At 37.4% G+C, this 236,685-nt stretch overlaps 10 protein-coding genes and 1 non-coding gene across 21 annotated transcripts; 5 read left to right on the top strand and 6 right to left on the bottom strand.

The window, feature by feature from the left end:
- Nucleotides 1-802: 802 nt before the first annotated feature.
- On the bottom strand, nt 803-31,194 carry afg1lb (AFG1 like ATPase b). Of its 2 annotated transcripts, XM_044106899.1 has the most exons (14): nt 31,015-31,194; nt 29,912-30,046; nt 29,509-29,804; nt 25,039-25,096; nt 24,797-24,898; nt 24,433-24,560; nt 19,892-19,991; nt 15,054-15,112; nt 7,477-7,559; nt 6,636-6,706; nt 5,620-5,720; nt 4,531-4,671; nt 2,758-2,865; nt 803-2,579 (listed from the first exon to the last, which is right to left on the bottom strand). In XM_044106899.1, exons 2-14 carry the CDS (start codon nt 30,024-30,026, stop codon nt 2,433-2,435), a joined length of 1,509 nt encoding a protein of 502 aa, XP_043962834.1. In that variant the 5' UTR covers nt 30,027-30,046; nt 31,015-31,194; the 3' UTR covers nt 803-2,432. The 2 variants fall into 2 exon arrangements, with proteins under 2 accessions (XP_043962834.1, XP_043962833.1); XM_044106898.1 differs by lacking the exon at nt 31,015-31,194 and having other exon boundaries at nt 29,912-30,077.
- Nucleotides 31,195-31,538: 344 nt separating this feature from the next.
- Nucleotides 31,539-45,037, top strand: snx3 (sorting nexin 3). The gene is made up of 4 exons (XM_044107391.1): nt 31,539-31,758; nt 40,451-40,546; nt 41,906-42,030; nt 44,207-45,037. The coding sequence occupies exons 1-4, from the start codon at nt 31,597-31,599 to the stop codon at nt 44,310-44,312; spliced, it is 489 nt and encodes a 162-aa protein (XP_043963326.1). The 5' UTR covers nt 31,539-31,596; the 3' UTR covers nt 44,313-45,037.
- A 1,981-nt stretch (nt 45,038-47,018) lies between these two features.
- Nucleotides 47,019-55,888, bottom strand: nr2e1 (nuclear receptor subfamily 2, group E, member 1). Its single transcript, XM_044107390.1, has 9 exons — nt 55,330-55,888; nt 52,916-53,061; nt 52,135-52,222; nt 50,929-51,164; nt 50,345-50,491; nt 49,203-49,299; nt 48,949-49,098; nt 48,703-48,808; nt 47,019-47,680 (listed from the first exon to the last, which is right to left on the bottom strand). The coding sequence occupies exons 1-9, from the start codon at nt 55,388-55,390 to the stop codon at nt 47,518-47,520; spliced, it is 1,194 nt and encodes a 397-aa protein (XP_043963325.1). The 5' UTR covers nt 55,391-55,888; the 3' UTR covers nt 47,019-47,517.
- A 16,958-nt stretch (nt 55,889-72,846) lies between these two features.
- Nucleotides 72,847-76,572, top strand: ostm1 (osteoclastogenesis associated transmembrane protein 1). Its single transcript, XM_044107389.1, has 6 exons — nt 72,847-73,351; nt 73,582-73,696; nt 74,786-74,883; nt 74,984-75,094; nt 75,466-75,631; nt 76,494-76,572. The coding sequence occupies exons 1-6, from the start codon at nt 72,956-72,958 to the stop codon at nt 76,547-76,549; spliced, it is 942 nt and encodes a 313-aa protein (XP_043963324.1). The 5' UTR covers nt 72,847-72,955; the 3' UTR covers nt 76,550-76,572.
- A 5,460-nt stretch (nt 76,573-82,032) lies between these two features.
- Nucleotides 82,033-149,200, bottom strand: otofa (otoferlin a). 9 transcript variants are annotated; one of them, XM_044107383.1, is made up of 48 exons: nt 148,857-149,199; nt 142,485-142,543; nt 129,176-129,264; nt 122,276-122,375; nt 119,419-119,618; nt 109,485-109,558; nt 109,268-109,394; nt 108,650-108,704; nt 107,606-107,737; nt 106,104-106,166; nt 105,871-105,955; nt 105,544-105,703; nt 104,937-105,123; nt 104,246-104,432; nt 103,159-103,382; nt 102,925-103,033; nt 102,654-102,840; nt 102,452-102,572; nt 101,550-101,650; nt 101,025-101,115; nt 100,653-100,769; nt 100,397-100,549; nt 99,916-100,099; nt 99,606-99,730; nt 99,384-99,518; nt 98,799-98,960; nt 98,529-98,600; nt 97,662-97,781; nt 97,429-97,590; nt 96,550-96,712; nt 96,103-96,269; nt 95,882-95,911; nt 95,622-95,759; nt 95,456-95,531; nt 94,592-94,734; nt 94,384-94,518; nt 93,727-93,864; nt 93,506-93,633; nt 93,199-93,369; nt 92,571-92,731; nt 92,259-92,401; nt 92,091-92,179; nt 91,730-91,828; nt 87,985-88,226; nt 87,499-87,677; nt 87,143-87,243; nt 86,570-86,757; nt 84,864-84,987 (listed from the first exon to the last, which is right to left on the bottom strand). In XM_044107383.1, the coding sequence occupies exons 1-47, from the start codon at nt 148,936-148,938 to the stop codon at nt 86,577-86,579; spliced, it is 6,147 nt and encodes a 2,048-aa protein (XP_043963318.1). In that variant the 5' UTR covers nt 148,939-149,199; the 3' UTR covers nt 84,864-84,987; nt 86,570-86,576. The 9 variants fall into 9 exon arrangements, with proteins under 9 accessions (XP_043963316.1, XP_043963318.1, XP_043963315.1 ...); XM_044107381.1 differs by lacking the exon at nt 86,570-86,757 and having other exon boundaries at nt 82,033-84,987; XM_044107380.1 differs by lacking the exon at nt 91,730-91,828 and adding an exon at nt 91,424-91,522 and having other exon boundaries at nt 84,897-86,757; nt 148,857-149,200.
- Nucleotides 149,201-166,512: 17,312 nt separating this feature from the next.
- fndc1 (fibronectin type III domain containing 1) lies at nt 166,513-189,523 on the top strand. The gene is made up of 20 exons (XM_044107379.1): nt 166,513-166,584; nt 169,979-170,215; nt 170,365-170,463; nt 171,240-171,357; nt 171,497-171,684; nt 172,059-172,166; nt 172,867-173,055; nt 173,152-175,734; nt 175,909-176,024; nt 176,118-176,229; nt 176,486-176,815; nt 177,435-177,509; nt 178,398-178,556; nt 180,344-180,580; nt 182,135-182,243; nt 185,214-185,293; nt 185,495-185,524; nt 186,534-186,695; nt 186,777-186,899; nt 187,250-189,523. Exons 2-20 carry the CDS (start codon nt 170,080-170,082, stop codon nt 187,363-187,365), a joined length of 5,070 nt encoding a protein of 1,689 aa, XP_043963314.1. The 5' UTR covers nt 166,513-166,584; nt 169,979-170,079; the 3' UTR covers nt 187,366-189,523.
- Nucleotides 189,524-215,298: 25,775 nt separating this feature from the next.
- Nucleotides 215,299-218,024, bottom strand: sod2 (superoxide dismutase 2, mitochondrial). The gene is made up of 5 exons (XM_044107378.1): nt 217,870-218,024; nt 216,816-217,021; nt 216,533-216,649; nt 215,956-216,135; nt 215,299-215,865 (listed from the first exon to the last, which is right to left on the bottom strand). The coding sequence occupies exons 1-5, from the start codon at nt 217,896-217,898 to the stop codon at nt 215,720-215,722; spliced, it is 678 nt and encodes a 225-aa protein (XP_043963313.1). The 5' UTR covers nt 217,899-218,024; the 3' UTR covers nt 215,299-215,719.
- Nucleotides 218,025-218,837: 813 nt separating this feature from the next.
- On the top strand, nt 218,838-225,338 carry LOC122825813 (WT1 associated protein). Of its 2 annotated transcripts, none has more exons than XM_044107376.1 (8): nt 218,838-219,047; nt 219,603-219,638; nt 219,749-219,804; nt 219,901-219,959; nt 220,049-220,176; nt 221,264-221,442; nt 223,900-224,054; nt 224,142-225,338. In XM_044107376.1, the coding sequence occupies exons 2-8, from the start codon at nt 219,609-219,611 to the stop codon at nt 224,798-224,800; spliced, it is 1,266 nt and encodes a 421-aa protein (XP_043963311.1). In that variant the 5' UTR covers nt 218,838-219,047; nt 219,603-219,608; the 3' UTR covers nt 224,801-225,338. The 2 variants fall into 2 exon arrangements, with proteins under 2 accessions (XP_043963311.1, XP_043963312.1); XM_044107377.1 differs by lacking the exon at nt 218,838-219,047 and adding an exon at nt 219,301-219,412.
- Nucleotides 225,339-226,072: 734 nt separating this feature from the next.
- Nucleotides 226,073-229,830, top strand: acat2 (acetyl-CoA acetyltransferase 2). Its single transcript, XM_044107375.1, has 9 exons — nt 226,073-226,219; nt 227,377-227,511; nt 227,616-227,797; nt 227,985-228,102; nt 228,193-228,336; nt 228,407-228,529; nt 228,614-228,768; nt 228,862-228,972; nt 229,079-229,830. Exons 1-9 carry the CDS (start codon nt 226,171-226,173, stop codon nt 229,247-229,249), a joined length of 1,188 nt encoding a protein of 395 aa, XP_043963310.1. The 5' UTR covers nt 226,073-226,170; the 3' UTR covers nt 229,250-229,830.
- tcp1 (t-complex 1) lies at nt 229,821-235,068 on the bottom strand. The gene is made up of 12 exons (XM_044107374.1): nt 234,912-235,068; nt 234,368-234,453; nt 234,139-234,267; nt 233,592-233,689; nt 233,399-233,509; nt 233,094-233,275; nt 232,693-232,819; nt 232,214-232,389; nt 231,988-232,111; nt 231,129-231,321; nt 230,874-231,037; nt 229,821-230,235 (listed from the first exon to the last, which is right to left on the bottom strand). The coding sequence occupies exons 1-12, from the start codon at nt 234,982-234,984 to the stop codon at nt 230,022-230,024; spliced, it is 1,677 nt and encodes a 558-aa protein (XP_043963309.1). The 5' UTR covers nt 234,985-235,068; the 3' UTR covers nt 229,821-230,021.
- Nucleotides 234,539-234,676, bottom strand: LOC122825904. Its single transcript, XR_006369713.1, has one exon. It is a non-coding gene; the product is annotated as a small nucleolar RNA SNORA29 (small nucleolar RNA).
- Nucleotides 235,069-236,685: the final 1,617 nt, after the last annotated feature.

Below are 236,685 nucleotides of genomic sequence, written 5' to 3'. Positions count from 1 at the left end.
CTTTGCATTCTTAATGCATGAGAAGCAGGGCGCTGCAGCTTGTGGTATCAGATAAATCAAAGGAATCTGGTTATATTGGATGAAAGAACAAAACAATCCAATGACAATTAAATTAAAACCTCTTCCAGTCCATAGACACTCAAAGAAGAGATAATCCAACAAAAACCTAACAGAACAGCTATCTGGGCAATGACTCACATCAGTATAGTGTGTGGTTTAGGTAATAGGACAAGGTGGTATTTTTCTGCTGGGATGTGTGGATTGAGACTATGAACAGTCTTGTAAAACAGAGAGGATAATCCATTTAAGACAATGACGATGATGAACGGAGTCCATCTCCCCTCAGACCAACGTAATGCACCAGTTGGATAAAAGGGGTCCATAGCGTAGGACGTAATGGATTTTCCTTTAACTGAAAGGTATGGTGCAGTGTAGACTCGCATCTGATTCAAGCACCCTTTGCGGCTTATATCTTTTCACATCTGCGTCGTCATTTAAATCTAGTGAGATCACAGATATTGTCTGGTATGTTGGTGCTTGTTCCATGACTCTGGCTGGTTGGCCGGCTTGATCTGCTCTTACATAAGACTCTTAGTCTAGATCGAGTAGATACTATCAAAGCTCGCAGGGCCAGGCTGGAGTGCTGCACTAGGATGACCTCATCCCTGGATGGACAATAATAACGCCTGAGGAACTTCTTGATCTCTGCTGCCACCTACAGGCAAGAAGGGATAAATTGAAAACAACTAATGTACCAGATGGCCACAAATCATTAAAAACAAAACACAGGGAATACCTCTTTTTTTATTTTAATTTATTCATGTATTTATGGCATGAAAAACCAAGTTATTTAATCATATGAACATAGAATGACAGTTAAACTTATTCCAACACTTAAAAAGGAAGATGAAATACAATTTGGCTCTTACTTCACTAATACCTATTTCAAATAAAAAAAGTTATGTTGAATTTTCTGTGGAATTATCTTGTGTGGGATTCCTCCCAGTACTATAGCTTTCTTCTGCATGTTATGTTTACTAAAAATCCAAACTGACCTTAGAGGTTATTCTAAGTATTGCTGTGGGTCTTGTTCTGTGCACAGCTATATTGCAGTTAAATATCACATGTTTCAATGCAATATATTATCTAAACAGGCCTTGTTTTGTACAAATAAATGAACAATCAAAACAGGCATTTGCATCCAAATGTGTTTCATATTTCTGCCCTTCAGATTTGGATTTCAATCCAAATCTGACCGCTTTATTTAAAGCTTTTCAGTTTGAAATTACTGTTTAGCTTTTTACAGTATAATTCAACTAAAACTGTTACTACGGATTGCGGCAATGTGTAGAAATGATAACTTTAGTTGTGTTCGTTCCAATAAAGTTCCATTAAAATCACTTAGTTCAGATTCTTTACATTAAAGCGCCTTTCACACCCTCTTAAAACTTGTAACAGTTTGATTATGAAACAAACACACCTCTCAGTGTATTTTACTGGGGTTCATATGGTAGACAAAGAAAAAGCAGAGCATAATCGTGAGATAGAAAGACAATGATACATGGGCTAAATTGTTTAAAACAAATAGAAATCTGAAATGTCTGGCATGCATTTGTATTTAGCCCCTAGAAACCCAAAGTCACTTTCATTTTTAAATTAGATGTAAAGAAAAAAGCCATTGGCCCAAGCACTGAAGGTTCTAATGTGCAGCTAATGCAAAAGCCCGGCCTATACCTGTAAAACTTGTAATGTTTCCCAGATTTCTGATTGTGAAAACAAATATTGAAAACTATGCATCATTTCTTTTCATTTCACAATTATGCACTTCCTCATGTTTGAACAACAACAACAACAAAAAAAACACAGGTTTAAACTTGGTTTAAAAAATATTTTATAAACTTTCCTCCACTAGAGGGCACTAATCACCCACAAAGGAAGGATGTTTGATCCTCTCCCCACTGTGGCATAAAATCCTTGGAAAGCTGTCGACCTTTTAAACCAGCAGTCCACGAGGGGGAGAGAACAGGCCTTGCAGGACATATTCAACTCATATAAAACATGTGGAGACCTCAGATGAAATGGGACACAGTTTTTGTTTTACTGTTTGGAGCACAGTGCTGCTTACTCTGAAACAGAACCAGTGTCCTGGATGTTTTTAGATGTGTCACTACACACACAGCTGATTTAAATTGCTGAATTGCTTCCTCAGCATGACATCCAGTTCTGCACAACCTGCTAAGAGCTCCTTCATTTGATTCAGGTGAGCTGAATCGGGGAAACATCTAAAACATGCAGGACATCGGCCCCTGAAGACTGGCTTTGGACAACACTTCTCTAAGACATTTTGATTCACTCCATAAGGAGTGAAACTGGTTAGTGAGGCATCATACTGTTGGGAGGTAGTTTCTTATCCAAGCTTTCAGCAGCAGATGTTAGCTACTCATGTCTCTACTGCTGGAACTGCGATCGCCCTCCATCCAGTAAGCCTCAGTTTGCATCTCCCTCAGCCGAGAGACGGTCCTTTGAAAAGCAAAGATCTCTTCCTCGGCTGTGAACAGAGTGAGCCTCTGTGCTGCCTCCTAAAAAAAGGTGGAACATCGCAGTTAGCAGCAACCAGAGCTGGCTCAACTAGGCTCTTGAGTCCAGTCAAATTCAAATATCAAATAAAAGCTGTGAGTTTTTAATTTATGGACCATCTATATAAACCTCTGTCCAGAAAGATTAATACATGTTTGTGCTGCAGGTACAATCACTTACATCACTGAGGCCCAGGTCATCCAGCAGCTGTCGATCTCTCTCATCCTCTCCTCCACTATGGACGAAGAGCTGCTCTAATGGAGCCGCTGCCAGAAGCACCACTCTCACCTGGGAAAAGAGTAAACACAGATTAGACCTGGGAGTGTCTGACTTTTTAATAGATGTGACTTCTCTTGTCCTCGATGAATGTTTTCTGTAATTAGAAAAAAGGTACGAGACAATACATCAAGGACACGAGACAGCAAAACATCTGAAACATCAGGATGTCTTACCAAAGATCACTCACCTAGATTTGTTTAAGTGCAAATTAATGTGCTTAAATGTGAGCAGTGTTAACCTTTTGGAGAGGCTGAATTCAGCAATACTTAACCAGCTATCCACCTCTGTGGCAGCCTGTTAATATATTCTTTGGGGTTTACTTTGAATTTGTCTGTAATTCTCCCTTTTTACTTTAGTCTTACAGATACAACCTGAAGCTCTTGTTTCTTGTTTCTCATCTTTCAGACCTCTTAGTTGTGACTGAACAGAGAGAGTTTCGCAAACATACAAGAGATGAGCAGGGGAATGAGCCGTCAGCATCCTGTCATTTCTCTCTTTATCCTCACCGCATGATAAACATTTTAGTATTTCTTTAAAGATTTTTGCGATTAGGACCTTTGGTAAAAGTGCTGCATGGCCAGACATTAGAGGAATCTTAGCAAACTCCCTGTTCGAAAATATCTCTGGTTTAATAATCTTGGTGCAACTTGCCTTTTCAAATCCCACCAGAGATTCCCAGGTGACTCTGATGATCACTCATGTATCTTCCAGTATTTCTTGTAATGATCAGGCCTCAACTTCAACAAAGGCGGTTTGACATTTTCCTCTTGAATTTCCTCAAACCCACAATGCTCTTTTCTCTCTGTCCTTCTACAATCATATGGATGATCTAAATAACATAAAATATGTCCTTGTTTTGATTTAGTTGGAAACAAACTGAAGCAGACTTTTCCGTTTTTGGGTTGATAGTGGTGTATGCCCTGACCTGGAGCCCTTCAGTTTATAGTGTTCATCTTACTCTGAAAACTAAAATCACATTCAGAACCTTTCTTCTCTTTTTAATTGTTTTTTTCTTGTTTGTCCCTCTATTTTGAGCTTTTTGGACAATGACAATTCTCCTGAGCCATATTTCTAACATACAATGAATCCTTACTGTCAACAGTCCACATATTTGAGGAGTTTATTTCAGACTTACTTTATGCAACAAATAAAGCCCTTGATTGAGACCACCTGATTTACAAGAACGTGAATTAATTTAGCTTAACTTGTTTGAATTGAACTTAGTTGGAGTTCTAGTTAAGAGCCGCAGGAATGAAAAGGTGGACTGTCATTGTTCATCCACTTAAATCTGCTCCCTAATGCAGCATACAGAAATCTCAGGTGCAACCAGAGAATACAAAGGGAGCAAAGAAACATTTTTATTATAGATTTTGTTTTCAAAGTACAGCGAAGGTCTTATCCTATTACCACATGCTTATTATCGAGTATAAAAGTCTTTATTTTTGTCAATGCTAGCTGATCTTTGGAACAAATCTAAATGCAAGGCTATGTCTCAAATCCCATTATTCGAAAATCAATGAGAAATAGCTTGACCTCTTCAGGGAAAAAGTACATTCTCCACACAGGTTAAGAAATTTATAAACCTTCGTGGACCACAATGTTCAAAACATAGAATTCAGAATTAAAAGGAGGAGCATCGATTCTCTTACGCTCATTTTCATCTGAACTGTTTACCTTGTGGTCATAGAAATTGTCTATGAGCGTGGTGAAGCGCCTGGCCTGGTCCTTCAGAGTCAGCGTCAGTTTGGGAACATGGCGGATGAATACAGTGTCAAAGATCCGCGCCATTTCCAGGTAATCACTGGCACCTGTTGGCTGGAGAAGAGGGGACAAGGAAGCACGCTGAAAGCATTGGCCACTCGTGTTTACATCTACATAGCCTGTTTGGTCTGCCTATATAGAGCAGGAAAAAAAAGAGCCAAGTTTACTACAAAAGAATGTTGTGCAAAATACCCTTGCTGATGTAACGTCCTTGGGTGGCCCGCCATTCAATTTGATTGCTCTTAAAATTAATGATGGCATGGCAACAAATGTCAGAGGAAGCCTTGAAGCTCAGATGCCTTCGAAAACTCCCCACTCTCCATCAGGGTTTAGACTTTACACATGCACTGCAAATTACTGCTGCAAAAAGGGTATAAAAGACCCAGCTAATAATAAACTCATCAATAGATTTGCTTTTTGACATTGAGTGGACCAATAGGACCTAGACAGAGAGAAAGGTTTGGACAAGATGAGTGCACAGGGAAAAAGAAACCAGGCCCAGGGGTAATAATGACTCAAGAAAAGAGCATCAATCTCAGCAGTTTTTATTATTCATGATGGATTGCATTTGAAGTCTCAAGTGAGAAATAAGCAACATGATGGCTAATAATCTATATGTTACTTTAGTTGAGACTATATGCTCAAAAATGAAATACTGGTTAAACTTTTTTTCCATGCAGAAACTATGTTCACTCTTACTGCTTCCAGCAGTGTAAGGAGGAAAATCGTCAATTCATGAAGGATAGGAAAGGCATCTTCAAACAATTTTAAGTTCATCATCCCACACGGAAAATGCTTATTTTAAAGTGGAAAACAAATATGACCAACTATCCTCAATTTTGCCAGACTATGCAGGCTAAGAAATTACAAAAATTTAGAGAACATCATATTATACTCTATATGCTTTAGTAATCACAGTAAAAGGTTTGTAGGAGGGGTCTGAACACTGCCCTATTGAGTCAGAAGGCGTTAACATGCACATCAACTCCAGGCACTACTCACTTTACCACACAGTTCTTCAAAAGTACAATCAGCGATGGAGCCACATGTCTTCTGAAGAGTCACATCTCTGCCCAGGACAGTGAGAACACGAGAACCAGTAACTAGAGAAACCAAAGCACAGTGAAAATTGACCTCAACACAATAAAATGTTTTCAAAAACAAGACAGTTAAACTTCAAATACCACACAAAAGGATTTAAAAAATAAAAATAAAAAAATCACTAAAAAACTTTTCATCAGCTGTCTTTCTATAATTTTTTATTGCATAAATCTATGGAGGGTTGACACTGCCTAAATTAGTGATAAATATTGCTTCTAAAATATAAAAAGCATGAATTTTCTGACTTGTTTTAATTTACAGTGTGGCACAAATCAATAGTTGTTCAGAATTTTCAACAGTATTAATAAGGGGAAAATTGCAAGAAGGAAATATGATGAGAAAAAAAAAACATAATAAAAATGTCTGTAAATAAAACAAAATAGTGAATAAATACAGATAATGAAAAATGACTACAAATTTAAAGTAAATTTAGAGGTTAGTGTTTTGAGGATAGAGTTTTGAAGGAATAGGCCTGGAAGTTGGTTCATAACATATTTTTCTGATTAACATGGATCTGTGGGGCAACTTTGAGCTGAAACTGGACTTCCCACAAAACCTGACAACACAATAGTCATATTGTCAGCAAAAAACAAGAAAACTTTAAAAAAATGCTTTTTTTGTGGATTGTAATCGATAACCAGATTTGTCATTTCCCATCCATAGGAGGAAGTGTTTACACTACTGTATTTGGTTTACAATGCAATTAGAAAAATGTGTAAATAAAGTTGGTTATCTTTGTCCACATTTATAAGATTTTTAGATATGCGCTCATTTTTAAATATTTTATCATATTTTTTTGTGATGACAAAAATAGCTGGACGAACTTAAAAACATTAAATTGATTCCCAATCGCCAACATTTCGGGAGAAGAAATATCTTTCTTTAGCATGAGACCCAGTTAAATCTTGAGAATTTACCACTCTTCTGTCTTAATGCCAGCTCCTCAAACAGTGCGTCCAGGTAAGCCTCTGCTCCAGGCTCTCCTGTGCTGCACACATCACACACACACACACACACACACACACACACACACACACACACACACACACACACGCACGCGCACACGCACACACACACACACGCACACACACACGAAACAAAACCACAGGGGAAACAATTGGGTATAAAATTAATAACGCTGAAGTGGCTACATCAAACGCTGGCAGCAAGCAGAGCATTGGTGTTGAGTACTTAGCTTTTCACTCCATCAGCAGAAAAAAAATGAGGATGTTAGGCTCTAAACAGGAGCGTCAGCCTGTGAATGCACGTTAAAGTGAAACTGTGGAGGGTGTATTCGTGTGTTTGTTTGCTTGTGTTTTAACTCCAGGTAAAAGGGTGTGATGCTCTCTATTTACATGCACATGAATGGCCCAAACTTGTTTGGTGGTGTGTGTGTGTGTGTGTGTATACACAGTCCTAACAGTAGGTATGTATTGAGGAAAATAAAAAAGTAGCTTTTAAAGCTCTGCCATTTTCTCATGTTCTATTGATTCCTTTCATTCTTTTCATGGCTCTTTCAAGGTAATGCTGGTCTTTATAAACCTCCCTGCCTGCTTCTGCCCATTTATACATGTGTTTGCCTTCTCTTTCGATCTTTTTAAAAAAAGAAAAAAACATCTAACCACATCATGTGCAGAAACATTTCCTGTGCATGAATGTTTATGTGGAGGTAAATGTCGACTCGCTATCAGACTTCTACACCATCTCTGAACTGAGCTGGACTGTTAACATTAACATGATGCAATACGTGAGTCTTACAGGTGGTAAAGTTTTCCAGCCTCAGGCCTGTCCAGCCTCCTGTAGTCAATCCCAGAGTCCAGACAGACAGTGTGGCAGTATTTCTGTGCACAAAGGAAAACACACAGGAAAACTATGTCTTAACTCAATGGAGTTTGCAAAAAAAAAAAAAAAAAGTCACAGAATGCAAAGATTTTAGAGTACACATTAAAAGGAAAAGAAAAAAAAACAAGGGAGGCTCTCATTAGTATTAAACAAATAAATTTGGGTAAATAATTTGCATTATCTATGACCATATCATTAATCAGAGGAGTCCAAGAATTGTGTAAGAAGCAAAAGGAAGACATTTTAAACATAAATGAAAATATAAATTAAGATAAAGAATATATGAGTATACATACATATATATAGAAAAATATATATTTTTCCAAATCTTCCTCTTTACGACTTCTAAGAAGAGCAAAATAGTTGCTGCATTTATAAAGGTTGCATGACCAAGAAGTTAACGGAAATAAAAAAATAAAATATCTGAGAGATTTAGTTGTAAAATACAAATACATTTTGTCAAAGTCTTATTTTCAGCTTCAAATGTTTAATATACATATATATCACAAATGTATTCTTTTGCCAAATTATAGCAAAAAAAGATTTTTTTAAAGAAGAGGAAAATGGTGATTCAGAGCAAATGGGTAACATTGATGTTTTTCAGGTTAATTGTGGATCATACTGAACTCTCTGGCATTAAGCAATAAATCAATTCTCATCACACTTGGCTTTAGTTTTAATGACGTGTCATTAAAAAACACAAAATTCATCTTAAAAAATATTTTGTGACAAATACACAGAAAGTGCAGATTTTGTGTTTGATGTAATGTCGTTTGGATTAATAAAACATGAGAGATTTTTTAGGAACTTAAGGAAAAGGTTGTTATTGAAGACTAATAGATTCAGCATTTTATTATACATTTATATAATATTGTTCAGCTGTACAATTGTTTGTAGTAAATAAATATATTCTTAAGATTTGAGTCAGTGCTTTCTCAGGGAATAAAGAGCAAATAGTTTGAACAAATAAAAATGACAGGACTATAGAAGGCGACAGGTTGACATGAACCCATGTACTGACAGCGCTCCTATTTTATGTCACTGCTTTATGGTTTTTTGAGCCGAACTATTGTTCTGCAGCACTCCAGCTGAGGTGAACCTGTGAAACTTTTTAAAATGGTGTAAAACGTCAACAGGATTCATGTCAGGGAGTGCAGCGCAAACTATAATCATCATCGGCACTATTCTATCAAAGAAAAGAGAGGAATTGCATATCATTCCAGGCAAGCCATCAACGGCTGACTGAGTATCCCGCGACAGCTCCATTAAATTATGAAATCAGTGAATTTCTGCCACTGGCCCCCTTAAGCTGCAGGATAATTAGTAATCATCACAACGCATGGGGACGGAAATACTCTATTCTTCTCCGCTGTCAACTTTTTATCTCCGTGTCCGCTCACACAAACGGGGTTCCCACTCTGAGCCAATTGGCTGAATCAGGCTTAATAACAACCTGACAAACTCGCCCTCCCTCGCGCACAAAAGGGAGGTGTCATTTCATCAACCTTCGGTGACCCCACCAACCGGTAAATAGTCGCTCCGAAAAGCAAAAAAAAAAAGAAAAAAAAAAGAGAGAAACTTGTCACAATTGCCGCTACATCATTAGAATCTCAGTTCGGCTTTTCTCCTGCCATCTTCCACCAACCCACCCCCCTCTCTCTTTGTGAACCATGTCTACCTACAGTAAAGACGGCTGACGGAGGTATAAATATGAGAAGGGGAAAGAAGAAGGAGGAATGGAAACACAATCAGAGATGATGATTCCATTGGTTATTTATAATCAGATGGGGCTGAAGCCTTGCGGGTCATTACTTGATTATCCATCTTAAGGGGATTGTCAAGATCCCACTCCTTCAAGATTTCCCCCGCCTACACATTGTGGTCTTTCACCACCTCCCCCCTCCAAACACCATCAGCACCACCACCTTTCATCAGTCCTCTGACAGTCAGACTTCACTTTGAGTCTACTTTCCATCTTACTGTCTCGTCTTAAACTGTTTATTTGATTCCTAAATCCAACTGTTTTGGTCTGTGTTTTCTCACAGACCAGACACAACAGGTTTATAAACTTTTAAAACTATTAGTTGGTCATCAATAATTGTAACTTTACTGCCAATCTAATATTCTGGCCAGACAATAAATGCAATAGCAACACTTTGTGGTCTCATGTCACCTAGTATTAAGACATTTCATCCAAACCTACTTACATTTCATGACTAAGAATAGGGACTAATCAATAAATTGTTAGTCATTGTCACTAATTAGTAATTGAACTATTAGTTAAAGTAAATGCAATTACAAAGGTACAACATTACAAAGTTGTCATTTATGTTAACTGGCCACACATACCTCTGAGGTGCCACAAAAATATAAATATTTTTATAACTTAAGTTGACTTTGGCCAAGCTTTCAAAAACTGCAAAGTTAAAATCAGTCTGAAGCAAGAAGTGTAAATTTTGCATGCATGATGTGTATGTCTTAGGGAGGTCTTTGCATGGCTCACTTATATGAGTGCAGCTAAAGCTACATTGGTTTGCTGGAACAATATGTCTGTGCTAAGGGAAAGGCAAGGTGGATACTAGAAATAGTAAAATTGAGTCTTTTAGACACATTGGTTAAGTATTTGGGCAACATGCCAAAAAAAATGCTTAAATTAGAGATTTCTGAAAAGTCAACATCTCTATGCAACCACCTAGTATTTCTGAGATAGACCGTCTACACACCTACAAGGTCCGTTTGACAGCGACAGTATTTAGAAAAGCAACATTTAGGAAGCCATACTTGCTGTCTGACTTCAGAGTGTAATGACATTTCCAGATCTGAGGTCCAAATTGAATTAAAGCAACATATGAAGACATGCACATGCATGTTTGCAAAGTCAGTATGATATGCATGTTCATCTATTTTTGGAAGTTTGCATTTAAATAACCTGATGACCATTACATGACGGAGATTACCAAAATGTTGGAGATAATGTAAAAAAGTTTCCTCACTCAGACACCAGACATGAGAAACAGACACTTCAGAAGAAAGTCATCCAAACACATGTAGCTCAGATCAAGTCATTGTCAGAGCTGTCTGCCGCTCTAACAGGACAGCCGTTTAGCATAAAAACAGAGTGGCTTCTCTCTTTCTTTTATTGGCTCTCCTTCCCTGTCTGACATATCTCTCTCAATCCTTCACTCCTCAAAAAGTTGCTTTTGAGTTTTTCAAAGAACGCGGTGCCATTGAGCCGCAACAAAAGCCAAGGATAGCTGACTATTGGGCCCTGATGAGGTCCACTCCCTCATTACCCGGCAGCAGAAAACATTTGATGCTTTTTCTTTTTTTTTGTTTGGCCTGGAGAATTGACCAAGCCTCAAAGAAATGCTGGGTGGGAAGGCTGAAAAAGAGATGAAGGGGGGGCTTGGGGTGGCGAGAGAGATGAGGGGGAAAGGTTGTAGTCCATTCAACCCTGTGTGTCTTACAGCCTTCTGTGGAGGGGGACAGAAGGAAAGTGGGAGGGGGCCGGGACAGAGGGGTCGAGAGACAGAGAGACGGGGGAGAAAAGAGAGAAAGCTTAAAACACTGCCTTTATGCTGGCAAGTTCTGTACGACTCTTCTGACATCAAAGTGCTTTCACTAACGGGGGAGCTGCTGTGTGTGTGAGTGGGCAAGCTGGGGGTGTATCTGGTGATTTTATTCATTCCTCAGCAGTCTGGGAGGGGGTACGTGACAATGTGAACACCCTAATTACACCTAATGATCTGTTCCCTTAAAGTGTGACTGCCTTCGGCCGGCCATGGATTGTTCAGCTGGGCCGTTCTCACAACCTCCCCTTGCCTCGGTTGCTCCTCTTGGGGAAACATCCTTTGAGTTTCAGGCCTCGTGTTTTGTGATCCGAGACCCCACCAGACTCCACTGCCCTCAACTCCTCTTGAGTTCTGCTGGCCCAAAACCGAGCCAACCCAAAAAGCCAGAATGGGGTGTGGTTCCTGCACCTGGCCAACAGAGGCTGAAAATGCTTAACAGCAGCCAACAAGGACTAAACAAATGGGCTTTATCTTTATGAATGCCACTTTATTTCCTTTATTAATGACAATAATGTTATTTTTGATTTATTGTATATTACAACTTGCAATAAGTCTATCTTATATCATTATAATATATAATTTTAATCTTCACTGATATTTTTTATTTTCCATTTTGAAGGTTTAACCTCAGATGTTTTCAAAGATTTGAAGAAATGTTTTGATTTTACTTCAAAGTTTTTTCTGACTGGAAGTAATATGAACGATTTCAGCAAAAGTACAGAGTTGAATCTGATAAAGCTGCTTTCATACATTTCCAGAACAAATCAAAAGTGTGAAGAAATCCAACACACACAATTTGACAGATTTGGAAAAATGTTCGTTTCTCACAGGGGAGCTGCCTTGAGCTATAATGACCCACAGTATTATTAAAGCATAAAGCTTTAATAAAAAAGACAAAATCAAACTGTCATAAATTGATCAATAGAGCATCTGCTGCAATTTTCAACCCAGATTTAACTTCTCACAAGTTTAAAAGGAGGAAAAAAACTTTGTTTCTTATTGATTAATCAGACTACAAACAAATCATGTGAATCAACCCCAAGGTCTAATTCTGACCTTAAAAGTTCCACAAAACAATGGCTGCCATCAAACATCGAACTTGGTTTTATTTGAACTTGTAGGCCTTTCTGCTCTTTCTCACCAAGGTCTTCGTGGGAGGACCACAATGCTCCCATTCCTCAGTTAGTCTCTGTCATTGCTGCTCAGCACATTGCAATTATTAACAATAAGAATAACGGGGAAGGAGAGCAGATCAAAAGAAGGGTTAATGACAGCAGGAAACCTACAGATACTCCAAGTTGGCTCAGGGTTGTCGTCATGTTTTTCCCTCTCCCTCCAGCAGCTTTGTGTGCGGCTGTAATCGAACAAGCGGAGGGGAGAATAAAGTCACTATTCTGCTACCAAAATGCAGAGACCTGACCTTGGGTAAGTAAAGCCTGCGAGCGGAACGGGATGGTAATGGAATAAAGAGAGAGGATAGGAGGGTGTAGACTGGATGGGCGATGAAAAGTGAAGTGGAGAGGGAGGACAGCTCATGAGACAGAGAGAGACAGAGAGAGAGAGAGAGAGAGAGAAAAAAAGAGTGTCTTAGTTACAATACTGCCTGTGTCCATTAAAGAAGAGCCCCCAAATCCTGTATTTTACATAAACCTGGGCTTTGCCATGGCTACATAGAAAAAGGATCACCTGAATAGATTCTCTAATGGTCCTGAAACTGTCAATGCACATCTGTAAAAACCAGTTAAGGATGTTTCAAACCAAGAAACTTTATACTTTTCATGTGTGACAGGTAAAACTGCTTCAACTACGCTTGATCTAATGTTTTTGTCGCCGTCAGATGAGCCAACTGGATGTTTGTGGAGAAAAGAAAAGGGGTCCTAACTAATCAGAAGTCAATGGTTAAATAAAGACATCGTCTCAGGCGGAAGGAGGTGCTGGATTAACCTTTACGACCGGGGCTCAGGTGATCAGGATCAGAGGTCAGAGGATATTTTTCACGACTTAACGCCCTCATTCTCTTTTCCACTCGTTATAGAAATGATGCTGCAGCCCACATGTCCAGCCGTGATCTGCAGACTTCTGCTCCCTGCAAGCATTAATTCAATCTATTAAGGGTCAGCTAGTTAGCAGCGTCACCTTGCAAAAGCACACTTTAACATTGCAGGGCAGGCCGCCAGAGAACAAAAAAAACAAAACAAAAAAAAAACGACCCCAAAAAACCAGATGGTTTGACAAAAGGGGGAACATGGTACCCAGAAAGAAAGGAGGTATTCTGGGGCAGGGAGGGACAACAGGCATTCAGAACCTTGATGAGGGTGGATTAGAGAGGGCAAGGGTGCTGCTGGGCGGGGAGCAGGGTAACTCAGAGACTTCCCATGTTGTGTGATTAAGTTTGTGTGTTTTAAGATAAAGGTTTTTTTTTATTGTATTGAATAAACGTTTGTGTGAAGCAGCTGATGGTGATACATAAAACATCTGTGTTTAGGCTTTCACATTGCAGTTCTGTACCTTACATGTTGGAAGATATGAATCCTGCTGAATTTACTGAGCTAAGTTTATCTTCAGAACTAGACCTCAGTACACTAGTTTAACAATCTAAAACAATATGTGCCATGATGTTCCAAAAGCTGGTTTGATGAAAGTTGGTTTATGATTGGTCTCATGTGATATTCTAATATTCTGAGACTCTTTTTTTTTTTTTTTCCCCATTTCAAGTTTATGCTATACTTTGTGTCGTTCAATCATGAAATCCCCAAAAATTACATCAACATTGGTGGTTGTATTGTGACAAAATGTGAAAAGATAGAAGGGATTAGATATTTTGCAAGACACCGTAATTCAAAAATATTGCACAAATACAATTGATTCCTAATTGAGAAATCAGATAAAATCAGGTACTGACAGAAATCGTCAGATTCTCAGTTTGAGCTGTCCTGGTGTATTTTATGTAATTAATGCATCACGCCTAACATGTCTATCATGAGTCAGGAAAACTCAAGCTTTGTTTTGATCAACATCACTGAGGTGTTCAAAACAAAATCAGTGAATGTAGAAATATCTTCAAAAGGAAACTGTGTCTGTAGTTCAATAAGGATATGAGAGACAGAGGCACTTTCAGCAGATAACCGTGAGGCTGAAAAGATTACAGTAAAGTATGACATCACCTTTGTTCCTAAAATAAAGGGTCACGGCAGAAAGGCTGCAATAAAAATTAATTGAATGTTCTCACACTTTTGAAAAAGAAATAATAATTAGCTAAAAAATTATTTGTTAAAAGAAAAATAAAAGCTGAGTTTGAATATTGGCCCCAAAGCTCTGACTGCTGCATCTTCACTCTGAAGAGAGAAGATTTTAAAGCCATCCCTTTTCCGGTAATAACACTGTAGTCTAAATACCAATAAAAAGTGTAAGAATGCTATCCTCCTCTGTTGCAAAATGCATGACAACAAATTATTATGCAATTATTTATGATCATGATCACTCCAAACACATCAACGATCATTTCATATGCAGGCAGGATAATGATGCGACCTGCTTAAATTGCAAAGTAGATTTGTTCTAATAGAAATGGCTAGCTGTCGCCTCACTCTCTCCTTTTTTGTCCTCTCTCTTATCCCCTAGTTTTGAAATGCAAGGAGTGAGTCAGTCGCTCAGCTCGTTCACCCATTCACATTACCTGTCCCATCTCTCTCCCTCTCTCCTCCTCTCTCTGAGTGTTTCAGTGTGCCCTGGCATGATCAAAGACAGCTTTGTGACACCGTGCAAGGCATCCAGGAAGCAGAGAACATCAAACCACAACTCGCATCAGGACATTCACAGCGGGAACAGAGACACATGTGTAAGGTGTGTAGTGTAGGTGTCTGTGATAAACAAATGAATAAATTAAAAAGACAAGAGCGAGACAGGTGACTTTGTCTCTACCTTTAGCACATCGATGAAAGGTAGGAAGGTGTCCCTCTGAAGTCCGTTTTTGTACAGATCTGAAAGAAGAGGGAAGGGCTTGCATGAGAGCTGCAGTTTAGCCTCCTAATAATGTCATTCCCTCAATACAGATTGGCAGATAAATTGGCTATTGATGAACTGAAGGATGGGTGGGGAGGCGCGACAAAAGGGATGGCGGGACCGGGGAGGGTGAGAAAAATGGATTTCTGCACCGGCAGCGGTAGCAACATAAAATTCATTACATTCCCAAACAATAGTGGCGAGAGAAAGGACCGTCGCCTTTTCAGCGCGGACAATGTCCACAGCGGCTGGCTGAATAGAGGTTTCAATTAGCTCGGCTGGAACAAATTAGATCTGAAGTAGCATCCTGGATAGACAGATAAAACAGATAGGGATGCACACAACAAACAGGGACAAAGACACAGAGTGAGGCGCACACGGTGAGGCTTAGCAAATGCAAACAAACACTGATGTTGGGCTACAGTCCAACCTCACATAATAAATAAACCTCACTTTATAACTCCTGCACTGATGAATCAATGCTGTGAATGAGACGTGACTATTAGGGTTAAAAGAATAGAAATCAATATTTCGGGCCTCAATTAACTTGCTTTGTTGACAAAGTTAATTGAAAAAAATATATATATCAAAGATCAATACACCTCTGCCGTCTGCACAGTAAATATGACTTTTGCCGTATTGATTAATTAGAGAACGTGTGATATGTTAATTAGTGAGATTTTAAGAGGTTTGTTGCTGGCATTGATTTTCTGATGCCCATCAGCAAGAAAGCTAATGTCCTCCTAAAAAAATATTAATCCATTCAACATGTAAGATTTAGAAAGCAAGCAGAAGCATGAAAGGAGTCATAAGGTTTTAGCATGATCTGTAATCTAATGTAAAACATATTTTAACAAGCTTATGATAAGCACATTTTTATTTCCAAAATTATAAAATATATTGAGAATAAAATGTCACACTACTCAAACTCTGGCTGTATATATGCGGGGAGTTCATCACCTAAACACTTTAAACTAATGCTACACATATAAAGAATGGACAGGAAGTCAGATGACAGCAGCTGACAAATGTCTGCTTGTTCATTAAGCTCAGACACACAGAAAAGAAAAAGTGGTGCTACTAATAATTGGGGATACACATGTAGGAAGAAAGCAGTTTTTGATTTAATGTGATCTGCAGATACCATTAGTTATTTTGTACTGACAAAGGGCACAAAAATTAAAAACCACAGAAAAAGAAAGATTTGCTTAACTGAAGCTTCGTGCTCACAAACAAAAGGTCACATTTATGGTTCGGCTGTTTCTCAAAGTTTTGATTGTTCCTTATTTTAAATCCTAGATTACACAACTTAAATGGATCACAAAGTGTTTCCAACAAAGAGCTTTTTTGTTGGGATAATAGAAATTTGGCCTTTCCTTATAGACTGCCTAGATTTGCTGCATATTATCTTTGTAGCTTCTGTGCCAGTAGTAAGCAACCTCATATCAGTTTGGCATATTCCTAAATAATTTTTTCTTTGTTTATAACTTGAGATTTTTAGGTTTTCTGGCTCTAAAAAAAAAACAATATTTTCCCATTACCTTTTAATAGGTGCAACATTTTAATCTACCTATGCAAAACAACATTTTGATCAGACTGTTTTCATTGGCAATGATGATGATCGCAAATGAATATTTAATTTATACATCCAATTCTTGTATCCCACTGAACTTCTTCAAATCAAAAACAAAAAGAAAGAAACTCACTAAATTCCCCTCCTGAACTCATTCAGGGGCTTTTTGATGCCTGAATCTCCACATCAATAAAGATAGAAAATGTATGCCTTTCAAGCCCAGTTGTTTCTCTCGGCTTTTAGTGCTCCATTAACCTTGTAATTAAAACCAAGTAGGCTCTCTCTCAAGTTTGCCTGCTTTGACGCTTTGTTCTTAATAGCTGGCAAATATCAGAGATGTGCGCCTTTGTATAGGAGAGCCATCTTGCTGCCACCCACTTCACTTAGGGGCTCTGAGACATCGACATCTTCCCAAAGAAAGAGAGGCGTCAGACAGCACATCATGCATTTATCTCCACCTTGATCACCGTCTTGCTAATTCTTCCTGGAACTGGCTGTAAATGCAACTTCAAAGGCTTTTAAGAGACAGCAAGCTTTCCAGATGCATCAGCTGTCCCTCCCCTAAATTTGTGATGAATTGCTGTAAAGAAGGAAGCAGTTGGTGTGGTCATGTAATAGTAATTGATTCTTGTTGAAGCAATGCATATTAGGAGAGATTACTTAACTAATACTTTTAAATGCAAGTAAAAACATTAATTGATGGATTAATTATTGATATTGATAGAAGAAAGAAGAAAAAGGTCTTCTGAGAATATTTCAGATGTAAACAATAAGCATGGTTCAAGATGTTCAGTGGACTTTTTTTGATTGAAACTTGAATTATTAATGTGTACCCTAATAACTACAAGTACAAAACGTTTTTGATTCATTGCTTATGCAATTTATTAAACTGCAACAGCAACACTGGTCAGTAGGGATTCTGTTTCACAAGACATGTTTTTGTTTCAAACAGTAATGAAGTTATGGTTTCCATTAGCTGCATGTAATGCTTGTTCTTCCTTCACATATAAAGCGCCCCTAAGTCAATTCTTCTGTGTCAGCAAATCTGTATTCTATTTGCTGGACAAAGTTAGGGACACCGTCTTTGCTAGCATTAATTTTGCAAACTGTTTGTTTGGAGTTGTCAAAAACTACTTCTAGTTTTTTCTTCCCTTGGAAAGTACTCCTAACTCCCCTGTCTTCTCAGCTTCTAGTCAGTCAGATCTAATGGTTTCACATACTGAGTTGTTCTGCTGAAAGTTTCTTCCTATTAAATAGAAATGGTTCCTCTTGGATGCTTACTAAAAATGACTGACTCCTGCAAGGTCATTAACTCAGTGAAACTAATTGTTCAACTAAATATAATTGTGTTTTATAATTTGAATTAAATTTGACTGCCTTTTTTTTGTAATGAATGATTTCAACAGAAGTTAAGCTGAATTGTGGATAAAAGTAGAGCTGCACTTTAGATCAACATCTTCAGTCTGCACAGAAGATGCAGTGTGTACACTGATCAGAGCAAGATCAGTGTGTGCAATACTCATATCACAAAGGACTGCAGTATTTGTTGGCTAATGTATTCCAAATGTTAATTTTACATGCTATTGTGACTTTTTTAGCCAGCTAGACAGACAGCAGATGACAATGCAAAAAAACCCCACCAAAGGTCAAAAAGTGATGGAAGCACAAGTGAGAAAGAGAGGAAAGAATAATAAAAAAATAGGAACATATTGCAACTGATATAGTCATTGCAATATTTATATAGTCTTAATGCATTTGTGGTTTTTTTCCTACATCCAAAAAGATGCTTTGGACACATGCATGGATGACAGAACCTATATAGTGCATGCTAATTTTAAAGATACTATCTGAGAAAAGTGCAGACTTTGGAGTGCTTCAATACCAGCACAAACATCTCTTGTTGGACATTATTTGAACTACCATAATATAAATTCAAATTGTGGAGCATAAAGGGAGGTGACAAATTAAATATATGACCTGAATAAATTAGTGGACAAACATAATGCTTCGACACAGGTGCAAAGCATGGCATAATTCAGTAATTAACTTCCAATCACGCTCTGTGACACGTCTAAAAAAATACTAAACATGGCCAGCTGATGCTGGTTTTGTTTTAAAATGGTAGGGAGAAAAGATCTGAGTGCCTTTTGTGTTTATGGACCCAGATGGCACAGACTCAGTCACTGCTCAGATGGCTGGTATTTCAATAGAAACTGTGACTAAAAAGGGACAATTGCATTAGGGTCTATGAGAGGTGACGAAGAAAATCATAATACAATCATTCTCTCAATGTGAAAAGTCAGTCAGTGAATTAACTTTGTGGAAAATGCAAATTTTACATTCTAGACATAGGAATAAATAATTACCAGTTAAAAATTGTTGTAAAAAAGAATAGATGATAAAATAAATCATTGTTCGCCAGATTTACTTGTGTCAGGTTACTGCAGGTGTAACAATGTTCAAAGGAGAAATGTTCAGGCTTGAATGCATTAACGGTATTCGGTATTTCTGTAAAATTGTGGAGTGAAATTTGCTGGCATGGAGTAAGATTTATTTGTCATACTAAGGGATGGATCACAGAAAACCAGCACATTATTCTAAATACTCATAAATTCACCTTCACATTCAGACAATAAGATGATTACAAAAATCATTATGGATCCAAGCTTGGACCCTCACCATCATTTATTATAATGTTCAGCCAAAGAGTATAGAATGTATTTGAAGCATTTTTTAAAATTTTTGTAGCTTACTTATATACCTACTTTGTAAGTAAAAATTTAAAGAAGACAGGTGTAGACTCCATCATGCAATTTCTCCAAATTGACTCCCTCCAAGAGGAAGGTGTTAACAGGCTTAATTAGATCAGATAACTAAAGATATAATATGAATCTATAAATGTTGCTGAAGCTGCTGTCAATCAGTATGACAGAGCTTCTGCATAGTATTTAAGACACTAAATACTGCTCTTTTAGGGATACAGTAATATTTGCATAGTATAAAAACAAATTAAGTAGCAGCATGAAAAACGTGTGATTAAAGTCTAAGTTCTACTTGAATAGGATTAAAGATTTTATTTTAAAAAAACCATGTGAATTCATACCATGACCACTTATTAACAAATAATACCAAACACATAGATGATAAACATCTACAAGCTCATGTTAAATGTATTTTATCATACCATCTGGGGGTCTGTTAGAGGTGGCCACAACCACCACTCCGGTTTTGAATAGTGCCTCAAACAGCTGTTTCAGGATCATGGCATCAGCAACATCAGTCACCTGAGAGAAGAGAAGCAGAGAGGAGGAGAGCAGTGTTCAGCTTCAGTGCAGTCTGCCTTTTCATGCCACACACACACACACATGCATGTGTATATGTTTGTGTTTGCATGTGTCTGAGGTCAAATCAAGCCGTCAACACTTCATGTTTATTAGTCTCTCTCAGGTGCTCTCATTCAGTCCTTTTTATCCGATCAAGGCCGCTTAGACTTTCATGCACACACACCCCTAACCCACTTGAACTGACTGCAAAATGGTCACAGAGCGGTTTTCTGCAGAGGAAAAGCAGCAGATCTGAGCTGATCAAGTGAGCAGACAGAGGAGCGACAGGATGCAAGAGCAAAAACAGGAGAAGAAAAGAAGCATGAAAACAGAGCAATATTAGTCAGAGCAGGGGTCATAATTGCAAACAAAGCCTCTATCAAAGAGGGGGTCTTATAAAAGAATATGAAACATGTGTGCCTCTGTGTGCTGGGTGAGCTACACACACAAGGTCACACAAAGTTGCAATACATAAACCCAATTCAACTGTCTGCTGCCTTTTTCATCTACATCATTTCCATGAATCCTCAATGAACAAAGGTCGATGAAAAACACTGACGCAAGGACATTTATGAGTCGCTGGCTGTTAAATGAAGAGCTCTGACCTTTCTATTAGTAATCCAGTGCTCTCACTTTTGTTCTTATTCTCTCATCTCTCCCTTTTCCACCTATGTTACTCTTTTGAACATCCATAAAGGGAGAAATCATGGTAGTGTGTGATGGCCAGTAGTCAAAGCAGCATGTATTAAACTCATTTGATTAAACATGACGACTGACTGAGGAGAGTTCAGAATGGATTAAAATTAATTAAGTCAGATCAGTCTTTTGCCAATTGTGATTAAAATCAATTGAAATGCTGCATCTACACCAATAAAAACCTTAAAGCAATCTTTAGAGAATAAGTACTTGTCTTAATCAGGTATTTCACTAAGTGGTATTTTTCTAATCTCAGGAATAGAATAAAAAAGTTGAGTAAGGGCTTTGATTTGTCAGAAACTCAAAAGTAAGAGAGAGATAGGTTTAATGCTCTGAAATGACAAATATTTGATGCTCATCATAAATTATATTTTTAATATTGAAATGAAATGAAATGTTAAAGAAAACAAATCTCAAAAAAGGATTTAAAAAGTCTGCTGTTGCTTCCAAACAAGTAGTTATGCAAAACCAACTGAAGAAAGGTCAGATTTTACAATGGCTCTCCAAAAGTGTCAAAGCTGTCTGAAGTTGGCTTTACAATCTTCAATACACTAAATTATTAAATGTTTTCTTACTTCTTGAGCTTTTCCATATTTTGCTAAAACGGCAAACCTCAAAGTAAATTACTTGGAATTTATATGAGACTAACAAGTGTCAATGTCCAGAGAAGTGTTTGTCTGTATAAATTAGAATTTGTCAGCAACAATTTCCATGTCTTACCAAATCTTTTTAAAATTTTGACAGGTTCACTTTATCACATGAATAGAATTTGATACAAGTCATTTCTCTATAGCTTTGGCAGTAGGTGTAGAGTGGTTAAACCTGTACCCTGGTCTCCAACAGACTTCCTGGCAGGCTTGCCTTGTTTAGCTCAATCCATCTTCCCATAAAGTCTAATCAGCTTCTCTAAAAGCATCTCCATATTATAGTAAAGCTACTATAAATGATCAGGAATCATCCTGATCATTTATAGTTAGTTTTCTGTAACACATAGCATTTTGCATGAAGCACTTCTATTTGGACTGTATCTGTGCAACCAGACAGGCCTGGACATGTTTGCTGTGCCCTTTGGGGCTTTGGGACACTCCTGGTCTCAAAGAACAGTTCTTCTATTTCTGTGAAGACTCCTGCTAGTCAAGTCGCTGAATCCAGACCCTGGCCTGCATCATGACCAAGCAGGTGTCCGTTATACCGCCCTCTCCTCTTACCTATTTTTTCTGTAAATAACAGACACTTCTGATTGCAATACCCACAGCATATGCCTCCTTTCATACTCTGAAGAGTCTCCTGCTTTTGCATATTAGCTCCACTGCCCTTGCCAATACTTGATTAACATTTGTGTTAAAGCCTTGATTTTGCTGAGAAGAGGTGGCTAAGGGCATCAAATTAGAGCGTGCACACGCGAGCCAGTGATTGTGAGTGAGCGTAATGAGAATCAACAGAAAGCCAAGGCTCTGTGTCTCTCTGAAGGGGCCCCTGTGTTTGCTGCAACCGCAGGATTTTATTTTCATTTCAAAAGAATCATTTAAAAATGACCTTTTATACTGCATGGATTTGTTTATTCATGTGCCCTCAACATGGTCACGGTATGAGGGGCAATATTGATTGCTGGGCGAGTAGAGAGAGAAAGGGGAGAAAGAATGGATCCCCGCAGAATGAGAAGGGTGGAGGGGGAACGTTGTGGCACTTGTGGAGCACAAAAATAATGGTGCAATCTCTGTTAGTTGTTGGCGAAATTTAAATGAGCAGCCAATTACTCAAGTGTGTCAGTTTGTAGCGAGGCACACGGGTGCCAAATGAAGCCTCTTTTGATGTTACACCTCTTTATGTACACAACCTATGAGTAATTTCACCGACGGAGGCTGCACTGTGACAGAGACCATAAGACAATGCTGCACAAGCATCGTCTTCCTCTTCCTCTCTCGCCGTCTTCCCGTCTTTCCATCTCGGACCTCTCGACGGGCGAGTATTCATTAGGAAAAACCGAGAGAAAGGAGGGAGGGAGGGCTACAAATTACTGATAATGGCACGGAGCTAATGAAGAGAATGGAGAAATGTCATTAGCATTTAAGAGGATAAGATCCATCTGACCCGCCACCGCCAGTCGCTTTCTAGCTCCACTCACTTAAGGAAGTAGGAGAGCGCGACTGATACCCGGAGCCTCATTTGCATGGCTGAGTGGAGGAGGATGCTGATTGGTAAGGGCCCCAAACCCACACACATGCATACACACACACTTTCTCAACCTCTTGTTTATGCATCCCAAACAACGCATGTCTGCTTGTTTCCCCTCCATTCACTGGTTGCAACAGTTGACAAACTGGAAACTACAAAGCTAGGCAAAGGCGAACAAAACAAATCAATGACAGCGTGCAAACAGCCCCGTGGCTCGTAAAGTGCATGAAAAGGAGCTGTTCTTGATCCTCGCAGACACATAGAGTTATTAGAGGGAGCAACTCCACCTTGGATGACCTCTGACCTACCCTCATATTAACTGTAATGATACCACTGAGAGGAGCAGGATGTGTTTTTGGCTCGGCTGATGAAAAACAGAAATATGCACTCTTATTTGCAGCAGCAGGATGACTAACTGACCTCACAGACAATAGGGAGAGCTTCAGTCGAGGCTCTCTTGTCTGACACCAAAGGATAGAATAATGAGAATTTCTGCGTCATTAATGACTGAAGGTGCTCTCTACACCCATAGGAAAAACGTAGAAGTTATGCAAGCCAACACTGAAGTACACAAAGACATACATAAATGCTATATAAAGACACAAGTGAAAATACTCAAGTGTGGTGGATGTACTGTGAAGAACTTTCATCTATGCCTTGTAAAATTTCTGCTATGTTCATGGACAACCACTAGGTGTCCCCAGTTCTGCCTTTTTTGTTAAGGCCAGAATCACAAAGTTGAAAAGATAGTTAAAAAAAAAAATCAACAACTTGAAAATTGTGATCACTCTTCCCTCTGAACTAAAGATATGGTTAAAACAATTCAAAACCGTGTATTTGCTTGGTTGTTTTAGTAAAAAGTGTCATTTCTGATACAAATATTTATTCTTTCATTTTAGCACTTTCTTACTTTACGATGCACTTCATTGTAAAGTAACAGTAACTGTAAAAAGAAAGAAAAATGATGCATAGTTTCCCCTTTTTTTACAAAAATAATGTGAGTAGGATGGAATGTTTTTGTATTTAGCTGGTTCTATGTCTAGACTTTCAACCAAATGCTTTGATCCAAAAATTTCCATTGTAGTTCTGGCTGCATGTTTAAAGTTCTTGACCTGCTAGATGGTGAACCTCTGCCTCATTCTCAAGGCATAACCATGCTCACTTTCCAAATTGGGCTCCCAATCACTTTGGAGACGTTTTCTGTGTAGATTGCTTTTAAACTGCAAATATTTGTCGAAGGCACTAATAATGGTTGTCCTATTATAGGCATAACTCTAGATCTACTAAAGTGTTACCATGGGCCTCCTGGCTGCTGCTCTGATTAATGTTCCTCTTGCTCAAACTGTCACATTAAGTAGGATTGTAATTGTGCTACTCTTTACATTTTGATAGCTTTTTATTTTTCTCTAATAATGACTCAATGTAAAAGATTAATGTTTATAGTTGTTATTGTCTGGTTAACTTCTTAAGAAGCCTTTTAGAACAAACACATTATCTCTCAACACTACATGTCGGTAATGCACTTGCTCACCTGAAACTCATCAAAACACAACAGGCATATCTCACTGCTGATCTCCATGGCAACCGGGGATATGGGGTCATAGTTGAACATTTCCCCTAGCCTTCGCTTCGGCAGGCTTTGTTTCCTGCGGTGGATCCCTTTAAACAGCAGACAAATGTCAGGAAAATCTTAAAAGCGCACCTGCGTCGACAGCCGAAACTGACGCCGCTGAATAAAGCTGTAATTTCACCTGGACGGATAATGGCAGACAATTAGAATGGGGACAAACAGATGGATAAATATAGGCTCGCCAATGCACTATGAGCTTAAGAAAAAAAAATAATAATTAATCACAAAGTCAAACTGTAATGAGGAAAGGGAAGTCACTGCTTACTCTTATGGATATCCAACATGAAGCTGTTGAAATGGACTCTCTTTTTGCAACTGTTTTTCACATGGGAGTAAAACAAATCCATGAGCATGGTCTTCCCTGACCCTGAAAAGTTCACAAAAATGGAGAGAGTAGGAGGTTATAATGACTTAGTAATAACAACAAACTTGTCAGTTGTACAGAGAACAAACAACAAAGATGATTTGTTTTATTGATTAAGCCATAATGCAGATGCAGATTCTTACCAACATTTCCGTATATATAGAGACCCTTCGGTGGTGGAGGTTGTTGTGGAGGAGGTTCCTATTTGGGGGGTAAAAAAAATAATTATAAGCTATTACAATAATTTTCTCTTTTTAACCAGTGAACATTGCTTCATAAGAAGGTCCTGGCCATCACAGCAGCACAAAAAGTTTTAAAAGCACTTGCAATGAGATGCACTTATTCTAATTTTTTTTATCTCTGATAGTTTTCAAAACTATCAGAGTGCCAAACATTGAACTTAATTTTGTTTTTATCATTCACATGACTTACCCATCCTGCAATAACCCAATGACAAAGTTGGTTTCTAATTCAGAAGTGTGGGATGTTTTTCGGCATCTGGACTGAGTAAGACTGACTGTATTTCAAGATCTAGAACAGTTCAAGTCAGATTAAGAGGGGACCAATAAAATCAGGTTCTTAAAATCTTAACTTACAAAAAGTAAACTGAATAATAATTATTTTTGGAATTTACATCATTTCCAAGTTAACATTCTGATATGAAAGGGCCAGAGATGTAGTGAATTGACCCTTTTTTGAATTTTAAGTGCTTCAATATTTTGTGTTAACTCAAAATCCCCCAAATTTCTGATTTGCATGAAACCCATATTTTGACTAGGTAGATTAAAGATACCCCTACCTTGAAAACATAGCATTTTATGGAATACAGTCCTAACAAGATGCCAGAGCAAACATCCTAGTAATTAGTTCTGTTCTCCTGCTTACCCACCTGTTACTGCACACTACCAGTCAGCTGACAAGAAGGCAACTTAATTTTTTTCTTACTTATGTAAAATATTTTCTGCAGGAACTTGAAAATCACTATTAAATTTTGATAGATTTTTCAATATTTCTACTTAAGTTTATGGACAAAGTATCTACATAATTAAATCACATTTAAAGGATAGCATTAGAATATCTATAATAATTAATTTGTTCTACCAATTAGAAGGAGCTACATTGTTCTGTTGTGACTAAAAGAACTGAGATGTTTCGATTTTTGCCTAACATACCATCTCATACGGCCCAAAACAGTAATAAACTCCCTATTACCAAATATAACTAAAGCATCACTTAATAAACAAGGTACGCCAAGGCATAAAGCCAGCACTACAGTGTGAGGTTTCATATGATCCAGACTGGCCCACTGCAGGAGACGAAGACAAAGGGGATCTAATCAACAAGACAAGCCAGGGTTCCCACGAAAGAAAAGCATCATCAGAGGAACAATGGGGGGATTTGTCAGACAAAACGGAGCGATCTGGATGAGGCTCCGTACGAGATGGAGTGGACTTGTGTGCACGGCCCGTTTAGCGCTGCTAATTGTGATACGGTACTGTAGCATTGAGGTACTGCTGGAAGTCATTGTGCTGCCTGCCTCTTATTATCAAAAAGGTCTTTGCTTCAAAAAAATCTATCTTCTGTGTGACTGAGCTGAGAGTACAAGAGAAAGCCAACTATCACAAAGGAGAACAAAGCGTGTAAATGTATCTGCCAGTCAGTTTGTTCGTAAACAAGATTTACTTATAGTCATTTTATATATAAGTCTGTAGACGGCTAAATTATAAGCTTTAGGAATGCTGCCGTTGAGCTATCGCCATCTTTCTGACTGGACAATAACAAACTGCTTTGGGATAAAAAGCCTCTTTCTAGATGAAAAGAACTGTCCTCTTAATATTTAATTCAGAAACCATTTCATGAAAATAGTACTTGGAGTCCAGATGCACTTGGTCCCCAGAGCACAAGGACCACTTGACTCTGATAACTGGCAGCAACTGCAGATGGAAACCTAAATTAATAGCCTAAACTTGTTGCTTCTTCCCTCCTCTTTTGGTTGTCACCCTTCTCCCCACCCCCCAAAAGCTTCTCCTAATCTAGTCACGAAAAACTGAAAGACCAACAGGCTGTTCCCGCCTGCTCTGGCGTAACAGCGTGCGACTTCTCCTTGACTTCCCAAACTGCCCTCCGGCATGGTGGGGTAATTGTCAGTGGTGGCTGGTAGCCATTCTGCCACGGCAGAGTGGAGAAGGACAAGGCTCTCCCTCAGCGACTTTGTCTAGCTAAGCTCCATGGGCCAGTCTAGCCTCCTGGTGGACGATACAGATTGGCACATGAGTCAAAAGTTCACATGCAGGACATGGACCTTTGTGTCTTTTAAATTACTCTATTTTTTTAAAGCCAAAGATGCTGCATTTCTCACCAGAGTCAACAGAGAGGAGATTGTAGGAGTCCAAGTTAGGGTTAACTTTAATATAGGAAACTCTACACTGTATGTTCGACTTAAAGAGGGCAGCTCAGACTAAACAATAGTCCATTGTCAGTCAACCATCCGCAAAACCACGCCACATTGGGTCAATATTAAGTCAAGTGTACTCTCCTCACAGACTCGGTCAGTTAGTGGGGACAATGGCGGCACTCTCACAGAGAACGTACACCGAAAGACTGTGGTATGACCTGATTTAAACTGGAATAATTGCGTAAGTACGCAGTCAGTGAGAATGTGTGTGTGACAGACAGAGCAAGAAATAAGGTGCAAAAGGAGAGGGGTGACGGGTGGGGCAGTCTGCACTGGTGTTGATAGCCTAACACCAAAGCATTTGTCAGTAGCCCAAATCAAAAGCAAAAAAAGACAAGAATGGCCCAAACAATAGGGATCCCCTCATTACTGCATGGGGACGGTGAGAGAGCGAGAGGGGTGCCGGGACAGGCCCAGCAGGAGGCCTGTCCTGCTGCCTTCCAAAATCTCTGCCTAACCCCGTGTGTCTGTGCCAGCCCACCAACAAAAACATACAAAAAAAAAAAAGGAGACTCCCAGCACCAAATAGGAGACAGTCAGCTCCTCTGACCTAAAAACAACAACAACCCCCTGCATTATGCCGCTCATAACTCACACGCACAATAAGCTTCCCAGACCCCTACCCTTCCTTTGACCTGAACCCCATGGCCACCATCAGTGATGCAACTGGAATACAGTGCAGTCAGCTGTAGTTCTCCCAACTTTTAAAACATCAGTTGACTGAGCTGAAATTAAAGGAAATTTGTCCCGCTTTTAAAACCCTTGACGTACATAATCACTCTTTGATTTTCTTTAAAAACAAATGACTTTAGTGTTATTTCCTGCAAAGCACAGACATTATACATTTTTATATCTTATTTCTCCAAAGAATTTCTAAAAGAAGAACAGGTTAGAACAGGTTTTTCTGTGCATTTAGTAGTTTATCTGGTCTATGCTAAATTCAACAAATCTCAGAATTGTGGCAGGGAGCCAATGTAGTAGCAACTTCAAGATCTAGGGTAACTTTAGAGTTACAAATACTTGTCAACTCTGACCCAAACCTTAATGTTTTTGCTAGAACGCTCAAGATGGAGATTTTATTTGTCACATTGACTTTAAGCAAACATCCAGAACATCCACAGTTAAACTGGAGGCGTCACTTGAAGACGGCTGTGGATAAGACATATCCACACAAGGCAAAGGAAAGGCTGTCAAATCAAGATGTGGGTTGCTGATCCTAACATGATTTACACTTTCTAGAGCAGTATATTATGGCTGTACTTTTGAAATTTTGCATCAAATAATGGACAAACTTCAAATAATCTTAAAAGTGAAATAGAGATACATGTTTGTATTCTGATCTTTGGAAATGCTAAACTTTCATATGTGCATAATTCATTTGAGGACACCCAGTTTCTAAAACTCAATTTATTTGCATACCACACAGTAAAAAGGCGATCGGCATTTCAAATAGCATTGAACTGTGGGAGGATGTGCATCTTAGGCTTATTTGTCTGTCCTGTGACAGGCAGGACCTGTTCAAGGTCTACCAAAATTTAAGACTTGCCATGTTTGTCTCCTGGACAATAGCAGTGATTAAAAAAAATCTTCAAAGACCCAGTGTGTAGATCTCCAGTGTTTTTGCTTAAGACCGTCTAAAGCAACAAATCTGATCTTCTTTCCAAACAGCCACGCAGTGCATCTGCTTCAAGATGTCCTGATTCTGTTATGTAAATCTGAGCTGAACCCTGAAGAAGTTATAAAACTACTATGGACTACCTCCACCAATCACCTAGTATAATATTTGGTTACCATGGAAACTGAATGGAGACTGTTAAGTACACGTGCTGTTTCTCTGTAGAGTTACATTGACTTTTTAGGGATACTGCTGATTTCATTGATAGTATCTGGATGAGGAAAGAAGTTGTAGAGAAGAGGAATATTTGAAATTCATTTAATTTGATGATTGTTGATATAGCCCAATAAACTGCTTGTTACTTGTCTCACTACATGAAATACTATTCAGATGTGATTTCATAAGACGCAGCGTACTAAATTAAAAGGAGCAGCACCATAGTTCTGCAATAAATATTATTATGCACAGGCAATAATGCTAGTATTATTGTCCCTATGCTCAGCTGTAAATCTGACACACATCACAGTAATACAGGTAAATTACCGTTTTCGTTGTTGCAGCATCATCATTTTGAGGTTGCCTGCTGTGATCTTTGTAGTGTTGTGTTGATGGTGGGTTCAGGTACATACTGTTAGTATAAGTCTTCAAGGTTTGCTGCAGTAGAGCCAACCGCTGGAGAACATGTTTCTGCTGAACGTCCTTCTTTAGGGAGTCATTTTGCACAAGCCGCTCAAAGTGACCCACAATGTCACCAGAGCCACAGAGATCTGTAGCTGAAGTGCCCGAGGAGGAGGAGCGGGACGACACGGAGAGACTGAAAAACCCCCAACACCTGGAACCTTCAAAGTACAGCGATGGCATGCCTGCGTTAATAACTTTACAATGTTTATAAGTTTGTACAGACAGGAAAAACAAGTCCATTAAACATTTTAGAAACTACTCTTACCTTCTGCGGTCTCACTCCGTGGAAGACGGCAGATTTTCTTTACAGATTGAGCTCGTTTTGTCAACAAAAACACTACAGAGGACTTAACGGCGGCTGGAACCATGTAGGACGCCATGATGCTTCAAAGCGCTGCAACTTTATTGAGACACGTAACACTGTATCTAACATTGTCAAAAAAATTAATTAAATACAACGGGTTAAAAAAAATCAAAAGATAACTAACATTATTATAAAAATGAATTTAGCAAATTAATATTAAATAAATTACTACTATTATCAGATTCAAATTATATATGAAAAATATAAAATAATTTATTTCATTTATGTTGTTCACCTAATAAATCATTTTATATTTATGACTTTAAAAGAAGAAGAGGATTGATGTGTTGTAAAATTTTTGATTCACATGCTTTCTGGTTTTTGTCTTGTTTGTGCCTCCTTATGTCACAACTTGGGGAGACCCTCACTGTCACACTTGTAAACCACAAACAATTATTCTATTTCTAAATTATGAACACAAAACTTTGTTGTAGTCAAAAAAAAGTACGTTTTAACTTAATAAATTTACATCTACAGATAAGATGTTTCAAATTACACCATACCAACTCTTGAAATTTTGTTATCACTTTTGATGTTGGTTTCAAACACTAAGAATAGTGGCTCACATTCAATTACAAATATTGTAAGAGCATGTGTTCTTCTTTTAGGACCACCTAAAAGAAGAAGATAAAAAAAAGGCATACTGGAGCTTTATTGTTTTTCCAGCAAGCTCAAGTTCCTGTGTTAAATTGTAAATTTCAGTAGCATTTCAGGATTTCAGAAAGCCAAGTGAAAAAAATATGCTAGCATTGTTCCTTGTGAAAATTCTGAAGTTTGAGCTTCTAGTTGATTTTAGATAAGAAAATATTTCAAGGAAAGATGAATGTTTTCATATTGAAGTTGATTAATTAAATTAAATTATTTTAATACACGTTCAAAATCTGTATGCATGTTTTTGCATGCATCAGTTCACTTAAATAATTTTAACTCAAGTGAAAAGTTGCCATCCAATAAATTACTCAAAGAAGGGTAAAGAAAAAGTATTTCGTAACAAAATTACTTACTGTGTGAGTAATGCATCGGTCTATCGTTGAAGTGAGTAAAACGAAAACACTGGCTATATTAACTCAAAATGCAATGACATACACACAAATACATATATATCATTTAAACATAAAGTTTAATATTCCAGTTGGTTAAAAAATAATCATACTGGACAATTTTGTCTTCTGTCTACTAATGATGACGATGATTAATTAAACCAACATTCCCGCTGGTGAGTCGCAAACAAGCTGAGCTACAAACAAGTGGTTGAGCTCCGTCAGCTGAACCTCAGCTGATCGGAAGTACAATCTGTTAGAGCGCAGCATAATTTGCGTAACGTACATTCAACATAAAAGCACATAGCAGATATTTAATATATTAAAATAGTAATTTGACTTAAATAATGTCAGAAAACTAAACATTTAGTGGTATTATATAAATATATATAATAAAACTTTTCCAAGTTTTTCCCCATAAATTGTTGAAGTAGAAGGAAGTGCTATGTTCCAGGTATTTTATTTTGAAGAACCAAGGCATTAAGTACATATCCGTGTTGCGGCTCCCTTGACAGCATCCCTAGCTGATTGGGAGGACAGGGAGAAATGGCTGATGCTATAGCTGATACGAGAAGGCTCTACACTAAGCCCCAAAACCTAAATGACGCGTATGGACCCCCGAGTAATTTTCTAGAGATTGATGTGAGCAATCCTGAGACTGTCGGGGTTGGCAGAGGCAGATATACGACGTACGAAGTCAGGCTGAAGGTGAGGCTGCATTAACAAGTGCTAGTGACGTTAGCTTGTTAGCTAGCTGCCTAAGCTAGTCGAACTGGCTTTTCCTTTTATTCAAAGTTATAAATAATTGACATCAGTCTTGTCATCGAGAAAAAATCGTGGATGTTGATACATAGTTCACAAGTAATTTCATTCTTGGGTATTATTTTTGAATAAAAAGCGTTTACTTGTTAGTATTTGTGTGGCTGCTGGGTTTATCAGACATTACCTTAATTACGCAATGCTAGGCACTGTTAGCTAGTGTTAGCGTACATGCAAAGTTTAACAAACATTTGAAAATATAAGCAAGATTGGACAATATTAAAACTGAAATGAAGCCTGAATTTGCTCGTCTGTAGAGTGAAGCTCAAAAAGCACCGATCTGAAAATAAAACTAGTTAAAGAAAAACACAGAATCTAAGATCTGGGAGCTCCTAGAAGCTGATTTTACACGTTCTCGTCATTAAAAGAGCTAATATTTAAGTTAATATTTCAGTTTCACTTAGAAACATTCTATCTACTAAGAAAGTGAAGTGAAATGTTTGTTTTTGTTAAGTTTCTCTAAAGTTCAACTTTGTTATTCTTAACACAAGGTTTATATCTGTAATTAGTAGCAGTAAAATAAGGTTTTCATCTAAAAAAAAATGCCACAAAATCTCACCATAAACTTGACTCGCGCTTGAATGGAACTCAAGGCACGCCCCATGAAGACTGCAATAAATAGATAACAGTTATAGTCGCACTAAGTAGGGACTTATGTTCAGTCTGAATACCCTTAACAAAAGTATTTCATGCAAAAGCTCAGAACATTTCACTGCCTAGTCCTGGCTAATTAAGTATTACAGAAAGTCTTGGACAGATTAGGTAATAAACACATCCAGTATGGCATAAACTGCAGTGTCTAATCACTGTTGAATTTGGTGGCTTTGATTGATGAAGTCAGTTCCTCTAGCGCTTACAAACAGGATGCAGCTTGCTGACAGATTCTCCACTTTTTTCCATACCTCCTACGACACATTTCCTTTCCCCAACTCCGTTGTCAAACTTGCAGAGAAGTTCCTTCCATCCATTTGTCTTCATTTGTACTACAGATAAAGGTGCAAAATGAAATTTCATGGTAGTCCTTTGCAGTAAGGGAAATATTAGATGGTAAAGTTAGGACATTGATAACGGGAAACACACAATTCAAAGGAGTGGACTAATTAGTTTGAGATGACATCAAAGCAAAAGCAGCATACCATGTCTAAATGCACAAATCAAACTATGAGGAAGATGGGCCACAACAGGAAATAAAGCATTCATTGCCTTGTCTGTCTCCTATGAAATGGAAAATAGGCTGAAACTGAAAATTGGTCTCATCGCTATTATGTCAAATGGACCCAATTCTCTCAACAATGTTTCTGACACATTCTTGAAACTATGCTAGAACGAACTAAGACAGTTCTAAGGAAAATTCACCTTTTAAAAATTCCCCTGCAAAATTTTGACTGAGAATGTGATGACCTCTTGGTGACCCAGGCCAAAGCAGATCACACTAGATGGAGTCGGGTGGCTTTTGACCTACAGAGATGATGTTGCGAAGAAGTATTTTACATAAAATCAAGAAGATTGTGGCCCATTTTTTGTCATGGGACTGTCTTAGTGCAACATAATGTCTTTTGTCAGACACACTAACTGCAGACAGAGGCTTTTTCAAAGCTTCTGCTGTTACTGTAGCAGTAATACTGACTGCTACAGGAGACCGTTCCTGCCCACAGCCATCACCACCTACTTTAAAGTTTTAATGAGTAACAGGAATGAGGAAAATGAGGGCAACCTGCATTGAGATGGCAACAGCATATCCTAAAAGTTTTAGTCCTGGTGTAATGATGAGAAAGAGTGATGTGAAAATGACAGATGTGCTTTTGTTAAAATCTTCAGCAGAAACAACTCTGAAAAAAGCCTCTTTTTTTTTTTTCCTCAACTGCTTTTCCAAATGTTAAAATTAAACGGCCTGTCTTAATTTAGTGTAGGTTACAGGCCTTGTTAAACTTTACTAAGACAAATATTTATGTCTGAGAGACAAAATACGACTGTTTTGGCTATTAAACCATTTTCATCTGCAAATGAATAACTTTTCTTGTAGCTGGCTTGTGTTTAATCTTGACGGTTTCACATTTCATCATTTTTTTTTACTGCTAGTGTAAAACTCTTTGGCAGTCACAAGACTCATCTGATTGCCTCATCTTTTATCTCTAACTTGTCATTTCAGTTGACTGACACCCCTGTAGTTAGTGACCTGAAGCATTTAGATTGGCTACCAGCCTTCAACTGTTTTATAGCTTCCACGTTTCTTAAAGAAATGAATTTAAGGGGATGGAAGCTGTCTCCAGGCATTAGCCTTGAATATAAGGCTACTGTACTTGATTAGCGTGTTATAATTAGCATATGCGTGTAATCAGCATTATTGTGCACCTCATAGCCCTGTGTGACCCTGCTTTGCATAAAACCACAGAAGAAGCGGCGCATCTCTCACTTTTCAATAAACGTGGTGTCAACTTAGCTTTGCTTCTCTCCTTCTCCTTTCTTTAGCTTTCTTTGGAGACACTTTCACTCAATCTCCAGCATTTTAAGAGTGTTAGCCACAATGCCCTGGCCAGGAATGCATAGTATTTCTTTTGTTCTTTCTTGCTTCTTTACTTTCTTCCATTTTTATTCTGATTTCTTTTAGACTACCACAGCATCATCCTCTACCAGGAGATACAGTTTCTTCTATTACCCGTTTTTCCTGTTCTCACCACTGTCCTGATAGTCACCCCGAAATTGAGAGAGTCCTTGTGGCCGCACTGAGAGAGTCTTGCTTAATCCCCTCATTGAGAAAAGAGAAGAATGAAATGGGCCATGGTCTGGGGGTGTAGGGGAGCTGGAGCATTTACTCCCCATCCTCACCCCCTACCCATGGGAGGGCAGAAAGCCACCCCTCTCCACCAGCCTTCATCTCTTCCGCTCCTATCCCATTCCTCTCCCAGCTGTGTGCAGTTATTTGCCTATTTAATTGCATTGTTACTGTTGTTTGGAGTAATAATGTAAACATCAAAAATAATTAGGTGTACGAGTTTCTCACGGTATGATGCAGTTGAATAGAAGGACTGCAGTGTTGTTGGAATTACTGAGTAATGTAAAAGTAAAAGATATTATATAAACAAACATTTTAGCAAAAAATAAACATTAGTTTCCTACTGGTTATCGGATAGAATACACAACCTGTTGTGCTCTTTATAGCATAACACAAGTTAAGAAGCTTAAATTAGCTAATATTTTCTCAGGTAGCTGGCCTGCAGTGGGCTGCTTAGCTTAACAGTTACTTGTAGCTTAACAGCTTTACTTGGACAATGGCGTTACCTCAGAAAAACACGCACCTCATGACTGTGTATGTTTTTTTGGTTACTAGAACTATTTCCAAACAGATTAATTTCTTTGCAAGAGGAGAAAACTTGTAGTGGTCCTGTTTCAGTAAGCTGACTGGCAGTTCACAGCAACAGGTGTTAAGAAGGGGCAGCTTGAGAAAACTCAGTCTGGTACTTTCTGTGCCGTCTTTTTTTAAATTTTTTTATTTAAACTGTGGAAACAATTGTCAACATTTTATTGGTTTCGAAGCATTTAAAACTTTGATAGTGGTAACTGACCCATGTCTGACAATAACTATCATTAAGCTGTCAGGTTTGTTTTGCATCTATGTAAAATATTGTCAGTTTGTCCTTTTGGCTTATATCTCCGTGTTTGGCTTGGATTATCATGTGATTAGATGCATATTTGCAGTATTATTGAGGGATGTTGTTCAGCTACTTGTTTACTGATTTCAAACTGGTGATTTAAATCAACAAACCATTTAAAAAAAAATATTTTTCATATAGGAAAGCAAAGTTATTTCTAGAAAATGGCCTGTTTTCCTGAACTTTTCTAAACATTTTAAACCGTACATTTTCAGTCTCATGAAAAATTGAGAGGAATTAGTCAGGCAAAAAAAATATGGTAGGAGTACACCTGGACTGGGAAAATTGTTATGTAAAATGGATATTGAGTAATTATTTATTAAATTGTTAAATATTTATTGTGTTTTCTTATCACAACATAGCAGTGAACCTAAACTACTACTCAAATTTCATCCACTTTACATCTCACAGTTTTAAGTGAACTTTTCATAACGGTTCATGAGCAATAATATCTGTATTTTTGGCCCTGATTCTAGTTGCCTGTAATGGAAATCGTTACTCTGCTGAATTCTGCCATATTCTTCAGTGTTAATAGCGTCTTTTGGTTGTTGGATCTCTGGAGGAGCTTCCCAAGTAACTAAGTGTATTTTTGTTTGGACCCACAGCAAACCGCAGGTTGGAGCTGGGATGTGGGTGTATGAAGCGGAGGAAGGGGTGATGGGAATTACCAAAATTTCTTCTTTTTTTTTTTTTTTTTAAGTTGGTTCCCATCTCATCCATTCAGGGAAGCGGACTTTGGGATCTCACTTTGTTTATGGATAAGAGTACATAAAAGGGCTCTTATAGCTCTGTCTCTCACTCGGTCTTCTACCCCTCCTCTTCTCCCATAGCTTCTCCTCTCTCCTTTTTTTCCCTCTTTTTCATTTGAGTTCTGGGGTGGGGGCCTTTGGTCATTAATAAAATGGGGAGAGACAGGGAGTGTGTGTGTGCGGAGGAGGTGGGGGGTGGAGGGAGCTTGTCAGGCACAGTCAAGTGTAATCCAAAGTCTACAGCATCCTCTTCGACAACTATTTTAATGGAAATAGGGAACATATTGTATCAAGGCTACCATATCCTACTTGAAATGACAGTATCAAAAGTGGGAGTTGATACTATGGCAACAAAGCAGCTTTTTGCCAGATAGGCGAGTCGGAGAGAGGGTAGGCTGTCAGGCCACAGGGGCCGGCAAGCGAGGGAAAGAGTGAGAGAGTACATGTAGTGACGAGAGCAAAAGACCCGTTGCCCCAACGCTTTTGTTCACAGCCTTTTTTTTTTTCCCATTTTGGAATATGATGCAATGAGATGGTATTATGTTGCCATTTTTTTATGCCATTATTCTGAAAGGGGGACTATATGGCAGGGGTGAACAGGGGGCTGCACGGGGGAGGTTTAGGATGCGCACTTTCAAACTTGACTTAATCCATCCTGCTAAAAGCTAATGCATGGTGGCCTTGAACTGTTCTCTCTGGAGATGAGTGATCTTTGTCCACTCTCCCCCTTTCTTTCAGCGCCGCGCTGTTTTTTAAGGGTTCTGCCTCTTTTCAGGCCGGTTTCAATGAGCCCAAGGCATTGTGTCCCACACATTATGATTCACATGCTCTTCCTATGGAGCACAGATTGCACCTTGTACGCCCATAATTGAAAGTGAAGCTAGGAGATCTACTTTGACAGAGATACAGCTAGCTTTCTGCTTCTTTTTTTAGAACACGCTCCTCTTATATATTTTGCTTTTAAATATGACCTCTCGTGTTTCTCTCTTTGGAAACGTCTGGTTTTTGTCGTTTCCTTTCTTTTTTTTTTTTTTCCTCTTTCCCTTTCAACTAAAACAGGCCGAGTGTGATGTTTTACACGGTCACCGAAATGCTAAAACCTGAACGGCGGTGGGTTGGTTCCGTGTTCTGATCAGTACAGAGGCCAGTAAGTTGAGACAGCCGCGCTCTAACCTCTAACCAGCCGTGAAGAGAACAGAGGCCAGGGAAACCTGATCTTTGACTCTCGGCACTCTCACGCACCGCCTCTTTCTGAGCGTTTTGTGCGAGCAAGAGAAAAAGAGAGTGAGACCTCTCAGATTTCAGCTGTCGTTTTCATCCCTCCCCTTGTCCTGAAAGGCCAATCTCTTAATCACTGGGTTTGAGGGGATGAGGGAACCGAAAGTCCAGGTGACTTCCATAACTTCCACTTTCACAGCTGCCACCATTGTTTTGACATGGGTTGGTTTCAGCTTCCTCACGAATAGGCTGCAAACCTTTACATTTACATTGTCAACAAAGACACTGGTCAAATCATGCACATCATCTCATGCATACTTTACAAATGTCAGTGTGCGCTTGTGTTTGGTCAAGTGTTTTCCTGTGTGCACATGATGGGATTAGAGTCACGGCGGTGGAAGATTACCTGTAACTGTGATCTGTTATTGAGGGGATTAACTCTGTGGCGCTCCACGCTGTGAAGTAACACGACGCAGCGGGGACGGACCACGGTGAGAGCAGTGCAGAGTTAATGCTAGAGCACTGGGGCGATAAAGCTATGATAATCCACTTCTCCTGTGACCTGAGAAGGAGGAGGAGTGAGGGCCTCATTGATGGCTTTACCTGGAGAGAACATGAAGTAAGGGGCAATGCTTTTTGAGGCGTGGGGAGTTTTAGAAAAACTCTGTGGGAAAGTGGGAGTGGCAGAGCTTTTAATCAGCATGTAGAAATGGTCTGCTTTATGCGACTGTCACTTTAACCTTTTTGCTTTACTGTACTTTTGGAAACCCTCTGGAGACACTGAGGATTCTAGGTCATTTCCAGTTGTAACTCAGAAACTTGATGATTTTTCTTTTTTTAAATGTGTAACCCAAAGAAAGTATCAAATATAGCTGGCATGTATGACCTTAAAGTGAAGTTGTTAGTTTTGCGTTTTGTGTGTGTAAATAAATAAGAACTGCGCCAATACTCAGGCATAGTACTGATGAACATACAGTGGATTGCAAAAGTAATATAGTCATGGAACGTTTTCACATTATACCATACTGTAAGCATAGACTTTATTTTTGTTTAATTAGGATTTTGTTTTGTTATACACCAACAAGAACTGAGGCATAAATGAGAAATAAAAAAAGAAACTTATTGGTTACCAATTAAAACTTTATTTGAACTTGTTTTCTCTGGTTGATATTCATCTTGGCCAATCAGCAAACAGGAGGAGTTGTGAACGAGGATGTCAATTTTCAGCGCTGCTTTAGAATTGTAGTCTGCAATGGCTGTGGTTGAGCAATGGCAGGGACTGAAGCCATTTGTTGGCAATGCTTCCTCATATTAATTGACATGAACAGCACTTCTCCTCTCAGGATCAATCTGATGCATAATGTACGTCATGGCCAAATGTGAGCGATTAATTTTGAACTTCAACAGAGTTCTTGCCTCCAGGAAATGAGCTGAGGGTCCTCACTCCTGACCAACTGTGCAAAGCAAAGTATAGAACAAGGGGCTGCTTTTTACCACTCCAAGTCTGGAATAAAGATTAAAAATAACTATTTTACAAAATGTTTGATGAAATTTAGCATTGATGTGCCATTTAATAAGGTTAAATTTTCTTTATTAAACCCAATAAGAGGAGTTTTACATGATGTAAGGATGACTTATTTTGCAGATCAAGAGAAATGAGGAGCTAGAGTGCTAAAAGGAGAATCTTTGAGTGCGAAACGGCCACTTCTGCTTTGCCTCCTCCTCAATTAGTCTTGCACTGAGCAGATGCAGCTCCCAGCCTCTCCAGCTCCCTTGCTCTTCCTTTATGACCACATGTACCCTCTTTTCTCTTTTGTTCAACCGTTAACTCTCCATCTCGCTTGCTGCACACAGTCACAGTCGCCTGCCCATCGATCAGGCTGCTGCTTGCGCTGCATTCATTCTGCACCTACTTGCTCAGTTGCTTCGCTTTTGTGATTCTCCCCTTTTCCCTGAATTCTGACCTTCTGTAAATGTGGCCTGCCCATGAAATGCTCATTCACTCCCTTCTTGTTTGTACATTGTCACAGGATGGCCATGTACCGCCAGGACTAGTGAAGAGCTTTGGCATTGTGCTGTAATTTGCTGTTTGCTTCACTGTTCCTGTCAATGTCGAAACATCTCCCTTTTAATTCGAAATTCACTCTCAAGTGCTTGTCAGCAGCAACTTTGAATTATGCGCACACGTGTGGATTCACATACATGAACACACACAAAAACCCGGTATGTTTTCTGAGTGGAAAAAGACCTTGGTGAGCAAAAGATTGTTGGAATTGTAAGTTGAACTTTTGTTTTCTGTTCCCTAGAGGCCAGTTTAAATTTAGTTGAATTTGTTCTTTTTTTCCTGTTTCTTTTTGTCCTTACCAAGCCACATTTTTCTCCTAATCATGCCATTGCCCCCAAAGTTCAACCCAACATTTTAGTTGTCTTTTTGTCTCATCTAGTGTTCTCTCCTCAGGCCTACCTTGCTAGGGGCTTTTACCCTAAATTAATTTAGGCTAACTATATTTTAACCAATAAGGAATGTCTTTCTATCACTGGATGTTCATAACTACGGACTAAGCTACATCCCATTTACCTTTCCCTATTTTAAAAATTGAATCTGTGAATGATTACAAATTAAAGATATTCCAGTTGCAAATTGGAAAGTAAAAAGTTGTGCTATATGACCTTGATCTTTGCAATTAACTAAACAAGTCACTTAGGAATTATGTATAATGTAGCAACACATCAACTGCTCATTTAATGAGAATCCAAACAAATGTTACTACTGCAGTCTTCTATATGTGTAGTCTTAGGGTAGCCATATTGGATTTTGAGTTTAAGTTGGCAAAAAATTTCCCACTTTTAAAGTTGAATTCCTACATAAGGAAGCCTTCCACTAACGTTTAGAACTATTCTAAGGAAATGGTTATCAGAGTAAGTGTTTTAAAATGTGACAGTTCTGCTTGTGTTTGTCCTCAGACCAACCTTCCCATCTTCAAGCTAAAGGAGTCCTCTGTGCGGAGGCGGTACAGCGACTTTGAGTGGCTCAGAGCGGAGCTAGAAAGAGAAAGCAAGGTAAAGCTTCCATATAAGTTCGTAGAGCTAACAGACTGTAATGTTGATCATACCTACCATGGAGTAGAATAAGAAAGAAAATTAAGTTTTGAAGCCTTGTGAGTGGGTTTGATAATAAAGGTTTTAGGCTACGTTCACACACTAGGTCTTAATGGTAAATTTAAATTTTGTGCTGCAATTAGATTTTCTTTTAATTACACTAATTAAACGCTACCACACACGTGTGGAACAAGAATGTTGACGTCGCATATCAACGCGCTACGAAAGTAATAATGGTTTCCGCAGTCTATGGATCAATTTCAATATTTATTTAGCAATGGAAGTTGACAGTGTCGTCACAGGATGATGAGATGAAGGAAGCTTTAAAAAAAGGAAAGCTCAGCTAACCCTGTCACAGTAACGAATATTGCAAGTGGAGAAATTGTCTCAGAAATTATTGTGATAAACAATATAGCAATGCAAGTTTGTCCTCTCAACGGCTGATAAACTCTAACTTTATTAAAAAACAGTCCACAAACATTTTAAATATCCATAATCAAACACAGCCACTAAAAGCAGTAAATAAAAAGGAAATAAAAACCACACATAACTGAATCTATCAACCAAATGGACTATGAAGTCTCTGTAAGCAAAACTGACATTCAAAAGATACTAATCATCAGAATGGAAATTTTCAAACTCATTTTAATCTATCAATATTGGTGATAAATCAACTATTTATTTATTAATTGATTATTGTGACAGTCTTAAACAGAACTAATTAGCAATGGTCTTTTAAGGAGCATGGGTGGCATCTCCATAAAAGTTGGAGTTGCCTGTTTGGCAGTCTGTTTGGCTGCGTGGTTGAAACCAGCAGTGATATGATTGTGATTTGACACTTTTCATAATTTCATAAATATGAATTTCAACCATTGTAATGTCTGAATTTAAGCATCTGCCTTCTTTTGGTGCATGATTATTCAACCTCTCACATCAGTGACGTAAAGGTTGGATGAGATGCAACATGACCGTTCAAACTACAGACGTTTTGAAAAAAAATTGGATATGTATCAGATTTAGTTTCACCTTTGAAAGTGGCACAAATATGATTTTTATTTTTTGGGGTCAGAGGGGATCAAAAATCAGAATTTGCTCTTATAGAATGTGTTAAAAAGTCTGATGTGGTCAGAAAAAAAATCCAGACTGAGACGCAATCAGCTACTTTGTGAACTTACCGTAGCTTTAGATTGAGGACTCAGGAATGTTCTCATAAACTTATTGAATCAGATCACTCTGTCTTGGATTCATTAATTTAAAGCACTTAATAACAGATACAGTCTTGTGTAACTGTTTTATCTCGGACTGTTTTGTTTTTTTGAGGTGGTCGTACCACCTCTCCCGGGAAAAGCCCTTTTCAGGCAACTTCCGTTCAGAGGAGACGATGGCATATTTGATGACTCTTTCATCGAGGAGCGAAGGCAGGGTCTGGAGCAGTTTCTCAACAAGTAAGTCTGTCCACATCTCTTAAGTCTTCATCTTTCCTTCTTTTTTTTTTTTATCTTTGCTTTGAAGTTAAAATGATTTATTCTTCACAAGTTGTTCTGTGCAGCTGCAGTGATTTGCAGCTCCTTCCTGAGCTGAGGTGATACTTGAACTTTGCAGAACAATGAAACATTTTGTGTGATAACTACATGCAACTTTTTCACTTCTCTTCATATTGTTAACAAACTGAACCCTTGGAGACAGGTTGGCCTTTTTCCAGCTATCCTTCTTAATTCTCTTATAATTATCTTGCAAAAAAACAAGAAAACCAAAAGAGGATTCACGCATGCACCCCCACAACATCATTTTTTTTCCCCCACATTTGTTTTGTTGTTGATGTGTAATTTATGTTAATTGCTGCTCAAATTACAGCGCGTGGTTCCCCGGGTTGGTGTGTGCACCTCTGCTTATTTTTGATCTAGCATGTCCTCGTTTTCCAACGCCGAACAATAAAAGTTACAGTGTGATTGTAATCATTTGCAGTTATAGCAGACTTGGCCATTATCTTTGTTTCATGTGCAAATGCACCAGTGTTTCCTGTCGGAATATTAAGCGCGTAAAGACAGTTGAGAAAATTAGAAACCACAAATATGTTAAAGTAGAGGAAGATGATTCGGTAATTAGGATTTATACCCCTACCCCCCCGTCTTTGCTTCCTGTAAATGAAGCACTGCTGTTGATCATATTATTGTTCAGACATATTACTGGCCAACATTGTTCAGTCTGTGATTGAGAGCATTGTGAAGAGTAATTCTTTTGAAATGCTAAAGATGATTGTTGCTGTGGAACAAGTAAGAGGGAGGAGAGAGGAGAATGATCACTTTTTGATTACGCCAGTTAAACATAATTTATACTTCAGGTAAGAGAGAAGAGCTTGAATATCCTGTTTGAAAAGGCTTTTACATTTAACATCCTCATGGCTCTTGTCCTCTGGGCCGATGTTTCCATATTCGCTAAGCAGAATCCTATTAGGAAAGATCGGATTTTACTTATTTATTTATTTTTTATTCCTTCCCAGTCATTTCTCTGGTACTTGACCTGAAAATCATTCTGTGCTGTTTCATCTCTCTGCAAATGTTTCCCCATCAGAGGTTAAGATGCGTCCATGTGTGCAACGTTATCGTGTTGATCTGCTCAGAGTGATTTAGCATTTTAAAGAATGTCATGTTTAAGGGTCTCAGGTGCACTGGTCCGTTCTCGTTATGCTGCTGTGCGTCATCTCAATGGGCCTTCAAGAAAACCTGATGTCAGAATGGCTCTTTAAAAGGAAATGGCAATAAAAACAAGAATTTATAGCAAACCAGCTGTAATAATAGCTGACTTTGATTTGAATTTTCTGCTTTTGATTAGCTTTCACATGAAAAGTTTTGTTTGTAATTTGAGCAGACAAATAAATGAAATTTATTTGGGTGAAAATTTGCATTGAACTAAATTTATAATGAAGATCTTGGTGATTATTCCTTCCCTCCTTTAAAAAAATACATTTGATTTCTTTGCATTTGCATGATACTGTCCAGAGTAAAATGTTGTTATACTGGTAAATTTTAAGCATTTAATTTCTTCCAGTCTAGTTCTCTTTCTCTTTAGCTGAGGTTAGAAGCTTCGGATGTCACAATAGAATGGAAATCAAATTTTCTGAGACATGCATTACTTGCATTATGAACTATTAAAAATTTTGTATTTGATTGATTCTGGCTTATATAAACAGAATGCACTATTGGAAATACTCTTGATTTTTATGAGATGTATCTAGAAAACTGTTTTGTTTGTAAATACTGTTTTAAAAAAGTAGTGTTGATTATCACCTGGCGTAAGCATCTTTTTTCTTTTTTTTTTCTGCATCAGCCACGTAAATCATAAAGTGTATATGAAAATCAAGAGTTCCAGTGATTTTACATGGCATTGATCTACCAAATTCATTATTTCACCTTAAATAGGTTTTCCTGACTATTTATTTTTGGTTATTTTTGCAAGCGAAGCACAAACAACAAAGTGCAAATGGTTGTTCAAGCTTCTTGTCAGTACCATTCATATGATTCCTAATTATTTTAATTCTCGACCAGTTCAGTTACATATAACTATTCTCTTGTCTCAATGGGAGTAAAACAATCTCTCTTGCTCTTATGTGATTCTTTTCAGAGTGGCCGGACACCCTCTAGCTCAGAACGAACGCTGCCTACACATGTTTCTACAGGACGAGTTTGTGGACAAGAACTACACCCCATCCAAAATCAGACAAGCCTGAGAAAAAAATAAATAAATAAATAAATCATGGCTCTGCTAGGCCTGGTCCGGCTCAGTCTAGCTTGGCCCTACAACCAAAAGCTCTCTTCACTGCTCCAAATGTCTCTCAATAAACTTTTTAGTGACAATTTCTTCTTTCCTACATTGTCTAAAATATTATTTCTTGCCTATGTAAGTTTAATTGCTAATCACTGATTAATGTCTGTTTTGACCTTCCAAATGAAGTCAAGAATGTTCTATACACAGCTGTGGTCTAAAGTGATTCACGGATATTTTTTCTTCCTGTCTAAAGATGCCACTAACAAAAATATATTATATATTTATCATTTAGCCTTGTCCTGAATATATCCCTTCATATGTTACTTTTGAATGAAACTTCTTTGTATGCAACGCTTGTGTAATGTCTCACACCATCCTCCATCAACGACTGGCACATTGCTCTCCACAACCAGCACTCAAACACACACACACACACACACACACACATTCGACGGACCTCGACTTTCAAGCCACACTTAGTTGTTGTCTTAAGAAGGATGCATGTGTGTGTCTGTGCGCATCGTGTCCACCAGCACCTACCTGATAATCACTATGTTTTTTCTAGCATGCAGTTTACGCGGAGAGAACTGCAGTATTTCTACTGGCAATGTGCATTTTGAGATTTGTATACTGCTGTGCCATTTTTGTTTATTTTGAAAAATTTTCCAATAAAACAGGTGAAATGTCTCCGTGCCAAAGTGCATTTTGTCACCCGAGCCACATCATGCTTGCATGCAGTCGCATTAACTGTCTAATTGTATTTCATGTTTGATAAATAAATCTTAATACAATTTTGTTAAGAAGTGGTGGCTATTCAAAGGGTTTTTATTAGAGTAGATGAGGTACATTTTGTATGAAGTGTTTGAATTGTCTGCTCAAATAATGCACAACTGTTGCAAGGGTTTTTATCAAATGATTTTAGTGTGCAGGTAAAACAGCTCTTAAATCAATAAATATTTAAAATGTAGTTCATAAATTCTACCAATTTGGCTGGAATCAAGTCTCAATAACGGAGCATTTATCCTCACCATGAACATCATTTTACACTTTTATTGATTCTTATGAACCATTGTAACATACTTTAGACTTTTAGCAACTTTAAACACACAATTCCAGTAATTTCTAAAATATCACTTATGTGCGTATTATAGGAATTCATTGTAGCTAATCAGTTTTTTTCCACAGGCTCAAAAATAAACATGCACCTCTAATAATAGTCGTGTAAGTCGCTTATGGCAAGTTGCAAGAAAAATAAAGGATTTGATCAGCCATCAATAACTGAAATAATTCTGGCTTCATATTGCTCTTAAGTGGCAGAGCTTGTTTCCTAGTGTTTAAAATATCAATAAGGTTTAGATCTCAGACTTTCCTGAAGCTTAACATCCAGAGTCTTTCATCTATTAAAATAGAAAAGTTTTTGCCACGTTGTTTACCCAAGTTCTAACTTTCTAGCTGCCAATCTAGATTGAAGTTGCAGAATTATGACCATTGTTCTCTGTTTGTTATTTCTCCCAGTGAAATACACCACCACCTCTGATACTGAAGCAAGTCCTCAGCATGATACCACCATAGCCATGCCTGAAAGCCTCACCTTTCCTTCACTAAACACCGGTTTTGTTTTTATTTCACCAGAAAACATTTGGCTTTCCCTTTGAGTAACTACAAATTTTGCCTATGCCTCAAAGTTTCTCTGTCGAAACGTTAACTTCCGTCTTGGTCGGCACCCTTTTGGGTACATGTCTCCCAGCAATTTACCAATCGCTTTGACCTTGGTTATTCATGAATGTCCTCTGAACTGTTTTAGTCAGGTTACTAAAAATTCAACACAGTTGGGTGCTCCAGCAGGGGGAATCATCTAAGACATACACATTGAAACTTGCTCTGAACAGGACATTGCAAATTAAAATAATCTCCTGGAACATTCCCAAACCTTTAACCCATGTCTATTCCAGACGGAAAACTAGTTTAAATGAATAATGCCAGACACCATGTGGTTTTTCTACAAATTGTTAAGGGACTTTTTTTTTTCAAACAGTGAAGCTGCTTACACACATTTGGGCCTGTTTTACTCTGTGTATTAGAGAAATTTTGCATTCAATTGGAATCTATCTGCTCTTACGATTAAGAGCATAAGTTTTTTTTGCATAAATATTCAGAACAGGTCATGCAAGTTGATCAAATTCATTGATCTGTTGGTGTGCCTAGCAGTGTAATAGGATACTGAATTGTGACAAAGGAACGTGTCATGTCATTAGATGGATATGTCATCCATTGTTAGTTGTATGTTTTATATCTTGGACATTTCCAGGGTCAAAATAATCGAGTGTAGGAGGAGCTATATTAGTCTGCAAGATGAAAAAGCTTCAACTGCTGCTGTATTCTGGTATCTGATGTATGAAACCAGCTGAGTTCAGTCTTCATCTCTTTTATTCTCTTTGTTACAACTCTAAATAGTTATAACTCAGAATATTTACAGCAAACTCAAAAGAACACAGGTCACAAAAAACATTTCGAAGTGCTGAATATTATTTTATCCAATGTTAGTGTCGGTCTTCACAAAATCAACCTAAAGACATTTTTGAAATGCTGCTGCGTCTGAAAACAGGACACACTGACAGATAGGACAGCACCGTCTAAAATGACTTTCTTGAATAATTTTACAGCAACATTTTTCATCTCAAAGTTTATTTTCTTCGTCGTTGCCCCCTTTTGTGCATTTGGTTTCAGCACTGGATTGCGGAACAGCGACTCGGGGCCCTCCGACTGTTGGGGCATCTTTTTGGTTTCCTCCACTGGGACTGAACACAGCAATTACAAGATTAAATTGGTCATCAAGCTCATTGGTCTCAAAGACACTCGAAAGACATCGTAATGTACAGCATTTCTGTTTAAAATGGACTTGGCAGGCGCTCTTTTAGAGTCTTAAGGTGACATTTAAATACTGTAAGCTGCAATTTTCTGAACCTAATCCTTAACTAGTGCAACTGTTAATAGGCGATCCGGCTGTGTTGGAGTCTTTACTTCAGTGTGGAGCCTACAGGCCTAAAAGACTTTGTGATCCGTGAAAACTTCAACCTGTGTCTGCTCCACCTACGTTGAGTTGACCTTCTGTCCAGACCTGGGTGGATGTCTTAGTCCTTTTCCACACCTCTGGACAGTCAGATAGTTCATATATCACTTGATTTGTACATGTCCGACAGGAGCCTTGTGATGGGAACGTTCCCAATGGTCTTTTTGAAGAACACTTCCTCTATGGTGGAGGGGCTGACGGAGCGGAGTGCTGGGAGGAGCAGCAGCAGCTTCCCGAAGCGGCAGGGCTGAGTTGGGTACCTGAAACAGAGAACAATGTTCTAAAACAACCTTTTATACATGTTCTGTTTAGTATAACACTAAGAAAGAACAACCAGTTAAGACCAAGAAACATGATCCATCAGGTTGAAGTTAAGTCTGCATAAAGCAAGTAATGACAGATTGGCTTGGATGGATTAGATTCTAACCTGTGGTGTTCCGTGAGGCAGAACAGCTGTATTTATAGCTTGTAGAAGAAGAAAAAAAATATTCTTTTATTCCACAAATGGGTGATCAGACAGTCTGGCTATGAAAACCCCACCTGCAGTTTGCTACAAGATAACAAGGGGAAAAAGGAGTATGTGGACGAAAGTGTTGTGGTCAACACTTTACCATTTGGGTCAACACACAAAGTGCTTTTGTGTTGGGAAAAATAGTTTTGCAAATTATTCTGAACATATCAACCACACAGTGATGTTTGGTGGTGACGGCATCATACTGAGGAATCCTGTCCTTCAGAAAAAAGCAGGGAAGCTGGATGGAAATAAATACACACTGATCCACACTCACACTGAGGTCAGAGTTCACTTCCCATCAAGACAGTAATCCTAAACAGACAGCCAAAGCTTCAAGGGAATTGTTAAGATCAACATATATTTATGTTTTAGAAGAATGAATCAAAATATGAAGAAATGCTGTATTTTATTTTACTTTATTTTATGAAGGTTCTCCATCCAAATGAACTGAGGTTGAGTTTCTATTTCTGTTTCTTTGGACGCTCTGCGATGGCTCTCAATAACCTATGCTAAAAATGACAAATAACAAACTAAAGTTTGTAAAAAATAAATATAATCACAAATTAATTTTTAAGCAGTTTTCCAATTTTGTTTTAAAATAATTGCATTGGATTAACAAAGTAGAATGACACTAAAAGTACTAAAAGTAAGTTTTAGATCTACTTTTCTCGTCATTAGTTTGAAAACTTTACATCATTTTCCACAAAGATCACCATCCATTAGAAGAAAATACTTCTGCAATATAATTTATGTCTCTTTTTCACATACCTGGTGTGGATGTAGCTGTTGAGTGTGAGCTGTGCTTCATCTTGTAGTGCAGTGATGGCGCTGGCATTGCGGAAACTTCTTAATTCAGTGCTGCCTTGGGTAGGAACTGTAAAACATAGTCTGTTTAGGTTTATGGAACGGATTAAGTTGAGTTTGCTCAAGACTGAACCATCCCCTTTGACTTTGTCAGATAGGTTCAGGTAGCAACTTGTAGGATGTTTTCTTAGGAAGCTGACTGATAGAAACCTGCTTTGAATGTTACGATGCATTTTAAACATGCGAACTCCGTTGCGTCGAGGCGCATCTGTCGGAATCTGGTCACCACCTCCTGAAGTGCCTGAATCTCAGACATGATCTTGTTCATCCGCTGAGATTCTGTGTTTTCTGTGTTCATCCCTGTTGATGGAAATGAGAGAAAAGTGTTACCATTTGGAAAAAGAATGCAGCAGCAAGCAGTCACACACTGTCTGCTCATGGAAGGATTTTTGGATTTTACATACCAGAGACAGCAAGAAGAGTCGTGGAGTCCACAGGAATTGCCCACTGAGCGATACCCAGAACAAACAACTCCCTCCAGGCATCCTCCAATAGAATCAGCTGGAAAATGATTGTTTTGTTTAAGCCAGCATGAATATTTGTCCATTTATGACATTTTTATTAAATTGTGCTTCTATTTTTTTGTCTCAAAAAAATTGCTTTTGACTGTTGATGTTTCTCTAAGACATGGACACATTAAGTTACATTTTTGTGAAGTTATTATGGCTTGAAACACTTTCTGAGCTTAATTATGTAGCTGAGGAACTGTGATATAATAGAAGTAAATAAATAAATGAGAACAAATTATGTGTGAATCGGCAGAGCATAATGTCAGCCCACAGAAACTGAAGAGATTAACTGCAGAAACTTCACCACTATAAAACACCTGAGGGCTCAATAGCAGCCTCAGCTACTTTACACAGCCTCAGTGCACACACACAATACTGTGAAATGTAGTCAATTTCAGTATTTTGACCGTGTTATCCTTTGTAGGCGTTATCTGGTACAGCACAATGAATGGTGACAATTATCTTTTAGCTTTTTAAAATAAAGTACATTATTAGTATTATTTGTGCGATAACAGACCTCATGGAGATATTCTACTAAGAATGCCAAAGCCTTTCTTTTGATTTATTAAACATTCACATTAGAGGTTTATTAACATTTTGTAGAAAGAGCACTGTAGTTGATTAATAATAATAATAATAATAAATAATTAATATTTTTGCTTCTGTCTCTAGTATATACATGTGACTTTGTGCTGTTTGGTCCTCTTTGTTCCAGTGTTTGCTCCTTGGTTGCTCTCTCCAACTTAATAACAAACTGTGATTCTTACAGCCTTTAGTTGCTGCCTTACTGACTTAGTTCTTCCATTTTTTATTGTTTTGATAATAGAATTATTGAGAAAAACAAATAACAGATTATAAAGGTGTAAAGTATCAGATGTTGAATTATATAGCCAAATAAATATATACTATTCAAATTACATGCTTATTGGTGTGAAAACCTCTAGAAATGTTAAATGCTTAATCTTTTCACATGTTCTTACTTAGATTTTGGGTTTATAGAAGCAACATTCGATGCTGGTCATGAATTTAAAGTTTACCTGGTCAGATAAAGGCAGGGTGGAGAATGCGGGAACGCTTTTGGCCCACTTGATGCTCATGAAGAGGAGGCGCGCTGCGGACTCGCACACAGACTCCGTGGCCACCTCGTATAAATACATGGGGGTGCCGCTGACTTCATGGGGATACTGCAGGATATGAGACAAAAAAAAACACGTGTCAAAAGTCTTAGTGAATCACAGTTTAGAGAACAGTGAGCTGCAAAGATCAAATTCCAAGCTCCGGCACGTGATTTTATAATCATTAGTGTTTCTTGTGCTGGATTGGGAGAGAAAAATCTAATTGGCGGATTTGTGCTTCTTACAGGATGCTAAATCGGGACAAGAATTTCAGCTTCTAACCTCTGTAGAAAGAAAAAAATCTTATTTGGAGCAACTAAAACAGCATCATCATACCTGAGTGTGTGTTCTTTTCAAGAGGTTTTCTCTAGGCTTTTTAAATCTTTTAATACTCATTATTTCAGTTCATTTCCCACAGCATGGTGGCTTAGATAAAGAAAAATTTAGCAAATAAAAAAAGAAATAATAAATAATAATATTCTAGAGTACATTTCAGAACATCATACCTTGGGGGTGGGTTGTGCTAAACCCACGATGGCCTGTCGTTCTGGCGTGGTTGCTACTGAGCTCATCTCCAGGTTGTGGGGCTCCAGCTGTGTGACAGTGGTGAAGAAGGGGGGCCCGGGCAGCGAAGATCCCGGGAAGTGGGTCGAGGAGCCGTTCACCTCTTTGTGGCCCCTGAAATAAAGGGCGACTTGTTTGCGGATGGTGGACGTCCGGGGCCCCCTTTCATGCTGGACGGCTGCAAAAGTGGGACAGCGGACACACAAAGTTCAAGGAATAGTTTCTGAAAGAGCGATCTGCCTTCTTTTAAGAAAATCTAATCTACATTCATTGAGAGTGCCTGTAAAAGTGGCTCTTTTTATACAGGTGTAAAGTTAAAAACTAAAACAAAACAAATAATCAAGTTCCACTTGGGAGTCAGAGCATGGCCCAGGGTTGCATGTGGCTTTAAGCAGAATTTTATGTGGGATGCCACTTCTTGTTAATGCCCATGACCCAACAGAGCCCATCATCAGAGTTTCAATGCAAATTTGGTGGCTTTAGAAAGACAGCTCCAGATTTATATGGAAGTGTGCAATAATTTGTTTCGTTTTATTAGCAAACAATTGAAGTGTGCATAGAGTGAGACGCCAACTCAAGCACAACCAGCAGAAAAGATTAAAAGGTTCAAAAAATAATCACGCTAAAAATGTATTGTAAAACAGAGATAAAACTATTTAAATTTTCCATCGTCATTTGACACCAGTACATTTACCAAATTTAAAAATATGATTTTTTTCATTTTATGCCATTTGAAATATTAAAATATACATTTAAAAAATCTAATACAAAAAAGCTGTTCTGAAAAAAGATTCCATAAATTAGAAAGGAAACAAACATTGCATACAAGTGCATAAATAAAATCTTATATTTGTATTAATAAAGAACATTCACAAGACTGTCAAATAAAAATGTGCAGGGAGGGGCAAAGCCTCCCTTCATCCCCCATCGGAGGCGCCAGTGCAACAAACAAGTCCAAGCAATTAACTTATATTGAAAGCTGCACCACGCTGCAACCAACGTCCCCTTCAAAACAAGCAAATAGCAGGTAATTATCAGCTTCTTTGCAGCTTTCATTAGCAGCCTTAATAAACTTTTCCACCTCGATACCAAACGCCACAGCATGGCGTGTCTATAGTCAGAGCCATAATTAAATCAAGCCCATTTACCGTCTTTATTCATGTTCACTTCCAGACACTTTTTCAAACGACACGCTCGGCATTGGTTCCTGTGAGTTTTGTCAACGGGACAGCCACCCTGCACAGAGACAACAAGGAAAAAAGGGGCGGAGGGGATGCGGGGGAAAAGAAGAAAACAAGAGGGAAAACAGGGTTAAAACGAAATCCTCCTGCTATTATCCTCCTGGGAGGCAAATCTCCAGGTAAAAGATCGCGCTATTATCTTGCAGTTATAGACCCCGCTCCCCTGCGGCTCTAGTGCGGCCTCATCCCACATGGATAAGTACTCGATCCCGCCCTCTACCGCCTTAAATCCTCGACTGGGAATCATCACATTAGATTGGATTACACCTGATATATTAGAGCAGCGCTGTGTTTAGGCCAGTACTTAATGGTGCAGGCATGACACAATTAGGCTCATCAAGGAAGATTTAACACAGCGACCAAAAAAATAAAAAAATAAATGGTAGCGAGACACAGAAAGCTCCGTGCGTAAAATTCGCATTCCGTGCGTAAAGGTAAAAAGGTTTTTTTTTTTTTTCTAAAAGGAACCAGTATTTATGTATATCAAAAGACGGTGCAAATGCAGAAAAAGTTGCATAACAATTTATTGCAATAGCAAAATATGTACAACCGCTGCTGCGAGTCCGTAGTTTTCTTTCTTGCATGGAAAAAAATGCAATCAACAATTCAAATAGTTTGAATAGCACACACTATTTGAAATGAGCAACTAAAGCGATTCTGAAAACCTCCTCTCACCTCCCCTCCTCACCTGTGAGCCCGATTTGCACACATAGGTTCGGTTCCTCCGGATGCTCCTCTTGAAGAATCCCGAGCAGCCGTCGCATGCGTAAACACCGTAGTGTTTTCCTGAGCTGCGATCGCCGCACACTTTGCATGGGATGTCCAGAATCCGACCTTGGAGATGCCAAAAATGTCAGTTGGACAGCATTCAAAATCAAGATTCAGTCAAGACCGAAGTAAACGAATGAAATATGATGGTAAATCATGGTGGTTTATCCACGCTTTTGAGTTTATACAGTAATATGATTCAAACTTGCACGATCTGCGGTGACATTATCTTTGTAAATAAGAGATAAATTGTCGAGCGAAAGATTTATTTTTCGGGCAAACATGGACGCACGGTCCTTTCTTCACCCAACCATGACCATGGGAATTCACTGGAGCATATTTCGAGAATAAAGTCCGGTGGGAAGCGTCATATCTGAGCTCCCTAAAACAATAACCCGAAGGCGCACAATGGAGACATTAGGGGAAAGTGTTAACTTAATGATTTTCCCCCATTGAACCTCGTCTGACTGCCTGGATCTCGACAAGCTGCCAACTCCACTTCATAATGGGACTCGACAGCTGCTTTATCCCGCAGGTCTATAGGCCCCAGGATTAGGGAGTGACACTGCACCGCGAGAATAATGCGCACCAACTCGTTTCACCAACTCAAATGAAGTGTATGTAAATCGAGCCCAGTGTAGATGAAAAAAAAAGTGATTTTTTTGTGAAGATTTTGTATTCAAATCTGTTGAAAAAGAACTATATTTGTATGCATATGAGGGAGCTTTTTTTCCCCCTCTCTCTCTGGAGGGAAAAGCCGTCTATGTAATTACACTGACGTTTTGCCACCTGCTCATTGATTCACCAGTGACCCGTCAAAAAGGGTAGCATGGGAATAACTACTCGGCAGCAAAGACAATGACTTCAGGGGAGAGTTATACGACTTCAATTGGCTGTTTATTCCGAATCAGAAGGCCGTGGGGAATATTGGTCCATGGGCTACCACCAACTACCTTACAACATAGAATGTGATTTTAAATATTACATTAAAAGGTTTATATTTTAAAGAATATATATGTACAAAAAAGGAAGCGAATTAGCAACTGGTTCTTACTTATCCTTTCCTTTCTATAACATAAAAAATATATAAGAGAAGAAAATATTAATAAAAATATTATTGTTTCTAATTGCGTGCAATGGAGGGAAAATTGACAAAATGTTTGGGTTTAATTCAATTTAATTAAACCCAACTTTTTTTTTTCTAAACGACTTTAAAAACCGAAGACAGATAATAAACCGCAGAATTTGATTGTCGATTTAAATGAATCGGTGACGAATGTTTGGTGTGGAAAGATTTAGTTTCCCATCGTGGGGGTCCAGTGCGGGTCCATTGTGTGCATTAATTGCCTGAAAATATATGGCATATTTTATTAACGTAATCACCATCAAGACCGAGAGCTGCTAATAAAAAGGAGACTGTATTTCTGGACAATATGACATTTGGAATAGGGAGGAGCAAGTGATTACAAATTACATTTAAACACTAATTTAAAAACATGTTGAGTAGCCGCAGAAAGTTAAGTTTCCAGTACAATCACAACATTTAGGGAAAAGGGAAACACCAAAACAAACCTTAGCATCACAGAATTTGATGTGATGAAACTAAAAACAACTAAATAAAAAGAAATAACACTACATGTAAATTTGACAGAAATTTGTTAAAATTTGTTGAGGAAATATATTTCATTTGGTGTTTCTAAAGATCAGACGTTTAATATTTGCACTTTTTTGGGGCCTTCTTCGGTGATGCTAAGAAAAGTTCCAAAGCGCAAAAAATTAGACAAAGAACCGTAAATATACCGCTCTAATAGGCTACATTCACAATATTTAAGGTTATGTAATTGCAAAATATTAAAGTCGTTTTAGGAATTTTTAAATATATAAATTAAAGAATATATAAGAAATTAGTTAAAGTAAAGTTAAGTCAGAGGATTTTTTAAAATCAAAATTAAATACTTAGCAAGAATAAAGTTGCCTTAAGTTTGTTGCGTTTTTATTTTATTTTACTTTTTTTTTAACTTCGGAAGAACTTACATGAAACAGGCAACAAGTGGCATCGAGTGTGGTGCATAATTCTTCTTTCAATTCTTTCTGTCTTCGTCTTTCTTTACGAAAAACAGGAGGACACTTTGCGTGTGACAAACAACACATCCGAATAAATATCTGATATAGACTAAATTAATGCGTAAAAGCTGTAGTGAAAATTAAATTATACGTGCAAAAAGTTTCTTGCTTATTTTCTTTAAAAAAAAAAAAAATCAAGTCAGAGAAAGGCCTTGCTTGAACGGCTGAATATAGTTGAGGATCATCGAGAAATGGATGAGAGAAACTTACTTGATTTGACGTTCAGAATATCCAAACAGCCACTTGTTGAACCGGCGGGTTTGCTCATCATGAATGTTCAGGTCTTTCTACAGTCTCTCAAGGAAAATGTTTCCCTTGTTTTCTCTTTTATTTTAGGAGTACAACAAGAAAACTATCGAAGTAGAAGCGGTGTGTTTTGCTCTTGAGCGGATAAAAAGTCCAGTTACCAACTTGTCAGAGTCGCAGGCTTCGTTTGAGTTCTCCAAATGAAAACTCAGCGCCCGAGCTTTATCTCAGCACCATTTGCCTTCATCACAGCCGGACTGGAGCTCCGGCATGCAGGAGAGACGCAACCGGGTATCGGTGACAGACAGACAGCGCTGCTCCGGCAGGTCGGTGCGCACCAATCCGGCGCGTAAAGTTGGACGTGTGCGAAGGAAAGAAACCACCGCCTGCGGAGGATCCGACGGAGCGCTGAAGCCACTAGAACAATGACAATAAAAAAAGGCGAATTTCGGGCTAAAATCAGTGGTGAAAATGTGTTAAACACACCGGGATGCGAGGTGACTTTGTGCTGCGAGTTCCCCCCGTATAAGCGTCGGTAATATTTATGAGAAGTGTCAGGGGGAGGCTGGTGGGTGGAGAGCTCCACTTCCTTCATCCACTTGGCTTTCTACACTAAACTCCAACCTGACGTCACCGGGAGTGTGAGAGTGTGTGTGCGTATGTGTGTGTGGACGGGATAGGGATGCAAAGTCCCTGGGTGAAAAGGCGCCGCAAGTTTTTTTTTTTTTTTTTTTTATCTTTTATGAGACATATTAGTATTTTTCCTTTAGAAGTTCTAAATTAATCCAACAATCACACTTTTCGAAATAACTAGAGTATTTTTTTTTATTCATCCGGGGGTAAAAATATGCAGCAGGAGTCAAAGTGAGTCTGCAAGTGTGCAGAGACAGTATTTGGAGCTTCACTTCTGAGTACTTTCAATAACTCATGCTGAGATGCTTCTGAATAAACAGCTTTATTCAGAAGTGTTACAGTTGGTGAAGTTCAGAGATTGGCAGCGTGACCTCAGTTGACGGAAAACAGCATATAACCGTTTAGAAAGAGTTCAGCCACGGAAACAACAACAGAAACTTTCCTTAATCTTAATAAATGATCCAATCAAAAAATAAAAAATACATGCACACCTCCTATTTCCCCCCCCCCCCAAACACACACTTTCTCTCTCTCTCTCTCTGAGGGGTATTCCTCAGAGAGAGGGCGGGTGTCCAAGCATGCGCCGCTGTCCTCCCGTTCATGGCTCGTTTTAAAGCCATTGTGAGCTTCACTGCCTACTGGGATTTTCAGTCTGTTGTTAGTGTTTAAGCGGGAGTTTGTTTTAGTCTTTTTTTTTTTTTTTTACTATTTTGTTTCTTTACGTATTTAAAATGATTTACCTTATTGGCTACCGATAGATTAATATAGTCTGAAGTCAAAACTCAAAAGGCCGACAGTTAAAAATATAATCCCGTCATACATCAACTTATTAAAAATAAAATTAAAGAAAAAGGGGTATTTTATCAAGTTGGAATCCTATTTTATTAATTTAGGTTATTTAAAACAATATGAAATCAGTTATTAAGATGAACATACTGTTTTCTTATGCTTTGCAGAAATGCCTTCATGTAATTAATTATTGATATTATTATTAATAATAACATTATGAGCAATAGCAATTTCTCAAAACGGGACATCATTGAAGCTCCTGCTCTCAATTTGACACTGTTTTGTCCTCGTTTAAGGCTAAAGAAAATGCATAGCTGTAACGTTTCAGCAACAATACGTGGATTACTTTTAGATGCAGGCTATTATAAATAATCTTTATCGCCTTTTGTGCTTTCAGATAGAGTTACATTCCTATAGTTATGCGCAAATGTTTGATCAGTGTTACAGTCCTCCGCTCTCAGAAACCCCCGCGGCCCCTGATGCGGTTCGGATCCCTGAAGTCCTGCCTGCGCCCCGGGGCCTTCCGGACAAAGCTCGGGGGTCAGCCCGCGGGCCTGCACGGAGGGCCTCGACCTTGACAGCTTGTTCCGCTTTCGCCGGGTAACTCTGGAAATCCATATTCCGTTTTTTTAATTGTGTCCATTCCCACGGTGCACCAAGGGCCATATGGACGCACAAAGTGTCGATTTAAGCGGACAGGGGTGAGGCGGAGAAGCGTAGTTAATTGCAATTAGCCATTGTTGCGTCCTGCAACCTGCCTTTCAGCTGAACGGCTGCAGTGCTGGAGCCTAACAAGGCCGACACGGAATCACCCTGATATTCCTTTGATTCGCCTGAAGGGACTCAAGGAGAGCCTCACGTCTGAAACACGACATTTAAAAGCCACATATTACCTTTTTTTTTTTCTTTACAAAAGTTGAAAATAAATCAAATTTATTATAGCAGGAATCTATTTAATTGTTCATAAAATTCTATATAAAAAAGTTTCTTATTTTAAAATAATCAGGTTTTAGAGGCATTTCTAAATCTGTGGCTATCAGATATGGGTGTGAGTGTGTGTACGTGCGTGGGCGTGCGTGTGTGTGTGTGTGTGTGTGTGTGTGTGTGTGGGTAGGTGGGTGGCTGTCGGGGGTGTGTGAACGCTGAATGTGTGACATAATCTCCTTAACTCGTCCTAATCCTCGTCATTCACTGATAGCCTTTACACAAATATAACCAACATCATGGTTGCCGGGGCTTCCCTCTTTCACTCGCCTTGTATTAGTGACTCCCTTCTCCTCAAGCAGTCAATGAAAATGGCACGAACAAAAGGCCCGACTGGATTGTGTATCTGTTTTCTCTCTGGAGCTCTGCATCAGTATGCGGGCAGATACTTGACATACTATAGGATGGACTTTAACAACGAGTAAGAGTCCAGCAGAAGTCAGCGCGGAGCATAGCAGAGAGACCACACGTGTGTGTGCTCATTAGGTGAATGAGTTTGAACCGCGAGAGAAAAAAAAGAAGCTTTAAATAGATATAAAAGTCATCTGTTTAATATGGATAAGAAAATATGAAACATAATAAATAAATTTTTTTTGGCTTCCTCTCAGGGTTCTTATTTAGTGCGCATACTTCAAAAACAGCAAAATGGGCAATATTACATTGGAACAACTGATCTCTTTGAATGCATTTAAGAGAGAAATAATTTTAGTGTAGTTTCTCTAAAAATAGAGCTGATTTTCCCCCAACTCTTCTCCTCATTCTGTCATCACAATTTCCCCTTCCTCTTTCTGCTAACTTAAGCATTTTGTCAACAGAAATCTACATCAGGTGTGTACATCAACAGTAGTGAAACAAAAACAATATAATAACTACATAGAGTTTAATTCGTGCAGGAATGAAAGTCTTATTATTGCTATTGCATGTTAACAATCTGCAATCAAGCAATGCCATAGTGCATTGAGATCAACTGTTTGATCATGGCTTAGAAATCTTGGTAGTTGTGATTTTGTGTCTTTTTAGACTGACTTAGATTGGCTGTAGAACTTCTTTAAGGGTTCTGAAGAAAACATCTATTAATCTACAAAGTCCTTGTAAATGCCTATTCTAAAGGTCTATGTGGTTCCGTCCCTGTTTATTTATGTGACTAGCTAGAGCTTCACCTCCTCTCCAAGCCTGAGGTAACAGGTTGTTAATAGCGCCACAGACATGTTTTAAGAGTGGAGGACAAAGATCTTTTAAAGTTGTGGCCTCCAGGTAATGGGATGTCTTGCTGAAATTCCATGTAGTGACAGACTTTTTATTTTGTATCAACAGGCCTTTACTTATAAGAGCTTGATTTCATAATTTGTTTTATATAATGAATATTTTCGTTTTACTCCACCTTTGACGTGTTTATTATGTCTTTTGAGCATTTGCCTTCTGTTTGATTCTGTTGAACCACTATACATTTTTACCAGTGAAATATAAGTAGTCTTTATTTTTTGATCATTTCTCCCAATAGGAATCACCACCCAGGGACTGTAGTTTAACCGCCTTTTAGGCACCGCTATCACTGGCCAGGCCCCTAACCAACCAGGCGTGAACCAATTGGCTTTAAAGAGAAGTCACTAAGCTCCAGAGGACAAATAATAGGGAGAATTAAAGCCCACCAAAGCCGTATGCAGCCCTGCATCCTTTCAGAGTGGCCAAAGAGATCTTAGTTTTTCATCTTGGAGACTCTGCAAAGTCTAGGTATTCTGAATAACAGACAGAGGATGTTTTTGTACATGTATCCATACACATTATAACTAAAACTATATTGAAGGACCTCTTTGCAATAAGATGGTCTTATATGTTTTCCTTTTTGAATGAGAAGAAAATAATCCAGCCGTATTTCAGCACCATGGACAGTTCTGCAGAAAAGGAGTCACTAAATAGATGCAGATTACCTGTTGTTACTGAAATAGCCAACTATCTGTGTGACAATGAGTGTTAATCAGGTAAAAGCTTTCAAAAACACTGGAACTGTCTACATGACATGTTTCTTAGAGCACATTTTGTGTTTTTGATTAAATTAAAAAGAGTTCAAAAGTCCATCAAAAAGTAATATGAGGGTTCAAATCAGATAAAATGCCATTTTAAAGACAAAGTAACATGTTGATTTGACTGTTATTTTTGTTAATTGTGACTTTGCATTTAACTTTTTTATGGATTTGTTTAATGACAGGCAATAGCATCAGGCTTAGAATTCATGTCAAAGTGGTGGCACAAGCAAAACAAAACAAAACAAACAAAAATAATATCTAACAATGCATTTTTTGAGTTGTGGCATTTAATTAATTCAATATTTGCAGCTATAATGAGTAATGTATGTGATTTACAAAAGTTCTCTTACTACCTACTTTTACTTATTTGGATTTGTTTCTAACTCACATAAAGCAGCCTAACGTTTGATGGAAGCAGAGTTGAAAATTATATGCAAATATTGAAACAGTTTTTCTATTATAGGAATTGGTGAGCAACTCATATGCCAACACACTGCTGTGTTATACAAATAAATATTAGGTCACATTTAAATGTTTAATTAGCCCTTTTCTGCCCTAATTGGGGGCAATTAAGGAACAGTGAAATTACCCTAAAGTTTTTCTTTTGGAATTAGAAATGATCCTTTAAGTGAAATGTCATAACCACAATTATATTGTCTAGTTATTTTTAATACTAACACCAAATAGATTTTGTTGTATTATATGACTTACATTTTGGCTAATATTTTAACTGTACTATAGTAATGTTTAACTATGTTTTTGTTTATGTATATATTTGACCTTGTTTTAGTGAAAGCAAATCCAATATGTATAACAAATGTTTGTCATAACTTAACATTTTTCATCAGAGACAATATATTCACTTTCAGCTCAGTCACAGCCGTAAAGATTACATACATGTTTAATAAGTTACATGTCAGTACTTTTATCTTTAATGATAATATTTCATAATAAAAAATACAATCTGCAGCTGGATCAAAAGTGAATCAAAAATGGAGCTTATATGCTGTGTGTTTTTATGTGTGAGAAGTCAAAGACTGAACTTTTCCAATCTATAGCAGCAATTAATTACTTAATCTTTTATCCACACACATTTGTACGTAGTTTCAACCTATTGTGTGTTTAATGAGTCCATTTATAGCTGCATAAACACAAGCACAAGCAATCTAAATGTAGTTTGTACATTATTAATTCTAACATTGACCTTAGATGTTTAAGTGAATATTTTGGAGCCTGTTTGCTGTTTTTTTTTCCTTCATATTAGGTAACACTGACATACATTTTGAACTACGTGAATAATTTTAGGTAGCCTATGTGATGGTCGACTATAACAGAGAATAAAAAAAGTTTTATTTTCACTACGCAACAAGTGGGAAAGAGAACCAGCAGTTCAGTGCATTTCAAATAAAGAGTAAAATCTGAATTAGGCAGGTTCTTAACAACCTGATAGCCCAGACAAAGACACTGTTTTAAGTCTATTTGTTCTGCAGTTGATAGATCTGTATCAAAACTTGACCGAGAGTCAGTTTAGTAAATCAAGCTCAACAAGAAACCCTGTAGAGCTGATATTTGTTCTTTGAAGTGAAGAGCATCTCACTCTGCATGCCTTACATTTAGGACACACAGTTTATGTTGTGTGAGTTATGTATGATGTTAGAAACAGCCTAATTTTCAAATCTAAACGCACATTCCTTCATTATCATCAATCCACAGCAGGAAATCATGTGCCATCCTCTGCAGTGCTGTCCAGGTCTTGTCCCTTCCTGTGCATGCACTCACACTGACCAGCGCATTACTCACCCCCAACAAACCCGGGCCCAGAACCCAAACCCAGAAGCCCACAGGTTGGTGCGGTGCTGCTGCTGGATGCTCTGACAAGTCTATTTGGGGCAAATTGTCAGTGAGAAACTTCCGCTCGAACTGCCTTGGACAAAACTGGCTGTTGGGGAGAGCAAATCCCGCTGCATGAGGGTGGGGGGGACAATAGGGGGCGAATGTGTTGATGTGCGGCCGGTGGCTGGGGAGGGACAATGGACGGATTAGTCAGTCCCCTGGCTGACTGATTTGAGATGGCTCCTCTCAGCCTCTCGCTGTGGGGAGTCCCATTGTCCCGCTTCTGATTCCCACTTCTCACAAACTCCAAACAAAAGTCAATCTCTTTCTCAAGGGAGGGGGGGCAGAGGGGAGCATGGGGGTGCTGAATATCGACCCGTGTTTCTGCAGGGGAAAGTGACTCAAAAACTTGTTTGTGAGAGAGACCGCTGACTCTCTAACTCCTCTTCCACGTTTCATGTGGCTTTATTCTGCTCTCTGCCTTCATCCTCTCCATTTGTGTCCACTGACCAGAGGTGGCTGTGGCAGAGAATAGCCGGGATGTGTTGAATGCTGGCTGGAGTGGGGCTGGGGGCACCTGTTGGAGGCTTAGGGGCGGCTTTACGGCTGCAGTCATTAATATTAAAATATACAGAGATGCCATCACGAGCTGGTCTGAAATCGGTCTGATGTCGCCCCTGGGTTCCCTCTCTGGATGGACCATGGCTTTCAGCGCCTGCTGAAGAGCTTTCTTTTCTTGCTTCTGTCTTCTCTCTTTCTTTTCCCTCTCTCTGAAAAGACTCGTTAACAAATTATGACAGCTGAGTAGAGGGGCTTAGACTGGAAAGACAAACATGTGAGAGCCAAGGAGTCCACTGTGTGATCAGTGTATCTACAGTTCATTTAATATTCTGCCTGTGGTGTGTGAAAGTGCTAGGATTTGCCACAGCTGAAAAGGTTCAGTCATACAGAGGTGACTGGAGTCTGTAAAATATCAAAGCCTTCCCTCCTTTCGCTTGGGCAGAACAAACAGGAAATTATAGCAATTTTATATTGTATAAAATTTCATTAAAATGTTTTGTATTTTTAGTTTTTTTTAGCAAGACAATATCTGTCTTTACTGAAGAATTTTGCAAGAGCTGAAAGCACCTTACCACAATATGCTAATGTTATGTCGACAATTTTAAGTTTCTTTTTAAGTCAAACCATTTTTTATACCTTTCAAATGTTTGATTTATAATTTCTTATTGGTCCACGGGGACACAGGTGTCCTCATGGGAGTTAAGGGGTTAAAAGCAGATTGCATTTACTTTATTCTATAATTTTGGGCCACCTGATACCAAGTCACAGAATATTTTTTGTTGAATCTGAACTGAACTCGATTAAGAAGAATGTATGACTCATATTAACAATGGAAAACTGGAGTGCAAAAAATAAAAATAAAAAGATTAGGAACAGTTACGCATTTAAAGCTTTTGAGATCAACTTCTTTTCCCCTCTGGCAAAGACTGAATGCTGAAAATTAAATATTTGAGTAAAAGAAAATAAATAAACAAAATGCAAACAAGTCTTACATTGGGAAACATCTCTTACACTGCAAGCTAATTTCAAATGAATCCAGCTGCAAAGTGATGGTCACAATAATGAAAGTTCATAAAAATATGAGAAACATTCAAAATGGTTTCGCCTGCAACACAAATAAATTCTGCTTCATGTTTTAGTGGATTTCAAACACACACACACACATTTTACACACTGTGAGGACACCAAGTCAGTGTTTAACACAGATTAACCTGAAATTTTTCGTTTTCTGCAGCTGTCTACCTGGAGTCACCCTTGCGGTCACTCTGCTGTTCGTCCAGCTCTGTTCAGCCGTCAGTCTTTCCTCTGCCCTGCTTCTCCCACTGTTTCCCCGCTGACTCCACGGGTCAGGTTCAGCGGTCGTGATCTGAGGTCACCGCTTCCTCTCGTCATTAACCCTGCAGGACGGACATGCCCTGTCAACAGGCGCCTCGTGTTCACCTCAGAGCTCCAGATACATAGACAGACATTCAGACAGGATGAGAACCAGAGATTCACTGATAGAATCAAGGCTTAAATTCATGGTGGTTTTTATATTTTGGAAAACAATTTTTGTTGATGAATGTGTGCAACATGTTGAGCTAATGACCATGCATGCTATTGCATGAAAAAATGTTAACAGTTTCACAGAAATATAAACTTTTTTTGTTGAATAAAGGTTTAAAAACCATTTTTCTTAATTCTTACAGCAAAATCCAAATTATGACTCTTTGACATCAAGGGCAAAAAGGCACTTTTTTTTACCCTCATATTTACGTTTTTCCAATCATCATCAGAACCTCGATGCTTTCCCATCCTCAGATTCCCTCAAGGTTTCATATGTTCACCGTTTCACAATAGCCAGATGCTGTCCTTTGGCCCTTCGCCCCCTCCCTCAGCCCAGACCTATCATTCATAACCTTTCTGTGAAGCTGGGAGTGAAAGAGGTTGGATAAGGGAGAGAGAGGGGGAGTGGAGAGCAACACGGCAGCTTATTTAGAAGACTTCCTTTATTGGAACATGTGCAAGCAGTTCACTCACAAAGGACTTAAATAGGATATTTTCTGTTCCCTATAGTTGCTTTCCCCTTTTAAGTGCCGAGGCAAAAAAAGTAAGTTTACAACTCCCTCCTCAATGGGGGCTCTTCACTCTCAGGTTGCGGGGACCTGAGTGACCTAGGAAAGTTAATTAGGAGGCGAACAAAGAGCGAGCCGGAGCAGAATGCCTCGCCTCTCCTCCAGCCAAAGATGTCATCCATTAATTAGGAAAATCTTTAAGGTGGCCTTATTGAATTTACAGAAAGCCCTGTGGTTGGCGGGCAACAGTTTTTTGATCAAGCCTTGACTCAAACAATGCCTTTCTGGGGGTTAAGAAAGAAGAAGAAGGGAGGAGATTGGTGGCAGAAGAGGAGGAAAAGGGGGGAGAACAAGAAACGTATGGGTTTGCAGAGCAGTACAGTTTAATGGGGGGGTGGCTGCCGATTGTGACAGCTCAGATTCACATGGGTATGAGGGGCATAGTTTGGGGATGATGTCATGCAAAGGCAACCTGGGGGCTTGGGAAGTAAGAAAGAGGGGGTGCCAAGCTTGAGCCACAGGGGCCACTCAAAGTTAACATCACTGCCTGCATCTGGGCCAAATCCTTTTCTTTTGGCCCAGGAGAGGCTTCCCTGCACATCGAGCCCTCCACCACTCCTCCAAATTCTCCCCCTGTTCACAAATCAGGGCTTACTTTAAAGCTAAACTGACGAGCTAACTGCCTATTCAATCCCAGCTCTCTGTGAATAAAAATACCCACAGGGAACGTCTGCACAGTTAGAAATTAGCACCTTCAACATCTGGTTTCTTTTGCTTTGTTTAATGTGCATTTCAATCCAAATATAAATAAGCTACTCAAAAACATGTATACATCTCTATCAATATAACGTAGCTTAATGTGGGATGTAAGAGTAAGTATTTTCTTACTTAGACTTGACACTTAGATGTTCAAATTGTTGGTAGATGTCTGACTGACAGTTTCACAATCACTATAGGTTGTGTATTGCATTAAAAAATGCTAAACTTCACTGAATGAATGATACCGCTGTGAAACAAAGCGGTGGTAGCATCGTCCTACTTCAATACAAAGTCTGAAATAAAACCTATGAACACACTAAAAATAGGACTAAAAGATACAAATTGTGGCTTGAGAGCTTTTGTAGGAAAAAATATTTTCAGCATGTGTTTTCTAGTAATTAAATTTCCACTTTTAACAATTATTTCTTCCCTTCATGTTAGAAATTTGGACACAATTTAATTTCAGTATCAAAATATTACGTAAGGTGATAGGGTTTTTTCTGTTTAACCAGTTGGTCAACTCAATCTCTATATGTGGACAGACATGATTGGGATTTAACTTAACCAGAAGTTTGTTTAGCTACTTTAATAATAATAATAATAATAATAATAATAATAATAATAATAATAATAATAATAATAATAATAATAATAATAATAATAATAATAATAATAATAATAATAATAATAATAATAAAGCACAACTTAGTATGAAGAAGCAAAGAAGATAAACCTTCAAACTGAACCCAATTTTTATCCAAAATTTGTCATCCTTGTTACTATTTTCAAGTTTTTGACATCAGACTTTCTAACAGGGTCCTGTCTGTTTTATCCAAACTTTTTTCGTTGCTTTGTTTTTTTTTCCCCAACAGATTTTCTTATATTTTCCTCAGGCTCCGTCTACCCCTTCTATATTTGTCAGAACTCATTGGGGTTTCTACGATAGTGAGCTGGACATGTCCTGCTTCAGCAAAGCCTCTCCAAATCATGACACTTCCATCTCCGTGCCACACCATTGATTTGAGGCACTTTTCCTTTCTTGGAATGTATTGTCAATTCAAATAACACTAGTCCAATTCAGTTCAGTTGTTTTGTTGATAATTCACAACAATCATTGTGAATTATCAACAAAAAGTCATTTCAGTTCAATCACACATTCAGAAGCCTTGACGTCTTTGTCCACATTTCTTCTGGAAATCAAATGATTTTCTCCTTGCTTGCCTTTCATTCAGGTTAAACTTGTGTCGAATATTTTTGTTTCTCTTTTGTATCAACAGTGTTAACGCCCACTCTCACTTTTTTTAAACCAAATATCAGAGGCTTAAACTGTGCAAACCTCCATGTACACCTGATGTGACCTGTCTGTGTGCATTTAACCATTTTACATGGGATTAAATTAGAGGGTGTTCTAAGTTTTTCCTCACCAAAATTGTGCTTTTTAAAGATTACACCTTACACAAAGTTTTAAAAAGATCTCTTTTTTAGTTTGTATCGCTTATTTATTGCTTGTTTCTATTGATTTTCTCAGTTAACATTGAAATTGAATATCATGGGTGCTCATGCGATATGCTGGCATGCTGTCGTGTTCATGTGTCTCCTGGGACGTGAACCCCTCACCCCACCCCCTCCTGAGGGACTAATTTGAGGGGAGGGACGATGTGTTTTGTTGCTTGTCAGAAACAATCACCCCCGGCCCATTACATTTACAGCACGTCGTGCTTTCATTGCTGTAACACACTGAGGTCTGAGAGAGGTGGGGGGTGGAGGGCCGGGTGGTAAGGAGGGGGCTGTGGAGAAAAATCACAGTTTATGAAATTGGAGAAAAATAACTAGTAAACATATGCCAGAGAGGTTCAGAGGAGCTACATGATAATTTGTGATAGCAGTTAAAAATAAGCTCTTTTTTTCTTTGAGATTAAACATGCAAAGCAACTTTATTTAGGGAGCCATGTGCTGCCCCCACCTCTCTTCCCCTGTGTCCTGGCCCACCCGTCCTCCCTGTTCTGTTTGGGCACTGGAGGCTGTCAGTCGGGGTTTATGTCCAGTTCACTGGAGCTGAAAGAAGTCAGTTTCGTGTCTTGTTATGGAACAAGTCGTCCTGCCTCTCAGGAGTGACGGTCTGGGGGACCGGGGTGAGCAGGGTAAGCGGGGAGCGGGACCATCCCCTGGAGACGACCAGCAGTGAGGAAGTCAATGCGGCTTTTGTGTCACTCCTGACGGGTTCGTGTTTGGTAATTACACTCCCCCATCCCTCTATGTGAGCACAAACTGGACTTTTCCACAAGATATCCTAATCTAAATGGCTCGCATGTGCACAACTCACCTTCCACAAGCATGAACTTCTTACAGAGTCTCAATGATGAATGACTGATAAAAAAAAGCTGAAAATATATTTCATAAAAAGAGCCGAAGTTTTTGTATAGTTACACCTGGTACATTTTTAATACAGCCCCAAAACAACCTTTATCAGTTTCCTCAACCGTGTGTATTTTGTGAGCTACATCAAAGTAGGATGTATTATTTTGGCTTTAATAAATTGATGGAAGTCAACATATCAGCTTTGTTTCCATCCTGCATACATTCCACAACTTAAAGAATTAGAAAAAGTTAAGAACGGCTTAAATTAATCATTTTGAAATCTTTATTTTTTTTTCAAAGATTAAGAGCCAGATCTAGGCTTACAGAAATTTAATAGTTGATACAACAGCAAATCTCTCAGGGTCTGTGATGCTGTGGGCTTGGAGGAGAAGCGAGCCCAAAGCATCACAGATCATCCACCTTACTTACCAGAGAGGAAAGGGTGCTTTCCTGAACAGTCATCCAGTCTGGATGTTTTTTCCCAGTCTTAGTCTCATCTAGTGACAAAGCAGAATTCAGTCGAACTCCCAGTACAGTAGCAGACTCCATGTTTATCTGTCCTGTTTGTTAACGACCAAAATGACAACAAGACTAAGGTTGCCCTGGCTGAATGGCGGTTTGATATGAGGAAAAAGAAGGAAAAGCTTACAGCACATGATGAAACCAAACAAACTGAGAGATTTAGATACTTGGGAGTGTAATTACTTTCCAGTCCAGTCCAGTCATGTCCAGTCCAGAGGGAACCAGGAGAAGCAAAGACATGGAAACAAGAAACTAGTATAAACCAGCAGCAGGGTGTGACTTTATTAATCAAGAGTCAAACTGAAAGGTGACAAAGAAATTTAGAAACAAGAGTAACTGCCATATTTTGGTTTCACGTTGGACCCAAATGCAGAGACAGAAGGTGAAAAGATTATTCTTTAATAATGAAAATTAGAAAGATTCCCTAAGAGAAAAGGACAAAAGGCGACGAGACAAGAGACAATATTTATCTTGAATTACATTGGCCATCACATCCGATTGTCTGCAATATGTGCTGAATATGCTCAAATGCACTGACTGCAACTGGAAAAAAATCAGGTTCTAATCTGACACTTTTTAGTGCTTTAGTACCATCCAATTTTGTTTTAGCCGATGGTAATCATTTACTTACTTGACCTGGTTTGTTCTAAAACCTTATTATCAATTTTTTGGCATTACCATATTTCCACTTTCTTGATGTGATATTGAGGGTGATGTTGGTTGAAGGACCAAAATACAGGCACACAAGAAGCGGCAGGCGGACAATTAGTTAAATACAAGGTTCTTCAATACAAGAGCAACCAAAGTAAAATAGACTGAACAAGGACATGCTTAACAAAAGGGTTTTAAAATGCACCTAAGCCAAAAAACTATGTGCAATAGTAAAAATACAACAAATGCTATTTTGAAAATTCTGTCATTCTGAACATTTTTGGATTGAGAGTTTAAATGGTCATTCTTTCTCTAAATCTGTTTCTGCTTTAGAAGGAAATAATCATTTGTAGGCATTTTACTAATATAATAACTATATTTTTAATATTACCTCATATAAAGGAATCTTTTTACATCAATTGGCTATTTTTCTCTATGTTTGCCATTAATTTCTTCATAAACTGTGTTCCTACACCCATCATGCTAAGCTGTATTAAAAACATTTGAGCCGAATACCTTAAAATGGAATAACGTTTCCTATTCTGGCTGGATATTAAACTAAAGAGCATCTGTTAGTCTCCTTCAATTAGAACTCCTCCATTTGAGCCCAACTCAGCTCGGCTCCTTTCAAACAGGCACAGAATAGGCCTGCCTTGATCTGTGTCAATTGCCATCCCGGGGCTCAGGGGCACTTCGGCGGGCCAGTGTAGCGGGCGAAGTCAGGGCTAATCCCTGGAAAAGAGGAGAATCACGGGAGAGGAGAAAACAACAATAACTAAGTCAAGCGTATAAAATGAAAGAGAAATCTCTATTATCACTCGCCGCGATTCCCAGCAAAGTGGTGAAAATCGGGGTTAGTTTGAGATGCGAGTCAGACGCAGAAGGGAAGAATATGGGGGTCCCCGTGGGTTGGGAGACTCACAGGACGAAAAGGGCAATATTCTGGAGAAAAAGGGGAAGAAGAAAGCCTCTCTCCCATCCCGACATAACCATTAAATGCAGTCTGACTTTATGCTGTATAGAGAAGGAGGAACTAGAAAGGAGGCACAGTTCTCCGATGAATGAATGAGGTTTTTGGCGGATTAGGGACGGCCCAAAGGATGAAGAATAACTTCTGCATAACTTTAGAGCTATTTCTTTCTCTCCCCATGCAAGAGCCAAGTTTAAAACCGGTGGAGTTAACCCTTCTGTTCTTACCTAAGTTCAAGAGGTCGTATCAAAATCAATGGTCTAAACTGCAAGTTAAACATGCATTTGTGGTTAAGAAAGGCCATTGTCTGTTTTACTTGCAAAAGCAAAATTTTATCCAATGTCACAATGTATGTCATTCAGATTTTCTCTTATTTAATTTATCCTCACAGATCCACATTTCCCCATTAATGGAAGAAGATATGCATTAGTTTTAACACCATTTTAGACATTTTAAAAGTTACTCTTCAAGTTATTCCACTTGAATAACTTGAATAAAACAGATTTGGTTTGAGCTGCATCAGTAATGTTTGCAGTTTTTCCATAGCATTAACATCTTTTTTAAGGCAGAGAGTTTATGAGGTCAATTAGACTGTGTGATTGACTAATTAGTAAATATGAACTGATGGCATAATTGATATTTTTAGATGTTTCTACTCTGTCTGTTGGAAAGAACATAATAATCTTCCATTGTCAATTGTTTGAAGATGACCACTTTTCAGTTAGATGCTAAATCATTGCTCACGTTGCACAAATGTGTAAAAAGCCTCAAAAATTAGTCATTCATTACAATAGCTAATAATAAAGATAACTTTTTACAAAGACAGACCCTTTAATTTGAGTTGTACATTTATTCAGTGTGACAACAAATCACACATTTATTTGTATCTCTGCTGTCAGTGATTGCTAAACCCGAATCATCTCCTTTAACATTTCACTGGGTTGGAGCATCTTTGACCCATCATCTTCACCCAATCTCTAGATCGCCTAGAGTCCACAGGTTTATTTCAAAGGGTTTACACCATGAAACTAAGATTACTTCCTGTTCTCAGCTTCTTCCCTGCACAATATCATTTTATAATACATGACTATTGTGCTCTAAATCATCAGGGTCTTCTGATGTCTTGTTCCTGAAGAGCCCTGCTCTAAATCATCAGGGTCTTCTGATGTCTTGTTCCTGAAGAGCCCTCATCATCACATCCTCTATTTTATGGACCCAATTAGTGATGTAGTGATTTTTGTCCTCTGGATCTTTCTGTCTATTAGATGCTAATGAAGGCATTCCTTGGTCATTTCTTTAAGACATCCAGCTTGGGGATCTGCTGATTATTAGGAAAGACACGGAAAACGAAGGTAAAAATCAACATATTTATTTGATATACAAACAACTATCACTACTGCTGATACTGAGGTTAAGCCAGAAAAAGTTACAAATATTTATGAAACTGTGCAAAAAAAAAAACAAACAAACAAAAAAAAAAACAACCTAAAAACAGTAAGATCATTTAAAGTTCACGCTGCAATCATTTCTTTTTTTATCTGCCACGCTGGAAAAATAATAAAGGAGTGAGGGCCATCACATTACAATTATAGTGAACTCTGGTCAAGAAAAGAAGAGTTAATGAGCTGCCGGTGCCATGTGCAGCAAGAGCAGCATCAGGGGCCAGAATTATCAGAGGAGGCATCAGAGTGGGCCGTGAACGCAGCGCCGCATTCTCTCCCCGCTTATTTTCATTAGGCGCTGATGACTGCGGAATTGATGCGGCCTCAAGTTATCAAGAGCTGCTAATTTCGCATTAACGACCATTGACTGCGGTCGCTTGATTTCGACAGGGTTTTTGACAATTATCTCAATCAGGATTGGAGCCCAGATCGTTTATACCTTGACTCCGTGATTATTTGCTGCGCGTCGTGAAAATGCGTGGTGTCAAGAACCCACAAATAATGAGGAGTGCAAGAGGAAGGGCTATCTCTCTCCAACGGGCACAATAACACTTCCCCCTCACTGAAAATGAAGTGACCAACACCACGTAAACATATAGATAGATAGATAGATAGATAGATAGATAGATAGATAGATAGATAGATAGATAGATAGATAGATAGATAGATAGATAGATAGATAGATAGATAGATAGATAGATAGATAGATAGATAGATAGATGGATGGATGGATGGATGGATGGATGGATAGATGGATGGATGGACGGATGGATGGATGGATGGATGGATGGATGGATGGATGGATGGATGGATGGATGGATGGATGGATGGATGGACGGACGGACGGACAGTTCAGGATGATTTGCAGTGTTAGCTATACATCAATTCTTTTACATGTAGGCTACAGTAAAAAGCTCATTTGTGCAGCTTGCTCAGTGTCCTCCACATGATTTGCTTTTTATTGCTTTTTATTTACTGTCCTAAATCTGTTTAAAACGTTATTGCTGACATACTATGTGTGTTGTACACAGGTAACATGTTTAGTTTTGATCCCCCAATTAAACTTTGTATTCGTATCACATGAAAACGGTGCGCCTCAAATGAGTCAGAGCTGCTCCCCAACAGTCAACAGTCTCTCCGAAGTCTTCCTGAACTTCTCATCAGACCAGATACAAAATAAACATAAGTGTCTCTTCTGTGTTTTAATTTTAAGCTCTCAGCTGTCTATTCAGTCACAAATTTGGTGATGTCACTATGAAATTTTCCCTGTCATGTAGGCTATGGAAGAATATATATATATACATATATATATATATACATATATATATATATACATATATATATATACATATATATATATATATACATATATATATATACATATATATACATATATATATATATATATATATATATATATATATATATATATATATATATATATATATATATATATATATATATATACATATATATATATAGCCTATATATAAAATGCAAAATTAAATGAGAATCTAGTTTATCTTCACACGATGAGAAAATTAAGCTTTAGCTACAGCAGCGAACTGTGGTAGAAAATATAAAAACGGAAAAATAAGAATTACAAGCTGTACAAAACTGGCAATTTTACAATATGAGAAAAATAATACTGTATACAATTAATAAAATGTGCATGTGTGTAAAAAAACAAACTAGGTATTAAAACTATTTCTGCTAAAACCACCAGGTAATTTGAAATGTTATTAAATGAGATTATGTATTGTCTTTATTTCGGATTTTATTTAAATTATCTCATATTTAATGGGTTTAATTAACTTCTCATGTATTTACTGAATTGTTGCAGTTTTGGCTAACTAAACTCAAACTGTTATCCGGTGTATAATTCAAGTACTTTGACCCGGGGCTTTCTCGCGAGACCTCACATCACAAGTCACATGACCGTGGTGGCTGAAAACGAGGAAGTCATGAGTTGTTTGGAGTGACGGCCCAAAACAAAACTGTTTTTCAGCCATGTCGCTGTACAGATATGCGCTGGGTCTTCAACTTATTATTCTAAATATTTTTTCTCTCGGACGTATTGATGCCGTTAACGTCAGCGCTTCGGATTCAGCTGCAAGCCCGCTACAAGCTCCCAGTTATCACAGCCACGGCTCCTCTGCTGTGGTCAGCTCGCCTGTTTACAAGCCTGCTGTGGACTCTTCGTACTCCATCAGTCTGCTGTCCTCCTTCCCTGAGGACCTGGAGATCAGCGAGTACTGCACAGAGCTGCTGCGGCTGTTCGGTCAGCGGTATGTAGCTTATGTAAACTGCCTGGTTCCTGCTGCTCGACCCGTCAGAGTGTGCCAGAACTGCTCCCCAGGGTTTAACAGCGTCTCCGAAGTCTTCCTGAACATCTCATCAGACCAGGTATAAAATAAAACACAAATGTCTCTTCTGTGATTTAATTTTAAGCTCTCAGCTGGATTTGCTCATGCGCTGTGGACTCAGTCACGAGTTTAGTAATGTGACTGTGAAATTTGAGGAAGCTCCCTTTTCCCTGTCATGTAATTGTATTGCGTCGGTAATAAAAATGTACTAGAACGCTCAAATAAATATATATTTGCACGTATACTTAAACTGAATGCTTGTCTCTTCAGTTGGGTCCTGGTAATGTGAGCTGTAGGGACAGCATTCTGCGCAGTGACCGACTGATGCTCGTCTTCCTTCTGTACGGAAGCCTGGACACCATTTGGGAAAAATCGAATTGTAAACGTAAGTTCTGAATCAATAGATTTTTAGGATTATTTGTTTTATTTTATAGGGAGCGTGCAGGTCTTTTAACTGCACACCCCTTATAAACATGTGACCCAGATTGTAATGACTGGAATTTCCAACTGTCCTCATTCATGTGCTGGGATAAAATTCAGTGAATATAAGTGGATCAGATATGGTAGATTTATTACAAATTTTTATGTCGGCAGAAGAATGCCCGGCATTGTTTCAGGGTGCACATTTACTGTTGCTACAACTGCAACTGATAGACATGCATGATTGTTTAGTGGAGGAAAAATTATAAAGATTTTCTTCATTGAATAAATAAAAAATACGAAAGTGTGGCAAGCATTCATAGTTATTACAGCTGGGTCAACACTAAGTAGAACCAGCTTTATGTCATAAAATTCAGAAAACCTTCTTCCAAAATACATTGAAGTTTGTGATTGTAACATGAAAAATGTCACAGAAGTGTGAATTCCCAATCTAGACTGTTGATTTAAATTTCAGTAACATTAGTTCCCCTCCTCATTATAGTGTGACCAGATGTAAAGTACGTGAGAAAGGTAACAAGAATATAATGTCGGTAATGCAATAAAACTTCTCCTGAAAATGCAAAGAAAACAAATCACACTGCTTTTACATTCATGAGATTAAAAAGCTAGAAATTCTGCTCCTAATGCCAGAGAAGTTATATTTAGAGATTTAGTAGTAGAAATAAAACAGAAATGCTTCCAAAAAGAAAACAAACACAAAACAAATTAGGTTTAGAAAGCTTTATTCTCCTAATAGTGTCTCAACATTAACCTCATTTATGATATTAACTTTGAGTGTACTCATTTGTTTGCTTCAATACAACATTAAACCCCCCAAAATTTTGTGTATAGAAATACACAAAAACTAACACATCTGTTGTATTTCGAAATATTTGTCAGTGTCTCATTATGAATTAATTGTGTCATCATCCCACTTTTCATTATCATTTGAGAACCTTATGAGACATGTTATAAAATGCCTCCACATGCTATAATGCAACTTTCAGCTGTTTAGATAATTTTTATTTAATATTTTCTAAATACTGTTTTACAGAATGCGTCACAACGGATTTAAAAGGCCCAAACAATGACACACTTTACTACCTGACTCTTTTCAATCAAACCATCACCTGTTTTGAGAAGTATAAAGAGGTATGACATGATCTGGTTGTCTCTTGTCATTTTTTCTCTTGCATATATTTTGCTCCATAAATAGACTCTGGTGACTTTTTTTCTACACTCTTCCATACAGGGTAACCATACAGAACTGTGCAAAAACTGTAAAAATATTTATAAGGGACTGAATGACTTGTACAGTGGAATGGAGAAGAATAACACCCTGTGTATTGACTTGGAGGATTCGGTATGTATTTATACATGATGTGGGGAAAAAGTCTTTATTATGAAGTGGAAAAACTGCACCTCCTACAGGAAGATGTCTTAACATGTAGTTTTCTTTCGTCTTTTACTTTCTGAACTATTTACTGTTGGTCAGGTGTGAGGAAAAATAAAAGAACTAAACTGATTTGCACTTAATAAAATAAGGAGTATCACACCAAAAAAAAAATTACGTTCCACTTAAGATTAGGAACAAGTAGCACTTCCGGCTGTTAGAAAGCTACATTAGCAGCAGAAGGTAGACGTTCATCTAAAGGGAAGGTTTGATCAGGTTGAGTCAATGCTGTTCTAGTACTGATGAGGTTTGCTGTGACTGAACCCGTTGACTCGTTTCAGATGAATATGACCCGCAAGCTCTGGAGCAAGAACTTCGCTTGCTCCTTCCCTCGCGAGGAGACTATTCCTGTCATTGCTGTGTCCAGTTTTATGCTTTTCCTGCCCATCATCTTCTACTTGAGCAGCTTCCTTCACTCGGAACAAAAGAAACGCAAGCTCATACACCGTGAGTAACCAGCTTAATTCAGCCATTGTCACACGCAGGGAGATTTTTTGACTGGGTTTTTTTTTTTTTTTTTTTGAGGGATTTGGGGTCTTTGTGGTTGAGGTTTGGGAGGGGTGGATTGACTGTGATATTGTTGTGGATTTGATTACAGATTATTGAAGAGTTTTAGTTTTTATGTGTGTGTAGATGGTTCTTGCATTGATTACTGTTATATTTTGGTTAAAAATTTATATCTGTGCTTTCCTAATTCCAACAGGTAAGCATAACACACCAGTACATATAAAGACGATGAAATATAATAAAAATAAAATTAAATACCTGAAGGTAACACTTTTTCTCCTGAGTAGAAGTAACAGGAGTTACCCAAGTTCAGAACCAAGTGGAACACTATAAAAACACTGTTGTATATGGAGAAGACAAAATTTCAAATAAAGTGGAATATATAGGTTATTTATTTCTACAAGTAGACTGTAAGTAGTTTTTGTCAGTCCAATATGTGAGAGTTGATTATTGGTGGTATCAGATGAGACAGAAAGAGCTCACTGAATCAGCATGGAGACAACAAACTCCTAAATTAAAAGACTTCATTCCTAAAAGAGGAAATGAGGTGAATTTAACCTAACAGCATCACTGTAGGTTCTTTCTGACGTGGTGAAAATGCTCACATTAAAGATGAGCTTTTGCTTTGGTCAGTAATTGCACTGTATGCAGATCTAGCCCAGTAAAGCATCAATGTTATAAAACTACATATTTTATTGAGCTTCAGATTCTGTCCTGTTTTGTTTCCCAACTTAATTTTTGATTATCTTCTGCTTTTATTAATAATAATAATAATTTTGTATCTGTTTTTGTCTTTTTACAGCGAGGCGAGCAAAGTCACACAACAGCATGATGAACATTCAGGACAAACAAAGCTGAAATAAACTTTTTTTGGACTTTGAGAACTTGTGTTGTTATCCTTCACAATTCCTGAGATGTTTTTTTGGCTTCCATAAAGATGAGACTAAAGAGCTAATTTTTATCTTTTTTTGTTCTTCTTAACCAGTAAGAGCATTCACAAGACTGGGATGGATCAAGATATAATTAGAAAGAATAGAAATGCACTCGGCTGTAAAATGTCCCAAAAGGTTTGTGTTCATTAAATGTTTAATTTGAAACATCCTATTGGGGGCTTTTATCCAAATTCATCATCCAGGAGGTAATTTTGTATTATTTACAAAAGCATATAAATGATTACATTTGGTATCTGTAATGCAGAACTTTACAGTTTAATTACAGAAATTAGTTAATATAAATCTGAGTTAATCATGAATAATTTAAATATAATTTTTTTTTTTAAATGTGCAACAAGTCTGCTTAGTTACAAATTACACAATTAATACCTTTAATGCAGGTTTTGTGTTAAAATCACTTTAACTTCTAACATTGCAAACTAATCAGATGGTTAATAACATATCTGCACAATATCCTTTTAATCCTTGTTTTGCAATTTCTTCCTTTTTAAGTTGTTAACAATCTTTGGGTTGTTAAGTGCATCCTGCTATCACTATAGAAAGTGAGTGGCCTGAATATCGTGTGTGTGTGTGTATAGCTGTATGTGCTCTATTTATGGATGGAGAAATGGGTTTTCTGTCTCTAATGTATGTCCAGAAGAGAGCTGCAAAAAGGAAGCACTTGATGTCCATTAGTGGTGACATGTAACTGCTGTAAGAAGGAGGGGTGAGTGCTGGGGTGCACATTGGTTGGCTGGGGAGTAAATAAAGACATTAGACACAATGTAAGAGCACTCCAAAGTACCACACTGATGTTACCTGTTTTCTAGTCAGCTTCTTTTTTTTTTTTTTTTTGTGGTTGCATAAAGCTTTTAATGTGCTCTGTTGTTTTGCACTGATATTTAATTTACTTTGTTAAGGGTTTCTGCATAAAATCACCTTTGAGATGAATGAGTATTTTGTTGATAAATATGCTCTAAAGTAATGCAAACTTTAATTTTCAAATGCAAATAAATAAATTTTGTCACAAACAAGTTTGGGGTACTTGTAGTCTAATTTTCAAACAGACTTTTATTTATTGACTGATGATCTGAACAAGATTCAAGGTTATTCAGGGTTCAGATGGATGCTAATGAAATATTAATGATATTAATGAAAACACCTGAAGCAAAACTGAGCTTGATTAGTCATGTATTTTAAAAAAAATCAAACTTTTTATTACTTTGTGGTTGTATCTGTAAACAGGTACAACCACCTTGTTCCCCTGTGACTTGCAACAAATCCTCCACTTCCCCCCTTCCTCCCTCATCATTTGCAGCTAATCTAAACGTGGGCTAAAGATACTTTGGCCAAATAATCGCAACAAAACACCGCTTAAACTCCTTTGGCTTCTTGGTCTTCTGGAGTGCAGCCATCATCGGCTTACTCAGCATTACCAACATACCTGGTCGCATGATCCTGCTGTTGCGGCCAAACGGAGAGCCTGGAAACCACAAGCTTTCCCTCATTTGGGCTCCAGGACAGAAGTGCGTTGAGCAGCTCACTTGCGCTCAAGAATGACAGCTTTGATTCCTGTTAAGCCTCGTTGCTTCCCGGAGGCACACCGGCTTTGTGAGCAGGGGTGAAAGTCAAGAAAAACTCAGAAGCTGACACGTGATTGAGGGGAGCAGTGGAAAAGCTGGTGGTTTTGGAAAAGCGGCCGTTCAGTTGTGGAGGAAGTATTTAGATCCTTTACATTTTAATTGAAGGGGGAAAGTAGCTATAATCCGCCAGTATGTATGCAGAAAGTATGCACACACAACTGGAATTGAAGGCTTTACAAAGTGAGACAATACTTGTTCTTATTGCACTTGAGGCTTATCAAGATGAGTTTTGTCTCAGTCATAGTGTGCACTATGTTCTGACTTTTCCAGCGGAAGCACACAGTTTTATGTTACTACGGTTCAGTTTGTAATGTTACTTGCATAGTATGTACATAAATCCCCACTTATATTTGACTTTCTGTAGAAGTTAAGGACCCCTTTATCAGCCACCTTTTTGGTTTCTTCTAACAAGGCCTCAGCTTTTTAGTAAAATGCACATCTTTTTCACATAGTTGGGGTTTTGGGAATGCCTTTCAAACAGTTGGTGGTGCCTGTTTTGTTGTATATTTGGGAACATTGCCTTGAAATCAATCATCTAACTGCTTGAGGTGAATTTGATGTGATGATAAGACATGATAGGTGTCTTTAGTTTTTAGTCCTTCAGGTATACTTCTTGTAGCCAAATAGCTAAATTTTTGTCTCGTCTGAGAACAAGTCTGCTGAAGAAGGCTTTTGGCTTGTCCATTTGGGCAAATAGCTGGACGTTTCTGTCAAGCTTGAGGGTGTAAGTTTTGTATCTTTCATCAGACTCATTTCTATCCATGCTGATGTAAAACTTGCCTCACTTTGGACAGCAACACTGGTGTTCTAGCAGTTTCCAGTTAATGTCAGGCTGTGGTTCCTGAACATCCTTAGCGGTTTACATTCCTCTGAAGAAGATCGTTCTTTCTCCAGAGCTTCGTAAAGTGTTGCCTCATCAATTATTTTTGTTAAAAATAATTATTTCTTAATGTGCTTTTATTCCCTCATTGGATTTATTCAAATTAGTTTGATTTTTCTAAAATGTGTCCAAATGCAGTAAAAGATGCATTTATTGTAAGACCTTTTACACATTTATCAAATTTATCTTTGGAGAACGAGTAGTTGGTAATAAAGCCAGTAAAACAGTCCAATTCCTCCTAAACCTGTTAAGAAAATGTTAGAATATTTTTGTTCATTTTGTACATCTAAAGACAACAAGGGCACTTTTAGTTTTACTCTTATTGTCAAGCCTATTCTTTCAAAAGTGACTGTTGTAACAAGTTTCATTCCTTGCGATAGTGTTAACATCACACATATTATTGTACAAATATTTGAGTTATAAAATACAATGACTTGGAAAAATGTCTGTAGGTAAGAAGTCCTATTTGCAGTTCTTCATAATCTTGTCTATAGGACAGAAAATAAAATAAGGTCAGGGTAGAGCAAAACTAACGTTTTGGCCTACATGCAAAATGTTACTTGTGGTGGCAAACTGAAATAATCCTGGATGCAGCAGCCTCGTTGTGGGAACATCAGGCTGTTTGGAGGATTTTCTACTTTGGGAATAGAAATGCTGGTCAACGTTGATGGGAAAATGGATGGAGCTAAATGTAAAAATGTTAGAGGTTGCTCAATAAAGGTAGCTTCCCCAAGTGTTAGTGGTTCTGTCAAAGTTGAGACCTGAAGACAATTGAAAATCTGTGGCAAGACTTATAAATGTATATTTACAGATGCTCTCTATCTAATCTACGCCTTTTTCAAAATTTCCTTTGTAAAAAGGTTTGAAAAACACGTATGCATTTACTTCTACTCCAGAATCTTGTTCATTTTTGTGTTAGTCTATCATGGGAAATGATTTGTGGATGTAACATGGCATTAATTAAAACATTTGCAAGGCACTTTGTAATAATTTAGAATACACAAACAGTTAAATGCTCACTCAGGCACTGAAATGCTCTTTCTGTCTAATCCATTCATTCCTTTGTCTTTAGCTCTCAGCTTAGAGAACGTGTTAACCTGGTAATTCACTCAAAGCTCTGGAGGAAACTCTGAAGTGAGGACTAACGCTGAAGTGAAGAATGTTGATGTTTAACGTGATGAGTCAAACTTAAAAGATATAAATAGCTAAAACAGGATGACTGTAATAGAGCATAAGTGGTCTCATTTGCACAGGCATCGTGCAGCAGGTGAATACATTTTAATTTCTTCAATCAGAAAGCCCCTCTCTCACTTCTAATGTTTAAAAGTTGAAGTGCTGCAGTTAGAAAATTCAGAGACAGTAGTTATGCTGAGCTCCTTTTTGCAGATAGCAGAGAACATACTTTGCTTTCCACGTTACCTTGAGACAAGGCCATATTTGAAGGAGCAGAGAGAAGCTTGCCATGCTGTCAATGATCCCAGCCTCCTGTTTTTCCTTTATTAAACCCCAATTATTAAATTCCATGTTTTGCTCTTTTCTCGGCGAGGTCACGGCCTCCTCTAGACTAAATGCCTCTGTGTTTTCTGCTGCAATCATCCTCCACTCTACCATATTCTACAAAGTACATCCAATGTTCTGAGGGAGCCAGCCCGTGTTTCATTAAGCCAATATTAAGAGTTAGTTAGGATTTTCAATGTTATGCAACCCCATCCACCAACAACACTCTAAGTTGTCAGTTAGTTAACTGGCTAAAGGTCAGGCTTAGATTACACACCTCTCAACCCCCATGCGAAGAATAAAATGCTTTGTTGAACAAGGCATAAACATTTTGCCCTGAGGAGGAATTAAACAATTGAACACACACTCCTTCAGAGCATATGCAGATTGAATAAGACGTATTATACACCTGTGAGTTGGGTCAAAGTCTGTCAAGCCCTGGCTTATGGTATTAGATAGATTATAGAATCACTCTCTAATAGCAGTCATTCAGTTTCTAATCGCAGCAGCTTGATGCATAAGCACCAAGAGTTCCAGCTAAGGGTTTGTCGGCAACAAGAGCCCCCTTTCTCAAAGGTCTTAAGACAAGTCAGCTGTTGGTGACATCACAGATGCTGGATCATATGTCAGAAACCTTTGCCTGCTGACTTGCATCCCTTGTGGCTCAGCGGCAGCCAAAACCACTTGAAGGGAGAAAGAGCGCTGAGGTTCCCTGAGGGGATAAGAGCAGGGAAAGGTGGGAGGGGGGTCACTCTTCAGGGCAAGAACATCTGACCCGAGCGGAGGTTTATTTGTGTGTGCAACCAGGCAGGCCCCATCTTGCCATCAGCTTGAGGAGACATTTATTAGTTGGAAAATGGTTGTGCATGTGAGTCTTTGGAGCTGTGTTTGTGATTATGCGGCTTGTGCAGCAACATGTGCTCCAAACACGCTGCTGTTGAAAATAAAACCCTTCACTGAGGTTGGTTTGCCATTCAAAGAACTGTAGTGCCACCTAAAGTTCAGTAGCACTGATATGCTATGAACATTTATGATGTTACTCAGATGCAAGGCATCTTTTCTAAGGCTGCAATACATAAAACTTGTAATGTATAGACCAAGAATCGTGTCTAGAGCTGTAAGGATTTAAGATGCATATGTATATAAATTATATATTATATGCCTTTTATCTGAAAATGCCTCTGTAAATAAAATTCTCTTTCTTTTAATTCCTTACATCACCTCAAAGAAAGGTTGGACTATTTAACAGTTGCACAAAATATTCATTATTTTTTATTAACGTATTTTGTTAAGTTACAGTTTTTCTTTTACACTTTCTCAATAAATAGTTAAAATTTTAAATAAAAAAATATTTTTGAACAAAATGAACCAGGAACAAGCAATAGATATAAAATAAAAAGCACCACTAGATGGCAGCACAGAGCCAGGTAAACCTCTGTCTTCATAGTCTTCTGTTTCACGTTTCAAAGCTTAAAAATGAAATGATACTTGTGCAAATGTTAGATTATATATATTTGAAACTGCATGTACAATGTGAACCTGCATAAAATGGAGAAAATCCACAATAATCTTGCAATTAATTCTGTTTTTTGTCTTCGTAATGATGGACGTTTCACTCTAGAAAATAGCAGTTCAAGTAAATAAATAAACAGCTCCAAATTAAAATGAGATGAATCGTCATAACCAATTGGTGTAAACATCTTACATGAATTGCATATCATTTAAAAAAACAAGCAAAAACTAGTCACATGATCTTCCTAGATAAGCTTGTGTCTTGATAGTGTTTCTCCCATCAGAGTATGGGAGAGTTTTTTCTGGTATGAATCCATACCAGAAAAAAAAAACAATCAGGAAATTTGATGGTTTCAAAGGCCTTCAAACTAAAGAAAATTAATTTCTTCTGCTGTAACGTCAGGTGCTACATTGAAGTTTTAAATTCTTATTTTAATGAGTTTACAATATGTTGTCCATAGAATTCAGTTTATTTCAAATTTTAAAAGAAACAAAAATATTGCACACATTTCCACACATAAATACATAAATTCATCAAAAAAACAACAAAAAACAGGCAAGTTTAGTGCAATCCATAATTGTAGTTGGTAGTACACAGATTGCAACACAAATGAGGTCAATCACAGATAAAGTTCAAAGAGGACATCACATACAATGCCATTTGAATTATAGACAGGCTGAAAATATTTCACTTCCTGTAACGCTCCAAATGCACTTGCATCATATCATGAACTTATCTTTGCATTATTTGCAACATTAAAGACAACAGGGTGGATGATTTGGTTTGCATCAAGCTGGAAAGACAAGTCATGCCAACACACATGACCTCTCCGGTCGCTGTTCACAACGATGCATGCAGATTAACACAGAAGACTCTACTAGACAAGAGAGAAAATTGAAGTATTTGTTTCTTACTCTGAAGACTTTTAAATCAGATCTGGTCAAACTATATTTGCAATTAATTTGTGTCCTTCCACGCAGTAGGTCTTATTGTGAAGCTATGCAAGTATTGCTGTTAAAATAAATATATTAGACAAATCGAGGGCTTGAACAACATGTACACAATTATACATGAAAATGATGATTAAGCATGATCAGAAAAAAAACCCCTAAAGTGTCGTCAAAATAACATGTACAGAAATAAAAATAAAAGTCAAATTATTTGACAAACACTGTTTGACCCAATCTGAACAATCTGCAGCTCAGTATATTGAATAAATATTTAACACTATATCGGAACAAAACAAGTTTTTTATTACTTCCCTGGAATATTTTAAGTCATTTTGTTCTTTGTCTCATTGAATTCAGTAGGAAAATAAAGCGTCTCTTTTTTTTCTTATTATCCTCATTTAAATGTGCAAAAACTGCAACAACTATAACAGTTAGAATTGCAACACTTTACTCTAAACCTATTTGTAGCATTTATAAACGAAAACCACTTATAAGATAAGCTGGAAAGATTTTGATGTCTACAAATATACAGTGCTGCCCCTTGAAAAGATTTTCAGCTTTTGTCACATTTAAACAACTCAAACACATCTAAAAAGCTGTTTATAATGATGATTTCATGATTAGTGAAAGAAAACCTATCTATACCAAAATTATAGGAGACAAAAGAGGTTTCTAATATTTTAGATGTTTTGGGTTGTTTTTGTCAAATGACCTCTTGGATGAATCATCAATGCTCTCTTGAAGTAATTTTGGTTCACCAGCATCAACCAAAACCTTAGAAATGTCTTTCTAACACTTTCTTGCTTTTTGCTGTCTGTAAGGTTACATCTAAAGTGACTTTATCATTCTGTCAGAATTCAGCCTGTAATTGAAATCAGCCTAAAAAGATTAATTAATCACACTTAGTTCATGTTTACACCACTATGGTGATTACTTTTTCACACAAAGCTAGGTTGGGTTAGATAGCTTTTTTTGTTCCATAAATAAAATTAGTATTTTAAAACAGCTATTTGTATTTATTCAGGTATCTTTGCATGACATCAGCCTCTATCTGATGACCTGAAACATTTCAAAACCAGAAAAAATATTTCAAAAACTTAACAGCACTGCATTTTGCTTTGTTCTATTAAATAAAATGCCCCTGTGGGTCTTATGGTTGATGAAATATAAATAGGCGGTAGAATATAAAGAACTATAAAAGTATAAAATAAAAACATCAGTTTTACTTTAAGTGTACTATGTATTTTTTGCAGCTAAATTATGAATTGTAAAGCCATTTCCTAAATCTTTATAAATTTCTTTTAAATGCTCAAACAGACGGAAGTCAAAGTGTTATCAAGAGTCCCCTTCATTTGTTCCCTTGAGGATCAGACAGTGAATGTAGCATCACTTGAAATGAATGTCCATGCAATCGTCTAGCCACTAACCTGACAGTTTTCCATGTTAATGAATAAAACACTGTGCAAATGGGTAAAGAAACATCCACTGTAAATATTGTTACAGAAGCGTAAATCGGGTTATTTTGTGGTTTCAGATTGCTGTGCAGTTCAAGGATGAAGTCCAGATGCTTATTCTAAAGCAATAGGTAGTGTTACAAAAACTAGAGTGAATTCGATGAGAAGAGTCTTTCTCCCTACCAGTAGTGGATCCAGTAGTAGCCCCACCCTCCCCATTATCCTCCCCTTTCTCCCAGCATCGCCCTAAGCTCCCAGCAGCTTCTTGACAAGGTAGCCTGGCATGCTGTAGAGGAAGAGGCCGATCATGATGAGCAGCAGTAGGGCCAGCACGATCTTGATGATCAGCCACTTGTAGCGGTTGCACACCAGGTAGCGGATGGCTTTCAGCGGGCTCATGAACCACAGGAAGGTAGTATCTGGGCGACTGGATGAAGGTTTGATGGGATGGAAGTGGGAACGTTGGAAACGACATGCAGGTGGAATCATTGGATGGGCGGGTTGGAGGAGGAAGGGGGTAAAAAAGGGATAATGAAGAACACAATGGCGCACAGGGGCAGAAATGGGAGAAAAAGCAAGCCGTATTAGTGCATTGAAAGCAAGGTTGCAGTTGTGAGTCAAACAGGTTACTCACAAATTGCTTTCATATCAATCTAATGATTCAGAGGAACAAAAGCACAAATCACAGTCAAAGCTTTACAATAATGGTTGGCAAAAATGGGAAGATGGGTGGAAGAATGCACAGATGACTGACCAACAGCTCCAACATTGTTTCTACACTCCTTTCTGGTAGCTCTATAAATACAAACTAACACACCCAAAAGAGAGTTGATTTAGTCTAAATAATTCCCTTTTTTAAGCTCACTGGTTTTCAGTAACAACTGTTTATTTGTAATTAGGCTAAAAAGTAATAATCTGCAAAATAATTCAGTTTAAAGAGTCAAATGTTTTTCAAGTTTGTGAACCTGCAGCGAACAAGGCTTTATAAGAAGCAAACATTTCATTTGCAAGTCTAAAATAAACTGAGATAAATGCAGAAATTCTATCACATAGTCTGCATGTCCCCAGTTGACATGTTAAACATTAGATTCAGGGCCGGTGGGAAAATATTCAACAACATGACAGGTTTGGAGGGGTTCCCAGGAGAAAGTATCTTCTCTCTTTAAAGAAAATGGCAACACAACTTAGGTTTGGAAAGCTGCATTTGAATGAATCCCAATACTAAGGTTAAACCAGAGGAAAGATTTTTGGCCAAAATCCATGGTACCAAACAAAAAGCAATACAAAGATTTCCCTCCAACTGTAAAGCACGGTGGTGAATGATTTGAGCGTGATTTGTTGCCACAGAACATGTAAACTTTGTATCTTTCTAATAGCAGAAATTTGGCTGAAATTTGGTCAAGAAGGCAGGAGAGTGATCCAAAGAGAAGAGTCCATTCACAACAACGTGGGAAATCATTTTAGGTTATTGATTCTTAAGGTGGTTCTAGTAGTTATTAAGTTATGGGGCTTATTTTGCTTTTCACATATGACTTTTCTATTTTGGCTTTATATTTTTAAATAACAATATTAAACCTGTAGTCTGCTTTGCTTACTTGCCATTATAATCACAATAATTTTAGAGTCAGGTGTATCAAAAACACAGAATTAATAGGGTGTACTTTCTTTTCCCATAAAAAAAAAACCTGGTAATATTTTTTATTTTGCAGAGGAGCATCCTTACAAACCAAACTTTTTTGTGACCCTGAAACACTCCACTCCTTGTCATAAACAATTTATCCAACGCTTTACTTAAAACACTTGTTCCAAATCAGTCAGGTGGCTACATATGAGATGTATAATGACACTTGTTGCCAAGAGACACTAAAACAAGACACAAGCGACAATATGAGTGTAGATTGATCTAATTCTAAGGTAGAGGGAGACAAAAGTTGGAGACAGCAGAGACCAGAGGAGAAAGTAAAGACAGCTGAATCCATCAGAGACAGTGAAGAGGGGGCAGAGGCTACCAGCGCATCAGGCCCCCAGGATCTTCTTGACAAGGTAGCCAGGGATGGAGTAGAGGAAGAGGCCCAGCATGAGCAGCAGCAGTATCAGCCCCAGAGCCTTGAGAATCAGCCAGCGGTAGTTGTGCCAGATGAAGTAACGAAGTGACTTCAGAGGGCCCAGAAACCACATTAGACTCGTATCCGGACGGCTTTTCAAAAGAAAGCAGGGGAGGAGGAAGGATAGGAGAGCCGATGAGGCAGAGAGTGGGAGTAAAGGGTGAGTTGTGTGCACAAAAAAAGAGGGGAAGGGACGAGGGGAAGGGAAGAGACAGGGACACAGTTGAAGACATGGTAGGAGGAGAAACAGTGGCCTTCTAACAGTGCAGAAAGCAGTGTTGGTAAAAAGAAAATCATCTGGAATTTGATTTATGACACACTGCTTATTGCACATCATGAATGAATGTTCAAAAAAGGAAAGCTAAAGAGACCTTTGAGTGGAGTTGCGGAAAAGGATCCACACACTTTCTAACTGGAAAAGCCAGTGTTTGTACTGTATTTGTAAAAAATTGGATTCCATTGAATTTAAAGTCTTACTTTGGTTTCTCCAGCGGGTCCGGCTCATTTCTCCCCAGTCCCACAGGACTTTTCTCTGCTTCCTCTGCAGTCACAAGGTGAAGCTCAGCCTCAACTTTACCCTGAAAACAAAACATTGTTTTCCTTTTACAAATCTGGATAATAATTTTAAAGTATTTTCCAAAATTGGCTAAGATATAGCAAAAATGACTTTTCAGAAACCCTTCTTTTGCCACAACGGTTTTTCACTTTTGTAGTTATTCTATCCTCTCTACCTTCCATTTTCCATGTTGCTTCCTATATAGCGGCTATTTGAAATATTTCTAACTATTATTTTACGAAGTCTCTATCATTTCTGAAGATGACGATGTTCTTACTGTGAGCTCCATCTCGTCGTTCTCATCACGTGCCACAAAAGGCCACCAGCCTTTGACCCTTTTCTGCTTGAAGATAGAAATGGTGGGAAGCTCTTGCTCATTTCGGATCATGTCGAGGTTGCACTGCTTGGCTGTCTTTGCACCGCGGGGGAACCTGTTCAGGTCCAGTTCAATAGCCCCTGGAAAATGGTGATATGAGCAGCAGTCAGACTCTGGTGTCACTCTCAGATAAATTAGTTTGCAGCGTCACTGTTAAAAGCCCAAAAACAGATCCATAAAACATATGGAAAGCAACAAATATTCCTGCCCCTTCAGACTGAGTAAAATCCTTGGGTGCATCTCTTGAGTAGATCCAGAGAGTTTTTGTCTAAAGATATCCCACTCCAACAGCAACACTAAAACAATGACCCAACAGCAATTCAATCTAAAAAGTCAAAGTATGACTAAAACCTGGTCTAGTAAGAGAGAATAATCATAAGTCCTTACCGAGAAAGTCATCAGCTGAAAAGTGGTCGGCATCCCAGACCTGCATTGTGAGACGAGGAGGGATCTTGTATTCAGTCTCGTCCCAGGAGAACATGGACTCTTTCTTAGAGATGACGATCTTCTCCTCAGCCACCATGTAATCGAATGGGAAGACGAAGCGCCAGTTGAAGTTGCCCTCACCAGTTAGGGAGTGGTAATGCACATCTGTGTCCTGTTTGTCTTCCTGTTGCCCTTTCAGCCATCTTTGGAAACAGTGAAACAAAAAGCAGTGAGGCAGGTCTCCAAAGCAATATGATATATAAACAGATTTTGCTGTTTGTTCATAAAGATCATGCATATAAAAACTTGCAACAGTTGGTTAGTATATCAGCTTAGTGATTGGAATAAAATTTATTGCTGTATTTAACAATTTAGGTTTGCTAAATGAATCAGTCCAATACAGAAGAAAGAAGAAAGGTAATTTTAGAAGGCTAAAATCACAGCAGGTAGTGTGGCTCCTAAAATATAAATCAGATTTAACATTTTCATCATTATGTCAAATAAAGTTAATAAAAATTTAAATTAAACAAATTGCTGAGGAAGATGTATTTAAAATATTGTTTGACAAAATTAAAGCTTCAAATATCAAAGTAGCTGTTTTCATTAACAGTTGAGTGAGACTGGCTTCATGAGTCAGGGGGGCAGAAGAAGAGCTGCTCTCTCAGTTCTCCAAAACACCAATAAGTAGATCAATTTTCTGCCATCTTTGAAGAATCTTGATGAAACAAAGTGGTTTGATTTGGTAACTGAGATGCTTATAACAGGATGGGCAGTAGGTGGAGGCGAGAAACAGCATCAGGAAATGTTATTTTGGATAAAGAGGGAGATAACCTTGCTTACATCTGAAACATCCAGGGTTCCAACACATTTTCTGTTTGAAGATTTTAGACTTTTCACAACTTCAATTTTCATGTTATTCAATTTTCTCTGCGTTAAATATTTAACTTTAACTGTAAATATTTAATTGGATTTGATTTAGCTTGTTATAGTGTGTGGGGCTTACAGAGTTATTAGTGGGCTCTATGCATTGAAGCCCCATCGTAACAGCAGAGATGCAGCATCCCATGTTTAAACATTAAACTATATAAACATGCGTCTGTTTGCAGTGATGGTTTCTCATATGGGTGACATGGTCCACCACTTAGGGTGACATTGTGTCAGGGGGTGGCATAAATGCTGCAGATTTTGCCCAAGTGTCATGACTTTCATATTTAATATTGAAATCACAAAAACTACAAATATTTGTGTCATAATCAAACAGTTATGATAAAAAATTACATTATTTTCAAGGTAGTAAACGCATAACCTTAAGAAAAATCCCATTAGAACAAATCCCGCTTTTGCTTTCCATATATTTTTTTCTTATGACAGATTTTATTTATTAAAAATGCAACCAAGAGTGGAATCTGTAAACACAAAGACTCTATTCTTCAAACTTAAATCCATACATAATGGTAATTCCACATTTGTCCATTCTGCATTGGAACCCTTAACATCACAAGATGTGCTTTTGTTATATCTACAATGACTTTGCTTAGACAGCTGCTGAAATGATTTAGAACGTGACACTGTGTGTTACGGTAAAGTCAAGGGGCAACAGATTCACAGGTGAAATCAGCTGTGGAAAAACTGGCTATTGTGAAGAGCGGCAGGAGTGAGGAGGCAGCAAAAACTACACAAACAAATTATTTCTTAATTTCAAATCCAGGCTGCAGAAATGACATCATTCGAGCATGCATACAATGACCAAGCACTTTGTTAGGGACACATGTACAAGATTGAGATAACGCTAGAAAATGTTGCTGGTTTCCTTAAATAAGAAAATGAAGAAAACTTTTAGGCACTTTGATAGCTGATGCCCCTTTGGATTGAGCAGAGCTACCGTTAAAAATTGGTGGTTTCTAACTGCATTGTGAGAAGCAGTACTGCAGGAGGAAATACTTGATTAATGGTAAATGACTAAACTGGTTGAGCCACATAATTAGATTTTTCAATCAAGACAGCAAATCTTAAAAAAACAGGATGTAAGCTAAAATAACTTACAGATAAAAGATACCTATGTTTATGAGTATCACTGTAGAGTTTACCATCTTGCAATTTCTACATAAAGAAGGACTCTTGAGGTACAGTGCAAAAGTAATACGTCAAATCTCCTTCGTATCCAACAAGATAGTTGTAATTTTTATTTTTAAGCAGAAAAAAGGCGTGTCCAGTATTAGCATGTTGCTCCAAATAAAGTGCTTGGTGAGTGTACAAGAAAGTATGCTTCCATGCAAGACATTTTTTCTTTTTCAAATCTGAAAATTCAAAACCCCCTTAAATATAGCTGCAGTAGAGGACCAAACCACTTTAGAAAAAAATTTAGAGCAGATATATCCCCACTTTCCTGGAGTGAAATTCAGGCCGGGCTGAAACATTTCACACAGCTACCCTGCAGCTTGATCTGAGTTCAGACTATCAGCCAATTGTTGTTTTGGATGCACTCTGAAAGGAAATGTAACAATATGCCACAGTAAAAAAAATACTTTTTTCTTCTTTGACTTCTGAGATTTTGCTGCAGAAGTTATGAAACTTTATGATTTTTTTTATCCTTAAACTAAAGACAACTTTTCTCAGATAGCTAAGAGCAAAGATATTATTATACTTTAATGCATGTAAATGGAAAATCTGAAGTGCTCTCTGGAGTGAGTGTGTGTCAAAGGTTGTATGTGTCTAAGAGGCTCCATGATGAACTGGTGACCTGACAATACTACAGTTGCCCACTGACACTGTAAATGATTAAGCTTGTATAAATTATGCAAGATTGAATGATCATTATTTCACTTTTATCAAGTGAAATTATAATATCAGTGATTACAGCCAAAAATTATAGTAAGACATAATCTGTACATGTCATTTGTAATCTTTAGAATTTGGGTATTGATTTAGTTTTTATTGATAATGATATTTTGCTTCCCACAAGATCCAATAGTGTATTTTAATAAAATTCAGATGCAGTAGCCTGGATATTCAGAAGAACAGAACAGTCTCTGAATTAGTTTTTATCATCTAAACGGAAAGCACACTATCATCGCCTCCTTATTTGATAAAATACAAGTTAGTCAGCTAATGGTTTCAAATTCTTTAATTGAATCTAGGAGTGTCACAGTAGGTTTAGTTTACATTAAATTACTCTCTTCTTAATGTAAAATGTCGACGTTTATCGAAGTTTGGTCCTTACTGCAGTACTTTTTCAGTAGGAATTGCTTTTTGTTGTGTTAGAAAAAGTGGTTGCAACAAGCAATTTTGCGTGCACCGTGTAGCTTTACAGCAGGCAGAGTCACAGAGAAATTAATCTAGGTATTTGGGAGCAGGGAAGCAAGGAATTTCTGCGAGCCAAGCGATGGAAAGGTGTGTTTACCCCCTGACATAGATGTCAGACATCTTCTCTCCTGTCAAGAAAGCATCGTCCTCTAGAATTACGTCATCAGTGTTCCAAATAATAACACGGAGCTCAAAACTAGACACCAGCAGAGTTTTAACCGGAGAGGAGAGAAAGGAGAACAGACAGGAGACGCACCACAAACAACAAAGACGTGACACAATCACGCACACAGAAAAAGAAAAGATGGAAACAAAACAAAAAGAAATAATGGTTAACAGTCAAAAACACATACAGCTCACACCCACGGGACGAGGCTAGGCTGCCTTGTCCCGCCGTACCTACCCCCTCACAAATATGTCACTGGACTTTTCCCCAGTGAAGTAATCATCGTCTTCCAGTATTACTTCATCAGTATTCCAAATAATCACCCTGAGCTCATATCTAGTAAGAGGAGGAGGAACACATACATTTGTAGTTGCACTTATGTTTAATGTTAAAAGTTACATACAAAAGCTGCATTTGACAAACCTGGTCAAAAAAGGAGCTCACCAGAGTTTAAGCTGGAATAAATATTATTCTGTTAAATACATTGAAAGTCCTAAATAAATTTATTTTTGACTGAATGGTCATCAGGACAATAATAAGAAGTAGAATTTATGAAAATTCAAGGTAACATTTATTTATTGTTCTCCTCAGGACCTACCTCTTTGGTTTCCGTGGTGATATATCAATTGCAGGTCCAGGAGCGGGCACATCCATTGGAAACATGTCCACCCACATCTCAAGTCGCCCCTTTTATGGAAGAGAAAAGGAATCTGTAATGACAAGAGTGGTTTTATTTACAGCTTTTGACTAATCGATTTAATCCCACCTGTTCAATTCCAGGTTTGTCCGGGTTCAGAAGAGGTCTGGTCTCCACATGTTCAGGAACGAGCTTGCAGCCGACTCTTGGGATCTCCTCCCAGTGGTTCAACACGCTCAGGGCTAAATGCTCCTCTGTTTGCTTCTTCAGACCTGCACCATCAATACAAATAGAAAAGCACAAACTGAAGCCCAAAAACGCTAAAAGTTGAAAATCGCACACAATGAATAATGTTTGAATTATAATTCTGAATATTGTAACAAGCAGTTGTAGAAGTACTTTTATTGATCTCCCAATTTTAGAAGAAAAAATCATTCTTACCATTTTCATCCTCTATTTCTGTTGGTCCAGTAAAGATTCGATTCGCGACTTTAACTTTTCCTCCCGGCCCATAATGAGGTCCATCGAGCTTCCCCTCCTTACAGAACTTAGCTAGGATCTGGCTGGGTTTCATAGGATCACGCCAAATGTTGTAACCATGCCTAAAGTCAACAGATGACAGAGATTTTACAAGCTTTAAACTAAAATTTCAACCAGATACTGCTTTTTCAGCCTGTGGGGTGGAGTTGCAGCTGGTTTTCACAAATTCAACTTGTCTAAATATTTGGCATATGGGGAAATTCCACCTATTTTGAAATAAATACAAGCAAGAGATTTAATAAATAATGTTTCTAACTTTGTGTTACTGAAACCTGTGTTGTGCTGCAGCAAAAGCACCACAGCTTGTATGTAAGCATAAATGACAATTTGAGTTTTGTTTTCAGGCCTGGTCTGTTAGCTTCTAATCTAAGATCTTCAGCTACCACAAAGCAGGATGCATTCCCAGGCTGGACAGCCTAACACTCACTATGCTAATAAATTTTACACCCATATTTCATTTCATTTGAAGAACAGAAAACTCCAGACAGCTGAAGAAATAACTCACAGAATAAAGTATAAAGTTACTCACATAGAATAGTTGGATGCAATCCCACATGTGGCTCTGAATTTGCTGTAAAACCGATTCTCCAGGTCAATCTTTGTTTCTCCAATCAGGTCGTCTGTGCCGACCAAATCCCAGTCATACACAGACACTGTCAACATCGACTCCATGGGGAAGGTGGCTTCGATGTCAAAGGATCTGAACAAGAAGAAGAAGATACACACAGATACATAAAAAAAAATGCAGACTTGGGAAAATTATTTCACCATATCTCACTTCTACCATTTGTATTCAGTAACTACAGGGAGCTTAAAGTAGCTTTTTCTCCACTCACTTGCCAAATACAGGGTTGAGTTGCTTGGAGATGTAGTTCTCTTTGTCTTTGATTTCTGATTTGCCCAGCTTAATGACGATGTATGGATCAGCCTTCCCATTGATATCAGCTGGATGAAGGTCTGTGGCCTGACAAGAAAGTAAAAGGAATATTCATTTAAAATGTCTTATGCATTCTTAAATCACTCTTGGATTGAGTCCAACATCAAGAATGTCACCCACCCTGACCACATAGACACGAACAAGAACGTGGATGGGGTCGTTATGTGGAATGCTCTGGAACATCCCCATATTGGGATCATACCCAGCTTCTCTTGTAATCTCCTGAGAAAGTGGTACTTTGTACATACATAAAGAGCCCTGGATCACAAAGAGATGGACAAATTGTTAAGAAAATTACCAGAGTCAGCAAATCACCGACATTTCCACTCAGAGAGGCAACTTTAAACATTGTATCTTGTGTGGCTCAAAGTCAATTTATGCATATAAACCATTTGTTTACAAGAAATCCTTCAAGAATTTTGCAATCCTATGTAGAAGTAGGCAAATTCTTTAAATATTTTCAGTGTCTTTAATTCAAACTACTTTTCAGTCATAATAAGAGTTGTATAAATTAACTAAATCCTGAAAAACAGAACATACACTGAATCTGTTTCTACTCTGTACGATTAGAAAACAATCTTACGTTGACCTTATTTGATAAAATACAAGTCAATCAGCCAATAGTTTATTGAATCTAGCTGTATTTCTGTATGCTTGATTTCTAGGTATGTTAAATGACTGCCTTCTTTATGTAAATCTTTGACAAATGAGATTGATTATTATGGCAGTAGCATCCGAGCTGGTTGAGTCAGAGATATTTCCACTCCGTGTTCCTACCTTGAATCTGCCTACAATCCGGTCATCATCCAGGGTGTGTTCGTCATCATCTCCAGCTTTTCCTCTGTACAAGTTGAACGTGTGAAGCCAATCCTCAAAGTTGCCATACTCACTCTCCAGCTCTTTGTTGTACACCTGCATGAGCCAGGCAGCATGAAAAATTCAAATGTACTTAGCTGTTTGCTGGCTTGCTGCCTGAGAAACTCACCACTAGCTCATCCACTCTTGCTTTAGGGGGTCGCTTCTCTGAGCCGTCAGCAGCATGACTCTTCTTCTGCTTGGAGCTCTTCTTCTCTTTGAACCTTTCTTTCATTTTGGAGCCTTTAAGATGGAGGTCATCGGGTCTGATATCTGATCAGAATGAGAAACGTTTAAGTTCAAATGGAATCATGAAGATGATTAGATGTAGAAGTACAAAACATGTTGTGTTCGAAGCCTTTTATCATAAATAGTACATTTCCCTAAAATGCTGAAATCACATGATATGCTCTGATCGTCATTAACTTGTACAATATTAGACAGGAGTTACTCTTTTGGTGTTGCTGCAGGAATCCAAATGAGGCACTTTTAAAATAAAATAATAATAAAAAAAACCTCTAAAAGTTATAAATAAATAAATTAAAAAAAACAACTTGTGCTATTACCAAAATTAGTTGCTGTTCATGACTTATATTACCATAGATTACAAAATACAAAAAACTCCACTGAGGTTAATCTTCAGCAGGACTAAATAAATTACCTGATAGAACATAAAACCAGAGGATTTAAACATCACAGTCTAGAGCAATACATATTCAAGTGTTACACTGACAGACTTGGTGGTAAATTCTAAATATACGAGTCTCTGTGGCAAGATTTGAAAATTGATGTTCTACTTAAAACAAAATGCACTGAAGCTTGTGTCTGTAATGTGACAAATTGTGAAAATATTTCCCCTGCAAAAACAATTAACGATGGAGAATCAGAATAGCTCTCATTGTTCTAAACAGAAATTAAAGGCAGAAAATGTGCACAAATATGTCAATATCAAAGATTTTATATTTGTTGTATATATTCTGTAAAAGTTAAATACCTGCTGCCTCAGCTGCTATCTCGAGGTCTTCTCTCTCCTCTGCCTCTACGTGAGCTGCTTCCTGGGATCTGAGGTTCTAACAGACCAGCAAAAAATACAGAACAAGATTAACAAAAGAAGAAAACATAAAAATGAGTGAACAGAGCTGGAAAGAACAGCATACAACCTCCTTCAGCGTCTCAATGGAGGCAAAATACTTGGACCACCAGTCCAGCACTCGCTCATCTGTCTCTTCCTCCTCTTCTACTCCTCCCTTCTTCTTCTTTTTCTTCTTCCTTTTTTCTTTGTCACTCTCGTCTTCATTCTTGAAAAAGTCAGAGACATAAATTTATTCCAGAATGTTGTTGGTTTTTCATTCAAGGCTCTGAAACAGTTTACTGCATGCACTTCTGAACTTATCTGCTAAATATCTACAGAACTACTCACCATGTCAACTTTTACAACAGCATCAGACATCTGGGCATTACATAAAACAGCACAAGGGTTAATACACAATGGATGATACAGCAATGAGCAGCACAAATACAACGGCAGGTAAAAAGCATAGGACAAGATGCAAGGGTAATACTTCTGAGATCTAAGGAAGTACATACAGAACAGATATAAATGTATTTATTCAGCTTGAAGTACAGGACATAAATCCTTACAGCGTCCAACTTGACAACTGTGTCCATCTTTCGGATTGGGGGTTCGGCTTCTAGGTTGACGGAGACGTCACCTGCGGGACGAGAGAAGGTGCGGGAAGAAAGGCTGGGTGATGAGCGAGCTTGGGAGCAGCCATTGGTTAGAACCATGTAGCCATTCATTAGCTTAGCTGGAAGGAAGCCGATGATGAAAGACAGCAGCAGCAGTGGGCAGGAGGAAAGGACAAGACAAGAGGAGGCATGCAAGAGAGGAACAAGATAAGAAAATAGAGGTAAGATATCCACAAGAGGGATTTTGAGGAATGAAAGTAAGCAGAAAAAGTCATTAAAACAGAAATATGAAGTTGAATAAAAGTATTCTATTACTTATTGTTTTATTGAGTGAAAAAAATGTCAACTTAGAAATACAAAAAACTAATAAATGCAAAAGATACTTTAGGCTGTAAATACCTGCAGTGGCCCAATTGTTGCAGCTTTTGTCTGGAGGACTGTAAATAAAGTGTCTGAGGATGGAAACAGCGTGGGACCCCACCAGGATGTAGCGTCCAAATGCTCTGCAGTCCACCACCCGGATGTTAAGAGGAGGATGGAGAAGCTCATTTTCTGGCAGGTCCTGTTGTAACAAAATGTCATTATCAAGGTCAGTGATTAAACATAATGAAGGGCTCAAAAAGCAATGAATAAGACTTTAGAAAACAGTGAAATTACATGAGAAGGCAATAAGTGAGAAGGTGAGAAGTATTGATAGAACAAAAATGTTTGCAGAAAACACATTGCAATACATTAGAAGAGAAAAAAAGGGCATAAACAGATATAAATATGAAATTGTCCACCCAAGTCAAAAGCTGTAGATATAAAAATCAGCTTAAAGATTTGTAAGGTTTCCACAGTTCTTATATAGTGCAACAGGCAGTTCCCCAAATATAATGTGTAATCACCTCTACGTTTCAGTTTAGATCAAGGAACATCTAAAAGCATCCACTGGACTGGATGCTTTTATATAGTTTCCATATGAAACATGATCATGTAAAAATCCTGCCAATAAAATAGGGACAGTACATTAAGAGCCTTAAAAGTCAACAATAAAATCTTGAAATAAATTCTGTAACTGATAGGAAATAAGTGGAGGGAGACCAACAAAGGAGTTGCATACTTCAATTTCATGCTTTATGTAACAACTCTCAGCAACATTCTGCAATAACTGCAGAGAATGAAGGGATAAAAAGTATTTTCAAAGAACCTCATACATACAACTATAATTGGCTGTGATGAAGGAGTGATGGCTTAACCTTTGCTAGAACAGAGACGGCATAAATCACGCAAACTTACCACTTCAAACCATTTGACCAGGGTGCTGAAGTTGGGATTCTTCTTGTAGTTCTGAATGAGGGCAGATTGAACTCCTCGACCTGCACACTCGATGTCCACCCGGGGTCGATCAACTTGGGCCAAATTGATCCTTTTCAGGTCCCTTAATCCCCAGAATAATACCTGAATTGGGAAATAAAGAAGAGTGAGATGGAGGTAACCTGTAAAGCTCAAAACACAAAATCGTAGTTCACCTCTATGCGGTAGCGACTCAGGACGGGACGTATGCCCAGGGGAACAGGAAGGATGGGTCCACGCTCTGAGTCCGTCGGCCCTTCGAGGGGAGGAAGGTCAGCCCTGCCTCCTTGACCAACCTAATGTGAGGTGAAAGGTCAGGAACATAACTGGGTTAAGACATATTATCAGATATATTTCCTACAGCCCCAGTGGATGCGTTTAATCATTTGTAGTACTAGTCAGACTTTTACGTACAGTTCACTCATCATGGAATGTTATTTATATAGAGCAATCATATTATGCAACACACAAAGTCAATGTTTTTGAAAGAACAAGAATTTGTTCTTTTCAGCACTGGGGGACACTTTTAAGCATAACTGATGAAATTAAAAGAACAACCCTGGAACCACCAACATTCAAGTCTACTATTAACTGAAAGACGCCAGTTTGACTCTGCACAGTGAATCAAATTTAAAGTCATGCTTAAAAGAGAAATGCTAGAAAGTTAAATTTAAAAATGCTTTACTATTTTTGATACAAAGTGTTCAAATATTGAGTTAGCATTATTCTCACTACATGTCATTTTCTGCTACTTGCTAAGTACCCCAAAAAAATAATGGAAGTGTTAGATTTGTTTAAGACTATATGTATGCACCCAATTCTTGTTTTTAAGTTCATTGTCATATACGTCTTATGCTACCGTACTCCTGAAAAAAAATCACGGTTAAAAGTCCTACATTATTAGTTTTTACCAAAATTCTATCTTAAAAACAATCAAGTGTGAAGAAGTGAAAGTGAAAGGATATACAACACTGATGAATATGGAAAAACAATTAGGAGAGCAAGATAAAGTGAAATGAAAAAAAAAAGAGTTTAAAGAGGACCTTTATTTGAGGAACAGCAAAGTCATGGACAGCGATTAGAGCTCGCCTGATTTCCTCCGCATCAAAAGGTATCTGTAAGAAGTAGTAGTCAAAAGACAAAACATTGATTTAAGGGGAAAATAGTTATAGTGATGAGGATGGAAGGAAGATGAAGGAAGGATTTTTACAACAAAAATGGAAAAGGGATCATACCAAATTTCTAAAATGAAAATCTGTGATCTCACAAGTAGCATCTTTAAGCAGCATGGTTAACTGTGTTTCCTCTGTTACCTGCAGTAGCTCGAAAGCAGCCAGCAGCTCTCCTGCAATGCTGTTCCCTCTGTATATCTGGTAATACTCCAGTTGTGGGGGGAACCTTGGGGGTCCGTAAGGCTCGTCACACATCTTAATGGTGGGCTTTGCAAACGTCCGACCTATAAACTCTGCCTTTCCCTGTGCACCACATTGTGTGACATAACAGTGAGGCAAAAGTTGAGGGGATAAGGGACGGGGATTAGACGCAGGTCCGGGTGCAGTTACCAATAACAGTCACTTGGTGTCACTATTAGACAAAGTGGTGCAATGCTGGAATATTGTTCAATTACTGTTAGTACAACTTTTAGTAGATTTACATAATCATGATTAAATATTTACAATGAGTGATATATAAGTTATAATATGAGTACTCTATTTAGTAAAATTAAGTGAGAACATAAATGAAAAATATGCAGGAAAAAAAACAAAACAAGGGTGGACAGACAGAAGGAATGAGGGATGGAAAAGCAGAGATTTTAGTTTAAATGGCCAAAATCTTCAGTTATTTTTATTGTTTCACTGGTATATTTTAAAGCTTAGCATCAAATCAAAGGATCTTACCACAGTGTCTTGGTCATAGAATTCAACAACAATGATTGGAGGGTCATCTCTGAGCTCAGTAGCCTCTCCAAACAACTCGACATCATCAAACACCAGCAGCTGGTCCCATGTGGGGCAGAGGGTCTCATTTAGAACCTGCGGCACACAACAGCATGGTTTGCACGTGAATCGATACAAAAAACTCACACAGAAGTGGGAAGAGTACAGTAAGACCTCTGTTACCTCAGTAACCTGGCTTTGTGAGGAGAAGAAAACCCGAGCAAAGGGGTCTGAAAGCCCACTGCTGTCAGCAGCAAACAGACTGCGGGCCTGGTACATGTGAGCTCGGAGCTGAAACACCTGCTTCACTGGTGAAAACCATAAACACGGAGTTTTTACTTTTTATTCCAACACATTTTTTCTGCATCAAGAAATGACTCTCTCTTTAAAAGTCGGTTGCTAAACTATTCAAAGACAATAGATGTGATGAAAGTTTAAAAACAGATTAGTAGAGCTCACAGCTTTCCATTTTCACTAATTACACACTACTTACTGTCATAGACAAGGGTGACTGGAGGAAGCCCATGGCCTGTTTTGGTGGCTCTGATCTCTTCAAAACCATTCGGGAGACCATTTAGGAAATCCTTCCGGCTCTTGTTGAGGCCGAGCCACAGATATAACTCCAGCTTAGCCTGGACTGTCCAGCCAGCAGGGCCAAACCCTTTTTTACCAGGCAGCTGTGGACAATGAATATTAATATGAAGTCATTAAAACCTAAAGCCCCCACAAAAAAACTGTGCACATTTGAGTCTGTATGTCTAATATTATGACTCAGAAGTAATCCACAGAAAATACTAACTTTTGCATATTTCTTTTAGTGTATTACGAACACTAATGTTATTTGTTGTATAGCATCATCACACGTCCAAATAATCAATTATTCATAGCCATGATGCCTTCATGTTAATCTGTGATCAGATCTTTATAAAGTTAAGAAAGGAGGACTGACTGAAGACGGATATGGGTGGTGGTACCTTGAGGAAGACTGCTTTGACTTTTCCACAGTCTTTGCCAGTCTCTTCATCCACCACAGAGTACAGAATGTCTTTGGAAGGAATTCGGGCATAGGCGATGCGCTTGTTGTTACTCATCATCCAGATGAAAACATCTGGGATGCTGTGCTGAGGCTGGAGATAATTTAAAGAAAGGAAACTTCAAACTGTCTTGAGTTCTTTCCTTACTCATGAGCTATTACAGAGTATTAAGGATTACAGAGAACCAAGTTTCTACCTCGTCGGCAAGGAAACGGAGTCTCTGCAGGAAGTTCTGCGCCAGCTTGAGTTTTTCTTTGACCGTGTTTTTCTTCACCTGCGTGCGAATCTGCTTGGCCTGCTGTCCCATGCTGTCCTGCAGCAGTAAAACATGATAGCAATGTTTAATGATAAAAAAGACTTCTTTATGTAATTTTTCTCTCACATTTCAAACATAATAGACACTGAAAATTCAACATGATCGTGTAAATGCATGCAGATGACCAACAAGAAATAATTAACATATAAATGCATTTCTGTTTCATGTACTTACTACTGCAGTAAGATTAGAAACTACTGATGCGTTAATTCACTGAAGCTCCCTCCTGTGCTCAAGAGGAATAAATCTTACCATCTCTCTCATGCATGACTTGAGCCGCTCTCGATCAAGCTTAGTTCTGCCTGCTAGGTTCACATCTTTGTTGGCAAGTGTCACAAACCGACTGCACCAACAAAAAAAAAAGCACACAGAGAAATGTGTATTCATAACATATTGCTGTCGGTGTCATGCTGGTTCTCATTGAGAGCATTGTACTACTCAAACTGAATTTAAAAATACACATTCGGATCATTCACTGGAAAAAAAAGCAATTGCTGAAATCTGCAGCCTGTTTCACAGTGAAACCCTTAATGAATGAGTTTGTCTGCTGGAGGAAGATTCTCCAGAGGGAGATAACTGCCTTTATATGGGGAGATATTATTTAAGATAGCATCAAAACTAAAGTAGTCCCTTTTGGTGCAGCCTAAAACAATCACAGCATTTTCTCTATAATCACTGCTGGGAGAAACTTTCTATAGGGGCTTACTTACTACTTACTATTGACAATTCTGGTTTTGTTTCAAGATAACGAAACATTTTTGCTACAGATCTGATTACCTGCATCCAATTGTGAGCTCCTCCAAAACTCCCCTGAGTCTGCGCTCCGGAAAGGCCTTCTCTGTCTTAATGATCTCTTGAACATCATTTAAGCCCTCTTCCTGGTGGAGCACACAAGGAAATAGAGTCAAACTAATAAAACTACAATACCTAACCATACCTACTTAATACATTAGATTATTATTATATGCAGACATATAATAACCGTAACACACACATGGTCAGATTTATATACATAGGCTAATATATAAAGTATATGCATGCATACACCCTCACTAATATTTCGTTAAATGTTCCATCTCTACACTCCTGGCATAACTCTTACAGAATATTTGACAACTCTTCAAAGCAAAAAAAGACATAGTTTATTTTAAATTTCAATATATTTTGTGGTAAAGATCATTTAAGAGATTTAATGCCACTATAATCTGCAGCATCCCCTCCTAAACCAGTTTTGAAAGTTTCATCCATCTAGATTTTGATTTGTTGACACTGACGAATTTGGATTTATGGCTCCTACATTTTAGTATCATAATCAGCTGAGGGAGTGTTTTGTGTAAAACAGTTCCTCAGCATGGCCTTACCACCACCATGCTTTATAGTTTATAGAGGGTTCTTAGTTTGAAAAGCTCAACTGAATCCTCCAAATGTTGTTCTTGTTATTACACCTAAAACCCTCAAACTTTGTTTTGTATAGCTACAAAACCTGTGTGTGGGTTACAGAAAAGCCACAATAAATTCAAAGCAGCGTGATCAGTTTTTGTTTTTGGAAATAAATTAGGCTGTATTGTGTATTTTCAGTCCAAACTGGGAAAAAAAAAGTTCAACTTCATCAGTAAAAGATATTAATGGTCCTGAGGATCACAGGTCTAAATTAGTCACATAGAAAGAGTTAAACTCACCAACTTGTCTGCAATCTTATCCATCATGTTTGAATTATAAAGCCGTCTCCTCTGATCCTGCCACCAGCTCTTGAGGTAGACACATGGTTTCTTTTCAAAGTAGGGCAGATGGAAGTAGTTTCTGTAATGTTTGGGAAATTAATTTTAAAGTTTTAAAGATTTTCTTTTCTTTAAGTTTCTTCCTGCTTTAGCCAACTCAGACCTGTCTGTGATGAAAGGCTTCATGGGAGGAGTTGAGGAGACTGAGGTGAGGTCCGCATCTTCATCTTCCTCATCCTCACTGGAGTTTTGGATCAGCTCATTTTCCTCCTCCTGATTCTCTTCTTCCTTCTTTTTCTTCTTCACAGAGGAGGATTTGCTCACACCATCAATGTGGTTGCCATAATTTCCTGTTGGCAGAGTGTTTCAAGAGATTGAATAGAGTTACAGTAGTTGCTGATTTTTGTGTGAAGACCAAGAGCAGTGTCCAATACCTATTGTGATTTCAAAACTTATCGGTTTGTCACCAATCTTCCTGTCGATCATAGTAGCCTCCAGAAACGAACCAAACAAGAAGAACTCCTCCATTTTTCCTGTGGCGCTCTGGTGGAAAAATAAGGCTAATAAGCATTTCTATTCCAGAGGAAGGTGAAAAACCCCCCCAACAATGATACTGGTTGCTTAGCACCCTTACAAGTATCCACTAAAAACCAAAGGAGTCTTTTCACCTCTGAGATGTTGGAGACAGGCTCCACCTGAACATCAGTTGAGCAGATGATTTCAGGCGATGTTGTGTCCAGGATCTCCACCGCTATGGAAATAAGGAGGCGTGCTCTGAAGGACACGCCTTCGCCGAGACCATCGTTTAGGTCCTGGTGCTCATCCATTAGAGTGTACTGACGAGTGGAGCCGTACATGTTGACCCAGGCTGGACCCAGGGTGGGCAAAAAGCCTGAAGACGTTTACAATAAAATGAAAAGATTTAAAATGATCTGAGGTGACATTGTAGCTGAGATTAACATCAGTGTTCTACATTCAGTGTATTCAGCTCTAAATCCTTTTATCCAAACTATTGTAAAAGAGTTTTGCAGGGAACACAGAGCTCTTTTGACATGTTTACGTATGAATTCCAACCATGGCTAATTATATACAGTAATGAATTATAATGAAATTACTCTGTCACTTTGATTTGATTATGAGTAGAATTTGACATATTTCTCAAAAAATAATGAAAGTCATAAACAGTAAAATGATGGTACAAGTGAATCATACTACCATTTGACATGTTGTTTCAACTCTTATATGCTGACTATATTATAGTATAATATTTGGTGCCTTGTAAAAGTTTGGACGTCCTAATTTGGATGCAAAATGGGGCTGAGGAAATGTTCGCCTGCATGCTCAGGGTAAAAAAGAGTTCAATGAAAATGAATTCCAGGAAAACTTAATTTTCTGGAACTGGTAGTTGAATAATATAACAGGTACCTCTAAAATGTTTGTGGTGGAAATGAATTTTACTTAGGGGTCTCTGGGTAAGGGGGGTAAATACAATTGCACACAATACTTTTAAGATTTTACTAGTAAAATAAATTGGAAAGCCATTCACTGTTTTCCTTCCACTTTCCCTTTCCAGAGCAGTGCGTGGACAAATGCTCATCAGTTTGGATGCATTTAATGATCTTTGAGGAACAGGGTTTGACCTACAAATCATCACATGCTATAAAACTGCAGAAAAATAACAAAACTTGCTCCGTCACCAAAAATTTCTAAGAAGACAATCGACTTCCATGCTGCCTCTTGTATCTTGACTGATACCTTTATCACCATCGTTTGAGATCTTCCGTAGATCGATGAAGTGGGTTCCTATGGCAACGTCATTGACCTTATCCGAGTCTCTAATCTGCACCTTGATCCTCTTGCAAAGAGGAGGGAAGAGCTCTGTGAAGATGACTTGCTCGTTCCAGATTGGTTCATAGCTGCTCTTCTGGACCGAAGTCTTTCCCTGGAGATAAAGAGGAGGAACTTAACACTCAACTCTAAGACGGGGGAAATACACACACAGCTGAAATGGTTTCTTACATAGGAGCAGGAATTGTTATCTATATATGAACATATCACAATACAGTACTCTACGGTGTAATCTATTTTATGTTTCTGGAGGGAAGTGTCAAGTCAGCAGCTGATTCTAAGAAAAACACATTTGAGCTTTTCAGATAGCAAAACTGTGAAAATATTGGAGGCTGGTTTTCTGAGGCTGACAAAATAAATTATTTTTATTGCTTCAGAATAAGGCGAGAGCAATATAAAATAACCCTAAAATATAATTAAATCCTTTAGTGACCAACCATACTTCAATTTTTGGGAAGCTGTAAATCTAAACCAAATCCACATCTGTATGCTTTCTCAGACCTACAGAGTTTTTCACTCCAAATGTTCCCCATGGAGTCATAAAAAAAAGAAATAGAGCACTTAGAAAAAGAGTGAAAAAGAAAAAAAAAATCAGAACCTTTTGCCCAGAAAACTGCACTTGAACATAGGGGTCAACAAGGTCTCTGTTCTCTCCAATAAAGGCCTTTTTCACATTCGCCATGATGCTGGTGTTCATTTTAGGAAGTCCCTCAGCTCGGTGGATCTTCACATAAAATCTCGCCCATTGCCTCTCTGCTGGGATGCCTTCTGGGAGGAGCAGATTTCTGCAGCACAAGCAGAAGCAGAAAAATATATTCAGAAAGCAGACCACGGAGTGTGATTGCATCTATTGTTAAGTTTTCACTCAGAAATTTAAATCTTGAGGCATTCATAGATATTGGATGATTATTGATAAGACAGACTTTGTTTGAGCTTGGAGGGAAATCTTTCAAATTCAGTCTTATGAAATATTAGCATAAGTATAGATGCTTGCTTCTCTGTTTGCAGTTGCATTTTATGTTCAGAATATCAATTTGTTATAAAAATATTTCAAGACACTAACTTATTTTGAGGGGAAATGACACACAGATGTATATAATACAGTAATATAAATGAATAAGTTTCAATATGCAGCTGACTGCAGCAAGCAGGAGTTTTAATCTTGTGAAGAAATCTAGTTTTAAGAGATAGAAACAACATATCACCCTTCTATGTCGTCCTCATCAGTCTCATTGGCTTTATGCGGCGTCTTGATGTTATCACCTTTCCCGACAACTGCAATGTCACACTTTACATATCCTTTGCACCCCGCTGTGATATCACCGGGATCAGATAGGATGGCCCATTTGTGATAGAACTGGTGTTCTGTGACAGATGCCGATAGATGCATTGTTAAACCAGCAAAAATGACAAAATATTCAATTCAAAGCAGTGGATTCTTCTTGTCAAACAAATATTTTTATAAACTCTTTTGCATACTGACAGCCAGAGTCATCAGCTACTGCTTACTGGAGATAAAAATGTTAGCTTACCGGGCTGAGAGTAAACGGTCCCAACATCCATCTTAAAGGTTCCCACCAACGTCCCGCTTCTTAAAAGGTTTTTAGAATGAATAACCTAAGTAGACACAAAGGGAAGTGAACTAAAAATACAATTATGGAACTGATTTTCACAAGAAAAATTGGATTTTTAAATTTAATTCTTAAAATTTACACTGAGATGATGAGATGAGAAAGAGTTTCTTTAAATAGTATGGATTACTAACCGAGAGCTTGATGATCTTGTCAAACATGACGTCTGGTGGGACGTGGAAATCGAAGACAAAATACTAAAATAGTAGAGAAACGGGGTTTACCATTAAATTCCAGTATATTTACTTCTGCCTCTAACATCAACAGTACAATATCACATGTTTTCTCCACTTGGCTCAGATTGGGATGGACTCAAAACCCCTTTGAGGTCCTGAGTAGGTGCAGGAGCAAATACAAAAAAACCAGATGATTGATAGTTCTGAGTGCAGACTGTGATTGTTCACAGAGAGCTGCAGAATTCACAACAAGTATCAAAACTTTTCAGTAAGGACAAAGGGGATTATCATGTCATCCTCACAGGAAATGAGCTTGTTTGAAGTACAGGGATCAGTATGCAGGTAAAGGTAAGGCCTTGGAAAATATGCGGCAGCAAGGTTACATAGCAGCCAATGTTTTTAGTGAGACATGGGAAACTTTGGATTTTTCCTATATATTAGTTTACATAAGCTTCTAGGGTAAGACGATAATAAAGTCAAGGGGTTATGCTGCTTTAAATAACTGAAGCCGTCAGCACATTTTGTAATAATATAATAATGCATAGACGCATCAACAGACTCTTGCTATTGCGCATGTTGATTTTAAGTTTTCATTGATAGAAAGAAATGACAGTAAAATCTTAGCGTAAAAATCCAATATTGGATCATTTAAATCTCAACTTTAATAGAGCCTTAAATATTTTTCAACAAGAAAACCTATCAATTATCTAAGTAAAATTGTTTAACTTACATAGAAAATAATAAAGAGAAAGGTAAAATAAATCCCTTGATTTTCATTATATAATGAGCTATGAAAACATAAATTAATCTACTCTATGTAGTTAAGTCAATCTTAATGGTAAGGACTGTAAAAACAGTTATTTATTTTAAAAGCATTGCTTTCTAACCCAACATGAATTAATTTGAGGCATTATTTGCCTAGAACATGTAGCTTCACTGGTGAAAATTAGGCAGTAATATCGATCAATTTCACATGATCTTTGTGCAAAAAAGAAACAAAAAACCCCCAAACAAATATCTGCAAAAAGCATAAGCCACAGAAATCTGATAGTGAGCACTGTAAACATGAGATGCAGCCATTTCAACTTCTTTGGCTTCAGGTTTTTCTCTCAGTGGGGATTTTCAGTCAGATTTAGGGAATCGATAACAGACAAACTGTCACTTTCACTCCCTGCAGGGCACAACAAAGAGTCTGGGCTCTGGAACATTCTCCTCTACCCTGGCTGATCCCTCCCAGATCCAGCAGAGATTCTCCATCATCACGGGGGGTTGAGTATTCTACACTTCATAATCAATATTGTGTCTTTCATTTGAGTCCAATCTCAAGCTGAAAGCTAAGCTATTCCCTCGTATTCCTCAACCTCAATCTTTCATAATGTAAAGTAAGAAGGTTTATATGGATGTGTGAGATCACACTTTTTCATGAAGCGCAATAAATAGAAAAACAAACAAGTTCTCACCTCATTATAGTACGGACAATTGGTGGACTCCTTCATGGATGTATATTTCTTGTCATCTCCAACCTCCACACATACCACAGGATCCATGTTCAGGCCTATTAGCTGCCGAGCCTCAATCACTGTGATGTTGATCTGATGGGAGAGATTACCAGATCTGATTACCTAAACAGTACTATTTTTTGTTTAGTAGTCCAAATGATCTCCGGTACTTGTGATTGGAAATCTTGATCTTTTAAGTAAGTCAGATAATTTTGTAGAATTCAATTATCAGAACTAGTTTAATTGGGTAGTAAATGTTTCTTTGATTTGCAATTTAGTCAAGTGTTTTATATAATTGTAAAATTCTGGAGTTAAGTAGATATAAGTGATGGTTTGTGCTGAAACAGTTCATTGTTGTTTTGTGAGTGTGTAGACCAAACCTTATAAATTCCTGTCTTTTAAGTAGTGCTTGTTTTTGCTTCCTTATTTAACTTTCTTTGGCAAACAAGTTTGCACTTGATCCTTTGGTCTATTGTCTTAATGAAATAAATAAATTAAAACCAAAGAGCAAACATTCAGTACATTCTTCTGCTTTGTATTCATGGCTGTCTTAGTAATTTTGTGCTTTTTTGTTTAGTGTGACCTTATTTGGCTTTTGATGTGCAAAGAGAAAGGAATTCTCAAAGGAATTCACTCTGAGCAAAGGATAACCACTGACAAGTGAAAATAATAACACTGATTAACATTTACTCAGCAAGTGGAGTCCATCGATCAGGAACTATTCGGTAAGTAGTTTGGATTTTATTCCTTTATAAATGCTTTTATAAATAAGTTCTATCTCTAAGATAAAAACACTAAGATTATCAAAATCAATGTCCCATGTTGCCCTTTTTTAAAAAGTGACTGCATTAACATGATTTATTTTTTCTTTTTTAGAATGTACCTGGAACTATACTGCATGCTCATTTTATAAAGATTTGCTTCAGCACAGAAAATTACAGAAATCCAGATACAATTTGTGAAAATTAACTAGAAAAAGACCCAAGAAGCTACATACAAACATACCTGATAATCAACGGGCCTTCCAGAGCTTGGTTCCATCTTGATATCTGGCTTTGACCTGAAAGAAAAAGGAAGAAAGACATTTTCAAACATTTAACTGAATAACATTTTCCTTCCTTCGATATTTAATTCTACAGAATCAGTTCATTAAGATTAAATCTGCAGAAATAGCAAAATAAGGACTGAGTTTTCAGTTATCACAAAATTGGATGTAAATGTATAACATTTTCTCTCTGCTTTCTTCAGTAGCTTCGCTGCTCATTCATTTGCTAAATGACTTAATTTGAAAACATCTTGGTGAAAACAAAAAGCTTTAATTAAAGCAATAAAAAACAGATATGGAAAAAAGCAACTAATGTGTACTATAATTGGTTGATTTCCACTGCTCTGACTTCAGAGAAGACTGCTGCAGCTGTGCACAGGAAAGCAGGCTGCATTTGAAGTAACATATTGCAAAGGATTCCCCTTGTTTCAAGTTTTTCCCTTTTCAGTAAAGCAGTTTTTCTGCACACCCAATCAAAGACATAATTGCAATGGTACCCTACAAAGGAAGCCATGTTTAATAACTTCCATGCTGTATATTTAAGGGAGCTTATGTGTGTGTGTGGGACTGTTTAAGACCTTTTATTGGAAACATTAGTTGTGACAGCAGTCACTGAGGCCAACGATATGGTGTCCGGCTCCAGCATTCCAGCAAGACGCATGGCTTTCTTATCCAGATCTTCCATTTCCAGGACGGCTGGTTCATCTGTTTATGTCATGAAGTGCAATAATCAAACGTCAAAACCATTTTTAGAGAGATTTTAAATCACATTATGAATGACGGTGTGTTTTTTACCTCCTCTTCTATGGTCGTCTTTTGAGCTTTTTGTCTTGCCAAGTTTCATGGCAGAGAAAACTCCTCTCCCCGCTCTGTTGAAAAGAATCAAAGAAAAGAGTCATGAAAACGATCTGTCACAGTTGATCTGTCCTCAGATAAACTTGTTTCACATCACATTCAATCAGTTAGTTGTAGCCTTCAGTGGATAAACTTGATAAATGAAGAAAAACTAAATTAGTTCTTTTATGTACATCTTTGAAGGTTGATTGGACATTATGGTCAGGTTGCAATAATTCAGCAGATAAAACAAATACTCCAAAACCCCCAATCACAAAACAAGAGTATCTGGTGTCCTCACGATATTATCTGGATCATATATCACCACAGCAACAAAGACCATGTGATGTCATTGAGAGGGTGACAAATGAGGGGCCTTAATAATTAAAAATGTGGGAAACCATCCAGTTTGCTTCGGATATGGATACATGTCAGGAAATTAATGAACAGGGTTTCCATTTGTTTCACTCGGGCTTTCCGAATCAAGTGTATCAGAGTTCAGCTAAGTTACATCAGATATGATTCTAGTGAAATTCTTAAATTATTATTGCATGGTGTTTTAAAGTACTTTACAATAAAACTAAGTGAGAACAATTCAACTAGATTAGCTTCAAGAGAAAGTGCTTACATATCTTTAGACTGGACAACAGAAGTAAAATGTATTATTTAAAATATCCTGATTATTTTTATATTTATCATTTTATAGAAAATCAAAGTTTACATTTACATTTCACAGGTTTCTCACGTAAAATCATTTCCTATTGAAACAAAATAAAAGAGGACAAAAATCTGGTGTAATTTAAACAAATGGCAGCAAAGAAGATTGATTTAAAAATATGAGTGCACAAAATGCAAATTAATCAGCAAAAACAAAAAAACACTTCCGACATTGTAGTTTAATATTTAATTTAAAAGTGAAAACATTGCTATGCTTAGCGAATTAATATTTGAAATTTAAGTAATTAAATCAATTTTCTTGTATTTGTTCAGATGAACTGCAAGCAGAAAGGAGGCAAACATTGGATTTCATACATACCACATCAATGACAACACTGATCCCATTCAACTCCACAAACAGGTCACAGTAAATCCACCCCAAGGTTTACTTTGAACTAAGTTTCTTTACAGGAATGCATGAAAAAAGACTGGCGTAATAATCAAAGACAAGGCTGGTAGATGCTGTAAGAGTTGCAGATATCTGTGAATGCTGCAGGGCGGCTGGGAGGAGAGGGGGAGAGGGCAATGGAATGGTGGGAGGTGCAAGGAGATAAGGGGGTATTGTATTTACCTTTAAAAACATTGTTTAATCCAGAACAAATAACACAACATTCTTAAAATTAGAGCGTTTTTTTTTTTTTTTTACCTATCAAAAGCTTTAATGGAAATTATTCATCTTTATATACTTTACTTTAGCTTTAAGTTCTACAAAGTGCTTCATAATGCATTTATATTTACCTAACCTATCAAAGTAATGCCTTGTTTAATTGTGATTTTACTCACAAAGAGGGGAATACACGTAATCTAAAGTTTTGTTTAAAAAAAAAAGTAAAAACATATTGAGAGGATCGTGATGGAAGATTTTATTACATGTGTATGGGTCTTATGAGTGAATTAAACTCATGTTATGTTAAGTGTTTATTTTTTGTTTTGCTTATGGACTTTCGTAGACAATGCTCGTCTGAGTGGTTACTCTGAAGGTTATTTGCCAGAGAAATTTCTTTGCACCTGCAAGGAATAGATAAACAAAGTTCTCCCACAATGCCTTTCCAAGGAGCTGGATTTCACAGTCTGTTTTACAAATTGTAAAACAGACTGTTTTACAGTCCTTGGGTGTAAAACATGCGTTGATTCTGTCTGGCGGAGCTTCTTACTACAATGTGAATGTCTGTTTTGCAGTTTTTTTGCTCTCACATGCCAAGATGCTTTTCACCTTTTCTACTGTTTGGGTAAATTCATTTTTCCACAACAGTTATCAAATTTCCTACCAATCAGTGGAAGACTAGCCTTCTGAAAAACTGGTAAATAAAAATCCCTCTTATTTTTAATCTACATTTACACAGAGCAGAAACTAGGATAAGGTCAGAAACCAAAATGCAACAGCAGTAAGCTTTTTTCAGTGAACTAATAGCTCAATTAAAAATAACACGAATTAAAGAAAATATATTCATTTATTCAGTAAAAACTTCTTTCAGTATCTACTTTTTCAAATAGAGTTTGGGAAAATTCACAATACATGACGTAAGTTCTTCAATTCAAAATTGATGCCTCTAGTCACTGCAGGAATAAATAAAACAAAGAGCTCTACTTGACTCAAGAAACAGCTCCAGAATGGAGAGAGCCTCTATTTCCCATGAAAACACAAATGTTCTCAGATACTAGCATAAAAAAAGTGTTGTCTTTTTTTTTTTTTTTTTTTTTTTGCAAATAATAATCTGCAAAGTGTGACATGCATTTATTTCCAGCCCCTCAGTACTTTGTAGAGCCACCTCTCATTGCAATTACAGCTGCTGGTCCTTTGGGCTGAGAGTCTTTAAAATGGCTTCCTTCCAGAATTGCCTGTTTGTATTTGGCTCCATCCAACCTGCAAGCAGCTCTAACCAGATTTCCTGTCCCTGCTGAAGAAAATCATGGCTGCAGCACAATTACACTGCTTTGCAGTCACTGAATTTTGTCAATTGTCTGGAACAAAAACGTTAAATAGTTCGATGTTGATTTCTAGTGTGCAACTAATCCTTGTTTTGTAAAGATATTCTCAAGCTCCACCAGAAATACAACTATTTGTCTAGTTGTCTGAATGATATTAAACTTGCCCACAACTTTTGTTCAGTAATTTTCTCTAACAATTGCCTGAATTAACTATAGAGCAGCTCTATTTAAATTGGTACTTTATTATGCACATGTGAACTCTGTTTAGTCTTCAGATTGCTTCTGAAGGCCATTAGAAGGCTGAATTGGATTTTATTCAGGGGTATCAGAGTAAAGTGGAACTAAAAACCGATGGAAACTTTTGATCCAGAGTTTTGAAAGTGAATCTCTGTTCTTCCTTGTTTGTAAGTCAAAAATATAAGTCAGAAGCATCATTATTATGTTATCTCCAGAAACTCTACTTGAATCATAATTCATCCCCAGTCTAACTGACAAAATCTTTAGGAAAAAAACACACATTGACTTATAGTATGTAAGACTAACTCTTTCTGTGCTTCTGAATCATTATTTGTATTGCAACAAAAGATTTCCCATGTGAAGAAAACTAACATCAGACTAACATCAAATATTCAATGCTGACCTTTTCAGAAGAAGACTCTAAGTGTATCAGAGCAAAGAAAGAGACCAGAAGTCTAAAGCAAAGAAGAAGGATTTTAAGTAAACAAAGAGAAACCAATACAGCTCTCATTTTTTGCACTACAAAGTAAAGGAAGGATAAATGCAGGAGGAAACATTAAAGACAAAAAAGTTCAGTAGGAGAATGTTGGAGTGAAATAATAAAAGTTTTTTTTATTCCTTTTACTGAAAATCAAACACACAAAAATTACATCTGCACTATATAAATGATAATCTAAGGAATTAAAAGAGTTAAATGTGGATAAAAAGGTAAACCAAAAAAAAGAGAAAAACATATCAAACATGTTTTAGCTATGTCTTTCGTGTTCATGAACACAGAAAATTCTATTATCATAGACACTCGTCAACCTCCCACATTTCTATGTTTGTTTTAAATTCATACTGCAACACGCTCAGTTACTCTGGGAGCAAACACAACAAAACCTTCAAATATTGCAGTTTCTTGTCCAGGCTCATTAAAAATGATTCCGTCAACATGATAAAATACATAACAAAACTTCCCAATCGTGTTTTTTCTTTTTTTTTTTTGACATTCCTTATGATCCACCTTAGCAACAATGTTTCTAAGATCCAACTGGGACTGTTGAAGAACAGTTATAGAACAATTGACGCGTTAAAGACATAAGTGGATTTAAAATTTCAAAAGACAATGTTAATTTCTTCATGGTTGAATGTAAAAAGACCTTTTAGATATGCCAACATTCGTGGCAATATGAGAAACAATGTGATTGCAGCTCTGTAGCTTCATGTCTAGAGGTTCATAAAATTCATTTCACCTTGTACAAGAAGGGAGAATTTTATCTCAGATAGCATCAATGTAGAATTTAAGGAACTCAAAAGCAAAGTAAAAACCCAAACACATAAGTTTTTGTGTCCTTGAAAATCCACAAAGGCACAGAGAGAACCCGACTTGGAGGATTTCACCTGCCGTATACCTCAGATTAGATAAAAAATAAATTAAGAAAGAAAAAGAGAGAAAAAAACAACACAGCATTTATTAATAATTCATTGATATATACCATATGTTCTGCTCCAGGGATCCAGCTCAATGGAGCTCAGTGAAATCCCCCATCACACCTGTTCTCTTTCTCACACTGGAAGGAAATATTCCAGTGCTTCAAAGTTTTCATTGAATCAAGGCAGAAGGATATCAGTTCTCCATCATAAGTTGATATAAGAACGATAATTCCCATTAACAGAGATTAAATCAGGCTTAATGCTTTGCAGGCTTCACTTTTTATCCCAGTCTTAACTGTTTCTCAACTTTTCTCTCTAGTAGCAGGGTTTTGGCTCATAAAAGAGACAAACATCAATATCATTTATTATCCTTGTGATATTGAAATATACCTTCTGCAGCAAAGTTGTGCTTCATTAGCTTATAGGATTCTCGATTGATTCTAAAACAGATGCTCCTCTCCTGTGATCCAGCACTTATAAATTTACTCCAATTAGTAGTGCGCATTTCAACCCTTCTGCAACTTTAATGTTTTCACAAACAAAAAGTCCCCTGAGTCTTCCTGACCTAGATACTGCAAACAACTACAGGAGCAGTGCAGCACAATTTTTTTTATTCAAGGCCATATTTATTTATATGTTAATGAAGGGACTACTGTAGCCTTTTGCATAGCAATTACTAAGCATTTTAGATAATGTAAAGAAATGGGGGTAAAGAAGAAGAGATGTGGTGAGAGATGAGCCAAGAGAATGTATGTTACGCATCAGAAACTTTCTATAAAAGGCAACACTTTTACATTTTTTATAGGGCACTGAAAGCTCGCTTGTATTTCTTAAACTTCATATTGTAGCCACTGAACTGCAAAATAAAGCATTACATCCTTTTCTTTGACAGTTTAGTGATTTCAAATAGCTTTATTTATGTAATTTAAAAAAATTTAATTAACTCTACATTTTGTTTTCAAGGAATAACAACGTGGAATCTTATCTGTTACTAAAAACAATGTTCTAAATCACTGACCTAAAGGTTTCTGCTTGTTATGAATTGCAGTACATTTGAAGCATCATAATTTATAGAGTTCACTTACTGTATATAACTGTGTATATAACCATCTGCAACCACCCAATCAATTAAGATGAAGAAAATTATCTGAGATTCTGGGGTGGGATGAAGGCAGTGCAGTCCCACATAAACATAACGTAGTCTCTTGATTCTCAGCAGTAATAAATCAATAAAAAGAACCTCTCAGGCTGCATAAAGTAGGTTAAAATGTTTAAAAGGCTACACATCATGCCCTAATCTAACAAAGCTTAAGAACCATAAAACAAAAAGTCATTATTATCTATCAGTCTGGAAAGGATCACAAAACCATTTCTAAGGTTCTAATTTAAAACTTACAGAGCATTTCAGAATAAGATAATCAAACCAAGAGTCAAACATGGCGGACATGACGCTCTGAGACTGCAATGGTGTTCTGTGATTTAGGGAACCATATATTCTAATTTATAGAACAAAATCCCATGGCTCAAAAGAATATATATATATATATATATATATATAAAACTCAATTAGTGTGGTCTTAATGAATGAACTAGTTTAATATTGAACTTCAATCTGATTGAAATGTGGTAGCGTAATCTTAAACATATTGTTCATGTTCAAAAATCCTAAAATGATGCTGAAATAAAGGAACTCTGCAAAGACGAGCACATCAAACTTTCCCCAGATTGAGGTAAAGACTAACAGCCAAATATACCAAATGTCTCACATGAGTAATTTCTACCAAAGGTGGAAAGTTATTAGTATTACAGTTATCAGGTGTAAGAGGCAAATACTTTTCACAGCTTGATCTGAATGTCTTTTGTCCTCTAACAAATAGTCACAATTTGAAAACTGAATTTTGGTTTCGTTCAGGTCTAGCTTTGCCTGGTATTTCAGCTTCAAAGCCAGTTTTCAAAGCAAAAACAAATTCTATAAAAGGAAGTTGATATGGTGATAGTACAAACCCAGTTATTCTTCCAAATATATACATAGCCAGAGCTGCTCAATATGCGGGGAAATCTCATGAGAATGCATATCTAAATACTAAAGTATTTTATGTTATTATTTCTTCTATATTAATCTTAGTTAAAACAGCAACTTAAGGAGTTATGTTAAGGCCCAGCAGTTCTCAATTATATTTAGTAAATAAGACTTCTGGCAAATCTAACATCGACAACAACATAACTTACACCCGAATGCTTCGCCAAACTTCAGGAAGTGTCTAACTATTCAACACAATTGTAGCTTCCTCACTAAGCTGCACGCTCAACAACCAAGACAAATAATTAAAGGGCACAACATCTATAATTAAGATAAATTTCCATGTTTCGTATGTGGGCCATATTTCTGCTTCAGCTGATGTGCTGTATTTGTCGTGGAGATTCTTCCTCTGCGAGTCGGTGGAGCGGTGAAGCAGACCCGCCACACAAACAACAACTGAGATAAAAAATGTGCAGAACACCTGGACCAAAGCACCGTGACGTGATGCATCATGTAAAATCAGAGCTGTCACTGAGGACTTACACATAAGAGAGCAGTTTGAGAATAGTGAAAAAAACCCAGAATCAATACTTGTTGCAGAATATTGTTGTAGTAAAACACCATTGCAAAGACTGAAAGCTGATTCGATTATAAGATGATTATTTATGCTCTATAGCTTCATGAAGTGTTATTTTGACTGAGTTACGCCAATGTGTACCACAGGTTAAAGCCTTAACATTTAAAGAATTTCATGTCTGGAGGTCAAATAACAGCTTAACTTTGAATCCATCCCCTTTAGGTCTAACACATGTGCTTCTCTCCAGGCACTATTCACCACTCCTACTTTCCCAGCAGTAAAATGACAATTCAGAGGATTTATTAGCTGGTAATAAGCAAACTGCTGCTAAGCTGGCTCATCGTGGTGTTGCCTACAGCACAAGATGCTTTATGGGTGTTACCATAAATCATCCTGCGGGGACAGACACAATGTTGGAGGTGGAGATGGAAGAGGGCTGGTGGAAGGAGCACAATGGTCAGCATTATTAATAGCAATGAAGAAAATTAAGTTCTGCTTATAAAGCCATTTATCTCCAATTTAACACAGGAGTGTGAATCAGATTTGATTAAAAAAATATTAATAATGAGCAAACACTTCAAGAAATGTAGATGACCTATGGGCTGCAGCTGATAGAACAGATATAGTTTATATGTGGGTGAGGTTCTATTTTTGTTCTTACATTAATTAGTGATTCCCTCTAGGATGCTCTAAAATGAAACAAATATAAAATGTAAATCTTGTTGCAAAGTGTCACACTCAAAGTCCAAAAAAGTTTTTGTTTTTGTTTAAAGAGGCTAATTTCTTTAAAAGTTACTGTTTATTTAATAACCACGTGGATAAATGGCTCAAAGTCTGTCTAGTCTAAAATTAAAGTGTTTCTCTACAGAGCACAATGATCCCAAACAGATAAATAAATAACTCATCGTTCTAGTTTTGAATCTGCATGGAATTTTGTATGCAATCGCTATTTAAAACAATTTGCATTTATTAAATTCAAAAAAACTAAAACACAACATAGAATCTGATTTATGTTGAATGCTGCATGATTTATAGGGCAATAAAGATGAGTCTGTATCACTTCCTCTACCCTGAACTGGAAAATGGAAAAACTTTACCTCTTAAATTTTGAATGACACAAAACAAAGATTTTCTTTTTTAAAACCTCAAGAGAAATATAAGATGAAAAGCTATGCTATACTGCATTTCCAGGGAATTATCAAATAAACAGTTTATAGAAAGAACAGCTATATTAACTACAGTCGACAAATAGTGCTGGATTTGTTTCTCTTATAGCTCAACAACTCCAAGTTCTCATTTTACCTCTTTTCCCTTTAGGAGAAGAAGAGTCTTTCCAAGTTATCATCACCTCCACCCTCAAACCTCATTACCAGAGGAAGGGAAATAAGAACTGGCTATATGGAGCATCAGAATCGATGAGATGGTGAAATAGTTTTAGAAAGTTTCATTCAAAAAAATAGAAAAACTGTGGTGCTGATAATTACGGAAGGAAAATGTTTTTTTTTAAAAGTTGTAAGGTATTTAAAATAACAGATTAGCACTGGATTTGTCGACTGTAGGTTTTTCTTCATTCTTACTCTTTTACTGTATTATCGCATATTCAGTTTTGTTTCTCTGAACTAATTCTCTACAACACCATCTGACCTGGCTGACAGCTTTTTGCAACAAGCAACAAAGATACAGAGCTTGTACTTGATGCATCTTTAGCCCACATGCTGAATATAAATTTAAGCTTCATTCTGCATCTTTCTCTGAACCATTTTAGGTAACTCTCTAAAGTCATACTTTTTAGTTTATTTTTTGGACATAGAAGAGCCTTGGGATAGCCTTTACCTTCACTCCCACTGCAAATGTATTTCTTTCGTTCTATGCTGTAAAATAGAGCAGATTAGATGTGTTCGTGAACAAGAAGAAAAATATGTGCATGATGTTTTTTAGATACGAATAGGCTCCTATTCAATCTGTAGCACAACGATGTGTTTATGTGTCTGGCTGAGCAGATAGTCTCAGTGAAAATCAATACCGCCTACAGATGCTTTCATGTACAATTCAGCAAAAGCATGAGAATTAATGGTCCATGAATATACTGGCTGTGGGCAAAATGAAAAAAGAGAGATAAAGAGAAAAAAAGAAAGGCTAATCTGAACAGATTTTTGCAGCTTTTAAACAATAGCTTTACAACCTTATATGTGCTTGTCTTACTTGTCTCTTAATATAAATAGTAGAACAAAAAACATTCTGACTTCAACAAAACTGTAACAAAATGTTTTCACATTTTTTATCATGCCTCTTTCTTGTTTTGCATCATTAAAATGCCAAGAAAAGACATTCAGAAACTTTCTTCTTAAAAACACCATATAATTTTGAAGTCATTCTGCAAGAATGACTTCTAGATTTACTTATGATGAAGAAATAAAAAAACTTTTCTCAGTGACTGACATTAAGTCATACAAAAAGGTTTCCTTGTCTTTGGTCTCATTGCCAATGTATTTTCTATTTGCTAAATTGCTGAATAATGAATTGTGTGACTTGGGTCACAAATTCAATGAATCCTTCCAATATCGTCTTATAATAGTTTGATAAAATTATGGCCAATTCCTTCAGACAAAACAGGTGTTAATCAGGCAGGTCGCAGTTTGCTCATTCTTACCTTTTCACTCATAACAGTTCAGTGATCTTCTGAAATTTCGAGTTGGACTGAGACCAGGACTTTTTGATGATCATACTAAAAACCTTGAGTGTTTTGTCCTTAATCCACTTTGTTACTACTTTCATGATATCTTTAGGATTATTGTGAATTTAAAAGACGGATTTGCATCCACACATTAACTTCCTGGCTGATTTCCGTAGCAACATTTGAACATACTAAACAAGATCCTCAATAGCTAGGGGTATTACAATAATAATTCAAATTGTTGTGTAGCTGGAACAGCTATGATCAACTTTAACCCTTCATTTTTAAATAATTCGGCGGCTATTCAGGAAACTGTTTAACTTACTTTCTGAAGGTTGGTATGGACCCCTGTAATGACCGTCCAGGAGATGTCCCTGATCCGTGGCTCTGTCCTGAAAGCAAACTGTCTGTTTCAAAAGCAAACATCCCATCACGGTCATCAGGAACATCCAGGAACTCTCCATCGCTCCACATCCCCCCTGTGCCATCCATCGGCTGGTATCTGATATCTATGGTGACACTGGTCTGAAAAGGAAGGAAGATATCAAAACATTGGGGCCAAATTATGAAAGAGTGCTTAGCTTTAAAACAGGCATGTGCTACATGTGTTCTCACTTTTATTAGTGAGCTCTAAGGTGGTGTCCATTTAGAGTTGATTTGCTAAGCAGACATAAAAAAGAAGACTTATCGGCCAAAGCTGTGCCTTCTGGATAAAACAACTTCTAGCCTGCTACATATCATTTGTTGGTTTTATGATTAGTTTAGATTTAGGAAAACCAATGTTTCCCTGGTTGGTTGATATATGGTTAAGATATTTAACATACAGTAAGTGACTGCATAAATATTCACTCCCTTTAAAGTGACTTCAACAGAGTCTTGCTTCAGAGATGCTAACGTGATAGCAAGTTCTTAACCTTTACATTTAAGATTCATTCTGTGAAGAATATTAAGAAGGATTTAGCTATTTACTGGTGCATCAATGTGATCTCAACATTGGCATCCAACTTGGCATGACAATAAATCACTTTGGCTCCTTGTGTGCTGCAAAAATTCTGACTGACATTTTCATGCAGGTCAAAAACATGGCTGGCCCGGCAGTTTGTCTTTAGGATCTTCTTGGGAGACATGTTTGGACAAATACTATCCTCCTGACAATGACCTAAACTTTGTTACAGAGGGTCCAATTTATTCCACTGACAAAGACAGATGAGGGAATAATATACCAGAAACTCCCTCCCTTCCTGCTACCCTTCTCTGCTTCACGGTCTTTTCCTTACAACATCTTCACCAGGCAATCTGCATGGTCCACCAGGAGTTAGATTTGTTGCTATGGCAACAACAGTAGTAGTGCTCCCAGGTAATGTCAGGTTTAGTTTTACCGCTCTCTTGCTACAGGGATGCTAAGCAGTGAAATTCTCCTCCCAGTGTGTGTGTGCGTGTGTGTGTGTGTGTGTGTGTGTGTTGACAGAACTCCTCATGAACACACTGCATGGGTGTGAATATGAGCTTGCATGCACACCAAGGAGCGCTCTCATGCAGTGTTACATCATCTAAGAAAAAACACACCAGCACTCTCCAACCCACCAATACGGTCCTGCAGTGGTTTCAGATTTTATACAGTGTTTGTTTTACTCAATGCATTCCATCACGGCGTCCTCTTCCTCCCATACCCAATACATGTCTACACTATATTGTCATTATCAATCACACAGTTCTTCTCTCCACCAAGCTGCTCAGGGCTTAATTTAAAACCAATAGATTATCAGGACTTCTCCTGAGCATCTAAATGTGCTGATATTGCTTTCAGATTGTAGTATATATAAGATTATTGTTGATGTGTAGCTTTTTAATGATGTGGTCCCTTTTGGCAAATTAAGTTTATTACATCTTCTACTAGAACTGAACGTCCAAAGCAAGTTTAATTTGTCTTTTATATTTCTCACAAGGTTTTCCTTTTTGGATTCCTAAATAGATATACTTACTGATAAAATGAATAAAAGATTTACCCAATAACAAAATGTTGTGACCTTAAAGTCACTATTAAATTAATAATTTAAGGGACGATTGAAAATTTCCCCTTCGAACCTTGTCATGTTTTGAAAAAGTATTTGTAGCCCTTAAACTTTTTATTAAGTTACAATCACAATCCTCAATCTATTTTCTTTAGATTTTATGTGATAGATAAACACAAAGTACTGCATATTTGTGAAATAATTCAAATGTTGTCATTTTAATCCAGCCCACAGTGGGCTGAATTACTAACATAACCCTAAATTAAATACAGGGCAACTGTTGTGGAAAATATGTATTTCCCAAGCACAGGTGAAATCACTCAATCAGGTCTATTTATATATTGCGGACAATACAGAGAGCTTGTAGGACAATCAATAATGAAACAGTTCTGGGTGAAAAGCTCTGCCAGGCAGAGACAACACATGAGTTTTATACCAAGGATAAGGGATCCAAAACAAGAGGCAAGACTGTCTGGTTCTGATGCAGCTGTAGAAAACAACTCCCAACCTTGTACATGTAACCCAAATAGCTTCTTCTGGTGAAAGTTCACAAGCATTTATTATTACATGGTTAGCAGATGTTAACTTGTGATAATTTTCCACCATGACAACCAAAAGACTTTAGAAGTCACCAAATTCATTGACTTAATGTCTGTGATATTTAATCACATTTACTATATTTTACATACTATTGAGCACACTTGAATATAAGCCATACCCACTAACTTACCTTTAAGTTTTCCTTTCAGTTTTCTAAACATATTTTATTAAAAATCCTATGTCATGCACCAAAAAAAACCCCCCAACTCTAAACAAACTAAATTTTAATAGTCAGTCTTTGTTTCATGACATTAAAATGTTCCACCACAAGGCATTTGTCAGTGCCGAAAGCAGCTTTAAGATGTTGATTTCAATTTGTTCAGCACCTTGTTTTCACACTGTAGTCTGTCTACAACATTCACCCAATGTGAATCAGAGAAAACCTGCAATACATCCATGTGCAGTATTGTTTTTGATTTATTGCAGTTATAACTTACGTAATCAGTCACACTGTTAAAAGAACAATTCAAATGCACAGTTAATAAGCTGCATTGAATGTTACGTTTTTGGCTGCAAAAAGCAAATGCACAACATTAACAAAAACTTAACAACTCAAAAGGATGATCTTACCTTTATTGACATGTTGTTGTCATCAATGAGGGTATCTGTCAGCTCTAGATGTCCCTCTTCAGCCACTTTCTGAAGCACCATGCAGAACGTCCCGACAAGTCTGCAGCAAACGAGAAAGGTACACAATTTAAAACAACTACAGTAAAATAAGACAACGCTTTAGTTATTTATTTATTTATTTTTTTTACCATTTGGTCTACTCTCCTGCACATTTGTTCAACCATGTAGCCTCACTGAGTCTTTGCAACATCACTTCTGCCTTTTCACTTACAGTAATAAAAAAATGGCTAATTGTATTTCCTGCTTGCTGACCAGAGGCATCTGCTCTCCACTGCGTTTCCTTCCTCACAGTGTGGAGGTGAATGTGTCATGAACAGAAGCTGCTTTGGTGAGATGAAACATACTGATAAAATCTCACACTGTCACCCCCTCACACACAGAATCTCACACTTTAAATACAATATGAAAAAAAAGCTCAAACATCACCTAAACACCCAGAGGTAAAGATTCTGTTTCATTGGCATGTTTAATTCATTTGGCAGTAGGTTAAGATGGTAAATTTATACAATTTAAGAATTATAAAAGAGGAAGTATTGTATTAAATTTCTTTCCAAGTATGAATTTTGCCCACTTCTGAGTGAGGACTCAGTTGAAATGTTGCAAAAAAGAGAATTTGATGCTTTTCCCTTACTTAAATAATTGTTCCTAATTTCTATACTTTACATGTATAGAAATTATTCATAGTCTTCCACTGCTAAATACAACATAAATAGGTGGATTATGTGATAAATTCTATTAAAAACATTATAAAACCATAACTGTAATACATGGTTTGGATATGGCAACACGCGTGATGCTGAACCCTTAACAAATAAATATAGGTTAAAACTTCTTTTAGGATACAAAAGATAAGATGATAATCATAAGCTAGGTTTTCTATTAGCAAAACAAAGAAGACTAATTTTGACATCAATATGTAGGTGGTGACACCACAAGAAACTTGAAAAGAAAAAGGTATTCTGTCTTCTCAGATGATTAGTCTAGCCATATTAGAGATGGTAAAGAAAGTATTGAATCTCCAATTTAGATTTTCTCTTTACTGGCTGCTACTGGGTCATTTCATTCAGCCTTGTATAAATAAAAGCAAAAAAAAAAAAAAAAAAAACACCATTCAAACTAGGCCTGTAACATAAAACTGATCTCCTGAAAAAAGAAACATATAGAAATAAAAACAAACAACTTTTTATTGTAATCACATATTGCCTGCTGAACTTCTTCAATTTTCTTCTAATCCAGGGATACAGCAGGATCTAAACTGTGGGTGTCTCCAGTCCTTCAGGGTTGTTGGGATATTGACATTATGTTTGATTCTGTTCCTCTCTTTAAACTTTCCTCAAAAACACAAATAAATACAAAAGAATGGGATAAAATATGATTGAATGGAGGTCACTGCTGCCCAAGGACCCCCTCACAAAACATAACTGTGGGGAGAAACTCTGTCCCAGGTCCGATTCAAGCAGCCAATTAGAGCTGGTGAATAATTTAAAGAGTTTCATTCATAACAGAGCATTGTTTGCAGAGCAGTAAGCCACACATGTAGAGCAAAGCCACAACCATATGTCATTTTTCAACTGAACCTTTGTTTATGTCTGCTCTTAGATAAGATAAGAAAATGAAAATGAAGCTATTATACTTTTCACATCATATATTCAAATGACTCAACAAAAGTACCATTACAAGGAAATTTCACAGGTGTTTAGCAGGCAGGGAAATCTAAATTTGTTAAACAAAGGTAATCATGCAGAAGCCAAACATACAGTGCTGCGTTGCTCCAATAGGACAATAAAACCTGACAGCCAGGTGAAAAATAAAATAAAGGCACACTACAACAAATTTATGAGCAAAGACTAACACAACAAAGGCAGGGCAGCGTGTTATCAGAGGGTAAATAAGGCAGTTATTATTCCGGTCTTCTCCCTGCTTTAATCCCTCTCTGTGCCTGCTGTCGTTACCAGCACTTTGTTTTCTTTGAAGTCGGTGGCTATGAATTGCTTTTACATTAAGAAGTGAGGCTATACTTGAGTTAGCAGCAGTTCCAAACCCAATAATGTATTCTTGGGTTCACACTTCACTTTGAGAACAAGTTTTCTTGTAAGTGATTCCCCTCAGGCGTAGACAGATGCTCTTGCTGTGAAGGTGAGTTATTGTCAGGTTCCCCAGTGAATATATTCAGAGACTTGCAGACTATAGTTGGAGAGAACACTAATAGCTTTGTGTAAAAAAAACCTAAACTTTTTTCTTGAAGTTCAGCTTTGATCCCGTCACAGTAAGTCCAAACCCATTGCACTATAATCAACTACTTCCTTCATCAGGCAGGGCTGATCAATACATTCAGGGCTGTTCTGTCGTTTCCTTTTAACCATTGTGACAAGTGTACAGGTGGTGAATAATTAAACTGAGCGGGGCCTATCATGTTCTGCCTCACTTTTTACCATTTCAAAGGGTGCCATTCATTATTGACCAACAATTTATTTTCCTCTGCTCCATAATTCAAACCTCACCTTTTTTTTTATTTTGTATTTTCATTCTTTGTGAGTCTCGGGTATTTATTTTCTTTTAGCAAACCATGGCATGACCAAGCAAAGGATCATGATGAGAAATGCTTAAGATATTTGATATTTATATATGCAAAAAGCAAATAAATAATAATCACAACTTATACATGGTGTTCAAGGACAAGCATCTATCGACTGGCAACGTTTGCAGATGAACAGTATGTCTCTTCGTTCCAGATGGACAACACTGATGACAAAATGCAGTTAAACTGTTTTTAATGGGTGAGCTCCCAAAAATATGTTTTCCAGTACGGCTCATTTTAGTTGTTTTTACTGCAGAGGAGCCTGTGGGCAGAGTGCCGCTTCAACTTCACAACAGCCAAGTACCATCATAGGAGAGATTCAGAAAGAATCACTCACAAACACAGTATGACCCATATTTCTTTCACTCAAATTCTTTTTAATAGAAATAAAGGAACTAGAGCATGGGCGCTTTCAAAAGCCACTTAATATACAGACATCAAAGATGTTTTAGCTATGATGACTGTTAGTTTAGTCAAGTTATAGATGGAACGATGTAACAGTGCATGCAAATTGTAGATAAAACTCCCTATTCCAGTATATTTTAACATCAATTATAAAGTCATTTACAATTAAAATAATCTCAGAATGAATTATGATAAAGGATTGTTCTGAAAACCATAATTATTTGCAAAACATCATCATATCTGGAGATACTTTGTGCTGTTACAAAAGAATAAGACAATTATAGTGTTTAGATTTACAATATGAAGTTTTCTCTAAAAACGAACAGTCAAATTGTGCCACAAATTTTCAGTTGGACTTGGAATGGGCAATTTTAAATACTTTTTTAACAATATCATGCTTTCACGTAAATCAGGGGTGCCCAAATCCTGTCCTTAAGAGCAACTATCCTTCAGCCTTTAGATTTGTCCCCTCTCCAACAAACCTGAATCAAATTAATGGCTCGTTACCAGGCCTCTACAGTATCCAGGTGTAAGGGAGATGGTATTCATTATGGGGCCTGGGATTTGGGCCCCATAAGGAGCACTTGGTCCCCACTATGTAGTATGTGTTAGGAAAATTGATTTTACAATGGAGGCCACACGCACACACACAACACACACACACACACACACACACACACACGCACACCCACGCACACACAATAGCCTTTTATGAGAGTATATCTGTCAGGCAGGGGAGAAAACTGCTAATTAAACATGTTGTATATGCCGATGGCATACGGTGACCCTCATGCATCACTGCCACCTTTGTCTTATGGTAATGTGATCAGCCTTATTTTCAGAAGGTGTAACATGCTGGCCTCACAGAGTGTTGGTACTTAAAGAGATGAAGTAGGTTTTTGTCGTGTAGCCCGTGGACAATGGAGCAGGTGTGAGAACAGAAACTATTCTTCACTCTGAATTATTTACTAACTTCCCTGTGCAAAGGTTACTGTAACTATAAATATTACCAAAGTGCTCACAGACATTTTTTTTTTTTGGCAAACTCTTGTTTTCACATTGTGAATTGTTTTGTCTATTGATTTGTTGGATTACTTCTCATTCACTCTATAATTAAACACCTTTTGGGCTAATGAATATAGCTAAACTGGAAATAGTTGAATTTACAAAAATAAAACTGTTAAAAGTAAAACTGGAGAAAAAAATAAAATAAACTTGGGAAAATAAAGAAACAGATTTATTAAGGCCATTTTCTGGACTAAATAAATAACAAGGAAATTCTGCAGTTACTATCTGTCCTGTCTGACACCAAGCCTTCTTAATTGGTTAGTGATTTGTTGTAAACATCTGAAGATATGTAGATATAAATTATAAATGCAGATCATATTTTTAAAAAATTCAGAAAAAATATCAGCAGGGGCCAAGTATTGTTGCTTAAAATTGATAAGAAACTAACTCCACAATTTGTTGAGAGACCAGTGAGTAAGAAAAAGAATAAAACTTGACATACCAACTCTGACACCTTGAAAGTTCCATGGATAAATTGCTCATGCTACCTTACTTCATAATGCCAAATTCAATTTTCACACAAATACCAGCTTTGTCACAGTATTTACTTTTCAAACTATGAGACTTTCAAAACTATTTACCTGATTATGTTGAGTTATGAAACAGTATTCCTGCTTGAGACTACTTGACTGGCTCTCACAATAGCACTACAGAAACCTCGATGTCAGAACTGTTGAGAACTGACACAACTTCTGTCTGCACACCTGTCACCACCTTTTTGGGTAAGTAGTGAGTCACCATCTGACTGTAAGGTTATGCGAATTAAGTCCCAAGACATTAGCACTAACAGATGCACAGAGTGACAAGCGAATAAAGTTTAAATGACGACAAGGCCATTCAATCTTTCTCCAGTCTGGCCCCTTGACTGTTTATAAAAAGCCTCATTTAACTCAGTGTGAAACCTTTGTTTCAAACACAGGAAATGGAGCTGCTTTCAGTGTTTAGAAGGAGACAAGCTGCCTCTGAATTTGTAGAGGAGATGGAAAAGCCTGGCAGGAAGCCTTCCAATCTAGCCATTTTGTCAAGTAAATATGGTCAGGCTGATCCATGATCCCTGGAAGGCCATAAATTGGTGTACATTTAAATTGTTTTTGGCTCTTAGACCCAAAAAACAACATTTTATGGTCCAATAGGACCATAAAATGTTGCACCAACTCACATTAAGGCATCCAATGTAAGCTCTTCAACACATGTTGAGTTGTGACAGCTTTTATTCCTTTAACTGGGCTTCACATCTTTTATTTATTACTCACAGGAAAATCTGTGAGTAATAAATACTCACTACTTATCCAAAAAGGTGGTGACAGCCGTTTAGTTGTTCTCCTAAACGGCTGAAGCTAAATGTTTCTGGTTTAAATACAGAAACATTCAGACCAGAAACAAAAATCATTCAGCATTTTGGTTTTAATTTTAAAACTTTAGCCAAGTAGCATATTGTTTCGTTCTCTTCTTTTTCGTCAGCCCAAACCCAGATTTTCAGGAATGACTGCTTCATAATCTGCCTTTGTCCTTTGTTTTTACAGAATAAATTTCTTTGTTGACTGAACAACACCTGATATTATTTCAAACATGCACCTTTCAATTATTGGTCTAATTACACAAGAGCTATAAATCTTTAAAATTACCCCCAAAACAGTGATTGATATGGTTAGTACTGAATGATTGCTATTATTTTGAACATAAACTATGCATCTGCAGATAACTGAGAAATAGACAGGGAATTATTTGCCTCCACTGTAATGCCATTTGTCATTCTAACTGATGACACAAAATTGTGGACTGCACAAGAGAACTCACAGCAAATATTAACTATTTTAATTAAGCAAACACACGATAATTTCTGTTATGATGTGATTCTATATTGTTGGAATAATAGTTTAGATTGTTTTTTTATTATTCCCACCACTGGCGTCACTGAGTACCAGGCAGGTTTAATTATTTCTGTGTTAAGCAGCCTGTGGCCTGCCTTTAATAGCTCCTTGTTTACAGAGTGTGTTTACACTCATATGTGGGTCAAATAGAAAGTGTGTATTCACAAAAGCCTACATGGAGAAAGAAAGAGTGTATTGCATTTTTATATGTCATCAAATCAAGAACCTAAGCATTAAACTCTGCTACATTACATCGTGCTTTTCATGATCTGACTGTTTGGACTGTGTGACATGACAAATGAGCCAATTACAGAGGTTGAATTGCAGTTTCATTACTTCAAGCGCTCTGTTGATGTGAAAGTGACTCATGTCCAGCTCAGTGGTTTACAATGTTTTTACACAGGCAATTTACTCCATTTAAGTCAAGCTCTCTGGGAATTCAAGCTCATTCTCCTCCTTACTTCAGAGACACACACCATGTGTCAATTTGAGTTGGTCACAGGCTGACACTAAAAGACAAGCAAGGCCCCAAAACCACAAATGGATTTACTCTGAAATGCTGTTGGATGGGATGCAACTCATTCTGTATCCAACGGTTTCTGGCAACTCTTAGATTTTAAAAATGCACCACAGCTTTACAGGATTCACTCACCGATCTGCCAATAAGATATTTCATTAAAGATCGTAAATAATATTAATATTATTTAACCATAATGCTAGCATAGAAACTGAATTTCACTGTGTTAACTTTCTCTTTTTTTTTTTTTTTTAAAACAGCCATCTATACTGATATTATGATCCCAAAAGATGATACAAATGAAATTGCTCTGCTGTCCATAGTACATTCAGACTAAAATATGTTGTGCACTGAAAGTAGTTTTAAAAAAAGAGAAATTCAGAGCAGGAGTCTTAACTCACCTATTTGTGAAGACTTTGCTGTAATTGTACACTTGGACCTCCAACATCTCATTTTGATCAAGTCTGCTGGCAATGGGCCATCGAAAAGTCTGGTACAGGAAAAAAAATCAAGGGTTACAAAAATGTAGCAGCAAAATATGAGACAATTTAGTAAAGAACTATTCTACACTTTGTTTTCTGTAAACCTACTTTGTTTGCACTGAAAAGTATTTAAAAAGCAATGCAACACCTATTCTGTCCCAGTAGGTGGCAACAACGTTGACATTGACAATATCAAAATTCAAGAGAGAAGATCTTAAATAATGCCTACTTCACAATAATAACTTCACCAACTTCTAATGTGCATGGAGGGATGGATAGATCTGATGAGGTCAAAAGTCCAGCAACACTTTAAATTCAGAGGGATCAACAACGGGTCCACGGATTTATTGGACATATGGAGCAGCTGGTAATTGGTCAATAAATGAATAGTTCCTATGGACACATCAACACCTGTTTTTTTCTGCCATACTCTGCATTTTTGTTCAGTTTTTATATATTTTAGTTTTCCTGGGAACACATGTCCTGAATAATAGATCAACAGAACAGCAGTTTCCTTTAAAATCATGTAAACTCCAATTCTATCCATTTCCTTTAGAATACATTTCCTGTTTCATTCTCAGTCCATTTAATTAAGATCCATGTGTTAAGCTTCTCCATTAATGCAATAAAAACAAATCTTGTTCAAATACTGAGGCACCCTGTAGTTAGCTTAAATGATCAGCTTTTAATACATTTGATATTTCATACAACACTGTTTAGTGAAAAAAGGCTTGTAGTTTAGCATTAAAACATAACAGCCTATGTGCTATTTATTCAAATATCCACTGAGGTGCTAAAAAGAACCCTCATAATTACAAACATGACAGCAGATTTGATTTTCTTCTGTGATGTTTAGCCAGACAAAAAGATAAATCACTGTAAAATATTCCCCCTGAAGTGGATTTAAGTAGCTGATTCAAGGCGTAGCATCAACATACATCGGCTACCGTACAGAGTCCTTGAGAGTGAAGATATTTCTGCCGAAGGCAGATCGGTTGTTCTGAAGGGAGCAAAATATTGGAATGTTTTATTCATCACTCTAAACATCTCTCAGGCTGAGTTGAGTTAACTGGGAATATTAATAGTTGTTTTTTTTCTTGAGATAAAGCAAGAAACTGCACTGTAAGCGTTGGCTATTCTTGAGTGAAATTCCAGTTATGATGATAGAGAAGATAAAGGATTGCTTATTTTAATTACTTTCTAAATATTACTCTGAAGGATGCTTTTTGACTCACTGACAACAAATATTGAAAATGCTGAAGATGTTGCAGCTCTTATTACAGCAAGATGTATGCATTGCATTGAGTTCTCATTAAATGCATGCATTTACTGAGAACCATACAAAAATACAGGAGTTGGGAGAAGTGTCCTGTTTGTTTCCTATTGTATGTTTCTTAATACTTCAGTCTTAATGTTCTGAGGCAGTAAAATGGATCCAATAGGATTAAATGATGCATTACATTAGTATGTATTTGACAAACACTTCCATGTCTGGGATCCTAATTAAATGAGAAGAAAATTTTTCACAAATGTCTAGATCACTAATGTGAAATGATATAGATTTATACATTCATGCATGAATGCTAATTTAATTAGGAGCTTTCTTGATCTTTGTCTTTTATTGTGTTCCATGGTTATTACAATGTTTTGCAAAGCAATTTATGCTCTTTTTCACATTAAATCTAAAGGCACTAATATGCATCATTCTGATTTTATGTGAATGACCAGCAAAACATACAAAGTTCAGTTTATAGACTGTATGTGGAAAACCAATCCTTGCCATATTCCCATCAACTCTGAACAGAAAAAAAACAACAACAAAAAAAACACTACCATAGCAGCCACACAAATTTTTGATAGTGGGTGTGGTGTCTTCAGACTATTAATTGTTTTCCTTTCATCTCATTTGTGGATATTTTCAGTGACACCAGAGTTACCATAGGTCTCTTTTGCCTCTTTGATAAATGTTCTTCTTGTCAACCTTGTCTGTCGGTCACGATCGACTTCTGCTGTTGGATGGTCATTTCATTATCTGCAAATGAAATGACCAGATAATGGTCATTTCATTTGCAGATAATGAAATGACCAGTATTCTGTGAGGTTTTCAAAGCTTTTGATTTTGATCAATAACTTAAACCTGCTTTAAATTTCTCCCCAGCTGTTAATAGAACAATCTACGCTGTTTTATGGTCTCCATGTTGCTGTTTGTTCACTAATGTCCTCCAACAGTGCCAAACTCTGACACCATATTACACCACATCACTCTGCTTAGCTGCTTCAAACAAGTACATGACTACATAATTAAGTAGAGGAACGAAAGCTCTTGCTGTAAAAGTTCAAAGGATGATTAATTAGCCTTTTGGATAACATTCAGCAAACTGTTTTTAATTACATTATTATGATGAAACAATATCGTTACGACAGATGTATCAAGATTGCACAGGTGATTTAAAACTCATTGACTTCCCACTGTTTTTAGCCTCTAAGTCTGGAAAACACTGCAGGGTAGGGAACACATCCATCAGGACTGTCCTATTACTGAATCCTGGAGTTCCCACCTGCTTCCATTAGACCTGCCTAGGAGGATCTGTGCATGCATGCACTGCTTTAAGCTGTGAGTCTGTGCTTTCTACCCTGAGGATCTGCAGTCTGTGCTTTCTTTTCGCAATCTCTAGCCTACTGAGGACAGGACTATTGCCACTTTCAGAGCAATAGTCACCCACTCCACTTAAAACACTTAGAAGCTGCTAACAGCTCCTGAGTGTTTGTCCTTGTCAGAATATATCAACTAAAATAGATGCATTGCATCTATTTTATAACAATTGTCCTCCTGTGTGATATAGCTGCTGAAAAGTAAGCCCCCAGCATGGTGTTAATGATGACAGCACACACAGCTAGGGAAGGGATCACCAGCTCACATAAGCTTAAATGATATACATCATAATGAGATTATGTTTGGGTTATTCAATTCCAGGAACACAAGTAAGCATGCCAATTTCCCCAGAGAAGCACAACATTTATTCTGAAGTATGCAAGTCATAAAAATCAAGGTCTTACCTCTTTTTATCTCTATAAAAAGGTGTTTCAACGTTAAGTTTGTGCTTCCGTAGTTTAAATACTATTAAGTTTTTATTAAGTGCTATACTACACTACTTCTTCTCTTTTATTGCATCCATTACTGTATCACTGTAGTTCAAGCAGAAGAAACACGGTGGCTAAGTTTTTTAATGTTATTGGTAAAATGTGGTCAGTAGAATAAACTTTGAGATAATGGAGATCCTTTAATGTCGCATTCTGTGTTGTTTTCAGGCCTGCTGTCACATCTTGATGCACAGCTAAAATCAATCCTCCTCATCAGTGGCGCGCATAAAAGCTTCAGTCATCTAACGCCAAACTATTTCCCCCTGAGCATCTGTGATTTAAGTTTATTATTAAACTTGATCTTGTGTACTGAGAGCAATCCTGAGGTTAGATCTTTTTGTTTGGTGAACTGTTTTAAGAAGAAGTTAGGTATAGGGATTTTCTGTTTTTTGTTTTTTTTTAGCTAGTTGCTTCCTGTCTTATAGCTGCCAGGCAGGGAGATTAGAGATTGCATGTGTGTTGTTTAATGATAATAACTGTTCTTACTTTCAGTCAGAAGGGGGGATTTTCATTTATTGTTTGACTCTGATGTTTATTTCATGCTTTCTTTTAACTCATGAGTGAAATCCTTAACATAAGTTAAATCTCTTTTACACTGAAATGGGTTTTATTCAGGAGTTTTAGGTAGTTTGGTTGCTAGATTTGTTTTCTGTTTCCATCTCAGATTTTAGATCTATCTACACTCAAATATTAATTCATTAATTTTACATGCATCATGTATCCTGTTCAGTGGTGCATCCTTTTTATTTATATCATGACATATTTCTGCAAGTCCATAAACACGAAAAAGCATAAATATTAGATTACAGTGAGCTCCGTTCATTGATGCTCTGTAGAATGCATGCTTAAAGCTATAAACTGCCTTAAACCTTGAATGATGAAAAACTGCTGCAATACTTTGACTCTAGCATTCAGTCAGGCTTTATCACATAATATGTTGGTTAGAAATGGTGTCAGATGGTAATCTGTAAAGCAGTCACTGCTTTATTGTGGAAAAAAATCACCACTAGTCCTTTTTTTAGCTTGTCTGAATCATTCTAATAACTGTTCTCAGATCCCTTTTCTCTAGTGCTCAGTGCTGTATGAAGCTTAATTGGTAAAGCATGATGGCTCATTAAAAGTGACAGAAATGATCTCTCTCTTGAACGCCTCAAGGCCTATTGGCGCTTCCCCAGGGGCTAAACACTCAGATCATCAGATGAGGAGAAAACGTTTCTTCTCCGATCCCTGGAGCATTGTGCTGGTCAGATGGAAAACAGGGTCATCCCAAGTTCCCCAACACATCATTCCTTGATATTTTATGACTGTTATACTAGATTCAGATGTGGGGGGAAAAAAACCTCACCCATGATTAATTATGAACAATATGTTTCCTTCTATTTATTCTTCTACTCTCTAATGTGTTAATGATAGAAGGAATCTGACACAATTAGAGGCGTCTTCTAAGAAGCCCACAGTGTTTTGTACTCCAACCTTGTTATAATCTTATGATGCAACTCTCTGCACCTTGATTCTCAAGGTTTAGATGTAGCCTCGAAGGATAAGAGCAATAACAGTGCAACCTAACTTCTTCTTAGAGCTCCTGTCAGTTAGCTTGGTATAAAGTGAAGATAGATTAAGGTCAAATGCCAGTTTAAAAACTTACAGTGCAGTTCGCAAAAAGAACTAAATACATTCATCCTCATGGCTCCCCACTTGGCATCTGTAGTTTACAATTATTTATATTCATTGATCAGGTTTCGTGAAAAATATTATTCAGTTTGAGATTGAATAGAGCTGATCTCATTTACTCTACATATTTTATGTTCTTGTATCTTATGAGAACTAGTTCATTCTTGATGTTTAATTTTTCTAATTTCATGAAAGCCCAAAAACAACTGCCTGCCTGTCTAACTTGTTTATGACAGCCTGCATGACACAAACATGTTTTTGAATCACATACAGACAACTTTTAAACATAGTCTTACATTGTGTATAGCTGATGATTTTTCAGTGTCCTCATTCTGAACGGTCATGTAGCATTTTACCAGACATTTACATGATTGCACTTGACAGACTTTCCATTTTGCACAAGAGGAGGCAAAAAGTGGCGAAATCAAATCTATCATGGATGAAACAAGCATGGCAGATGTTGTTACCGCTGCTCTATTTAATAATGACATGCTCAAGCTGAAGCAGGTAACAGCTGAGTCTCGTTATTCTTGCTCTCTGCAGAACACTACTTCCATCAATAATGGAAGTATTCATAATTTTTTTGTGCTCCAGTTGCACAACTTTGAAATTGACAATCAAATGACACGTGCAGCATCCAGATGTACTTCCAAAAAGTACATCTTTTTGGAAGATGTACTTCCAGAAAGATGTACTGCATATATGTCCCATGCAGCGTACATGTGACATACGCTGCATGTCACATGTTCTTCCTTACATTTGGCTCACTAGGTCAATTTTTAACACTGGAGTTAAAATTAGAAATAGTGATGTGATGTTCAAGAACAATTGGGTTCTTTTGAAAGGTTCTTTGTCCATAGAACACTAGGAATCAAGTCTCAGTTAGAGAGAGCCTTTCTTTGTTTTTCACAACTTTGCTTGTGTACATGTGTGGCACTGTGAAAGACACCTAGGTATGCAGTGGGAGAGAGGATGAGGACGGTCACGATGCACTTCCTTTTTTTTTTGGCATCTTCTTGCCTTGTGTTGTTTAATATTAGTCCTCTGCCTTAATTGTTATATTTAATGCGGCAGAAGATTTTGGTTTCTGCCAAAGTAACTCAAGTGTACTATTTTCTCTTCCATTTGTTATATTTTATTCCCATTACGTTGGTTTTATATTACAAGTAGAACTAAAATACAATTAATGCACACAACACTTGCGATACAGAAGCACATGGATATTCTATATTTATTTTTTGCCACCTTCCTAAAATAATAGCCAAAGATATTTGTTGCCATAAGGGATTTGTTTTTCTTTACTTAAAACCTTTTTTGGAAATAAAGAGGTGGGGATTTTTTTTTATTTTATTTTTTATTTATTTATTTATTTTTTGCCAGTATCACTTTTGGAAAAAAAAATGACTTGGGTTATTATTTTGGTGAGGTGATGATATTGTAAAGTTGATTTTATGAAAATATATCAATAACCAAATTTTTCAGCAAGAACATGCTGCTATTCCTTTTTACAACTTCGGAATAAAGATATACATTTTACTTAATACAGATGGTTCAAACTTTTTTTTAATGAATTCCACCCACACATGTCAAGTTTCTCTAAATGAATATAAGACTATATTAGCAATAAAATGACTTCTTAGAAATATGAATAATTTAAACAACGCTTCTGAACGGCTCTTTGGAGTGAAAAAATCCTGAAAATTTGGTTTCCTTCAAAGAGTTTCATAACTAATGTGACCAACTTTATAAGAAAAACTAATAAATCTCAGCAAGCATACAGGAATTAACCCCTGTAGTACAGGAATATCCCACTATCATAACTAAAGGTTATGGTAGAACCTTTCACTGACTCGCCTCTCCTCCACTGACTAATGGAGACAGAGACAGAGCAGCAGGCCCTGCCATATTGGAGGAACAGTTGATCTATTTTAAGCTCTCTTGGTTTTTCATTAAAGTTCCTCCATAAAGAAAGTTCCTTTCAACTTCCTGCATTTGCACTTGTAGGAGTTTTTATTACACTCAAAGATGATGGACATGGTTATAGTTAGGAATACCATTCGTCTCTTTTTATGCTGTACTTTGTGACCCAGCTCCGTCTTCACCATGGAGATGCAGTGCAGTTACTGCATCACTGGATGATATGCGCGTACCTTCTGATGTAATCAGAATGACAACACTGACAATACAAGCAGAGAAGTGATCTCCCAGTAATACTTTAAGCACAATTCTATTAATGCTGTGTATGCAAACACAGCTCTGACTCTGTGAAGAAAGCCCTAGGTAATAGTGGACTCGGTGTCCTGCACTTCTGAACCTCCCATAGAATTACTTTTTTTGCCACCTTTCTTTATTACAACTTGTAGCTTTTAACATTTTAGCTGACTTAGAAAAGGTCCAGCGCTGTTTGCCTCGGATTTTATCCTACACACTATGCACAGTATGTAAAAATATCTATCTATATATGGATGTGTGTGTGGTGGGGTGTGCGTGTGTTTATGTCTGACAGCAAAGATCAAGCAGCATCACTAATAAGCTGGATCTACAGTGGAAGTTGTGTTGAATTTACTGACAGCAAGATATAACTGTTCACCCCACGCAACTCTGTTTCAATCTTGCTTTTCCATCTCAACACTTTAGCGCTGTACTTTTCAATCTCCGCTCTGTTTTTCCAAGTGTCACTCCAAGGCTTCCCAACTAATTTCTGTGAAATGGAACACTTTCTTCAAACCAGCATTACCATTATAGGATTAGAACTTTCCACCATTTGATAATTCTGAAGCTGAGGAGAAAGGTGCAATAAATTTCAAAATCAGCTGTCAGTTTTTGTCTGGTTTTATTTAAATATGTTGGATCTAATTTTTCCAAAGGTTTAATGTTTCATGTAAGTCCCTTTAAACCAACAGTAGATTTTTGTTGTTTTCTACAAACGAAAGAAAAACAGGAAAATAGTAACTTTGTTCTGTTAATTGAACAATATCAGTATACTACCTTTAAGTTACCAAATAGGACAACTTTTTCCTGTTTTAAACAAGTAATACCTCCATAAAATAAAAGTTAGAGGGGATTTTGTTCTCAAAGGTCTTTAATTATCTCACAAAAATCCTTTAAAATCATTTTTTCCTCAAATGGTATTATGTTACCTTAAAAAATCAGTGTGAGGAATTAAAGATGCCATGATTATTTTCTCTATAATCCAGGACCGTTTTTTTCCCTTTACACTGACAAAATTAGTTTTTTTTCCTCTTTCAGAGAGATACAGAAAATTAGTATACCCCAAAGATTCCCTTATGTCTTCAAATTAACAAAAAAAGAAAAATCAGCATCAAGAATTCTGACTTGAGGAGGGATTAAAAAAAGTTTCCGATTTTTACTTCTCAAAGTTGTAGAGTTTTTCAACATAAAAGAGAAAGCCGACATTTCATTCATCAAGTGCCTCTTTTGTGGACCTTTTGTGAGTTTTAATTAATGAGGCAGACAATAAAGTCAATAGTTAGGACTTTCAATTCCAATGCATCTGTAAAAAACCGTATGCTGCTGAAAGAGTTGACTGCTGCAGGCCTAGCAGCACTGTGCAGCTTTTCTTTACAAATCCCTTTTTATGGTTTTAATATATATGTTAGTAACTCTGTCCAACTACATCATTGTCTTTCTTTTGTATTTCTTTCCTATTATTAAAACTTTTATCGATTTAAAACAGCTGGTTGTCCAAACTGATACTGCAACAAGTTTCTTCTCGCTAAAAGGGAGCTGTTCATCATTTATTTTTTCAGATTGCATTAATGATTAGATGGAATAAAGTAGGTTACTTTTTATAGCTTATCTTTCACGTTTTGGTTGGATTGTAATTGTGTGACTTGACCAAACTGAATTCTGCTACTGAATTACCCGGTAAGTGTGATTTTACGAATGTGGCACAAACATATTCACTGTATAATATGATTTGCTTCTGTCCTACAGTTATTCTACAACAGATGGAATGTTTTTTTATCCATATATCACCTGCTTGGACTTTCTGCTTCTCACTATTTATATTTATTTTGTCACTTTTATTACTTTTGGTCAGATGATCCCTACTAAGAAGCAATAGTTTCTTCATCATTATTTCTGGGCTGTTTACTGTCCCAGTGGGTTGCTTGTGAAAGAGATTTGTTAGAACGTTGATGCACATAGGCTCAAACAGACAGTTGCCCAAACAGAAATATATTTCTAGTTTTTACACATTCATAGTGCAGTACTAATACAAAAAAATACCTAATTTATTTATTACTTTTTTTCTATGAAAAGTCATGAACCCGCATAGCAACACTGCATTATCTCGGTAAACAACTGTAGAGAGGATGGTTTGCCAGTCTATTGGTTTTGTAACTGTGCAGTTTGAGGCCTAATTAAATTCATTTTATATACCGGTAATGGGTGTCTCTGTTTTTACACCTATACAGTATCTCTCACAATCTTCCATTTTCAATCCATATTTATCAGCTTCGTTGCTAATTTTTGAATGGTTATTTAATAAATATGGTTATGTGAATAAATCTGAGTTTAGTTACATTTGTATCCGTAGAACAATTCCTGCATTTATTTCTCCAAATAAATATCAGAACAGTTACACCACTTTCAAATATAATAAATTTCATTCCCTGAATAATAAAATTCAGGGAATGCTATTGGGAAAAAAAGTCCCCCAAACTTGGTTTGTCCCTTTGGTCCTTGATTTTATACATTTTAATGCCACATATTCCCATGCTTAGATTCCACCCAACTGCATGGTTGTAAATTAAATATTTTGCACAAGTCATCATTTATTCATAATCTTGGGAGATGTGCTGGAAGAGCACATTCCTGGAGTGTCCTTGAGCATTTAGAGAACTTTAAAAACTATTTTCAGAACTGGCAATATTCAAACTTGTGCTTCACCCTGAGGCATCTGTTACTTTTCTCCTCTTTACTGCTAGCCCCGCTGGCCAGAGGAACATCAGCTGAAATAAGAACCTTAGATGTCAACATCTCTTATGATATAATGTTCCCATTGATAGTCATGCAGTGAGGGTTCATATATCTGACATTTCTTGCTTTAATCTTTTCAGTTCACTCTAAATGTGATTATCCAGACAGTCCAGGAAGTGGTTTGGAAGTGAGCTCGCTGAGGTGTCTTCACTCTATCTCCGGTAAGCCACAACAAGCCCAGCAGCTCATTGAGTCCATCAGGCTGATCAGACTTTCAGCAGCAATGCAAACTGAGAAAAATGGCAAAGTCAGCTATTTCAGCAAACTCCTAAATTGTACCATTTTTTCAAAGGTGATTAAATCTTTCAGCAACTTGTAATTAAAACTCCTACTTCATGTGAAGTAGCAGAAAAAAAAAAACTAGCAAGGAAAAATATTTTTTAACAAAACAGCACTGTTTCTTTATTTTAATTATTATGATATTATTATATTTTAAAAGTTGTGACTTGTAAAATGTAACAATGCATACTGTCCACCACTCAGGTCACGTCTCATAAATTAGTTAAAACTTGTGATTCAGTTTTCTGAGCTACATCTAAAAAACAATCCCTATTTTAAAGTCAGAATCACAATTTTAAAGATTGCACTGACCATATTCATTATGCTGACATATAATTATTACTTCCATACCTTGGTGTTCATAGTTTAACTCCAAATAAAACAAATTATCTCTTTGATCAAATTGAACATGTGCAGAGCATGGTTTAACTAACACTGCTGGCCACATACAGAGCAGGACTCTCTGTTCTCTGCTCTAGTTATGTCGAAGTTTTGAGGGGGAAGCCCTGTCGTTCTGCAGCTAAAAGCCTCACCATCCACTGAATAATGAATACAGATTCCCTATCCAGCCTATCTGCACACTAGTTCAAAGGCATTCTGCTACTCCATGCATAAAGCAAAAAGACACACAGCTATATGCTAATGGCCCTCAACTTCAGGGGCTCTGCTAAGCTCAATGAGACCTGCAAGTCCCCCCAATGTTGATGAAGACAATGGTGAAAAGGAAGAGATCAGGAATGTTTTGAAGGGTGAAGAAAGTACAACAATGGGGCACCGGTCACAATAAAGATGCCTGTGCACTTGCCTGCACTTATTGCGCAATCCTTCAAAGTGCAGGAAGAACATGTCATTCCAACAGAGAACTGGACACTGCACTGATGCTGAGATGTCAATGACCTATGGGACTGAGGTGCAAGAATCAGTCCAGACTTCGGAGGAGCTTAAAATGAGAGCCATTCTTTGTTGTACCCATCGCAGTTTTAAAATATAAATAAATCATAGTGAAAATATATTTTGAAAAAACAACACCATCGCTGGTGGGACTGTACAACCCTATGAGTTCCATGGTGAGTTTGAGTGAGTGGAAACTTCCTGATTAAAAGCAAAACAAGGAAACTGGTTATCAGTAAAGGAAGTAGCACTCTACTTGTTAGCTGATCAAAGAAAAACAGTTTTTCTTTGTGAAAATAGCACTTCTATCCTCTGAAAAGGGTTTGGATGTGTTTGAGGCATTTTCCTTTTTGTTTTTAAGATTTTATTCTTTTGAGTCTATCCCATAGCACTGCTCTGTCTCGCCAGTTTTGGCAAATTTTCCATCACTTCTTTCTTGATCCTCAATTTTCCTCTTGTTCTTGTTTTTCCCACCTTCTTTTTTTCCATGAGCCCTTGTGTTTCAGTTCATCATAAAACTTGTTTTTGTTCAGTTTGCGGAGTTTGTAGGAATGCGATTTGGGAATGTTTCCCATAATCTCAGAGCAGCCATGCTAAATAAAGACAGGCCAACCATAACCAGAAGGACTCAAAGGAATACAGAGAAGTGTGTTGTTGTTGAGAATATTCTCATTTACTGCAGCTTAAATCCTCCAACCTTTGCTTAAATATTCAGCTTCCATGTCTGGCAGAAGCACTACTTAAACCCCCTTGCTTTTTTCACAGCTGTAGGAGGGAATGAAAAACCTTATTTAGAGCAGAGTGAGAATCGTAGACCCCAGCTGGCAATAAGCACACAGGATTTGTGACTTGCAAAATTAGCCTTTTGCAAGTCATAACTTTTGCAGATAATTCCTTAATAAGCTGTACTGAAGCAACAATGCTCGAAATATTTACTGACAACTGTGTGGGTAATATAGGCACATAAAGAGTGTCTTGGTGGGATTCTCACACGGTTTAAACAAAATGGCTTCGTAAATGTATGGAAGTGTGATTTGCAAAGTATTCATAATCTTTTAACTTTTTCATATTTTGTCACTTCAAACCTGCAAACTTCAACGTATTTCACTGGAATTTTAGTTAATAGTGTCTGATGTTTTCCTCGATTCCTCAAAATGTATTTTGTTCACTAAAGTTCTCTAACAAATCTCTAAAAACATAATAGAAAAAACTGTATTCACACTTTAATTAAAATACAGGCAGCTTATATAACAAGACTTTGATTTTGGTGACTTTTTAGGGAAAAATTACTACATTTTTAGGGGTATTCGAGTAAAGAGGGCTGAATACATATACATGCCACACTTTTCAAGTTTTCATTTGTAAGAAAAAGGACAATAAAAACATAACTGTTGTTTCACTTTGCAGCTGTATGCTACATTGTGTTTGTTTATCACCCAAAATCCCAAGAAAATAAATGACAGTTTATGAGACAAAATGTGGAAAGTTTCAAGGAATATGAATACGTTATAAGGTATCTTAGAATCTGCTCCCATGATTTCCCACAGATATACAGAGAAAAATAACTTCAGACTTACAATTACAGTGCTATATATAATTCAGTAGCATTAAGGATTCAAAATCCAAGACAAAACATAAACAGACCTGCGGTATATATTTAGCCTATTTTTTTGCTAAATTCTTCTAAAAGATTTTATTTTTCATAAAAAATAAAAATAAAACTTCAGGAAAAGTTACAAAACTCTTTTGAGTTGTGTGGTTGGAAAAAAAACGGTGAATCACTTTACACTTCCTGCTGTTGGCTCAAAATTCATTTATAGCTTTTGGAAACACCAGATAAGCTAATTAAGTTCTCACAATTCAGCCTGTGGTTGGTGAGTATTTCCTATTCACGTGAAGCAGACTTTAGTCCAGAGGTTAAAGCCTCAAACACAGTACATACAACCATTGTCTCCAGTTTTTTATTAGAAGAATAGTATATTAAAGCACCAGATTTTTATATTTGATAGCAGACGTTTTGTTTGGATCAAACTCTTGTATCAAATCCTCGGATTCAGAGAACTTATGTTGTTCTGTTTCAATACTCACATCAGTGTGCTTTCCACTAAATCCTATAAATTTAATGCCTCTATTGTTTCTGCCAATTATGGAGTTTCTACTTCAACTCATTAGGGAAACTTTCAATGTGTGAAACCAGCATGATGTTTTTCTGATAACAGCAGAGTGAGACAAAGATACCAACCTCATTAAAGTGAGCCACCTCCCCGCAGTTCTCTGCTACGCGGCTGTAGAGGGGCAGACCTGAAAGAAAGAGAGGATCCAGAGATTAAAAGGCAGTTGACTTAATGGCATCATGATGGCTGAGATTGAGTGGGCAGACTCAGCCTGGGAAGGTTTCCACAGAAAGCAGCAGTCAGAGTTTTCTATACACAAGACAGTATAGATGCATGGTTTGGATGGATAACACTGCTGCTACCGTCCAAAAAACTTTCTGAGTATTTGTTCACAGTTGCTTTTTATTTGTTTTCAGCAGAGGGACAATTAGCCTCATAATTCTCCTTTGGCTCGATTTAAATCTATAATTGTGACCCCAGAGAACAACATTTCAGACAGTTCAGGTAATTATTATATATGAGTTTTGTTAGCAAACCTATTTTTTGTAGCTTGTTAAGCTCCACCAGCAAATTCTGATATATACTGTGATCTTTAAAAAGGGTAAAGCTTGCTCTAAAGTAGAGGAGCTATAGAACTGAATTTGTTGAGGTTTCTTTAAAAAGGTTCTTCTCTTCTTTTCTTACTGTAATCTAGTTATAATTGTCCTCAAATCACTGCCAAAACAGACACATTTAATACGTGAATTCATTAAGTCGGTTGTTTCTACAAATGTGTTCAAATATGGGACTTTATGAGTGGCGGTACTATTATCTGTGAATTTAAGAGGGCTGTTTTTACAGGATGAATTGACTGCATCTCATTTTAGCGCCAATACACATTGTTCTATCTGAACAACTGCTGCAAAACATACAGACATGCAAGTGTAACACTCACAGTGTGTTTACAGCTAAAAGAACAGACAATAAGATCAGTGCTAGGTTCGGCTATGGGAGTAGAGAAATGTGTAATTGTATTAATTAACCCAAACTGTATAAACTGCTGCTGATGGCAGCCACACACACACACACACACACGCACGCCCACACACACACACACACACACGCACGCACACACACACACACACACAGACACAGTGGTCTTCACACTTGCTGGCAAAGCTAGTGCTAGCTACAAAGCCTTAAAATATGTTAGTATTTTACTGCAGGTACACATTGTTCCTGTTTTTTGGGGTATAAATGTGACTTGACATAGATGCCTCGTTTTTCTGGGCATGCCTCAAAATGAAAATAATAAATCAAGAAAAATATGAGGGTCTGCAATTGAAAATGGAGTCTTAACATGCTACACATCTCTTCCATAGGTTTTGGCTTTCTTTTATGTATAACAATGACAGATCCATTATTGGTAAATTATGCAAATTAGTTCATTCAAATCAATCAGTGTTGGCTAAATTTAAGCCAACACTGGCTTAAACGTTTCTCAAGTTACACATTTCTCAAGCTACTGAGAAATGTGTGACAATGTAAAATAGTTCCATTACCTTCTATATTTGACTAAACCAATGAAGTAGTTCACAAAAATACAAGAAAAGTTATGAAAGATGCAAAAGATGTGAACGATGAGACAGCAAATTTCCTGATTAACTCTTCAACCAAGAGAAGGTCACAAATTTTAAAGAATATAAAGAACAGAAGTCAGATTTAGTCTCTTTTAATGGTCCAGCATTCTGTTGCTGAAGTGTTTATCAGCCCACTGCACAGCTACACACCTCCATCATGCCTGCAGCATCTCCTGATTGCCTGGCTGCTTTGTCCCACTCTGCTTTGTTGAGTTTATTTGCTTTGAATAAGTGAGGCTTAATGTGAGAACATGTGGACAGTCATACAAACTTAAGCATACACATATATTAATAAAGCACCCTGTCATTTTAGCTTTAATAATACATCTGAATAGAAATCCTGGGTGCTGCCTATCTGTGAATAACAAAGCTTGACAATATCTTTTCATTCATCTATGAAGCAAACACACATCATCTGTGCTTAGGAGCAAATACAAATGCACAACAGAAAATAGTACAGCTGAAAACATACTAAACTTGTTTTAACTTTCACATTTCATCAAAACAAGCCGCTTTTCATTTTTCCCCATCTCTGCCACATCTCTCTGAGAATCTGCACCACCTCATGAAAGCCCACGTCCCTTTGAAGCAGTTTTTAAAAAAATAAATAGCGTTTCGCAGTCAAAGTGGGAGAAGAGACAACACACCTCCTACATTGTTGATAACAGTGGCCTCTCACAGGAGTGATTTCACCCAATGAGAGAAAAATAGATAATGTGTGGCTTATGTAAGGTGCTCCAAACATAACTAAAGAAAACTTTCCGCCTATCACTTCAAGTTGGTGCCATTGCCCAAAGAGGGAGATATAAAGACTCACAAAGTTGAGTTAACATAAATAAAGAGAAAACCTTCCTAAAATGAGAAGCACATGTTTTATTTTATGAAGTGAGAAAGAAATCAAGCAAGGAAGAAAAGAAGAAGGTTGAGATGTGCTATTTTTTTTGCCTTTAGTTTATGTTCTATTTCATTACAACGGACTGAAAGCGTTTTGGATTTGAACCAAATTTCCATACAAGCATAAGAGAAATAAAAAATGTCTCTACAGAGAGGAAAATTATTAAAATATATGGTATTTAAAAAAAAAACTCCTGTTGGGTGAATGTTAAGACAAGACTTGATAAGTGCAAGACAAGAGCAAAGCTTAAAGTTTTCAAATATCTCCAGGCAAAGGCACTTCTCTATATGGTCTCATTAATGATTTCACAGAATATTACACACTTAAACAAATGCTCTGCAGGCTATGGGCCAACCAATGAGCAACCAGTACAGGAGCACTATTCTTTAAAAAAACCCAGAGCAACAGATAACAGAGAGTTCATTAAAGATTTGTCAAGAAATCAATTAATTTTTGACGCCTCTTCGTTTAAGGCGACCTCAGTTCATTGATTATATCTACCATTCACGGGTGCAAGAAGACAGTTTATAATTAAGTCTTCTTAGCGTTGATTACAATTTTGTAATCTCCTGATGTATGAATGGAGGCCTTAAAGTTTTTCAGTGAAAGACTTAACGTGTGGATTCAACTACAGAAAGAAAATGTGAGTAAATTTACATGGTCAGCGACCACAAATACACAAAAAATGCACAAAAGTTACAGCTCAGTAAATTGAGACATACGCTCCAATCGTGCTTGTTTGTCAAATTAAAAGTATTTTTTAAAATAACAATTAGGAGGTATTACACATATAATCAGGTTTATATTAAAATCATCACTTGGTTCTTCATTATTTTTAGCCAAAGTTATTAAGACCCACCTTTGGAGTCCTCTGGTATACAGGACATATCCCTATGGATTTTTAAATTAAACATCTCTTCCCACCTTGCAGAAAAACCAAACTATTTTATAGTATAGTCCAAACATTCTTAAAAGGACAGAGGTCAAAACCATCCAGTCCAAGACAAGTTTTTATTTATGTTTAGATCTTTGTCCTGATTAAATATACAGTTGTTTTTAAAGTAGAGCTTTTAAGCCATTAATTTGTGGAGGTATTTGTCCTTCTTCAATAGTTCTACCACATTCCACAATTTACTCCAGCAAAGTCCCCCAGCATGATTCTACCAACCCCATGCTTGAAATTGTTGGTAGAGTCATATATATATATATATATATTGTTATTCTGGACAACCAATTCAGTCTTTGTCGCCTCTCAACATAAAATGTTTGTCTAGAAGAATTTGGCTTGTTTATGTGAATTTCTCAGATGAGTGTTTTCCAACACGACAATGATCCCCATCACAAACTAAAAATAACAGGAGACTCTTTAAAGACTGCAGCAGGATGTAAAGACAAGCTGAAAATGGTTCAATGGTTTCCCACTCTGTTCCCATAGGGACCAATGTTGTGTAACATTAAGGTGTGTCCCTGCTCCAACTCAGCTGTTTCAAATGGCTGAATGAACTCCTGAGCTTGCCATCAAGTTTTCCAGTGGCTGTTAATGAACCATTCATTTAATTTAAGGTGAGCTGAAGCAGCAAAACACCTATAACCTTCAGGCCTGGAGCTGTAAATGGTAATTCTTTGGCAACTTGTTCCCTTAAAATGGGCAGCAGCTGACCAGCACGTTACATGGCGAGTAGAACAGATGCACTATATGCTGAGGCAGTCAGTCCTCAGTGCAGCTGTCAGAGGTCCTACACAATTTTACTGAATTTCTTTATTTTCCTTTCTATCAACTGTCAAATAAAAGCCAAGAATATCTTAATAAAAACAGGTAGTAGCCACAGCAACTCCAAACACATAATCATGCAGCTGTGAGCCAGAACAGCTCCAAAGTAGGAAGTGATTCATGTGTTGTCATGCAAAAAGTGTCTGACGGAAAAGTAGCAGCAGAAGTTTAATAATTGCTTATATTAAGTTTAATGAGTCAGCAGCACAACTTGAAATCTATTTCAGATTAAGTTAATTTGTGTCTACCTGGGAATTATCCCGAATATTAAAGCATATTTCCATATGAATATCATCAAAAGAGAGAGGAAAACCAATGTTTCTAAAGCAAATCTTTAGAAACATTCACATAACAGCTGTATTCACACTGGGATTAAATTGTACATTTAATCTCAGTATGAATCTATGTAATCTAGCGATTACATAGATTCATACTTTATATCTGTGTTTGTCAGAGTAAAGGGGTCCGGGTAAAAATGGATTCAACTCTCTTCAATTCTTTATTTGTAAAACACTAGAAACCATGTATAATTATCCTACCACTTCCCGATGATGTACATACAGTTAATGAAAAGTAGCACACAATTATATGCTACTTTGTGTTCGTAAAATAAAACCGTTAAAAAAATATATTAATATATTGTTATCATAATGTGAGAAAATATGAAACAGTCTAAGTATTCATGGCACATTACCTTCTCATTGTGAACCATTTTGACAAAACAAAGAAATTTGCAACCTGGATGACACTAAAAACTTCCACATACACAAAACACTGGTGAAATTATAAAGAGATGAACTGAAGCTACTAAGCTGACAGTTTCTCCACGGAGAAAGGAGCCCAGAGTCTAATTCCTGACAAGGATGACACGGTTCATGTAATATCTGTACCCAAGCGAAATCACTGCAGCACAGAGCCTAACACTGAGAGGCATTCTTTTCTCCACAGAGCAAACACGGCTGTATGAACAGAGCAGACGAAAGGACAAGAACTGGATGTGGGTTTTGTACCATCTTCCGCCCTCAACATGATGACACTGGGTTTTTTAAATCAGAGTTGAGGAGGCACTAAGCACCTGTCAGAGAGCACTGATCACTGTCCAAGGTGCTGAAAGATGCACTCCTGTCTCCTTATCTCCCAGACACAGAGTAACACACTGAGGAGTGAGTGAATTCACACTTTGTTAACCATTTTTTATGTGCTAGAGCTGAGGTATTGTGCATGTGTATTGTACAAAGCGCGAAATAAGAAAGAGCCTGTTTTTGTACATAATAATGACAAAGAAAACCTGTTATACAACAGTAATGTGATCTGCGGTTCCACATTACTGTGTGCTTTAGCATATTTTCCCATTGTCTCACATTTAGAATATATTTGATAATTTTTTTGCACTGACAACAAAACACTTTGCAAAGGCTTTTTTTAGCCTTGAACCTTTTCTTATGTTGTCTTGCTACAGCTATGCACCTCCATTTATTTCATTGAATTGCATTTAATATGGTAGACCAAAGCAAAACAGGACATACTGTATCTGTGAGGTGGAAGGAAAATTATACAGTTCTGAAATGCTTTACAAGTAGAAGTTCAGAAAAGATTGTGTGCATATGTTTTCACCCTTTTTACTCTAATATCCCCAAATAAAATGCAGTCGCATTCAGGATTATCCTAATTAGCAAATGTGTAATTTGTAAATTAGAAAACCACTAATTTACAAAACCATTTACGACCCTTCAGGGCTTTCTGCTAGCCCACCCGCAGTTTTGCAAGCCATGAGTGGAAAAGAGGGGGCAGCATCATGCTGGGGGAATGGCTTTGTTCAACAGCAGGGAAACTGGACAGAGCTGATTAGATGATACGGCAAACTTCTAAGACAACTTAGAGGCTGCAAATGTCCGGGGCAGCAATTTGCTCTCTTTCAGGGCAAAAATACCAAACATTAACTCATGGGGAGCTAAAAACAACACTCTTTTCAGAATTTTTTTTTTCTTTTTGTAAACTTATTTACTTCCATTTAGCAATGATGCACTGCTGTGCATACGTCTATCATTTGTAAAACAAAATATGCGAAAATGTTCCAGCAAGTTTTCTGGGATACCCCCAGAAACTTAACACCACTCGTTTATTATGCCCCAACGTGTTATACACTCGAACTTAAACTAGGACACAACATAGTGTTAAACACGCGGGCTTCAACATGCATAAATGTTGCTCCTACCTCTGAATGTAACTTTCGCGATCCTGTCACCTTTCCCCCGAAGGTGAGCCACCGCCTTCAGGTGAACCACTAGAGACATCATCAGTGCGTTTTGGCCGAGGGGGAGTAAATTTTTTACTCCGCGCAGATAAAACTTGAACCGAATTGGTGCATTCACTGATTTAATGAGAGCCTCTGCTCGGCTCTGGATACGCTCTGCCCAAAAAGCAATCCCCTCTCCCGCAATATGGGCTTTTGTATAAGACAGATAAAAAAGAAAAGAAAAGAAAAAGATCAAACTGTTCCTGTCAATATTTTCTCCGAACTCCGGGCATGGTTCCTGGCCGCCAATTTCTGTCGCTCATTTCCGAGCTGGCGCTGGATTTTACGCTGGTCGAAGCGCAGGAAGGGCGGGGGCGGGCTTCACTTCCAGCGGGAGGATGCTGATGCTCTAATTGCAGGGTTAAAAGCAGAGGCAAGGAATTCAAAGGAAAATAGCTTATATTCTTTGTTTTATGTGACTGTAACTATGTGACCAAATAATTGGCTATTTATTGACTCCCTGTCTTATTTACATAAACTTTGTTTAGCTAACACAACACGTTAAATCTAAGTTCATAAGAGAACAAGAATAACTCTTTGACATTGTGTTCCAAAACAAAAAGCTGTATAGGTTTGATGACTATGAAATTAAGTATAATTATGCAGATAAGCAAAGATTAATCCTTTGATTTAGATTATCCACGTGCCAGGATTCACTATATGTTCCCTGACATTACAGTTGCCAAGCAACAATGTTTGCCCCATGTATGTGTCTATAAGTGAGTTAGGAGAATATCAGAGGTCAGAGGAACAAGGTCCCTCTATGGCTAATGGGCAGATGCTGTTCTGGAGACTGACTGGAGCCCACATAAATCAGATGAAACAACCAATCAAGCTGACAGATGTTTCAAAAGTCTTTTATACTACACATTCAAACACCTGGATGAGGCTGAAGATCGATGACCAGAGTAAAAAAAAGTGAAAGAACAACCTATGGTATTGTTTGATGGGTGAGAGGATGTCCTAAAATGTTTATGAAAGACCTTAAATTTTAGAGAAAAGTTATTTTAGAAACTGTGAAAAATGTTCCAATTTGTTCTGGCAAACGTCCATCTTGAATGCTTGCTTGTTGGTCCACTTTTGACGCATCTTCGCATTTTACAATGGCGGACAACAGAAAATATGACAGCGCGGAAGAATAAAGAAGGAAGAAAAAGAAAGAACTGACAGGCTTTTAAACCTGTTAGCAGAAACATCATTATCCCGCTCCTCAAACCCTTAGCTATGCTAACACCGGCACTAAGATCCCGCCAGAACCTATAACCGTGACTGAGTCGGTGGCTGGACTGGCGTCTGTGGAGTCAGAGTTGGTGGAAGCGGATCTTCTTCCGCAGATGGAAAACGACTGTGGATCCGTACAGTACCGATCCGGCGCATTTGAAATTATGGGCTGATATGAATGTTGGCTTTCAAGCATCAGAGCGGGTGTACAAGCATCAAAAGCGTCACTTCTCCAAATCTCACAGATGTTAAATGGTGAGTTCTACTCTCCATCCACGGAGCTGCATTTTGTTTTGCATGCCGCATTTTCAGCAATGCTAATACTCAGTCAAACTTTGAAACTGGTTTCAGTGACTGGAAGCACGCAACTGAGCATAAATGCCTAAACTTTAAAAATCCTTCAGAGGCAGCACTTTGGACTTACCTGGGTCAGGATATTTTCTGAAAACTACAGTATGCCTGATCTCTTTTTCCAGAAGATATTGTTTATATCCATGTTCTGTCTGACTGGCAGAGAAGCACTTTTTGACATTTATTTCCTCCACTATTTACCAAGAACTTTAAAACCAAAGAAAAAGTTTGAGTTTTGATATATTCCACTTGTACTTATATGGACTTGTAAATGCTGGGGATATTTGTATGAATATTGTTTTACTATTTCTTGCACTCAATCTGTTTTATGTGTTGAAGTCCAGGCAACAATAACTATTCAGTGATTTTATTTTGTGATGCAAGCATCATATTCTAGTTTCAACCCCAACATGTGGTTTAGTCTTTCTAGAAAAGAGTTCAGAGTTGTTTAGAGTTTGTGAGTTGAGAAAATGATTGACCTTGATAATATAAAGATCTTGTCATAAAAACAAAGAACTCACTGTGTTTAAAGTCTTATATATATATATATATAAGAATATATATAATATATATATATATATATATATATATATATATATATATATATATATATATATATATATATATATATTGTTGTTTTGTTTTAGAGGATGAGCAAAAATTTTCAAACAAGAACCAAAACTTATATATATTTATTTATTTATTTATTTATTTATTTATTTATTTATTTATTTATTTATTTGTAAAGAACAACCTATGGTATTGTTTGATGGGTGAGAGGATGTCCTAAAATGTTTATGAAAGACCTTAAATTTTAGAGAAAAGTTATTTTAGAAACTGTAGCGATATAATAAATATGTAATTTAAGAAATGCTTTTGGAGTATTTGTGGACACTAAAAAGCTAATTAAGCTAATTAAGAACTACTAGAAAAATCTTCTCTCCATCAATATGTGGAGATAAACTGCTGAGTAGTTTGAATATTTTACTTAGACAATGTCCAATCATAAAACAGTTCAAATCATCAGACAAACAGAATGGTTACTGTTGGATTTTATATATAAAATAATTACTTTCATAATTATTAGTGTTTTGTTGTTTCTACTAGTCTTTGTTTTTTAAGATAATATCGTTCTTGCTGCCGTAGTTAAATATAAATAAATACCATATTGATAGGTTAGCTATCAAATGAGCATGTTATATTGGATTCATGTAATATATTTAAGGCTATGTAGGCAATGTGAAGATAATGATTAGGAATATAAATAGGGTTTACACTTCCACCCACTCCCTTGAATATGTAAAACAAAAGTTTTGACATTGTGCTCTATGGTGAAGATATTTCTGTTCTTACTGGGGAAAAAAAAGATGAATGTAATGTTATATGCAGTAAAAAATAGGAAGTCTGGAGGAAATGACACTTTCAGAGAATCAGGAGTTACTGTGATAACACATTGAAAAGAAAATGGCTGGTTTATTGAAGGACAGTAAAACAAAAATCTGCTTGGAGAAGCAAATAAATAATGATAATAGAGCTTATGTAGCACATGATGGGAGACCCTAAAGCAAAGATGACCATAATGATGAATTAACAACAAAACTCAAGAGACTGATGACAGTAGGGGATCTGACAAAAGAGTAACCAAATTGAGGAGTATTTATACTGAGAGGTCTGATTACAGATTGTTACACTGGCCAGTAAATGAACATATGAAAAATAGCTGGGAAGGAATATGATGCTTTTCTTGTACATTTTTTTATTTTTCACAAATTAGAAGCAGCATAGCAGGTAAGAACACCTTTTCTACTGATGAAAAATGAACAACACATCTCCTGGTTGATCTCCGATAAATAAGATACGGTCAGACCTTCAATAAAGCCTTGAATCCAATTTCTGAATCAAATAAAAAACCCTGCAAGCATTCCCACAATGAAAAAGGAGCCTGTAGAGATTGAGAAAATGATTGACCTTGATAATATGAGAGATCTTGTCATAAAAAACAAAGAACTCACTTTTTTAAAGTCTTACAAAAACGAAAGAAAAACTGGTTGTTAAATAGCTTTATTTAGTATTTTAAAATTATTTATTATTTGAAAGAACCTGTCAAAAATATTTTCATAATTTTTAGAACTTAATGTCAAAGACTCAACAAGAGTTTATTCATTTTCAACACAAATGTGCAACATCCAACTGAATATAATTAGAAATAAAGTCTTCTAACACAAGAAATAAAAATATTGTTTCCTAATGTTGTTTCTGTGTACTGAACATTTTTCAGGCAGCGTCAAAGAGACATCATCCCCCTTTCTTTCTTTTGAGAGTGACAAAGCAAAGACCAGAGCATCCTGGAAGGGCTGCTTCATCACCCAGTCATTTCCTCAGCAATACGCCTGGTATGATTACCATAGAGTCGTGTAATAGCGGTCACTGACGATAGCAAGGGTCATGTCTGAGTAACCTGCATAATAAAGCCCGGGAACATCCGGGTGAAATCAGTGGAACTGATAAGAGTCCCAACAATTTTTCCCATATTGCTGCAAGTCTGTGAAACTGGGAAGTAGAACTGATGTCCTTTTGTCCATTTAGTGATCTTATTTCTTTGTGCAGGAACACCTCAGTAAATTGGAAAGTTAAATTACAAAAGTAAAATCATTTTAAAAAGTGCAACATATACAGTAGGTTATATGTAGATGTGTAGTACATAGAGTGATGTATTTCTGGTGATAAATTTGATGAGTATGCATTCTAGCTGCTAAAATAAATTTTAGTTTCTCAGGAAAGTTAAATATTGCTCTTTATTTATTCAAACAGACATGTCTACTTATGGAAACATAAGTCCATGTACTGCATTGGATATGTTGTCAGGGCTCTTTCATAAATTACTAAGTGGAGGAGACCAGCTTGTGGCTTTGTTGAGGTGCTATGGAGGCTCTGGTTGCATTGACAGTAGCCACTAGCTCATCTGCATCATTGGATCTGGTCTTGGGCTTGGATTTGATAAAACACGGTAGGCCTGCATCAGCAGCTGACAAGGCTCCACAAATCCTCGCTGACTGTGGAAACATCACACTGGACCTCAAGGTAATTAGATGTGCCTCTTCACTCTTCCTGGAGGCTCTCGGAAGTTGACTTACAAATGAAATGCAAAACGTTATCTGAATTTGAGACAACTGAGTAATTTTTTCTGTTTCTTCTGACATTGTCTTGTAGTCGGGAGAGTTTTAACACAAATAATGCAACAGTTGCAACCCATGTGCTGGACATATGGACATGTGGTGAAGCACTGTCTCCAGCACTAGTCCAGTCCCTTGTGAAATTTCCTTCAACTTGATTGATTTTGCTTCACTCTTTTCTAAGGGCTGTTGTTATCCCACTTTCTATTATACATTTTTCTACGACATTTTTTCCTTCTACTGAACTTACCATTATTATGTTTGGAGGTATCACTCTATGAGCATCAATTTTTTGGAGCAGAGACCTTTTGTGAAAAGGTCTCCTGGTGGTTGGCCTGTTCATTTGAGTTCCCCATGATTGTATGGGCCTTAACAATTAAAATTGTACTAAACCGTTTGGTGTATAATAAATTTGAGTATAATAGATACACCTGTGCGACAGTGTTTTTGCAACAAGATGGTTTAAGAGTATTGCACTGAATTTATTTGCTAGAATTAGGAATTCTTTGGTGTGTATAATTAAAGTATGAGCGTCTTGGGCTGTAAAAAATGGACACCAATAAATGAAATGTAAAAATAACAACCCAAAGTGTTCCAAACAATAATCTATTAAAAGTTTACATCAATGAGAAATAGATATACTAATAGAAGAAACACCAGTCAAGGCATGTCCATGGTCTCTCTCAAAATGTGTTCTCAAATGGGAAAGATGTTCACTACTTCTTTTTTTTTAAAATCCAAGTGAAGCAAATGTGACAAGCAAAAAAAAAAAAAAAAAAAAAGAAAAAGAAGAAAAGAAAACCATATTAAATAAAATGTTGATAGAACTGGAGCACTCGCTATGCTTTAATGCCTACCTGTGTAAGCCTTCCAGACAGCCACCTTATAAATCCATGGAGATGGTTTTTGTTATCAGCACCTTGCCTCTTCACTCGGGGCAATCAGGAGGACATGTCGCAAACAGCCTCAAGCATGTGTATAACAAGTCAGAGCCCTTTGCAGCCTGCAGACTGAGCCGGCTGAAGCGATACCTCTGGAGGAATGCAGCTATCTTCACTCAGTCTGTTTTTGCGTGAAGCTGTAACAGGGTTTTGGCACTTTTTTTTTTTTTTTTTGCTGCTTTGCAGAGAAACCATAAAATAACCATCTGCTTCATTGAGAGTTTTCAGTTTAAAATTGCATTACGTTTTTGTGCTGACTCCTGCATTATTTCGGTGAGCTGCAGTGCAATTTGTGTGTGAGTGTGCGTGTGGGTGTGTGGCTGTAACACGGTGCTGAGAATCAGAAATGAGGTAATGAAAGGCATCATTATTTCCTCGTTGCTTTTCTGTCTGCACATCATCTGCACAAAAATAATTACAACTAGTGTCTCATTGCAAATACAAAATCAACAAATCAAAACAAGTTTTTGTCATGTATTTTTTAGTCAATCGATATGAATATTTGATGTATATTTTAGGATTCAATCTATGTGTTGCATGTTAAAATTTTTCATGGGTTACAAAAACCATGGAGAACAAAAACCAGAACCTCTGGAAGCTGAAAACCTAATTATATTATAAATCAATGTGAAGCTTAAAGTCTAAGTTGTCAAAGTTGTGTCCAAATTCTCAATTTTATGAACACTCTGATTAAACTTCTGATCCACATAAAAAAAAAAAAAAAAATATTTTTTATCAACTTCTCTTGACTTCTCGAACTGGTTTGTGAAAACCTGAGTTGACCTTTTTACTGCTGTTTAAATAACTTTAGCCAACTGAAAGAAATGTTAGCTAGGAAGAAAATCACCTCCAAAAAAGTAAAAGCATATGTTTACTTTCCTTGTGGGACCTATAGAATAGAATAGAATAGAATAGAATAGAATAGAATAGAATAGAATAGAATAGAATAGAATAGAATAGAATAGAATAGAATAGAATAGAATAGAATAGAATAGAATAGAATAGAATAGAATAGAATAGAATAGAATAGAATAGAATAGAATAGAATAGAATAGAATAGGCAAATGATGTAAAAAGCATGTAATAAAACATTTCAAACTGTTTGAATGGGTAAAATGTTATAAAAACTACCTTCAAACAACATATTAAGTCCAGATTGTTATCGCATGCAGAGATCAGGTTAGATTCTTGTCTGGGAGCCCGGACCTACAGCGGTGGTGTTTGCAGAGTCTAACTGCAGCTGGCAGGAATGACCTCCTGCATTTTTCAGTGAGAATGTATGGCTGAGTCAAACTTTTGTGGGTTTATTATGTTTGCTAAGTGTTTATTAGAGATAATAAGAGTTATTTCCATAATATTTTAACTGCTTTGTCATCCTCAATCACCTATCCTAGCCTGGAGAGTTTCATACCAAGATCAGATGCATGACAAAATCTGGAGTTGTAAATCTCCCGATTGTGTAACAGATGTTATAGGACCTGACCCTCCTCATGTTGTGGACCAATCACATTTGCTACTTAGCATCATACTAATACTTATATGAGTTTCTCATCTCTATTTCACAAACACAGATGTAGACTAGAGCTGGAAGTGATTTGTTTTCTCGTACAATCCATCACCATCTATTTTGCTTTAGCTGCATTGAAAGGCAAACAAATCTCTCCCAGACTGTCTTACAAAATACAAAAGCACACACCAGTACTCATCCTTGTTTCTCTTTTTAATACAACCAACAATAGCATGGGCATGAGAATATTTCAATTAATGCCATGTCTTTGAATCATTGTTAAAATCTGCAGAAGAGGTTGGAAATGGCAAGTGGTGGCACTTTTCCCAAAGGGGCATTCATGATGATGCCCATCAGGCGATTTATGACACAAGTTCTGAATAAGCAAATAGTGCCATCTTCTGGCTGGAGTTGTGGAAGTGTTGATGAAGAAGCTCTTTCGCACTCAGTTTCCAGTAGATATTTTAATGTTGGTGAGTTCTTCTCGCTTTCTGAAGAGGGAGACATTTTCTTAAATATGAACCTCCGCTGGCTTTATTATTTGCTTTATACAGCAGGGGCACCTGCAAGAATTTAAAGACAAGAGTACTCGCAGTGAAGGTTTGTCTAGTCATTATTTACCAAAGAAAAACAAACGTGTTTTTTTCTTTTAGTTGTTTGTCTACATTTTATCTTCCCTCGTCAAATTTGTTCCTTTTGAATAGCACACTTGAAGTGCAACTTTCTGAAAGTTTCTGCAAGTCATTTTTGTTCTAATAGATAAATCACACCGCGGGATTCAACAGGGTTTCCATCTGCAGGAAGAAGAGGGAGGGTCGACGCGTCCCTTCACTCAGCAGCTGCAGAGCGCCACATTTACAATGGCTGCAGCCGCAAGCAGGACGCTTCTGGCGCTATTCTTTACGTTGTGCGCTCCACAATGCGGATGGGCAGGTAAAAAAAAATGTTTTATTACGTTTTTGCAGGTTTTGCACTCAGCTGTGCATTGCTTAGTGGATGAGTTTGTGTTGCTTGTGCCTTTTTTTATTTTTTTGGAGACTTATACAAATTTTTTTTTTCTCTGTAAAATATAAATTCATTATGTCTGTGCGTGATTGTTCAAGGTGTTAATTTCTGCATGGAAAAAAAAAAACGAGTGGACTTTTATTTATTATAATATTTGCCATAAGCTTTACGTTTTTATGCTTTGGAAAATGGAAAACGTTGCTCAGAATAGTATGCATATTTTAATTTAAGTTTCAAAATATTATGTAGGATATTACAGTTACTGAAAGATCTAATCAATGTGCTGAAGTAACTGCAGTGGCTGCTGTGGCTAATGGGATGGTGACAAATTTCAGCCTACACCATAAAATACACAGATTAGGTCCAATTGTTTCTTTTAGGTGATTTTGTGCCAGATTGGTGACTATTCAGGCTGACAGTGGTAATAAATGACCTGGCTGTGAAGTTTTTGTCCGTCAACCTTCAAATCTTTCATGGGTTATTTATTGTGAATGTGTTTGATAGCAAGCCCAACCCAAATGGTTTTAACCCACAAGTCATTTATCAATTGTGCTGCACATTTTTCTTCAGTAGGCACGGACACTAAATTGCAGTAGCAGACGTCTTTAAAATGTCCATAGTGTCCATAGTGTTTTCTATAAAAATCCATTTTCAGTAACTGAACCTTACATTCTTAAGACAATACAAATATTCTGAAAATAGAAAAAAAAATGTCATAAAGCTCAAAGAGTATTAGAAACGAAGACGCTAATCCTTTTGGCTGGGTTCAAAGACCACACTCTGTTTTTTCCTTTTCCTTCCCTCTCCCTAAAGTATATCCAGCACACATTTTGTGAGTTGACATGTGAGTTTCTATTTGTTCTGGTCTCAAATGTGAGCATTTGGTGCATGAAATCAGTGCTTTCTCTAGCACAGATGCTCTTTGTTGTGGTCTTTCTTTTCTTTATGTCTTAAGTGATGTCAATGAACTCTTATATGTTCTACCACCTGAAAACAACTTAGCACATTTAGACTTCAACACTTCTGATCTGAACAACAAAGTGCAGATGTTCTCAGTTATTGCTTCATTTGAGTGTTTGAAAATCAGCTTATTGACTAAAAGTGGGTGTAACTTATAGCTTTCTTATTAAATTCTTCACAGGAGTAGTAGATGAATTAAGGTATTGCAAAATATCCAAATGTTTTCAGGAACCAGAGCCAACCCAATGTGGCCCTATTTGGTGTTTCATTTGGGGGCCCACTTACCACCTATTACCCACCAATCATCACACCATCACTAATGTTGTTTATCAGATGTCCGAGCTTGATCAATCATAGTTTGTTCATTAAGTGTGCGTTTAGCTAATTAGTGATCTAGTTCCTGAATTCATTACATCACAGAATATGAAAGCTCCAAATGAACTCTGGCAATAAGGATGTTTCTCAAACTTACTCAACAGGTCTTTTTTCCAAGATTACTCTGAATTCAACTTTATCTATCTTCACGTTGACTTTGGCCAGTTTCATACTGGTGTTAGTTTTCTATTTGTAAGGAGACCAAAAAGCTTCATTTTGGACTGACCTAATCAGAGCACTGTTTGTTCCCACATGTTTGCTCTCTCCTATGCAGGTTGTGTCAAACTGTGTAGTACTTTTTTTTGTCTTTCTACTTTCTGCTTCTCCTTGAAGACCAGATGTCAGTCTCCCACATGAGTTTTGGATTTTTTAGAGTTATCATGGGCCTCTTGGCTGCTTTTTAAATTAACGTCTCCCTCTGACTAGTTTCTCCGTTTCTGCTTAGAAAAAGGGTTCCCACGACATGGTACTACCATGACTGTGTTTCACTATGTGGAGGTTGTGCTCAGAGTTATGTAACAGAAATTTTTCCATCACAATTGGCCTTACCCTGCATGTGGGCCAAAACATTAACATTTGCTTTTATCTGACCAAAAGATATTTTCTAGCAACACAAGTAGCATCTCCTATAAGTTGTGAAACTTTGAAATGTAGCCCCTACATTTAATTACAATCAATTAGTGCATAAACTGGAAATACCAAGCAGCTACAGATAGCCAACTATACAATAGATTTAAATTATGATGACTACCATAACTATTAAACTATAAAGATTGTATCTTTAATGGATCGGTGACCTGTCCACAACTCGATAAATAACTACTGGAGACAAGTGCCCCCTTCACTTGTGTGTCACCTTCTGTCGCATAGAGTAGGTTTACACTCAGGCTGGCATTGCAAGGAACTGTGAAAATCATAAAAGAAACAAAACCCCGACAATGTCAAATGTATCTGTGCAGCTTTACTCTAAAAGCTTATGGAAAGTTTGTGGAGAATAAGTGAGACAGAGGGTGTTTGGAAAGATGGGATCATGTTCTTGCAGGCAAGTGGAATTTTATTTCATTGCTTCTCTTAGCATGTTGGGATTCTGCAGGTACTTGGCATTTTGAAACAAAAACCTTCAGAATGAATAAAACCATAAAAAAGAGAGAGAACAGACTTTCTGTCATAATGTCTGCAGGCATGACATACATTCCAGTTTTTTCCACTGAATTAGGAAAATTCTAACACTGGCATAATTTCTGACCTGTAACCCCACCGCCCTGCTGCTTGGCTGCCTGTCGAGGCTACCAGTGCTGGCATGAGCAAATCCTGCGATGATGTCATCTCTGGGCATCCTTCCAGCTATTCAAACAAGTACCACCTGGAAGATGAGCACACCTGTCAGAGCGTAACAAAGGTCAGTGTGCTCAGGGTGCAGGAAGGTGGTTAAGTAGAGTGTCACCCTTCATTAGAGAGTAAATGCTGAAAATGAGCGCAAACTGTTTTGACAAAACATACACTTACTTGGGAAACTATTTCTTCTTCAAGTAGACGCAGGCCACCATAATTATCGGATAAAGTCATAAGGAGGAAATAAAAGTTCTAAAATTATGTTTCTTTTCTAAACTTTAAAAATGTGATCAGTGCTAACTTTATTATAATAAGAGTCCTTTCTGAAGCATGAACAAAACTTCTTGTCAGAGTTCAGCAGATTGACAAACTAAATCTAAATCAAAATAAGCATCAAGAAGGCATCCCAGAAATGAGTACTTCTTAGGTTATTCATGCCCCTTCAAATATTTCACATTCTGTGACACCGGAATTACAAACTTTTTTGTTTGTGGAGATTTTATGTCACAGATCAACACAAAGTAGTTCACAGACATGAAGTGGAAGGAGAAACATACATGGCATTGATAATTTTTTTTGTTATAAATGAAAGCAAATACAGCGTAACTTGACTTTTTATTCCATTGCCCTGCATCAGAGCCGTGTAGAAACACCCTTTGCTGCAATCATTAGAGGAAGTCTTTACACACCAGCTTTGCATGTTTAACGATTCACAGTGGACTTCAGGAAAACAGCAATTTTCAAGTCTTACCACATATTTTTAATTGGATTTGGGTTGTGACTTTAACAAGTTAATTCTTAATACACTTAAATATATTTTGATCTAAATCCCATTGGAGCTCCAGCTAATTGTTTGGGGTTGTTATGCTGTTGAACCTCTTCCCTAGCCGATCTCTAACAGATTCACTTCCAGGATCACCCTATATTTAGCTCCATCTGTGTTTTCCCCTAGTTCTTAATAGCATCCCCACATCATAATGCTGCCACCACCATGTTCCTTAAGAGCAGGATGGTGTGTTAAGGATGAGGGAATATTAATATTCCGCTCAACATGGCACCAGATCACCTTCATCCATATGTTTTTGTCGCAGATTGGAAGCAGGACTTTTTGAGGCATTCCTTCAACAATGCTTTTTTCTTGAAACTTTTACAAGAAATTGGTATTTTAAGTGAGCATGACCAAGAGCTCAAGAGTTATTATAGGGCTCCTGGCTGCCTGATTAATGCTCTTCTTGCCCATTCTGTCAGTTTAGGTGGACGCCCATGTGTTGGTGGGTTTGCAGTTGTGCCATGTTCTTTCCATCTCTTGATGATGGATTGGAAAGTATTCTGTGAGACTTTAAAAGCTTGAGGTATTGTTTTATTAACCAACCCTTCTTCGAGCTTCTCCACAACTATATCCCTGACCTGTAAGATGTTTTTCTGCAATACTTGGATGATGTTCGTTCACTAAAGTTTTCTATTCAGCACATATATTTATGCTGAGATTAAAATAGTCACTGGGAGATTCTGTTTACTAATTATTCAATTCAGTTTACTTTTGTAGTGCCAATTTACAACAAAAGACACTTGGAAAAAAATTATTTCAATTCAACTATGCATACATTCCTGCTGATTCTGGTTTTCAAACAGTCCAACATTTTTTTTGTTTTGTTTTGTTTTATTTTTTTGGGCAATTTCTATCTACGGAAACCCTGCAGTTTGCATCGAGTCATTGACTTGCAGCATTCTTTCCTCGTAAAATTACAAAGTGTACATATAAAAATAACCACTAAAAAATATAAAACAGGGGTAAGAGAAATCACACAATGAAAAAAAACATAAAACAACAAACTAGGGTAAAAATCAGCATCTCAAGTGGTGCCAATGCTCATTTCTGTCTGAGCAAAGAGGTGAGCATTAGGAAGCGATTTTCACACAGTGAGAGAAGCAGTATGTGTAATTTGCAGAGGTAGTTTATTCCACATCTTATGAGCTGTAATAGAAAAGACACAACATCCCCTAAGCTTATGTTTGGTCTTTGGAGCTCCGAGGAGGAGCTGATTACCTGACCAGAGGGAAAGGGAGGCTATATACTGATTGAACAGCCCAGAGAGGCAGGATGGTGTAAGACCTTGGAGGGCTTAAAAAACAAAAGAAAAAATGTTTGGAGAGCCAGTGGAGAGAAGCTAAAGTGAGGGTGATGGGCTCGTATTTACTCATGCAAGGCGAAAGACAGAGTAAGATTAAAGAGAGTTGATACAACTTCACAGCAAACATTTCAGAACTTTATTTAAAAAAAAAAAAAATAATAATATGCATTATTTCTATTCTGCCTTACAAGTACTTAATTTTGTGTTCTGTCAAATAAATTGTGACAAATTCAGAAAATGTTCACGTGGGTGTGAATGCTTTTAAAATACGCTGCATTTAGTCTCGTTATAACAAATTGTCTGATCACTAGCCCACTCCCACAACTAAGCACATGATTAAGCAGGCATTGAGAGAAAAAAAATCTGACATAGAAAATGGACGAATGTGCAGAAATGTCTAAACCATGTGGAAACAGTGGTAATATGGGAAGTCTGTTCTGCCTGTTGGAAAAGAATGAAGTGGAAATGGGTGAAATCTTCAATGAGGCATAAACCAAGAAGAAAGATGAAACACAGGTGCTTTAGCAATTGGTATCAAAATTGCACACGTGGCATTTATAGCCAGCCAATACTCATAAAAAATGTTTGGAAAACTAAATGGATGCAGTACAAACAGAATGCATTCTATTTCTTGTCATAGATGTAGACAAAATATGGAACAATTTTTTTTAAATGTCATAGATTAAAGTTAAAATTTTAATAATGCTCATTCAATGTGTTTTGTTTACAACTGGGGGGAGCTCATAAATATCTCAAAAGTATCTAACAACATCTCAACTATGAGAATACCAGAGAAATTGAAAAGGAGGCTTCATGGAAGCAGAGCAGGATGAAAGAGCAGAGAGAGAAGGAAAAACTTCCAAATTATGTTGTTGATCGATCACAATATAATTCGGTCATAACCAAAACTCCAACGTCTCTTTCTGCTTTCTAACCATGCAACCAGACAGACACTTAAAAAGGAGCAACAAAAGCAAATGAGGTGGATTAGGAGGGTTTGCCAACAATGGATGGGGTTATCACAAGCTTCTATGAAGTATCGTATTTGCTGCTAGGATTAGTCCCAATAAGCTGCTATCCCGTTGTGACAATCAAGAGACTGCCATACTTCAATAGTCTTCAGTCATGGGCTTCTTCAGGTTTGTTGCAAGACTGACCACTGCCAATTCGTCAGCTCCCAGCATCACCAACAGTGACTCTTTGAAGACACTGGGATGAAATTACTTAAAATGTTTAATTTACCTAAGGGATTAATTAAATATTTTTGAATTTGTATTGATTTACTTGAGAAAAACTTGAGTCTAACAGCTGTGTAAACTGTTTTTGTATTTATAAAGCATTTTTTAGCTTCTATCATGATTAATTTTGGATTTCTATACCAAATCAGCGTGTAGAAAAATGTGTGAAAAACATGCTTTGGCAATAGGTTCAAAATTCACAGTCAGGTCAAACAATTCTCCTAAAGGGAGTGGTCAGTGCAAAAGAGAGACATGGTGTTTTACTGGAAGTGATATGTGGAGAGTCCTTTGGGGTTCTTTCCACTGCCAAAACAAAAAGAAACGAGTTTTATGTGGATAAAACATTATGGAAGTAGTTGGGTATTTTCCTTTTCTAAGATACCTTTTGTTGTTTTCTACTATAAATACAAATTTTACATAGTTATACTGTAGCTATGTAAAATCTGCAAATTATCTAGAAACAAATTCTTATTTAAAAAGAAAAAACACAGAAAATGCCCCACAACCAGAAGTACAATGAGTGTGACCAACTACCAGTGTACTAATGATAATATCTCAAATAGCTGTGCAGCTAAATCCATCCAATCAGATTGAAGGTCTAGCAGTTTAGTTTTTACCGTGATTGTTAAAGATAGCATCCAACATCAAAAAGTACACAAACACAGATTCCAGTGACTGAACATGATTTGTGCAGCATCAACATTACTACAAAAAGATTACTGCCTTCAACTTACATGTTACAGCCATCATTTTGTTTGATGATGATTTTTTTTCTGTCCGATCAAGAAAATCAATATAACTAGTGCATAATTGCGAAGTGGAAGAAAAATAATACGTGACTTGAAATTCTTTTAAAAATGAAAGTCTAAAAGCTGTGATGGACATTTACTCTGGCAGTGACAAATCCACTTTTACGAAATTCCCTCATAAGTCATGAAATTATTAAATAGTCTCCACCTGCAGCTCATCTAATTTTATCACAAATAATCTGATCTTTAGGTATTTCAAAGAACTATTGAATCCAGTTTCTAAAAAATGGAAAGAGCATTGCACAATTACTAACCAACCAAGACTTGGCTGGCCACATAAGCTGATAGACTCTCAAGGAGAGCATAAAGTAGAGAAGCACCTAAAAGGATCATTTTTATTCATGATTTGTTATTCATGGTTTGATCAATGGTGGAAAGCAGAAACAGATTCCTTTATATTATGTTAATCACGACTTCTTCTGGGGTAAATGAAGAGTCAGTGTGATTTTGTGGCTGGGTGAGCAGGTTCTCTTTTAAAATCTCATTGCAGCTGCATGAGCACTGCTCATGCTTCATGTGCCAAAGTATTCATGCACTTACACATGCCTGCCGGTCTGTCTGTGGGTCATCAGGTGTGCATGTGTGCTGTATAAATCTAACCTACACACAAGGTTATAAAATGGCACACCCTGAGTTCCTGTCTTCATTCTTGCCATACCTATGACTTTCCTCCATCAAATTGAATCACTCTTTATTTATGTTTTTGTATCACAGTCACAAACAGAGACTATTTTAAATTGTTGCTTTTGTCTCCTATAGCAACAGCCTACAGCCAAGCCCTCTGCTGTCAGACATTAATGCAACATCTCCTCAGTTAACTGCTTCCAAAAATGTTTGTAGTTGGAAGACAAACATGCATCTGCAGAGTTTGGAGGAGTCTTGATTTAATTAGACATATTAGCCTTCCCCTTGCATCATACATTTTCCAAAGGGACAGAAAGAAGTCTGGACAGAGTAGATCCCTTTATGTGTAATAATACAGGGTTACTGGAAACAGAAACGACTGAGAGGTGTGCTAGAGGAGAACGACTCGAACAGCTGGCGAACGCCCCTGCCCCCAATTACTTCTTCCTTAATGAAAAAGTAATTTGGCAAGAAGTTCTGCTTTATTTTTATTTTCTTTTACTGCTCCATGTTCATTTTAGTCTCAGATCTATAGAGTGGTAAGAGTGAACAAAAAATATGAAAAGGTAATCCTTCAGCACCAAAACTCCAAAAAGCATTGGAGTTCAATAAAGGTCCCCAAACGGGGAGACACCTGTAAGAGAGACTTGGAGATGCTTGTTAGGAGGCATAACAAAAACAGTGATTGTGAATCAGAATACTGGAAAAGATCTTTAACCACATGTTAAAATTTGAAAATGCTTAGAAATTCAGACCCCAAATGATAAAGCTATTGTTGCATTTAAAACTAAACTATGAGACTCACAAGACGTATAAGTTATCCATGAACTGCATAAATGTTTTGGTTTGTTCTCACTGTTCTCATCGGTGGGGTTTCCAGCAGCATCTGGAACAGGGAGCTGATTTTACACAAAAAAACCCCAATGCATCCCACCTGCACTCAATCAAACGTCTTACAGTTGAAGTCAGCAAGTCCGCTCGCGGATTCGTTCATAATTGGACGTACGTTTGAGAAGGTTTGCCAGAAAAAACAAAGTTGGGTCATGACTTGTATATGTGATCAACAGTCATCGGCGTAGAGCTTATCTTAGACTGTAAAGTAATATTTAGCTCCCTGTCCTGTAAAGAATATTTTGGGCTCCTGGTCCTCCCACACAAAAACAGTAGTCTACATTGTTGAAACAGTGTTGTCTGCTTTTGTCATTATTCTATTTGCAGCAGTCTTTGACAACTCAGAGCCAAACTTCACGAGCGACGCAAAGTCTGCAGAAAGCTGTTTTTCTAGCCCGGCCCTACTCTTATAACTCAATTTTCTGTGTTGTGGTAACTTGTTATGAGCATGTGTGGTCGTGGAAGTGATGCACAGTAGTGAAGTCATGCATCTTCATCTATTGTATCTCTAGCTTGTTGAAAACAGCAACTCCAGATGCCTTTTGGTTTATGTGTGCTGCTCAGTGTACGTTGTGGCAGTCCTTGTGGTCTTTCCAGCTCCGGTGAGGTTCGCCATAAATCTTTGGCAACTGGGCTGAAGTTTTAGTGCTGCCTCTCCAGAAATTCCTCTGGGTCCATAGGCTGTTCCCTTAGAAGTATGAAAGCTTCATTAGTTACCATAAATAACACCGCTCTCTTTGCTTCCACATTAATAATATGTCTGGCCAGCCAGTGCAAGAGCAAAAAAAAAACAAAACAAAAAATAAGTTGACTTATTATGAGCAAGAAGAAGCAAGATGGAGAATAACGGAGAGAGGATATCAGAAAAAACATTCCACTTTTTTCAATATCGCATAAAAGGAATTGACCTGTTCACCAGAAAAGAACAAACAGTACGCTGATTAGATAAGGTTAGAGAAATGTTTTGTTCTGCAACTGACAGCATAACAAATACAGCCAATTTCTTTTTTGGATTTCAGACCCAGAGTGGATCAATCTGGACGGATTTGCTGTGTTGAGTCATGCACCTGTGAACAACTCATCAGCAGGTAAACTCTATCACAAAGAAGAATCGTTTGCACTGGTCACTTTATTAGGTGCATTTGTTCAACTGCTTGTCAATGCAGAGGCACTAATTGCATTAATCCATGAAAATGTGGTGAAGATTACTTGCTTAAGCATCAGAAGAGGGAAGAAAAGGGTTTTAAGTGACTGAATGTGTCATGGTTGCTGGAGCCAGATGAGCTGGTCTGACTGGTCAGAAACTGCTAATATACTGCAGTTTTCATAAGTAGTACAGACATTACAGAGAATGGTCCTAGAAAAAAGAAAATATACTGAGTGGAAATTGTGTTGGCCAAATGTCTTGTTAGATGTCTAAGTGATTGAAAAACTACAGTAGTTACATCAAGGGTATGCAGTATATCATCACTGGATGTACAACGCTTCAAACCAGATGCATTAAAGCAGCATAGGAACACACCAAATATCAGAAATCTCTTTTTCAGCTGTGAGATGTAACCGTTAGGTTAAAAATTTTGTTTAAACTCCATGAAAGTGTAAATTTGCTTATGCCACCTTGGCTCATTGGTTCAGCTTGGTACTGGAGGTGCCTCTCACTTAATATCCTCTTATGGGATCCAAAGAAGTTGTGACTCATTGTTTCCTATATTTTTAACCAGGTATATTTTCTCTGTGAGTCATCCAAAATGTAACATTGAGTAAGAATGTGTGGTAATGGTATATGCTATATAAATTACATCACTTTTTCCTTAACAATGATCTCAGTAGAAAGTCAACTGGTGTGAAAATTTGTAGTAGGCATCTGTGCTTCTTGGTTATTGTCACATTTACATCTGTAAGGAACATGTGGAACTATGATGTAGAAGATTATAACCCCCATTCACCAGTGCTTTGGGGATAAATTTGCTTTCTTCTTATTTCCATTTGTTTCATATAATAGGAAATTGTTATTGGAAGACTAACGTGACCAGACACTGTTCCAGTTTGGTCTGTGTACAGGTCTTACATTTTTGGCTTTCGGAGAGATTATAGGAGCCACTTCAAGTTTTTCAGTGGGAGGAGCAGAGAATCAAGAACCACAAATTTCATTAGTGTTAGCAAGGCTAACTGAAATGCTTTTCTACGGGGGAGTGTTGTTGCCCAGTTTTGCTTTAGTGGCTTTCGTTAACCAACTATTGGGTTCATGTCAAAGTAATGTTAGGCTAAAAATGTTTTATGACTCTAATTAATGGTTAAACAGCAAGAGAGTAAATAACTATAATAATAAAACAGTAAATAACTCAGGCTAGGGAGAAGGGTAAATGGATTATTTAGCGATGGAGGGTTTATTTTGTCCTTGGATCCTATAAAAACAGATCAGCATAATCATAAATGGTAATTATGCTTAATTATCTTTTAACCTAAAAGAATGCTAATCTGAGAATATGTCCCCAGAGAGATGTTTAATCTCTTTACATTACTCTTTTGCAAATTTCAGCAAAACAAATGATAGAATTTACTTTTTAACTTTTACTGGGAAAAGGAAACAACTTCTCTGTTTTAGGATAATCACATCCAGGTTTGGATGGTCCAAATGTACCACTGTCCCTGTGCTTTGAAAATAACCCATGTTAATTCATAACATCAATTCAGAAGGGTTAAAAGCCTTGCATCATAATGACATCTAGTGTCATTCTAATGCATTAGATGCATTATAATGGATCCAGTACATTACAATGACATATTACATATTATGTAATATATATCAGAATATATTTTTGATCAAATATATTCAGAAACCAATGAAACTAAAATGCCAAAAGTTAAGATAATTTATCCGGTAAGTTGCAGTAAATGTACTGTGCAAATGTAAACTGCCATTTGGATACTATATGCTCAGCTGGTTAGTCTGGCTTTTTAATGTTTCAGATTATGTGGCAAACTAATCACTGGTGGCAAACCACTGGTAAATAATTACTCATTCGTCGTATGTCATCGGTGCTGCATAATGTATGTGCAGTTGTTCTGTTTCCCTCTTGGCTTATTAATAATCTATCTTGCCAGATAAACTTCAACTGATTAGCTGGGCATGTAGGAAAACTCCGTAGCAGAAAATTGTTTTTGGAGCTGAACCTTTGGAGAAAGTGAGCAACACACTGTTTCCTGAGACCTAAATCTTGCAGTTTAACATTTGCAGTATTTAAGTTGTTTTAGGATTTGGTGAAATGTCATGGACAGTAGTTAAAGCCAGCTAGTTTTTGAAAAGCCCTGAGGCAAAGAACACTCACATCTCATCTGATGTGGCTCTCTCCGCTGAGGCAACAGTGGTAATGTCATGCCACCTTTGCCACACCCTGATCCATCAAGTCTAAAAAAAAGAGATCAGGAATTAAACATACTTTTGGAGTTAATGATTTGGTTATCAGCGCCAAACTATGCAGTGTGACAAATGACCAGAGAAAAAGAGGTGGACAATCTGGAAGTTAGCTGATGAAAACCACATGATTCTGGTTCAGGTTTTAGAGAATAAGTGTCATCAGAGATGTTGGTAAAGTCAGGGTTAGATATTTAATGATGCACTGGCTTATGGTAGACTATATGCTTCTTTAACATAGAATTTTCTTTGCTTTTCAATAAAAAGGTCATGCTTCTGCAGGTAAAACAGCAGAATATTCTATGGAAAAATCCACTCAGCTGTGCTGGCAGGAAATGCGGCACACAGACACGAAAGGCAGAAAACAGTATTCCAGTTTGAAACACATCAAACCGTCTCTTTTCTGGACAGCTTTAACATTGGATATCACATACATTGATTTTCACCTGATTTTGTTTTTTATCAAATGTCACCTGTCAAGTTTGCTGACTTGACATCATTCATCCTGTTGTGCATTTCCCTTTTTGATAGGACATTTGCTTTCATTTTCCCCCCTCTGATTTCAATAATGAGGAAATGATTATGAAAGAATAGAAAAAGAAAACAAGAGTAGGAAAGTGTAAAGTGTTTCATTTGACATGTGTCTTCTGGCAGGTCTTTAGTTTACCACTTCATCAACCAGATGATCCACTTCATCAGCCAAAAAGAAGGAGATTGTTTGGCAGTGAGAATCCAATGTGTAAAAACTTTCCCAAAGTGCACTGGCTACTAGGATTAGACAGAAATTTAAAGCAGAACAGCAGAAGTTGGGACAGATGACACAGGGACACATTGTTGCTCTACATCTTTTCCTTTTAGTGATAAAAGATTATGCTTACTGTGACCTCAGGATGAATGGAATATGAATGTGTAGTGAATGGAACAGAAGGTGCAGTCATTCTCTATGGTAGTTAGAGTCTCAAGAAGGCCGTAAGGAAAGTTCAAGTCAGTGCTCTGTACAGAATTGAGTTATGGAGGAGGGATGAACTCCAATGCTCTTTCTAAAGTTCATTATCATCCACCAACAGGTTTTGTCAGGACCGCAGTCAGAACCAACTCTCATGCAGGACGGAAGACCAGAGTGGATAGAACCACTCAGCCTGCAGGTGCTGCCTTCACCAGGACACACATGAGGGCGCCTCAGTCCTCCTCGGGCCCAAGGCAGCCTGAGAAAGCTTTGCCAGGAACCCCGCTGTTAGAAAGAAGACGCCAGCAGCGAACCAAGCCTCAGGCTGACCAGAGAAACCGACAAGCACAAAAACTCAGTAAGAGAACCTACATTTTGTACAACTGATAACCAGGGATTGTTCTTTTTTTCTGTGATAAGATTGCTAGGTAAAAACATTTTTTTGGGATATCTTTAGTGTTCATAGTGTAAACCCTGGCCGTGCCTGGTATCCTTTTCTATTCATAGCATCTGAGTCCGTTCATGTGGTGTCACTGCAGGCACAGAAGGCCCTTGGGCAGAGTCTACCCAACAATGGAGCAGCTACAGCCAAAACTTCCCCACCAGGTACCCAGATTAAGCTCATTTAGAAAACTAAGCAGAAGTATCAATACCACTTGAACTTCTTTGTCATAACAACTTCAAACTTTATGTAATTAATTAGACCAAAACGGTCTAATTTATTAGACTTTTAAAATATAGATTTTATTATTTATTTTTATTTATTTTATTTTTCAGAAAATATTTTTATTTATTTTTATTTAATTTTATTTTTAGAGATTCATAAGCTACTGCTTATGAATCTATAAAAATAGATTTATAAATAGATTCAATTTTGCAAATTTCCTCCAAAGTGCCTTACATTTCATTCCACAGATCTTCACATCAACTCTGACCACCACGATGCTGCCAAGACTGCTTTTATTTCCTATACATGATTTTTCACATAGGCCTAGTTTATTTTAGTCCCATTTGAGCAAAGCTCCTTATTTCAAACAGCTGTCTTGTATGTCTTGTATGTTTAGTGGCAAACCACAAACAGAAGTCATCGTTTTTATTATATGCTTTTGTCTTGCTATTCGTCTATAAAGAACAGATTTATGATGCACACAAGTGATTGTTGACTTCTCAACAAATTCTCTTTACTGAACTGTAGCTCTCTGCTGGTCTTCTAGAGTAACCATTGCTGTTTATCGAAAAAAGAAAATTTTCCTTTGTGGTTGTGAAACGACAAAATGTGAAAAGTGCCATAAATACTTTTGCAAGTCCGTGTGGCAAGTAAATGAGTTTGTTCGCACCTAAATATGTTTGTCTTGATGTGTGCGAAACTGTGTGTTGTTTAGAGCCTCCTGAATATGAGGCCCAGGACATAAGTGTCAGGGTCATGTCTGCAAAGTCAGTCCTCATCTCCTGGGTTGACCCTGCCGTTGAAATGAGGAAAGTTGACCCCAGGGCATCCAGGTGGGCTTTTAAAAACTGTTGCTGTGTATAACCCTTTGTTTAAAAAAATGACAGACAAGAATTTGATGCGAAAAATGAGCTGAAATTAACCCTTACCCAGTTCATTGTAACAGAGAATCTTCATGTACTCTTTAATCAGATCATACACAGTCAGGTTCAGGGAGAAGGGGGAATCAGCACGCTGGGAGTACAAGGAAAGCAACCAGAGAAGAATAATGATTGACACCCTGTCCGCTGACGGCATGTACGAGTTCTCTGTCAGGATCTCTCAAGGAGAAAAACAGGGCAAATGGAGCGTTTCAGTATTTCAGCGGACTCCTGAGTCGGGTATGTATTGTCACAGCATTTGCTAAAAGAAATACCCTGTTAAGCCTTTTTTCCTTTTTTTTTCATGCTACACCTCATTACTATCACCGCATATAAGTCTCTTGATATATATTTCTGGCTGCAGCTCTGTCAGAGTTGGAGCTCCTGAGCTTTGGTTCACTGGAATGTCAGAATTTATTGCCTGGCTTCCAGTTCAGATCTGCATCTGCAGCTCCATACAAATTGCCATGGGACATTTTCTGTCCACATAAGGCAGCTGTATTTTGTTCAGTTGAAGCTATACTTTTCACACACTTTAGAAACCTGCTTTGACCTTTTATACATCATGTTCTTCTGCTTTTTCACTCCTGATTTTATTCCCCACTCTTTCATAGCGCCATCTGGGCCACCTGAAAATTTTGAAGTCAAGCCACTAAGAGGAAAAGGGACTGCTGTGATTGCAACTTGGGATCCTCCAGAAGAACCAAATGGAAGGATAAGAGGTGAGGCTGCGAGAAATATAATTTTCTTGAATCTCTGCTATCCTTTGGCATTAGATTTATAGCCATGTGGATAATGGGTAAATATTGTATATCTGAATTTCAACTTCTCTTAATGAAGCTAACTTCATCAATTGAGACATTTAAAATACTTATAAATAGATTCAAAGTCTGTGTAAGCCTTTAACATGCAGCAGATTGGGATCATTCTGCATACTTGTTTTAGCAAGATTGACAATGACACAGAGTACCTAACATCACAGCGACGAAAAAGCTAATATAGTTAGTTGTGATAGTATAATATTTGTAACAGAGACAAGACATTGTGGCCCATTTTGCTCTGCTTTGTAGGTGTAAGGACATCAGGAAAGGGATTTATTTGTATTTGGCTGAAAAGGGTCAAGATACTTTGGCATTTTTGCATGTAAGAAGACATTTTAGAAATACATTTTTAATTGTTTTATCAGCTAGAGAATTATTTAAATTTGTAAACAATGACACTTTGAACCTACATGATTACAAATGAACAAAATTTTTGTTACTCTTCGTGAGCCTTCATATGACTAATCTGAATTCATCTCAATAGACTAAACTTTTTATTGATCGGATCACAAAGGCTGGAAACTCCTTTTGTTCTGGATTTTAAATTTGGAGGGATTTTTTTAAGCTTCTTGCTGAATGTTTGTGCTTTATGTCCACACAGAGTATATTTTGTCCTATGCCCCTGCTATTAAACCATTCGGGATGAAAACCGTAACATATCGGGAGGGCACCACCAAAGCCACCATTGATGGCCTGACACCAGGAGAGCGTTATATTTTCAAGATCAGAGCCACCAACAGGAGAGGAATGGGACCACAGAGCAAAGCCTTCAGTGTTGCCATGCCACGGTGTAAACACATTTGACTCTACATGATATATGTATGCATTTATCCATGAAAATCACACATCATAACTCCTTGATCATTTTCCCTTTTGTTTCTGCCAGCCAGCGGTACTGCCTCTTCACTTTCAAAACCCAAGGACACTCAGACAAATAGTAAAACTATAATCGAACAGGTTATTGATAAGAAATCCGACCTCGAGCCCACAGAGGTGCCTGAGGGTCCAATTACAACCCCAAAGCCACACAATACCAACAGACGTGTACGTCCACTTTCCCAGACACGCTCTTATCACAGTATCTTCTCCTCTATCAGGGGTTCAGTCAGGAATACAGCAAACAGAGACTCAGCAAGAGGAGCAGAGAGAGAACATGAAGAACAAGTAGATGACAAAAAACCCACAACACCATCTCCTGTAGTAGAAACAACTACACTTTTGCCAGAAACAAAAGAGCTGGACAACAATGTTTCTCCTCTATCTGAGGAGGAAGTTGATTACAATGTTGAGCCCCTCACTACAGAAACACCCAGCCTGAAGGTTTTGACACCCTCCCCAACCAAATCTGCATTTAAGCGTCCTTATCGACCAAATAGAAGGCCAGTCAAGATCAGGGTCCACCAAAAAACTGGATCTAAAAGTACTTCTTCTGTGTCATCTGCTGATTCATCTTCTTCATCTTCTTCATCTTCATCATCTTCAACTTCATCCTCATCATCCTCTGTAACATCCCCAGTTTCCTCCTCTTCTGAAAAATTGCTTTCTTCTTCCTCTAGATCATCATTGTCACACACTTCATTATTGCCTTCCTCACATATTCCAGAATCAAAACCAAGTAAAAAGGACAACATTGAGTCAACAAACCATGAGACCGCAAAAATACACCAAAAACCCGACCTAACGTCAACTAGAAACAGTTTAACACATGGAAAGCCCTTGATCGTTGCCCATTCACAGGAGACAGAGTCTACACCGACAGATACTAGCTCTTCCATGACAGAGCACAGCAGTAACGCTGGCTCTCGTTTTGGTTCAAGATATGGTTATGGACGACGACAGCCCGGATCTTTCTTTCGAGGGAATTCAACTCGATTGCTAAATGGCTATAAACCAGCTGTGACCACTCAGTTTCACCTACCAAGCCGAAGTAATAATCAGGTGATATCAAATACAAGTAGTTCAGATAAAACCCAGTCTACATTAACAGAAAGAAGTCAGAACCATGACACCTCAAATCCTTCTGATCCAAAATCATCCAAGACAACTTCAAGAAGCACACTGGACAGTCAAACAACATCAGACTCATCAGCTTTTGATAAATCACAGTCAAGGTCTCATGGCTCTAAACTTTCACAAGACAGTCAACCATCCACATCACATAGTAGTCCAATCCACAACTTGAATACAGATATATCAGGTTCTTCTCAATCAGTGTCACAAAGACATAGTTCTTCAACTTCACAAAACAACAAAAACTCACGGGGTTCAGACACATCATCTAATCAAGACCTTTCTCTCAGCAAGAGAACTGAAAACATTGATTACAATAATAAAGATGATATAGAAAGTAAAGCTGAGGGGTCAGCTTCAAACTCCAGAGCTCAAACGACACAAGACATTAGAGAAGAAGACAGACAAGATGAAAGTAGTAATAAAAAAACTGTGGGTCCTCGTACAAGAATTAGCTCTTCCTTTGCTGAAAGGTTTCCTTGGCTAGCAAGTCACTATCCAGGCAGATTTACCTCGAGTTCAAGGACTTCACATCCCAGACAGGATGCCAAGACCCCTTTAAAGAGGGTGTCATCTTCTGTTGGTGCTGGGAGACCACTCCTAAGAGAGACACCAACTAGGGTGTCTGGGGCAGCCGGAGCTTCAGGAGTTCCTTTAAAGCAAGAGACCACTGAAGATCTGAAGATCACATCCAGACCTGATTCAGTGAAAAATAGTGTACTGAACTCTGGGAAGTCTTCTTTGCCCAATCAACATGCCGCAACTGGTGACACCAGAAATCCAACAACAGTTTCTTCCTCTGAAAGGTTAATGTCTTCAAATTCTGGCTCCCTTTTGCTTGAGAAATCAAGTGTATTGAGAGACTTCAGTGAGGTCAACCATAAAGAAATACCTAAGAGTGAAGATAATATGAGGGAAAATGTTGATACACTGAGTACAGAGAGGAAAGGGAAACTTACAGATCTAACATCTGTCCAGACAAATCCTGCTTCACCATCTGTCCATAGTCTTGAAGAAAACAATGAGAGCGTGGCTACAAAAGAAACTTTGTCCAGGGCAAGGGCCGGAACTTCTACTGGAATAAGTCCAAGTATTCGTCGTCCTGGCATAGGAACAACTGGAAGGATACGGTCTTCTCTCTTAGCTAATAGGCAGCTTGCTGGATCAAGGCTTTCTGTCAGACCACAGCTAGTGCAGAACTCTCGGCTTGGTGGGTCAACACCTGACTCTTCTTCAACGTCTTCCTTAAACATGCCCAAACCAGTCCTTACCTCTGCCAGTGACGCTGATCGTGATGCTACTGTGAAAGATACAGAATTAACTGGTGCAAACACACATTCTGGATCATCTTTACCTTCATCCAGAAACACCTTTAGGAATCAAGGGGGTAGGACTCGCTATCCCATAGTAAGAGGGAACCCAAACAATGGAGGACGATTCAAGCCAGGCAATGGAAATGGTAAAGTCTTTTGGTATTTGTATGTTTAAATATACTGTTTGTACTATTTTCAAATACTGTTTCACTTTAAATATATTGGGTAGGAATGTCCTTGAACTAAAGGTTAATTTCCAAATGATAAAGTGTTAAACTATAATGATTATAGTAAGCTCTGCCTCAAATCTTAACTGGTAGGTAGAAATGGAAAGCCCAATCTGACAGCAATGAATGGAAAAGACACCACTTCCTCTGATGGAAACAATAAGGCTGTTGGACACAAGTTCATCACTGGGCCTGATGGAACCAAATGGGTAACAAACTTTTATGGGCTTTATTGAACTCATTCCCCAAACTGGTATACATTAAATGTATGCTTTAATAAAAAACATATATTTTCTTTGTAGGTGGTTGACTTGGAGAAAGGTGTTCTTATGAACCAAGATGGGCAAGTTCTTCAGGACTCACAAGGCAAAGCCAAGAGAGTTGTCCTTGGAGAAGATGGACGCACCATTTTTGGTAATATACTTAAGATATTATTTGGTTGCTTGTTTTTCATTTGTTAAGTATCATATAAACCTCAAAGAGTTAAGAAAATTGTATCAATTCAAAAGACTGTGATTTGGTGCAAACCAATCACAAGTCTCTGAAAACAGCTTTTACAGCTCTTTATACTTTTAAAGAGCTTTGCTTTTCTATGTTTACTGCATTTATTTTACAACATGAGTACAGAGTTTTAAATGTGATTCTCTCCTCTTCTATCATATGCCACCAGACCATATGGGTAGCCCCCTCGTAAGCCAGGAAGGTATTGCTTTGTTCGGACATGGCAGAGACAGCCAGCCTGTGGTCAACCCCAAAGACAAGGTCCTCATGGTGGGAGGAAAACCTATTCTTGGATTGGATGTGCCTCCTCCCAAAACTTCAACCACCACCACTACTTTGGCTCCCACTACCACCTTAGAACCAACCACAGATTGGACCACAGAGGATTTTAGCACTGCACTGCCCTACCCAACCTGTCCACCAGGAACTTTCTCCAAAACAGATGAATTTGGATATCCAATTCTTGATCCAGAAGGAATTTTGGACTGCTATCCTGAAGGTGAGAACATTGACAAGAGATGTCTTAGTGAATTACCTTGTTGCATTTGTTAAATATCACACACTGACCACATTAACAAGTTTTTGACCAATAGGGAGCCAAATTAATCACGAAAATAATAAGCACACAAAAGTATGACTTCACTCAGTTGAACTTGAAACCATCCAAGCCAAGACTGTGTATGCTTCCTGTCTGTATCCTCAGAGTCCCATTACTGCATGTATTACTGTGTGATCTGGTGTGTATAAAAGATCTGAGTGCATTCAAGTAAGACCACAGAAGCCACATGGAAGTCTCTGCATGTGGAAGCTGGCTACGGTCACAGAACTGACTGGTTAAACACTCTACAATCTTTCAGTTGCACATTGTCATTGGTGTTACCATATGCCAAAAAACAAGCATAAACATATAACGGGACTTTCCTGTTATGTACTGCATATTTGTATATAATCTAAGTCTGGATTAATTACAATAAATGCAATTACATCACATAGAAACGAGTCAAATAACAAGCACACAGCTGTTTTTAAATGAAAACATGTTTTGTTATTATTATTGGATCCGAAATTTTAAATCAATTGTGAGATTGATGCTGCAGCTTGTTCTACTTCTCTGACAGAGGAATCCTCAGGGATGGAAATGGAACCTATGCTTACAGTGGCCATGATGCCTGATGCTTTAAATCTTGACAAAGGTATTGGCTGCGTTTGGCTTCAGACCAATCTACCACAGGGCTTGAATTGACTAATTGCATTGCGTGATCTTTGTTTGTTGTCTGTCACACAATTCTGTTTTCCTGATTTTACAACTTCTCCCTTCTCTACTTTGTTGACCTTTCCTGTGGTCTTTATTTATTTATTTTTTCTTGAAAGCATTTGTTTTGCTTGATCAAAGTTCATCACTATGGTCCTAGTTCACATCCACTATGCGCTGCTTTGAATCACTTTTTAATCCGAAAGCTTCACATTGTTACTAAGCTACAATGAATGTCCTTGCTTATAATTTCATTCAATGTATTTGCTGTTTCAACTCTCTGTTATATAATTTCTAGAACCTAGCTTCTGCCTATAACAGCAAGATGAATGAAAAACTACAGGGACTGTTTTGTGTGAGGACTTACATTTACTTGGTCTCTTTAGGGGATTAGTTGCTCATAATATTCTTTTTTTCAGTTTTGGGCTTGCCAGAAAAGTCTCACTGAGTTTTGAAATAGTCTTAGCGTTTCCTTTCCATGGCCCTGTGCTGGTCAGCATGTATGTGGACCATGATGCAACAGCACGGTGCACTGGTGCGCCCCAGGTCATAAACTGGGAAATCCACTTTTGTGGATTACAGGTTTGTTTGGTTTGGGGAGTTGTTAAATAGTTCTTGCTGAACACATAAAAAATATGGGCAGCAAAATTACAGCTTTAGATGTTGATTACAAGCAAAGCAAGCTCACCCATCTGTCTACAGTAGAGTAAACTAGTCTAACATTTTCATTTTACAGTCATTGTGAAGATTACAAAACATAAATGCTAAGTTTGGGCAAAAATATTGTAAATTAATTCATTGAGTACTGATTATCATGTACAATTTCTAGATGAACTGTTGGTGCAAACCACCTTACCACCAACTACCACCACAATTGCCACAACTACTACCACTACTACAGTGATCCCAACTACAGAGCCACAAGTGAGGGTGTCCAACAGAGGTCCTGTATCGGAGTTTGATCTCAGTGGGAAGAAGCGCTTCACAGGTACTCAAACATTTACTTCTGAATCCCAAAGCAAAAATAATTTAACCAGTCACGTCATTAGATGCTCCTGTTAAATTCCTTGTCAACACAAATAGCATATCAGTTAATGAGATGGTAACAATTCACTAAATTAAGGTATTTAGAGGTGGTGATGATGGCTCACTGAAATTCAAATTCAGCATCAGAATTCAAATGGATTTAAGTGGCTTTGAATGTGACGTTGCTGGTTAGAGTATTAATAAAGTTAGCAGTTAATATCAACTTAATTTTCTTGCAGTTCTTGCTCATTGCTTAAGTCTTTTTTAGTGTTTGATGTTACCTAAAGAACACAACTCAAGCCTTACTTAGTCGTAGAGCAGAAAGGCTTGACTGTCAATCAACAAATTTCTGTGTTCACGACGAATGCCACTGATTAATAATAAGTCAGATTTATATTCCTTTGGGCCAAACCACTTCCACAAAATAAGTAAAATACATTCTAGTATTTATGTTACCTTATTAGCATGTTGCTGCAGGGAAAATGTGTCACATTTTTATTCACTGAATGAAAATAAATTTTCCATCCAACACTTGCTAGAAAGACAGCGTCTTCATGAAACTGTATTACATGAATGATACAAAAAAATTCTCTAATTACTTTGAGATCAAAATATTGTCTCTTTTCCTAAGTGTGTATGTCCAAATGGTTTTAAGTGCATTTGTGCTGATACTGTATCTGTTTTATTGAGGCGAGCCAATATTTAAACTCAATTTTATGAAAAGAAGCCAGTATGTCACATCTGTTTGTGTAAATTTCAGATTAGGAACCCCTTGTGAAGTGAAAGAAGGTGTTGCACAACTGTTCTCACTATCTTTGTAATACTTAACGGCTATCAAACTGATTTTGACTTTTGAAATTTCAACAACTTCCAGCAATTTTTGAGGGTAACAAGACATCTGGTTACCATAAAATAAGATTCTGGTCCATCAAGGACAAGGTTTATTAATCTCCATGCATAGAGGGTCGTTGACATGAACCTTTACAGTATGTTATCCTTGACTAATGGCTGCTTTTTACTTACAAACAGGTTAAATGCATACTGCCACTTTCATTTATGTTGATATTTGAGAGGAGCCTTTTAAAAAGTAAAATTTATGACCATATCCTTATAAATACAATATGAATGACTCTGTTCCAAATGCGAGCTACAATGATGCAACAATACTGAACACCCACAGATTTATAATTCACATGACCATGTGAAAGCTATCATTCTTCCACGTTAAAAATTGAAAACATAAAAGCTGAAGTGTCTGGCCTCAGCTCAGATTGATGAGTCTGTTGGCTCAACGTGGAGACTTCCTCCTCCAAGTTTATTAGATTAATATTTTTAGGTCCACATCAGCAGCTTGCCAGTCCACTGACATGCTTTAGGAAAACAAAGTGTCTGACAGAGACTCCTGCAGCTTTTGATTTCTGGTTTGTCTGAACAAATTTTACTCAAAAAATATTTCCTAATCATTCTCAATATCTGAGGTGAAAATATATTTGTCATAATTTGTTTCATAGCTAATCTATTAGCTATTCTGAAAATGGTTTTAACTGATACAAATTAATATTGCATATTTCAGTTATAATGTTTTTAGACCTAGACTTTGAACTATAATATTTACTATGCATGTCCTGAACATCATCTGCTCATGGGAAAAGTAATTTAGAGTATTATTTTAAAACGACATATCTGTATTAAGACACATCCAATATCAGCATGCCTCACTGAAATAAATAACCTTGTTTTGGCCTTCAGCTCCTTTTGTGAACTACATCCAGAAGGACCCTGGTGCACCTTGCTCTTTAACGGAGGCTCTAGAGTACCTTCAAGTAGATGTCCTGGAAAACTTGATGAAGAATGACCACATGGCAGTCAATCAGAACCAGCCTCCAAAACACAAACCTCAAAACTTCACCGTGGTTGCTATGGAAGGTTGTCACTCTTTTATCATCCTGGACTGGGCCAAACCTCTGAAGGATGACATGGTGTCAGGTAAGGAGTTATTTCACAAAACAAAGCTGTACTTGCTCAAGTACCAGCACACTTTAAATGATGAAAACAAACGCAATGTCAACTTTGAATCAGTGGCTCTACCAGCAACACCTCTATTTACCAGTATTTACATCAAATTGTTGCTGTCTTTTTATCCAGACAAAGTTATTAGTTGTTAATAAAGGTAAAAAAAAATAAATAAATAAAAACTTTAAAAAAATTCTATTTAAATGCACTACATCTTAAACATACTTCTTTGTGTAATCCTCACACAAAGGATTCCATAACTAGCAGAGGGTGCCCTGCTGAAATTTGGGAAGGTGAGGCACATCCACTGCTATAGGAGCATACCCTCTGTTCTTTAATGTTACTAGTTCTTTGAACGAGTCAGTGTAATCATTGCTGTGTCCCTGTTTAATATTAGCAGAGCACCATGTACTTTGAAAACTCATCTGCTTCCAAAATTCTTGAATGTCAGTGCTGCTGTGGAGACCATCCCCATGGCCTTGTCATGTCAGTTTATATTTCCGCATGAAGCTCCACAGGTGAGGTTTTACTCTTAAGAACAGGAGCCAAAAAAGAGCCCTAGTGTTCAACTAAATGGAACCTGTTTCATCACCCTCTTCTTTACTGCGGTTTGGCAAATATGTTTAACATGATTTTAGGCATTCCTTTTGACTCACTTTGAAGAATTGGTCCCAGAAGTTTTCTGTGAAAACCAAAAAATTGTTTCTAAATGAACACATGCAAAATGGTTGCTTTACTCCTACTGTTTCAAATGGAAAAATAAAATAAATAAATAAATCTTCCGACCTGCATTATGACATAAGGAAAGTATGTAACAAAGAAAAATCGGAAGAAAACAACCAACTGTATGAGTTATCAGGGTAACAGTCTGGCCACATAGAGGAACAGTGTGTTTCCTTTGGCAGACAAGCACAGTCTGCTGGTTATGCTGTGGACTTCATTCTCTGATGTGTAAAACAGATAGACGGTGTGCTGTTACTTATGTTTTCTTTCTCTCTTTCTTTTGTACTTCCTCTCCTCTCAGCCTGTTGAACTTTACGTGTAACCTGTCTCTTGAAAAGGTTTCTCTTCTCCATATTTTGCCCCTTTACCACCTCAAATTGAATAATTTTAGATATTCTATCTGAAAAAAAAAACAATGTCACTGGTATTGTCCTTCTACACAGAGAGTGCCCAGCTGTTTTGTTGCAGTTCCAGTTAAAACAAATGGAAAAGTCAGGAGGTCCAATAGACTCAACCGGTAGTTGAGTGTGTTGCAGAGGTGCTTATCATAATTTTCAAATGAATAATTGAAGGTCACCGAGTAGCATTTAGGGAATACCCAGTGCAGCCAAACCAGACAGGAAACTTTCTTCATTTTTAAAGAAACCTAAGAATCCTTTCAAGTTTTTTGGCATGTCATATGTTTTATTTTATTTTTAAGTAACTGCTATCAAATAAATTCTGAATAGTCATCAGAAGTAAAATATAAAATGTAAGTGTTTTGAATAAAAGAATTACAATTTACTTTTGCATTGCTTCCCAAAGGTTATATGGTCCACAGTGCTTCTTATGACGACGTCCTCAACAACAGGTGGTCATCCAAAATCTCCAATGGGACCCACCTGCCTGTGGAAAATCTCAAGCCCAACTCCAGGTAACAGATGTAATGGTGTGTTTTTGTACCCTTGCACAATTTATGCATATTTGCTTAGAGTGAGGTTCATGTCTGGTGTTCAAGTGATTTACTGAACAATCTGTGACTGGGGAGGCATAAAAAGAAGAGCCAGATTTTAAAGAGGTCTGCTTGGTTCTGATATTTTTACAGTGTAAGCTGATCTCTCTGTGGGTTCTTCCCAGCGTTTTATAAAAGTGCATGTATGTCAAACCAGATCCATGCTGCTCAGAGTAGATTGTGAGCTGGACCCTGTAAGATTCAGAAAAGCCTTCTGAGAGTACAGTAGATTGGGTAAATGGAGGCAGGCACAGAAACAGATTTAAACCTAATGCGACACGTGGCTGTAAAATTCTGTTGAGAGCTTAGAAAATTGAACAATGTCAACACAGCACTTATTATCCAACCCTCACTAACGGATACGGCTTACTCTGCCTGTTCCTGGTGTTGGAGTTTCCAAAGCCTTGTTCCTCTGTTTTAACAATTCAATAATGTAAGCATAAACCCAAGAGAGCTGCTGTTGGAAGCTCAAAGACTGTCTACAATTGGATGATAGTCCTTAGCAGGGTTGACTTAAACTTTAGCCCATTGTCTACAACAGCACAGCTTATTTCTCTTTACATTGACAGTGTTTGATAAGTTTTGAATTCTGCATTTACCATAACTTACTTAGCATTAAATGCCTCAATTAAGCATGTGACTATATGTAGCAAGATTATGTAATGGTATGGCTTCAAAATGGCAAAAGCTTAATTCCTAAAAAAAAAAAGTACTGGAGAAAGTACAAGAGACTGCTAGAGTTTTTTTTCCCTGTTGGATAGAGTATTAAAAATGCAGGGCCGTCTCTTACCCACATGCTCCTGTGCACTACTACTTGGATAGCAGAAAAAAATGTTGCTACATTTTTCCCTTGTTTACAAGAAAGACAAACTTGGTGACTTTTTCAAGGTACAGATTTTGGGCAAGACATATTTACTTATGTTGCAATAATCCTGCACAGGATAATTCAAGGAGCTTTACATAGAAATAATGGAGCATGGAACAAATGTAGAAAAAACAAACAGCATTCCATAAAAACTATGCATTTAAAATAAAATAAATCTACGTTAGATATAGCACGAGCGAAATAATACATTGATATTTGACTATGATTAATGACTAATTAGCCAGATAATTAGCTTGTGTGCAATGGACTAGCATCTATTTCAAATTAAAGCAATTATATTGTATTATGAGTTTGTTTAAAATACCTATCTATATACCATGATACTGTGAAACAAAATAATTTTCCTTGAAAATAATTTTTCCATGAGAATCTCATGTTGCCCATCCAAATAACTAAATAAAAAAAACCATGATTTGCTTTCCAATTTTATTGATTGGTTATTAAATAAATATCCCTTTATGGATACTTACTGTATAATTTTTTTGTTCACTGTTCTTTGGCTTAGGAAGATTTTAAAAAGAGCTAAACAATGTGGCTAAAACACATATTTAAATTGTACACTAATACATTCATCCAATTTTGCTTAAAATTGAATGAATTGGGCTTCATGTGGTAAAATTTACAATATACCAATGTCTTGCCTCCTTCATATCTACACCCACATACTGTTTGAAAAATACAGTTTGGTTCTTGCCAAACACCTGCCACCAAGCGCCACAGTTGCATGCAGGAGTTTTCCACAAGTTTTCAAGTTGGGTTTTCCTTCCTGGCAGCTACTTTCTACCGAAGATCATATTGTGTTTTCTTTTGAGTTGAAAGCGCCCTTTGGTTGCCAGAAATATTCAACCACGGCAGTGTTACACCTCTCTGCATATCCTCACATGGAAAATTCCTACTTTTCATAGGACTGACTACATGGTAGAAGGATAAATTAACCTCACTATTATTTTAGACTCCTCATAGTCCTGCAGAGCATTTTACAAATTTCTTCTCATTTAGAGAGCACCGCAATACAGATATGAAAACATTAATTTCAAACATTTTATTTAACTTGTGGTAAAACTATGATACATAATTGGATACACGTGTTCATAAAATCTGTTCATGACTACTTGCACATACAATTATTTTGTCACTCTAAATAACATCAGTTTTAAATGACTCGATTGTATTGGTGTAGCATTTTGCACTCTGTTTTAACACTCTGTCTCGCATTCACTGGACACAGTTCCTTCCTTTTGCCTTTTGCATTACATCATCTCTCAGCAGCTGCATTGCTTTATTGTCTCTCGCTCTGAGAAACATTTTGGTCAATGTCGTCATATGGCCGTAATGATTGAATCCAGGCTTGTGGCTGCATGTGATGAAACCTTTTGGGTAGAAAGTGATGGACCAGGAACATACTGTATGTGGCCTTGCAATGTTGCAGAGTCAAAATATATTACATAAATCAGTCATTTGCAGTGGAAAATTTGCAAACTCTTCTATATATCTGCTGTGTCTTCATTGAGGGAATACTTTATAATTCATCACCCACCTAGAGAGAGGGGACATTCAGTGCATGACTTTGTTTTGCCCTTTGGCAATATAATGTGTGACATGTACTAAAGCTCTCAGTCAGAAATGTCTCAGTAGACTACGTTCCTCACGTCTCCATTTTTCCATTTGCACTCAACAATTAAAAATCTATTTAACTGCCTCACTCTTTCCACAGGATTTTTTCCCCTCACTTTTATATTCATCCTGTATACTTATCTGTTGAGTCGATCTCTGTAAACGTTTCTTTTTCACTCTCAATCACCTTTTTCTTAACTCCGACTTCCCTAGGGTCCTTTCAGCAAACAGCTTCTCTGCAGCGCTCTGAGCCCTTGAATCAGAGCGGCTAAAGCATGCCAAGTCATCTGCTGCACTCATTATCTTTTCCAGTCATAACACATTGGGCGGAATGACACTGGAGTCTCTGAATCCCTCATTAAATCTCAGCATTGCGCTCTTCTTGAATGCAGGTATTACTTCAAAGTGCAGGCAAAGAATGTGTTTGGTTTGGGACCATTCAGCGAGACATTAACCTATGTCACTGAGTCAGGTATGTCTGCAAAAATATATATTGAGATCCTCTTTGGTTGAAATATTCAAAAAAGCTCTCTATGTTATTTGTATTGTATACAAATAAGGTACAAGATGTGAACAGGAAAATAGAGATTAGTGATCATTGTTTCCATATTCATGTCAGTATTTCAAAGTTAATTTTTTGTTTTGAATGACATTGTCATATTTCTCCTTTCAGACGATCCTCTTCTCATTGACAGGCCACCTGGTGAGTCTCTTCACTAATGTTTGATTTCAAAAGTAGCATTTTAAAAAAAGAAAAATTCATTTCTATGTTAATTAACAAAAGAGAAATGTGAACTGATGTGCTGATTTATTCAAAGTAAAATGCATTTAAAAATAAACGTAGTCAATATATTGAGGAAGTACTTAGGAAATAGAAATTAGAAAAGCAGAAAAAACAAAGTCATGTTTGAGAACTTTCCCCTTTAGGAACCTTTTCCTGGAGCCGGGGCTAGTCTTTATTTTTTCCACTGTAGATACTCATGTATAACAGACCGTCAAGATATAAATTTATCCCCTCATTATTTTACCCTGAATCTTCAGGATGGAAGTAAGTGGATGTAAGTTCAAAATCCTTTGCAACTTAATACATTTAAGCTCAAAATTTTTTATAACCCTGGCAAATTGATTATTGTTTCATTGTGTCATTCTGTTAATAATGAACCTATCAGGAACAAACATCTTGGTTTATGAAAAATAAAGTTGAGCCTAAATTTGTCAGGGCTATGTAAATTTTGGTCTGTTTTTTTTTCAGTGACATTAAAAATGTCTTAGAAGATAAATATCAAATTTCCACTGTTGACCACCTTAAGATTTATAGCCTCTGAATCCTGAAGGGGAAAAAAAGAAACAATTTAGGGTTTTAAGTTGTTTGTTTCAATTTTTTTTACAGCGCTAATGTTCTAAGGAACATATAAAAACAACCTCAACTCCCCCAGGAATGTGTCGCCTGACAGATTTTTGCACATAAGAAACAAGGCACATTGATGTGTGTATGTGCAATTCTCTTTTAGGACACACCATTCTGAGTTTATTATTATAACATCTGCTAATATTAGATGTTTGTTTTGAGCCTGATGCCGTTTTAATTCTGCCAGTTTAAAATGCTGCCACATGTTGTGGAGACCACAACTATTCTTCTTCACAGTTTTTCAGCAGCAGGCAAGATATTAATATATCACAACTCCTCTTCTGTTTTTTTTCCATGTCATTAGGTGGAGAACCAATCTGGATTCCTTTTACCTTCAAGTATAACCCAGTCCACAGCAGCTGTAAGGGCAGTCAGTATGTCAAGCGGACGTGGTACAGAAAGTTTGTGGGTGTTGTTCTGTGTAACTCTCTACGTTACAAGATCTTTATGGGAGACGGCCTGAGAGGTAACACATTGACTTAGAAGTGTGGAGTATTTCTAAAAAACTTGATTTATTCAACTTGATTAATTCATTTCCACTCCCCAGAGCCTTTTTATAGTATAGGAGATACATTGGGCCAAGGTGAAGACCACTGCCAGTTTGTGGACTCCCACAAGGACGGAAGAACAGGTCCAGCCTACCTCTCAGAAACTCTGCCTTCAGCACAAGGTAAACACAAACAGCTGCGCACATGGCTTATGACTTATTTTTTTCCCCATGCAGACTGACTATAAATAGTTAGGCTGCAAGGCAGAAGAATTCCTTCTTTTTTTATCTGTTACACACACAAATGCAAAATAAAGTTTGAATGGAAACTTGCTTTGTGTTGGCAGACTAAAAATATGCAGGCTTTGTAAAAAGGCAGTGTTGTTAAACCATTAATTAGCTGATTTATTCTGAATTTTGCTAGATGGAAAATATTAGCAAATATTAAATATTGATTGATTTTTACCAAAAGTGTATGCTTGGTTTGAAGACCTAATAATATTCTGGTCTTTGGTAAATCCTCTGTATTACAGGATATTACCGTGCCTACCGACAGGAGCCAGTTACGTTTGGAGTCATTGGCCGGCGTACATCACATCCATTTGTGGGCTGGTATGAATGTGGGGTTCCCATCCCTGGAAAGTGGTAACTCTGCTTGAAGAGGAGACATTTTCCATGAAGTTGAACAGCTCAGCATCCTGCTACAGGCTCTCACCTGCTGGTTTTGTTAATTAAAAACAGACTTTTACCAATAAGCACAAAAACACCACTATATTGTAATATTGCTTCAAATAATAAATACCAATATGTACTTTTAACTGCTAAGTATATTCCATTACAATGCACTTTTTATATAAAGCAGTCTGTATATGAGAGAAAAGACGTTTGGTCTTGCTTAGCATACTTGGCATTGCAAAGTGTTCTTCTACTATGAACAGAGACAGGTCCTTATCCAGTGTTATTTATCTCATTGATAGCAAATCCACATGTGGTGAATCCAGTGACACTGGATCAAAATAGAAACTGCAAGATAAACTGTACAAATGAGCACTAGAGATGTGTATAGGTCTGTTTATTTTCTATCTATGGGATTTGTATTACGTATTGCTATGACTTTTTTTTATTATTACCGTATTTGTGTTCTACCCCCATCATACTGTTTTTAATACTCCATTTGTATCTCCTTGAAAATTAAAATATTACAATGTAAGTTTTATATGTATACGGACAAAGAATAAAAGATTAATTATGTGCTCAGGAAAGGTCAGACGTTGAATAAAGGTGCTGTGAAACTAAAACTGCAATTCAAAAACAACAGTTATATGATGTTTCCTCTGCTACCAAATTTTGAACCATTACGTACATCTACTTTCACAATGCTTTTGAACATGTGGGAAAGACAGGCAGTGCAGAAAATGAAGTTAAAATTAAATTCAATGCAGAGATTATTTCCCCTTAAGCATGCACGGATTGCAGTTTTCTGGCCAATTGCCAATTGCTGATCTTTAAAAGGCCTGACCTGTCAATTTCGATTTTCATGGTTTTGTCTAAAGTGTTGATAAATATGGCAAGAAAGTTGCTGAGTTTGTAACAGTGGGTTGACTGTTGTTAACTGCAGACATGCATGCCTGACCTGGTGAGTGGATTTGTCAGACAAAGCAAAAGGCGACACTGACCGACCTTTGTCGGGGACTGGCTAAATCAATTCCACATGTCTTGCTATGAATCAGAAGAGTCCTCTGACTGAAGACTGCTGATTTCACCCAGCGGTTTTAAACTAATGGGTCATAAACTGCTGTCATTTTAACTTCATGTCGTGCTGAGGAGGTACTTCAAAAGGGAAACAATGCCTCACACGTCACTTCTGCAGACGTTCAAACATGAAAAAGAGCATCATCAGAAAATGCTGCACACTAAAAAGGCTGTGGGCATAATGTTGGCTGGAGGTTGCACTATGATTTGTGGTTTGTGGTTAATTGTGTCAGGCTACAAAAGCTGGTGCAGTGTTGCACCAAACTTTCCGAACAGTAATACTTAAATCAGTCACAGACATCACAGAGCATTTGCACTGCTAATTAAGGTTATAATTATGCAAACTTCATTTGCAACTGAGTTTTCTATGCTACGGCCTGTATCAATTTTTACCATTCCAAGAAACTGATCTAATCTTCAGTGTTACACTCGGAAAGACTCTTAGAAAAGAAAATGTTGTAAACCAACTGCAGCCAGTTTTCTTTTCTCAGTTGTATAAGGTGTAATCCAATTACTTAATATGTTAGTTGGACCATTCTGATACATGCAGATAAAATCTTTCATGGACTGGCTTTCATTTTTATTTCCCAAACCAGGTGGGATGGTTCTAGTTGACTGCACCATTTAAACACTAATTATTCTTAATCGGTCATAAATATCTATGATACAAAAGGCAAAGTGTACAGTTATGAATGGGTCAGCACCACAGTAAACTGGGTGGAAAAGTTCTTCCAACAGCATTGGAGAACTGAAGGGGTCTGCTTTGTATTTGTTGCCAAGGAATCATTACTGCGTTTATGGGATTTTGATATTATTTCTCTGGCGTCAGATAGATTGTTGTTTCTCTACAGTTCAAAAGCATTTACCCATACTTCTCTTTTCAAATATTTCCTAACAGTAATTATGAGCATTTTTCTGTCAAATTTGATTCTAGGAACGATATTTATGATATTCAGCAGATGTTTAAACTCATACTCTGCTGTGTTTTTCTTCTACATTCACCTCAGTAACAGAAACGTCTTATTATGTGCAGGACTGTGTACTTCTGAAGAATGATAAAGTATTTACCCTGAGAAAAATCTAAGCGTTTTAGGGCTTGTTTTCAGATTTGCAGCTCACCGATTAGTGATCACTCTAATGCAGGGGTCTCAAACTCCAGTCCTCGAGGGCCGCAGTCCTGCAACTTTTAGATGTGCCTCTGCTGCAGCACACCTGAATAGAATAATTAAGGCTCTGGAGAACTGGCCTACACAAGGTGGAGGTAATTAAGCCATTTCATTCCAGTGTTTTGTACCTGTGGCACATCTAAAAACTGCAGGACTGCGGCCCTCGAGGCCTGGAGTTTGAGACCCCTGCTCTAATGGGTTATTAGTGCACATTGCATGCATTCTTTCCAGGTATGCTTGGACAGGGTGTAAATCTATGCTATCATATGTTTTCAGTGAGTGATGCACATCTCTGTGCCCTCAAAACATTTTTATTGGCTGCTGCTATAGATCAGGGTGGAAAAATATCGTCCATTTCAACCACAATAAGAAAAACTACACCTCTCCCGCACATAAGATGGGTCATAAAAATCTTTTTAGGTCAGAAAATGAGAATAGAAGCAGATGTAAGCAAAGGAAGAAAAGCAGAACATTGTCTTGTGCAGAATTTTCAGACATAAATCTACACACAAGTGAGAAAGAGCAGTCAAATGTACAACTAGAAAGGCCTGAAAGCAGAATATACATTTCCACTCATTTATCTCCGCTAGTGTTTTCTGAGAGGGATGAGAATTCATGTTTCCATCAGCTGCAGAAAGTTGTCATGGTAGTGAAGCAGCAAAGTAGTCCAAACCATCACAACACTACCTCCATGTTTGACAGTCGGTATGTTCTTTTAGTGAATATGATGATGTGTTAATGTGGATCATCAAAATATTTTGGGGGGTAAACTTTTGAATTATTTTTGGTCAGCACTTGGAACTCTTGTATAAGTGTCCAGTCTCTTTTTCTCATATATTGTTTGACCTTCCCTGAATAACCATTTTAAAACTGTGGTTTTATTTGCTCTGGTTATCTTTAGTCAATATAAAATTTAGTTTGAAGATCTAAAACAACTTTATTGTGACTAAAAGCAAACATGGAAAAGCTTTCTATGAAGGCCAGATACTTTTTTACAGTACTGGAAAAGCACATTTGTCAATGAAGAACAATGTTTTAGAGAAATTTCCATTTTCAAATACAAAGAGGTTTCAGTTTTACTTGCAACATTAATCAACTCTACCACAACAAGTCAGACAGTAAGTCATCACAATGGTGCACTGGTTCACTTTTTTCCAAGTAGAATGGTTTTCCTCATGCTGCCTGTCAAGTTGATAAATTGGAGCTAAACTTTTGATGTCATTTGCCTTTTGCTTTGGTCCGCAACCAGGAAATGAAATGAATCTCTTCCAGTTGACTACTTGTGACAGACTCCCTTTGGACACCAGTTATTTTCACCAGGCAAAATTGAAATCTGTTTTGGAGATCAGTATCACAGCTGCAGAATGACCCTCTGGTGAAAGTATAATGAGTCTCTCCGTCTTCTTGTATCCTTAGCAGAAACACTTAACTCATAGCAATGATCCATGCCTTTGTTTTGACTAATGACTTCTGTAGGTTCCCTAACCCTAACTGTCTAAATTGTGTATAATCTGTGATAAACTTAGATTTTCCTTGCCTCTGGCTACTGAAAATGGTCGATCCTACAACCATCAACAGGACAAAGCAATTAAGTAGTTATCTATCCATCCTCTTTGTAATTGGTTTGTCCTCAATTATAATTACCTCAAGATTGGCTGTTAAATCACTTTCAAACTCCAGCATTCATGTTGTTATAGAAAAGACAAAAAAAACACTTCCAGTGATAAATACTGATCTGTGACGGCAGAAGAGTATAAAAATATGAAGTCTTGTATCAGTGTTTGTGTCAAAACAAAAACTCAACTGTAAATCACAATGTAGATTGGTTCAAAGAAGCTACAACCATCTGACAAAAGTCACAATGTCCCTGGTCCAACGCACCTGAATCCAATAGCTGAATCACCTCCCAAGTGCAGTCAGGTTCTCCAGAGTTCTGCTAATGATCTCATTATTTGATTCAGATGTGTTGAAGTAGAGATACTTCTAAAGGTTGCAGGACACTGGCCCTCGAGGACCAGTAGTGCCCACCCCTGCTCTATCCAATAGCACTGGAGACTCAGAAGTCATTCCCAAGCCAGAATGGATGCATACTACCTTAATCACGCTGTGGCTTTGCCCTGGGCTCTTCTCCAGATAGGAAGCACCCAGAAAACCGCCAAATATAGGCATCCTGATCAGATGTGCAAACCACCACATCTGTGGTTTGGATGCAACCAGTGCCCACCCTGTTTGTGGTGATCATGGATAGGATCTCAGGGTGTCGTAGAGAGAAACCGTGTCTGGTTTGGGAATTTCAAGGTCCAATTTTTTTTTTGTTCTCTTAAATGGATGGCCCTGTGAATGAACTGAAGCAGGTTGCAGCTGAGTGTGAAGGTGCCAGGATGAGAGTCAGCTAGCTAAAATGTTCAGATTCTTTCCTGTATTACCACTACTATTGCTTTTGACTGAAGGAGAGGAAAGTCTTAAGAGAATTTAAGGAGATCAAAGCAAGGATTGTGTAAACACATATGAAGTGTTGACTAAATTCAACCATATGCATATATTCAAGTCAACACGTGTACAAAATGCTGAGTTTTTAGTTTACCTAGGAATGCTGACATTTCTGTCGGTCATCAATAAAGGGAGAAACACTGTAAGTCAGTTGTTTCTGAGTGGTTGTCACATTATCTGGAAGCATTTTTGGATGTGTGTGTAAGAAGTGCTGATCCCTAATATAAGAAAAGGGCAAAAGGCCATTATTGCTTGATTGAGTCCAGGCTCTGCTGACTTTCCACACGTGGATCTTACATCATGCGTTCATCTCCTTCTCAAACTGTCCTTGCAGAGCCAGACAGCTCCTCTTGAAATGATTCCTTTTCTTAAGAAAGAGCTCACATCCATGCATTTGAATTTAACACTAAATTTGCATAATTAATGTGAAGAAAAAAAAGAGTGTGGTTTTGAGCAAATGTAGATGTCATTCATTTTCCACGTCACCTTTTTCTTTAATTCTTTCTTATTGAAGTGAGTCACACAGAATGTGAGCTGGAAAACACTTCAGCTCCATTCTAGTGAGCTGAAATCGTCCAGAGAATCAGGTCAGGATTAAATACAGAAAGAAAAAAAGAGCAGAAAAGATTGAGAAACAGATACTTGAAGAGAAAACTTCAAAGCATTGTAGTTTTTTGGGTTTTCAGTATGATTATTATCCTTAATGCAGAGCATTATCAGACTATAAACCTGTTTCTATTTGTCTCATCTTGTGGAAATCTTTTAACAAGAAAAAAACCTTACACTAAAGGTACATGTTTAAAGTGCTTATCGTGAAATATTACAAATACATAAATATTTGGACATATTCAGTACTTTAAAAATAACTTTTACATATTTAAAGTCTAACAGATTTTTTACATCTGGTAATTTAATTACAACCAAACAAAAAAGATGTTTAATCTTTGCGGATTAAATATTTTTTGTAGATCTTTAATCTACAAAATATCTCACAGAAAATGTGTATTGTAATTAAGGATAACGTTGGGAATACCTAACATCTAACTGATGGTCCAATCTATGTGATCTTTCATTATTTTTATGCGAAGGCTAAGAGTAAAACAAAGTCCAAACATGTGAAATATATGAGAAATATAGACCTCAGTGCTGCATTGATGAGCTTTGATGAGGAAATAAAAATCAAGACACAATATGGTGATGTGGATGATTAAAAATTAAAGAAAAGAAACTGTCATGAAATAGGATCTCTAATCTTGCTCATGATTTCAGCACTGATCTGACATGATGCTAAATGATAAACACACTCTCAAGTCCAAAATAACAAAATTTTATGCTTTACACACACCCACGCACACACTTCAGAACAGAAAAAACAAGTAATGTGTTTAAAGTTAATTACCAGGTAACCAGGTTAGGCTGAGGCAATATCCTGATTCTGTCAGCAGTTCGAATTATTTTAAGACAGGAGTGTTCGAACTGACCTCAGGCTAAAAAAGCATCGCTAGTTTCAGACAACATTAACTCAGCTGGTGAAGGATGTTTTCTTTAGCATTAAGCTTCGACAGTGAATGCCACAGACCATCTTCTGAGATTTTGTGTGAGGTCTGACTCACATTACACATTTTCTATCAGTCAGTAAACACACTGTGACAGTACACTGTTTGCACATGAATGAGGATTATTAATTTACAGATAAAACATTTCACATTTTAACATGAGCAAATTCCCTCTATACCCAGCGTCTTTTAAACAACATACTGTTTTATTGGTTCCCAGCTAACAAACAAATATTTTAGGAGGATGAGTAATTGTTTCCCAGGCTTTGACTTCTTTTAATCACAGCCACTTTGACAAGTTCTGATTAAATAAATCTGACAAAGATCAAAATGAAGACTTTTCCTTAGTTCTGACAGATATGACAGGAAGGAGCTTCAGTTGCTTTTATTTCTGGGACTGTTTTTACAATTTTAAACATATAGATCCAGTCTACAGCATTAGAATCTTCCTTTAATGTTGAACAACATATTTTCAGTCATTTTCTGAAGATTGACCCGTATATGGAACCATGAAAACATTTAACATGTTCTACAAACACATCAACGGTACTGGACGTGACTAATTTGATTGCATCAGTGGACTAACACCAATGCAAATGAATGAGACAAAAAAAGTAGGCCATTATCATAAAGGTGAAAGGCAAACATATTCTAGTGGATCAGGTAAATGCAGAATTATTAATTTGTCAATGCCTTATTGACCATCAGGTACTTTCCTTCTTTTTGAAATGCGTGTTTCAATTGTGAACTTATCATTTAGGGGCTGTTACACCATTTTCTGTATTTCCAGATATGTTAATATATTGAAGTGTACTGATGGTTTTATAAATATGTCTCTGCCAATTATAGGAGGTTTTCTATGGTTTTCTACCTTGGTTAAAAGAAAAACGAAAAACAGATGCTTATTTTACACTCTGCTTTGTACAGAGGGTCTGGGCCTTTGACAAGCTCTGATTTAGAAGGCATAGTCTCTGTTGAGGTTTTAAATTTTATCCAATCGCTAACATTTGTCAGTGACATATAAAATTGCCTGCGTTGAAGTGAACCAATCCCCTCATGCGAAGAAATTAGGGCAGAGCTGAACAAGACAGCTGTTAATGTTAATTCAATATTTGGAAGTGTGACCAACACAGACTGAAGGGTTTTGTTCACTTCTGATGCTGTCATTGCTAAAACTACAGGCAGACTACAGTTCCAAAACAGTGCAGAAAATCAACATCATCATTTGCAACTTTTCCTTCTGTTCCGGTGAAAATTCTATCGCAGGGAATCCAAGTCCCAAAGAACTACAGTCACATTGTCTCTTTGTAGGTTACAGACAACACCTGAACAACTTCCTATATCCGGCACTCACCTCCCTATATGGCTGTCTGCTGCTTTTGATAGTGGGTAAATTCTTCATTCATACCTTCCCGTCTAGGTCACTCAGAGCAGAAAGGCTCATATTTTAGATATGCTACTTAGACACTGAAATTTAACTTGTGTTTGACTCTTCAATATCAAAACAACAAGTATTAAACCAGTACTGAAAGCGTCATTAAAGCTGCAGTAGGTAATGTTTACTTAGAAAAAAAATATTATTTAATATTTGTTCAAACATTCACTATGTTGAATCGGTATAATATGTAACAGATAATTTGTGACAAAATCAATCTCCTCTAGTTTCTCCCAGTGGTATCTGCAGAAATACACCAATCAGAGCCAGGAGGAAAGTCTTAGGCTGCCAATCATATTAGTGTACACAATGCCCAATGTGTTAATGGAGGAGCTACATATTTCTGCAGATACCAGATTATCTGTTCCATATTATACTGTCATGACATAGTGAAAGTTTAATAAATATGTAAATAGCATATTTTTTTCTAAAATAAAAGTTACATACTGGAAATCTGTTGGGGTGCAAATACCTTTTCACACTTATATAGAAAAATTTTACTTTTTTTTTACTTTTATATTTAAAAAATGTTAAGGTATTTAGGTTCCAAATATCTCTATGATTTACTCAACGACATCCATTCATTTGGTACAAAACAGTCGGCTACCTGAAGCCTTTGTCTTCACTGACACTAATGTCCTCTTTATCCTCTTGATCGGTTTTCCATAAAAAAAGTTACATATTTTGCCAATTGGACCTAAGAATACACAAAGCATTTTTACAAAATATGAAGAAGGAAGTCAACACAGCAACTTAACCAGTAGGATTTAAATGTGTTCACTGTCATGAAGTTGAGAATTTAATATTAACCTGACATTACATAATATCCATCTAACTGATAATGAGCTCATATGACAGTGTGTTCCAGATCTTGGCATGTAAATCTCATTAAATCTGCTCCACCGCTCTTGTTGATAGCCAAGTTGCTCAGATTTTCTGTTACATCATTTTTACATTCCACCTCTGTTGAGATCATCCCTGGTAAGTCTGTGCCAGCAGATTTCTTATTTTTTTAAAAGTAAACATAAAGCTGGCAGAGCTTTTTTACATTTAGTAAATTTATCGTTTTGGAATGGACTGCTTTTAAAACACTTTCCAACCTACATGTCCCAAAAGTATGAGTTCATCATAATTCCTCGAGGGCAGTAAACTGCTCTGATACTACTATATCTGTCCAAAAGTACAATAAAATGTCTTGTGAGCAGATTCATAAAGCAAAATAAAGGAAGGCCAAGGAAACTAGCTGAATCTACAAAACCTTTTGATTTTATCACTGTAAGTTCTATCAAATCAAATTTATATCAGAAAAAGGATATGGTTGTATTTTCCATCAGAACATAACAGAATGAATTTTTATTCGGTGCACATGAACAGTCCAAACAATCCAGTTTAAATGCTTTATGACTAAAATTAAACCCTGATAAACCATTTCACCTTTTCTATCTTTCTACAGTTCTTAGGGATAGGAAATATAAAAAGTATGCAAAAATAGCATATTTATTCTCAAATACAGCATTCAATTTATTTCTGTTTGTACCACCCATAAACTGTGTTGAATCTACTTTTTGACCTCAGTTATCCTAATATAATTATCTTGATATTTTGTAATTTACACCATTTAGATAAATAGAATCTTGTTGTACAAATACATTAATTAGGAGAATGAACAAGCACGCTCTGATATACGGTAAAACTAAATATTATTCAGTATTTTTAGATTTCAGTTTTACCATCATGTTTCTTTTGACTGGTATTAATATTAATTTTATGGCTGACCCAGTCAAAGTGTTGATTGACTCTGATTCAAATGAGATTCACTGAACTGAATGTATGGAGAAAGGGAGCTAAAGATTAGGATGATGGCAATGAGGTCTTCCAACCTGAAAGACTTGGAAAAAGGTAAATAATCAAAAAATATAAGTAGAAACATGCAGAAAGTCGGTCAGCAATTAAATAAGTATTTCAAAGAAATTTTAAATACTTATTTAAAATGGGTTGCTTGTTACTTTGATGGTTGTAATGCCAATGAATACTTTTCCGTTGAGTCTATTATGTGATATGAATGTAAATTAAAACACAGGAATATATATTTATCAAAAATGACACCCATCATTCGTTGTCTTGTATTTTGAGACAGATCTGTGTAATTAAACAGGAAAAAATGCTTCACGATGGAATAAAAATAACTCATAATTGATAGCATTATAAATTTTGGATGTGCCGCATTATAAATTTCCAAAAATCCACCAAAAGTACGCATTGGTTCTTTCCTGAGTTGATTTCTGATTAAAACACAATAAACACTTTCATAAACGTCTTGCATGTTGCACAATAAGGAATGAATCCCACACTCCACCCTAATGAAAAAATACTTCACTGTCTGGTTTCTGGTTTAAACACTTTGTTTTTTTCTTGAAAATAATAGGAAAAAAAGATTAAACTGTTGGTGAAGTTTCTGGTAATTCTACGGAAAGTTAGACTAGATATCGTGCACACAGCAAGAAACATTGAAATCACCAAAATAGCTTAAATTATAAACAGACTATAAAGTGAGGCATAACTAACATTTCCTCAAAATAAAGCAGACATTCATCAGTGTTCAACTTTGGCAGAGAAACAGTTTGGATTTGTTATGCCTCTTTCTCAGTTCATTTATGAAGCAGAGAAAATGTGACACACCGACTTTTCCCTCTGAGGTGTTTATGTTATGTGAAGGTGAAGTATAGATGTTATTCAGATGGACTCTCTCGTCATTTGCGTCTTGGTTTGTGAAGGCGCCTTGCAGCTGATGTGATCCTTCACAGCGAGCGAGGCTTGGCCTCCTGAGAGGGCTAAACATGGTGTGGTTGTAAATAATTATCAGCATTTGTTTTAACCTAAAGTGGCACATTCACAGAAGTGCAGAGCTCACATGTGGTGGAGCTATTTTTAGTATGACATCACAGTGTATTGTGCATGTCAAACACAGCTTACCATAAAGTAAAAGGTGCCATGTCAGCTGCATTAGCCTCGAGTGCATCCGATTTCACACAAATAATGCCTCGCAAAAATATTCATTCTCTCTATAAACTTTTTTAACTTTTTGTCACATAACGGCCACATTTTTACCAAAACAAACCTTAAAATTGTGGAGTGTGTTTGTATTCAGTTATCCCATTAGTAAATGTTTGTAGAACTCCCTTCACTGCAAATATGTTCCTTTAGTATATGTCTCTACCAACTCTGCATATTTAGAGAGTGAAATTTTTCTTTTAGCAAAAAAAAAAAAAATGAAAAAAAAATCATGACTGGAAAATCAGGACATTACCTACTAATTGACATTCCATTGTAGCCCTGGTTGTATTTTTGCCCTTCCTACTCTGCTGAAAGGTGAACCACTAACTCAGTCCCAACTCTTCTTCAGCCCCGAATGAGGTGTGCTTCCTGAAATATTAAAGTTGAGTCAAGTCAAATCAACTTTTAATTAGGTAGTGCATTTTATGCTCAAAGGAACACAATTTAGCTCCTTCCATTTTATATTTAACAGTGACTAGTTTAACTTTCCATGGAGAAGAAAATCACCTCCATAGCTTGATCCTGACATCATCCATTTTGGCTGTAGCCAGCACTTTAAATGGGACAAAAATATCATACAATAGTGGGATAAACACACAGGCGATATTTTTATATAGATCTGTCTATTGACCTATAGATCAATAGTTTTACTGTACAAAAACTAAAAAGAATAAAAGAACAATGTTAATTTTATATCCAATCCCTATAAGCCAAATTCAAAGTGTCATGGAGCCACTTTTATTAACTTCAGGTCTCATGGTGTCATTTAAGATGAACAGCCACATCTTAGTAGGTTTGTAGTGGTCTAATATAAGTATCAACTCTCTCCATTTTTAGATGATTAATGGAAAGGTTCTGTGTGAGAATGCCCGGAATGCTGAAATGTAAATGCTACTTAGTGTATTAGGTTGAATATGAATCCACACAAGTTTTTTCAGATATAAGTTTGTAAATATACATTTAAAACCATGTTATGTATTTATTATTATTATTTTTTTTTTACTTCACTATTATGCATTGATTCGTTCAATAAATTACCAATAGAAAAACTGAAATTGTGGTTTTAAAATGACAAGATGTCATTTTAACTTGAATTATAACACATAACACTTGAATATATTCACATTAGCCCTGGCTGTCATGAATATTTTGGCAGAGCTTGGTATGTAATTCTTATTTTAAATCAGCAATTTCTTCGTTCATGCTCGTTTCCCCCCTCCCCCTCTTCTGTCCCCACTATTTTGACTTCTGGTGCTAAGATGCTTTTGTATTTATGTCACACACTGAGGACAAAAGATTTTATAGATGTTTGTTTGAAACAAAACATAGTCAGTCTGGTGGTTGTGCTCACAAATATGTTGTTAATTATCACTTAACCGCTATTGGAAAGCACTTTAGGGAAAGGATTTATTTAAACACAGAAGGACGCTGACAGCTGTGGAATAAATAGAAAGGTAATTACTTCCGAGTGCGCTGGCAAATGCTCACCATACGCCAGCAAAGACGTCATAGGTAAACAGTATGAATACAAAAGTAAAGTTCACGTACAAACACCTTGTCCCAACTTTGTTCCATAAATACCCTCATGTACGAATCTAAAACTAAAGGTGGATAGTAAGCATTGCTCTCCACTGCTCTTGGCACACACTTTAGTTGTAGCTCAATACTAATTCCAAATTTTAAAAAAAACACACAAATACAGCACACTGAAAAGCCATTTTATAGCAAAATTTTCCCCAAAGTCTTATTAATCACTCTGTCTTAATAAAAAAACAAAACAAATAAAACAAAAAACATCCACATTGTGCAGCCAGGAGATGTTGCGAAACAGCATGATGAGTTCGTCTCAGATTGACTGGCTAAAGCTCTGCATGGAAAAGTCACATAACAACAGAGGCTGCCTGTCCTGACTGGCTGAGCCAAGAAACAACCAGCAAACAAAAGCACACAGGGGCGAAGAGGGAGCACAGCATAGAAGTTTTATGGATGTTGTCCATTCGGGTTCTCTTTGAACAGAGTCAGTTGGTAATCCAACAGTAAATCTAAATCCATGCAGCACTGCCAGGGGAGGACAACCTTTGATACTGTGAGTCCACCTCAATTTAAAGCTTAAGTTTCAACAACGTAAAACTTAAATGTATCAATATGGTTTCTGAGGTCCCAAATGAGCCATTTGCTTCAAGAAAAAAACATAAATGACTTTTACACATCTGTGCTGTAGTAAGTGAAATAGAGTTGACAGTAGTAGTTTTCACTTGTGGTGAATATAGAATTGATGGAACCTTTGCAACAACCAAATAAAACAATGGCAAAGGATATACTAGCTTTTCAAAAGAAGAGATACCAATCTGTTGCCATGTTCTCACAATATCATAGAAACAAAACTAATTCATACGGTGAGAAAACTAATACTATGTATATTTTTGCATAAGCTAGTACAGTCTTGTGGCACAGCTAACTTACAAAGAAAGTTTGAAAGGAGAGGTTTAAAGGGAAAGTTACAATTATTTGTTGTCTGCCCAAAGGGTAATCAGCAACTTCCTTGAAAATAGAGCATATGGGACTGCAATATGCTAACCATTTTATATCGCTGTTGTGCATTTTATCAAAAAAAAACCTATATATACAGACTCATTCAATAAATTTGAATATGAAAAGTCAATTAATTTCAGTACCATCACCAAGTGAAACATATAGATCAATGAGAGGACTATTGCTTAAACACCGTTATTTCTCTTAAATTTGATTAGTTTTTTAAACAGCTGATGAAACATTTAAAATTAGTTTATTACATCAGACTAATAAAAAAAAGACTATATTTAAAAACAGAAATGGGGGTTTAATGAAAAGTATGTTTAATGCCTGCTTAAAAGTTGATATTTTGAAAATGTACTTTCAGTTAATTTCATCAATAAAGCAAGTCAGTTCCTGACGAGCCAAAACCTTAAAGTGTTATTTAGACAGGTTGTGAGTTTCGACTCTCTAACATCTCCTACTCAGGGATCTGGAACCGTGTGTTTTGGTGAGGGGGAGGGCAGGCGATCAGACTGTCTACTGACCTGATAAGCCTCTGGAGGGATTTCCTCACTGAGGCTGGGGCTGAACCACACACACATATAGTAAATCAGAATGCTCCCGGCTGAGCAGATGTAGAAGGCAAAGAGCAGTTTTTGTAGGAGATGGCTTTTCCTGAGGACTCTCAGGAAATAAAGTCTGTACTCCACCTTCTTTAGTAGCTGTTTGGTATTTGCCCCCCAGGTAGGATTATTTTGTATTTCCATTCTCAGAAAACAGAAGGCTGACTCCCTCTCCACACAACAGAAGAATATCAGTTTTTCTCTTCTCAAAGTCAATAAACAGCTCCTTAGTTTCGCTGGTGTTGCAGATTATTGACTCTGCTCGATCCAGTAAGCTCTCTCTCTCTAGCCCCTGTGATTAGCCTGAGCAGAGCAGTGTCATCTGCAGACTTAATGATGTTGTTGCTGAGTCGATAGGGGTACAATATAGGCAGATTGTGTAAGGGAACTCAGCACACAGTCTTGTGGAGAGCTGATGCTGATACTGGGTGCAGTGGAGATATAAGAGGCCATTCTGATCTTTCTGAGAACACCTGATACGAAGGTCCAGAAAACTGTATTTACTCAAAATATCTTGGTCTGCTGTTAAAATTTGTTAGATAAATTAAACTTTCCTAACTCACTTTAGGTCATTATGATCTAATAAGTTTAAAAAATGAACATGAATAGTGGCACATAAAAATTAAATCTCAATTGCAATAATTAATTTTAACAATGTTTATAGTCAAAATTTACCCCTACCACATCCTGGTGAACTTATATACACACCTACACTAATTTTACATTACCTGAACATTGACAACAGCATGGACGTAAGTTTAGCAGGGCAACTATTTTTACATATATCAGTAAAATCTGTAAAAATAAGATTGTAACAAATTAGAGGAAAAACAGAATAACCTTAAAAAAGAGAACATGGTGGGATGTGCTGTGGTGGCGCAGGGGTTAAGCACAACCCACATAAGGAGGCCTTAGTCCTCAATGCGGTCGTCGCGGGTTCGATTCCTGGCCTGGCGACCTTTGCCGCATGTCTTCCCCCCTCTCTCATTATCCACTTTCCTGTCAATTAACTATCAAATAAAGGTGACTAGAGCTAATAAAACCTTTTAAAAAAAAGAGAGAGAACATGGTAAGTAATTTAAATCTGACTTTTTAAACTGTACATTCTAGCATTAAAATATTACTGCTTGCAGACAGAGGTCTTGAACAAAAGTTCATCCAACATCCCCTTTCTTTTTTCCTGATGTGTTGCAGTAACAGCTGGACCATTGCAACACTCTAAAAAGGCATATCCGACAGATGTTACCCTCTAAAAAAAAGGAATTGTTTGACTCCCTTAGTGTGAAACTCCTTTGGGGAGCATGGTTGAGAATTTAGGGATATACCACAGCTAACAAGATATTAAACATTGGGCTATGAAAAAAAATGGCACAAGACTTGCTTGTAAGTAATCTGCCATCTTTGTCCATTCTGTAAAAAAGCAGCTGTTTATTGTTATGTTAAGTCCTACTTCATAAGGCCACTCATGACCATTTAATGTTTTCAAATTGTAGTTTTGTGAGTTTTATTAAGCCTTGAATTCATATTATAAGAAGCTGAAGCCCTTCCCACATAAAGACAAACATATATTTAGAGAATTTACAGTGACAGGTTGTTAATAAAGTGGCGCTATTCATAGTTTTTGGCACAGCTCATAATAGCAACTTCCTCTGTTGCTCTTTAAAATCGTCAAGCAGTCGAAACTCTAATTCAGAGAGGCCGCTACCACTCTGGGTGTCATCTTCCCCAAATTTTTTTTGGCCTACATGTAAAATATAATATGTGGAGGATCACTGCCACCCTGAACACATGGTAGTGGTAGCATCATTTTGAAAGTTTTGGCAGCAGAAGCAAGGAAGCTGGTTGGAGTTTATTTGAGTGAAATGTGGAAAATGGAATGAAATTCAACCTCTTCTAATGTTTATGATGGAAACTCAGTCATTCTTTATACAAATGTTCCCCTTTTTAATTAAAGGTTAGAATCAGTGACTATATAAAACCATAAATGTGTCATACAATTGTTATTGTCTGTTGTAATGTTTTCCCTGTGTAAAATGTATAATACTTTGCACATTCAATAAAAATACTCATTTTTGTGAGCTTTTAAAATTGCATTTGCTTTTCAAGTAATCATCAACTGGGTTTTGCTTATCTATAGCCATTAAGATATTTTTATTCTGTATAATATCTGTTTTTGCATGTGTGCATATGTTGACAGGGTGCATAACCTGCTGATTACTGAAGGTTTTCATGGTTGCCTGGGTTAGTAAAAGACTGTAGCATATGTGCAAGCATGAGCTCACTCACAGGGGCCAAAATGACTTAAACTGATGCTGAATCATCTAACATTGGGCAAAGAGCAGCAGAGGTGCACCGGAATGCAGAAAAACAGTCAAAACAAAAGGCAACAGTAGGTAAAAACACCAGTTGCCTTTTTTACAAATAAGAAAGGGTTCTCGCAGCAAGCTAAAGGTCTGTTTAAATAATCACAAGAAGAAGAACAAGTAAAAAGGTTCAAGGCAGGCTCCGACAAGAAGACCAAAAACATGTTTTGAGAAAGGAGAATATATGTTATGCATAGCATTGTGTTTGTGATACAATCTGAATATGAATAGATTGGGCAAACTAAATGTTATTTCTGTGGTGTAAGATTCAGAATATGTGTTGTGCTGCTGGGGCTACAAACACAGAGAGCAGCTGAATGTAAGTATGACCAAATTCTTGCTGCAGGGTAAATGTCTTTTCCTAAGTTGTTGCAAAGTTCTTCCATCACCATTCCATCATCCCATCATGTTTTTTTTAAATGAGGTCATGGAAAACAGCTAAAGGAAAGTCAATCAAAGTTGGGTTTTTTTGTTATTATTTTTATCATTTTATTTTACTATTTAGTCAGGTGTAAAATGTTACCTTTGGGATGATGTTAAACGACAAAAATTTGACTGAATCATAGATGACATGTAGACATCAGGCCGTGAGTAATGCATAGACTTATTCCAAGGTGGGAATGTTGATTTGATTTCTTTCCCACTTTGCATGCTGTTTGTCTCTAAAGTGGAATGAAGCCCTTATTTATGGGGCAGATCTTGACCAAACTCTGTCTAAACATACAAATAGTCATATTCAGTGAATTAGGGCCTGAGTTCTGATGAGATTCATTTGTCAAATTCAAAGTAACTTTTGAAAATAAACTTTCAGAAGGCATTGAAAAATATCATTACCACATTTCACTTTTAAAAAGTTTTTTATTGATCTGATATGTAATATTCTAATTTTAAATTATGCATTTTCAGAAAATTATCATAACTAATAAAAATAAAGGGCTTAGAATCATCAATTTTTGCGTAAATAATATAATGTCATAAAATAAGCTACTGAAATATAAACATCTCAAATATATTACATTTTATTAGGTAACTAGTTAAAACCCCTAAAACCAAAATGTATTTGGAATGCTGATCAACCAGTGTGCAATTTCAAGAGAGAAATATTTTACACAATTCCAAATATTTGAATTTAAAGTAAAAGACCACCACAAAGTAATGCATAACTATGAGAACTGGTAAGTGGGGAAATTTGCAAAGCACTGCAGGTGAGAGTTCATCTTACAAACAGTGAAAGTTTGCATAGGTTATCAGAAGCTTTTGCAGAAAGAAACAGTCTACAATTGTCTACAATAGTTGAAGCCAGTAGACTTGGGAAAAACCATTAAAGAACGTTAAGACAAATTGCAGATAGACAAATCAATTTGATCATATTAAAGGGAGGCCATAAGAAACTGTTTGCGTATGAAGTTAGTATGGAGACGAGGAAGAATGCTTTGTGAGCCTCTTTTTCTACCAGACTGCAAGTTTAACTGCCAACAATGCATCTCTTCCTGAACACAGCAATAAGTATGGAAAATCCCCTGGCAGAAAGAATCTCAATCAGAAAGATAAACACACATGACTGGAAACTAGGACATGAACTCTGCTGCCCTCCTAGGTAACTCTGACCTGTGTCTCTAAGATTTATCCCCACATATGAACAGGGTCATTTTCATCCATCAGATCCTCTTGTGCTTCCCTTCTGTTTTTGTCTACATTCCCCCAGAAGCAAAGAGCTCCTTATGCCACATTCAAGAATTTTAAACTAATCAATAATCCCCTAATGGCTTTGGTTATTGAGGTGCAGGCAAGTTTCAAATTTTTTTTTTTTGCTTTTCCTGTAGTCACCATTTCACTCAGCACTCTCTCTTGTGAGGCCCCGAAGCAGGAGAAGACGAGAGACGGAAAGGATTTTATGGGAAAATGATGTTTTCCAAACTTTGACCTGAATTTTTTTTTCTTCTCTTTGTAAAGTACCTTCTGTTGTGACCCAGTCATTTTTTCCATGCTCCTTTCTGCTTCTAATTTTCCATGTGGAGATGTGCTTGGACAGACAATGGAATATAACAGGCGAGAGGGGTGAATGGATGCTGATAGATTCTAGCAAAAAATAAATAAATAAATCACAGAAAGACGTGTACTCTCTCCAGTATGATCTCATCATGTGTGACATACGAAGTCTGGCGAGACATGTTTGCTGTGTTTATTAAATCTGAGAATATTGAAGTTTTAGATTTTTAGTCAGTGTATATATTCTTCTCTCTGCTGTCAGAGCCCTTGGATGTTAAAGGTAACAAGAGTTGATGTTTCACCACATGCCACCTGTCCAAAAACATATCATTGCAATTCTTTTCACTTAGGGGCACACGGTTCCAATGACATCAGCTGCATGACCACATCAGACAGTTTTCTGACGGCCAACACTGGAAGGTAACTGGAACTAAAACAAAGGTTCAAATATCCTGCGCATTAAGATGGAGATCATGCTTTTCCATCTTGTATAATTTAATTGATTAGGAGAGACAAATTGTTCATGTCAAAATAAAAGTGTTTCTTTTAGCTACTGATAGGGGTAGGCATTCAACTGAAAATGTTACAGGATCCAAGAGCTGTTAAGGCTTCATTTATTCCTTGTCTTTTCTGACTATCTGCCTATCAAAGAGTGGGGAAAAGGGAAAAGGCAAAAGTCTATTGAATAATATTCTTCACTTTGAATCTCATAGTAGTCAGAGATAAAACCAATCCCACCCGTGTAGTAGAATATGCATTTTCTAGGGTTCATATGCTGGCACCATGCTCCAGTTTCAAACCATCAACCCTCTCTGGAGAGTGAGGGCAATTTATGTAGTTTCTGTTTAAATAAAGTCATGCAAAGTAGCAGCTAGCTAGCATGACAGATTTGATTGCTAACTTGTAGCAGAGTTTTTTGTTGTTATTATGTTGCGCTCATGTTGACTTAGCTGTTTTTCTCCTCCTATTACCTCTCTGCAGGTCTAGTCAGGAAGGTGCAGCTTCATTTGGTCTTCATCAAGCGTAACCAGGAGGTACATTCAGAGGTGCAGGTTCTCCATGACTCCAGATGGTTCTCTCACATCCAGTAATCACTGTTTTCTACCAATCTCAGTTTGAGTACTTGTCTTCCTCCTGCAGTCCGTCCTCCTTTGATTGACCTCTTCCTGGATTCCTGGATCATCCTCCTGTGCCGCTGATCTCACCTGGGTAAGTTGCAGCCAGTCCATGTCCTCCTGGGATCTTCCTCATGCTTCACTGACTTCTCCAGGCTCACCTTTGCCTGTCCCACAGTGCTTCTTGGATTGCGTCATTGCATCATTGCTCTGGATCCCTACTCGTTTGCTCACCTGTCTGTCCACTCTTCACTGCCTTACCTGCTGCTTCCTTTCCTGGAAACACCAACAAGTAGCCTAACCAATATTGACAGAACTACTCACCTCCTTCCAACCAATCTCAGCTGTAGTGGAAATACATACCATCTTCATGATCAGCAGCAAACCCAGCCCTTCATCTTCCTCAGCCTGTACATCTTCCATTATTCTGCACACCCATATTAATCATTCACCTCTTACCCCAATGTGGACCCAGCTGGTTTCCCTTTCCTGTCACCGTTTCTACAGCTAGATCCTGTTATGCTCATAGTAAACTCTTTTCATTTACCTCATCCGTGTCTGTATTTGTTGCTTGCACCTCAGTTAAACTGCCCAACATGACAGTTCTGTCTCTGTTAACAGTATGCATGTTGCCTTTGATGCATAGTTGTATGCGGTATATTAATTCACAAAGGCCAACTTCAAGATCACTTAATCAGTCGGATTCAATATGCTAGAGTTGATCAAGTTATTGTACTGAAATATACAGAACTAGTGTATCTGTAATGTTTATGTTGTATATCATGACGTTTCTAATTAGTTTATGCTTTTCCAAATAAAATCACACACAAACCCTACCACACCCTTCAAGATAGAGGACAGTAACTTCATTCCTTTAACTCTATTTTTTCTTCCATTCTTCTCTGCACATAACAAGTTTCCTGACCCCTAAACCTTTGAGTAATTGCTACCCGCTCAAATCTATACAGTCTTCCAAATACTATCAGCAACAGTCGGAAAATGTTTTGGTGAAATGTCCTTCACATCAAATTGGAAACCAATTTGAACTGACAAACACAAACAGTCTCGTGCTCTGGTGATCAATCGATTCAGCAATTGCCACATTCTTGTCAAAGTCGGGACCCCATAAAAAAACTTCTTCTACTTCCAAATAGTCTCTAGCTTGCTTGCAAGAAAAAATAATTCCCTCCTGGAAGAACAAATTACATCAGCAACATTAGAAAATCATCAGCCAACAAATACTGTCATAGATGCTTGAGTTGGATTTCTAATCTAACATTATCAAAAATGGGAGAAGTGTAATGCACAAAATAAAAGGGGAAATCTCCTGTAGCCTTTGAACACTAAACAATGGCACATTTAAAGATCAAATCTTTCATAACAAAGAAATATTGTACTATGAGGATTTAAATAATCCCATCATTATATATGATTTTCTGTAATTACAGCATTAGCCTGTCATAAAAGTAGTGATTCCACATTCTGGATTTTTCCACTCATAAGAAGTTAGTCCAAGTCTGAACAGAAATCAATGTTATTCTGTTTCAACGCTATACATGACCTGAACTTGTAAGGAGAATAACGTCACATCTTGGAAGTCCCATTATGCTACAACCTTATTTATGACAACAAAAAGCATGTGTACACATAGTATATACCCTGTATATAGTCCTTAGCAGGCCTGATCTAACTTTAGTTTTCACATAAGCATGTCAGGTTAACAGCATAACAAGTACGTTTAATTCGACACGGGTAGTTGTTCTTGGATTGGATTGAATTGTGGCAAGTGTTAGCAGAATGCTCTAATGCCAGGCAGGTTCTAAAGAGCACAAGTACAATACATCTGGGTTTTTACTACATTAAAACCCTCTTTTGTTGTTCTGGTTTATTTTCGAAATCTAATGTGACCATCTGTTTCAAGTCTAAGAATTTGAGAGAAGAACCTGAGCTAGCCTTTTAGACTCTCGCATTTGTGCATCTGCCAAATACTGTTAAGACTGTTTCCATTCACCGTTGAATGTAAAAACCCTGCAGCAGCAGAGGGAAAAGTTGGAAATAGCTCAAAAGAATAAGAAGTTAGGCCTCAAGTGGCAATATAGATTTAGTGAGCCAAATGAATCATGAAGCTGTGAATCAACTTGATGTGAATGTTGCTCAAGCTTTAGCTTCAGTTAAAAGATAAACTTGCAATTCTCGTGATGAAACCTTTTAGGGTAAACTGCAACACTTTTAAAGCAAACTGTATTTTAACAAAAGTGTTATGAAATGACAATTTTAGGTTTTTCAAACAAAAACAGTGCACACTGGATAAATCTATCATTATAACAGAGTTCTGTGTTTCAGTCTGTGTTTCAGCTCTTATTGGTACTTTTTTTCTACGTTAGCATTTTATATGTTAGAAGATTTGTCATTCTCTCTCTCAGAACAAAAATAGCTGTTTGAAGAGTGAAAAAATTAAAGACATGCATTATGGTATTTACATACACTTACAAACAAATATACATGTACTTTTTTCATCTTGCATTATTTTATTCATTGCTGTCGTATAGGAGATTTAACATTACATTTTTCATGACGTACGATCAGAGTAATCAACAATTTAGTGGCCTACATGATTTTTTTTTTCATTCAAACTTTATTTATATATATGCCTTTAAATAATTTGGGTAAACAAAGATGATGGCTTAATGAAATTTTAAGCTTTTAATAGATCAAAATATTAAATTGCAGTATTTACAATAATTAAAGACAAACCTGTGATGACGTACTCTAAGCTAGTGCTACCCAACCATGGTCCTCAAGGCAGACTGCCCAGCACGTTTTAAATGTTTTCCTGCATCAACACAACTCGTTTCAGATGATTCAAAAGCCTGTTAATCAGCCATCAATTGAAATCATGTGTGCTGAAGCAGGGAAATGCCTAAAACATGCAGGGCAATGTGCCTTGAGGACCAGGGTTGAAAAACATTCAATTGTACTGGAAAAAGATGGGTTCTGTGTCCAAAGATAAACATCATCCAGTGTAAAATGGGTTTCTGAAAAAAAGAAAAGCACCTTAACTTCAGCACCTTAGGCTGACGTTGGACAAGGAGTCATTATCCATAATGAATCAGCCCTTAAAGCCATTTTCTTAGACACAACACAAAAACCCAGATTGCAATTTGCAAATGCGCTAAGGGAAGAAGACTTTAATTTTGAATCCGTGTCCTGTGGTTTCATGAAGCTTAAATTGAAGTGTTTGCCTAAATTGCTCATCATTATAATTAGAGGAAAAGGAGGAAGCTTGCAAACCTGAAAATACCATCCCAATTGTTCAGGTTTGGGCTATTGGCATCATGCTGTAGAACGGGTGCAGCAGTTATTTCAGGATGACAGATATATATGTATTACTTTATATATTCTCTCATAAAAATCTGTTTTGCCAAAAAACAACATATAACAAATAATGCAAAATATAACATATAAGTTTACAAAATTAACCAAAGTTTGCTGGGCAACTCATAATTTACTCTTGCAAAATTTGGATTTAGCCTTTTTTGGAAAACGGTCTCTTCAAATTCAAACACAAATAATGAAAAACAATACAAAAGGAAAGTGGCAGTTTGATTTTCATTTTAAAAATGAGCATAGGCTAATAAATTGAAATGCTTGCCCCTTCAATTTATTAGAAGTGGTTTTTAATCTTTTAGTGTACCTTCTCTTTAGTGTACTTTCTCCAGTGAGTCATTCTTTTCATCATATCCTTGCAGTTCATCTATCATTTTATCTTTGATCTCTCAGATTTTTTTCTTTTCTAGATGCTTGCTAACCTCCTGGCAAACCTTTTACCAAAATCCATATTTGAATAATTTATAGTGTGTCAAATTTCTACTGACACTAAAATGTGCTAGTGTGTCTGCTTAAAGAGTTACACTGGCGCAAGATGAATATTTAAAGAAACAGCTTTTTTCCATATGTTAGGTCCAAGATAATGCCTGGTCTCATTAATAAGCATACCAATCACTTTGACTTTTCATTTTGGTAAAATTATCTTTAAAAACCTGGCTCACAAGTTGAGAATCTATAAGAAACTGAATGAGTCACCAAGTATTGCTAATGACTTGAAATTATGTTTTTTGTGCCCATCTCTTGTGTACAAAATACCACCTCCACGGAGACGGATGCATCACGTTAAGTGGGATCATTTTTGGATCAGCAAGAGCATTCCCAGGATTAGATCCAGTCTGCTGAGCATGAAGGACGGTTATTGTATTATGGTGCTCGAGCTGCTGGGAATCATCCAGTTTCCCTGAGCTTTCCTCCTCGTCTCCCTTCCTCTGACATCCTGAACCGGCGGCCAAAAAGGATCTGATAAGTGCTGACTCTCATCACAGCAGGAGAAAAAGAGACACAGATTCTGGGGAGGAAAATGTTTTCATTATTAGGGTCAAATCCAACAGGATTATTAGCACATTACACAGCAAAGGACCTTATTTGCCTAGATAAGTAGTGCACTAATGTATAAAACAACATATAATAGTAAGAGTAATAATAATAGAAGGCCAAAAAATGTGGAAAGATATAATTCCCAAACAAACTTGATCAGGGTTCCATTGCTTCCAAGTTTCAAAAACGCTTATCCACAGATTATGATGATCCTGTAAAATAATTGTTCAATTATGGATACAACAACTTTATGTTTGCAGTCATGATCCCTGTATGAACCACATTTTGCAACAATTGGATCTTTCTATTTTTCAGAGATTTCCGTGTGGAATTTCCAAGCCTGAACAAGTCCAACATGAACCAAAATGACCTCGGTTTTTGCAGTGATTTATCCCGCCATGCTGCCTAAAGGATGTCCCAAGTCTTTGGACTCACTGGAGTAAAGACCAGCTGTTACATAACTACAAATAATTTAACAGACACGCAGTCACACCCTGTTGCTAAAACAATCTTTTCCTCTCCTTTAAAGGCAGACTGAGTGACTGAGAGACTTTCAAAGCAGAGTTATGGAAGTTTACTGTGCACACCTTTACTTTATTCTGGCTCCTGGGAATGTGCATATGTCTGCGTGGTGTTTTCACTAGCCATGATGAATCAATCATCCACAGACTGCTGTACTAAAGCTTCCTGTAGAGTCCCACAGCCTCTGAAATGTCTGCTTCCTGGCACCCAGCACCTGGTTGAGTATTCAGACCCGGGCTGAGACCCAAACGGGTGCCCTGAATTTTTCTCTGACACCCTATCTGCCAGGAACAGTGCATGACAAGCCCTGGAAAGTTTTACTTCTTTAATGCTGACTATTCAAGTCCAATTAAGACAATGACAGCTTGTGTATAAGACAAACAGTGTAGGTATATAAGATATATATATATATATATATATATATATATATATATATATATATATATATATATATATATATATATACCAATAATAAGATATGTTGTAATAAAACATAATACAAAAATCTGAATTGTAATCTATCAAAGATGAGTCAGAAGGATGAATGACTACACTTCAATTCAGGTTTGATATTCATTATGGATTAAATTAATGTCAACTCTTATTAGTTAACAATTATTAGTAAAGACAACAAAAAAACAGGCACAAATAGATAGAAATACGCATGTGATTAACTCTACTGCTACTGAAAGCTAAAAGGGGAGGCTTCATTAATAAAAAAATTAAATATTCAGAATGTTTTTCGAAACCTCATTACAATCTAACTTTTGTCAACAAAGTTTAAAGGAAGTGGTATGAGGCATAATTTTGAGCAGAAAGCTTTAGGAGGAAGAAAAGAGGAGCAATTCAAAGTTCTAGAACCATGTGGGGGTAAGTCAGCTTCTCCCACCAACAATAAAAATACAAAAGTGTGGTCCGGAAATATGTTTGTTGACTCAGAACTGACAGCATCCCACAAAATCTGCTGCAGTTCTGTTTCTAATTTGGCTGGTGGGGAAATTTTAAGCATGTCTCATGTTCAGATTTGAAGCTCACTAGAAATGGAAAGTTCTGGTCAAGGTCATCGGATATTGTTGTGGTTTCTCATTTTAGATTTGAAACCATGTTATACAAGAGAAAACATTAAAAAATATATATTTTATTCAGTTACAGACAACCGAAGCTAACAGAAATGCTTATCCATAACCAAATCTGGATAAGCAGATAAGCATTTCTTATCTTATCTGCTGAAACCTGCTGAGCAAGGTTTCTTGCTGTTTTTTCACTCAAAACGTTTGGGACACTGCCCTAAGAGACAAAAACTTTGACTGGCCAATCAGAGTTAGACTTCAGGAAACATACATCCATGTAAAATCGATTCTGTTTTTTGCCCAAGTCAAATGCTTTAAACTCATGAATAGACCAAGAACGTAAGCATACTATGCTTGAAGATAAAACGGTACCCAGGCTGGTTCCATATTCAAAGATTCAAATGTGTAATTGTTTGACTAAGACAGTTTTCAGAGTTTAACAAATTAATCTATACTTAAATATAACTAATATGTTATTTCTGAATCTGTAAACTAGTTTCTAAAGATTGTCTGAGTATGAACATGTGTACTGACAGATATTCAAATAAGACTGAACATGACACTTCAAGGTAATATAAACATCAAGACTCAAAATGTCATATGTGTACAAGAGAGCTTCTATTGACTAATGTAAAATTAGTCATAAGAAGCTATTTTCACAGGAATTTGGAACAAAGCAGTTTCTGTGATTGCAAGGTCATGCAAATGGGTTGATGTTTAGTACATTTATTAAGTTACTTTTATAATTTAGCCAAATAATCAGTTGAAGCAGAAAAATAAATGCAACTGTGTGTCTGGCTTAGCTGAGGTAGTTTCAGAACTCATGTGTTGACAATGAAAAAATGCATGCAAAACAAACCCTCATGCCAGTATTATTGCATGCCTCCATATACCACAGAGATTCAGCAGCACCAGCAGTTGAGCTTGTGTTTCAAATGATACGTGTGTTGTGGGTTTGAAATAAGATCAACTAAGTCTGGGCAACTCAGAGGAAATAACTTTAAAATATCTGTCCAACATTTTCCAATTCTCATTCCAGAGGTTAGATATTCTGCCTTTTGTTCAAATTATAATTTTTTTTTTCCACAAATGAGTCTGAGCAAAAAGAGAGCCTGCTATATTTATTCAAGTAATCCTCTTATTCGCTAGTAAAACTTTGTTTTTGAGACAGCCATATTTGAATTTTGGAACTCCTCTGGTTTGGATGATTGCAATTCTTGAATTCACTTTTGCAAATTAGTTTCCTTTGCCTTTGTAAAGGAAACTGATCGGCCTAGTTTAGTTATGATTCACTAACCACAATTTATGTAGCAAGCCACTGACAAAGCCATTAATTAAAGAACATAGAGTCAGAAAACAATAATTGAACCCTTGAATGCCTTCTGTTGAAACTAACTATTACATAACAACTAATACCATACAATTAGTTGCATGAACTCTTATAACTGAGTTGACAGACCTGGTATGAGCCACTGCTGTGAGTGGTGCTTCTGTAAATTTGAGCTTGTAAACACTGCCGTCTGGTGGCTGAATGAAAAAGTGCACAAAGTAAGGCCTCTATTTTATGTTTGAGAACACTTTTAACAACAGTGCTACAGTTTGTTGATGAAAGGTGTTTTGGACAACGTTCTCATTTCTTTTGCCAGGAATAGACTGAAAACATTTCTGAACCATTTTTATCGAAAATACACCTAGTACTTTGTCTTCTTTCTGGACAACTCCCAACATGATGCAGATAACGCTGCTCATTCTTGTCGAGGATCTTCCGGAGGTTTAATCCTATTAGAACTGGGTGGTTTCTCTCTTCTGCTGCTTGCCTACTAAGAATGGGCAAATTTACTGACTCAATGAAAGTAGCTGCACTTCCTTAGAATTGTTTTTATTATTTAGATAATTGTACCATATGATTATCTAAATTTGACTAATGTGTTGTAACTAGGTTTGAATTAATGTAATGTGAAATTGAACTCAGTAAGATTCTACACAATTTAACATATTTTGGACAAAAAAAACCCAGAGATGACTTGAGTTGGCGCCATTTAATAGAGTTAAATCTCAGGTGACTAATGATGAAAATTATACTCGGAAGTTGCAAACTCTCTCAAAGTATATAAACCTCCCCATGTTACCTAATTTCTAGTGAACTCATAGGAAAAACAGTCTGCTCTTAGAAACCAAAGCAAATTACTATAATCATCTCATTAATGTAACCTCTTGAAAACATTTTGTTTCTGGTACTGAAGTGGACATTGCATTACCTCAACTTGTTCTTAAAACATAATGGCAACCCATTCTGGCACCTTAACTTCAGCAAGGACAAACATATTGCTTAAACTATATAAAAAAGATGGAGTTACAGTATTGAAATGCTCAATTCAGAATTAAAGATGACCTACATTGTCTGATTTCAGTTTGAATTATCCAGTTATTCATTCATTGCTGGTAATCCAGACATTACCAGCAAGTGTAATGTCCAGGACAATTTGTAAAACATTGAAGTCAAGCCTGCACAAATGAAACACAATTTTATTATATTACATCAGAAATATTGACAGCAGTTATATTGTCTGATCCTAGTGTCACTTATTTGGACAAAAACACACCTATTTATTTATGTACCCCTGTGGCACCAGTTAGTTGGGTATGAAAATCAAGAGATGGGTTCTATGTCAAAAGGTGGCCAGTTTTTGTGCGCTTTAACAAGACTGGTGGTTTGCATTTGCAGAAGTCTTTGGTGTTCATATTTCTTTCCTTAATTAAAGGAGATGTGGTTTGTTTTAAACAGCAAAGCACTTTGAATTGTTTATTTTTATGAATGCTACAGACATTTTTGAACTGCAAGTGCTGCTTAACCAAAAATGTTTTTCATATCCATTATTTTATAGGTTTTGATAAAAGGTGCTACTGGGCACTGACTAAGGAGCCTTTTCTACTTTTTGGCAATCTGTAGACGTTCGTGCACATTCTCCCAGTTGATTACATTCCAGATAGCCTTCACATAGTCAGGGCGCACATTCTTGTACTGGAGATAGTAGGCATGCTCCCATACATCAATGCCAAGGAGAGGGATGAGACCTAAGGTGGTAAAAAATAAATGTACATGACAATAAAACACTAGAAGTGGATGGTCGCATCTCATTAACTTTAAAGCCATTTTAAACAAACCTGTAGTGCCCTGCAGTGGATCCTGGTTAGCACAAGCAGCAATGCGAAGTCGTCCACTCTCCTTGTCGTAACCGAGCCATCCCCAGCCTGAGCCCTGAACAGCTACTGTAACAGCTGCCATCTTCTCTTTCATCTTCTGGAAGGAGCCAAAGTCCCGTTTGATGGCCTCCATCAGCTCCCCTGAAAGTCAAATTTTTACATTAGAGCAATAACATCCATGATCAGAAATAAGTCAGTAAAACTAACTTGCAGGTTACAAAGTTAACAGTCAGTAAACAATAAGTGTCCTTCACAGGCTGAAATACTTCAGAAAGTTATGGTATTTTAAAGCCATCGAGGAAGTGCAATGAATTTTTCCGCACTGCCAGTTAGCACATTTTCCTGACTAATCCAGGTCAGGGAGATCAAAACAAAACAAAAAACACAGCTACTCAAATTATGTCTCTGCAACTAGCAAATCACTTTGACCTACTGATTTATTCATATTCAATATACATCATTATTTTAGGATGGAAATAAGTTTTCTTAAGAGTTAGAAAACTAGAACAAACAAAATAAGGTTTTGTTTCTGCCTCACCTTGGGGTTCTCCGCCACCATTTGGTGAGAGATTTGTCCAAAAGATGGTGTGGTTAATGTGTCCACCTCCATTAAACTTTAGAGCAGGCTGAAGAGCAACTTGTGCAGTCACATCTCCTAAAATAAGTCACACACCAGCAATGTCAAAATTTAAGAAGCATACCGATTACAGAGAGATCTATGAGGACACATAAATATGCACCCTTGGAAAAGATTCTCAAACCATCTTAATTTTAAATTTGCATTCATGCAATCCTAAGTGACTCTAGATGGCCATGTGTACCCTTTGCGAGAGCCTCCTCATATTTCTCCTCCGTAACGTTAAGGTTGTTAACATATGTGGCATGATGCTTGCTGTGGTGTAGCTGCATTATCTCCGCATTGATGTGAGGCTCCAGGGCTCCATAATCGTATGTCAGGTCAGGAAGTGTGTGCTTCTGCCTAGATGCAGCTATCTTACAAATGCTTTGGCTGAGGCTGGCAGCACACCTGGAAAGAAAACAAAACAAAGAAAAGAATAAACCAGTTTGTTGATGGCATATGTAAACTGAACTTTTCCAAAAAAAAATTTTCCACACAACTACATACTTCAATCAGAATACATCATGCGACAGGCTGCTCAAATGAAGCACAAATTGATTATGAGATAGAAGGAAAACAAGATGTTTTTAATTAAGTAAAAGTGGTGTGAATTTGTATTAACTATTTGTGATCACTTAATTAGCAAAACAAGACTACACTGAGATCTCAGTATAAATGCAGGTGTTCTATGAGTGGATTTTATTTAGAAGACTAGTAAACAAGCAATGTTGAAGACCAAGGAACATAAGAAATATCTCAGTAAAAATTATTGAAAGTTTTAAAGCAGGATTAAGTTTTAAAACATTTTTGAAAGCTGATCACATAATTGCAAAACTGAAAACAAAGGTTTTGTAAAAATGGCGACATTCTAGGGTTATAAGCAAGTTTGCAGGGCATTGTGGACTAAAGAAATTTAACGATAGATGAACAGGTGAACGTTGATTTAGTTCTGGTTCTATAAAGTGGATAAACATCAACTAAATTAGCAAATAGCTTCGGCTACACTTTTTAAAATTATTTTTACAAAGCCACGTTTCAGTTTACAAGTGGACTGAAACATAAGAATACATAACCACAAATTTTTGATCCACTATAAACATAAAGGAGTAGCTAATCTAATTTAGCGTCTGACAAGCTAACTGTTAGCACGCGACATACAACTACAAGTTAGCATTTGACTGCCGATAGCAAAAGCTCCACTGGTTCTCTATGCAGTTTCAGCGGTATTATTTATCGGTCATTTTCAGCTGTCTTACCTGCGTAGTTCTCTAGCTCTGCAAAGCATGTTTCTTATAACTCTTTGCAAGATTACAACAATTCGAGCGCAGTCCAATAAGTAATTGAAACTGCCCTTGAAATGGGCAACTTCAAGTTGACAGCCTAAGAGACGGTACTATTGTCAGCAAATATGGGGGTTCGTGAGGTGCGTAGGACTTATATAAGCCTGCGTGTGGACGGCGAATACCATAATAAAACACAACAAACTCCACGGTAGAAATGAGATTTTTTAGAATTAAAAAAACTCTGACAGTTCCCATGTTTATCGCCTGAAATAACTCGCATTTAATTCATATGGCCTTGATTAAATGCACCGTGATTCTGTGAGAGCAACTTGGAGATTTTAATAATTGTTTTAAACTTTGGCATTTGTTATTTGTCATTGTTATATTATGGAATACTACACCCTAGCGAAAACGGTATAGTAAACAAATAAAAGATAAATAAAATACAAACGAAAACGTGGAACCCACAGTGTGAAATGGAACTATCCGTTCCTACGTCACAAGTAATATCGGAGATCGTCTACACAGTGATGATAACTTGCTCTTGAATATTTGAGTTAATTATGAAAGATTTTATTTTAGAAAAAAGTAGCCTTGTTCCTTAAACCAGTCTAGAATGAGTATAAATTGGTTACAAATATATGGTGAAAAATATGTTCGCATGTATGTTTCAGTATTAACCTAACAAGTTATTCTTAAAATACTTTGCCTTAATGCTCACATTTGCATTTAAATATAAATTATATCTAAATAAAATCCATAAAACACTTTCTTGTTTTTCGGGGTCGAAGAACAAAAAATTTTCTTCGACATTTTTGTCAATACATTTCAATGTATTGACAACCTGAAAGGAAAAAATAATAAAATTTTCTTGCAGTCAAAATTTTTTTAAGCAAAAAAAGTAGGAGTGTTATATCTTCCATTGTGATCCCTCTTTGACATTGCTCCGCAGCAGCCTGAGTGCAACACAACCGCAGCTCGTTCAGAGCCATTCTGTTCTGTCCTCGGTGAGGAAGATGAGAGTCCTGACACCGAAGCGTGACTGAAACTTGCAAATTTCCTTTGCGAAACTTAACGTATCTCTTACATTTGGACGTGCACGGAATTATTAAAGCCGAGTGTTTCCGGAAACACCGAAAGGAACCGGCCTGGTGAGTACTTTGATGGCGTTAGGCCTGGTAACCGCAGCCAAGAGCCCGCTAGTTTCAGGAAAAGGAGCATAAGGGAGGGAGTCATTTCCTTCAGCGCCATTTTGTGATAACAAGGAGTCGAACCGGAGCCAAGAACTGAACGTAACATAAGTGACCGTTAAAAACACTGTAGCGTTACATCAGGGGTGTTTTAAATGCTTTTTTTAATGTTTAGCATGTTGGTAAATGTCATTAGCAATCAGTAGTTAACCTCGGTTAGCTTCTACACACTGTGTCGCTGTTAACTGTTGGCTGCTGCCACACTACCGAACATTTGGCTCGACAGCGATTAGTAGCTGGTTATGGTAACTTTTAGTGGCGAATAGGTGAACAGCGCTGCAGTATCTATCCTCCATCACACACTCATTATATTTCACTGTGTATTCTATGTCTTTGTGTTCAAACATGGCACATTTTTATTGTGTTGCCACATTAAGCCCTTGGCAACTGAAAAGATAATGTACTCACCTAAAGCTTCGGTTGCTGATCGGTTTTCTCTTGTTTCTTTGCTTCTAGCTCACAATGACCAACGAGGAGCCTCTTCCGAAAAAGGTTAGTTCTTTCCTGCTGGTCTGTTATTAAGATAAATTGTTTCTAGAGCTATTTATTTCTAAAATGGTAACGGAATTATTTGACCAGTCGCTGTGTTTCTCTTCTCACAGGTTCGCCTTAGTGAGTCTGACATGAAAACCTTGACCAGAGAAGAGCTATGTACAAGGTAAACACCCTCTCTGTTTATGTGCAAGATGATATCTAAATTAATTTCTTTTAAGAATTCTAATAACAGCTTTAAAAAATTCTTTGTGTTTTACAGGTGGAAGCAACATGATGCATATGTCCAGATCCTTGAAACAAAATATGCAGAGCTCTGTTGTAAGTACATTTGATGTTAGCTCATTATTACATTAGTATTTTTAGCAGTGAAATTCAACCTGATGATGCATTTGTTTTCCACACTGTAGCCAATGATGTGCCAGGACTGAAGGAGTCTGAGGAAAAGCTCAAGCAGCAGCAGCAGGAGTCTGCACGAAGGGAGAACATCTTAGTGATGCGACTTGCCACCAAGGAGCAGGAAATGCAAGAGTGCACAGTATGTATCAGTTTAACATTATTCTATTTTGTAATTAATATGTTTTTTTATTCAGAAAATAGAACTTAATTTTATACTGGAATGCCTGGAACTCTCCTGTTTTGGCCTTCAGATGATGGCTGTATCAATGCTGATGCATTTTAATTAGTAATTCTAATAATATGAAATGTTAACAGCATATAACACCTTTCAGAAAACTAATTTATGCAATATCAGATTGATTTTGACAACTGGTGGTTGAGAAAAGCCTTAGATATTTCTCTCACGACTTTGGAAATTTTAAATATGAATGATATTGACCATCAATAATATGAGTGCAAACATTTGCAGTGCTGGCTGTCATGATGGTTTTCACTCTGGACAGGTACATTTTTGTTCTGTTTATTAACAAACAGTTCTCATGGATTCATACTATATCTTTTTTATGTTTAATTATTAATACATTGTAGTATTTTACAAGGCTTTTATTGATTGAATGCATAATACTCGTCCATGGAAACCTCAGATTGTTGGAAAATGAGTGATTCCTGCAAATGATGAATGAGCAAAGCGCTGTAAAATGGGCTATTAGGTAGAGTTTCTTTAAAAGAATTAGTATGCAGATTTACTTGCCTTGGTAATCTGAATTTTGTCATCCAGGTGGTGCTCAAAACTAGATAAAAAACATGTTAATTACTGCAAGATTATTTTTGTTACAGATGCACAGTTTCTTAAATTTGAATACCAGATTTTGCAATTTTCCCACTTACAAATAAATATTTGCATACAATATTGTGTTGACTGTTATACGTGGATTGCAATACATTATTGCTTCCCATAACAGTGATATATTTGGCCGGTTGGATGTGATGTCATCGCCCTTAATGTCTACGCCTCATAAATTTTGTAGTGGATGTGGTGCTAAAGTGCATAAGGAGCGTTGGAACATTTTAACAAAAACTTTCATGAGTGTCCTAAATGTATGCTTTCCAAATCCTTGTTTTTAATGTCAGTTTTCTAGTAGAGAGCTGTTGGCAAATGAAATGAATGAAGTTTCATGGTTGTACTCCTATACCAGTGACTAAGTTGCATTTGTCGCATTCTGCAGACCCAGATTCAGTACCTCAAGCAAGTCCAGCAGCCGAGTGTGGCCCAGCTGCGGTCGTCCATGGTGGATCCAGCCATCAACTTGTTTTTCCTCAAAATGAAGGCTGAACTGGAACAGACTAAAGACAAACTGGAGCAGGCCCAAAATGAACTGAGTGCCTGGAAATTTACACCTGATAGGTAAAGACAATCAAAATAACTCCCCCCTTCAAACAAAAAGTCAAGACTTCCTCACGCCCCCCACCCTCACTCTCACTGCAGGCATGCAGGAACAATGGTGGGGCGGAAGGCTGACAAAATGCTGTACTGGTCACAAGACTCAGACTTTACAGAAAGCCAGTCACTGCAAAAACAAAACTGCTTTTGTTCTCTTGTACTGTGGCAGCTACATATCACATAATCTAAAGAGAAAAGACAGTATGGTCAGGTGACAATTGTGTTTCAGCTCCCGCCCCTCACCGTCCGAGGGCCTGAAGGAGTCCGGACTGTTCCGAAGAGGTGGTCGCGCACTGCCCGCACCGGATGACCCCTTCCCAACCCCTCAGCTCAAACCAGACAGTTCACACATAAAATAAAGGGCTTATGGGGGAGGTCGTGTCAGGCGGGGAGCATCCCTAGCCTAAAACATCAATTGAACATTTCAAAGAAAGCTTCCATACTTCCTTTTGTAAAGACATTTAACAGTGGATCACATCACACAATTACCTGCTAGTCTTTCTGTGAATTGTAAAGACTTCTGGACAGTCTAGACACATTTCATTCATAAGAGGAAAGTTACTAGGATTAAAAGTAAGACTTTTGGGGGAAGAGACATTAGAACTGATATAAGACTGTGAGCGGAGACAGATCCTCATCCACAAAGGGACTATGGTTCAGGCATGAGGGTCCTTTCGCCCATGTCTTTGAACATGGGCCTCCACACGGTAGAGTGTATTTAAATGTTTTATTTTGTGAATTGTTTCTTTTCCTTGCCATTTAATTTGATCTCTCGTTTCTCTTAAAGCAAACACTTACAGCAGTGTGTGTTGAAACCAAGAGGCACGATTGGTCCTCATCTTTTACGCTTGTGTAAAAGTTTGCAGATCAGCTGAAATTCATTACAGAAACACACTGCTGTAGGTGCGCTCCTGTTGTCAAACTGTGAGTGCAAATGTTCTGCAGATTTTCATGTTATTAGTTGATGAGGATATATTGTTTTGTATCGTGTGTTTTTGTGATTGACCAAATAATTTCTTCCACAGCTTAGAAATTAAGTTTCCCAAATATGTGACTCAGAGATTTAACTTGTGAAGCTCATAATCTTTTTATCTTTTAAAAAGTATTACATTCACTTTACTATAAAGCCAGAGATAAACTAGACCAGCAGTTGTTTTTTTCAGTTACAACTAGCATAGTGGCTTATGTGCAAAATCGCAATTTCCTAGAACTATTTTGATTCCATGTTGGGGTCATTTGTTCTAAGTGTTAAGCATTCAAACTCAGTGGGCTGGACTTTCACTGTCTGTGTGCCCACAAATGATGAAGATTTCAGTCATTTAAATGCCACAACTCAGGGATAGTGGTTGTCAACATTATGATGGAAAAAGAAATGTGGGTTACTCCCAGTCGCTATCAATATTTCAATATTTAGGAATGATATTGCATGTTCTTGTTTTGCTGATATCGTGCGGCTCTGGGTTAAAGTTGGCATTTTTTATTTTTAATGACTTGAAGAACATTTTTGAAGAAAAAAAAAGACCAAAATTGTTAATGCAATCAAGTAATTGATATATAGTACACTGATAACAACAACAAGGTTTTGGTAACTCAGTTTAATCTTAATGATTATCATTGGACACAATTGCTGCTGTCTTTATTATATGTTAACTCATGGGGACAGTACCATAGGCATATATGTGTTAAAGCATTTGCAGTAATACAATTTCAAAAATCACTATTGCCTTCTGTACTAGTCAGTTTTAAAATACAGTCTTGATAATTGCAACTAAAATATATTTTTCTCTTTTCTTCTGTTGAAAACTTGAACAAACAGCATCCCAAGCTGGTTGATTGTGCTGTTAAAATTTTTCATTGTTTTGTCTTTAAAGGGAATACGTCACAGAATCTGTGCATCATTTATTGTGCACATTAAGTTTGGTACTGATTTACTTAGATTGAAGCATTTCTTGGTGTTTTTGTGGATGTAATGTTCTGTGACATTGCTCAAATTACTTCCAATACTTAGACACAGTAATGGTGGAAGGGTAAAAAATTTAAAAGCCACTGTGATTTTGCCTTGTACAATGTTCATCGTTCATCCATGTGCATTGTGGTAAGTTGAGGTAGACTGAAACATAATTGAAATAGTTTACTTGTCAAAATGTTTGAATTTTTAAAGTATTGGGGTAAGGAAGTTTCTTTATTCATACTGACTACATTGGTTCAGATGAGTTTAAATGATTTGCATATATTTGTATTCAACAAGCCCTTTCAAAAGGTTCTTATTCATGTTGAGGCTAGGTCTGATTAGTCTTTCTATTAGGGTTCTGGGGCGGTGATGGGCTGATACAGGCAGTGGGAACAGATCATCAATGTCTGTCTGCCTTTTGCATTTGTCTCCTTGTTCACTGTGTGATGTGAGACTTGTTTCCCTTGCAGCCAAACAGGGAAGAAACTGATGGCCAAATGTCGGATGCTGATTCAGGAAAACCAGGAGTTGGGTAGGCAGCTATCCCAGGGACGCATCGCGCAGCTAGAGGCTGAGCTGGCCCTGCAGAAGAAGTACAGTGAAGAACTCAAAAGCAGTCAAGACGGTAAGAGCAAACTTCTTTTTTCCCCTCTGTACCATATTTCAAGCAAATTTTAAAATGTCCTTTCTGTTTTTTATATCATCACTTCAGAGCTAAATGACTTTATCATCCAGCTAGACGAAGAGGTGGAAGGGATGCAGAGTACAATCCTTGTCCTACAGCAACAGTTGAAAGAATCCCGTCAGCAGCTCAATCAGTCTCAGGGCTCTTCAGCTGCAGCAGGCCCCAGTAGAACTTCACCCTCTGCCTCCAGCTCATCTGCCGAACCCTCCACTCAGCCAGAACAGGCCAATGCTCCAACCGAACAAGGAGGCAAAGACTACGGAAGGGTCTCCAATGGTCCAAGCAATAGCAACTCATCCCAAAGGAGTGAGACCACCACGCCTAGCCTGTACAGAGAGGTCAGCAGTGCCGAAGAAGACTTTGCAATGTCCCCTGTGGTTTCCAGCCCCGGTGACACCGAGACCAAACTCCCCAACCACTCAGAGGAGGCGCCAGGAACTCAGACTGCGTCCAGTAGAGTTGGAGGACCTGCCGGTTTCAGAAGCCAGCTGAGTGCGGGGTACGAGAGTGTGGACTCTCCCACAGGCAGCGAGACATCATTGACTCAACACTCGAATGACACAGACTCCACCACCGATCCCAACGAGGACAAGGCTGCCCTGGTGACCAAGGGCGCCAGGACTGCAGGGTCACGTCATGCCCAGAACGGCCTGGACTCCAACACAAGTGATGGCGCAGTTTTGTAATGTACTTAATGTGTTCTGTATTTTTTTTTTACAGTATAAAAAACAAGGCAGCAAATACATAGTCTGTAACACAGCACCGTTGTCCAGGAAGTTTTGTTTTCACTCTTGTCCCTTTGCCTGTTGTGATGCCTTTGTCACATTTGTGTTGCTTAATGGGGATATAAACAGGATTGATGTTAGATTTGAATTGCGTGAATGTATGATTTAAAACTAGTACCTTTCACTCTGTTTATTTGAGCACGGCTATGCTGTTTAAGCTATTGACACTGAAATCAGGCCGTCTGGTGTTGTAACGTGTCAAGTCAGTAACATCACTAAAAATTTCATTAGGTTCACAATATTCAAGGAGGTAACTTTTAGATGTTGGCCTGTGGGTTTTCTTCTTTGTTTTGTTTTAGAATAGTTTTTATTTTCATTGGCAAAAAAAAATCAGTTTTGACAATTCTGTTAAAATGTTAGTAGTTCATATGCGATGTCCGTATTATTCTTCAGCCCTTTTAATGTACTGACCAAATACAAATAAAGATTTTTAATACTATAGAGTGAAACCAATCATTAATAAAAAGAAAAGAAAGTCCAAACATTGAACTAATTGATATAAAAAATAACATTACATTTTCAGTATTAAAAGAATCATAAAAAATTGCATTAATCAAGATTTGCATAAACACTTAGAATATAGGGCATTATAGTACAGATTTTATTTTGGTATATTATTTTGATATAAAAATTGGTAACAGGTTTACTAAATGTTTATGGTAATTGTGTATTTCAGTTTAAATTTATAATTATGTCAAAGACACATTATTTGTGTTTAATTATTTCACGGTTCTTGTGCTGTGGGGCACCATTAAATAAACTGTCACTGTGGCTATTACATCATAACAATTGATTGATTAATCTCTGCATACAAGCTCAGTTTTCGACCAATCCTATTAACAAGAGTGGTTGTAGCCACGCCCACCTATTCTGTTCAAAGCTGGCAGATAAATATTTCTGTTGTAAAATGTGACCTAGAATAATTAGTGAAATACATATAAATATAAATAAATTTGTATAATAGATATTTATATCGACAAGCTATTTTGCTTTTTTACAAGTTGTCTATCTCTTGTATTTGATCAGTTGATGATACGTTTAAGTAATATAAATTATTTTTTTGGAAATTAGTGGAAATGTTGGCCCTCCATATTGACTCTTCCTTATGCAAACCTTTAGTGCTCATCCTCCCAAGCACACAGTGGCGCTGTTCTCTGAGTTCCATTTGTACACCTCCTACTTAAACGTCCATGCAGTGTCAACAGAGCCAGTTGTCAGTGGACAAGCAGGAATAGAAAGAAGACTTCAGCTTCAAACCAGCGCCTTTCAGGATGAACGCCGAACCTGTTGTTATCGTTTCTGCCGCCCGGACTCCAATAGGTAAAGCCAGGCATCCTTAACGTTCTAGAGTTATTTGTCAAAACTGGACTTTCATACATTGTAACTATGCATTTGTTACATTCTTAAACTATTATTGTTGTGTAGTTATCTGTGAGAATAAGAGGCTAATTTTTGTAGAGTTGTATTTTTATTTTATGCATATGTTTATACTAAGTGCTATAAGTTATATCTTATTTACGTTTGTAATTAAGCCAAGAGGTTCTGTCCTGCACTTAAACTCGCAAGGTTCCTGGTGAGTTTTGATTGGTTGGCTTCTATATCTGGAGTGTTCTTTATCTGTTGATTGGCCGGTAGCTGTAGTCTCATGGAACACGAGCCGACAAGTATTGGCTACCAAATACATGACGTAAGACGACGTCTACTTCTTTGATCTGATTCAATTAACCTTTTCTCATTAAAGAATTCTCAGCCGCTTGCTGTTAAATAAAAGTGAATCAAAATGTGAAGAAAAAAAACTCAAAACAAAATATTGACATTTATAGGGACAAAAGGTTCAGTATTTTTTAACTGATCGTTTCTGTTAAAAGATAAACCACATAAATTAGCATGCAGTTTTCTAGACATTCAGACTACTAATACATAATTTTTAGCTTATCTGAAGAAAAGAAAATACTGAAATAAATTGAAATATTGTAATAAACTGAAACCAGGTTGTCTGATTTTGTACTACATGCAGAACCCAATAAGACATGCTACTTCAGGTCCTACAATCCTTTACCAGAACTTTGCTTCAAAATATATATATATGTATACATTGCTTTAGGCCAATACAGGTAATATCAAACTGTATGATGTTGTGTTTATTTAAAAATGTCAGGAAACATTTTGAAAGTGTTGTAAATCAGATATTAAGGTATATAATCAATAACTTTTCTAAGATTTTATTCTACTGTGGGCTTCAGAGTGTGGATATAAATAAAAATATCTATTTAGAGCTCCAAAAGAACAGTTTTAAAAGGCCAAATTTTTTAGAGTGTGATGATCACCTTTTTGTACAGGCCATTTCTGTGAAGATCTAAACATTCTACCTCTAAGAGTTTAACACAAAATATGGTTGAAAATATTGGCTCACCATGTGAAACTGAAAATAGATTTAGACACTCTACTTATTATAATAACTTGCCAATTTTATACAGGCTGCTTGAGTGGCGCTCTGTCCTCGCTGACTCTGCGTGACCTTTGCTCGCCTGTGATAAAGGATGTTCTGAAGCGGGCTGAGGTGAAACCAGAAGAGGTCTCTGAGGTTATCATTGGACATGTTCTCACTGCAGGTAAACGTTTATCAAACCTTTTAGAGTTTTCACACTATTTAAGAGATCCTGCAGTATTGTTTCCTACGTAATTTAAAACAAAAACTTCTAAAACTCTCTTTCAGGTCAAGGGCAGAACCCGGCACGTCAGGCCAGTGTTGCCGCTGGTATCCCGTACTCTGTCCCTGCCTGGAGCTGCCAGATGGTGTGTGGCTCTGGGCTTAAAGCGGTGTGTCTGGGAGCTCAGTCCATCCAGTCTGGAGAGTCCACTGTGGTAGTAGCAGGGGGCATGGAGAGCATGAGCAGGGTTGGTAATGAGGAAATCATTGTAAAAGGATATGAATATATAGCACCCTCCAAAGTGTTCCTACTCCTTAAAGTTTTCAAATTTTGTCACCTCACAACACAGATCCTGGCGTGTATTTTGGAGTTTTAAAGAACAGACCAACACAAAGTTGTGCATAAAACCAATCACTTCTTTTGTCTATAATCAGGCTCCTCACACTCTGCAAATGAGAGCAGGAGTGAAGATGGGCGACGCCTCCCTGCAGGACTCCATGGTTGCGGATGGCCTGACCGATGCCTTCCACAACTATCACATGGGAATCACAGGTCTCAGTCTATATATAAACGCTCAGCAACTCAGTCAGCTTTGTGTACTCCATCGATAAGTATTTAACGCTGATCGCCAACTTTTTACAGCTGAGAATGTTGCGAAGCAGTGGGGAATCAGTCGAGAGCAGCAGGACCTTTTTGCTGTCAATTCTCAAAACAAAACCGAGGCGGCACAGAAAGCAGGGCATTTTGATCAGGAAATTGTCCCCATCACAGTGCCATCCAGAAAAGGTAGTAGATTTTTTCAGTTGCCCGGTGACCACTTTGACATTCTGTCTTCAACTGCTACTCTGTCCTTCAGGTCCTGTTGAGGTGAAGATGGACGAGTTTCCTCGACACGAAAGCAACATTGCAACCATGTCCAAACTCAAACCGTGTTTTGTTAAGGACAGCAGTGGCACTGTCACAGCTGGAAACGCTTCAGGTTCCGGAGTTACTCATGAACCACAAACACACACAAAATGGGACTTTGTACAGTCATAAAGCTGATTTAATGCTACATTTACAGGCATAAATGACGGAGCAGCAGCTACTGTTTTAATGAGCCAATCAGAGGCTTCGAGACGGGGCATAAAACCCATGGCCAAAATTGTTTCATGGGCTCAGGTAGGCCTGGACCCCTCTGTCATGGGAACCGGGCCAATACCAGCTATTAGGAAAGCGGTGAGATATCAAGAGAACATCAAATGTTTTAAATTGAAAAACTTTTACTTTATTGTCGAACTCTTTTTCTAATTTTGAGTTACTTCTCTTTAGGTGGAGAAAGCAGGCTGGAAGCTGGATCAAGTTGATTTATTTGAGGTCAACGAAGCATTTGCTGCACAGTCTCTTGCTGTGGTTAAGGAGCTCGGCCTGAATGAAGACAAGGTAACAGTAAAGACTGGCATCAGTATCTGGGTTCTAGTCTAATTTGTAAACCAGTGGTGGGCAGGAAGTTGGCTGACACTCCACTGAAAGCTTTTATTTTGTGCAGGTGAATGTGAGCGGCGGGGCCATTTCTCTGGGCCATCCCATTGGCATGTCAGGCTGCAGAGTCCTGGTTACGCTACTGCATGGTCTGAACAGAACTGGAGGAAGAAGAGGCGTGGCTTCCCTCTGCATTGGAGGAGGGATGGGCGTCGCCATGTGTGTGGAGAGGGTTTGAGATACAAACTTCTTAAAGCTTAGATTGCACTGGATTTATTTTTGGCTAATTAAGGGATTATAAAATCTGTTTACATTGTTGGGTGATGTAGAACATGCTGTAATGCAGTGGTCTTACCCCCCTCTCATAAAAAAAAAGCCATTATCACTGTGAATTTGAATTTCTCAGCTTTTGGTGTTTGACTTAGTGATCTTAAAATATTTAGTCTGAGCTGGAAAGTAAAGGTTTCTTAAACCTGTGCAGATTACAGCCGTTAAGACTATTCAGCTTCAGAAACAAATTCCAAACTGTGAAGCTCAATTTGCTACTTGGAGTACAGCTTTTAAACAAACACTGTCTTGTAAGGATGTTTTTAATTTTGCTGCAATGATTTAAGCCTTTATTAGAAAGGTTTACATTTCTCAACATTCCAATATCAGCTTGTAGGATAAAGATCTTTCCTCAAAGTTGTGCAGATAAAACATGTCAGTGCCAATAATTAGCTGCCTTCTCTAATCTAGTGCTTCCTGCAAACTTAACGATTTACTGTAATGCAAATAGGTACGTGTTGATAATAATGAATAAAGAGTCATTTACAGCCACTGAAGCTTTATTTGTGTGTCCAAAACCAAAACAGTCACTAACAGTTCATTTGGAAACATAAATTCCAAAGATGATGAGAGTGGGAGAAATGTAAAGAGGCTAAACGCATGGCATACACTAGAGCAGCAGCCATGAAGAGCTCAGTAATTTATAAATACAGATGTTGAACCAACGGAGACGAGTAAATATTTCAACCGTCCAGAGATCCAGATTCTACAGCATCTCTGTAGGACCTCCCGCCCTCTTTAGGTTCTGGGAACAGTTTGATGAGGTCGTCGATACGCAGGATGGTGATGGCAGCCTCTGTGGCAAACTTGAGGCTTTTTGTCTTGACCATGGTGGGTTCATACACTCCGGCCTGGCGGTTGTCTCTGGGTTTTCCATTCACCAAGTCCAGCCCAATCCTACACAACAAAAAGTTTAACATGAAGCCTCAAAATAGAAAAAGTGCTATTTTACAGCTTTGATTTTCTTTATTAGCAAACCTGTGTAATAGTAGGAAATTATAAGTGTGGACACTAAAGTGAAACTGGTAATGATTAACCCACATTTTGACTGTTTTTTAATTCTGTCCCCACCATTTTTGAGAGTTTAAGGATCTTAACTAAATAAATGCACCATTTGTAGGCATCATAGAATGGCAGAGGAACTCTATTCAACAGGATAAACATATTAGTGACATGAAGAATTTGCAACCATGACACTTGAAATATGATATCCTCTCAAATTTTGCATCCAAGTTCTTTGTTGCATTAGTGCGTGGCTTTACTCATGAGCAGTCTTACAGTCATAGAGACACCACATATTTTTATATCCAATTTCCAGAATTAACAGAACAGTTTGACATTTTTAAGTATACAAATAAAACTTTACTTCAAATTTATGGCAGACCTGATGAAATAAACAGACAAACAGAATGATGATGATAAAACTTCCAGGCAATGAAATGGTGGCACAAAATCTTGAATTAAAATACTTTTCCAAATTGTGTAAGGACTCTGCTTTCAATGAATTCAGTTCTCCGACAAGTCTATAAACTCACCATTTGAGATTCTTGCGCTCAGGGTTGACCTGTGCCTCATTGTGGAAAGCCCTCAGTTTGGCCACCAGGTCGGTGGAGTCCTGCGCTGCGTTCACAGCCAGAGTCTTCGGTATTATGAGAAGAGACCTTGCAAACTCGGCAATAGCTAGCTGCTCTCTGGAACCCTGAAGAAAGAAAACAACGGATGTTTCAAAGTTTGTTTATTCAGTGTAAAGGAAGCCCTACTGGTGAAGGCTTGGGGTTTTATAAACCCACCATGCTGGTAGCATAGTTCTCCAGATAAATGGACAGAGCTGCCTCAACAGCGCCTCCTCCTGGTACAACAGACTTAGACTCAAGGACCCTCTTGACCACGCAGAGAGCATCATGCAGCGAACGCTCCATCTCGTCACACATGAAGTCATTGGCTCCACGCAAAATGATGGAGGCCGATGTACGGGCTTTTGTACTGAAGGAATGAAAAACAGTAAAATTACTAAAAGGAGAATCTGCCTTTCAGCTGAAAACTGCATCGAGTCTCTACTCTATCAACCAGACAAGTTCCTGAATGCAACTCATTCTTGAGACAGGTTCAGATTGGAACTTTTGTAGCATGACAGCACAACTCTACACTGAAGACTTCATATATCAATTTGGGGTGCACCGATTGCACTTTTTTTGTGGCCGATCTTTAAAAAGCCCTATCTGCTGATTCCAATTTTGACCGATGCAGTTATTTGTTTTTGGCCTGAAATGTTGCTAAACAATAGCAATAAAGTCACTGAGTTGGCAACAGTGTGGTGACTTTTGTTAAATTCAAATGTGCAGACATGACCTGGTGCACCAGTCTGTCAGTTAAACCTCTCTCACAGCAAAACAAAATAGGATTTTGCGAAGGTTTTTAGACCTTTGGCAAGGTAGATGCTTCACATTTAAGTATTGGCTGATCACCTATCTCCCAGAATTAAGGAAATCAGGGCCAATTTACTGGTACACCTCTAGTTATCAAGTTATCAACGAATTCACCACAAATATTAAAAACAACCTCAGATGCAGAAAATGATTTAAAATTTTAACTATTTAATACTGTTTCACAACAAAACTAGGAGCTATGCATGACTGTTATTGTTCTTACTTCTTGATGAGAATGAGCTCGTCATCACAGACTCTTTCCTGCACAACCTCCTCAGACTGACCGAGCATAGTGGCTTCAAATGTCTCCTCTCCTTCCAGATTGGACAGGGAGGGGCAGACAGTGGCTAAAAAGGCACAAAATCATCAAATTAAATGCAAACATTTTTTCATTTAAATATTTTAAGACATGCAGAACCATTACACAGGAAAACAAGCTTTGCTCGCACCTCCTGTAGACTTGGCGATGCGTTTAAGGTCCCTCTTGAGAACCCGTCTCACTGCCATGGCTCCACTGTCCACAAAGTACTTCAGACACATATCATCAATGCCACCAGTGGTCAGTATAACATTTGCTCCAGCTGCCAGAATTTTCTGGATCCTCTCTTTGGTGATGTCAGATTCCCTAAAACCACACAGACAAATCATTTTATTTTTTTAATATTTGAAATATTTCTGCAAGGAATTTAAGGCAGAGCAAAAACAGGAAAGCAGTACTGTACTAGTACTAGTATAACACATAAAAAATGTGTCCAGCTCAAATTAGTGGTCCTGCAGCTTAGAGAGAAGCTGCTGCCTTGACTTGTGGCTGATCATGTTTTCTCCCACGCGTATCACTGTATGCACTATTGGACAAGTACCACAGCAAATTAAAATGGGATTATTCCTAAAGATGAGAGAAGGAAGACGGACATGATCTACAACGTACCGCTGTCTGATCTGGTCCAGTTTCTCTGGGTCGTTGATGATGACCTGGACTCCCATCTTCATTTTGGTCTTCTGCAGGCTGAAGTCCAAGCAGGCTATCTTAGCATTTACAACACGCTTCACCATTTCTGTGGGTATACAAAACAAGCATTCAACGGCAGAAATGGACTCAAATTAAAAAGGAAGGAAGAATAGTCTCATGTCTTGATAACAGCTTCTGGTTTACTATCTGGCTACAAGAAGCATCACAGTTTTCATCCCACTGTGACGTTGTTCTTTTCAAAACCAGTTTACTTTCTCCCACTGCGTACATCAGTAAAAGACATAGCAGCAGCAAAAAAAAAAAGGAGTTCTTGAGACCAGTGGTGAACAGCACCCAAACTAATCTAGTAAAATACGTACCTTGTGAACCAACTGTACAGTTCAGAGCATATCCATTGACCAGGAAACTTTCTTTCTGGCTACGGCCGTGAGCTTTCAACACGTTCACAGAGTTGATGGGGTATTTGGCCACTCCTTTTCCATCAACAAACTTCACAGCCATGGCAGCATCCACCACCATGTTAGCAAAGAAGTCTGTATCACTATGGACCCACGGTCAAGGCACATAAATGAAACTGAATTGCTTTCCACGTTCACACAACACTTAAAAACCATCACAACATCTTGTTAACATGCTGCTAAATCAAGACAAATATTTAGGATACACTCCAATGATTTTGGAAGACATGGAGGTCTTTGCTGCATTGATTAGACACTCTCTTCCCAGATCATCTGTCCCGATAGTCAGATTCTCATTTATGTACCGCACCGCCTCTCTGGAAGATCAAAAATAAACAGTTGTAAAGACGATCTTGATCTGCTTTCAATGCGGTCGCATATTTGCTATCCTCATCTTACTTGCACGCCAAGCGATATCCGCTGATGACAGACGTGGGGTGAATCCTTTGCTTTACCAGTTCGTCTGCGCTTTTAAGCAGCTCTGCAGCAAGAATCACCTGCATCGCAGAAATGAGAAGAAAAATGTTGCATTGAGCAGGTTTTGACTTCTGTTTTGCACCCACATGTTTAATAAAAGTGAAGTAAAGTTGCTGAAAATTGTTTTGTGAACCTCAGAGTTTCATTAAAAAGAAATTTTAATGAATTTCATTAAAATTTTGTACACTCCTCTACAAAATCGTGAGGAGTGTACAAGGCACAAATTAATGCAGAAATAAACAAAGATTTCTGATGAATATGCTCATTATTGAGTTCACCGAGTTTGGCTTTTAATCCTGTAAAGTAAATTCTTTGCACAAAGCTGAATGAAACATTAAAGACAAACCCAGTCTGATTAACAGACAATGATGTCTAACTTATTTTTATAAAATTGTTTACAATTCAGGAAGTTACCTGACATGCTAACATGAACATTAAAAATACATAAATACTGACAGCTAGGACTTACCACAGAAGTGGTCCCATCTCCAACCTCCTTATCCTGCAGGTCAGCTAGTTCACAGAGGACCTTGGCGGCAGGATGCTCCACCTCCAGCAGCTTCAGGATGGTAGCTCCATCGTTGGTGATGGTGACGTCCTGTTAGGATGACCATGTCATGACTGATAAGCAACCAATGCTAATCAGCAACTAGAATCATTTCAGCGTGGATACGTTCGTTCAACAAAATGACACAGACCCCTATGTCGTCCACCAGCATCTTGTCGAGGCCCACCGGACCGAGTGAGCTCTTGACGATGTTGGCGATGGCTGCTGCAGCCATGACTGTAAAAACACAAAACCATTCTGCTACCATCGGAGTTTCTTGAAGATACATTTTTTACATAACTGACTGAAAAGTAACTTTCTGATTCAAATGTTCTGTCAGCTTATTTAGTGGGGCGCACAATCAGCTAGCCACACCTTCAGACCATGACAGTGCTTCTCTTCCCCATTAGCATAGCCTTCCATTCATTAGACAGCGAGTGGAAGGTAATAAAATGGGATTACAAACCTGCAGTTAAAATTGATTGTGTTATAATAAAATGCAGCTATTACTCAAACTAAAAGACATTGACAGTTAAGAAAAGTAGAACGCAACAACCCATTTAGGCTAGCATTAAAGTTAGTTAGCATTAGCTTTAGCGGCACGTGTGTCATACATTAAAAACTCCGTTCAAACTCTGCAGGCTTGTAAAACATTCACAAGGTTAAACCGCACCACAGAATTAATAACAACCTACCATTCTGAGTGCGAACAGACTCGCCAGTAGTTCTCTGGCCGAGCACGTTTAACGGACCATCTAACATCGACATATTGGAGCACCGCACCACAGAGAAGAAAGGAAGCGCCGCGGTGTTCTATGGGTAAACTATTACCGACCAGAAGGTTCGAGAAGAAAATTAGTCCAAATACTCCCAACTTCCACAATGCGATTGTTTTTAGTTGAGGAGTAGATCCAAGCCATTCAAATTTGTTGAAATTTTACGTTCGATCACTTAGTTTATCAAATAAGAAAAGAACGACTTAGCGTGATTATCTTTGTAAACTCAATTTCCCAGGATGCTCTATTTCAGATTACCGGACCACTTACTTATTGGGTTTTAGCGCCCTCTGTTGCACAGGTCTAAATTTCTCTAAATTGTTCTAAAAATGTATAAGTTCTTAGAAAAATTTACATTTTGAAATTAAATAAAAAATCTTCAGTCTTCTTTATAAAAAGTAAATATAAAATTTTGCTGTTTCTCTAAAAATTTATTAGGGATATATTATAAAACATATAGTGCTAGTAACATAAGTTTTTTTTAGAGGTTTAGATTCGTACTATTTCTTTGCAGTTGGGCAGGTTTTACAGGTTTAATTTTACCCTGTGTTTAGACTGGAAAATTCCAAATATGACAACAGTGGCTAATGGCGCCGCTTTTGTTATTAATGATAGTGATCTTCATGCGCCATGTTGGATAAAAATGTGACGCAGCTTTTACTTGAGCAGTTTTAAAAAATGATGCGGCTAGCACCTGGCCGCACAGAGACACAAAACTCTCGGTCTGATATTCATGAACTTTGGGACCCGGATTAAAAAGGATATTTTATTATCTCCCAAGGCGCGGGACCCGAGTGGACGCCCAGCCTTATGACTGAATCGTTTGTGGACCCGATTGATATCGTGTCAGTGTTTATCGAGACCTAGTTTGGCACATTGTACTTGGCTTAGGTGTAGGCCGCAGTGATGGCAAGTAGGCCGCGGAAGCGCCATGTTTGAAATCGCTGCGTTGGTTGAATGGAATATTGCTTTTTATTTCTTTCTTTGTGTTATTTATTTTTACATTCGTGGTTCAACATTTTTAATTTGGATGTTATGTCTCTTATACGTTTAGGCCACACACTGCAGCAGAGAGCAGTCCGATCCATGAAGATGGAGGAGTTTCTGTTGCAAGCTAATCACCATGTTAAGCTTTAGCAACAATGTGGAAAAGTGAGGTTGACCCGCACATCGCCCACTAATGTTCAAACCCAAAATGGCTCTTCGAGTTCAGCCCCTACTTAACTCCCCACTCCCGGTGAAATTTTCTCCCACATTTTTGACACAAAGAGCCGTTAGATTTTTTCCCCTCAGTTTCATGATGATGCATTAATGTGCTGGTGTGACAGATTAAATCCCAGTGAAATTTATTAAAGTTTGTGGTTTGAAATTTGAAAAAAAAAAAAAAAAAAGTTTAAGTGGTATGAAAACATTGATGAGGAACCATCATTTCCGTTTGTTTGTCTTTTTATCAAAAATGAAATGAGTTCTGATTATTTGTCTGGTGATTTGTGTATGTCTGGCTGCAAACAGTGGGCAGTCATGTAAATATTATGCCAATAAATAGTAAATTTATTAAGAAATCTTCAGATTGATGTTTAGTCTTTTATTTATCTCTAGCAAACAAAATATTTTAGTTGAATCATTTTCAACAAAATCACTAGCTTGGAATGGCAAGCTAGTGATGCCGTTGATGAATCTCATTAAACAACTT

The sequence above is a fragment of the Gambusia affinis genome, linkage group LG22 (genome assembly GCF_019740435.1).
Source record: "Gambusia affinis linkage group LG22, SWU_Gaff_1.0, whole genome shotgun sequence".
Classification (NCBI taxonomy): Eukaryota; Metazoa; Chordata; class Actinopteri; order Cyprinodontiformes; family Poeciliidae; genus Gambusia; species Gambusia affinis.
This window is presented reverse-complemented; position numbering and strand designations above follow the sequence as displayed.

What these genes read in the sequence shown, in the direction of transcription:
- nr2e1 (XM_044107390.1), bottom strand. Translation starts at nt 55,390, where the DNA reads ATGATGAGCAAACCCGCCGGTTCAACAAGTGGCTGTTTGGATATTCTG. An exon ending in CCCTGCCTTTATCTGACCAG is followed by an intron (nt 49,300 to 50,344) that starts GTAAACTTTAAA and finishes ATCATTTTCCAG; the next exon opens with CTGATTCTATTGGAGGATGC. An exon ending in CATCGTAACATTCAAAGCAG is followed by an intron (nt 48,809 to 48,948) that starts GTTTCTATCAGT and finishes TATGTTTTACAG; the next exon opens with TTCCTACCCAAGGCAGCACT.
- acat2 (XM_044107375.1), top strand. Translation starts at nt 226,171, where the DNA reads ATGAACGCCGAACCTGTTGTTATCGTTTCTGCCGCCCGGACTCCAATA. An exon ending in CTATCACATGGGAATCACAG is followed by an intron (nt 228,103 to 228,192) that starts GTCTCAGTCTAT and finishes AACTTTTTACAG; the next exon opens with CTGAGAATGTTGCGAAGCAG. An exon ending in CACAGTGCCATCCAGAAAAG is followed by an intron (nt 228,337 to 228,406) that starts GTAGTAGATTTT and finishes TCTGTCCTTCAG; the next exon opens with GTCCTGTTGAGGTGAAGATG.
- fndc1 (XM_044107379.1), top strand. Translation starts at nt 170,080, where the DNA reads ATGAGGGCGCCTCAGTCCTCCTCGGGCCCAAGGCAGCCTGAGAAAGCT. An exon ending in AGCCAAAACTTCCCCACCAG is followed by an intron (nt 170,464 to 171,239) that starts GTACCCAGATTA and finishes TGTGTTGTTTAG; the next exon opens with AGCCTCCTGAATATGAGGCC. An exon ending in AATCTCAAGCCCAACTCCAG is followed by an intron (nt 182,244 to 185,213) that starts GTAACAGATGTA and finishes TCTTGAATGCAG; the next exon opens with GTATTACTTCAAAGTGCAGG.
- snx3 (XM_044107391.1), top strand. Translation starts at nt 31,597, where the DNA reads ATGGCTGATGCTATAGCTGATACGAGAAGGCTCTACACTAAGCCCCAA. An exon ending in CGTACGAAGTCAGGCTGAAG is followed by an intron (nt 31,759 to 40,450) that starts GTGAGGCTGCAT and finishes GTTTGTCCTCAG; the next exon opens with ACCAACCTTCCCATCTTCAA. An exon ending in AGCTAGAAAGAGAAAGCAAG is followed by an intron (nt 40,547 to 41,905) that starts GTAAAGCTTCCA and finishes TGTTTTTTTGAG; the next exon opens with GTGGTCGTACCACCTCTCCC.
- ostm1 (XM_044107389.1), top strand. Translation starts at nt 72,956, where the DNA reads ATGTCGCTGTACAGATATGCGCTGGGTCTTCAACTTATTATTCTAAAT. An exon ending in TGAACATCTCATCAGACCAG is followed by an intron (nt 73,352 to 73,581) that starts GTATAAAATAAA and finishes TTGTCTCTTCAG; the next exon opens with TTGGGTCCTGGTAATGTGAG. An exon ending in GAAACGCAAGCTCATACACC is followed by an intron (nt 75,632 to 76,493) that starts GTGAGTAACCAG and finishes GTCTTTTTACAG; the next exon opens with CGAGGCGAGCAAAGTCACAC.
- afg1lb (XM_044106899.1), bottom strand. Translation starts at nt 30,026, where the DNA reads ATGGCGTCCTACATGGTTCCAGCCGCCGTTAAGTCCTCTGTAGTGTTT. An exon ending in TGTGTTTTGATGAGTTTCAG is followed by an intron (nt 19,992 to 24,432) that starts GTGAGCAAGTGC and finishes CTCTTCTCTCAG; the next exon opens with GTGACTGATGTTGCTGATGC. An exon ending in ACAATTTCTATGACCACAAG is followed by an intron (nt 2,866 to 4,530) that starts GTAAACAGTTCA and finishes CTCTTTTCCCAG; the next exon opens with GTGAGAGTGGTGCTTCTGGC.
- tcp1 (XM_044107374.1), bottom strand. Translation starts at nt 234,984, where the DNA reads ATGTCGATGTTAGATGGTCCGTTAAACGTGCTCGGCCAGAGAACTACT. An exon ending in TGCTGGTGGACGACATAGGG is followed by an intron (nt 234,268 to 234,367) that starts GTCTGTGTCATT and finishes TCATCCTAACAG; the next exon opens with GACGTCACCATCACCAACGA. An exon ending in CTGGACCAGATCAGACAGCG is followed by an intron (nt 232,390 to 232,692) that starts GTACGTTGTAGA and finishes GTGTGGTTTTAG; the next exon opens with GGAATCTGACATCACCAAAG.
- sod2 (XM_044107378.1), bottom strand. Translation starts at nt 217,898, where the DNA reads ATGCTTTGCAGAGCTAGAGAACTACGCAG. An exon ending in AGAGCTAGAGAACTACGCAG is followed by an intron (nt 217,022 to 217,869) that starts GTAAGACAGCTG and finishes TTTTCTTTCCAG; the next exon opens with GTGTGCTGCCAGCCTCAGCC. An exon ending in TGAGGAGGCTCTCGCAAAGG is followed by an intron (nt 216,650 to 216,815) that starts GTACACATGGCC and finishes GACTTATTTTAG; the next exon opens with GAGATGTGACTGCACAAGTT.
- otofa (XM_044107380.1), bottom strand. Translation starts at nt 148,938, where the DNA reads ATGATGTCTCTAGTGGTTCACCTGAAGGCGGTGGCTCACCTTCGGGGG. An exon ending in AGACGACCATAGAAGAGGAG is followed by an intron (nt 109,395 to 109,484) that starts GTAAAAAACACA and finishes TGACATAAACAG; the next exon opens with ATGAACCAGCCGTCCTGGAA. An exon ending in CTGCTTTCGAGCTACTGCAG is followed by an intron (nt 98,601 to 98,798) that starts GTAACAGAGGAA and finishes TACTTCTTACAG; the next exon opens with ATACCTTTTGATGCGGAGGA.
- LOC122825813 (XM_044107376.1), top strand. Translation starts at nt 219,609, where the DNA reads ATGACCAACGAGGAGCCTCTTCCGAAAAAG. An exon ending in TGGAAATTTACACCTGATAG is followed by an intron (nt 221,443 to 223,899) that starts GTAAAGACAATC and finishes TTTCCCTTGCAG; the next exon opens with CCAAACAGGGAAGAAACTGA. An exon ending in ACTCAAAAGCAGTCAAGACG is followed by an intron (nt 224,055 to 224,141) that starts GTAAGAGCAAAC and finishes TCATCACTTCAG; the next exon opens with AGCTAAATGACTTTATCATC.